Source organism: Sinohyriopsis cumingii, chromosome 19 (genome assembly GCF_028554795.1).
Source record: "Sinohyriopsis cumingii isolate HCF-2022 chromosome 19, ASM2855479v2, whole genome shotgun sequence".
NCBI lineage: Eukaryota > Metazoa > Mollusca > Bivalvia > Unionida > Unionidae > Sinohyriopsis > Sinohyriopsis cumingii.
This window is the reverse complement of record NC_142979.1, coordinates 58,420,904-58,688,451: the sequence shown is the minus strand read 5'-3', so window position 1 is coordinate 58,688,451 and position 267,548 is coordinate 58,420,904. Positions and strand designations below refer to the sequence as shown.

Genomic DNA, 267,548 nt, shown 5'->3' with positions numbered 1-267,548 from the left:
ATAGAGTTGGCAACAACAGCATCTGAAAGTGCAATAAATGAATTACAAAAAGTATAAAAAGCAAAAATTTGTTAGCTCATGAAAATATAAAAAGTAAAAAACAGTTATCAGCTTATTTTTTGTACAATTTACCTCCAGAAAGTAAGGTTAAGCTGTACACTCTTTAAGCCAAAGTATAGCATAAATCGTGCAAGAAAAAAAGGGAACTAAAAGTTTTTTTAATGATACCCAAAACATACAGGGTCATTTTAAATAGCTGGGTTAACCAGTGAAGAAAACATGGGAAATTCTTTTCTTTAAACATTAAGGCATATGCAAAATGCGAAAATGTAGAGTGCAACCAGAATGTTACTTTGTGACTATGATATATTTTAATTCTGTTTACATGCCACCGGAACAGTTGCCATGAAATTTGTTACATATATTCATCACAGTGTCTAGTTGGTCGAAAATGTAAATTGTGCCCTTCACACATCCAGAATGACTGCTAAAATCTTGTCATCACTGCTAATTCTGAACAGATCGTCAGATCCACATTAGGGTTGTGACTAAAAAGCTTATGGTGTGTCATTGGTCCTACGTGAAATTGATTTCAATCTGACCACAAAAATGGTTATCATGGTGGCCCTTTTGAAAATCTTGTAATTTTTACTTCTAAGTGGATTAATTTCCGAGATCTTCTTGCAACAAAATTAAAATTATACATATCTGACATCCAGTACAGTAGACTTTATGTGGCCATTTTGAAACTCGTATTACCATCCCTTCTCTGAAACATATAGTCATATTGACATGCTATTTAAACTGATAGCTTTTAATATTTAATGAAAGTGTTCTTTAGACCTTCAACATGGCCACCACTACTCCAGAATGGATGGTCATATTGATGAGGTTTTGATTAAAGACTTCTTAAGATATAGGGTTGGTCAAAAATGAAAAGATGACTAGACCTCCAATGTGACCAGCATGATGGCCATCTTACAATTTTTTAAAATCACTATTATTCTTGAAGCAGTGGTGATATTAACATGGTGTTTTCACTCAAAGACTTCTCACTTCTATCAAACCAGATGATAGTGGCCACCCATGGGAAAAGGCAAAACTGGCCTTTGTACACAAATCTGACTTCTATGCACAAGGTCACCTTCCAAAATTGGTTTTTGAGCTAATGCCGTGCAGTGTAACCCCCCACTGTAGCATGGCGGTTTGGGTCCATAAAATCTGATCGTGCTATGTACCGGACCATGTTGTAATCAGCCAAGTCAGTTAGCTGAAGAAAACGATGCATGCATTAAAAAAAATGGTGGGGTAAAGGGTTATAAAAGTGGGCACAAAAATACATACTTAATTGGAACCGTTACAATCTTAAATCAATGCATATTAAATGAGAAATATATGTGTAGTGAAAACAGAGAGATTGCTTATATATTTCACTTATTTAGAGAGTCACATATTGGTATATATATATATATATATATATATATATATATATATATATATATATATATATATATAGTGTGTTTGTGACCCCGTTATAACACGCTCCGTTTTAACGCGAATTCGGATATAACACGGTCACGGTGTGCCTCACGAAATTTTATATACATTTATTTTTCTCCAAAAAGACGTAAAAAGTTTATTATCGTTTTGGGGAAGAGATCGCGCATGAATAATACAAGACGATCGTGGAAGGGGCTCCTGAAATTTTATATGTATTTTTCTCGTACACGAAAAAAAATTTTTTTTCTTAAAAGTGTAAAATGTTTATTCTAGGATCGCATAGGGCTTCGCCAAGGTCGCAAACTGCGATTTTATTTTCCTTATTGGCGGCAAAATATACCATCTTGCGATTTTTTTTTTTTTTTTTGTATTGGCGACATTGTAGGCTGTTTTAAACTTGTATATACAACCATTGGTTTAGAGTGGAGAAATTCACATGCCCAATAAAAGGAAGCCGCAAACCTGAGATAAAATGCACTGATATTTATCTATTGTTACATAAACATTTTCTTTGTCAGTACTAACAAACCATCTTAACAGCGCATTGCTATATGATAATCCAGGGGCCCCGAGTGGCCGAGTGGTCTAAAGCGCTATCCGTTATGGATCACTGCCCTCTCACCTCTGTCTGCGTGGGTTCGAGTCTTGGATTCGGCCAGTGTTGGTATGTGAGAAAGCTTGCCAGTAGCTTCTTGTGGATCAGTGATTCATACCGGGGTTTTCCCGGGTTCTTCCTCCACCATTAATACTGGTCGCCATGTATAGCCTATCATGTGCTGAAAAGTGGCGTTAACACCCACAACAACAACAACATCATATTCCGCTTTTGTTGACATCGAGCATGAGTACTGTATGTTGTGAAATATCTACTTTTTTGTTGTTGTTGTTGACATTTCTGGTAGCGGAGATCAACCGGACGAGGCATTATCTCGTAATCTATCTTTCGTCAGATTTTCGGCTGCTCGCTAGTAATTAACATATTTACAACAAATTGGCATTTGTGTGTGGATGGTATGTAAAATTCTTCTTTCCACTCAGAATTAAATCCTTCAGAACTCGGGGATCCAAGTGGCCGAATGGTCTAAAGCGTTCTCCGTTACGGATCACTGTCATCTCACATTTGTCTGCGTGGGTTCGAGTCTCGGATTCGGCCAATGTGGGTACGTGAGAAAGCTTGCCAGTAGCTTCTCGTGGGTCGGTGGTTCTTTCCGGGGTTTTCCCGGGTTCTTCCTCCATTATTAATACTGGCCGTCATGTATAGCCTATCGTGTGCTGAAAATTGGCGTTAAACCCTACAACAAATCCTTCAGAACACCCACATATTCTGTACTAATCCTTGTCATCAGACCAGAACACCTGCGTCTCTATCGTTCGTTGACCCTTTGTTAAATTGTTGAGTGGAAGACACCATCACTCCGCAACCACAAATGTCAAGAAAAAAATAATTTTTAAAAAAATCTTACTTGTTGGTTTATTCAATAGACAGGGAGGATCTGTAACCTACTGTTATGAAAATGTACTAAGCAAATGGAAAATAAATCAGTCTCAATCATGCAATACAATTATTTGATGTTGCCGCCACAAAAAGAAACGGGCATTTGTTTGGTTCTTTAAAGCTGGCCTTTAGCGGCACATTTCATCAAGGAAAGCCGACTTCAATAAAAACAAAGAACTTTTATTAAAAAAGTCAGTACCAATATATATTATAATAATAATAATATAATATAGCAATAATAGAGTATCAACATGTACTCGCAAACCAATTTGGTTACATGTAGTGAATCTATAATCTATGTAATTCCATAAAAAAAAATATGCACATAGATTTTAAATACTCAATAAATTTGTCACAGATCATTATGTGTATGAAGTCAATGAAAAAGAAAGCAAAATGATATTTTTTTAAAAAGACAAAGCACATTTACGGTTCGAACACTACTAATGTCAATAAATTGTATAAATTTTATACTGCCATAATTTTCTCATCTCTAAATTGGAAGACATTATTGTTTGTTGAGAAACTTATAGATTTTCAGCTGCTTTCTATTACAGTCACGTTTGCTGTCCTTGGATGGACAGCTCATTAACACCTAAATATCTAGCAAATTGTGATTTAACACTGGACCTACTCCTTCCGTGGCTTCAAGCTTTTCTTTATTGATAAAAGTTTTATGATTCTGTGTAATGGTATCCATTGTTAATACCCTCTAATTAACACTTTTACACCTATCGTTTGGACGACTACTCCAAGAACAGTCGTCATTCAACAAATGAGTCATTTTTATAGGGAATGGATGACATTATTCACTGGTCAGGTGATTATGTCTAAGAACACCGCCAAGCCATGTGTACGTGTTGATGGCTTTCGTTTCTTTTTTTTTTATAATTCATTGCCTCATAATTTTAACAAGTGTTAGCTGTTTGATTGACTTTGATGATTAGCAGTGTACTTACACTTATTGATTTATAAATTCAATTGAGAATCTTTTATCAATCTCTGCATCGTTTTTTGCTTGGTCATGTATTCATTTTTAAAAACAATAAACTAAAGCCAGAGTTCTCAAAAGCCCTGGCCATTTGGTTCAGATACTCGTATTTACGATAATATTTATTTTGGCACAAAACTTGAAATAATGGGTGAAATTGTAAAATTTCAGGAGTCATGCCACGATGGTGTTATATTCAGATTCATACGCGATCTTGATAGGCAGACACATCACAATCATGTTATGTCCAAGTTTATGTTAAAACAGAGCATGCCATAGCTAGCGGGGTCACGATGTATTATTATTATTGTTATTATTATTATTATTATTTGTTGTTGTTGTTATATTTTATCAGGATTGATTTATGTGCTCTGTTGAACAAAATCATAAAATACACACACATTGTTCTCTCCCAAATTTATAATTATCATTGACACATAACAAAACACTAATTTCACTTCTGTTCAGCAGCTGACATATAACTGTAAAGCACAGGGTTGACTCTGGTTGGCCAGCTTGTATAAGTTAGGCTTGGAAACTACTGTTCACGCTTCAAAAACAATGTCTGTTTTACGAAAGGATTTCTTCACCAGCTTTTATGTGAAGATTTGTTTCGTAAACTCTGAGTCAATCTGTTTCTCAAAACCTGAGAGAGAGAGAAGAAAGGAAATTCAATCCTCTTGAAAGAGGTGTCTCATGTTGATGTTGTAAATACAGCTACATGTTTGGGGCATGCGAGAGTACTCGGGATCGAGCTGCAAAGACAAAAGCCACTTGGGTTTTCTGGCTAGCAAAACTTTATTGAAATACTCAACATATAAACTTACATTTCAATATCTAACTACAACAAGCTCAATTTGCGGATATAAGAAATACATATAAAACTACGATATTCTTTCACTTACCAACATCATACTTTTATAATAACTGCCGTTTAGAATGTAACACAGATAATTAAATATCGAATAATTTCACGATAGTAAAAGAATCTAAAATTCAATATTTCAGACTAATACCGTAATTGAAATATATTTTACTGAATTTATTCTAAAAAGTCAACATATCAAACTCTATTATTTAAAGAGTATTTTATTTCTAAATTAACTATTACTGAGTATGAAATTGGTAGCGAACGTTGCTTTTACTATAATCAATAATATAATTATAAGTAAATACAAGTTCTTAAAACAAATTAACTTTCTAATACATTTTGTTAAACAATAGCAAAGAAATATTAAAATAATCTAATGTTTAAACATACTGATGTTAGGTTAACATCTTAACGCTAAACATTCTTATAACACTAAAAAGTCTTATACTATGAAAAGTTGTACATAGATCATAATCTTACCTGTAAAGACAAAAGTCTGTTTGAGCTTCTGGCCAGCAAAACTGGTGTCAGCCCGTGGCTGGGGCTTTATATACCAGTTTCTTAAGACAAAGCCAAATATGGGTACGAGTCTTAGTTCTTTTGCGTTGGCCAGAATCTCAAAACGAGGCTTCGTAGTCTCTACAGATTATCGTCTGGGTCTATGTACATTATTACGTATTTACTTCTGCAAGATCAGCGCATTTGCTCTCTAGAAAAATCTATGGAATCTGTCTAGTTCATCTATTTACGTAACCTAATGAATGTACTTTTTTTCTGAGTCTGAGATACAAGCAATGTGTGTATAAGACGGTTCGTACTTGATCATAATAGCGTAATCATTGTTGAATAGTAGCATATAATTGTAACAACGAATAAATGGATTCAATCTCAATACATTTTAATAGAAATTTACTTTCAATATAATTTATCAACTTACGTTTAATACAATTTAGAGAAAATTTCAATCTTATTACTTGTACTAAAAAATTCTGTCCTAATATCTGTGTTAGCCATTGACTCAACTCACTGAGATCAAAAGACAGTCTGTTTATGTGAGCGGTCAGTGATAAATAGGGATCAAAAGAAACAATATATGTATGGCCTATGAACTGAAACATCAATTGCATTTACATGTTTTAAATCCTGAATGATCCCCTGACCATGATGAAAAGGAATGTCACTCATATCCTTTCTTAAAGATGAGTTTTCTTTGCATTAGAGGTAGCTATAATAAACAGGCAGATCAATGAAGATAACAAACTATACCTGTCAAGCTGTCACAAAAAGCATCTTCAATTTATGATAGAACTACTTTTTCCACCATCCAGCAAACAAGTTACTTCAACCCTCTACCCTACTGATAAAAACTGACTTGCTTTTCAATTTGACATAGTGACACTTTTGAGTTGCATTGACAATGTGACTAGAGTATGGTGAGTACAAGTAAGATAAAAAATGTTTTCACAGAGATTAAAATGGTTGTTGATGTAGGGTTTAACGCCATTTTTCAGCACAAGATAGGCTATACATGGCGGCCAGTATAACTGGTGGAGGAAGAACCCTGGAAAACCCAGGGAAGAACCACCGACCCACGAGAAGCTACTGGCAGGCTTTCCCACGTACCCACGCTAGCCGAGCCTTGGACTCGAACCCATGCAGACAGAGGTGAGATGGCAGTGATCCGGAACGGTGAGCGCTTTAGACCACTCGGCCACTCGGGGCCCCGATTAAAATGGTATTCCTTTATATAAACAATGTCTTCTTCGTGAAGCAAAAGTTCAGCTTGGATTGACTGAATGGTCAATGTAGATATGCTCCACTGACTGCTTAATGCAGGTAGAAATCACTGTTAGGAAATGTCTGGCTGCTAACCACAGAAAGCAGATGACTGTTGCATATATGACATTAAAATGTGTGGTAGTGGTGAATGTTAGAATGGACATTGTGACCAGGTGACTGCTAAATAAAGGCGACTGATGGGTGAAATTTTATAGGATATATAGTTGGTCCGAAATGAAAATAACGTAAATGTGATATCCATAAATTTCAAATTCTTGCAATAGCTGCTTCATGTGAACAGATGGCATTACTGATATTTATTATAATAAAAAAAAACACTTCTTTATTGCAAGGACTGCTCCAGTGGTCTAAGTGGTTAGAGCATATGCCTTAAAGGCTTGAAGTCACAGGTTTGATCCCCTGCCAAGTCATACCAAAGACTTATAAAAATGATTTTGCAGCTGCCTTGCTTGGCGATCAGCCTTAAAAAGTTAGTGTTAGGAATGGTTGGCTTGGAGTCAGGATAATGTACTGGGTGGGACATGATGCTAGATGTCTGTGGCATGATGCTCCAGCGCTAGACATCACTATAAACTGATACACTGCAGACGTTGTAGCGATATGGCTGGAAATTTTTAACAGCTACATTAAAAATTCCAAATCACACACACACACACACACACACTGTTTATTTGCATATGGATATTTATATACTAAAAGGCTCCAAATCCAACATCCAAAATGGCTATCGTGATGGCCATGCACAAAATCTTTTTATGACTATTTCTTCTGAATTAATGGTTTAACTAAAACACTAGCTATATGCAGCTGGTTCTAAATAAAATGATGATTGTCCATCCTCAAGGCATGACTCCAGTGTTCATTTTGAAAATTTTGTTATCTCTATTCCTCTTAGATGAATGCTGGCATTAACATGGGGTTTAAAGTAAGACGCTTCTTGCAATATTTAATTGGTTTGGAGTGAATACCAATAGTTGCATTACAATAAACAACTTAAAGTCCAATAATGAATTTAAAGTGAAAAGACTTGACCTTTAGCTTTTACTCTACTGGCCTGTTAGCATAATAACATACAAGACTGGTCATTTATTTTTCGAGGTGGGGAGAAGGAGGGTGATCTGGGAATTTCTTTCAAGCTGGAATATTTTTCTCTTTTACCTCACGATAATTTCTTTCTTTCAATTTTATATTTTTGACATTATAGGATTTTTTGGTTATGTTGGTACAAAATAGGTACCGGTAAGTCAGAGAAGAAGAAGAATGTTTTTCATGCTATTTGAGAGTCAGAAATTTGTTTTAAAAGATCCAAAGCCCCTCCCTTGCAATTAAATGGTTAGTCCCTAAATATGTATAGAGGGATCTTTTATCAATCCCGGTTTGTGGATATACCTGACGAATCCTTTGAATGACGGCACATAAATAACTTTATTATTTATCCAAAAAGTATTAACATTTAACCTAACATATGTGTATGTTTTGACATTGTCCAAGAAAAGTTCATTGATCTTCTATCCTTTATATGAGGTACAGGGTGAAGAATCAGGCAAAGAATTTTGTAGTGCATATTCAGGTATCTTGTGAACATTCACACATTTAAAAAATTTGTCCAAATTTGGTCGGTTGGAACTTCTGAAGATTATCATAGATTGTTTAATAATAATAATAATAATAATGAGGACCTTGTATAGCGCCTAATCTTTAGAAGCTCTAAGCGCTTTACAACATTAAACAACACCTATAAGATAAAAAACATATAATAATATTATTACAAAAACAAACACCATGAAATTAGAAAAACATTAAAAAATAAAAAACATGCTGAGAAAATTTCAGGTAGGAAACATTATTAGGTCTTTAAGTTTGTTCTTGCAGTCGAAATAAGTGAGTTTTGAGAGCCCTCTTGAATGTGATCACTGTGTCTTTGTGTCTAAGTTCAGTGGGCAATTCACTCCACGTTGCTGGGCCCTGGTTTGCAAAAGAACGCTGTCCATATGACTTTGTTTTCATAGTGGGAATAATGAGTATACGATTGTCAGAAGAGGAGCGTAAGTATCTTGCTGGTGTGTACACATGGGTGAGGGCGGATAGGTATGTTGGACTAGAGTCGGACAGTGAAACGTAGCACAGAGAACAAATTTTGTGTTTGATTCTGGATCGAATGGATAGCCAGTGTAGGGTACACAGCAGCGGGGAGATGTGCTCTGATCGTGGTACTCTAAGTATGATCCGAGCATCTGTGTTTTTAACTTTTTGAAGTTTTTGGAGTAGATATTGAGATGAACCAGACAGAATTGAGTTACAATAGTCCAGTCTTGAAAGTGCTAATGAACACACAAGTGTTTTAGTGGCATCAACTGAAAGATATTTGCGAACTGAGCTGATGCATCTCAGCTCAAGATATGCAGCCTTGCATATGTTCATGACATGTTGGTGCAATGTGAGAGTACTGTCCAGAGTAACACCTAGGTTTCGTACTGATAGTGTGACTTTAATGTTGGCGTTGCTGATATTTATTGTTTGAGGTAAAGGATGTGAATGAGAAAGTCTTTTTGTTGTGATCAGAATGGCCTCAGTTTTATCATCATTCATCTGCAGCTTGTTACATGTCATCCATGATTTCACATCAGAAATGCACCTGTCTACACCTTGGATGGTAGTATCAACTTCAGTTGGGTGGCTAGATTTGTATATTTGGGTGTCATCAGCGTACAATTGGTGAGACACTGGATGATGATCTATGGCACTTGAGAGCGACTGAGTGTACAGACCCCTGTGGAACACCACAACATAGATCAACTGGGCTGAAGTGTATTCCATTTGCAGATACAATTTGTGTCCTGTTAACCAAGTAGGACTTGAACCACAGTAAGGCTGTGTCATGAATGCCAAATACATGCTGGAGACGGTGAAGCAATATATCATGGTCTATTGTGTCAAATGCTGCAGACAAATCAAGGAGGGTGAGGACTGTAATCTTTCCGCTATCCAACGTAGAGAGAATGTCATTAATTACTTTTAGAAGAGTAGTTTCAATACTGTGGCAAGGGCGATATGCAGATTGTACATTGCTAAAACGACTGTTTGAATTTAGATGAGATACAAGCTGGGATAGAACAACCTTTCTAAGATCTTTTATATGAATGGAAGATTAGAAACTGGGCAGTAGTTCTTGAAATCGTTATGGTCTAGTGTTGGTTTCTTCAGCAGAGGCTTTACAATGGCAGTTTTGGAAAATGATGAGAATTCCCCGGATGAGAGAGAGGTATTAATAACATCAGTTAGTGAAGGCAATACTGGATCTAAGCACTCAAGCAGCAGTGATGTTGGAATTGGATCAAGTTCACATGACTTTGGTGCACTCTTCATCACAATTGTACGTACGAAATCCATAGAGACAGGTTCAAATGCTGCGAATGGTTGCTGCTCAAATTCTGTATCCCAACTGTATGGTGACGACGAGTCAATTGAAATTGTGGTGTCAAGCTTATCTCTAATGGTTTGTACTTTGTCATGGAAGAAATTTGCAAACCGGAAGGTCGACTGGAGAGAAGGTAGTTGGAAGTGGTGTTGATTTGTTCCTTGACATTAGCTTGTTAGTAATCTCGAAGAGCTCTTTGCAGCTGGAACTTTCCATGATCTTATTAGTGTAGTGGGCTGATTTCGTTGCATGGACTATATTTGTGACATTCTTCTTAGCGACTTCATTGATTTGCTTATGAATAGTGAGTCTGGTGGAAAGCCAGAGCCTCTCAGCTTTACGGCGGTCTCTTTTAGCAGTGCGAAGCTGTTCCCTAACACTGCTATACCATGGAGAACACTTTTGAATTGATACTCTGCACTTGGTAGCTGGGCATGTTTGTCAAGTAATGAACGCAGAGTTATCGAGTTGTTCTGCGGTAGGAGGTAAGCAAGTTGTTAGGTTAGCTTGGATGTCGTGCATTAGTTTGGTTCTATTTATTATACGGAGGTTTCTCTTAGTAGCAAATAAAGGTGAAGGGTTAGGGACTGATACGTCAAGATGGCATATAATGCAGAGGTGATCTGATGCAAGGTCATGGGACACCAGGGAGGACCGTAGAATGTTATCATCAGGTCTATGAAGAATCCAGTCTAAAATGTGACCGTGTTTATGGGTGGGTTGATGAACTGACTGTTTGAGGTTGAAAACATTAATGGAATCTATGAGTTTTGATGTATTTGAGTTTCCGGGACAGTCAGAGTGAAAGGTGAAATCTCCAAGAATAATCAGGTTGCCACCTATCGAATTTCCATAGTCCAGGAGATTCGGAAACTGCTCCAAAAAGAGAGAATCAGCCAACTTGTTTTTTTTTTTTTTCTACTAGGAGGAGGGCGGTATAGGCAGAAAAAATGGACTGACCTTTGCTCCAGCGTGAGTGTGGTCTGCATTTAAAAGCAAAAAGAAACATTCAAAATGGACATATCACGGATGTCTCTCTATCTAATAATCTTTATGTGTCTTCATTATAATCTATTTCATTGGTTGGATGACATCACAAATTCTATCTACTGGTATATATCAACATGTATCACCCATCTCTCTGCCTTCATCATAAAGTATCTCTGTAGAGTATGTCATTAGAATACTGGCTTTTTAGGCATCATTTAGTTTATCTCCATACTTCATTATTTCACTTAATGTTACAACTCTATGGTCATAAACTAAGTAACAGACAGAAGCTAAACGAACAAGTTTTTATCAAAGTTATATGTTTGGGCAGCCGTCACCACCCAAATTACATTGTTTAAATGATATAGCATGCAATCAAATGTTTTAACCCAGAAAATGAAATGATATATCAAGATTCCAAATGGTGTGGTCTCATATGAAATGATTTAAAGATGGGCTCTGCTTCTGCCACAATGTGACCAGTATGTTTTGAAGCAATTGGAATCGCCTATAACCAGAATGAGTAAGTACCCGTCTCTTCCCCTGGCACACTCCGTGCAACTCAAAGAGAATTACAACCTTACCAAGACCTTCCTGGGTGCCTTGAAGTATGATGAGTACTGCTGGGAGGTCATCGGAGACTTCAAAATGGTGGCATCCCGGGTGGGTCTCCAAGGCAGTTTTACCAAGTCTCCCTGCTATCTTTGCCTTTGGGTCAGCAGGAACACCAAGACGCACTACCACAGGCGGGACTGGCCACAGCGGACCGGGTTCTCTGTGGGGAGGAACAACGTCAAGTGGGAGCCACTGGTGGATCCCCGGAAGGTGCTGATGCCACCACTGTGCATCAAATAGGGCCTTATGAAACAATTTGTCAGAGCTCTAGATAAGGAGTCGGCAGCCTTCATGTACCTTCAAGACTTCTTCCCTAAGCTGTCTGAGGCAAAGGTCAAATCCGGTGACTCCGTCGGACCACAGATAAAGAAGCTCCTGGAGTGCATTGAATTCACCAAGAAGCTCACTAGCAAAGAAAAAGTGTCTCAGAACAGCTTTGTCGCAGTGGTTTGGGGCTTCCATGGCAATCACAAAGCCGAAAAATAGGTGGAACTGGTTGAGACTCTGGTGAAGAACTATGGCTCAATGGGCTGCAGGATGTTTCTCCAAGTCCATATCCTAGATAAATTCAAGGAGAACATGGGAGCATACTTGGAGGAGCAAGGCGAGCGCTTCCACCAGGATATACTATACTTTGAACGCCGCTACCAAGGATAATATAATGAGGACATGATGGTAGACCACATTTGGGGGCTGATTCGTGAAAGTGATTTACAGTATAATCGTAAATCTCGAAATCTACTCACTTCTAAACCTTTTGTCATTTTTTTACTACTTTAGTATAAATACATGTTAATTTTTATTCGTATGTTGTTTTTATCTGACTTTATGTGAACGAAAAGACACGAATTCGCCTATTTTCTCATTTGAAATAGGTATATTTCAAACAATCACTGTCATGGTCACAAAAGCAAAATTTGTGGGGAATAATAGTCATTTTCTATACATTTCTGGCACAAGCAATTACGAAATAACACTTACTACACAGGAACGAAAAGTGTGTTACATAGTGAAATCATCTTATATCTCCAAGAGAATATATATATATATATATATATATATATATATATATATATATATATATATATATATATAAATATAAACAGTAATATGTCGCTGCAAACTGGGATTCGATGGCGAAAAAAAATTGTTACAGATAAAACTTCGGCGAATAATGCGTATGTGCATACCGCCAGTAATTTATGTTAAAAAATTGTCCAGAAACAACTTGTTAGTTTCATGTATATGCTACGTAAGGTCATCAAACATGGTTGTTACTATTGAATAAATAAGATCGAGATTTTAATATCCTTAATCGATATATCTAGGTTTGTTGAAGCCTTGGAAGCGTGCGCAGTACAAAGCGGAGAAATGTTAAAAGATGGACGCACATTCATTAATGTGGATCAAGTCACTTTATGCTTATTGGAAAATATTGTTCTTGTTCATATCTTATGAAAGGAAACGTCATGGCTGTCAAAGCGTCGTCTGCAAATATCTCAGCTGAATGTTGTAAATACGTCTCTAGATTATAAGTTTTGGGCGTGTCGACACTATACATCATGGATAACAGCCGCCCCACCCCACCCGTGTATGCTTGGATTTAAGTTAGATGATTCGCTGTTTGACTTTACATTGTAGTGCTGTTCTCAGTCAGACCGTTTGCTTTCCACACATTTCGTTTAATACCACGTCGTTTGGTATCAGAATGCATCATTCCATTCTGTTCTTCAGACCATTTCATTCAATACCAAATCATTTGTAATCTAAATCATTTAATTTGTTGGGTTAAAATATTTCATTTTAGCCAGCATCATTTTATTTAATACCCCGTCATTTGGAAACAGACTTCATTATTCACGTTTGTTCTTTAAATCATTTTATTTAATACTACGTCATTTAAAATCTAAATTCATCGTTTCGTTTATTGGGTTAAATCATTTGATTTCATGCAAAGTAAATCCAAAAAATAACACTTCATTCGGAATCAGACTTCATCATTCCGTTGTTTGTTTGGTTTTTTTTTTTTTAAATTATTTCATTTAATACCACATCATTTTGGATCTGAATTAATCATTTCATTTAGTGGGCTAAATCTATGGGCAGCCGTCGCCGCCAAAATTACATTAATTAAATGATCTAGTATGAAATCAAATGATTTAACCTAGCAAATGAAATGATCAATCCAGATTCCAAATGATGTGTTGTCACATGAAATGATTTAACGAACAAAACCGAATGATGCATTTACATTTCAAATGACGTGGTATTAAATGAAATGATGTAGAGTGAAATGAAATTATTTAACCCATCAAACGGAATGATGAATTCAGATTCCAAATGATGTTGTGTGATATGAAATGATGCAGCATGAAATGAAATGATTGAACCCCCCCCCCCAAAAAAAATAATGAATTCAGATTTCAAATGATATGGCGTTAAATGAAATGATCTGGCATTAAATAAAATGATTTAAAGAACAAAACTAAATGATGATATATGCTTCCAAATGATGTGCTATTAAATAAAATGATGTAGTCTAAAATGAAATGATTTAACTCAACAAATGAAATCATGAATTTTAATTCCAAATGATCTGGTATTAAATAAAATGATTTAAAGAACAAAACGGATTGATGAAATCTGCTTCCAAATGACATATTATTAAATGAAATTACGTAGTATGAAATGAAATGATTTAACTCAACAAATGAAATGATGAATTCAGATTCCAATTGATGTGGTATTAAATTAAATGATTTAAAGAACAAAACGTATTGATGAAATCTGCTTCCAAATGACGTAATATTAAATGAAATTATGTAGTCTAGAATTAAATGATTTAACCCAAAAAATGAAATGATGTATTCAGATTCCAAATGATCTGGCATTAGTTGAAATGGTCTGAAGAACAGAATGGAATGATCAGCTCATATTCCAAATGATGTGGTATTAAATGAAATGTATGGAATGTAAACGGTCTGATCAAAGTGTAAATCAGCTAGCGTAAATCCAAACAAACACAGCGGGGCGCTGTTAGGCAGACTTACAATCGACGGGCGTATTTACAGAATTCGGCTGAGATTTTTGCAGACGACATTTAACAGCTAAGGTTAGTGTTTCTTCTCATTTGATATAAACAAGAACAATGTTTTCCAATCAGGATAAAGTGACTATCCACATTAATGAATGTCTGTGTATTTTATTTTAAAATCTGCCTTATACTGCACGAATTTTCAATGCTTTATCTCAGCTAGATCTATCAGCTAAGGAGATTAAATCTTCATCGTATTTGATCAATAGTAATTACCAGGTTTAATGACTTAACGTAGCATACGCACTAAACCAACAATTTGTTGTCCGCAACTTTTTGTATGTCTTATGTTACCGGCCATACGTACATAGACATTATACTTCCAAGTTCTGTATGTAAGAAATCTTCTTTTTCCTCCATTTAATCTAGTTTGCATTAACATATTACTGTTGTGTTTTTTTTTTCCTTTTAGTTTTCCTTTTATTAGAAATCATGATTCGCGACTCTTAGTGCATTTGAAACACCACTCTCCTTTCCAAATGTATTGAAAATGGGGGAGGGGGGCTTAGTCATACATTTTGAAAGACTAATACGTGAACAATAAACAGTTGCCTTCTTGGAGTGTTTATGGCGAAGAAGAAGCACAGATCATGCTTGAATAAACCCGAAATTTAGCTAATGATGTATGAAAATAACAACGAAAGGCGATGGATTCTATCAAATTTTTAAAAATAACATAAAACAGCATCACCGATTTGTAAGTGATACCCTAGGGTAATACATCAACGTTAATAAATCGTCATATGTGTGTTCTAGTATAGATAAAAACTTTCGTTGCTTTCTCCCCGAAAAGGGATTGAAATTTTCCATCAGGCGGACGTGATGGAAAAAATGTTTGTTAAAGTGGATATTGTCATCAGCCTGTCGTCATGTCCATATTGAGATCGTCTAGGGGAACAGATGTCATTTTTGTTTATTTATTGTCATTAGTTCTCAAATGGACGGTTGCAGAATTCTTTCATTAAATCTCATTGGCATGCCACTTCTGAGTGGCTTGTTCACTGTAGAGTCCTGCTTCCGTTTTACTATTATGTCACAAATTGTTTTATTTCTTTATTTCTATATTTTACCATTTTTTTTTTCTATTGTATTACAGTTGCAAGACTCTCACTTTCGGGGAGTCCTGCTCCTGATTTTCCATTTTTCAAATATTTTGTTCGGTATGTAGTTATATATGAGCCAAAGTGACCACGATGACATTGTTATTAATTACATCAACTCATGTGGGTTCTATTTAGATAGCAAGCTTCGGTTGCTTTTGCCCTGGGATGGGATTGAAATTTTTCCGTCACGCGGACGTGATGGAAAATATGCATATCAAAAGAGACTCTGATGTAATTTTACTAGGCACCTAAGATGGCTTTTCGGAGACAATATGATTTTTTGGTTTGTTTCTTTGTAGGCATGATAAGGAAAAAAATTTGGCTAAGTTTCATTAGCTCTTGTTTTGCCCTGTGTTTAATAATTATTTTGTATTTTTTTTGCTCTATTTCCTGGTCATTTACTGCTAATTCTCCCCTGTGGTATTTACTATGAATCACTCGTATGTGTCCTTATGTTAGTTCCTTCTGTGTTAACCGTTTCTCATTACGTTGCAGGTTTATGTGGGCACGCTTTTCGGTCTTGTTTGGTAATTTAATCACCGCCTACCGTCTTCTGTCATCAGCTGGCGGGATTTCGGTCCAGTTTCTCCCGCACTTTGTTTTAGAGGAACGGTAAATCTCTCTGTCCGAAATTAATTTCTAATAGTCTGGTTTAACGAGTCTATTTCGGCTACATTTGTTTCAAATGCCGAAGTCGGGTCTTTGTCTGTTGGTTGGGGGTGGGGGTGCGAGGTATGTCGGTGTCATTATAGCAAGCTCATTATAAGTGGCTTTTCCGGAGGTTAGTTTCTCAAAGTTAGTTTGTTTTTCTGATGGAGTTTTTGCTAGCCGCTTATAGGCTTTCCAGAGTATATAATTCAGTAATCCAAAGCTGTTATCTTCTATTTTATATAGCATTATAAATGAAGTCTATCACTTCTCTGTACAAAAGTTTGTCTGTTATTTTATGGGTATAAGGAAGATTTTTTGGGCTCAAAATTGCCCAATTTGCTTATACTTTTAGTTTTTATATTTGTCTTTGTTTATTTAAGGATCTGTAGTATAAAATTATGTTTTTTGCTATGTGGTCCCTTGCGCATGGGACAAGGAAGGATGTTTGAGATAAGGTGTCTCTTGTGGGCATTTTCACCTGTCCACCCTACATCATGTAGATATTGGTAAATGTTCGTTTGTTTGCTTATCTCTTTTATTTTTTTCCAATGATTTTCATACTATGTTCAAGTCAATCTCTAAATTTAGTGTTTCCACCTTGTTTGGCTTTACTTTTGTATTGTGTTTTATCATATTTTCCAATTCATTCTTATTAAACATGGTCCAATATTCTTTGCTTGTTTTGTAATTTTGCATTGTTTGTGTTATTCTTTACGCTATTTTGGGGTGCACTTGCAATTTTGTCATGCTATTATTCCTATAAATTTCAGGCTTACTGGATAGAAGAAAGCCAAACCAGTAAAGGTTATGCCCTGCCAGTGATATTCTGGATTTTCCTGACATTTATTCAATCTGGAAGTATAATTTACTACATATTTAACTCAAGTCCATGAGATTGAGTCCTTCTTTTTTCCTATCTTTTTATAATGTGTATTTTGGTAATTTTGGATCCCATTCCGTATAAATTTTATTATTAACGATTCAAATGTATTTAGATATATAAATTCAAAGTCCGATACGTCAAATTCGTACCAAATCGAGTTGTATAAATACAATTTCGCAATTTGTATTTTTCCAAATAAATTTATTTGCCTATAATTCCATATTATAACATGTTTCTCTAATTTTTTCCTAATTTGTAGAAAATTTAGCATTTTACTGACTTTCTCTAGATTTATTCCTAGTCCTTTAACTTGATTTCTTATGAGTTCTGTAGGGAGCGCTTAATAATTCTCCTTTCATTTGCCTATAAGTAGTATTTCGCTTTTAATTCGGTTTATCTTTGAACCCGAGGCTAATCCAAAAAGGTTGTACTGCTGCATTAAATACTTATACCATTGCTTTGAAGTTATAAAGTTGGAGCAATCGTCCTCATGTTGGAAGGTTTTACACTCCTCCCTCATGTTAGTTACTCTTACTCCTCGGATTCTTTTATGATTTTGGATTGCATTATGAAGTGCCTCTATCCCTATTTCGTACATTCACATAGATAGTGGAAAACCCCTGTCTTACAGAACCGTTTACTGAGAACGGATTGGTTTTTGCACCATTGGTCTGTACCAATGATCTTATATTCTTATAAAGTGTTTTGATCCAGTTTTGGAATACATTTCCAAATCCAAATTTATGCCATATCTGCAAAATATAACTCATTTCTACCCTATCAAACACCTCCTCCTGATCAATGATGATTAAAGCGCCATCAATATTAGATGTTTCCATATAATTTGGTATTGTCTTTATTGAAAGTATATTATTCTGTATATTTCTGCCTTCTTCACCATACGTTTGGTTTGGAACTTTTATGTACCCTTATTATTGGTTTAACTCTATTTGCTAAATATTTACTGAGTATTTTGCAATCAATATTAAGTAACGAGACTGGTCTCCAATATTTTAGGTCTGAAGTCTAGCCTTTGTTTGTGAAGATGAGTGTAATAACTCCTGTTTTCATACTTTCTATCATTACTTGATTTTTTTTAATAAATGATATTGTTGAGAATTTTCGTTATTGGAATTAAACATCTTTTGAACTTTTGATAAAACTCGGGCGTTATCCAATCTAACCCCGGACCTTTATTCCTAGTTAATTGGTAAATCGCTTTATCTATTTCTAATTCTGTTATGCTTCTTCTTCTTCTTCTTCTTCTAATAATAATAATAATAATAATGTTATTATTATTATTATTATTATTATTAGTCGTGGTAGCTCCTAACTTTACTATATGTATTTTGCTGTACTATATGTACACATTATTTTGCTCTACTGTATGTACATCTTATTGTGCTGTACTATATGTACAACTTGTTGTGCTGTACTATATGTACATCTTGTTGTGCTGTACTCTATGTACACCTTATTGTGCTGTACTATATGTACACCTTGTTGTACTGTACTATATGTACATCTTGTTGTGCTGTACTATATATACACCTTATTGTGCTGTACTGTGTGTACACCTTATTGTGCTGTACTGTATGTACAACTTATTGTGCTGTACTGTATGTACACCTTATTGTGCTGTACTATATGTACACCTTATTGTGCTGTACTGTATCTACACCTTATTGTGCATTACTGTATGTACACGTTATTGTGCTGTACTATATCTACACCTTATTGTGCTGTATTGTATCTACACCTTATTGTGCTGTACTGTGTGTACACCTTATTGTGCTGTACTGTGTGTACACCTTATTGTGCTGTACTGTATCTACACCTTATTGTGCAGTATTGTGTGTACACCTTATTGTGCTGTACTATATCTACACCTTATTGTGCTGTACTGTATGTACACCTCATTGTGCTGTACTATATCTACACCTTATTGTGCTGCACTGTATCTACACCTTATTGTGCTGTACTGTATGTACACCTTATTGTGCTGTACTATATCTACACCTTATTGTGCTGCACTGTATCTACACCTTATTGTGCTGTACTGTATATACACCTTATTGTGCTGTACTATATCTACACCTTATTGTGCTGCACTGTATCTACACCTTATTGTGCTGTACTATATCTACACCTTATTGTGCTGCACTGTATCTACACCTTATTGTGCTGTACTGTATGTACACCTTATTGTGCTGTACTATATCTACACCTTATTGTGCTGCACTGTATCTACACCTTATTGTGCTGTACTGTATATACACCTTATTGTGCTGCACTGTATCTACACCTTATTGTGCTGTACTATATCTACACCTTATTGTGCTGCACTATATCTACACCTTATTGTGCTGTACTATATCTACACCTAATTGTGCTGCACTGTATCTACACCTCATTGTGCTGTACTATATCTACACCTTATTGTGCTGCACTGTATCTACACCTTATTGTGCTGTACTGTATGTACACCTTATTGTGCTGTACTATATCTACACCTTATTGTGCTGTATTGTATCTACACCTTATTGTGCTGTACTGTGTGTACACCTTATTGTGCTGTACTGTGTGTACACCTTATTGTGCTGTGCTGTATCTACACCTTATTGTGCAGTACTGTGTGTACACCTTATTGTGCTGTACTATATCTACACCTTATTGTGCTGTACTGTATGTACACCTCATTGTGCTGTACTATATCTACACCTTATTGTGCTGCACTGTATCTACACCTTATTGTGCTGTACTGTATGTACACCTTATTGTGCTGTACTATATCTACACCTTATTGTGCTGCACTGTATCTGCACCTTATTGTGCTGTACTGTATATACACCTTATTGTGCTGTACTATATCTACACCTTATTGTGCTGCACTGTATCTACACCTTATTGTGCTGTACTATATCTACACTTTATTGTGCTGCACTGTATCTACACCTTATTGTGCTGTACTGTATATACACCTTATTGTGCTGCACTGTATCTACACCTTATTGTGCTGCACTGTATCTACACCTCATTGTGCTGTACTATATCTACACCTTATTGTGCTGCACTGTATCTACACCTTATTGTGCTGTACTGTATGTACACCTTATTGTGCTGTACTATATCTACACCTTATAGTGCTGCATTGTATCTACACCTTAATGTGCTGTACTGTATATACACCTTATTGTGCTGCACTGTATCTACACCTCATTGTGCTGTACTATATCTACACCTTATTGTGCTGCACTGTATCTACACCTTATTGTGCTGTACTGTATATACACCTTATTGTGCTGTAACGTATCTACACCTTATTGTGCTGTACTGTATCTACACCTTATTGTGCTGTACTGTGTGTACACCTTATTGTGCTGTACTATATCTACACCTTATTGTGCTGCACTGTATCTACACCTTATTGTGCTGTACTGTATATACACCTTATTGTGCTGCACTGTATCTACACCTTATTGTGCTGTACTATATCTACACCTTATTGTGCTGTACTGTGTCTACACCTTATTGTGCATTACTGTATGTACACCTCATTGTGCTGTACTATATCTACACCTTATTGTGCTGCACTGTATCTACACCTTATTGTGCTGTACTATATCTACACCTTATTGTGCTGCACTGTATCTACATCTTATTGTGCTGTACTGTATATACACCTTATTGTGCTGTACTATATCTACACCTTATTGTGCTGCACTGTATCTACACCTCATTGTGCTGTACTATATCTACACCTTATTGTGCTGCACTGTATCTACACCTTATTGTGCTGTACTGTATGTACACCTTATTGTGCTGTACTATATCTACACCTTATTGTGCTGCACTGTATCTACACCTTATTGTGCTGTACTGTATATACACCTTATTGTGCTGCACTGTATCTACACCTTATTGTGCTGTACTATATCTACACCTTATTGTGCTGCACTGTATCTACACCTTATTGTGCTGTACTGTATCTACACCTTATTGTGCTGTAACGTATCTACACCTTATTGTGCTGTACTGTATCTACACCTTATTGTGCTGTACTGTGTGTACACCTTATTGTGCTGTACTATATCTACACCTTATTGTGCTGCACTGTATCTACACCTTATTGTGCTGTACTGTATATACACCTTATTGTGCTGTAACGTATCTACACCTTATTGTGCTGTACTGTATCTACACCTTATTGTGCTGCACTGTATCTACATCTTATTGTGCTGTACTGTATATACACCTTATTGTGCTGTACTATATCTACACCTTATTGTGCTGCACTGTATCTACACCTCATTGTGCTGTACTATATCTACACCTTATTGTGCTGCACTGTATCTACACCTTATTGTGCTGTACTGTATGTACACCTTATTGTGCTGTACTATATCTACACCTTATTGTGCTGCACTGTATCTACACCTTATTGTGCTGTACTGTATATACACCTTATTGTGCTGCACTGTATCTACACCTTATTGTGCTGTACTATATCTACACCTTATTGTGCTGCACTGTATCTACACCTTATTGTGCTGTACTGTATCTACACCTTATTGTGCTGTAACGTATCTACACCTTATTGTGCTGTACTGTATCTACACCTTATTGTGCTGTACTGTGTGTACACCTTATTGTGCTGTACTATATGTACACCTTATTGTGCTGCACTGTATCTACACCTTATTGTGCTGTACTGTATATACACCTTATTGTGCTGTAACGTATCTACACCTTATTGTGCTGTACTGTATCTACACCTTATTGTGCTGTACTGTGTGGACACCTTATTGTGCTGTACTGTGTGTACACCTTATTGTGCTGTACTGTATATACACCTTATTGTGCTGTACTATATGTACACCTTATTGTGCTGCACCATATATAGGAATACTAATCATATTCGAGTTTGTATTAACATACTTACGAAAGCAAAACATATTTAATTTTACTTTGAATAGTCCAGCAGGTAAGTGTGGACATCTGCGCTTCGCAAGCACAAAATGTTATTTGAAATTTTTACTGAAACTTCATCTGATGTTGTGAGTGAGGGCAACGTTCCCTCTGAGATAATGCTGTTTGGGTAGATTAAGTGTGTTGAGGCAATTTGGATAGTAATTCTTTTCCAGTTTTAGCTTTGTACTATATTATGTTTCTTTCTTCTTTTTTCTAGCTGGTCAAATTGAGAGTGTAAGGTAAATTGTGATAGTAGTTCCTTTCCAAGTCATAGCTAGGTGGTTTTTGATGGCTGTTGGATTGCTGTTAATTACTTGGGGGGAGGGGGACGAGACAGATGCCCACCCCACCCCCCGTTCCAAAAAACTGAAAAGGTATTTTATGTTTTTGTGTTTCCCCCTCAGATATGTAGTATGTTTTATTTTAAAATAGAATTTTATATAAAAAATTTAGTCTTAGAATTTTTGATGGGGTATTTATGTTTCCTTAATGTTATCTAAATGGTTGTTCGTCCAAGCCTGGGGTTTTTTCACCTTGTTCGAAGTTCCATTTTTTGTGACCTTTGCTCGAGGTCGCCTAGGTCTCGGTATAAGTTATATGTAATGATGCTGTATTGTGTGTATGCTATTTTATTTTATATATATGTTTGAGACCGCAATTTTAGATTCAGTGTTATTTTTCCCAGTTATATTTCTTTTCTACTAATTTGGCTTTAGGACCCGGTGTATTCTATTATGTTATATTCGATTAAATAGTTTTGTGTGTAGTTTACTAAAAGGGGCTTTTTTACACAGTGGACATGTTTGCGATACTCTGACCATGTCGCGTCTCACTGCTACCTCTCCTATCAACCATGCATTGTGCATGCATTTGAAGCAGAGGCTTTGTATTTTTAGGGAGCATAATTTGGTCCAGTGCCCCCATACTCTTTTCCAGTTAATCTCTATGTTCTCCTGTTCTACTTTACTTTTAGTTTTTCTTTTGTTATTTCCTCTCAAATGTATCTATATGTTAGTTTTCCTCCTGGTCCCATAAACTTTTTATATCCCTATATTTGGTTAGTATTTCTTTGATATGTCTAAATTGTATTGGTATTTCTAGTTTTTTTTACAAGTTTATTATTTTTATAAATGTCCCCCCTGTTTCTCATTGTGAACCCAAACCAGTAGACGTATATTCCCTCCCATGGTGATGTTGGTATTGCTTTAATCTTTTTAAATATATTTATAATATTTGCAGTCTTTATCCAAATGGGGTTGGAGAGTGCTAGTTCCCCCTCTCTTGTGCTCTTTAGAAAGTTTCCCTCTTGACGTAGTGGGTCTTAAAATCCCATATGTAATTAATAATCTCCTTATCTAGTTTTTCTAAATTTGTATTTTCTATGTCAATAGACTTGGTAATAAAATTTATATTCGCGTACATGTACGTTTTGGCCACTTGGGCCCGTTCCATTAGACATAATGGCGTAAGTGCCCATGTGTTCACATTCGTTTCTAATTTCTGTTTCATATTTTTATAGTTTTCTTGTTCTTCTCTTATCCCAAAATAAATGCCCAATGCATTCACTCTTTCTTTAATTAGGCGTGGTGGTAATCCTGAGTGATTTCCTCTCTAGCTCCCTATTTTCAGTATTAACAGTCTTTTCATGATTTATTTATGACCCAGAGGCCTTACCAAATTGTTATAATTCCTTCTATAGGTGTTTAAAGGAATTTTGTCTATAATAAAGTTCGTACAATCGTCTGCATGCTGTAGCATTTTTATTTCGTATTTTACATTTGGAACTGTAATACCTTCAATCTTCCTATTAAGTCTTATTCTTATACTTAGAATTTCAATTGCTGTTACCTATAATAGCATAGATAGCATTCCACATAGGCTGGAGTTATGTTTTCAGCAATCTCGTGATCTAAAAGTGATATTTTGAAAATAACATACGAAAGTGATTAAATATGTTGAATTGGAAATAACACCGTAATATTTAGCATTTCTCACAATTATTCACTCGTTGGTCCAGGAAAAACGCTTTATCCACATGTAATAGCTTCACTACTTGCGATGAATGTGTGATTTTATAGCTATTGAAACATTTATCACTTCCAGTTCATTGCCTCTTCAAATCAACACAATTCCATTGCCTGAAATGACAAATGAACGCAATCGACTCTAAAGAAAGTTTTGCCATTCTTGATAATGGGGTACTTTTGAATTCCATTTCACTATGATGATATGTTACCACAAAAATGTATTCTGGCTCAACATGATTGGTGTCGATAGTAAACTTTATCATGGAAGAATTGAGAAAGTGTAAAGAGCGCATGTCAAATAGGATGGAAGCAGAGAACATTATAAGGACTCAGGTACGTGGAATTGAGATTTTAAAGGAGGACTCCCTGAAGGATGTATCAGTGCCTGTCGAAGTGATTGAGCTACTTGGACAAGCTCGTTGTATCCTTGACAAAACCGATATCAATTCTATGCCAGTCAGCGAAAACCACCGGTACAGGGCCTCGCAAGTCTATACTGAGAATAGGGGCAGACCTCTTTATGACATAAAAAAGGAACAACTACAATTTTTCATCGGTAATTTCTTAACTCAAGTGACACACTAACATGCTGTATATTATATTTACATGTTCCATTGTTATCCCCTAACACACAAGCAGTGTTTACTGCTTCCAACTTCTTTATTTTTCTGATGTTCATGCACAATATTTGATAATGCTTCCGTATGCAAGCAAATCATAGAGGTGTCATTTTTAAGCGTTGATAGTTTTCAATATTGTAAGACATGACATTCTTTCTTGAGTATCATTATCTGTCCGTCTGGCTAAATGATTTCGTTATCCTGAATATTATAAGGTATCGGGATTTAAGCTGTTTATGCAAACAACACTTAGGAAATGATAAATGGTAAACATCAGTTAGGTAATGCCACTGAGTATATTATTCGCACACCAACCCGTTTGTTTGTACCCCGTTACAAATTTTACAATAAAAACGTATCAAGGACATAAAGATGCACGAAATTAAGTAATTTCATTCACTGATTTATAATTTCTAACTTACAGTTGATAATAGTTCCCTAACACTGCGGACCTATTGGCATTTCAAATCAAACGGACGCTCTCGATCTAAACAAGTGACAGATTGCTCACTGACCTTTTCTGGTTTATAGAACAGTCCATTTCATTAAAAATGTCTATGTTTAATATTTCGTGACCAAACTGAGCAAATGAAAAGGACAACTCTTGTATACACATGCTAGAGACATGTAACACCAAAAATTTCCGGAATTAATGAAATTATCAAAGACGGTGAACTACATTACCCCTGTTGCTTAAAAACATAGACTTGCCTATGCAAATATGGCGACTATGTTACTTACAAAACTCCCGTTTGATTCGAAACGCCAACAAAATGACAGTGCATGGCACTCTTTGGTGACAATCAGGTTAGAAATTATGAATTAAATGACTAAGTTTTGCGATTTTGTTTATATCCTTGATGCATTTTCGTTTTAACATCGGTGTGTGTATGTGTGTGTGTATGTGTGTGTTGGCAGGTTTGCAAATAAATGGAAGCATGTACGAATATTTTAGTCCTTAAAGAACCATGTATTGAAATTTAATATATAGTACTGTCAGACTTCACATGCTATTCTACAATCGATACTTTTACCACCGTACATTATAAGAGAAATTGTGTTTTATTTGGTTTGTTTGCATGATTCTTTATTCCACATGATATATATATATATATATAGTCATGTAGTGCATTTTTTCATAATAATTGAATTATTTCATAACGCAAAACTTTCCTCAAGTAGAAAGTATAAAAAGATAGGATATTATTAGAAACATATATCCTATGCGTCTCAAAATAACCATTGCTTTTATTTTCGTTTTAATTAAATAACATTTTTATTACCAAATGCTGTAAAACATTATTTTTTTTAAAAAAAAATCTGTCTGACAGTTTATATTCATATGGTGTTTGCATCACTTTATAAAACGTCACACGTGATTGGCCAATCTCAGCGTGCTTTGAGCTCATGTCTTTTTATTGACGTCATCTGTTTTCATGCATCAGAATTACACGCGCTGTTTGAACATTATTATTTTCTTTTCCTGTTTGAAACTTCATTAGTTGGGTATTTGGAATAGAAGTTAAGTGGCTAAGACTTCATCGTGTAAGAATAACTATACTATATACCTTATGATGTTTGCACACGTTTGCCCAAGAACTGAGATGATTTTGAACCATCGTGATCGCGCTTCGGCTCAAAACGTCTTCCTGGTGCAAAATTTGTATTATCATACACATATAATTAAAATGTGTCTATAGTGACTATTAATGATTTTTATACGCTGAAATTTTGTGTTTTAGACATTACTAGCCGATCTATATTCTCTCTATTACATCCACATAACATAAACCTTTATATGGAAAATCTTTCTCGTGCTTTGGAAAATTATTTGTAATCACGTCTGTATTAATTTTTCTCCAGAAAATTAGTTTACATCAGGAGATATGGCAAGTTTGCTTGGGGTAAGCAGAAGAACTGTAGAGCGGAGACTAGCAAACTTCCGCTTGACTCATGGGATACGATTCAGTGATATAAGTGACAATGAGCTCATATCGATGGTGCATTCAATAATCAACAACTTTCCTCGTTCAGGTAAGAGTTCTTTTTCTTCAACTAAATGACTTCTTTGTGTACAGTAAAATAGTTGTTATTTATGTTCATTGATGTGTATATTGTTATATCAGTTTTGAAATTTTAATTGGGGATGGGGATTTGCTTTTCCGCAACTGTTTTTAAAGATCAATTAACGACTCTAACTTTGTAGTGACTCCTGGTCATTTTTCCATACAGCGACTTTGCCCAACGTAGCCCAAGCGCCGACTAAAAGATATTTCGGCATGAGGCTCAAACTGTAGATAATAACTGACGTGTGTTAAAAACTCTCATTTTTATTTGCAACAAGAATGGTATTTAAACAGATGAAAACATGATCAGTGCTTTCATAAACTGTGCCGATATCGTTAAACTGCCGGTGATTGTCATAGACTAACAAGTGCAGTTCGATTTGCATGTAAAACGAAATCTTTGTGGGAAAGCTTAAAGGCATTTGAAAGGATTGGTCCGAAGTTAATCAGATTCAACAAACAAGCGATCTTGCATACATTTATCCTATCAAATTTCAAATTCAGTCCAGTGGCCTGCTACTTCTGCAGCGACCTGAACACTACTAAGCTTGAAAAATACAACAACAAAAGCGTGCTTATAGGTGTGAGTATGATTATTTACACAAGCATTTATCATTAACTCTTAAGGCAGAACTGACAACCCTGAAAGTGTGCAACTTAGGTCATGAATTTAGAGACTTTCAAATTCTGAATAAGTGTGCGCTTCCCAATGTTTGGATAATTTTATATGTTATAAGAATATAATAAATATTTGCTTATAAATACAATTTTAGATAGTGAATTATGTTAATTGCCCCAACAATGAAAACTCCATTGTATGGCAAACAAATAGCTTATGTATGCAACTGTCATTTTGTGGAATGAGCTACCGAATCACCCAAGAGACCAATCACATTTTAATTCATTTAGATCCTTAATTTTATCCTGGAATGGTACAGACTGTAAATGTTATATCTGCAAATAAATAAATAATGTTTTTTATGAATTCAATGCTTGTAGTCATGTTTTAAATACTTGTTTCTTTAGGTTTAAAGACAATCGAATGCCATCTCATTTCACAAGGTATCCATGTACAAAGAGAGAGAATAAGGAGAGCAGTTAGAACTGTAGATCCGGTTGGACAACAATTGAGGCAGCGAAGGGTTTTTTCAGTTCCGTCCACTCTTGCCCTGTGGCATATGGATGGCAATCACAAACTGATACGGTAGTGTTCTACTCAGTTATATTACATGTGCTAACAATAAAGTTGTGTGTAATCTCTAATTCTCAGTACCCAAAGTTTTGTTAATTTAATTTCCTAGGCTCCGAAATCCTAAAATTAAAAGACACATAATTTTACTCCAAATTTTCTATATCTTAGCATCTCCAAGATAAAACCTTTCAATTCTGAACACATTTTATTGGAAGGAAAAAAGTTACAGCATAAAAAATTAAATCAGTTCTCTTAAATAGTTCGGACGTATAACATGAAAATTCGGCAAAGACATCATAACATCAGATCCATCAATGGCAGTTAGTTACTTGTTAATGCAAGTATTATTAACGATATTCATTCAGTACATGTTAATCTTGGACGTTAATGATGATTAGAAAAGGGTAAATTTGGTGCTTATTTTCCCGACTTTTACAAGTCTATCATGTTGGAAATGACATATAGTAGTGGGTCAAGTTGATGAAATGCAGTTGGTAAACTTATCAATAATTGGCAATTAAAATAAAATTAATTGTACTGAGGTTAGCAGAACATAATAATTGTTTAATGCTCTGGTAAGCTTGAATATTTTTGTCGAAGTAAAAAGTAGCCATCGCAGACAAATGCGAAGGTAGGGGGCTAAATTTATAAACTCTATTCTTCAACCTATTACAACTTACTATCATGAAATTTGTCATAATCCACTCTGGTTGATGTAAAGAGGTTAAATGACATGAATGTTTATGACTAACTATTTATTAGGATTTTGACATTTTGTTTTGGACATTAAAACGTTTAGTAGCATCGAGTTAGGGGAGTATTTCCATCTCATATGCAATGTTGAACACATAATACCGGGTACATCTATCGGAACACCCAAAGGACTCCCTTGTCCTTCAAATGTGCACATGAAAACACAAAACAGTGACACGACTATATAGTTCAAGATTCTAACAAGCTTAATCAGATATTTAGGATCTGAACATGTTTGTGAGATAAATATTAATAATCTTGGAACAGAAACAGCTTCAAACATTGGTACAGTTGAAACTCGCGGTTTTCTTACAGCTATTATTCCAAGAGATGCTAAATATTACTCCATTTGTGTAAACAAAGCAGAGGCCGAAAAACATTTTGCCTGCATTGGTTATAAATATAAAGACAAGAGAGAAATATTATTTCATAGTTTTGAGGAAACTGGGTTTGATATTCATATGGACATCAATAAGTTATTTGGTCATTTAGTATTCATGTTTAATTAAGATATGACACCGATAACTATGAATCTTACAAATATCTGAGAAATACAATGTTTAATAAGAATGAATCAAGAATGTGTTGACATTCAATTGCTTAGCAAACTTTATATGAACACTTGGAGATTTTCTTCAGTTATAATGCATTTCTTAGCTACTTTCAAATATCTTAATAACGGGAGTTTACATTTAACACTTATGTATGTGGAGTGTAAGGTATGATGGACGACATTCGAGAGTGAGAGATCAAGCAATGTGTCAGTGATCTACTTTATATTAGATAATAATACGCGCGGTGTTATCATTGTTATATCCATCTCTTGCAGGAAAGCAATACATTTTCTTGTCTCATATAACGTGGAAAGCGATATACATATATTCTGCAGATGGCGTTTTGTAATACACGGATGAATGGATGGTTTCACAAGACTTATTGTCTACCTAGCTTGCAACTGTGATAATAGAGCTTCAACAGTTTTAAACCATTTCACTGAAGCCGTTTCCAAATGGGGCCTTCCTTCCCGAGTGAGAGGGGACATGGGTGTGGAAAACCGTGAAGTTGCTCAGTACATGCTCTCACACCCTCGTCGGGGCCTTAATAGGGGAAGTTTTCTAACTGGAAAAGTGTCCATAATTCGAGGATAGAGAGGCTATGGCGTGATGTGTATAATGCTGTGCTTTCTTTATTTTATGAGCTTTTCGTATCATTGGAAGTCAAAGGCTTTTTTTATCCAGATTCGGAGAAACATGTCTTCTGCTTGCATTATGTGTACAGAAATGTGATAAACGACAGACTATTCCAGTTTATGAATTCATGGAACAATCATAAATTGAGAACTGAGAACAACAAGACTACCTGCCAGCTATTTATACTTGGACTGCAGGGTATATTTAACGAATACTTCGAAGAATTAGATCAGGTGAGAAGCTTGTCTCGTTTTAAGCAATGTGGCCTATTGGTAAAGAAAGAAACCAGAAAGACTGAAGAGATTTGAAACTGAGCACTATCCAATCTGCACGTTCCTTAAAATACCTACCATTATTTTATCAATGTCTGTGTGTGTGTGTGTGTGCTTCTAATTAGCAGTGTATGTGATTACCAAAGTCATAACAAATGACTATAACTTCACAGTGTGCTACTTCGTTAAGTGGAAAGTACCTGTATTTTCGAAATATATTCTATCAAGCTCATAAAACATATCAAATTTACAATCAGCGAAACATTACAATAACAATATAAAGCAAAATTCCCTGCATGTTAATATAAATAGCATTTAAAGGACATCTGATTGTAACATTTCTGTTTTATATAACTTAACAGACAGTATTCGACATAAGTTTTAGAATTTCAGAAAACTGTTTGTCCAATATCGAGGAACAATTTCTTTTAGCACGAAAAACTTTCATGAGTTTACCATGCAGAGACCAAATTACAAATTTGTTTATTGCCGGTTCTGCAAGACAGTATATGCTATTCTCTTAGCCTAACATTTGTTGGTGATATTTGGAAGTTAGAACTGAGCCACCGTAGCTCATTCTCTTAAACGGATTCATTTCTTAAGACCCAAACTTAATTGTGTCTTTGAATCATTTTTTTTAACTATAAAAAATGAATGAATACATTGCAGACAAAATTATTATTAGTATTATTTTCTTCATTTAGGACGCTCTACCAGAGTATGGAATGGATCCAGATGCACCGTTACCTGAGCCAAGTGATGAAGACAATATCGACGTGCCATCAATATAGCTACTTAATGAAGAACAGTTGCATTCTTTCAATGCCAAAATGAGTGGAATTCACGTAGCTGACCTTTCTGACATTGAACCATATTTGCATGCTTTAGATTCTGTTGATGAGGTTTTGGAAGTTTGAAGTCGATAATTCATGTACTCTACTACATTTCCGTTGATTATAAGGGGCGATTTTACTTTCTGCAATTGCTCAAAGCAGTATCTTGTTATCAGTGACAACTTTCTTTCATTCCTCCATTTGTAATTAAATTCATCTTAACTCCCTATTTGTAAGATTACAAATGTATTAATAACATAATCTTTGTTCCTTATTAAATAGACTGTGATCCAATACAGCTCTATGTTTAAAATAATAAATGAATAACTTGCGCAAGACTTCGTCAACTGAAATCTGAGTATCAAATCTACTCCTAATAGGTATGGCCGACTGTACTAAAATCTAATTAATAGTGTTGATAGTTTTTGTATTATAAAAATCCAATAAGCGGTAATAGAACATGCGTTTGATTGAATTCAACTGAAATCTCCGCAGAGTACGCATCTTACCTGTATTTATTCGTATTTATACAAATTCTGTCAGTATTATCAAGCATTTTTCTGTGTAATTCAGGGATAGCACTTTCCGTTCTGTTTGGTGTATATTTGTAATCCTCCATGATTGATTATATGTACCCTGATATTTGTCTAAGTTAATTTCAATCAATGAAAATGTCACTTACGCCGAGTGGAGACAGTACTTAAAAAAAATAGATACAAATTAAATAATTTATTTATCAACTGAAAGTTGTGTTCTGGTTCTATCTTTTAGTTTCTTTTAAGTGTAATCATCATAAATGCGATGTGTCCTCTTGTAACTAAACGTAAAATGCGTCAATCTTTCTTAACAGCTATGTCCGCGCGCGTTTCTCTGAGAACCTAATTAAGTGCCGACCGTGTTTTGATAACTGACTTGTGGAAGTATTTGTTGTATTGTTGCACTGAACGAAAAGCTTGACTCCTTTGTATTATCACGTTAATTATGTCTTTTGAATCAAATAAAGCAGGTGGAATAAAAGAAAAGTTAAAAGGCACAAAAATCTTATAAACTTAAAATCTAGAGATCCCGGTCGTATGTCGTGTGAACTCGCTTCATTTGAATAATCGAACATTGTTATAAATGGTATCGTGTACTCTTTCATAACTGTTATCAAAGATAGCAATGCAGCCAAGCGAAATGAATACTTCGCAAAATAAAGAGCTTGTTTTCACAGATACGGACCATTGTGGGCAAGCGAGTTTCAGAGAATTTTTGAACTGGCACTTAGAGATATCCTCAAGGATGATAAGAAGTTTCATTAATACTTCCAATGAAATCACGACATCAATATTGTACTAACTGAACAATACAAAAAATGAGTTTCGACATAGAAGATCGTTTCATGAAATAAATGTCGCGTTTTTTGTTTTTGTTTTTTAAAAAAGGATTCTTGTTTGGGGGTATATCAACATTTAGTTTTGTTCCCTGCTCTGTGGACTCCCGATTTGGCAGGATACTATTAAACACCACTATGGGAATTAGACTCATCAATAAAATAAAAAACATTGACGTGTTACACAGATTTTTCGCGCACATGTGATGGTTGTTGAAACCAGTTGGAACGATCTTTTACGACTTCATTAGAAAAAGCAATTTATTAAAAATTGTTATCGACGTGATTGTAAAATGAGGATTCAGTCAGTAAACAGCCCAATTCCCTAACGCCTCCTCCTCCCTCGGTTTTCTCGATGTCAAAGCGAATTTTCAATTTTTGGAGGTACCTCGGTAACTCGCGCCCTCGCTTATAATGCGGTCTATGCTTGTGGACACTGTGTGTACGAGTTATCGAGGGAGAGGTATATATATATATATATATATATATATATATATATATATATATATATATATTGCTATGCCCGTCTCACATTAAATAATACCTATATTGGTACGTATATATTGTTTTTTCCTTTTTGGTGCATTACTTAAGATTGCAATGAAGGTACCTTAATATGTGTTGACTCATTTCAAAAACAATATTAATAAAGAACCTGTTTACAAGTTTGGGGTAATTTCACATTTGATGATTAGGCCTGATGAGTTCTGTCGCAGTGAGAGGTATCGTGAAACATGTGAAATGGGAGGTGTTGATAGATAGATCTATATCGAATAGGAAATTAATGCAACGTAGAGCCTTAAAGTGTATACAAGGTATATGAGTTGAACAATGAATTCATTCCGATTTTTCTATGTTCTTATTTAATGTTATTCTGCAGATATATTTAATGTTTTGTTTAGATATAATTTGAGAGTTGGATTACTCATCAAAATTACAAAGAGCTCATTGACTTTTCAATAAAATATTATTCTGTGATTATTGTTATTATTGTGAATTCATTCAAAAGAGTTCTAGACAATGCCATTGTTATACATTAATAATGTTAGTACATCAGCACATTCAGGATATGGAATTCATATGAAACACCCTATTCTTTTGGACTTCAAATATAATGCTTAGTATTTGTAACGTTTCCCTCTTAGTAAGAGGGGTGGTTAATTGGATTTGGCTGGAGTTATCTAGAGGATGACCTCCCTCGATATTATAACCAGGCGGGAGTGAAAGAAGAATATAATTTTAACAGAGAACTGAGCGAGAATACCTGGAAGAAATAAAACAATACGAGCCCCCTTTGACAAGAAAATAACACATTTAATTAGAACAAATTAATAACGCCAATTCCAATTCAAGTTAGAGTATATCAATATAATTCAACAGGCGCGTCCAATTTGTATTTATTTCATCATCATAATAAAAGGTGAAAAGAGCGCAATGTCCACGACTGATTTGCATCATCACCTTCCTATCTTGACCGTATATCCACGTCTCCTAGTTCATCCTCGCTAATCTGTGTGCTTTGGCCATTCATGGACTTACTGGTCCTTTTATTCTGACTTCGTCATTCATTTTCTCAGACTTCTGTCTTCAGACTGTCCAGTCTCTATCCCATAAAGATAATCCTTAAAGGACAAAATTACCCCTAAATTTCTGTATACCCCACTCTCTAGACGTACATAAAATTCCCTCACGTTACTCAGAGCATGTTGGCTATCCACACACTGTGTAAATTTAGTATGGTTGGACAGTGACCTTGCTTCCAGTGGCAGGTCTTAAATTACCACGCGAGCGTCTATTGAATATTGCCGTATTCTTTTACATATGCAACTACATGTTCGATTGATATTGCATGAAATTCACAAATTGTAACTCGCAGCAATCCTTAACCTACAAGATTATTCAAACATTACAAAATCAGATATAATTAGGTAAGTATTGTCCTAACAAAGGAAGTTATTGCAAATAATCCTTTGAAATTCTACATATATGAACATTTGGATCGTATGCAATCAATTCTACCAATGAACTAATAACTGTAAAATTGAAAGGTAAATTGCATAACAATTTTAGCATAAACACTTTACATGAAAATGAGTAGAAATTAAATCGCATAACATCTCTAGCATCAACACTTTCCATGAAATTGAATAACATAAATTGCACAAAAACTCTAGCATCAACACATTTCCATAAAATTGAATAAACGATACATATATGGAAACCTAATCATAGAAAACACATTTGTATAAAACAAGCAATCAAATAATATAATATTACGTGAAATTAAACTTGCTTACCTTGTTGATGTTCTCTTTCAGAACATACGCTTCCGAGCATTAAAACCTGTCTTTCTTTTACAAGACGGTCTCCTGGTCCTTTTCTTGTTTAACAAGGAGAGCAATATTGTCTTTAGGCCTCCTCCGAAGTATAGACTCCTCTTTCAGGAAATTTCAGACTTATGAATTTTGACTAAGGTCGTCACTTTAAAGTCTGATTGCTTCTAAAGTGTACGCCTTAATTTATTCTGCCTAATCATAGGCAGCGGTCCCTAATTTTTCCCAAAGAAATAGTTCCTTTCATCAGGTTTAGACAGGTCGGAATCTGTGAACGACGGTGCGTAACTATTTCCCTTTGAAAATGATAAGTGGACATAGGTTCCTACCAAGCGGTTAGGGTTGGTAGCTCAAATGTTTACTTTGTAAGGGCCGTGTTAAGATAGCCAGGTGAATTTCACTTAGTTGGAATGCTGCCCCTTTGAAGTTTACACGGACATGGGCGGAGATGAACGAAGAAAGGTCGAAGTGATCCCTCATAAACACTTTTCTGGCTTAAACGCGATAAAATGTTAATGACCAACACATTCAACTTTAAAGTTCACTGCAATTCAAACTTCGACACTTCACAGTGTTATTTTCCATTTAATTCATAATACTATAAATTCCTCTTAAAGTTTCATTTCATAACTTATAGAACTAAATTATTTGTAAATTGTACAAAACTTGACGGTGTTGCTACATTAAGCTCATTACTTTCAGACCACAGAATCGTAACAATGTTTTATTTTGAAATTTTACAATAGTCTTATATGTATCTCATTTCCGCTGTTTACACTTTCTTGAGACGGTACCTTATCGAAACCTGCTTTGGACGGCATTCAGTATGTATAATTGTGTAAACATTGGTCAAAACAAAATTCTACGAAATACTATTGATAAATATATGTAAGTAACGAAATATCTGTTATATTTCTTTAATAACATTAATAAATTTGATTTGACATGATGTTCTTATTTCTTAGTCAGCCAAATTTTAGATTTTCATATTTTCATTTGCCAGGATTTCATATAAGTAGGCAATACATAGTATTCGATTGTACCATGATAATCAGTGGCGTAACTACCTTAGTAGCAGGTACAGCCGTGCTGTGGGGCCCGGAAGTGTTTTGGGTACGGCCCAACCAGAAAAAAAATCATTTAAAGTGACAGTAAGGGGGGAGGGGGGATGGCGGTGCAAAAAGTTGTATGTGTGGTCCGTGGTGAGATAGCTACGCCACTGATGATAATGTAACAATATTATTCATTTACCAAATAATATTGATAAGAAAATCTTATTTCTAGGTGTGCATGAAATTGTGATGCATTGTGAAAGTCTTATTTTATGAAGTTTGTGCTATCCTAATGAATTAAAATCATTATCGCTTTATATAGATGACATTGATAATATGCAAATAATAGACTAAACTGCACACATCCACATACACACACACCACAAATATATATATATATATATATATATATATATATATATATATATATATATATATATATATATATATATATATATATATATATATATATATATATTGGCTAACGCCCAGTGATATATTATCAAGTCATAGTTATCATCTCTGTGAAGTTTATGATAAAACAAATATTCAATGCTAGTAAAATCAAACAAATAAATTGCTTTTTTTCCATTCCCTATCTCCAAGCAGATTTTGACTAAGGTGAAAAATGTTAGATTACATTTTTCCGAAGTATTCGTTCAGAAATGCATAGTCAAAATAGGAAAATAATGCGGCATCATCTGGTAAATGTCCCAAAGGTAAATAAAGGGCATTTATGCAAGTAGAACTTCTAGGAAGCACACTTCCATCATCAAAAAATTCAATCTTTAGTATCCTAAAACTGGTATCTCTGCAGATGCCGTCACAAACTGTAATATTTTCTCCAGTGTAACTTTGGCTTTCTCCGTTCCTCTTCTACCACCTATAAAAAGCAATAGAATTATTTATATATATATATATATATATATATATATATATATATATATATATATATATATATATATATATATATATATATATATATATATATATTTATTCAAATATATGATCTTAAACCAAGTGACAGAAAAACGCCAAAACCAGCAAGTTTTGTAAACAACTAATTTACTTCCCTAGAATACGAAATGAAAATTTAAAAAAGAAAACTTGCAGTATAGTGAAATGGATGCCAAATAGTCATAAATGTTTTATCACAAGGCCAAAGATGTAGACTAATCGGAGTGAATTCCAGTTTTGAATGTGCTGATGTACCAATAGCCGCTCGCTGATACTGAATGCCGTTCACAGTGCGGTGAATACAAAAATAAGGGATGGTGGTTGCGTGCTGAAGAGTGATTCTTCTAGCATTCTGTTCAGGAGTAGGTTTCATACAATAAACATAACAGCAAGTTTGTTATTTAATAAAATTAAAATGTTGTTTTCATGTGTTAATGCCGAATATATTTCATGTGAAACAAAAAGCAATATATTTTATATTTGAACATGTGAAGCTCGCTGAAATGGAAATGTCACGTTTTTTTATACTACACAATGAGATATAACCGGTATTAACATAGAAAAGGATATATATATATATATATATATATATATATATATATATATATATATATATATATATATATATATATATATATATATATATATATATATATACATATATCTGTGTTTGTGTGTGTGTTTATCGTTTATGTCGGATGCGGGAGGTCGTGGGTTCGATCCCCGGCCGAGTCATACCAAAGGCTTACAAAAACGGTACTAACACCTTCCTCGCTTGGCGCTCAGCATTAAGAGGTTAGTGTTAGGACTGGTCGGCCCGGTGTCAGGATAATGTGACTGGGTGGGACATCATACTACATGTCTGCGGCATGATGCCCCAGTGCTAGACATCACTATAAACTGCCACACTGCAGACATCGTAGCGATATGACTGAAAAATTGTTAAAGCTACGTTAAAAATCCAAATCACATCACATCACATCGTTTATGCAAACCTAGCTAGCTGCCACAAAGAAGGACTGAACATATTGTTTTACAATAAGTCGTAGAAATGTGAATGTAAAAGAAGAAAATGTCCACCTCTCTTTAGAGGCTATATAAACCTTTCGCATCGAACGTCTCTCAAAATGTGTATATATTGGAGTCCTAGTAATCATGCTAATCTAACACAACATAGGTACAACGGACTGAACACAGATACAATTTAGATAGTATGGAGTAATTCAGGAGTAAACATGTAATATCATTATATTAATAATAATCTTTTAAGAAACTAGTTCAATTATAACCATGGCACAAACGAAAAACATTTACCACATATTTCATTTTGATAAATGTATATCTATAATCTATGAAATCAGAACTACCTCTTTCTTGTTATCTTTACAGATGTTATATATTTACCTGAAACTTCTTTAAGGTATGCTATGAATTTTTTATATGTACCATCCTCCTTCAATCTTCTGTAAGATCCGATATCTGAGAAACTGGTTTTAGGACATGGATGAATTTTCTCTGTGTCAGAGTTGACCTTGCAGAAGGCCTGAAGAGATATTTAATACACGGCTTTCGGCGCATTAACTGAAAAGTAACATTTCAATACATTAAAAAGTTGTAACTGACCCAAACCGTTTCATTGGCAAGGTTACAATAACAAAATGGACTTTGTACCATAACTTCTATTTGCACATAAGACTTTAATATCAGTTTGATTCTTATCTAGTTATGAGCATCTTCAGTTTACTTCTCAAGAATTGGAAAATATGATGGGTACTAAATTTAGAAAGCTTGATGAGATTAGCTGATATTCACATAATCTAATACATGATCAACTTATGCTTTTAAAATAACCTTAGCAATGTTTACAATCCTTGTTTAATAAACAAGCTATATTGTATATTGTGGTCCCAAAATCACTGCCAAGATTTTTAGTGTATATTAATAACAGGTTGCAAGAGATTTATAGGTCCGGGTTACAGCTGCAGGTTTGGGAAAGTTTAGATACTCATTTGTGTTTACATCAACAAAACCAAGCCGATTTAAGCCATCTCTAAATTGTGCCTGGACTGGTGTTAAGTTTTGGGACAGGAGCGTTTCCAATTCTTCTTCTGTTAGGAAACATGGTTGAGGCCCGTTCTGCATCAATGACAAACCTAAAAATATTGTTAACAAGAATAGAATGGGTACTTTAGAAAGTACCAAATATGACGCGCGTGTGATATTAAATGAAAGATATATTTAAAACAAATGAATCATTTTTCTGTTTCACGCTTATTAACTCCAAAAACGAGGCAAAGCCTGTTAAGCAAGAAATGTGGGTCATCGCAATCACATCTTACTAGGTGCTGAAATACGCGTGACACATGAGTGCACGCCAAAATAGCAATGTATTGACCATGCCTGCAACAATGTCGTGCAAACTGAAACTGAGGTATAGGACTTAAAGAATGTCAGAAATATTTTTGCTAAAACAGTTAGGATCGCTTTTTATGTCAAGAGAGAGAGAGAGAGAGAGAGAGAGAGTATACTTTCGTTCAATAACAGAATGAAAGACCTATACCATTAATTTACGCGACAAACGATTTGCTTTATCGATTGCTTACCAAATTGAAGACCAAAGCTATTTACCACAAAAATTAACATGAAAGCATATTGTGCTCTGCCTAATTTTCACATCGCAAATATGTTGTCCATTGATAGCCGAATTATGACCAGCATAGTAAAAATTAAATCTACAGCAAGTAACGAAAATATAACACTTACCACAAACTAGTCCTGCACCAAAATAGTATTTCCTTTCAAGTCCACCGGAGTCATTTTTCAGTGTGTATGCACCCTCCTCAGTCATTTCAAAAAGTCTACATTCTTCTTTTATTATCTCCTGCATCATATGAGTGAGGAACTCCTTCCTTGGTCCCCCTTGGTCGGAAGCCTCTTCTCCATAAAATGTCACCTCAAGGGGTACCAGAAGGTTGGGCGCTTCCAGGATCTCCTCCATTCCTGTTACAAACATATTCATCCGCGACACATAGATGGATTGGGTTTCACCCTCCAGCGGTTCTGTTAATGATGTTTGGTCTAATTGTCTTCCAGTCATTACAGGTTTTTGAAAATAGCGCAAGACAGCTACTGGGTCATGAATGTCCTTGCTGTGGCAACAAAAAGGAGGATGTCAAGGTACTTAAATTACTGAATTCAGGTGGAATTTTGTAAACTAAGAAGGCGTCAATATATACTGAAACAAGAGAAAAGAAAAGCAACGGAGTCTAAGAATCTTAAAATTTGTCAGTTGTATCTAACTTTCCTAATTCAAAGGGCAAACACTCATTCATGTGCATGTGGCAGTGAGAAATAAAGATATCCACTGTAAACATGTAATTGAAGCCAAGCTATATACATGAATTAATATATTTTACTTGGATAACAAAGCAGAAGATATCCAATAAGATTAACTAGTTAATAGATATATTAGCAATCGGTGCTTATCGGCGTGCGTGTGTTTGTGTTAAACCAGTCTTTAATATTAAGAAAATAGTTACCTTTTTGCAGATGGAAACATAAACAGGTCACTTGTCACAAAAATACATAGACCAGCATGTAAAATGAACTAATTAGAGTTAGCTGCATCTTATTATGCGTTATTATGACTCATCTAGACAAAAGAATTTCCACTATCTCATATAAAGTAGTGTATCGCTGAAAAGGCACAGATTGGCCTCAAGAAGGAAATTTTGTTTTTCATATACTTTGATCAAAGACTATTGATCGATTTTTTTTCTAAGCATGAATGCATACAGCAACCATACAACATGGCATCTCATAATTGGATCTTTCTGAAAAATATTTTTTAAAACATCTTACACTTCTTCCAAAATCACAGCCATGTTGTCAACTAAACAAGAAGACCTGTAATCGGTTACATCATTATGAGGTTCAGTGTTTCTTGATCCAGCACCATGCTCTTCACTGGTACGTTGTACTATTGCTACTATACCAGCATGCTCGCTGGTCCCTGAGTTGGGAAACATGGCCACGACATTATCCTGTTGTCTGATAGTTGGAACTGTGGGTACATTACTGTACATTGCACCAGTGTTGAGAGGTGGGTCTACAGTACTGGTGTTGTTGTGTGTTGTTACAACACTAGGCTGCTCACTAACGTTAGCTGGATCATCGCTGAAAACACATAAATATATTTACAACATTTGACAAATCAGATGCTTATAGATCGATTCAGATTTATGTCGTCCTGTAAGTTTCATAACAAGCATATGCATTCTACAAGACATACATTTTAGATAAGAACTGTACTGTAATAGTTGAAATATATGTAGGACACAACTGGAATGACTATAAAGTGGCATATTTATTAATCAAGGATGATTAAATTCCATCATCAGACTCTGTAACATGCAAGAGGATTGACAATGAAGCAAAACATCGCGTAAAAATCCACCAATAGGACATTTAGTTAGTTTACATGGGTAGACCAGTGGACTGAGTAAAGGGGACAATGTATAACGCATGATCAATCTGCACTGGAGCCTCGCTTTCTTTTTCACTAAAGTGATGCTCTATTGTGATGTTTAGTGGATTCCATACATTTATATGCAGTCTACTTCCAGTAAATCACATATCAAGTTTGCAGGAACTGTACGAATGTAAATCATGTATCAGTTGTACATGCAACTATACCATATTCTACACAAATATGAATCATTTATCAAATGTACAGGGAGTTAGTTACACACTCTACACAAATATGAATCATTTAAGGCAAATAATCAAGTATTGAAGGATGGACAGAAGACCGTCACACAAATTGTCTAGTCCTGAGTCAAGTAGATCTAAAACCTAGGTTCAAAAACATACAACTTACTTGAACATTTCAATGCAATCTGCATCTTCTCCTGATTTCTGAAAATCATAAAAAATATGTGGGTACGTTTTTAGCAATAACACTCTCAATCCCCAACATTATGTAAATACTCTGCACACATGATACCATCGCATAAATTTAGTGATCTAAACAACAGGCACTTTCTAACCAAACGAAATGCATACCTTTTGATTCTGTCTAGGTATCAGTAAAGTTTGTAAAAAAAAATACTCTCAGCAGAAAAGCAAAGCAAAACTTTATTTACACAGCACTTCATCTTCGCTAGCCAAGCTTCCGATATGAAAATCCTACCTACACCTTGGCGGATCGAACATATATACTGGCGCTTTGTCCTAGCGACAGCCAATGGATTTCCTGAACTGCCTTCCATCGTACATAATGCCAAGTAACCAACAGCGTGGTGCATTCTACATTGGCCGAAAATAATGGAGGCAATTGACCTAAAAGGACACTTTGGATGTTTAACCTCGAAAGTATGACTATGTACCAGAGAGAAGCAATTACAGGTGTATTTGAGAGAAAGGAAATTGTGCAAACACGGACTGGGACTAGAAAATTGCTTACTTATCAGTCCATTCTAGGTGTGTGCTCCCCTTGTCCCAATCATGTAGGAACAGTGTTCACATTTGAACAACTTAATTTGATTGGATGCGGTGGCTTTCCGTTGCATCCAGTGAAATTCATAGACATGAAACACAGAAATATCTGCCCGATACGCTGAGGCGGTGATAGGTTATCATATCGGAACCTTGCCATGCGAAGATGACAGCCCTTAGAAATTGCACTTTTGTCTAATATACATGAATTGTATATAAACGGAGGTAACATACTGTTGGATTAATGTTAAAGCTTTAACATGAGCAAAATACCTGACATAATTAATTGATAGTCAGAGTACCTTACCTGACAAGTTTGCATGTGTTCTCTCGTTATAGGTACCATGCTTGAACAAGACAAACACATATGCGACCTGTACCGAACTCCCTAATGTCTTCTGCACTGCATCTTCCGTGACTTACTGTGGTTAAAACTTTTTTGGAGTTGCTTTTAAGCGTTAACAGCTCAAAACCACCACTGATCTAAAACCGGAAAAGAGCTGGAAAACAGATAATAAATATTACATTTTTTATTTTCGAGTACGGATAACAGTTTTATATCAATGTTCACTTTTAAACTGAATTTTAAGACAATTATGTAACGTGTTTGTTTGGCGTTAGTATTCCAGGAATAAAGATATGGTTAAATTTATTTAGAAGGTTGGTTCAAGCTGGAAATGTTGAATGGATGATGTTGAGTACTGAGAGGAATCGTCATCGAGTCTTATATTTCATTAATTTCTTAAATATCATTCAATTATTTTTACTCAGATAATATTGTTTTGTGAACGTATCTAAAATTTGGTTTATACTTTTACTTGATTTTGACAAGTAAACCGTAGGACATAGCTTGTTCAACCAAATCTTACTTGCCCGCATCAACGTTAAGAAAATCACCTGGTCTTACAAGTACAGTATTAAAACTAATCGCAAAAAGGGATACAGTTAAGACTATGAATAAAATAGACAATATCTGCTGAATCTGTACATTTCAAATTTTACATAGTGTTTCTGAACTTTTATTTTGTGGAATATTCTAATTAAAAATGCAATAGGAGCTTAACGCATAATTTATGGACCAACAAATATTAGCTTCCACCACTAGTCCCACTCACACATAAGCTTGATGGTTTAGCAATAAGTACTTAATTGTTTGATTTACCAAGAAACAATATTCTAAGTAAACATTAGAGAAAAACATTTCCAGCCGGAATATTCTTTTCATGTTGAGGCTTGGAACAACTTGAAGATGGGACTTTGTACATGTTCGCATTGTTGAGAGGAAGTTAAGTTCTATGACTCAACAAATCTGTATATTGTGAAACAGAAATGCACACAGAGATACAATTTGAAAGAGACATTTGCATCAAGAAAAACAGTAGATATAACTCACATCAACAAGCGATGGTGTATCTTCTCTATTATGACTTCAACTGTAACTAGATGAGCAATCTAGAGGCGGAGACCGAGTTGCACAGTGCCTACCTGCTGTTGCTTTTTTTTTACAGTTCATTCTCTATAGATTTAGAACGTAACATACAAGCATTTATTCGCATGCACTTCACTCGTTTCCTTCATTCCAAAAATTTGCCGATCACCTTTCATTACTTTTTCTAAAACATAATTACCTTAGTATGGCCTGTCTCACTTGGTCATGCAAAGCATCAGCAGGAATAATAACTTTCTTTTCCCCAAGGCCATTTTTACGTAGGATTCTCCTTTCTTCCAGAGATGGAATAGTAGTAGAAGTATTGGAACTAAGACAAACAAAAGATCGAGTCATAGTGCAACCTAAAATAGAAATATGTATCACTGCATTTTACTTGTTTTGGTGACTAGAATCAGGACATAAAAATGAGCAATATTTCCTAAAACTTTATATAAGTTTATGTTGCATGAGTGAAGCAGCTAGGTATGTGTTTGTGAGACATGGATGCCCACACGTTTCCTGTTGAACAAAAATTCAAGTAAGAAATAAATATGCATGTATTTATAAATCATACTTAGGTTTCATATTCTCTGTTGCAACTGTGTGTGAAAAAATGTGATAAATTCCATTTTGTAAATTTTAAATGTAGGCATTTCATCAAAATCGAACAATGTAAATTTGTGAATCGTCAAACACACTAAGGAAAAGACATAGCAGAACAAAAACAACAACAACATAAGAGGGGAGAAACAAACACATATTAACATTTGTGCATCGTAAGACATACACACATCACGCAGACAGTCAATACAATAGTTGGGGTACTTATTTTATATTCAAAATAATACTAGTACAGAATATTTAAAAAGAAACAAACACTGCCTTGTTCTAGTGGTTAACTTGAATGTTGAAGTGATGTGGTGCTGGTTTCACATCAAGACAATAAAGGCTATATATTGACTATATATATGGGATAACCTATTTGTGAGAGAGCATTTGTGTGTCTGTGTGTACACGTTCAATCTGATGCATTGTAAGAAATGTATTTTTCCATTCATAAGTGTTGTCTTGGGTGCTTAATATGGCAAAAAACAAAACAAAACAGAAATAAAACAACTATATAAAATAGTGATATATAGTGATAATGAAGGGTACCTTTTCTTCTCCCATCAATCCTGACCAAATTGTTATCAGTCCTACCAGTTCTTGACCTATATGGATTTAATCTCTGTGCAAAACAAAAAGAACATGCGACAAGTCTAAATGTAGAGAAAAAAAGATGATGTGGGTTCTTCTCATATAACAAAAGATGATGCCTAGGTCATTATATTTTGGGGGAAATCAATAACATTTCATGATGATATTCGTTTACTCTTCTATTGAAAGAAGACCTATTTGATACACTAGGCTTCTATGAATGTTATAGGGCTTATGTGTATGGAAACACACTTTATGAATCATAACGTTTAATTAAAATTTAGCGGATATTATATTTTTACACATTAGCTATAGGACATTAGCAAGTTACGGAAAGGCAAAACTATAAATTAGTCGGTGTCAATAGTTTCATTGTTTTTCGCATAGCATTTAATTCAGTTTAGTGGCTGTTGAATCCACTAAACTTAATTAAATTGCTTAAATGGGACAGTTGCATAAAATTAAGTTAAAATTCAATTTTAAAATCTTCGTGGCATCAACAACTCAGGATGACAGACAGAAAGACGAAACACCGTGATGACAATTATGTAGCTCATGGAATTAAACAGTACAAAAAGGAGACGTTTGTTGAAATTATATACCATTGTTCTACTAAACAAGCGTCTGTGTTCCTCCGATACTGATGATGATGATGTCTGACTCGCAGATGAACCAGTTGCAGAGGATGTAAGCGATGATGAGGTTGAGGAAATCTGGTTCGCGACCCTCCTCAAGATAGATATGGCATCATCAAGGTTTGTACTCATGTCTGAATTAAGAACAAAATTGGTAATAGTTATGGAACGCCATAAACAGTACTTGCGTGCAAGCTGCTCGTATGAATCGTTTTCTGTTCTGTAATTTCAATGAATTGGTTGTCACAATGAGGAATACGTGTGTGTGTGTGTGTGTGTGTGTGTGTGTATGCATGTGTGTATGAATGTATGTATGTTTAAATTTGCATTGTTTGCTTGCTAGTTTTGTTGTAAAATTTTTATTTCACTTTATACTATTGTCATGTAATATTGTATGTTGGACTTAACCCTGTAAAAATTCAAGTTCATTTTATATTCGACTTTAATTACTGATTTTATTTTAAAGACTGTGAACAAGTAATATATGGCTAAAATATTCTCTTTGTGTATGGGGTTGATATTAAAATCACTATCAATAGAAGTAGACATGTTTATTTGGGTCTGGGTCTAGTTTATTGGAAATTCCCCATAAATTGCCAGGTTTTCCTGTTGTTTGCTACATTTTGTATTATAATTTTAGAAATAGTTATACATAATTACAACTAAGATTTTATTTTGTAAACATTAGAAACCTTCTGTAAGGGTTTGTATGACAAAAAGCTAATTGTGACCGGAGGTCAAGTAGTGGACTATATAATATTGTCACTGGAAAAATTATTCATTTGTGATTTAAAATCTTAGCAGAATTATTCTGTATTATTGTTGTGACCAGTAGTTCATATGAACTGGAATTTTAGTTATTCCAATTATTTCTTCCCTGGAAATACAAACGTGCTCTGATAACATTCTTGGAAATAGAGACTTGGATTTATAGTGAAATACAAAAAAAGGATATAATCTCGGATTGTATTATTGTAATCCAACGAAAGACTTGACAAAACAACACTTTACATGCCATCGCAGGCTCATCAACCCTTTCAGCGTTGGATTTAATTTGGATTTCCACTAAAGTTTATTCATACCTCTTATCATCGGAACTTTTGTCTGCAATTCCATGATTATTTTGGGATTTAATTCGCAATACCATAATTTCTTTCCCTTTATTTTCACTTTGTAATCAAGGGAAATAAAATCTATTACATATTTAAAACGACAGAGTCGTAATAATGAATGTATGTATGTATGTATGTATGTATGTATGTATGTATGTATGTATGTATGTGTGTGTGTGTGTGTGTGTGTGTGTGTGTGTGTGCGCGCGCGCGCGCGTGCGTGCGAGCGTGCGTGCGTATATGTGTGTGTGTCTGTGTGTGTGTGTGTGTAGCGTCATGTCTATCAACTCGGATAGTAAATACGTAGAATAGTGTAGAAAAAGTGTCAAAAACGGAGTGCTCATGGCTAGAAACGTGAGGTCTTGGAAGTGGGGAATCTGTAGGTAACTGAGTTACTGTAGTGAACAAAATGGCATCGACTGTATGTGTGTGTGTGTGTGTGTGTCTGTGTGTGTGTGTGTGTGTGTGTGTGTCTGTGTGTGTGTGTGTGTGTGTGTAGCGTCGTGTCTATCAAATCGGATAGTAAATACGTAGAGTAGTGTAGAAAAAGTGTCAAAAACGAAGTACTCATGGCTAGAAACGTGAGGTCTTGGAAGTGGGGAATCTGTAGGTAACTCTGAGTTACTGTAGTGAACAAAATGGCATCGACTTTTCGACGATTGAGGAGACCAGTATATAAATGCTTTACATTATGAATAAAGCTCCTGAAGACAGTTACACAAAGGTACATATGAACTATCTTGTGTAAATGCTGTCTAACCCTAAGGCATAATGTAATGATGCGGACAAGTTGTAGCGTTGTCTGATACAATGCACAGAGTAAAGGCATCGGCGACTTTTGATTTGTTTTACTAAGATTCTTCCTATAAAACATGTTAGTCGGGTCTTGATGCTGAAATTATGCATAATTAGACGTGGACACGAAGGATTTAAACTTTATAAGAAAGATTGTTGGTCAACTGCATACAGTAAATCGCATACATAAGAAAGTCGGGAATATTATCCTTCAGTTAGTAATGAAAGTTTAATTCCTAGCCCTGTTAATTATATTTTTCTTATTTATTAAATTATGGCAAATTGTTCCTTGTAAACAAGTTGGTATTGAAAGAAATCAACACACTCTACATGTATGTATGTATGTATGTATGTATGTATGTATGTACAACACATATACAAATAATGACAAGAATGCTGAATAAAGACAGATGATCCTTACAAAACTAGTTTGACTTTATCGTGCAACATCATTACTTAATGGATACTGCCCTGCTGAATTACTACTGATCGGAAGAAAATTACTTTTTTTGGGGGGGGGGGGCGGGGGGGGGCACCAGACAGATGCCCCCCCCCCACTTAACCAAAGAGGAAATTGTTTATGTGTTTGTGTTTCCCCCCATAGATGTGTTGTATCTGTTATTGTTTTTGAAGGAATTTAAACTTTAAAGTCAAAGTTTGAATTTAGAAATTTTGATCAGGGTATTTCTAAAATGGCCCTAGTGTATCTATAAGGTTGTACGTCCGAATAAGGTTTCTGTCCCCTTTTCCGGATTTCCTCCCTTAGTTCTTTTTAAGTGACATTTGCTACAGATCCCCTATGTCCCATGAGTGCTATATGTTGGTGCTATTTGTTTTGTTTGTTATATTTGTTTACGTGTTGGGACTTAGCTCTAAATCAACTTTATAACCCAGTTGTTCTATTTCTCCCTTGATGGGATTTTTGTTTTGTTTTTGAATTTTGTCGAGAATGCGGTGTGTTACTCTATAAGTTTAAAACCTTAGTGGTTTGGGTGTGTGTTATATATACCGCTCTCGTATGTCAGAGATAAGTAACTGTGCTCGAGATCGGGTCCATACTTTATTTATTTGGTGTATTTCTCTCATCTCGAGCAGGTTATCTTGTATACATTTATTAGCCAAAATTTCCGAGACATTTTTGATGAAAGTGTGGAAGGAAGCAAAGCAAGGTAGAAGAATAGCAAGTATTTAAAATTAGCATAGGAATTTTTTTTTATTATTTTTTTATAGAAAGGAAAGAGTGTTCTGGCAGGAGAGCGTCCATTAGTCTTTCCCAATTTTTATTATTTGTCCACATGATCTCATTGTGTCCACTATGTAATCCGTCACTGTATATAAAGTCTTTTTGTCAAAATTCCCGTCCAAGTATAGCAGATTTTGTGTCTTATATGTAGTTGTCTTTCTAATCTCGTCGATTACTTTTTGTCTTTTAGTTTGTCTTTGTTCACACTGTAGTATTGTATGTGTCTTACTGTAGTTATATTTTTTACACAGTGGGCATCGAGGCGATACTCTGGTCATACGCCTGTATTTTTAAAGATCCTAACTTAATCCAATTCCCCCATGCTAGTTTCCAATTTACGTATCTATTTTCCAACTCTACTTGGCTCATTACTTTTTCTGTTGCATTTTCCCTAATCCACCCGTATGTTTTTTCCTTTCATGTCTCTATATTTAATTAAAACTTCCCAAATTTCTCTCAATTTTCGCGGTGTTTCTAAAAGTCTACTTAATTTATTATTTGTATATATATCCTTTCTGTGTCTCATGAGCAAGCCAAACCAACATATGTATATGGCTTCCCATGCCATATCGGGAACTGCTTTTAAAATTTTAAATCTATTTATAAAATTACTGGCTACTTTGCCACCGGCACCAGAAAACTTGCACCAGAAAATGGCAAGATTTAAAGAAATTGAAGAAATCGGAAAACTAAAGACATTTAATGCTCATGTCTGCCACAGTATCAGAGCTTGTCCGAGTGATTTTTTAAAAACCCTGATACTTGACTCTTGATGAAAGCAAATCAGCATCTATCAAGCAAACTTGATATTTCACACGTTTGGGAAGACTGTGAAACCCACATGAGAGACAGAACCAGGTCAAGTTTCATTTTAAATGTTAACATACGCAGAATTTGAGATGTAGCGTTAGCCTAATTCTAATTAGCTTTAAATATCACTCAACAGTTCTTGACAAAGAAATTAATCAGACATTCTACACTGGACTAGAACTGATTTACATCAACAGCTGGTTGATGTTATGCCCTCACAGGGTTTAAGATCAATGAGAAAAATAGTTTGAGAGCAATCGTGTTTCCGCAGCTTTTTACTGGTGTCTTGTAATTAATAAATAATTAGTATGCGTTTAATACAATTACGCCATATAGATTAAACTTATTAGTTTATATTATCATAAGGAAGCAAATATCCAGTAATGCACTGTTATCCTTTTCACCATCCAGGTAAGTATGCAGAATAAAAGCCGTCTTTTGCCAACTGAGTCTAGTTCACCCTTCATTGATAAATGGTGCTCACCTGGAATATTCTGTTTCATGTATAACTTCGAACTAGTAATTGATAGCAGCCTATAACAAATCATAATTCCCCACCACATACTTTACCTCTTTCACACTGTACCTTACCTTCCCAGTTAATAATCGCCCTCATATTCTATATCCCATGGTTCATTCAATGATTCTACATTGCATTTATCTGGTAAATCACTAGACTCCATTAAAAATAAACTTCAAATCGACCTCAACAATATATCAGTTTGGTGTCATCAAAATAAAATGCATATTAACATCTCTAAAACGAAATGTATGACAATTGGAAAAAGGCAGCGTCTATCTACTAACATGGATTTACTTCTAACTCAAAATGGCTTAGACGTATCTATTGTCAAAAATCAGAAACTTCTTCGTATCTACATTGATCAACACCTCAGCTGGAATGCGCATATCGATCACCTATGTGCAATGGTAGTCAAAAGAAGAACTGTTAAAACTGCTTTCGAAATTTCTAGCTCCACAATCACTTGAAATTTATTTTTCGAGTTATATACTACCACTGATAGATTACGGCTGTACCATATGGAGAAACACATCAAATTATAATCTGTCCAGAATTGATAGACTCCAGAAAAGGGCAACCCAAATAATACTGAAACTTTCTGTTATGACTCCCTCAAATGTTTTGTTTTCACGTATGAAATGGATACCTATACAAAAACGTATTCTTTATTTTAAAGGAATCATGACATACAAGTCTTTCAACGGTCTTTCTCCAGATGATGTCTCTAACATAATTGAACTAAGATCATCGAATACTGAGCGTAATCTCCGATCGACGACTAACAACGATCTCCAGATTCCTCGGTCGAAAACCAAGATTACAAAAGCTCATTTTTGTATCAGCACCTACTGTATGGAATTCCTTATCAATGAGGATATGTAATTCAACTTCCCTTGCTTCTTTTAAAATATCATTAACGAAATTTTTTCTAGACCAGCTCGAATGACATACTAAAAGCTCTGAATAGAAAACTTTATAATCATATCCATGATTGATATACCCAGATCTTATTCGATATATATATATATATATATATATATATATATATATATATATATATATATATATATATATATATATATATATATATATATATATATATATATATATATATAAAGTAAGACTTATGCTGAAATGTATGTACCTGTGTATTGTGTGTATTGAATATTGTTCATAGTTGTATGTTTCCCAGTAACTATTTTTATACAATTCCATTTCGGGCTTAGAAAGAAGAAAGTTATAATTTGGCATAGAGCGTAGTATCGATAGACCAGAAACTATATTGACATTATATGTCCTTTAACTGAACATATTGTTTATATAGTTTGGCGTCGAATCATTAGGAACTAAGTCTTTATACTGTGAACAAATTTCTTTTAGAAAAATTACCACGTATGATTTTGTCACTCATATGTATACGTAATATTAATTTCATGTCATACGCTATCATTATTCTCATCTCGTTCTAAGCCATACTTGCTGTACAACATATTGATTGGAATGCATCTATCGCTCTCCTTTTCATAATATATTTTCTCAGTGCGCGCCTGCGCATGTGATACTGCTGACATATATACATATTTTATTGAACAAAATCTAAGAGAAAAGTTATAGACCGCTACTGGAGTTATTCTTCAATAACAAAACATTACAATCACCATCACTATTTAGCACCACTTAGACCAATAACTGGTGGCGCCTCCAGTCATGTCAGAAAAATGCGGAGAAGTGCTTGTAGGTGTGTACAGTACCACAATAAAACAATATAAAGAGAATAAATTAAAGACACCAGCAGCACAAATATCATATTCAATAATAATAATAATAATAATAAGAAGAAGAAGAAGAAGAAGAAGAAAAATTTACTTGACATAATAAATCTGTTGATGGTGCACGAAGTTAGATTTTCTTAAACTTTACGGTTTCGCTTGTTTCTGTTACTTAGTTTAACACCATAAAGTTGTAACACTTCATGCAGACCCAAACTTAAAGTATCAAGAGATGCTAATTTTTTATACACATTCCATGTTGATTTCTTTGATATATTTGGAGATGTAAACAGTTTGTCTTTCTAAGGGCTTATCACATACCACTTTACAAATATGGAAGTCCTTGTAGTGTTGAAACATATATCGAAAGAAAGACAGCAATGGAATCAATTTATTTTCTTCTTTCTGAATTATCCCAGGATCATGTCTCTATGATTCTTGTAAAATATTTTCTGTTTTCACAATTTTTTAGGGAACCTTACAAAACCATATATTACCATGAAGGTTCCATCTTCGTTTTTATAAAAACAAATGTAGACGCACCAGAAATAATGTGCAGATGGAAACTGGAATGGAATTATGAAACTACCTGACATTAATAATTAATTCAAACTAGATATTCTTATAAAATACAAAGTTATTATTTTGATACTAGGTTTTATATATATTGGAATATAAAAGACTAAAACTTGGGCTTATGAAAATAGATGAAATGTGGACAGAAATAGAAGCTACAAAAGAATAACTATTTAATTATGCAAATTGATAAAACTTGTTGCACGAATGTTGCATGCACAAGGTTCGTGTAAATTTTAATCATAAACATTTATAAACTTCCATGTTAATATCTTTTCAAAACCTTTATTTTAATTTAATTTTTATTATTATTTTAAATTATTTATTTTGATTTAATATTTTAATATTTTAATAGCCATAGTTTCTTCAGTGTTACTTCAAATATGCATATAGCCATATATTATTACCGTTTACTGGTAGTACATTTAAAATATAGCCAAAAACAATGTCATGCCTAAAGTACATCCTCCTTTATAGTGACCAGTATATCAGAAATAAAGCAACATATACACCGAGTTTCTTGATATGTGGAAGCCTGTAAAACTGACAGGATTATACAATTTTGGAGAGAACGCTGTTATTGGTTGATCTTAAAATTAGTCAGTTCTGAAAAGTTATAAGCTACCATGACAATAAATAAATAAATAAATAAATAAATAAATAAATCTACTTATTCTTCTTCCTATTATTATTATTATTATAAGAAGAAGAAGAAGAAGAACAACAACAACAACAAGAAGAAAAGCAAGAACAAGAAAAAAACGAATTATCTAAACTGATATAATGGTATGGTGATGACAACAATGATGATAATGCTGCTAATGGTAACGATGATGAGCTGGAGGTTGCTTATTTTTTGCTTCAACATTATTTTAACCCGATTGTATATATCATTTTTAACCTGTTTGTATATATTTGTGATCATCTAAAAAAATGTTCTGCTAAAACACTTTTGGGAACCGATGAAAACTGGACTTAAATATTTGATGAAGAGGTACAGTGCTTTTGTGGAATTGGTTTTTATATTTGTGTGTCTGTGACGCAATTACACAAACGTGTCAATTTTTTTCTCTCACTTCCACAGATTATCATTTCATCAGCTGAGGGTGATTTACCCTAGCTACCTTATGTTTCATCGTCTCGGAATACACAACGATGTTATTTTATAATGTCCTACTTTAATTCTAAGTTTTAATCTCTTCTGACTAAAATGGACTATTTTAGTAATAAACTAATATCACTCATTCGTTTTATCTGATATTAAGTGGCATAACAAGGAGATCAAACCTGGGGTGGGGTGGGGGTGGGGGTGGGCTCAACTGAACTATAGGGCTTGACTTATATTTGGAAGCATACGTTGATTTTAGGTCTAATATGATGTCAGGATAAGGAAGTAGATAATATAAACATGCATGCAATAGTGTTGTAAAGGAGGGTTTGGGGTACGGACGGAGTGTTTGCTCCGTACGCTAGTGGCATTGGGGCACCAAAACCATGGATGGGTGCCAGAGGTGTTGTGGCGCCAAAAAACCCTTGGGCTATCATCGTCGTCCCGACGCCATTTACCTTTAGGACGCCAATGCTTGCATGCAAAGTTAGAATGTATTTATGCTTTAAAACAAACATTGCTCTTGTGGCAGTGACAATTTGTTACTTTTGACATGACATATAATTATTATTATTATTATTAATTTTGATATTTTGTTCTTGTTGGCACTGCCAATGACATCAAAGTAGAAAAGTGATAAAATATGCCTCGCTTCTGTAAAACAAGATGTCGAGAGTTCGAAACTCGCTGTGGCATCCCAATTTTTTTTGCAAATACCTTTTTTAGCATTTCTCTCAAATTCGCTTATCCCAATTTTACTTTTTCAAATTTTTTATCTTGAAAATGAATGGCTTTTTTATATTGATACCCACATTTATCTTTCTATGTGTCAGGCTGCCAAACAAGAGGTCGCAATTTTTTAAACACCTTTTTGTATTTTTTAATTCAATTTTTTTAAAATTTGCTTATCCCATTATTTTTGTTTTTTTGTTTACTTTTTTGAGATTTTTTTAAATGTTGAAACAGGCAATTGAGCTAAGTACAAATACATACCAAATAGACACTACTTAAATCGATGGATATCAGGTAAAATCTAGCATTGGTCCAGCAGTCAGCAGAAAACAGAAAGTACAAGCTTCGACCGTTCTATTGGAGAGAGAGAGAGAGAGAGAGAGAGAGAACGTCTTTACCCTAATGGCTACGTGGTATCACTTACAAATCGCTGATGCTGTTTTTTTATTTTTAAATTCTGATAGAATCCATGGCCTTTCCTTGTTATTTTCATACATCATTTGCTAAATTGTGGGCTTATTCAAACATAATCTATGCTTCTTCTTCGCCATAAAACACTCCAAAGGAGGTAACTGTTTTTTGTTCACGTATTATTCTTTCATAATATATGACTAAGTTCCCCCCCTCCAATTTTCAATACGTTTGGAAAGGAGAGTGGCGTGTTTGAAGTACACTAAGAGTCGTTAATAAGGATTCTAAGAAAAATGATATTCGATATCAAAGAGGAAATATAAAAGAAGAAGAAAAAGCACTAATACGTCGCTGCAAACTGGATTCAATAGCGGAAAAAGAATTGATAACATATCGACCTTTGACGAATAATGCGTATGCACGTAGGGCCGGTAATGTAAAATATACCAAAATTGACGGGAAACATATTTTTGGCTTAGTGTGTAAGGTCATTAAACATGGTAATTAATAATGATCAAATAAAATCAAGATATAATCTCTTTAGTTGATAGATCTCGCTTTGTTGAAGCCTAAGAAATTCGCGCAGTACAGGGCAGAACTTGAAAAAAAAATAACCGCACATTCATTAATGTGGATAAAATCACTTTATGCTGATTGGAAAACACTGTTCTTGTATATAAAATACGAAAAGAAACATTTACCTTTGCTTTGCTGTCCAACTGTCGACTGCAAAAATCTCAGCCGAATGCTGTAAATTCGCCCGTCGATTATGTTTCGGCGTGCTGACATCATACGTTATAGATAACAGCGCCCCCCTGTGTTTGTTTGGATTTACGCTAGCTGATTTACACTTTGATCAGACCGTTTACATTCCATACATTTCATTTAATACCACATCATTTGGAATACAAGCTGATCATTCCATTCTGTTCTTCAGACCATTTCAACTAATGCCAGATCATTTGGAATCTGAATACAGCATTTCATTTTTTGGGTTAAATCATTTAATTCTAGACTACATAATTTCATTTAATACTACGTCATTTGGAAGCAGATTTCATCAATCCGTTTTGTTCTTTAAATCATTTAATTTAATACCACATCATTTGGAATCTGAATTCATCATTTCATTTGTTGAGTTAAATCATTTCATTTCATACTACGTAATTTCATTTAATAATATGTCATTTGGAAGCAGATTTCATCAATCCGTTTTGTTCTTTAAATCATTTTATTTAATACCAGATCATTTGGAATTAAAATTCATGATTTCATTTGTTGAGTTAAATCATTTCATTTTAGACTACATCATTTTATTCAATAGCACGTCATTTGGAAGCATATATCATCATTCCGTTTTGTTCTTTAAATCATTTTATTTAATACCAGATCATTTCATTTAACGCCACATCATTTGAAATCTGAATTCATTATTTCATTTTTGGGGTTCAATCATTTCATTTCATGCTACATCATTTCATATCACACAACATCATTTGGAATCTGAATTCTTCATTCCGTTTGGTGGGTTAAATCATTTCATTTCACTCTACATCATTTCGTTTAATACCACGTCATTTGAAATCTAAATGCATCATTCGGTTTTGTTCGTTAAATCATTTCATGTGACAACACATTATTTGGAATCTGGATTGATCATTTCATTTGCTAGGTTAAATCATTTGATTTCATACTAGATCATTTGATTAATGTAATTTTGGCGGCGACGGCTGCCCATTTAATTTCATCCAACACAAATTCATTTAATAGCACGTAAATTGGAATCAGAATTCATCATTCGTTTTGTTCCTTAAATAGTCTGATTTCATACTATGTTATTTCATTTAATACCACGTCATTTGAAAAATTAATTATTCCGTTATATTCTTTAAATCATTTCATGTGAGACGACACCATTTGGAATCTTGATTTATCATTTAATTTGCTTGGTTAAATCATTGGATTTCATACTACATCATTTGATTAATGTAATTTTGGCTGTGACGTCTGCCCATATATATATATATATATATATATATATATATATATATATATATATATATATATATATATATATATATATATATGTGTGTGTGTGTGTGTGTGTGTGTGTGTGTGTGTGTGTGTGTTTGTGTGAGGGGAACTTATAGTATTATGTAGTGAACCTAAAATACTCCCGAAAATATCCTTTTAAAGTCCCAAAAGAATGAAAAGCTTTATAAATTCAGGAACTGGAAAATGTACTGGTACGCCAAGAATCATGACATTGTCAAAATGGTGTTGTCCAGAACTCCTTTGAATAAAAGTTCCAAAATAACAAATGTAGTACAATGAGCACATTCTATTTCCACATAACAGTCCAAACAAATGTTTTTCCTCTCAAATAATATCTAAGTTCAAAATAAAACCTGTCGACAGGAACACAAGAAGTACGAATAGCTCCAAAATAGGATTGAAAATCCGATTGCTCAGTTTTCTCTTGATATACACCTTCATTGTGTATATTATGACTAAATGTCACAGCATACCCCATGTGACAGATCTTACTACTCAATATAATATTTCAAAATACCTATTCTTGTGACCTAACTCATCCAATAAGGATTAACTTAATTCTTCCAAGAAGCAATCTCACTGATCTGTCCAAAATAAAAAGGCCAAATCTTGTAAACATATTTACTAATAGTTGTATTATTACCGTAGTAACTATCAACACATACATAAGCACATATTTATATATCCTATGCAAATGTATGTTCTTTAATATCTTCAAATAGACGCTATGCATGTACAAAATCAAGTTATAGATAACCACTACAATTTACAGACAGAAATAAAAAGTAAAAATATGAGACAAAATCATGTACCACGAGTTAAAAAATGATAGAAATACATTTATTGCACCTGTATGTCTTGTTCCAAGTTGACAATATTTCAAAGATCAACGAAAGCAGTAACCAGGAGCAGCCACCATATTTGTCAGTCAGTAAAGGTGATTAGTATTATCTCATCGAGAGAAACCATCAGTGCAACTGGGTGGGTAACTGAGTCAGAGGTCCCCCCCCCATATATATATATATATATATATATATATATATATATATATATATATATATCCGTCACGGATCACTGCCATCTAACCTCTGTCTGCGTGGGTTCGAGTCTCGGGCTCGGCAAATGTGGATATGTGAGAAAGCTTGCCGGTAGCTTCTCGTGGGTCGGTGGTTCTTTCTGGGGTTTTCCCGGTTCTTCCTCCACCATTAATACTGGCCACCATGTATAGCCTATCTTGTGCTGAAAAATGGCGTTAAACCCTATAACAACAACAACATACCCTGAACTTTGTTATCACTATGTATAGCATTGAATAAAATTTCTTGAGTACATGTATATGGTTGGTCATGTGCAGCACCAATATTTATTTTTCATTGTTATCGTTTTGGTGTATGTTATTTATTGTGAAAATGCAATGAATTAATATGATATATAGGCCTATCATTTAATTTTAATTTGGTTAGAGCACACAAATTTGACCATTCTCCAAGAAAGTATCTTTGTTTTAGTACAAACTTGCTATCCACTAAAATACCTCTATTTTTTTGTTATACAAAGAGACTGTGAACCATGCTGTTTTTGAGCGCTTGAAAATATAAGGATAACCAGTGAGAAGTTCCAGTTAATGTTTTGATAACCAGACCATTTGGCGGTCAATTTGAAAACAGGTTTGAATAACATAGATTTATTGCAATTGTTGTTCTATTTGCCATGTACCTAGATAAACTACGCTATCCTTTTGTTAGATCTTACAACAAAGTCTTTGATAAAATGTTTCCAGATAGATTATTTTGCCGTTGATAAGAAATGTTTACGTTTTCATAATTGATTGCGAGGTGTGTGAGCTGCTGAAACTTGAAAGTCGGTTGTAACGCTCAGTAGTGCAGTGTAACCTACTAGATAATGCCCACTGAAGGTTGAGAATGAAGTTTTATAAGAAATAAAATAAATAATAAGTCGGCAATTATACAGTTTAGCGTCCACCTAGCTGGGATTTTAAAAGAAAACGAGCGGAACTACCATAGACCCTAGGTAGTCGTACAATGTAATAACGTTACGCCAGATTTGTTATTTTTATTTGGGAGGGGGGCAAAACAAATATATAGAGCGATGCATCTTACACTATAGGACTAAGAACCTAGTAAAATTACAATAGACTTCACACTCCAGACATTCAATATTTATTTTTATATTTTTATTTTGGTTTTTCAGGTGGGGTGGGTATGGTATGTTGATATACACGTGTGGCACGCTATGCCATATACATATTAACCCTTTATTTTAGGGATTTCACCTCAGTATTCTTTTCTGTTTGGTTTTTCAGTAAAAAGAAGGGAAGAAAAAAACCCAGAGACAAAATCCCAAATGGGATCAACCCATGTCCTACGTGTAAGACCTCGACGCTGTTACTTTTGTTTTGAGCGTCAGGGTCTTACTGTCTAACTAACAGTGCTGTGTAGCATGTTTTGATGTTGACTAACATAATGAAAGTCAGATTTTGAGGAATATCTCAACTGCCAACTAAAGTAACAATGCTTTTGTACAAAGTAAAGTTAGTTAGACTTTACTTACTCTGATGTCTTTTCTCTAATAAATTAAATTTTCACAAAAGAAGTGGACCTGTTTTCAAGTTTTGTTGGCCTACATTTCATTTTGCTGGAAAGTGATGAAAGCCAGGAATGCCGGAATCTGGTTAAGTTGAAATATTATTCTTTAATGAAACGAATAATAATATATTATGCCTATTGGAACTATAAGCAATGTTTTGGTTCATTCAAGAAACATATCCCCCACATGAACCTACCTCAACTACCATCACATTTCAACAAATTTAAATGTATGTCAACAGAAAATGAAAATGAGTCCATTTTCTAGTTTGAGATTTTGATTAAACCAGGATAAAAACAGCACAGTAAGTATATTAAATACATATCAGTTTGTGAAAGAGTGTTGATATGGGCTGCCAGGTGTGTGAGACATTCCTGAAACTTCGACTACTCGCTCCGATATCAGCTCGTTCCGATGTCAGCTGACATCGGAACACGCTATACAAGCCTGCCATTTGGGTAGTAAGACATAGCACTAAAACAAAATTAACATGTGTTATGTCTTACATTGTAGGACTAGGATCAACTCCAAAGACAAATTTTTCTGTCATGAACAGTAGAGGCCAGATTAGTCCTACAGTATAAGAACATCAATCCAAATGTGTGTGTGTGTGTGTGGTGATAATGATTGATCCCTCATTATACAATCAGTTTGATGTCTTTCATTGTAGAACTACTAAGTGACAAATCTTTCATGTTATGTTTATAATGTTTTAAGCGTAAGGTATCGTCAGTACCAAAAATTACAATCCTGGGCTTGAAGATTAGGATCCAGTGTTTTGACACCAATTGAATGAGGGATCACACTCAAAATATGCAGATGTAAAGATCGTCCTCATCTTGATGGCATGTTTTTAACATGAAATAATATCCAATAATTGGCAGTACTGCAGTACTCATCAAACTACAGTGTACCTAGGTGTTCTAATTGAAACTTTGAGTGTCCGTTTCAGATTTTAGGTCACTAAGACCAAATAACATTGTCAGACACTGAGAGCAGTGATCATATATGACAGAAAGTGAAGGTTTAGTTAAGGCAAATGAAGCATAATTATAGAACATATGGTTATTTCTAATAATATGACCATATCTGTCTAGCAGAAATGCCAACAGTCATCATCTGCTTCAGTCATGGGCCAGCCAATGAAATTCACAATTTGCAGTTCCTAACCCATCTTTCTACATATTACCTGCCCTCAAATTCACTGATGAAGGGTCTTGCCTTCATTTTCTTCTGATAATTTGTATTATATATGTTTATGGTAGTTCAACTGAAAATAATATTTCTGCTTAAAAATTTGATGAATATGTTTCATTGTCTACATTGTTCCAGATTGTTAACGTTAGCTAAGTTGATTGCATGTGTTTTGTATTTTACTGGTAAATTATAGGCTGTGGGCCAGACTAGACACATGTGAAGATGACACTGTGCATATAAATTAGCAATCTTGCCATCTCACTGTGAATTTAATTGCAGTTGTGCTAAATGTTTTTAATTGTGGAAAATACTCGAAATTAAAAAGTGACTATTGCTTTTAAATACCACATTATGGTCCTAAAAGTTGGCAGAAAGTGTTAAATAGACAATTTTCACATTCCAGTTCTTAATTTCAGTTGCAAATGGCAACCATTTTACTTGCAGTTTTGGTTGCTATTAGATAAATATAGACTAAAATAACTGCTCAGTTTATTCATAATGAAGACAGTAAAGCATGTGCTTATGTTTTTTTTTTGTTCTTTATTTTACTAATTACTGTATTGTTACTGCATGTTATATTTATATAAAAAAATCTGGGTAATATTTTCATGTCCTCAATAACATGAACCTACTTAGTTGCTCTTTTTTTGTAGGTAAAGATAGCAGAATGTCCTCTTCAGATGAAGAGGAGTCTCTGTCTGAGAGACTAGCAAGGCTTGATATTCTTTTAAAGAAGCGTCTGGAAAACCAGGGTGCATCAGATGAGGAGGATGAATTTACTGCCAATACTGATACTCTTATTGATTCATTCATTGTACTGTATGATGAATGCTGCCATGAAAATTTGAGACGCAAGAAGACTGTCTCAGACTTCATGAAAAAACGTGAGTGTTACTAGTGAGGAGCATCTATTTTGAAAGTAATTTATTTCTTGATTTTATTCATTGCTGATCCCATTTGTTACTAAATTCTTGAAAGAAACAATTGGAAGTTACAATTTGTAACATTTGTTTTTGACTGGTCTTGTTCAAGCTGGTTTGACACATTAACTTTGGAAATGTCAGCATTTGTGCATATGCATGCTTAAGATACTTTTGTGGAGATCTGCAACTCCAGAAATCATGAGACATTAAGTTCTGCAGAATCATTGTTTTTTGTAATTACCTGGAAATCATTCATGTTGATAGCTGTAAATAACTGTCAATATAAGGTTAAGCATGTTTGCAAACATTTAACTTGTAACAAAATTGCAATTTTGATAATCAGTGAATAATTATTTTATGAATAGTTTGAAGACAAATAATTTACAAAGAGAAATATTTTACTTTCCATCAATTGCTACCAATAAAAGTTTGTGAACATAAAATGATTTTTAGATTTGTAAGGTGATACATCTTCCCATTGTGAAAATATCAACCCCATTCAAAATTATAAAGTCATCATTTTTGCATTTTAATAATTGATTCCTACAGAGCTCAATCAGACCTTTTCAGAACAGTTTTAATTTTTGAAATATGTTGATTAGTTCAGAAGTTATGACTATTTGAATCTTGACAAAAATTGTCTTTTCAGTGAATTTTTGCCTTATTTAAATGCATGTTTAATTCATTTAAGTCGTGGACCCAACACGTTTAATAAAATAAGTATTTCCATCATAATTTTTGATCTAAAAAAAGATATCTCCATGAATCTTAGCAGTCTTATAGCATTTTTCCTGTAGAATTCAAATACCTACAGTAAATTAAACTATGTCCAGTAGATTTCAGTGTAGGAAAGAAAATAAGGGGTTAAAATCTTTATTTTTCTTCTACCAGACAATTCAGATACTGTACAACATATTTCTTAATAAGTCATTTAATTCAGAAGAAAACAGTTCATACAATTTTCTGTGCCCACTGACATCCAGAATTTAGACAGTATGGATGCATTCCAGTCACTATGACAAATTCAGGCTTAACTTCCTGAACATCATCTCTGCTGGACCATATAAAAATTCCTGCTTTCCTACATGGTGCCATGAATTTAACTATCAAATGATTATTATTGTCACTTTTAATTTCATGAACACATCCAGGGTACCAAGCACATGGTATGCTCTGACAGCATAATAATCATTTTCCTTAAGCTGGTCCAGAACACACAACTGTTGACATATTGTATTGAGTTCTTCTATTTCACTTTCACATTAGTGTCATTTGGATTTTGTTTTCTTTGGTGGCAGTTCACTCATTTAGTTCAATATTTCATTGCACACACATTTTTGGTGTTCTTTATGTTTACGGTGCAAGTCTTTTCAAACACAGCATGCAGTTGTCCACATAGTTTTCTGTTTCATTTTCAGTTTGTATGCCAACATTTTTAGAGCTGTAGGTAATACATGGCAACTGAACTTCATTGCTTTGACACATTGTGTCTGACTCTTTCTCACTGCAGCATTTGTTTTCTGCCACATGAGTTTTTTTATTGGCACCATTGTCTTGAATTCCTTCCCTAGAAGTTCATTAATGTTTTTTTTACACCTGGCACTTTTGTTTTTACTCACAAGTTTTTTCTTCTGATCAAGTACACTATTAATTCTGTCGGAAAGAGTAGATTGGTTAATTGACTGACACACATCATTAAGTAATGTTAGGATGTTGCAAAATTCTGCAGATGTTTGATTATTTTTCCTATAATATTTGAAAATTTCAATCACAATTCCATTTGACAGTTTGTCTGTTTTTTTAAAAATGATTTGAAAGATATTGAATCAAAACTTATTCCTGCTTTTTGGCAGTAAGGAGCAGGAAAATCCATACTCATATTTCTACACTGAAAATGAACAAAATGAACCAAAAAAAGTCTTTTTGGTACAGTTAAAAAATATGTTTCATCATCTAAAATTGCAGAACAGTACTTTATCATGGTACGAAAAGTCGATTTGTACCACCAATCTTTTCGACTTACGTAAATTTCATTTACAGAGATTTCTTTTTATTATTAAAATGTTTAAACATCATTTGTATTTTGTAATGGTATATTGAAAATTGAAATATAACGTTCATATATTGAAATAAAATAGCGAGACTTTAGGGACTATTTTCTCATTACAGGGTCATCATATACAAATTTTTACAAAACCATCGGAAACCTCATTCATTCTCCATTCAATTGATGAACACCTCATTAATGTTCTAGTGACCCGCATTTGTAAAACAAACACTGGTGTCAGTGTGTGCACACAGAAAATCGCAATTAACTGAGAGCTGTCGATTTTGATAACTGATTGATAATTACATGACCATATGGTTATACAATAAAACGTACATATTAATGAAATTTATATGCTTTTGTAGATAATCTAAAACCCCTTTAAATGAAGTTTATTTCATGAAAATATTATCAGTACTGATTTTAATACAAATTTAGCGCATTCAGTATAAGAAAAAATGATCTGGGGTTGCTAATGCAAAGTATAGTCAGAGAAAAGAATGTAACAGCAATGTTTGCTCAACATAGATCAATGGAAAAAAGTTTTGGAATGGTATTATATGTTCAGTTGTATTACAGATGAGGAAACAATTAAACGAATTCACCAATTGCGATTGAAGGCATCAGATTTTGAGGTCAAAGATGTCATTGGAAGAGGACATTTTGGAGAAGTTCAAGTTGTACGAGATAAAGCTACAGAGACTGTTTTTGCCCTGAAAGTTTTGCGCAAAAGTGAAACTCTAGCACAACATGAGGTAGGTATAAATCATACATTGTAAACATGCATAATGTTTATTTTATCTCCTGTGATGGGAGTGAAGTGCATTTACTGGTTTCATCAGAGTGCCTGTACGGATGCTGCATTTATTATAAATGCAGAAATGTTTATGCTGTTCATGGTACAATCTTATTTGTTAGCTGACTTCTCTATCTGGTGTGGATTCTTTGAAATTTCTCTGGCCCTGGAGTCAGGTTAAGTGTAAAATTTACATAAAATGCTCTTATTTCTTTTGATTACACTTTTCATTTTCATTTTGTTACAGTTCTTAAATTAATTATAGATATATAATGCATGCATCATCAATGGTGATAGGATGCAAAGGGGTCAGTAGGGTAAATGAAAGGAAATCACAAAGACATGTCATCATATGTGATAAATCTTTGACAGTACTTACACATCTGTATTCATTCCAGAAATAGAATAAGTGGGGCCCACTTGCCCTTACCAGTTAAATAAAAATGTTGTCATTTATGGCAAGAAAAAAATCCAGGTTGCAGATGTTCTTACCTTTTTCTTGCATAGTTCTCCACAGGACAGTTATTTTTATGTGCAAGGAATTTTTGTCTTCTTTTTTTCCTTGGGTTTTTGTGATGCACCTGTTGGTGCCACAGACAAACATTTTGGCACCAAAGATGTAAAAAAAAAGTGTCATTGGAGCAAGTGGAAAAAATGAATTCTGTGCATGAAATATATTTTTATCCAATCACTGACCCCTAGGAACCAAGGATTGGTGTCAGTAGGTACAAAAAAGGTGTAACTAAATCATGTTGTTATGCACTTTTGAGATCATTGTAACTGTAAACACTTTCAGCACATCCAGGACTGTCATTTGCATATAGGACCCGACAGTATCCACAGACTGCGTCCTGTGACAATGAATGCATAATAACTATCCCTGGGTTCTTAATTTTCTGAATCGGATCCTTGTGGATATATGTTGATGTCAGCTGCTTGCAGTAAATGGCATTTGAGTTCTCATTTACAGGAGTCGGAGTTTCTGCTTTCACATAATTGCAAAGTCTATTCATTATTTAAATATGTTGCTAATTGATGTTGGTGTGTTTATTTTACAAAACGACTTTGGAGTTCGAAAAGTATGATTACAAGCTGCTCAGTGGTCAGGGCAGGCCAGGACATTCATTTATACTACTCAGGATATACTTTTGTGCCACTCATGCTGCTCAGTGAGAAAACATGCCATTCCTATTCAGTACTGCCTTTTATGTTGCAAAAGCAGAAAAACCGTTTTCATACTTTGAACTTTTCTGTACTTTGCAGAAACAAATGGAATAAATTTAGTTGAAAATTATATCAATTCCCATGGATGCACAACTTCACTGCATTTATTACAGACTTCTTTCTGGAACCAATCATGCATGAAATCAAAATTGCAAATTTCATCAGCATTTTGAGTGATGGATCAACAGACTGCCATTTTGGAACAAGAAATCATATATGTACATTATCTGTCACCATCTGAGAAAATATTCTGTACAAGATTAGGTGGGATTGAGCCTCTTACTTCTGGAAATGCTGATGGACTGTTTGCTAGAATTAATAAAAATTTCTTTTCGAAAGTTGACATCGAGTTTGAAAATCTAAAGCCTAACAATGAAACAAACCATCTATAATATATGCCGATTTTAATGGTGCCTAAGCAGCAGAGGGGGCGAATCCGACATTTTGTCCAATCGTCATTTTGCTTAATTATTACTTTCTGCACTCAACGATCTAGTGTCGTCAGCGCCTGGTAAAAAAAAAACGACGTCGGTCCATCCTACACGATGGTGACGTCATTTGGTTTAATTAACACCTTCTGCGCGCCGATCCCCAGCGTCGTCAGCGTCCGGTAAGCACATCGACGACCGCGTCGATGTCATCGCCCCCCTCTGCTGCTAAGAAGTTATTTACAATGAAAATTATTTACAACTAACCGAATATCTGGTCAAGTCCGATACGATATCGTGTGCGAGGATCATGTAAATTTATCGTTACGAATCCATGTGGGGTCGACTGAGCATGACTAAAAAAGTTTCGAAAAACATTAAAGTCCATGTCACCGCCGCACCATGTCTGCCAAATATTTCGTAGCGTGTGTGTATCAACGCCGTTGAACACAGCAAGAATATTACAGTTGTCTCTAATTACTTTTGGAATCTGAGTGTATCGTTGAGTGACATATATCACGTCAGTGTTTTTATGCCTGCCTCTGGAAAATATCCTAGCTGGGTTTTTTTGATTATCTAACATAACATCATCGTACACGACTAGATTGTTAACGTCGCCATCAATATCATCAATACCCGGTGCATCATTGATATCCGTAATAAACTCAATAACATTTTTTTTAGCGATCGCTGATGCATTCTCGTTGAAATCTTTCAACACCTCGTAGCATCGTTGATCATCCACGCTAGGAGCAACCAAATACAACTTATCCCACTTCATCCATCTCATTATTAAATTGAGTAACAATTGCGTCTTGCCGGATCCAGATGGTCCGATGATAATCATCCGGATCGAGTTTGGTAACGCTGCAACATGCTTAACTGGTTCTCTTGTTTTAGTCGCCGAAAAATCAATTATATTCATATCTCTATACATAAATTATGGATCTATATTGTGTGAAGTGTAGAGTACGTACTGGCACAAATGATATGACAACCGCTACAACAAGAAATAACAGATCGGCGCTTACTGGCAAGTGTGTACAATGCGGTACAAAGAAATTTAGATTTATTTCTATTAGACCCGGAGATGTTTTAAAAAAAAGCGAGGAGGTGACATCGCAGCCAAATTGGCAAAACTCCCCGGAACACCGTGGGCAAAGTATCCAGGAGAAAAACACCTCCCAGGATATAACTACTGTGGCCCCGGAACACGATTAGATATTAGACTCGATGATCAAAATCAGCCCAAACCCGGTGAGTATCCAATAAACGCTATCGATAAGGCGTGTCATGCTCATGATGTTGCTTACAAAAGTAGCGATCTGCAACAGCGTCATATCGCGGATGTAAAATTAATTCACGCATTAAATGCTATTCCTGATAAATCCGTCAAAGAAAAATTGGCCTCATGGTTGGTAAAATCGGCTATGAAAGGTAAATTAATGATGGGCGCTGGTAATTAATAACAACATGAAATCCATCTATTATTCTCCGAGAGGATACTGGAAGGGGAAGGCCGCAATTGGTAAGCTTGCAAGCGCTGCAAAGGTAACAAAGGCCACTGCGGCTAATTGGTTATCCAAACAGGCTATATGGCAAATCTATCTACCACCGCCTAAACAAATCAACTTCTCGCGCTTTGATGTCAGCGTACCTAATGAAGTTCATCAGGCTGATATACTATTTTTGCCGCATGACAACGGTTACAAATACGCGCTAACCGTAGTTGATGTTGCGAGTCGATACAAACAAGCGGAGCCGTTAAAAACAAAGTCGGCAACTGAAGTAGCCGCTGCGTTTGAAAGAATTTATCGAAGAGGCCCTCTGCGCTGGCCAAATCTATTACAAGTTGATCCCGGTAGTGAATTTCGCGGCGCTGTTTTATCAACGCTGAAACATCATAGCGTCGCGATACGACGAGGTCATACTGCGCTACATCGTGATCAGGCAATTGTTGAACGATTCAATCGGACTCTCGCTGAACGGTTATTTGGATATCAATACGCGAAGGAATTCATCCAAGAAAAACGATCTCGTGAATGGGTTAAAAGGTTGCCAGGTGTAATTGCAGCGTTAAATAACGAGATTACCCGAGCAATCAACATGAAGCCCAGCGACGCGATTAAATACGAGTATATACCCGGAAGATCAAAAATAGATAGCGTTTCCAAGCCGATTCTCGGCGATGTCACTGTCAGATATCTGTATGAACCAGGAGAGCTTGAAGGCGGTAAAAAAAGAGCTACTGATCCTATTTGGAGTGTTACCACACATAACATATCAACGATAACACGATCAACTGGTAGACCACCGATCTATAGACTGGATTCAACTGCTCCTCAGCGCGGATTTACACGCGAGCAACTACAAGTGATACCTAACGATACTCAATTGCCCCCACGTGGTCTTAACTAGCGCCGTTGCGTCTATTGCACTCAAGACAGGTCAACCTCACATTGTTTTTGACATGACCGAGACTGTTATCGATCCTGTCCACGGTAAATTGGCGAGTGTCTTTATCCGAATAACGCCAACTCATTATACAATTGCAACTCGCGCAGTGATTATTCTGTTGTTGTCGTAGCGAGATTATTAATTCGGCATCAATATCAAAACGCCGCTGTTTTTTTTTATCCTGTTGGCGGTAACCCGAGAGTTTTCTATCAATGACGCTTGCATCGATGGTGACTTTGTCGCCGGCTTCGTCGGTGGCTTCGTCAATAACAATTCTTCGAAGCTGATTTATCCTTCGTACTCTGGACACTGCAAGATAGACTAGATTCGACCATTCGATGCGATTATCAACTATCCAAACAATTGTGTCCGTGATGGTTAGTCCCTGCGAGGAATGTATTGTTGTTGCGTATCCTAGCGTCCACGGGGATTTATCAGCACGTAGCGCGTCCTCGACGACGCTGATATCAACGAGCACAATATCATTCAGCACGAGAATTTGTTTTTTTGTCCCCGACGCTGTCGGGGCTGGAATTTCAACTTCAATGTTCTGCCGCCGTGTGTCCGCGGGTCTATAACATAACGGCACTGGACGCGTTGGAAACTTTTCCTTATGCAACGTAAACAACTTCCGCTGAAGTGTGTCTCTGACTATCTTTCTACTCGCTACAATCAAATCGTTTGGTCTCCATGTTTCCCAGAATTCATTCAACGGCGTTTCCGGAATCACCTCGCGGATTATTTCACACTGAACTCTATCCGGCTGTAATCTGATTAGTTTTTTAACCTCGCGCAGTTGTTCATCAAGTGCTCGGTAATCAGTATCGGTTTCTTCATAATAGTCTACGAACCCGCTCAACCACTCATGTGGACCCTCGCCGACAAATGGTGGTGGTTGGCCATGGTCGCCACACATGATCACCGCTGTATTCGCGCGCAGCAGCCACTCAAGAAACATTTGTAAAGTATCTAACGAAACAGTACATATTTCGTCCCAGATGATAACCTCAGGAATAAATTTTTCGCCCATTCGATCAGGAGTCCACTCACCGCCGCTGTATCGAAAAAAGCTGTGATAAGTAACGGCGTCAACATTTCGTTGTTTTATCTCTCGCGCTAGTCTATGGGTTGGTGTAAGCACGATTATACTTGCCCGCGTTCGAAATAATTCAATTGCCCGAGTCGTCTTTCCTGACCCGCCACAGCCGCTTAAATAAACCGTCTTGTGTCTACAAATTGGATCAGAACACGATGGTGCATTAGACCATTCTGACAATTTATCACCGCGTAAGTAGTTGTTCTCAACGGTGACATCTGCTGACGGGGAATAATCGCGTCGTATTTCATTTTTAATTCTCCATGTACCCCAACTCTCGTCCGGACTAGTAAACTCGGCTACGTTTTCCTTATACGCTACGTCAACATAAAACGAATCAACGGCTACTCTAACCGCGGTATCGGGGAATCTATTTATCATCGAGAATAAATTGATAGCGGCATAACCCAGCATAGACGCCCTCAAATGTGGATACGCCGGGCTGTCTCCGTCGCTGTAGGTAACAACTGTACCCAACCTTGTTCCATTGGACAAGAAAGCTGTTTTGCAGTTCACGTATCTATTTTTTGCCACTGCGTCCTTGATTACGAAATCATATTCTGCGTCATCTATAATCAGCCGTGAGCAATATCGTTTGTAGTCGTGGTTTTTTCCACCTTGTGTAAACTTACCAATTATTCTTCTACCGAGATCTTTTGCCTCTCTGTTTCGTTGGTTAAATATCCTCCTGGACCATTCGATGATATATTCCTCGTCGGCATCAATGTTTTTTCTGGACTCGTCAATTATGCTATCTAGACGCTCCGGTTCTGGTAACCAGACTTCAGTCTGCGCCCGGTATGATATAATCGCGTCACTGACAATCAACGAAACTAGCATGCTACAATCAATCATATACCGTAGCAGCGCTATTGGAAACCACTTCTTTTCAGCCATGTGTCTACCGATCCAAATATAGCAACAGCGATGAAGTCCTGCCGCGAACTCAAATGATACTATGCGAGCGAATCCGGTTAAATCAAAATCAGGCAGTGGTCCATTAATAGCAACACGAGTCATTTCATGTCTGGGGTGTCCAAATCGTTTAAAGTACTCAGCGGCGGATCCATACCCGAGAAAACTCGCTGGATAACAGGCAACCATATCAACCGAAATCATAGCGTCGCGGTTGTATTCAGTGTTCCATAGTCCACCGTGATAGTATTCCAAACAACTGGATTGTACATCCGGTAGAAATTCCTTGCGCGTTGGTCTCCACGCATTTTTCCTTGCTGCAACATGAGCTACAACCGATGGAATCGTAAAACAATTTGTTAGCAGTTGTTCATCATGCTCTTCAAATTCCATGGCGGTTTTTTTCATCCTGTTGTGAAATGCTTCAGTGCGATATAATTCGCCGTTTGGTCTTACAAACTGATCAAAGGTATCCATGTCGTTTTCAGCGCTGCGAAGTAACCACACTGATACAGGGTCATTTTTACACAAGCAAGCAATAGCATCAAATAGTTTCCTCTCCGCGAGAAAACCGTCCTCTCCTAAAAATTCCCCCGGGATATACTTTACTGTTCTATCCCGTGGAAATATTGTGATCGCGGGCGTCCATGCGTGTTCGTTATGATCAATAATTTTGATTGGGGCCCCATTTGATTTGTACTTTGATTCGTATAATACTTCACCGGTTATCGTTGTAACGGTTATTGGAAATCTCAACGACGTTTCTAATCTCGCTATGTCGCTGATGGTCGCTCCACGCTCTTTTACGGTTAGTTCCCACTGGTTGATTTTGCTACGTCGTAAATCAGTCAATTTGTTTCCTCGACATGCATTTGTAAAATGTTCTATTATTCGTTCTGCTACACAATTTATCCCCGTTGACTGTTTCATCGGTTTCAGTTTTCCGATATCAGGTTTCTTATTTAACGGGTATATTCCATAAACAACTGATGTTTCAGGATACGCTCGTTCATAGTATGGTCTGTCAATTCCGGTTAACAACCCCGGCTTGGAGTCGCGGCTGACAATGACTGTTTTCTTGTCGCTGAGAACTGGTTCAAATTTATCACGTATGATCCAATCGCCTGATTTCACCCGGACAATGAATTTTACTCTGAAGAAATATCTTTTACCGTCAAGTTGTGATATTATCGTTGCTGCGCGGTTGTCGTTCATGGTAGCATCAACAACGCCATCAATTCGAAATGTTGACCAACTATGAGATGCACCAGCACGTTTGAATTCATTGATACAATCGCGTATTTTATTTAACAGGGTTCTATCGTTTATTAACGCTTTTGGTGTGTCCTTGAGGACTCTATCGAGATTGAACTTAATATTTTTCCGGGGCTTAATTGCTGCTAATCTCTCGAACTCATCCATATAATTAAAACAAGTATTTAAATGAAAGAATATAGTATAATGAATCACTGCAAATGGTTGATGATTGGGTCGACAACCCCGTGCAATAAATCATGTAGAGGTGAATTCTGCGGATATCATTTACAAAGCGTTCGTAATGGTTCTCTTGGCCCCCTACCGTGCTTGGTTTGCCACGTCGGTGTAAGAGGAAAATCCCAGTTGTGTATTAATTGTGGCGGAAAGCGATACAGGGAACTAAAACGCTATTATGACAAACGAATTAAAAACGCCGTCATTGACCCCACCGCTGACTCCGTCATCAAAACCCCCCAAGACTACGTTGAAAGATTCATAATTAAACCAAATAATAAATTAGACAAGTAGTATTATTATACAAATGGACCAAGAATTTCAGCCGCACCCCCTGCTCGTCAATTATGAGGCATCTCGCGACGGTATTGTTAGAAACCGCAGACTGAAGAAGCCGGTTGGATGGAAAAACAATCACGGGTATTTAATGTTTACTGCTGGAGGGAAAAAATATCTCTGTCACAGAATCATCTATGAATGTTTCCACGGATTGATCAAAGATAGTCTCGTTATTGATCACATTGATTCTAATTATCAAAATAACAGACTGTGTAATCTGCAAGCCATCTCTCAGAGTGAAAATAGTAAAAAAGGCCAAACTGGTAAATACTCAAAGAAAGCAAAACCCGTAAAGTCATTTGATACAACAACTTACGAGGAAAAAATATTTCACTCCATGAATGAGGCAGGAAAATATTTTGACATTTGTATCGCCTCAATACAATTTGTTGCAGAACGAATATATCAAACAGCGATCTCAAAAAAGACGGGTCATAGAATTCGATTTTCATATATAACATCAAAGGGAGATAACTCGTTTTGTGATAGCGTCGCATGACAAGAGTTATGTCCCTTGAAGTCCAATTAATGTTGCGATTAATTAATCATTTTACGATGAAAACTAATGAAATACACGCTATTATCTAACAGCTGTATTCTTTTTTTTAATGTTTTATTCAAATATTTGGTTTCATTTAAATGCCGTGAAACACCATTAATAAGTATTTAAGGGTTTAACGATTCAAGGGAATTCAAATTAACACACACCTTGTGACTGACGCCGCTGTATTAGTCACTTTATATACAAGATGACTCGTTATAAGCCTGGGGCTTTCGAAAGCCAATTCAACTAATCAAAACTAACCCACGCTCTTGACCCGGGCGTGTGGTTGTCTTTTGTTCACAATCATGCAACCAGGTTAATTTAATTGGGTTGCTTTTGATTGGTTGAATTGGCCGTAGAGTTCCGCCCCGCCGTTTTATGTTTGTGCTGTCTTGTGCCGTCCCATCATCCATCAATCATTTCATCCTTAATTAAGTACATGTAGTGATGTCCCCCAAGCATATCTTCTGGGCGGTCTACGATGACGTTTGTCACCCTAGGCCTCCCTCCCGGAGATGTATGCTTTGGGGTTCCAAGATGTGAATGTCCTTAATTAAGTATATGTATATGCCTGTAATCTGCCACAACACTCGAGTGGAGATTTACGGCATTGTACTGTCCATGTATGCCTGTAATCTGCCACAACACTCGAGTGGAGATTTACGGCATTGTACTGTCCATACAAAAAACGGGGTCAAAAATGACCCCCAATAATTTTATTAAATTTTAACTTAAATTTTATTAAAATTTTTGATATTAGAAATAAGATGTTTTATAAGAATAATGAATATCGAAGACATCAATAATATATTAACTGAGATTTCAAAATTAAAAAATCAAGGAATTGAATTATCTGATGGTCTCGACAGTGAAAAAATATTATCCGATTATGAGATTATTAACGAACAGTCGAAACGGGGGCGTTTTACCCTGGCCCGCGAGTACTTTTTTATAAAACGATTACAACATACGATTAATGAGAACCTGTACCACAATGACGCAAATGCATTCATTGGACTATTCACTGCCGTTGAAATAATACGAAAAAAACTCGGACGTGTTTATGAACGACGCCGGGAGATTTCTAGTAAGATCAAAAACATTAGAAGGATTATAGACGAAAACTCCGTGGAGCCCCCGATGGTACACTCGGCGGAAAATTAGAAAATTGCGGATCAATTTACAATAATGGTAGGTGAATCACTTACTACTCGGCTAGCCAGAGAGCGGCTAGCAGCGCTTAAAAAGTTTATACCGTTACGAGACGGTGAGAGAGAAACTTCAAACGCGACAACAAATGCAAACCGATTTTACTGTTGGAAGCGAACAACTCTTTGCCCCGGTAACTAAAGCGACTAAGGATGTTACAGCGGCAACTGTACCCGTTCTTGGTGCGCTTGAAAAGATAGCGGCAGAGACAAAACAAACAAAAAGGTCTTTAGAAACACTCCCTGCAAAAATAGCGGCTGCTACAACACGGAGGCCACCACCACTCGCTATAACCGAACCACAAGAACCTTATGTTACAATGGCCGACGAGGAAGAATTAGGTGCTACTGCGAAAGAACCAGAAGAAGAAATACCCGAAGAAACACCCGAAGAAACATCGAAAGAAAAAAAGAAAGAGGGAAATATACCCCGTAATGTTCTTAAAAAGTCCGCAATAGATCAAATTAGAGACATCGACGACGATGAAGAATTAGTTAATTTTGTTGCTACAACATCAACTAAGAGCATTCGAGATGAGTATATCAATGAAGGTTACAAGAAAAAAATAACCTCGACGGAGAACTGGGCAAGAATAGTGTATTTAGCGAGTAAACATAGAGAAGCATTACCACATCGTGGTGATCCCGATTACGATAAATTCCTCGAGAAAGTTAAGAGTAGAACACCAAAAAAAGGAAAAGGATACCCTGTTGGTAAAGAATCCTACGGCGTTACCTGCCCTAATAGTGTTCTCAGTGATATATCACGGCTGGAAGTACTAATTGGAGGAAAACGAGCCGGAAATAACTCTACGGAAATAATCAATGAGGCCGCTGATATTTGCAAGCGGTTATTTGCAGGCGGTATTATGGACATTAATGTATATCGAACGCTCATAGACGAACTCGTGGATGATTAATTGGAAAACTGGTGTTTTTAATAAGGATGATCATACACTACAACCATGATAAACCAGTACTCGTCTACGTGGTAAACTCGCGATTGCCTGTTTACCGCGCGTACTATGGAGATGGTCTCGGTAGCACCATTGCGGAGTTATTTACAAGAATGGCTCCAAAAGTAGCGCCGTTAGCCAAACAATTAGGAATGAAGACTATTGATGTTATTCGTGATAAGGGTATTAGTGCCATTGGAGATGTTGCCGGAAGGGCGTTTTCAGCCGCGCGGGACAAACTAATGTCATTGGTGAAATTCAGGAGAAAAAAACAGAAACCACCGGTAATGCCATCAACGACAGTGATGCCTGCAAATGTCAGTAAAGTAATAAATAACGCCGTGGAAGAAAAATTAGAGTCGTTGGCGACGACTTCGCCATCCGCCGATGCGGCAACCAACGCGCTCATGAACGCGATAGCGGGGAGTGGTTTAAATTCAAAGAATTTACGACGAAAAAATCGCAATTGAAAACATCAACATGATAAATAATAGAATGTTTGCGCGTACCGCTGACCCCGCGTTTGATATGGACGCCCCAGTACGCAGGGATGATTCTGTCCGTGATTATCAATATTATTCTTATTATGCAGCGCAACCTGACCTACGATCGCGAATTGAACTTCAAGTCCAAGATACCAGTAAATATTTTTTGCCGTGTGAAGCGTTTATCGAAATCGAGGGAGAACTCGTGACAAATGCCGCCGATAATGCACCATACGCAGATGACCATCGTGTTCGAGTTGGCTTCGTCAACAACGGTATCATGGCGTTATTTGAGAGCGCCAGATATCTTATTGACGGGCGAGAAATTGAATCAATAGAACGCGAGGTTGATGTTGCAACGACGATAATTGGGTTGGCGAGATACTCGGATGATTATACAAGATCGGCGGGCCCATCTATAATGTTCGCAAAGGACTCCACCGATAACGCTGATCATATTCAGTACATTAACGTGCTGGTGGAAAGAGATACTTCAGTTCCTAATCAAGCTGAAGCAGCCAACCCAGACCGCAGAACAAGACCGGGTGCTGAGTTCAATATCATAAAAAGTACTAACGATAATTTTAATCTAGGGTTTGCAACACGAATAGGAATGTTGCAAGGACCACGCCGAAAGTTTTCATGCGCGATTCCACTCCATCACATATTTGGATTCTGCAGAAATGTTAGAAAAGTTGTCTATGGGGCTAAGCATACAATCGCGCTGACGCGAAGGGGCGATGATAACAATGCAATATGGCATGCTGCTGGCGTCGCTGCCGGTAAAGTCATTTTAACTAAAATGGCATTGTGGATGCCGGTGCTGACTCCATCAGTTACCACGGAAGCACGATTGTTAGCATTTATGGAACAGGGAGGGAAATCGTTGTTGAGTTGGCTAGCGGTAACAACTGATGCTAAAGAGGATAACGTCGCCGATACGTTTACATGGCACCTAGCATCAAAACAGGGTGTTTCAGCCCCGCGTCATATATTCATAGCGCTACAGAATAGGGAACGATTGGGTAATCAAGAACGCAGCCATATGATATTTGATCGATTAGGAGTCATGGAGGTTTCGCTGAGAATAAACGGACAACAGGAACCATCCGAGGATATACAGCTTAATTACGGTGACAACCATGTCGCACGTGTGTATCATCGATTGCTGTCATATATGGGTCGTGATCAAAACGTCGACACTGGTTTGCAAATATCACAACTTGATTTTAAAAACCTGTATCCGATTTATTACTTTTCGTTGGAACATCTTGATTTAACGAGACAATCCGTCGTTGATATACACTTCCGAGCTCGTATAGCCCCAGCTGGTGTTAATTACAGAGCGGTCGCTGTCATTCTCAGCGATAAATCAATGCTGCTAGAAGGTGTTGGTGGACGAATGAGAATCGTTGATGCGCCAGTGGAAAACATGTAATTGAAAGCACAAAACGCGTTTACAATAAAATGTCGTATAGTGTCGTCAATGTAGAGTTGACTGATGGTCAAGTCAAGAAATTACGATCAAAGTCGGCTAAACAATGCGGGATCACAATAACGCTGAAGCCGTCACAGATGGCGGGTGGTAATCATAAGATATCGTTGACGGCGCGTCAAATAAAACATTTCAATGATGCGATGAAGAATAAAAAGGGTGTTCAAATAGATTTTTCAGCCGCAGCAATTAAAAACATGGAAAAGACCGGTGGGATATTTCCGCTGTTAGCTGCGATTCCGGCATTGATTGCCGCGGCCGCACCAGCAGTGGCTAAGGCGGCGGCGTTAGGAGCCGTTGGTACCGCGGCGGGGATGGCATTGAAGAAGGCAACCGGGAAAGGCTACAAAAAAAAACGACCCGTGGCCGGAAAGGGTCTAAGACTACCGGGAACCCCGTATTCATGGTACTCGGGAAAGGGTCTAAGACTACCGGGAACCGTTTATTAACTCCAATGTCTAATTTTGATTTAATAGACGCCGCAAACGCGTTAGCGATAAAAAACTTCAGAGGTGTTTTTATGAGGGATCAATTACCGACAAAACCAAGGAATATTGAAACCGGTATAATTAACCTCGATGGGTCCTCCGGAGCGGGAACTCATTGGGTTGCATACGCGATTGATCCGCGTGCGATCGTCTATTTTGATTCATACGGGTTAGCTCCGCCGAAAGAGTTTATGCGGTATATCCGGGCGTGTTCAGCCCGGGCGTGTTCAGCCCGGGTTTTTTATTCCACGCTGCCAACACAGCAATTGAGTGACCCGCCGATATGTGGCCGTGAGGTATTGAACGTACTCGCGGCGATTTCATCATCGCGAAAACCACCTCATATGGTTGTAAACGAATATACTAGTGGGGTCGTAGAGGCCCGGCGGGTTAATTAGAAACGCTGGTTTTTTTTACAATAACGATGATTGATATCTGGGGACGACCGGTTTCGGCGCTGAAAAAGCCCACGGAAACGCCCGCCACCGATGACATAAAAAAACTAATTGAGGATGAAATCGCTGATACGTTGAACTTAACCAGTGTTGACCCAGATGAAATAGTTGTATTTCAAGACCGCCAGGGTAAATTGAAATCCAGTAATGTGTCGCTGAATGACGTTTTAATACGACAGCGTGATGCCGCCGAGGGCACTATCGCGTTGTATACCGGCGACGGACGACTCAAACCGGGTGAATCCATCTTGACAATAAATGGAAAAATAAGTACACTTGGCGACAATTATATAACCATGTCAAATTCGTTAAAGGGTTTACGTGGTGAATTTAACTTTCATGGAGAACAGTTCAGGTCGATGATAACGCACGTCAGCGAAATGCGAGACATTGTCAATAGTTTTTTTCGGGGACCCCCGACGGCAGACGAACCAAATCTTGTAATAATAAAAAATGCTATTTCGGATCTTATGGAGATGTCGGCCAATTTACCCCCGTTGCGAAAAAATGTTAACAGGATCGATGACAACTTTGATAAATTCTTTGGTAAAAAAAATACCAAGCCGGATGAGATTACAATAACTATAAATGATATCACTGCGTATGGACAGGAAATAAAAACAATCAAAACTGATGTTGCAACAAACAAAAGGAGTGTAGACGCGCATGAACGGGAAATAGAAATAATCGGCGCTAATGTTGCAACGATCATAAATAATGTAGACTCGCATGGACGGAAAATAGAAACAATCAAAACTGATGTTACAACGATCATAAATAATATGGACGCGCATACACAGGAAATAGGAACAATCAAAACTGATATTGAAGCGAACAAAAAGGGTGTGGACGCGCATACACAGGAAATAGGAACAATCAAAACTGATGTCGAAGCGAACAAAAAAAAATGTAGACGCGTATTGGCGGGGAATAGGATTAATCAAAACTGATGTTGCAGCGAACAAAAAAGGTATAGACGTGCATACATATGAAATAGGAACAATCAAACTTGATGTTGCAGCAAACAAAAAAAGTATGACCGAGAATACACGGGAAATAGAAACAATCAAAACTAATGTTGCAGCGAACAAGAATAATATAGACGCGCATTGGCAGGAAGTAGGAATAATCAGAACTGATGTTGAAGCGATTAAAGACGGGCTACCGAGAGTAGCAGAGCAATTTGAAAAAATAAAAATCCCTCATGAGAACATCATCAACACAGTATACACAATTCGGCATGGATCATTCGATTGGACTCCTACACAGAATACAGTAAATATCACCGCAACTGTTAAGGGCATTTATCGATTGACACTGATTTCAATGATGCAGTTTAATATATTATCGTCGAGTTCATCCGGGTTTAACAATACAATATCAACAATTATAGACAAGAACGCAACTGAAAAGTTTACAATTTATGCCGTTGATAGAAATCTAGCCGGGGCAAACATTACATGGTATGTGGAATTTGTAGCGAATCTAAGTAATTAAAAACACTAGTTCTTTTAAAATAAAAATGACCACCAAGGAAATTGAATCAGAGGTATCACCGACGTCACATCAATATCGATTCGATACCGCAAAAGAATTCTCCGCGAACTTGAAAACGCTTTCCGAACAATACCGTGCAAAAATAAAAAAATACCGCCGAAAAATAACCGCCATCGACGCGGTCGTGTACTCGGTGTCGGGTATAGTGGCCGGTACCGGTGTTATTTTATCCACGGTGACCACGATAGCCCCGATCGCTGTTCCAATCGCTGTCTCCGCGATGACAACAGTTGCTGGAGTCGCCAACGCAATCACTAGGAAGATATCATCGTGTTTTCAGAAAAAACTCAACGAGTATACAGTAAAACATCAAATAGTATCCGACGCGTACTCGAAATTATCCGGGTTGATCTCGTTGTCAATTGATAATTTGTTCGTATCCGATGTTGAATTCTCCACGATGGTCCAGTTGTATAGCTCCGCGATGTCAAAAATCGAGGATTTTCAACTGGAAGCCGGAACCACCTGGTTGTTGAAATTAGACACTAAAGACAACAAATAATAATAATGTCGCTGAACCCCGAAGGGTTTCAATTACTTCAGCGGATCGCGGAGAACACCACTCCGGTACAAACAAATATGATATCAATAACGTCAACGAAACCCGAATTCAGTGTGAACTTCCCGTCGCCGGTTCCAGTGAAGGAAATAGCGCTGGCAAAATTGCGAGTATATCACAGTTGGCCTAATATTCGAGCGGACGCATTTAACGGACAACAACCTAATAACTCGCTGGTTTTTGCACGGAAAAATAAACCCGATGGGACCCCAGACTGGGAGGAGGTTACAATACCAACTGGGTCATACCAAATAGAGCAAATCAATAAAGAATTTCAACGCAGAATAAAATCGATCACAGGAAAGGAATCAAAAATCGCTATTACGGTTCATGAACCGACGTTATCATCGACGATTGAAATAAGCACACCGGGGTATATGGTTGATATTTATAACAGTTCAATAAGAACCATACTAGGATGGCCTAAGAATCCACCCGCGGATTTGCACACAAATGTGCAATCGTATCATGAGATTAATCCCAGTTATCTGAATGATTTGTCTATTATAAGGAACACGTTATTACCCAGCGAGTTTATATTTCAAGACAGGAATACCATGCAATGGTTTTTTCCGTATAAGAAAACTCCTGAATTGTCAGCCAAGGTCACAGTTCGTTTAGATGATATCACTGGTGCGTTTGCCGAGATTAATCGTAATTACCAATCACAACTAGAACAGCTACGGAAAACAAAAGCACGAAAACACGTTGAGGTGTTAAATCAACTTATATCAGACATGGAATATATTAATGAGCGAATCGTTAAGACAATATCCGATAGCAGCGATGATAATAAACAAAAATTCCTAACCGGGTATAATATCACAGAAGCCGATTTACCCGATTTCAAGTTTCCAGGATACAACGCGCCAGAACTAAGAAAGTCTCTTAATGATTTTCTCAGTCCATCAACTTATATCCTCAGACACGATAACGGGGATGATGGTATGCATATTGCTCCATACAACGTAAATATCGCATCGGTGATAGCAATCAATCTAGTGTGTGATGTTATCGAAGGGAGTTACCAGGTAGATACCAATCAATCAAATCAAGCTCAACAGGGATATATCCTTTATTCATTTTCACCAACAGCCCCTCCGGGATTTTTAATCGTTGAGAATCCGATTAATCCGGTCTATATGCGATGCCATGATCGGTTTTTAACGAGAATTAATTTTAAACTCACCGATCAGTCAAATAACCTAATTGATCTACAGGAGGAGGAGTTAGTGATCACTCTGTTTGTAAGATCATTGTAAATAACTTCTTAGCAGCAGAGGGGGGCGATGACATCGACGTGGTCGTCGATGTGCTTACCGGACGCTGACGACGCTGGGGATCGGCGCGCAGAAGGTGTTAATTAAACCAAATGACGTCACCATCGTGTAGGATGGACCGACGTCGTTTTTTTTTTACCAGGCGCTGACGACACTAGATCGTTGAGTGCAGAAAGTAATAATTAAGCAAAATGACGATTGGACAAAATGTCGGATTCGCCCCCTCTGCTGCTGCCTAAGTCAATCAAGGAAACAAGTCTGGTGTTACGATCAAGATAAGATCTATTATACTTGCAGAAGGATTGCATTGTATTGCTCATAACCTTGAACTAGTTATTTTTAATGCAAATAAATTAGTGTCATAATGAGTAACTTTTGAAGATGCAATAAAAGGTTATTTGGCTTTTAAAATTTCATTCCAAAGAAGAGGAAAGAGCTGACTGAAATTGTGCATGTACTCATGTACTCTAGCGATAACTTACACACCTTAATTAATCAAGTATGATGGTTGTCTAGCAAGGGATATGCACTGAAAGCTGTTGAAGAAAAATCTACAAGCTGTTAATCTTCAGCATAACTTTATGACAGGGAATAGAGCAGATGGTGCTAATTATACAAGAGATTACCATAAAATTCTGACTTCAGTCAAGTTTCTTTCATGGCTGTATTAGACGATATGCTAATAGTGGCAAAGCTATCAACACAATTTCATTTGGAGGATCTGCTTGTTACTGAGTTGCCAGAACAGACTGAAGTTTGTGTTGTTTGAATGTCAGCATTGAAAACCCAGCCAGGTAAATACATGAAATTATTCCATGAGTACTATGACCCTGCAAGCAAGAAATTCAATGATATGAGTATCACTGGTCCAACACCTGAAGTGGATTTTAGGGACTGTTTCCTGATGAGTGACAATTCCATCAAGTAAATCCAGGAGAGTTTCATCAATCTCAGCATATCCCCTATGAAAGTGCTCAAATTTTCAATTTCTAATAATGGCCATTTGACATGGAGGAGTTTCAGTTATGTGAATCAGGAGCTGAAATCCATATACAGGTTATGTCTGATACTGCATGTAAGACCGTTGAGAGTTGGTCAACTCCTGGCAGTGTACACTGTTCTCCTTAAAGGAGACATGTTTAGGGAGTCTGCTGTAGCAAAATGGCAAGCATATTTGTTCATCATTTCACCCCCTACCAATGCATAAGGGAGGGGATTTTCAACTGCTAACTGTATTTAAATCAGCCTGAAAACAAGTTTGCGACAAACAGTTTCTATAACCAACCGCTTATGCAATGGACCAAGGCTCAATGAGATCACTGCTAAGAATAGATTGGTAGATTCTGAATGAACAGACTTTGAGATTAATGGTCTGTAAATGTTATGTGAGGCTGGTTTCAAGAAAATACTGATGTTTCCTCACTGAATTCTTTAATTTTGATCATAATATATTTGTAATAAAAGATAAATAATTTATGTTAAGTCTATTTGCTACCCATTTAAAGAATTATCTTATTTTTTCGTGTATCACTTAACTTAGTGGTTCACATAACAGTCATGTAACATCCTTACAGACATTTATGCAAACATAATGATCAACTATAAACAACCTCTGATCAGTTACATGATGGTTTTTGACAACAGAATAGTAAGTGTGCCATGTGCAAACTGAATGTTATGTGCAACTGTTTGGGTTTTTGGAAAAAATGGGACCCAAAATTTTACTCACATAATGGTGAAGGTGGTTGGACACAGATGGTTTGTCTATAAATTCATAAATTTGTCTAATATTGACTATATAAAAGTATTTAATTTTTCTTGATTCAAATACAATATAGAATGACTCCACAATGCACATTTTACTCTTTAATATATTGAAGACAGGGCAAGTCACTGAAAATCACATAACTGGTTAGATAGACACATCACATGCAATGGTGGGGTGATAAAAAAAACTACATTTTTTAACATTAATTTTCCCACCAGCAAGAGAATTTTTGTTGTTTATAACTCAGAATACACAGGTTTTGTACGAAATATCCATAGTTTTATGTACTTGCAGTGATAGAAAGAAAGCTATTTAAATTTCTTTTGTATATGAGTAATGTCTCATTTTGATTTGCCTGAAATTTAATGTTTTCAGAAATGACATTTCAAGAAGCACAAGCATGTGGCAGTACACACAGTCATATATTCATAAACTGACATCTGAAAACAACCGACAGAGCTCTAGATGATGAGCTTATTTATCTATTTTATGCACATTGACAAAACTAGTGGGAAGAATGATAAATCGGTTATCTCAATACAATAGAAAGCTGGTGGGTCAGTTATGAAGTCTATAAACTTACAGATGGTATCAGAATTAACACTTTTTTGTCTTTGTGTTGTTCGCCTAAACTCCTAAATTTAATGATTTGTATCACAATATACTCCTGTTCTAAGATGTTGAAAATCAAGACATATTTTATTAAAGCTTATATGTGACATAATTTGAACTTTTGCTTCATTGTTTGTGTCGGTATCCAACAGACAGCTTTAAATTTAGGTAGTCCTTAGTCCATCATGTTCTTCCTGTGGTTTGTTGGACTATATAAAATAAAACCGTAAAATGAAAAGTTGCAAGATCAATGTGGAAAATTCTCAAAGTCGTTTGAAATGGAAAATGACCCCATCATAGGTAAGTTTCTTTAGTTTCTTTCAATGTAGATTGAAACTTGTATGTAAAGGCCATATCATAATTGTCCTGTATAAGGCCTGTACTCTCAGTGTTCTTTAATGTGCATACAGTTATGACTGAGTGTTGTGTTCAGTTTAAAAAAGTAGATGTTTGGGGAATGATGGGAGTCCTTCAGAAAAATTTGACTACACTATTACATTCAGTAAAAGAATGAAAATCAAGCACTGAAGAGGTCCAAATCCACTTACAGAGCACATTAAAAATGCGTGCTAGAAAATTTGATAAATAATTTTATTAAAAAAATGCTAAGTGAGCTTATAATATAAAGAGAATTGGTGGAAAATGGTCATCGTTAACCAAGTAGTGAACTGTCAAAAGAAGTAAGGCTTCACAAATCCCAGCATATTTGGATAGCTCTTATGAAACTATATTTTGGGGAAAGTTCTGAATGTTCCATGTATGTTTGAAATGATGGTGCTTCATAACTGTGAGTACTCTGAGTCCAGTGGATCCATATAATCAAATGAATACTGAATTTGTATTGCTCTTTAATCCATTTGAAGTTTTCTTGATGGCATGATTAACATCAGGGTGATATCTGAAGCTTTTTTTCCTATGCTTTGCAATGTTTGTAAAATACCCCACCTTATGTCATATGAACAAATTTTATGTGCTTGCACTTAAACTTGCAAATGAGCTTGTACAAAAACTTTAACCACAGTCCTTCTAGAACGTAAATTTAACTATTAAATTCTTTGTCCAATTGCAGATATCATTTTTTGAGGAGGAACGTGACATCATGGCTAAGGCGACAAGTCCGTGGATCACCAAGCTCCACTTTGCTTTTCAAGATAAGGATAATCTTTACCTGGTGATGGAGTTCCATGCTGGGGGAGACCTATTATCTCTACTCTCCAGGTGATAAACCGCTCTCAGTATCTGTATGTTATATTGTTTATATGTCCCACTATGAAAGTGTCTCTCAGTGTTATTCATGTGCATTCACCTGGTTAAGTTTATGTTTAGGTCATTTTTGTTGCTGTCTTGGGTCATACATTTTCTATAAACAAATGCATGCTTATGGATGATTGCTAGTGAAATGTTTCAGGATTTAACTTTTTACAAATTAATATTTTTACTTAGTTAAGGGTACAGGCCAGATCATAGACTCATAGGGGTCCCAAATTATGTCAGGACAGGCCTGAATGGCATTTTGTAAAATCAACAGTTTACACCTGAGGGTTATTTTACTTATACCACATAGATTATATGCAAGTCTGATTGGATTAGGAGATATTGCTTGCTGAGTAATGAAACTGAAAAACTACTACCCTGATGGAAATATCTGAGTAAGAATTTGGCAGCAGACTGATAGGCATGTACAACTCCACACTTATGTTAGCCAGCATAATATGATTTCCAAATAAATATGGCAATTAGTTGGCATAATATCATTTTCACATAAATATGGCAATTGTGGTAACTACTTAGTACACTGAAGAGGAAGAAAGAAACATAACAAAAGATGTATTCCCCTCATATTGCCTGCAATTGTTTTATATTATTTATGTGATCAAAGGCAGTATGTGATTGTTACATCTGATACATCATTTTAAAAAAAGACTACTGTTAATTTGATGTCTTTTAGTAATATGGGTGACTGATTTTATACGTCATCATTCATTTGTGTCAAAAAAAGTTTGTTATTGTTGTTGTTGGCATTAATTTTCCTCTCTTGCTGGCAAGCAATTTACCAATCTGTTTGCTAATATAGCACGCATGCATATGTTGACACACATAATGAGGGAGTTTACTCTTTAAGAGACTTTTATCACAAATTTGCAGCAAAAAATCCCTAAAGGTGGGCTTACTGGAATGGTATCAAACATGCTTCATGAAAACTGCAGGTCATGTGAAAATGGCTCTGGGTAAAATTTTATGATATCTACATTTAAGCTGTAATGTCTTTTGACCGAATTGAGATCATGACATTTTCAGATTCTGCACAACTAACAACACAGAATGAAAAAGCTACTAAAGGGTTAACGCAGTCTTTGAAGGTCTTTGACAGTTTGGGAAAAATGAGGTAGCATTTTCAAGGCCTTGAAAGTTTGGGAAAATCGAGCAGATTACCCTGAGGTTTTTAAAAGTCTTTCAAAATTGAAATAAACCCATACATTTTAATTTCTTTCCATAATCACAAATAAAATTGTCCAAGGTTGTTAGATTCAGATGTCGAGTTTTCCTGGTTTCTTTCTTTTGATGACCCATTCAGTTTCATTTCATTGTTAAACAATATTGTAATATTTTGCAATCTGTCTTGGAAATCCGTTTGTGGTCTTTGAAAGTATATAGCAGGGTGCACAAGGTCATTAGGGGTCATTGATAGTCATTGAGAAATGAACGCCTCATGTCAAGGCCTTGAAAATCCTTGTTTTATCACCTAGGTCAGGGTGGTCCAATATCTTCAACACCGAGGACCACATGGACTAAAAATGTAAAGTTTGTGGGCCTTACACACGCACGCACACACATGCACGCACGCACACACACACACACACACACACACACACACACACACACACATAATAGTACTTATACTATTATTATAGAACTAACTTTTTGTATGAGTTCAGGCCACAAAATATGATTCATGGGCCTGTAGTTGGACCACCCTGAACTAGGTCATTGAGTCCTTGAATTTGAGAGATTTTATGTAAAATCAAAACATGTTTTAAAATTTTACTTTTGAGTCATTTATGTAATGTTGTGTGAGGATTGGAAGTAGTTTGACTTTTCTGTCATCTGATAGCCATTTTGCCATTATCATATTCTACAGAAAGTAATCAGACATTTTGCAGAGTATCTCTTTTACATGTCATCAATGCATGTACACTTAGTCACAAAACTGGAGAGCTATTAAAGCTTGAACAAGTTAATAAATACAAGCAATAATAAAACTGAATGGTGCTTAATGCAAGAATGAATCAATAATAAAATTTTCTTTAACATTCTGGTCTAAACTTGTTATGTAATGGATCCAAAAATATATGTATTCTGTGTATGTTCATGTCTTTATTAAATTGCACATAGAATTCATCTTTGCTTGCATAAATGTGGATGATGTGTAGAATCAATATTAAAAGTTAAGAACACACATAACTTAAAATATGATCAATGAATTTGTCAGGAAAGAGTACAAACAGAAACAATTTGAATTATAAAACACATGGAAAATATTAAACCATTCAGGTGTGTTACCTAGTGTATATAGCATTTTGTTGTATTCCAGAAGACACTAAATCTATGAAATATATATTTTACAAATGTTGTTTTTTCCTTATAGCTAACATAAGGTCATTTCAAGATAATCTTATAATATCAAAACCCACATTTGTCTGTGTGTCACACTTAACAAACAAGAGCTTATGAGTTTGAAACTCGCAGTGGCATCCCCCAATGTTTTTTTATACTTTTTTGTTTTTTTAGGTTCACACTTTCTTTTAAACTTGCTCCTTCCAATTATTAAAATTTGTTATTTTTAAACTTTTTCATTTGTTCAGTTATGTTTAAACTTTCTTTTATGATTCCCATCCTGGGACAGTTAATTAAGCTATATACACATCCACATTTGTCTTGGGTTTGTCATGGCTGCCAAATGAAATTGCGCATTGGAAACTCGCAGCAGCATCCCAATTTTTTAAAACTTTTGTTGTATTTTATCTTCATACTTTCTTTGAAACTTGCAATTGACCTATCTTATATATAAACACCCAACAGTGTTCTTGTTTTCCGGCTGCCAAATGAGAGGTCTTCTGCCTCATATGTACACACTGCCAGTCAGTATGTCTGCACAGTATGGCACATGACTGGTATCTATACTCTTGAGACTCATAGATCATATGCAGAGTTTGATGGGAAAATGGTGAGTGATTCAAATGATGCTTAACAACACCTTAGTAACACTCAAAAGTATAATGGTGGGCAGATTGTGATTCACACTTATTCAAGTAATTTGTCAGTGGAATTATTCTGGTGACTTGCTGTGAAGATATTAAATCTGTATCTCAGAAAATTAACATGCTATGCTAAATAGTGTACGAGGACTTAAAACAGGCCAAAACAATGACCAAAAAGACCACTTTAGACCATCATTGACAATGGTTGAGAAGCTCATACAAAGTAAGTGCCAATCACAACCTCCCAAAATTACATTAATCATTTAAAGTCACATAACATGATATTACAAGACTTGTACAGTTATTTATTGTGCCTAGTGACCCTGCAAGTCCTATATATCTTCATGTATGTATTGAAATGTATCCCACATTGTTGACCATTAATATAGACATATGAAACATTAAAAGTCAGTATTTAATGCTGAGACTTGTGAGAATTATTTTGACATGAGCAACCCACTATTTATATTTTATAACACCAGAATTTATGACATGCTTCACAGCATTTTTCTGCCAAGCAGGTATAGTTCATTAGCAACAATCATTTTAATGAGCATCATCCCAAAATGCCTGGAATATGCACATTGATTGATAGTTGGCTGCAAGACAGAGACATTGTTAAGTACCTGAAGAAAAATGCAACCTCAAAACACATAATGTTTTGCATAATGTTCAAGAAACATTGACATTGCAGGAATGGGCATTGCTGCCCTAAGGGGCCACATCAGAAAAGTCAGTTTCAACTTTGTCATCGGGTTCTACAAATTTGATGACTGGCAATGATGGTGCGGATTCAGTGGCAGATTTCATGTAAAGTAATTTGTTGAAATATTATTGGATGTCACTAGCCTATTTCCTGGCAGCAGACAGACTGGCAGATGAAGCAAATGAGAAAAGGACAATAAAACTAATATCTTAGTCCAAGACTCAGAGGAAAATGGGAATAAAAAGAGTAGCATGTGAATGCACTATTTTTTCAATTGGATGAGAAAGTACAGTAGCTAAAGAGTAGCTTTCAGAATTTAGGTCCATTTTACAGTGGCTTTTATGTCATTTGCCTTTAATATTTATTTTATTTATTATTTCATTGATGTTTTCGTTTCCTGTATTTAAGTTAGTAACTGGAAGTAGTAAATATAATACAGAGAGTAGTCCTTGCAAACTGATGATAGTATTAAGTTTTATGTGCCCTTCTTGGTCATGTATCTGGTCATATGAATTTACAACAGAAAGCTTTTGTTAATGATCCATTGCAGGTCATAAATTACTATAAATTTTCCAAGGCTTTGGACAGCTTTCATTCACACAGTATTTTTTCTAACATGACTGTTATTGTGATCATTGAAATTCTGTATAAACATTTCTTTTTTTGTTTATTATTTAATAAGTGACAAAAGTCACAATCACATCGATAATGCAATGATCATATGTTTTTTCTTTTACAAAAACAATGAGCCATTAAAGATTGGGGCCCGAGTGGTCTAAGGTGCTTGCCTTTTCCATTCAGCATTGTCCTCTGTCCTTGTGTTTGAATCTTTGGCATGGCCAATGTGATTATGTGAGAAAGCTTGCCATGGGTCAGTCAGAGGTCTCAGAAACACTTAATGACATGTATTTGGATGCAGATTTTTTTATCTGGGGCACAGAAAGTCACTTCCTCATTACTCCTCCATGTTCATTCTTTTTTTCAAATGCTACATAAACATTTACATTCCAATACATGTATTATGCACATGGCTTTATCTAACTGTGCTAAACTTAATACTGTATTCAGATCAGCCCGAGAGCACTTGGAATTTTTCCAGTATCTCGAATTAACACGAGAGCTATGTACATGATGGTTTACTGGAATTGATTTATAATGATGGCTCACATAAATTGGACACACGTAGATGTTGAACAATGGTTATAGTTAGAAATAATGATCTGCAATGGTTATGATAAAGAATTAAATTGTATTGATTAAAATTCTCAAGGATTATTTATGCCATCTGTTGATGTCATGTTTATTAATTATGCATTGTGTTTGTTTCTGAATGTAGCTGAATAAGTAGTGCATATGACCTTGAAATCAAGACATGTCATGACTTAGATAAGATGCCATTTGAAAATTTGGATAAGTAATTTGGTGGTTAATGACAGATTGATGAAGATTTTAATGAGATTTAGAACTGTGCTAAAGTTGCTAGAACTGATAGTTTTAATGGGACAATAGCCAAGAGTAAGAAAGTGTATGATGCCTGGCTTGGTGTTTGGAATTAGACCTTTCCTTGGATGACAAAATGATTGAAAAAACGAACTATTTTAATGTGAAAAGAATGTGGAAACTTAAACTCAATGGCAACCACTGGTTCTTCCAATCTGCAAAGTTCCACATTTTCTAGGCATAATACATCTAGAGACCAACTACTTATTTTTGAGGCTCATCATTCAAAACAATGCAAAGCAACTATTCAACATGTGAGTAATCTTTCTATTTTTCTAGCATTTCTTACTACTACAAGCACTACTACTGCTGTTGTGTATGGGGTATGTGTGTGCATTTGGTTTTTATCTGCATCCTTTTTGGGTGAGTGCACTCCGACTTTAGCAGGATCTATGTAATAATTCCTTGAACTTTAATAATCAAGTTATTCATTAATTCCCTTATTGATGCACTCATTTTATTCTATGATTTACAGTTAAAATAAGACAATTTAATCTTTTTGCAAAATTAATATGCTATGTAAATAAAGTGATATGATTCTTTGTCACAGAATTAACATTTTTAATAACATGATCATGTTGTAATGTACATACTAAAAAAAGATTTAATATTTCTTCCAGTAAACTAATTTTATTCAATTTTTTTATAAAATTTAATAGATCTGTTATTTATTAATGAAAATTACTGGAAAAATACATTTTACCAAAATTACCACTTTTACTGACATTATCTTGTAAAGTACAACTAATAATAGATTTATTTAACATGATACAAATTGTAATATACATATTTTAACATTTATGAATTGAGCTTGTTGAAGATCAAAAGCAACGGGAGTTAGAGGGTGATTGTGACATAAATAAAGAGGGATTACATATGAAAGAGGGTCAGCCAGTACAACAAAATGATTGCTCTTCAAATCAAGAACAGGTTTTCAATACCATGTAAAGATGGATGTGCTGGAGGCCATAAACTTTAAAAGAAGCACTAGGCATCAACATGACTAATTCTGAAATTTTTGGATTTATAATTAATGAAAGTACAGCTGTGACTGTCCACAAAACGGTGAATGTGCATGTTACAACTCTATTAGTGAAATGTATTTCAGACTTTGCAGTCCTAGCTGTAATTGTGTTGGTGTCAACAGTGACAACTGTGACATGTGAGAGAGGCTACAGTGTGCAGAACAAAATCAAGATGAAGTTACAAAATAAAACATGAGACCTTAACTCACTGGATAGTTCTGACCTGTCAATTAAACTGGGCAGATCGACCAATCAAAAATAAGCATCAAACTCACTGCGTAGTTACACGCTGCTACCTACCAATTTTCTCACAAACATAGGACCACACTTGATTACTTCTTATTTGTCTGAACAATGTTTCACCATTGTGCTTAGGGCATATGTGATGCTGATTGTCATTATTAACAGATTCAAGATTATTTATTTTTTTAAATTCACGAATGAAACACCACATGGAAAAATGTCTGTGTTGTAAATGAGACATTTCTTTTGATGATATTTCATATATAAATGCACAAACTGTTTTTAAATAATATTATTTGTTGTGTTTGTGTAAATGTTGAACACAATGTCTAATTGTATACTTATGTTCGAATTGTGTATCATATAGGAGTCATAATATTACATGCAATAAAGACAATACGTGTATATGTCTTGTTCATTTTTGTCTTTATTACATTGGTTGTCATTTTTAAAATTAGATTGGAAATATTTTAATCCAGCATCATGCTTAATTAGTGCTAATTTTGTTAATTTTTTTCAAAATTTAGTATTTTAATTTACTTGTAACTGGAGTCAAGTTTACAAAACACCACCCTATACATTAAATTCTAGAATGGATATAATCCTATTCAATTTCAAATCTATTTTGAATACAATTTTTATTATGGAAGTTTTATTTTAAAAAAACCCAAACTATTTTAACTTAATGAAGAGGTTAAACTTATAAAATATTTATTTTGTCTTTATTAGGCTTGAGACTCTACAAGCTATGTCCTGGCATTCATTTAAATTTATGTCATGATAACTTCAGATTTAAATTGATCACTTACAAATTACTGATTTTATAAGACCTGCAAAATGTTAGGACATCAGTGAAGTAAGATAAAACGAGTCACATTAATTTTATAAGATCTGCAGAATGTTAGGACATCAGTGAAGTAAGATAAAATGAGTTATATTAGTTAGCAAACAAAGGTAAAAGCAGGTGCAAAGATATCCCTTGTGAACATGCCTATAGTGGCTTATTTTGATGTGCCATTATTGCTTCACTTATTTTTAAGAGATTATGATAAATGATCATTTTACTTGGATCTGATATCTTTTAAATTTTCTGGTTTATCGATGATACCCTTATGAAATGTTTTATCTGACCAACTGAGGGAACATGTTAATGTGTGTAAAGAATGTAAACATTCAATTCAATCACTCAGGCACATTTGTATAAATTGTTTACTTATTTATTGCAACTTTAGTATTTGTTTTCCGAAATAATGAAATTATTAATTGTATATAAAAAGTACTTGTTTTATTCATATATAAGTTATTCATATACAATAAAAAATCTTATGGGTGCAAATGGACAAAAAAAGCCATATTTTAAAACTTGTTGTTGTTGTAGGGTTTAATACCATTTTTCAGCACACGATAGGCTATACATGGCAGCCAGTATTAATGGTGGAGGAAGAACCCGGGGAAAACCCCAGAAAGAACCACCGACCCACGAGAAGCTACTGGCAAGATTTCTCACATACCCACATTGGCTGAATCCGAGACTCGAACCCACGCAGATAGAGGTGAGATGGCAGTGATCTGTAACGGAAAGTGCTTTAGACCACTCAGCCACTTAGACAAAACTTGTAAAAATGAATGAAACCACACTAGAAAATCTGATTATTAATAAGTATGCATAACTTTGCAAGAACAGAAAGATTTTGTTATTTTGTCCTATTCTAGCAAAATGTCTTGAGGTTTGTCAGGATGTTAGTTCTTCCTCATAGACTGCCAGGAACATGAAGTAACTTTGACCTGCTTTTCACTATCAAAAATGCTAATTTCATCAATATATCATTTTGTATAGTAATTCAAGCTTTTTAATGCACGATTTAAAAGAATCTTGCAGCCATGTTAAAATGTTTCAGAAATATTGTCAAAATATCATCCAATGAATCCATTTTTGTGATAACTTGTGAGCCTAGCAACAGTAACTAAGTAGGCAGAGCTTATATTTCAAAATCAGAACTATCCATTTATGCAAGTGAAAGAAGAGGGACCCAGTGTGGTGTAATATGACCCAAAACCAAGTGTCAGATAATTTTGCAAAATGAGAAAGCGATGAAGTGAACTACATTGTAGTTATAATCAATAACATGATATTCTTACATGATATCAATTTGAATACATAAATATTTTAAAAATTACCAATGATTACAAATAAATAAAACTGACACGGTTTTGTGTCTCTTTATTCCTGGCATTATAATGGACATTTAGCCACTTCAATTATACCCAACATGCTTGTGGAAGGGGACTGCACCCTTTTCTGATGAGACTCATATTTTCCAAAATAGGAGTCCTGGACTCCTTGATTTAAATTCTAGTGAGACCTCTGGTCAGTGAATCTTCCACATACTTGCCGCCATCTGTAGCCTATCATGTGTTGAAAAATTACAACCTATGAAACCACAACCTAAAGATACGAGTAGTACAATAATACTATATTAACAGCAGGAGGTGTATTGTGTTGACAAGCTCCATCAAATTTTATGGTGCTAAATGTGCACATGTGTATGATGTGATGTTTTTACATTTGTGATGTGTTAAAGTCATTGAGATGTAAGTGGGTAAAAACTCGACACTATTGGATGTAAGTGGTTAAAAACTCCATACTAATGGTTGTAGACACTATGGGATGTAGGTGGGTAAAAACTCCACACTAATGGTTGTAGACACTATGGGATGTAGGTGGGTAAAAACTCCACACTAATGGTTGTAGACACTATGGGATGTAGGTGGGTAAAAATGCCACACTAATGGTTGTAGAAACTATGGGATGTAGGTGGGTAAAAACTACACACTAATGGTTGTAGACACTATGGGATGTAGGTGGGTAAAAATGCCACACTAATGGTTGTAGACACTATGGGATGTAGGTGGGTAAAAACTCCACACTAATGGTTGTAGACACTATGGGATGTAGGTGGGTAAAAACTCCACACTAATGGTTGTAGACACTATGGGATGTAGGTGGGTAAAAATGCCACACTAATGGTTGTAGACATTATGGGATGTAGGTGGGTAAAAACTCCACACTAATGGTTGTAGACACTATGGGATGTAGGTGGGTAAAAACTCCACACTAATGGTTGTAGACACTATGGGATATAGGTGGGTAAAAACTCCACACTAATGGTTGTAGACACTATGGGATGTAGGTGGGCAAAAACTGCACATTAATGGTTTTAAATGGTTTTAAACACTATTGGATGTAAGTTGGTGAAAAATATACATTAATGGTTTAAGACACTATGGGATGTAAGTGGTTAAAAACTCCACACTAATGGTTTTAGACACTAGCAATATCAACATTACAGCAGTATTCACTAGGAATAACCTTTTACATTCAATTTAAAATAATGTGTAAGCAACTGTATACTTAGCCTGAGGAGGAAAAATATTCCCATAAAAAGTGTTGGATATTGAAATTGAATTGGGGTCACTCCAACGCATGCACAAACCAGGACCAAAAATTGAAAGCCTATACTGTAGAGCATAATTCCAATCACTGGAACATTCTGCCCCTTATTCTTTAGGATATTTATGTTGCTCTTCTTTTGGCTTACAGACATGATGACAGTTTGGAGGAGGACATGGCTCGATTTTACCTAGGGGAGATGACTCTTGGTATAAATTCTCTGCACCTTATGGGATATGTACATAGGTGAGTATTTCTTTTTTGTATATGTTGTTTTCTGGTGTGAGTAAAGTAATCACATAACTGTATATAATTGACCAATTGGCCACAATGAAAGTATTGGTTTGCTAATTCAAAATGTTTTCTTGTCATTGTCATTGTTTTCTTTTCAATGTTGTCATCATCAGTTGTTCCCAACATTTTTTGCATTACTTTTTTATTAACCATGCATTTTTTATTTAGGAGATAAACTAAGGAAAAACAATTATTATTTGTTGTAAACCTTATTTTTAAATTGTAAGTGTCTCTAATTCTTTCAGGGACATCAAACCAGAGAATATTTTACTCGATTACCAAGGGCATATCAAGTTAGCGGACTTTGGGTCTGCTGCAAAACTGTCATCAGATCATTTGGTAAGTATGAATAATTAGTTTAGTGGTGTGTAGTACACATCCATCTGTAAGCATCATAGACCCAGATCTACCACTGCATGATGTGTCGCTAGATCAGATCTAAAATGTTACATATGGGCATGCATTATAGAGGAGCAAATGCTAATTATGTCTGCATCAACATTAGACTTTTTGTCCTTAATTGATTCAGTAATTTAATGAATGAATGAATAAATAAATGATTTTTTAAAATATATATTCCAAATAAAGTTTTAATAAGCTTCGATTTTGTGTTGGACAATAGAGAAGTCTAATTGTGACTTGTCATATATATGTTTGTGTATACAATATACAATATGCACCCAAATGCATCCAAATGCAAAAGTCATTTTGCCAGATCTGTTGTTGCATAGTGCAGTTGCAGAACTGTCATTGCATAGTGCAGTATGTTCTGTACACCCAAATACAAACATAATTGTCTCAGATCTGTCATTACATGGTGCAATGGCAGATCTCAGTCTCTTCTGTTTGTTCTTTGAAAGATTTTAAGCGAAACGCATTGGCTGCTTAGATCTGCTTGGACATTAATGACAGTCATTGTGTGAAATTGCTGTTAGTCTGGTACCAACCAATTTCATGGCAGACTGGAGTGAAAAGTGAGTAGCTAGTTTGCCTTGCTAATTGGATATTTTTGCATGTAGAGTATATTTATTCTACAAATTTTATCTTTTTATGATACTAAAAGAAAGATTTAAAACTAAGTGAAGAATAAATAACATGAAATTGCTGATGACTACTCAGATTTGGGTGATATGAGTAAATAAATATCTTTTGTTTAATCTGCATTCACTAGATGCTTGTAACTCCAAATAAAGATTCTTCTGCATCTATGTGATGTCAGATGACAAATGCTACTTCCAGTTCTGAGCATAAAAATGTTGAAGTATTTGGTGCCTAATGCCACCAATGGCTAGAAAACCAAACACAGGAAAGGAATTATTCAAAATGGAAAATGATACTACCATAAAGAAATAATAGTTTGGTCTCAGAATTCAAATGAATATTAGAACAGGATGCAAGTGAAAAACCACAATAATGATGTTATTGTTCATCATTCATCTCAGTATTTAAAATGAAGTCCATTGCTGTAACTTAGTGAAGTTTCACATGAGCCTGTCATAATGTAGCTAAAGTTACCAAATTAATTTCATTCATGAATGATTTCAACACTATTTTTATCAAGAAAAAGAGCAGCACCACTAATTTGATGTATCATAAAAAAACAGTGGTATTTGTACATGCATATTTAGCTGTGTGTAACACACCCATTTTTCTCATTTTCAATCATGATTGCAACTTTTATACAAGAAATAAAAGAAAAGTTTTTACCAGATCAGTCTGATGGAAGGAAGAAGGCACTATGGTTGCCTACATGTGTCACATTCACTCCTTGTGAAATTTTAAATCCATTGCACATTGATTTGTAACTAAATAGTTTACTGGTACTAGCTTTATTAAAGAAATAAATAATGCTTACAAACCTTGAAAGTCTTGTTCTTTGAATGCTTATATTAGCAAACTCATTTCATTTCACATCATTGTGTAGCATATTGTTCTGTGCTGTGACAGGAAATACATATACATAATGACTGGTAACTTGTTGTTCTAAAGATGTTCAAAATACCTCATTTCAGTGGAATATGATGATTACCATACCTGTACTGCAAATGTTGAGTATTGTGGATCAGATAGTTTTCTTCATTTGTCCTTGGCTGAATTGAAATATATTTTAAATTCAAGCAGTGTTAATAATCTCATTAGAGGCAAAGTTAGGGGACATAGTCAGCAAGTATATATAATAGTTGTACTGCACTGCATAATTAATACTAATGTGGTAAAAATGATGAATCCATGTTGTTTCCTTAGGAATTAAGTTGTTAAGGAAAGTCACTTCATCTTTTCTTGACATTAATCAGACTTCTTCATAAATCATATTAAAAAGGCTGTAAGTGTGTGAATTTTATGATTACAAAATGAATTGAGTCCTTGAAAGTGCATGATAATTAACATGGTAACTAAAAGTGCTTCAAAGTCCTTGAATTTTTAGAGAAAGGTCAAATGTCAGCATCACCAGATTAAGGTCCTTGTAGGCCTAAGGCAGTTCTGTAATAAACAATTGACACTGACATGTCTCTTCCTGTTTGTGATTACACTTTTCAGCAGCATGGTTTCATAGGCCCTAGGCACAGTGCCTGGTACCGTGCCTGTTGGATAATAAGGCCCTGAATGTCACATCCATAATATTCTGATACAGTTGCAGGCAGGCTGATTTTCTGCATTGAGCGAAACAGAAAACTAATGTTTTACTTTCATTATAAGCAAGGAAACAGGTACATAATTGATATGTAATTTGTTCGTTTAAAAGTAAATGAGGAAAAAAACATTTTACCATCTCCTGTTCTATACTAAGTTAGTCCTGTTAAATAATTACATGCACCCTGAAAAGTCATTTAGCGTTACAGAACTTTCTACTTCCAAACCTGTATGAACCCCACTTGTTAATAATTTTTCTTTGGTATTTCACTACTTTATGTTACATACTTTTTATTTTGAAATCTGTTGACACACGTAGCAGTGACTTGATAAATTCGTAATTAATATAGCTGTAAGAAAAGTTATACAAAGACATATTCAGGAGAGGCATAGAATATTAATAATGTGTGGGAGGGGGAAATCCTATCCAAGGGTCATAATTTATGGGTGGGTGTGAAGCTTTACTAATTTACATGATTATTTTTCTAATTAGAAAATAAATAATGTCCAAAAGATGGCAGATATGAAAGAAGCTGTAATGAGACCAAATATATTCCAAAATTTATCTATAGTAAACAATTTTTTAAAAATTGTTTTGATAGAACATTACAAGTTTTATTTACAACATACTAATTGATGTATTAAAAAAACAGAACATAAAAAGAAGAACTAATATAAATAATTTTGGTTGACACTATACTAAATAGGAACTAATGTAACTAATTATGGTGTACACTATAAAGAATACCTAGAAATATGAATTTTTACATGCTATAAAGGGACATGTAAAAATAAATTGCTAGAAATATTTTAATTGATGAGGTATAAGATACGGGTTATGAATTATAAGAAGATTGAAACCATACAGATTTTTTTTACAAATTTTTTTATGAAAATACTTGCTTTTCTATTTAAATTTTTTTCAAAATTCTAAGGATGGGGAACCCAAAATATTGTTAGAATTATCTCACATCATCATCTAAAGTGTCACTTAGTGCAATTGTGTGGGATATATCATCCTGTAATACTCTCACATATTTGCAATCTGTATGTGCACATAAAGGACTGATATTTTATTAAATTCATGATCTTCACAGGTATCATCACGAATGCCAGTTGGAACTCCAGATTATGTGTCCCCTGAGCTACTGACATCCATGAATAACCACCAAATAAAGGCAAACTATGGTGTGGAGGTGGATTGGTGGTCGCTAGGGATCTGTATGTATGAGATGCTATATGGAAAACTGCCCTTCACAGATGAGGGAGGCTCCATGGTCAGCACATATGCCAACATCATGAATTATAAGGTGAGTGGTCAGCATAGATGCCAGCATCATGAATTATAAGGTGAGTGGTCAGCATATATGCCAGCATCATGAATTATGAAGTGAGATTTCATCTGCAACTTAAGCCACCATTTATGCCAGGTCCTGTATTTAGCAGTTTTCCATATTGGGAGGGTGGGTTGGGAATATTCATTTTATGCTGTAGTCCAAGGACCCCATATTAAGTTGTGGGATCCCTGTAGTAGTCATCTTTTTTGTCTCCATGTGTCTTTCCCTTCATACTTCTTTTTACCATCATATCTTTGCAACCCTTGCTCATAATTGGCTGCAATTTATTATTTGAATTGCTTATTACATGTTGATATGCCACTTAAGCGGTTTCATCTTTTTAGGCTAAATTTTGACAGTTATGTGACTAAATATTGTGAAATTATTGAAGTCAAGTTGAACATTTTTGGTAAGTTTATTAGTTTTTAAGATGATTATTTTGGTTTATTTTATGATCATAAGTTGCACCAGGAGCAGTTTTTTAGGAGTGTAAAATGCGTTTTTTTACCCTGGATCAGGGGTGCTGCCCCACAAGACCCCGTTGGAGGAGGACCCCTAAACCCCCTTTAAAATATTTTCAGCTTTTTTTTGTGGAATACCAAAATCATGTCTGAATCCCAAATGTCCAGGTCTATATTCACTATAATTCCAAAATAAAGTTATATTCCAAGAATATTATTGAGCATTTTGTAATTCCAGTGAATAATAATTTAAATAAGTAAATAAATCCAACCAAATTAAAAACTGAATGCCAAATTTAAAACTAAACACAACATTAAAACTGATTTTGCTTCAGATATTAAATCAAGAATGATTAATCCAACTGTGAACAAGGTGATATACCCCTCAACTTGACTTGGGTTGCAATTACCATTTTCTAAATTTACTGTCAACTTAATAGGAAATTTCCATCCTGGAGGTTTCTACAGTCAGAATCAGGACTGTATCTTTAACTCAAATTGAAGTAAACATGTTTACTATCAATAATGATCTGAATATTTAATCCACAATGATAGAGAAATATTAGCTATGTATTATGTTGTTTACAAAATAAATGTCTCTGGTCGATTACATTTAAAAGAGTTATTTTCCAATGATTGCTCATCCACCTATCTTTGGTTTCTGCTAGATGACTTCGCCAACATTTGCTGAATTTAAACTGATTTTTCATGTGGCTTCAGATTAATAAAACCTTGAATGAATTTGATTTCATACGTTCCAGAATATTTTGTAAAGAAGTTTATGTCCCTGATTCTGTTATCCTGGTTTTGGTTTCTGCTGCATAATTTTACTATGCTTTGTTGAACTTTGACCCGATTTGGCATGCAGTTTTATACTAATAAGGCCTTACATGAATTTAATTTCAGGTATTCTACACTATCAAAAGAGTTATGGCCTCTGATTGCCCATCATTATAACTTTACATCCACTACTTAACTTTACTAAGGAATATTTGATTTGAGACAATGTCATTAGGTATCTTCTTGTTGATGAAACGTTGAATTTCAGCCTGAGTTTACAGGCACCTTTTTCTTGATGCAGCCTTAATTAGCTTAATTACCAGCACTTTTGTATCATTTAAAAGAGTCAAGGTCTTTGAATGCCCATTATTTCCAAAATATGGTTTAACTATGGAATTCTTAATTGCCACTTGATTACAGAAATAAAAGCATAATTGAACTGTGAATTAAATTTATTAAATTTTGTATAGTCAGTCTAAGTTTTCAGGTGAGTCAAATTGTCAAGTAGACTGGTTAACCCTTATTATGCTTCATATTAGTATCTATTATTATGTGGAAAATAAGAACACCATTCTAGAATCATAATGTACTAACATGTTTAAAATGTTAGTAAATGTTACAAATATATTTTAAAGAAAGCTTATATTCCCCAGTTCTTGTTTTTGTATGTATATTTAATGAAAATGTATCGTGATAAATCTTTTCTTAAATTTTGGTTATTCACACTGGGAAAATGGTGTTAAGCATTATCATCAATAGTAACCTTCAACAGCCCCTATGCTCCTTTGCAGCGATTTTTGTTTCTATTAGAGCTTGTTAAATATTATGAACTCTACCAACTGTTGGGGTAATTTTCTATGCAGAACTCCATGTTCTGCATATTCTTAAGGATGACTGCATTCAATATATAGATTACTGTCGGATTACAGTGAAAGTAGATGTCAGGGCACCAACCAGGCATAAGCAGAGTTGAGGAAAACCACTCATCCGTTTGGCATGATCACTTAAAAAGTTGTTTGTGCTAAGGAAGACTTACTTATCATTAGGCTGAGTCAGTACAGATTCACACATGCGTATATTTTATACCCTTACACACCCTGAAGATCAACAGTGTGCATCAATTATTGATTACTTTTGTCTATTTTGTCTAATTGTCAGTCCAAAACTTACCAAAAGGATGTCAACTTCCACAAGCACTCGGCAAACATTTGATAATAAAATGTGTTCAGAACATGAAAATATTATGTTTCGTAGAACAGACAGCAGGTTCAAAACCCATCTAGTATCATGCTTGCATTGGGTGCAAATAGTGTTGTGATATGTCTGCCTTGTTGACTAAAGTATTAACATGGATGAGTATGTCTCACAACTCACTTGTTGCATTGAAAAATATTTTGCCTGAAACCTGTATAGGTGAGTTTTAGATGAAAATTCAGTTGTTATTTTTGCATAAAGGTTTTTTTGTCAATATTTAACATTACCCCTTCATTAAAATAACTTTCTCATTATGAACATATGCAGTTAGGCAGAGTAAAGTTAACATTTTTTTTCTCTAAATTAAAATGAGATAGATAAATATTTTTGAATTTCAATAGTTCCACATGTTTCTGGTAATACAACCTCTATTTTATTGCATGATCATATGCCTAGTTTAAATGTTATGGGAATGATTCAAAACAGAAACAGCTTTTGGTTTTAAAAATGCATATTTTCTTGGCCAAATTGGTTTTTATTTTTAAAATTCCTTTCAGAAATGGGTATTAGTAAACCTTGAAAAATTTATTTTATCTTGGAAATGACCTGGAATTTTTTGTTCAAAAAGTGTGTACCCTGTTTATTTGAGGTGCTGGCTTGTAAATGGTAGAGATTGAAGCCTTTTGTGATGTGTGTACCCTGTTTATTTGAGGTGCTGGCTTGTAAATGGTAGAGATTGAAGCCTTTTGTGATGCACTTTCAGCTAGTAGTTTCTATCTAAATATCCAAGACAGTCTAATTCATCTTAATACATATTTTTCAACCACTTTGGAAAATACACACATTTGGATGGGAAAAGATCCTACCATGCTTCCTTGAGTTTCAAAATACAGCAAATGGGACACCATAAGAGGGCAAATTTCATTAAATTTTGTTTTGTTCATTGTAATTCTCTATAATTCTTCATGAAATGGGATCCATTTTTAAATGACCAATGCCAGAATATTGAATTTCTTCTTTTATTGATTGCTAACTTTTTTTTAACTAACTCCAGTTGTTTGCTCCTCCTAATTTGACTTACCTGCTATGATTCAAAGTTTGGTATAATTGCAGTTTTATATACTAATTTGTGTGTTAGTCTCACTTGTGTAGTTATGTAAGTATGTTGATCAAAATCAAATTAGATAAAGCAATAAAATACAGTGCCTTATTTTTTAAAGCCATACTATCCCCAAGAATTTTTAGACACCTGCCATGTGGCAGGGCATATTATGTTGTTGAAATGTCAGTTAGCTTGTCTGCAGCCAATTTTGTTTTCACACAATAACTCGTCCACCATCTACAGTTACCAAACTTGTGAATGACTTGCTAACTGGGTAAGGATCAACCCCATTAATTTTGAGATAAAAGGTTTAAAGGACACAGTCACTGTGATTGAAAGAAAAGTGGTTTTTACACAATAGCTTGAGTTCTCCACCATATCTAGTTACTTTGTGGATGTCCTGCACTTGGGGTAAGGAAGAATCCTGTGGGTGAAAAGGTCAAAGTCACTGTGACTGAAAGAAGAAAAGTGGTTTCCACACAATGACTTTGGTTCAGATACTGGACCAAACTTTGGATGTCTTATTCTTGGGATAGAGAAGCAGTTGCCTATTGGAACTCCCACTTTAATTCTGACACTATGACCTATTCAACCTCAGTATAGTCCTGTCTGGTGTTGAAAATGTTACACTTGAACACCCACCCTAACAGTATGACCAATTCAACCTCAGTATAGTCCTATCTGGTGTTGAAAATGGTAGACTTGAATGCCACCTCAGTATAGTCCTATCGGATGTTGAAAATGTTAGACTTGAACGCCCACTCTGATACTACTTTTACACCTGCATTAAAGTTCAAAGACAAAGTAGGTGTCGTTTAACTTGTTGAGTAAAGTTTTGCTGAGAAACAGTGCCAGAAATATAAACAGCTGAAAAAAAAGTCACATATATGCTTGCTCAAACTTTTATTTAGAATTTAAATAGAAAACCTGGACCTGTAAATAATTCAAACCTTGTTATTTGCACAGAATTGCCTTAAGTTTCCAACCGATGTTACTGCCAGTCCTGAAGCTGTTGACTTGATAAAGAAGTTACTCACAGATAAAGAAGACCGTTTGGACTACAGTGGGATCAAGAAACATCCATTCTTCAAATCATTCAAATGGGACAGCATACAGAATGGTATAATATTGCTATTTGTGTTACCATAGTTCAAAATGTACATACATAACTACGCATGTGCATGCATGCATGCACGTGCACACATACACCCAATGTTACAAGTCTATGCTCTTAAAATAAGTAACAAAAAGTGAAAGACAACAAGGTTTGTAAAATTTAACAAATAATTTATTTTCCTAGAATACAAAGTGGAAATGAGAAATAAGAACTTACGGTATTGTGAATTAAATCCCAAAATAATCCAAGAATTATAGACACAAGTCCATGTAATTTAAAGTCCTGAATAAAACTCAGTACAAGTCCTGAAGAAATCCAAAAACTGAAGTTGGTGATGTGTCTGTTATAGCTTATAGAGTGTTGATGTGTCAGCAGTCTTGTTGAATCACAGTAATATAATTCCAGGTTTGAATTCAGTATAAATTCCAGTGAATGTCTTTGTCCAAGAATTTTGTTACAACACTTTTGTATTTCCAGAGAAAATAATCACTTGAATTCAATTATTTGAAGAAAAGAAAATTCAGCTCAAACTGGTCACAACATAATACAGCTTGAAAAAAGTGCTAGATGTTAAAGCACGAATGACCATGTCCTCACAATTACAAGATTCTCTACTTGACCTCGGGTCAAAATTACCTAATGGAAAATAACCTTCCTCAATGATTCCGATGCTTACAAAATCAAAATCTTAACCTGTAAAATTCACCTAGGAAAGTCCAAACATAGACCCAAATAAACATATATACTTCTTCTATTCAAAAAGATCCTGTTATTAAGCCCATACAAATAGAGAATAATTTAGCTATGTATTAGTTGTTTACATAAAATGACATAAAAAAGTCAGTCATGTCAAGCAGAGATGAGCTCAGTTTTGGACAAGGTCATGTCCAGCATACAATGTTACATTACAATGAAATAAAACAAATTTAAAAAAACCTGACAAACAATTAAATTAAATATACATAACAGTGTTCCATCTAGGATTTGAAATGACAGGGGTGCTGACCAGGGTACATTTAGCGCAGTTGGACAAATTTTCAAGATCAGGGCACTTCATTGTAAATGGATGTCGTATAGTAAACAATAAATAAAAGAAAATAATAAGTGACTTCGACTCAGCTTAATTTATTTCTCAAACTAATCACTATTTCAACCAATATATAACTAAAAGCTGGGATTCTTCATCATTATAGGTTATAGGTTTTTGGGTCTGTTGCCATCTCATCTGTTCTAGTTTCCTCATTAGGTTCAGGGGCCCTGAGTGGGTGCTTACCACTAAGGATCACTGCCATCTCACCTCTGTCTGCATGGGTTTGAGTCTCGGGCATGGCCAGTATGGGTATGTGAGAAAGGTTGCTGCTGGCTTCTTGTGGGTCGGTTGTTCTTTCTGGGTTTTTACCGGGTTCTTCCTCCACCAGTTATACTGGCCGCCATGTATAGCCTATCTTGTGCTGAAAAATGGTGTTAAACCCTATAACAACAACAAAATCAGTAGGTTCATTTTGAGAGAAATACTAATGGTCATTTTACTCTTCATGTTCCACCGACATTTATTTAATTGGAAGTTTCAAATTTGCGATGAAAATAATAATTGTTGTTGTTGTAATAATAGTAATAATAAATGTCCTTATGGTGCACACAATATATGATAACTGGAAAATTAATATCATAAAAATTAAAACCGTAAATTTATGTATAATGTAAATAATATAATATTTCTTTTAAAAAGAATAGCTACAATTTTGTTAAAACATCCTTCTCGTAATTGTCAGATATGTTAATTTGATTTTAAAGGCAAATCAATGTTCATATACCATTTCATCAATGTACTGATGTTAAGAAAGAAATGTATCCATCTACATATCTTGCTTTCTGAACAAGAGTCGTTGTTGTTGTTGTTGTTGGGTTTAACGCCATATTTCAGCACACGATAGGCTATGCATGGCGGCCAGTATTAATGGTGGAGGAAGAACCCGGGAAAACCCCAGGAAGAACCACCGACCCACGAGAAGCTACTGGCAAGCTTTCTCACATGCCCACATTGGCTGAATCCTAGACTCGAACCCACGCAGACAGAGGTGAGATGGCAGTGATCCGTAACGGAGAGCGCTTTAGACCACTCGGCCACTCGGGGCCCCCTGAACAAGAGTCAGTTGCACAGTGAGTTGATGATGAATATAAAATGAAATAAGAGTAAATTAAATTAAATTGAGGGCTACTACTCATCAATAATTATGTCTTTATATACATGCAAGTGTATATGGGTGAAAATGGCTGCGGTTCTCTTTTCCTATTAAAGCAACACATACCCAACAGAAACGGTTTTAGTTTGCCAAGACAATGGCTCTTGATGGCGACGCAAGGATAGGGGTATCAAACAGGAATAAAATAAACATTCATGAATAAATTGAAGAAAAAAAAGCATTTCCACAAATATTGTCAACTTCCTCTTTTGCTTGGATCCCGTCCTTGAGAGTGAATTACGAACTCTCACTGTGGTGGGCATTTTCTAATACAGCACTACACAACACAATGATGAAATAATTATGCGTGATTGTGCAACAACAATGAGCCTTAACTATATAAATTTTGATAGGGGTGCTAAAAACAGTTGGCCAGGGTATAGTGCCTCTCTGTTTATGCTTATCTGGAACACTGCATAACAACACACACACACACACACACACACACACACATTACATCTGGCAATCACACTTTGGTTAAGTTTTTCATTTAGGTCATCTGTGTTCCATGAAAATATTTGAAGTTTTATCTAAGAAGAATGTATGCAGAATGTAAGGGCAAGCATTCTTAGTGGATTTACATGAGTGGTAATCTCATGCTAAATTTATTAAATGAGAGAAGTAACATTTCTGAGCTTTAGTTTCCAAAAGATTGAAATTATTCTACTAATTATATAAATGTTTTTTTAATTGAGCACAAATATAGTATTCCGTTTTTCATGTGAATATCACTAATTTTATCAAGGAAGTCTTCAGAGGTGTCAACAACCATACACGAGTTTGTGGAATTATTGTGAATTTTATTGAAATTTCCTCATTTAAGTTATAATTGGTGATATTCCAGAAAATCAGAGCTTGTCTGGATACAGTTTTGAGCAGGAGTGTTCTATGTTGATTCAGCATCAGTGTGATTGACAGGTGCATAAAATATAGCCTTATCAATGTGAAAAAATAATATAGATAATAAGAAACTAGTTGACTAAAGTGTAAATAGCTGATAAATGGCAGCAGAGGTAAAGAGAAAAATAGTATGCAGATCATTGGGGTCAAAAATATTTAAGAAATTCAAGGTCCTGGAATTGGAGGAGTGCATGCACTCATTCTAATAAGACCTTGTTACTGACTTTGTACAAGTATGTATAGGCATGCACTCATTCTAATGAGACCTTGTTACTGACTTTGTACAAGTATGTATAGGCATGCACTCATTCTAATGAGACCTTGTTACTGACTTTGTACAAGTATGTATCAGATGATGCATTAGTATTGTGTAGAAGTTTGTTATCTTTAATAACTGTTATCCATTCACTAGGATCCCTGATAAACATAGTTATGGGTTGACATCTCTGAATCTCAAATCAATGTAGTGACATAACTTTGGAGTACATGCAGACATCATGGACTTATCATCAAAAGAAAATGTTGCAAAGATTGAGCTTATTGAGGAACTAAAGTTGCTTTCTACTTATTTATTTAGAATGAGAATCTTTCCACAGATTTGTTCTGTACTGTTTTTAACTGTTCAGTACTATATAGTTATGTTGAAGGTTCAGAAATCTCAGTAAAACAGGAGTGATTGATGTGAAACCTTTGTAGGTTTGATGCAGAATGAATGTACTAGAGAATACATGTTTACTATTCAAAATTTCACACATGTATCAACTTATCTAAAAATATTTTTAAACAATTTATACTGTTCAAGTCAGTTCCTAATTTATTACATAACATGGCTGATGAAGGACCAAATGAGCGACACTTCAGATTTAGATGCCAAAGTTTTTCTGTCTCTTAGGGAAACTACATTACTTAAGTCCTGTTAGACTAATATTTTAGCATAAGGTGCATGTAAATAATGGGGTTGGGGGCAGTTGAGGTAAAAGCAGGTAAAATCTAAGTGAAATAATTCTAAATCATCTACTAGTATACAGAGATGCCACAAATCATGCAAATTATGTACAAATTCACACACTTGGAGAGCAGTGATGTGCGAGAACTTTCACAAATCAAAGTTGTGCTCAAAGCAGTATATTTTATTTGACCTTTCACCCTTCAACTGCTTTTCAGGTTGGCAATTGTTTACACTGCCAGGTTCCTCAGCTTGACATTAATGATTATTAAAACAGTGTATCCCCCAGGCATGTAAAATTGGGTGTAGAAAAAGAACCTTGGTGTCAGAACTGGGGGTAAAATAAAAAATGGGGGGGATCAAAAATGTACTGACAAATTTTCATCTAACCTGCACTTTTTTTAAGCTTGAAATAGGATATTGCAACATGTACAATATACTCTCTCTCTCTCCTCTCTCTCTCTCAACATGCACAATTAACAAACAAATGCATAGTCCATTCAAAGAATATTGAACATTTTTATTAGTTCATTTTTCTTTTAGTTTAAATTTGTACTTTTAGCTGTCTCCTTATCATCTTTTTGAAGCAATATTATAGACCAACACATTACTTATAAGTCAATACAAAAAGCCAAATAAATCTTTTTAACCAAAAGGCAGTTAATTTACAGCCAGTCATAAAATATGTACTGTCTTCAGTTTCATTGTACTTTGTCTTAGAACACATTTATCCAAAAATCAAGGAGGCTAATGATTCATCTTCTTTCTAATAAGTTACATTCAAACTTTAAGATCTTTCTTTTATTGCAGCAAAGTTAAAAACTAGCAAATCTGCAGTGACCCCCTGACTTTGTAATCCAAATAACGCATTTGTCTTGGCAAGTTTGCTGATTTCTTTGTTGTGAAAGAATTTCTTGGGTTATAAAGTGTTCTATAGATATCTTGTGGCGAACGAGGGAAGATTTTGAAAAATTCTTAAACCCTGTCACGAAAGGATTATTCACTTTTGCAGTCTTCGCAATCATGCGATCAAAAGTCACAATAGTAATTCTAATGGATGTGCCGTATTCCAGTCAAGGGAATTATTTCCTCCATTTTTCATTAAAGTTAGATCTACGGTTACTCTTTTGTGTTCTGCTTCTTTCACTTTCTTTGCTAATGATTCTTAGTGTATGCCGTTTTAATCTGGAGATCACTTTCTTGCACAACAAGCATTGAGGTTAAACATCTAGACGACATCTTGATGAGCTCGATTAAAATCACGTGAGAGCTCGCGAGATATGGGAAGCTACTCCGGCATACCATTGCTTATGCTAGTCTGGTTCCCTGTTTCATATGCTCCCTGCGTTACACTCCGCTATGTGAATAGAGGTGTGCAACCCAGGGAGCAAGCAAAACGGAACCAGTCTATGCCTATGCTCGAAGTATACACAATGCCATCCCTCATTCAAAGCATTGGATATTAAATAAATCCTGATCGCATTATGTGAATCCTTTGCATAAAATAACCCCACTCAGCAACAAAATGTGTACGTCAATTTTCTCCAGCGTGAGTTGCTGAATGCACAAATGTGCGTAAAGGGAAACATTGTAGAATAAATTTGATTGGCACAGTTGGCTGTATAACACTCATTAAATCAAAGATTAAGTCTTATATCAGCAAGTTTTAGAAAACTCCAAATGGGTGTTTACCAGCATTGTTCATCTTCTTCTGATGATTTTGTTTGGCAAATACTGGCCAGTGACAGCGATGATGACAATTATTTCTAAAGTTATGATGGCTATCTGATTATTGGAGCTGTAAAAGTGTTAATGGAGATACCTGTGAGTGATTTTAAGCCCAAATGTAGTGTTAAATATGAGTCTGATGTGCATACTCTATGGACAAAAATAGATGGCATGGCAGTCATTCCCCCTTTCAGTGGTATTTCGAAATTAAATGTAGATCTGGTAGAATACTAAGCCTAATTAAAGTACAGAAAATTTAAGAATTTAAATTTAAAAGAAGAGTGTAATTTTCAGTACTTTTATCAAAGCATTTTAGTTCTGTTTGATCATGGTCTTCAAAACTAGAGAGTCTATATGGTTAATTGAATAAATAAAAATACAAAGTGAAATTTAGAAGTATAAATATTTATTTTATCAAATTACCTCTTTCTGAACAAGCAGACTATGGCATTGATGGACCTAAACTCATCATACAGCATTATGGAATAGATCACAAATCTGACATTGTATGCATTATAGCATTTATTCAAGAAAGTTAAACTTTGGTAGAGATTATGTCAGTGAAAAATCTTATATTTGGAGCAGCAGTATCCAAAAGAAGTTACTTGTGAGCTCTGGAAAGTCGTTATAACAACAATTTCCCAAATTATTCAAGCTGGTTAAGCTAGCTGTTTTGAGAGATAAATCAGTAGGTATATGAACAAAAGCTTTTCCTGTTGAGTCAAATTACTAAGTACTGAAGCCAGTGTATATTTTCATCGCATATTTTTTTGCAATTAAGATTTAGTTAACTTTTCTCTTGTATACAAAATGTATAATTTTGTTAGCACACATGCACTCAGAAGAGGTTATGCTATACTCCCAGCCACCTGTATTTGTGTTGGTGTTTGCAAATATACAGCTGTGATGCTCAAATCAATCTATATACACAGGCAAACTTTGATTTTTTATGATAGTTCCATGTCTTGTCTCTATTACTGTATGCTTTAATTCAATGCAACTGACACATCCACACATATTATAACATGGACCATAAATGACTGAAAACAAAGAAAGTGTTAGCTTTACAGACATGAAAGAAATGTTTCTTGAATAATCTGTGTAGTACAGGTATGAACACCTTCATCAACAATGTTTCTGCTGAGAAGTTACTAAGAAGCTGAAACAAGGTATGTTCATATGATATAACATGCCTGCAGTTATTTACAAAATAACTGCAACATAGGAAGCTATACACCAAGGTGGTTGGTGGGGTGGTGGTGGAAAATGTAAAAATTATGATCGCTAAATATACAACCTGTATCTCCAAGAATTCTTTTGCAAGTGATGCTAAGAATGCTTACCCATATATTTGTACACCTTAAAAATATATTCCATTGCCTAAATGAGTCATGTGACTCCATTCCTGGGTTTGGTTGGCCCCAAAGGGTCTATATTGCTTAGTTTACAGTGCCCAACAAGACCCATTCACCCCTCATCACAAATATCCTTGCGATAGCGCAAATAGTTTTTTGAAATTACACCTGGTATTTGAAGGATCAAAAAATAAATTCTTGAACACGACCCTTCACATGACAGAATTTGGGTTAACGTTTATACATAGCTGGTGTAATAAAAGTATATACTGGGCAAAAGCATTTGATACTTTTATGCCAATAAACTGATTGTAAAATGTAAGCTTTAAAAGACATCAGGTGCAAAATTTAGCTCTTTTCCATAGGAAATTCCTTTGATGTCACCCCATCATTTTGAAATCAGAAGTCAAAGTTCAAACTAGTAACAATGCAGATACTGTTACTATGAATTCTAATTTTTCTTGCTTTTGTACTTTCAAAAGAATCCCATTTTCATTTAAATTAGTCAACTAGTCCTGTTTATTGCAAAAACATTTTATGTCAGGTATTTGAATACATGGTTTGTAGCAACTATGAAATTTATGAAAATTGGTTGCACACAAATAAATAAAAATTTACCATCTGTAAACTCCATTATTAAAAAGTACTCTGTTCTATTTTTTATGCTGTTTGATTTTTTTCAGAGACTGCTCCATTTGTCCCTAACCTTAGCAGTATGGATGACACTTCTAACTTTGATGAGTTTGAGAAAGTAAAGCACGCTCCAAATTTAGATGACTTCCAAACATCTCGTGACTTTTCAGGAAGGGATCTACCTTTTATAGGGTTTACCTACTCCAAACGGAATCCAAGGTATAGCAGATTAATAGTATGCTATTTTGTGTTGATGTAGAATTTTCAAATTGCAAAGCAGTGACTGCTCTTGTGGCCTAGTGGTTAGAGTGTCCGCTTTGGATGCAGTAGGCTGGAATTACTTTTTCTTACATGTTTCCTGGCACGAACTGAACAAGCATAAACAAATATGCCCTTGTGTCACTTGACATGCAAAAGGAAATGAGTAACATTCTCTGTTCCAACAACTTGTCCAGTTCCATTATAAATGTCAAATAATGCTGTCATTCCCATGCTGAGCCTCTCTTACACCATTTTCAGCCTAGCCTCAGAGTGAAAGTTTCAGAGTCATTCAGCTGTGAAATCTTGTGATGCAAAAGAACTGCACAATTGCTGAAAATCACGTATATTGGTCTGCTGCCCCCATGCATCTAAGAATTTGTGTTACTAACAGTAATCATAGTGAAAATGAGTGACTTGCTCATGGATTATTTCATTCATTTAAGTTTTGCATTGTGCTAGTGAGTATTCCATTTTATTTTTCTTGGATTTTATCCTATTTGACATTCTTGGACTGAGCTTTTTGTGTGCCTGTGTGGATCTGATATTTAAAGAATGCGTGGACAATTCATTTATAACCCTCTGTGGGAAGAAACTGATTACTTTAAGGCCTGGATATGGCCTTCCAAACTTAAGACAAAAGCATAATGTTGGCTATGTAGGAATGAATTTAACATTTCCAACAATGGGATTTCAGCTATTAAAAGCCATATGAAAAAATCAATACACGCTACAGTTACATCAAAATCAGGTTCCATTATTTAAATGTTTTCGATGAAAGCCTCTTCCTCCATGGCTGTCTCAACTAATAACATTTGCTTTTCCCATGAAGTGTCTTTCACACCTGACAGCGTCTCCATCCAGTTTTAACACCTGCCCATCTACAAATAGCCCAATAAAATTTTGTTCACCATAGATGATGTTAAGAAAACAGAAATAATATGGTCCCTAAAGTGTGTGACATTACATTTGGTTAGGTCTGGAAAATGTTATTTTTTGGTCTGAAAACGGTCTGGAAAAGTTCTGAAATCTTTTTCTAATTTTGTGGCAGGAACCTTGCAGTGGTTGCCATTGAGCTTAATTTTCCACCTTCTTTGCACCACTGACACAGCTTATTTTTTCTGTCATAGTGAGACTAAGTTCCACATTTCAAGGAAAGGTTTTATTCCAAACACCAAGCCAGGCATCACACTTTCTTACACTTGGCTACTGTCCCATCCAAACTATCAGTTCTAGCAACTTTAGCGCTGTTCTAAATCTCATTACAACCTTTGTCATTTTTTTTCATTTAACCACAAAAAAATAATTATCAAAGTTTGCAAACAGCATTTTGTATCAGTCTCTCCGTGTCTTGATTTCAAGGTTATATACACTGCTTTTTCGGCTACACTTGGAAATGAACAGAACAATGAAAGCTAAAGTTGTTCATTTGATGTACTCTTATAATCACCACATGTACATCACTGGTTGTTTATGCCTCTGAATTCAGTCATTGTAAATATCAGCACATTTTCCCCGTTCAGCATCTAGTCAAAGTCTTTGAACTCGCTGCCCAGCTATTGCATCAAGTTCTTTTGATGTACTATTTTATTGACAACATGCACAGCTGGGGGTCTTTGAGCCACTCAGTTCTGTCTTGAAATAAAAGTATCATCACAGCTAAAATGATCACTTGATCAGCACATTTTCCCACTCAGCAGTTGGTTGAAGCATGACTGACAAGTCTGAATTTTTTGCCCAGTAATTGTGTGCATACTGAGGACTCTTGTAAAAGTGATTTTCTGCATCCAAATATGCATGATTAAGCATTTCCACGACCTCTGTATCAACAAGATAGGTTGTAATGTTTCTTCCTTTTTGATATATTATTTTGAACATTTTTTGTTGATATAAGATATTCATTTGCTTGACAATCAGCACTATCTTTTTTTCTTGACGATGAAACAGAGTACATAACATTATTCCTGATGACATGTATAATTTACATTCTTGTTTGAAATGACTCGTTTATAAGCATTTAATAATTTCTTGATATTAAATATTTATGAATTAAAAATTGTAATGATTTACAAACATTGATGATCCTCAATGCATTGGCAAATATACTAGTCTTGACTTAGCAGTAATACATTATGGTACATTGTAGTGCTATAGTATTGAATGTTTCACCTTTACCTTGTGTCTTTCCATGCTATTTTGTATCATGTATTGCAAACATGATCACAACATCATGCCATTTACTGTATGTAACTAACTTTCTTCTCAGACAATAGTAAATGAAATAAAATTTAATTTTCTCCTTTTTATTCAAGGTCGAAACCATCATTATGTGAGGAGCATGAAACATCAGAAGATGGATACTCCACTTGTTCATCAAATATCAGCCCTAAAAAGCCTTCTGAAACTCGCCAGTCTGCCAGTGTGGAGGTTACTCTAACTGTACAGATTGCAGAACTCCAGAGGATGCGGGAAAAATGTAAAAAACTTGAAAGAACTGAGTGCGACCAGAAATCATTAATAGAGGGTCTTCAGCACCAGCTTCTTGAACGAGATGAAGAAATGGAGAAAATGAGGATTGAGACTGGAGCTCTACAGAAAGACCTGGACAATTACATAGCTAAAACCAATGTAATTTGATCAGTGCATGTTTTACAATTATTCTCAAGTTTTTGTAAATAAGCATTGCTGCTGTCATTTTTGTTTTTATTAGCATATATGGATTGTTATATAAGTTTTATCCTCCAGTTAGTATTGGATTGCCAGAATTAAAACAAACATGATTCCAGTCTGATTCTTCTGTCATGGCCAGATATGTAAGGGCTTTCTCTTTTTTATTTTGGACTTGTGCAGAGTACTCAGGTTCTATATTGCTCATCAAGATTCACCATTGTTTTCATCTTTGTATGTTTTTTTAGGCCCAGCACTCACTTTTTATGACATCTTGATGGGATCAATGATCCCATTCACCTATGAGGACAGGTAGTAGAGTTAGTACTATAATCTCCCATGATCATTTTCATGATGGCAACATGATTTCTACATCTCTTTGGAGAGATGTTGGGAAGGATAGTTCTGTCTCACCCCTGGAATAAGCTCAGGATGACGATCTGCTTTTCATCATAGTGGACTCGAATAAATTATCAGGGGAACTGTTGGTGATAGTTCCTCCCCCACATTTGGGGTACCCTAATCCTTCCCACCTGTCAGGTCAGGTTAATAAAAGAGGACGAAGTTTAGACATCCCATAATGCGGTAAACAGAATTTATTTCCTTCTTCCCCCAGACTTGTGTCCTAAGTCTTCTGGTGCTGGGGACAACAGATTCTCTTCAGTCCAGAGAGGCTTTCAGGGGCCTCCTCTCATTCATATCTTTTGATGATCTTGTACAGGAGTTCATCTGGCAGCAGAAGGGGATGGTCTGTTACCCACATAACTGGGGTTCATCACAAGTGGGGATAATGGCTTAGACTTGAGCTCACCTTCCAGAAGAATCCTTGGAACTGTAGGCCCACACTGTAGTGATAGCCACCATGCTTGCAGGTCTTTTTTTCAGCAATCTTCTTCTGCCTCTAGATGTAGGAGTCATTGTCTCCATCAACACTGTAGTGCTTGCTGGAGGCCAAAGTGAAGAAGTTGTATTGTCCTGTCTGTCAGAACTTCTTCATTTTTGCATGGATGCTGTCTTGTAGACAGGAAAGGCCTTGCTAGTCCACAGCAAGAACCTTTGAAGGTCTACATGTTTAGAGGTGAAGAGGTGTTTTGGAGGCCCTCATCCCCTCCATAGCACCACAAAACTTGAGGAACCAGCAAGACAGGTCCTTGGGTGGAGGCTCCACCAACCATGACTGCCTGACGGACCTTCTTCCAAGCTCTGCAGCCACGCTCTCACAACCAGCCTTGGCTCAAAGCTCCCTCTGCTAGTTGTGCTAGGTGAAGCAGTCAGAGAGACAAAGGAAAAAAGTTTCCTCCCTGTTCTCCAGTGAGGGGGTAGTTGACCCTTAGGAGTTGAACCCACTTTTGCAGCATCTTCAACTTCTAAGTGTCCCAGTAGGTGCTGTCTAGGCCTTTTTTAGGGGATTAGTCAGACAACACAATGTGTGGGTTCATTCCACTTCAAAGGACATAGGTCAGCTTTGCTTCTGGGTAAATCTTCCCCTGTTATGAACCCCCATATTCTTTCTCCAGTCCACCCTGTGGAAGGGTGCAACTGAGGGGGTGCGAAATGATCTCATGCTGAGTTACTATTTCCAGATCTTTCTGGTCATGAAGAAAGTTTAATCCCATTGATCTTTCCACCTTCAGCAGATTTCTTTCGGAAGAACACATCAGGATGGAGGCAACCACCTAAGTTAGGAATGCCATAAGACTGTAAAACCTGGCAGTCTCCATCAGTCTTCAGCATGAATACCTTCACATTCCCATCTTCCCACTACAAACAGAAAACACCTTTGCTTTTGTCTTGAGCAGAAGGAATTAAATATTGAAGCCTTCCATTTTGCCTTACCTGTGCCCCCAGAGCCTTTTCCAGGGTGGAGGGAGTAGTAGAAGCCCACTTTAGGTATTTTGATGATTAGTTGATGCACAGTGTCCACAGAAACTTTCTTAGTAATTGCAGTGAGTAATTTAAATTAATAATTCCTCTTGAATTATATCTGAACCCATCTGCATACTTTGATTATGGATTCCCACAGACTGATATAAAGCAAGAATGAATTATTTATTTACCTAGTCCCTATATATATACACATTTTCATTCGACCTATAATGTAATAGAATGTGAAGACTTACCAATGGAAAAACCTAGTCTAACTGTAGACAAGACTGACCTTGAACTCTTGCTATGTAAACATGTTTATAACTTACAATCATTGACAAAAGTTAGCTATCTAAATATTTTGTTTGCAAATGACCATTATCAACACTCGTGAAGAAATGTTAAAAAATATATATATATATATATATATATATATATATATATATATATATATATATATATATATATATATATATATATATATATATATATATATATATATATATAGTAATGCCCACTGTGTGAGAATCTTCTCCACAGTGCGTAAGAACAGAACAGAGGTCATCAATGATAGACGACACTCTAGAAGCATTGTTGCTTATTAAATCAAAACCTGGTCATCCATTTGAATCCCACTGCCAGCACTCATTTGAACAACTACAGAAGTTGAAAAGTGTCTACTATGAAATGAATAAGAAAAGTCAATGATCCTCATTCCAGCATACATGTAGCACTGAACTTGACACTGTTTTGCTATAACCTTCAGCATCTAAGCTCAATGATGATCATTAATAAATTATTTTTAACTGTTATATGTTTCAAATATTGTAAATATGAAATATTTTGCATCATTTTTGCAGTATGGATCATTGTTTGTATTGTCAGTTTGGTTACAAGATGTAATAAAGATGTGTTGGTAATGTTGTGCATTACTGTTGGTGTGCACTTGTGAAGAATACTGAAAGGTGACATGAAATACTGACAATATCCCAGGGGGTGCACAGCTCTGCAAATAGTGCTGTTCAGACATCCAATAAATTTACAACAGTCTCAATCTTGAAAATCTTGTTGCTGTTTCTCTGGAATGGATGATTATATCAACATAGTGGTTTCATTACAAGACTATGATGTCTTGTTGTATCTTAATTAAAATAGTTCTGACCCCATGTCTAGTAGAGTCACCATTGTAGTCATCTTTAAAAAAAATTAGGGCTTTTTCTCTTGAACAGAAAGTCATATTGACATGGGCTTTTCACCAAAAAACTTCTTATAGTGTCAAGTTGTCTTAAATGAAAATGAAGCTAATCTGATATCCAAAATGGCCATAACAGCAGTCATCTTTAAAATCTTTTTATTGCTAATCCTCCTGAATGGAAAGTCATATAAGAACTGTTTTCATGAGAAGACTTCTAGTTGGTCTTAAATAAAACATTTGTTGATCTGTCATCCAATATGTCCATCTTTCCATTTTTATCAAACTCCTCCTAAATGGAAAGTAATATCAATATTGTATTTTCACATGTCTAGTAGGTATTGAATGAAAATGTTGTTGATCTGACAATCTCATAACTTGCTTAGTTTGGACATGTAAAAGTCAGTGTTGGGCAAGTGAAATCCCAAATTTTATAAGAAGGAAAAAAGGAATGGAAACAAAAGCATTGCAAGACCATTTTCCCACAATATCCCTACTTGATTCACTGGTAAAAATTGAATTGTTGCCCCTCTACTGACTTGTCCTTTAAATTTATTCTCTTTAGCGACTCAGCCAGCAGCTGGAGAAAGTGTACGAGGAGCAGCAGCAACGAGACTGGAAAGCAGAGAAGATGATTAATGACATTAATGAGATGACACATGAAGCAAAGCAGATTGAGGAAGATATTCTCAAACTGCAGGTCGAAGAGTTGCAGGAAGTAATTTCTCAGTTGGAGGAAGAGAAAGGAAATCTCCTGCGGAAAGTCACACAGAGAGAGCGACAAGTTGACTCTTATCGGGAACAGCTTGCAGCTGCCAAGAAAAATGCCTCAGAGCTACAAATCAAGCTGGACAAGGTAGTATTTACGATAAAGAGGATTTTATATTCAGGATTTTGTGTATTGAAATTGCAAAGACCATGTGTTAGGTTATATCACAGTCATGTCAAGCTCGCCTTGGTATTAGCTTGATATAGTGACCATTTTGGCATCAGTGTAAATGTTTATCTGTACATTGGTCAATGCCCTTTGATTAACCTTAGTGTTAAGTTTTTTCTAAGTCTTTTTTAGCTAAATGTGTGTCCTGATTACCAAATCTTGGAGATTCTGGGGCTTAATCCCATAAGGAGCGGTGCTTGCACATCACCTCTTAGAAGGGGTATTCTGATTCTTTCTGACAATTCTGCTGTCATTAGTTATTCTGAAGCCAATAACCAAACCCCTGGATCTGTGCCTTCTAGTTTGAGATTTTCATAAGTAGTGTCTGTTGACAAATCAACATTCAAAAATGCCACATCCCTGAGAAGCTCAATGTCACTGCGGACTTTATGTCCAGATGAAATCAGGAAATTGATGCAAAATGTTCTATTGACAAATTGGTCTTTAGATAAATCTGTGCCAACTGGGTTCAGCCCCTAGAAGACCAGTTTGTGACAAGGTGGAATGGTCTTATTGAGTATGTCTTTTCTCCCATCCTTGCTGATTCTCAGGGCCCTTCAGAAGGCATGGGAATTTAATTTGAGAGCAGTCCTGATTGTTCCTGTGAATGGGAGAAATCTTGGTATAATGGTCTTCTGAATCTAGCAGTGGAGAGTCCAACACGAATTCGGATATAACACGGTCATGGCATGGCTCCCAAAATTTTATTTAATATGTATTTTTCTTGTACACGAAAAAAATTCCTTTCTTAATTGTATGAAAAAACATATCATTTTGGGGAAGAGATCGTGTATGAATAATCCAAAATGATCATGGTATGGCTCCTGAAATTTTATATGTATTTTTCTCGTACACGAAAAAGTTGTTTTTCCTTCTTAAAAGTACAAAAAATAATGTGTAAAAAGTTTATTATGGGATTGCATAGGGCTTAGCCAATGTCGCAAACTGAGATTTTATTTCCCTTATTGATGGCAAAATATACTATCTGGCAATTTTTTTGTGTTGTTATATCATAATCCGTTTATCTTGATACCTAGCATGAATACTATATGTTGTGAGATATCCACTTTTTTGTTGTTGACATTTCTTGTAATGGAGATCAACCTGACGAGACATTATCTCATAATCTATCTTTCATCGGATTTTCAACCGCTTGTTAGTAATTAATATATTTACAAAGACTGACATTTGTATGTGGATGGTAAGTAAAATTCCTCTTCTTTTCAATCAGAATTAAATCCTTCAGAACACCCCTTTGTTAAATTTCTGATGCATGCTACCAATGTAAAAAAAACAACACATCTTACTTATTGGTTTCTTCAGTAGGCAGGTAGAACAGTAACTAGAATAGACCAAACTACGGCCAATCCAGATCAAATAGTTTGCAGAAATTTCAAAGGAAACAGATTACCTTTGAAGCATCAATTGTTATGAAAACATATTCGGCAAATGGAAAAAAAATCAGTCGCATTCATGCAGTACAATTATTTGATGTTGCCGCCACAATGTGAAATGGGCATTTGTTTGGTTCTCCAAAGCTGTCCTTTAGCGGTGACTTCAATAATGCATGCACCCTTCATCAAAGAAAGTCAACTACAATCTTCAATAAAAACAAAGAATTTTTCAAAGGAGGTCAGTACCAAACTTTAATAAAAGTATTGGAATCTGATGGATTTTTGCATTTTCCAACGTGACTGGAACATGTTAACTGTGCTGTGAAAGTTTCCTTTTTGCAGGGAAAAAGTTTATTCTTACGAACACTACCAAAGGCAGCTTAAAACGCTAATTTATGCTGACTTTGGACATACTGATTGTGCTGGTTTTCCACTGAACAGAACAATATGACCTGTGATAAAAATTATTGAATATTTTAAATCTGTGTGTGTGCAAATTTTCGATGGAATCACTTGTATTGTGGATTCAGTGTACATGATGAGATTCGCAGGTGAGTACATGGTGCTGATGCTCTATTCATGCTGTACATTAGACGTATACATAAACAGTATTTACGTATATATATACCAATTTGTGGTTCTTTAATTAAAGTAAAATATTATATATGCCTTCTTTGTTTTCATTAAAGGTGTATTTCCCATTTAATATGCATCAATTTAAGAAGGGAACTGTGCCAATGAAGCACATATTTTACTGCCCACATTTATTAACCCCCCTGCCCCATGCAAATTTTTTGGAGTACATGCATCATTTTCTTCAGCTAATTGACCTAAGTGTTCTGAAGGATTTAATTCTGAGTGAAAAGACGAGGAATTTTACTTACCATCCACATAAAAATGTCAGTTTATGCAAATATATTAATTACTAATGAGTGGTCAAAAAATCGATGATTATGAGATAATGCCTTGTCCGGTTGATCTCTGCTACCAGAAATATCAACAACAAAAAAAGTGGATATCTCACAGCATACACTACTTGTGCTCGATGTCAGCATAAGTGGATTATGATATAACAAAGCACTGTTAAGATGGTTTGTCAATATGGACAAAGAAATTGTTGATGTAACATTAGATAAATTTCAGTGCATTTTGTATCAAGCTTGTGGCTTCCTTTCATGGGGCCTCTGAATTTCTCCACTCCAAACCAATGGTTGTATATGCAAGTTTAAAACAGCCAAGAACATCACCAATAAAAAAAATTGCCACCAATAAGGAATAAAATTGCAAACTGCAATCCCTGAATAAACTTTTTACACGTTATTTTTCATACTTTTAAAAGGAAAAAACTATTTTTTCGTGTAAGAGAAAAATACATATAAAATTTTAGGAGTCATGCCATGATCATTATTCATAAGCAATCTCTTTCCCAAAATGATAATAAACTTTTTACATTTTGTCTTATTTTTATAAAAGAATTTTGTCTTGTATGAGAAAAATATATGTATATGAAATTTCGGGAGCCACACCACAACTGTTATATCCGAATTTGTGTTATAACATGGTGTGCTATATCAGTGTTACACTGTATTAGTACTAGTAATATATAGACTGTGATTCTTTGCCACTTTCTCAATAAAAGTTAAGCCTCTCTCAGGGTTGGCATGTATGCACTATTTCTGCTGAGGCTCTTTTATTCTGAATTTATTGTAGTTAAAGAAAATAATTAACCCATGACAATATGAATTTCTTGTGCTTATTGACTCATGAGGTCAGGGCAGTTCCATTACAGCTAGTGTTCAAACAAAATGGCTCTGGTTGACAGTGTTTAAGTTGTGGGATGTAGGTTAAATACAGTATTCACTGGGTTTCTATCTAAGAGACATTTCTTTACAACCTTATAGAATCTATATCAGAAGCATGAACAGACTGACTTTGCAGGCCTCTCAGCAACTTTGCAGCAAAATATATCACTCTGTTAGATTTGCATGAACAAATATTTTTCCTTTAAGACCTACTCTGCTAATTGTAGCATGTTATTATCAGCCATTGTATTTGTAGAAGAAATAGAATTTGTTACTGAAAATATATCTCTTCAGTAATACTTATCCATTCATAATACAGATATTCCCTCCCATGTTGACCGCTCTGGTGGCCTGGTGGTTAGAGCATCTGCCTCGGATGCGGGAGGTCATGGTTTTGAACCCTGACCAAGTAATACCAAAGACTTACAAAATGGTACTAACAGCTGCCTTGCTAGGCGCTCAGCATTAAGAGGTTAGTGTTGGGGCTGGTTGGCCTGGTGTCAGGATAATGTGACTGGGTGGGACATCATGCTACATGTCTGCAGCATGATGCCCCAGTGCTAGACATAATTATAAACTGCCACACTGCAGACATTGTAGCAATATGACTGAAAAATTGTTAAAGCTACATTAAAAATCCAAAACACATGCACACACACTCCCTTCCTTGTCCTCCTTGCAGTCACATCTCTGGAACAGCATACATTTCTGTAGAAACTGATTAATGGAGGGATTTTGTAGCAATCCCTCTATTCAACACTTCAGTCTCACTAAGCAGATGACAATTTAATTCTTTAAGTGCTAAAACAAAGCAAGAGATATTATTAACATCATTATTTAGCTTGATAGGGCTGAATTGCATGGTAGTGGAAGGACTTCTAATGCATTATTGGGTTCTTATTACTGAAATTTTTTTCTTATTTGCCAATATCCCTAAAGCTAATTTCTCATATATTGAATACTTTTTACAAACCATCAAGAAAGGCTATATTTTGATTGGTACCAGTTTTTAAGAAGGGATATTTTGGTTGGAACTGAGATTTGTAGATAGGGAAAATAGTCCTTTTTTCTTTACAGATGGGTAATTGTGGGTCAAGTCTTAAAACTTTTTTATTTCTTCTACAATGATATCCATTCAACCCCCACCCCGGTTAATGAATTCCCAGTATTTACCATAATATATCATTACCTGATGAATGATGTCTTCATTGAAGTTAAACCACTGTAACATTTTCAGGAGAGACGTAAATCCCGTGATGATCAAAAGAGAGAGCTGGTTCTTTTGGAAACTAGGGAGGATCTTTACAACTATCAACTGGAGGACAAGAATCAGGAAGTCAAGGAATTAACCAAAAGAATTCAGGTAGTAGATCTTAGAAGTCTTTAATCATTTTTAAATAGTCTTGCTGTTATAATGATTTGTAAGTGCAATCTCAGTAAAGAGTGAATAAATAATTAGTTATCTATATTTCATCTCTAATTATAATCCTGGAACTATGATGGCTATTAGTTCTTGCCATGAAAAAAATCCAGAAATTATCTTCCCAAATTTATCAGTTTTGTTTGTTTGACATAATTATAACTGAGTTGAGAATTTCAATATGAGATTGTGGGAGAGGTCTTAGTACATCAAGTATTTTCACCCTATGAAAACAGCTTATGGACACTGTTTGCTTATGATTTTTTTTGTATTTTTGTTGATCCTTGATGGCATGAATTTCATCTCAGCACAATTTAGTTTGAAGTAATTCATGGATTCATACAAAATTTGGTATACAGTACACAATTTAGTTTCAAGTATTTCATGGATTCATACAAAATGTGGTATACAGTACACAATTTAGTTTGAAGTAATTCATGGATTCATACAAAATTTGGTATGCAGTACACAATTTAGTTTGAAGTAATTCATGGATTCATACAAAATGTGGTATACAGTACACAATTTAGTCTGAAGTAATTCATGGATTCATACAAAATTTGGTATACAGTACACAATTTAGTTTGAAGTAATTCATGGATTCATACGAAATGTGGTATACAGTACACAGTGAGCTTAAGAATGTCTAAGTATAGATCAGTTTTTACCTTATTCTGTTGATTTATATAATTTGGTTTTTATTAAAAAGTTGTCATTGCATTGAACCAGTATTTGCTGAGGCATATATTATTTTTAGGTACAATTCAAAACAATATATGTGAATGCATTTGGGCCCGTCTGTATTATTATTTTTTTTAGCTCGGAGAGTTATTGTTCTAATGCCTGTATCAGCATTAGCAAGTATTAAATCATATACATATATATACTCTTTCTGAACTATTCTTTCTTCCTATACTCAAGGCATCAGTTTGGAATAGCGTTCTGTGTGCCTTGCCCATAGTGATGGGGTAAGGGGAATGTTTGTGTACATGTATATTATTTGTACTTTTCTTGATTGTGTTTTATTGTAACTGAGGTTTTCCATATCCAGTATACATAGTTATCCCAAGAATCATGAAAATTGGTGATGAGTACTACATCTTCAGCTCAGATTTATGTCACTGTAATCCATATTCCACACTATAGGCTCAGTCTGAATAAAATCAGATTTACACTGTCCTAAGTGAAGATCTAACAGAGACCACTGAGGGGTCATATTCTGGTGACCTTTAAATTAGCTAATGGAAATGCAGCTTTCAGAAATTTTAAAGTGAATCAGATTGTTCGGCACAAATTGATACTCTTCAGTCATACTATCCAAAAGAGAAGATATAAAACTTCTTCTGATTGGCTGGTAAATTAAGTGGTTATGGTAATAACATGGGTCACCAGAATATGACTCTTAAGTGCTTGCTGTCATATTTTCACGTAAAACAGTGGAGATCTGATTTTAATCAGATTGTTTACTGACTTGGATTAAATTTTTGTGTTTATAGTTTAATTTTCAATTTATGTACATGTAAGAACCATCCATCTAGATGGTTGTATGCATCCTTATTTGTTTCATACCCTTATGGGGAAAAAAAGGACACTAGCTTAAGTTGTTTTTTGCGTTTGGCTCATGACCAAATAGGGTTTAATATACTGCATACATTCCTAAATTTTGTATGGGGATGCACCCATATCACAAGTATGTTACAGTGACTAATATTTAATGCTTCACTGACTTGTTTTCAATTTTGTGACTGAAATGTTCATGCTTGAATCATTAAATAATATGATTGTATACATTTAATTGTACCACACCTGTACAAGAAAATTTGACTAACCTGTGTTTGACATTTTACTGTCCTAGGTTAAGTTTTTGCATTTAGCTGATGGTGACATAGGCTTTTGGCATGCTATGTGCATATTATCCTATCATGAAATTCATTGATGGGATGCATCTTGATGAACACTACTCCCTCTTTATGGTCATGATGGTCCACATTGATGGGATGCATCTTGATGGACACTACTCCATCTTGATGGTCTTTATGGTCCACATTAATGGGATGCATCTTGATGGACACTACTCCCTCTTTATGGTCATGATGGTCAACATTGATGGGATGCATCTTGATGAAAACTACTCCCTCTTTATGGTCATTATGGTCCACATTGATGTGATGCATCTTGATGGACACTACTCCCTCTTTATGGTCATGATGGTCCACATTGATGGGATGCATCTTGATGAACACTACTCCCACTTTGTGGTCTTTATGGTCCACATTAAAGGGAAGCATCTTGATGGACACTACTCTCTCTCTTTATGGCCATTATGGTCCACATTGATGGGATGCATCTTGATGGACACTACTCTCTTTATGGTCTTTATGGTCCACATTAATGGGATGCATCTTGATGGACACTACTCTCTCTTTATGGTCATTATGGTCCACATTAATGGGATGCATCTTGATGAAAACTACTCTCTCTTTATGGTCATGATGGTCCACATTGATGGGATGCATCTTGATGGACACTACTCCCTCTTGATGGTCTTTATGGTCCACATTAATGGGATGCATCTTGATGGACACTACTCTCTCTTTATGGTCATTATGGTCCACATTGATGGGATGCATCTTGATGAACACTACTCTTGATGGTCTTTATGGTCCACATTAATGGGATGCATCTTGATGGACACTACTCCCTCTTTATGGTCATGATGGTCCACATTGATGGGATGTATCTTGATGAAAACTACTCTCTCTTTATGGTCATTATGGTCCACATTGATGGGATGCATCTTGATGAAAACTACTCCCTCTTTATGGTCATGATGGTCCACATTGATGGGATGCATCTTGATGAAAACTACTCTCTCTTTATGGTCATGATGGTCCACATTAATGGGATGCATCTTGATGAACACTACTCTTGATGGTCTTTATGGTCCACATTAATGGGATGCATCTTGATGGACACTACTCCCTCTTTATGGTCATGATGGTCCACATTGATGGGATGCATCTTGATGAAAACTACTCCCTCTTTATGGTCCACGTTAATCTGATGCATCTTGATGAAAACTACTCTCTCTTTATGGTCATTATGGTCCACATTGATAGGATGCATCTTGATGAAAACTACTCCCTCTTTATGGTCCACGTTAATCTGATGCATCTTGATGAAAACTACTCTCTCTTTATGGTCATTATGGTCCACATTGATGGGATGCATCTTGATGAAAACTACTCTCTCTTTATGGTCATTATGGTCCACATTGATGGGATGCATCTTGATGAAAACTACTCCCTCTTTATGGTCTTTATGGTCCACATTAATGGGATGCATCTTGATGAAAACTACTCTCTCTTTATGGTCATTATGGTCCACATTGATGGGATGCATCTTGATGAAAACTACTCCCTCTTTATGGTCCACGTTAATCTGATGCATCTTGATGAAAACTACTCTCTCTTTATGGTCATTATGGTCCACATTGATGGGATGCATCTTGATGAAAACTACTCCCTCTTTATGGTCCACGTTAATCTGATGCATCTTGATGAAAACTACTCTCTCTTTATGGTCATTATGGTCCACATTGATGGGATGCATCTTGATGAAAACTACTCTCTCTTTATGGTCATGATGGTCCACATTGATGGGATGCATCTTGATGAAAACTACTCTCTCTTTATGGTCATGATGGTCCACATTGATAGGATGCATCTTGATGAAAACTACTCCCTCTTTATGGTCTTTATGGTCCACATTAATGGGATGCATCTTGATGGACACTACTCCCTCTTTATGGTCATGATGGTCCACATTGATGGGATGTATCTTGATGAAAACTACTCTCTCTTTATGGTCATTATGGTCCACATTGATGGGATGCATCTTGATGAAAACTACTCCCTCTTTATGGTCATGATGGTCCACATTAATGGGATGCATCTTGATGGACACTACTACCTCTTTATGTTCATCATGGTCCACATTGATGGGATGCATCTTGATGGACACTACTCCCTCTTTATGGTCTTTATGGTCCACATTGATGGGATGCATCTTGATGGACACTACTCCCTCTTTATGGTCATTATGGTCCACATTGATGGGATGCATCTTGATGAACACTACTCCCTCTTTATGGTCATTATGGTCCACATTGATGGGATGCATCTTGATGGACACTACTACCTCTTTATGGTCATTATGGTCCACATTGATGGGATGCATCTTGATGAACACTACTCTTGATGGTCTTTATGGTCCACATTAATGGGATGTATCTTGATGAACACTACTCCCTCTTTATGGTCATTATGGTCCACATTGATGGGATGCATCTTGATGAAAACTACTCTCTCTTTATGGTCATGATGGTCCACATTGATGGGATGTATCTTGATGAAAACTACTCTCTCTTTATGGTCATTATGGTCCACATTGATGGGATGCATCTTGATGAAAACTACTCCCTCTTTATGGTCATTATGGTCCACATAGATGGGATGCATCTTGATGGACACTACTCCCTCTTTATGGTCCTTATGGTCCACATTAATGGGATGCATCTTGATGGACACTACTCCCTCTTTATGGTCATTATGGTCCACATTGATGGGATGCATCTTGATGAAAACTACTCCCTCTTTATGGTCATGATGGTCCACATTGATGGGATGCATCTTGATGGACACTACTCCCTCTTTATGGTCTTTATGGTCCACATTGATGGGATGCATCTTGACGAACACTACTCCCTCTTTATGGTCATTATGGTCCACATTAATGGGATGCATCTTGATGGACACTACTCTCTCTTTATGGTCATTATGGTCCACATTGATAGGATGCATCTTGATGAAAACTACTCCCTCTTTATGGTCATTATGGTCCACATTGATAGGATGCATCTTGATGAAAACTACTCTCCCTTTATGGTCATTATGTTCCACATTTTGTGCTTCACTGACTTAAGTTAAAAAAAATTGTTTGCTCATATCACAGGCACTGTTTATACTACTGTCACAAAATTAACGATAGGCATCTCTGTTAGTACCACACCATTCTCACCCACCCCTCATGACCTATATTTCATCTATTACTGGATTTGTTTAAGTTTTTGTGTTTATTTCATGACCACATGAGGTTTTGGTATGCTATATGTGTAATATCCTTTCCAAATTAATGAAACTGGTGAATAGATGCATATTCACGAGTACTACTTCAAAAGTAGTCTCAGAATAATATTTAATGCTTCAGTGATGTTGAAATTTTTGTTATTTAATGGAACATTTATTGGATGTTTATGTTAAAATCATTAAACTTCATAACTGATGCATCACTATTAGTATTACACCCATACAGCTAAAGAAGATTATAGTGACCTACACTTTCCGCTTTGTTAACATGGTTAAGCCCAAGATCACATAGATTTTTCATATCATCTAAATACTAGCCTACACCGAAGGCCTTTGCTGACTAATGCAATTGAAAGTAGCAATATTTATTCTGTAATAAACTTTGAATATTAATGACTGCAGGATGTATATTGGGATAGGCTACCATAAACAGGTTCAATACACTTTGTACATGTGAATGAATACAATAATTAGATAAGTAGACTGCATCTATTTCATGTGAGACCTTGGCTTTAGTGGCTAGTCAAGGTAATTACTGATGCATGAACTCTGCTTCTAATTGTGCCATGCAGGCCTGTAACTTGTACCCAGTGACATATAGTTTCTATGGATGGACACAAATAATAGTTTCAAAGCAGATTTTAAGGAGAATTGTTTTAATTAAATAAAATAAATGAATCTCTACTTTTTATTAGCTAATTACAGGCTCAACTCTTGAGCCTAAATTTAGGTGGAAAATTCCCCCTTTCGTTTAAAAAGGGAGAACTTTATGAATATAAGAGGAAATTGATTTTAGAAATGAAGGCACACTTAAAAAATATGATGTGGAATTTTCATACATTTTGATCAGAAGCATGATTTTTTTTGGGTGTCTGATAGGGATCAAATGTTCATAAAAATTAATTTAGTCTGAATTTGTTTTTGAATAATAATAATAAATGTTTTTCATTGCTGCTGGGGCCACTAAAAGCTTAGGAGATTACTTAGTATTATTACTTAGTATTTTCTGACTATATAGGACCTGGAAGATCTGGTAGATGGGTATGAGTCACAAGAGAAGGATTATATGGAGAGAGAACAGAGACTGAGGGAGAAACTAGCTGAAAAAGAGAACAGCCAAGAAAAAGATAATAAAGTAGTAAGTTTAGAACAATGCACAGTGAAATATGTAAAATCTGGATACAATGGAAGATATGATCTTCATTCAGATTTTCCACTGAAACCAATACACCACTCCCTCAATAACTCGTGCCCTGATAACTTGCAAACCCGCTTATAACATGAGATCAGTTGTGGATCCTATTTTTTAAAAACTTGAAAATGTCACCCAAATTTTTTTATCCCTTTTTCCTTGAACTTGAAAAAAAATCGCGATCAAATTGATAACTGAAACGGTGATATATCACTCGTTTTACTGTCAAAAATGGTAGAAATGACCTGGAAACATTAATTAATATTTTGAAATTATCAAATTTTAATAAGAAGTAATATAATTGGTTACCAATTTCTTTCCAAATGACATTTTGAGTACCCCATAATTAGAGATATTCAAGAAAATTGCGATCAATGAAAATGTCACTTATGCCTAGTTTAGGCAGTACATTAATATTTAAATGCCAATTAAATAATTTTTATTAAGTGAAATTTGTGTTTTAGTTCTATCTTTTAGTTTCACTTAAGCATAATCATCGCAAATGCAATGTGTATTTAAACTTAAAATGTGCCAATCTAACAGCTGGCCTCCTTTGTATTAGGCTTTATCACATTAATTATGTCTTTTGAATCAAATAAAGTAGGTGGAATGTAGAAAAAGTTAAAAGGCATGCAAATCCTACATACTTAAAATCTAGCATCCCCGGTCTTATGTCGGGTGAACTCACTTCAGTTGATCAATCGAACACTGTTATAAATTTTATTATGTAACTTAAACTACCTTAAATTAACTGATTCTTTCATAACTGTGATCAAAGATAGCAAGGCAACCAAGTGAAACGAATACTTCGTAAAATAAAGAGCTTGGTTTCACAGATACGGACTATTGGGGGCAAGCAATTTTCTGCGATTTTTTAACTGGCACTTAGAAATATCCTCAAGGGTGATAAGAAGTTTCACTATTACTTTCATTGAAATCATGACATCATTACTGTACTAATTGAACAATACAACATTTGAGTTTCGATGTAGGCGATTGTCTCACAGAATAAATGTTGGTAGTTTTATAAAAAAAATGGAATCATGTTTGGTGGTACATCAACAGATAGTCTAGTTTCTGGCTACTTTGACTCCCAACTTGCTAGTATACTATTTAAAACCACTCCGAGAACCAGTCTAATCAACAAAACAAAAAGCAGTGACGTAATACACGTTTTCGTGTACATGTGATGCTTGTTGAAACCAGTTGGAACGATCTTTTACATGTTGGAAATTTTTATAATAATTCTTATTTATACAGAATAACAAACAACTTCATTAGAAAAAGTGCGTTATAACAATTATAATCGACATGATTGTAAAAGGAGGATTCAGTCATTAAACAGCCCAGTTCTCTACACACACACACCCCCGCCCGGTGTTCTCGATGTTTGGAGGTCACTCGATAACTCGCGCCCTTGCTTATAGTGTGGCCTGTGTTTGTGGACCCTATTGTGCATGAGTTGTCAAGTGAGAGGTGTATTGATAATATTAGGTCTAAAGCTAATTTCTCTAAATTCAGATGATGACAAAATCTATACAATGTCCCTGTAAAGGTCTCTATGCAGTTACAGGAGTATGTGTAAAGAGCATGGAAGTGTGTTTTAAAAAAAATAAAGCTGCTACTGGAGACAAAATATTTAACTTTACATTATCACACATGATTGATTTATGTGTACAATATTTTTTGCATGTAATATTTCAGGAACTGGAGACAAAATATTTAACTTTACATTATCACACATGATTGATTTATGTGTACAATATTTTTTGCATGTAATATTTCAGGAACTTCATGTTTTGGTACAAACTTCATCCCCATCACCAAAGAAGGACAGGAAGACAACAGAAAAATTTAAGGTCAGTAGTGTTATGACTCTATGGTCATGAACTAAGGAATAGAAAGAAACAAAACCAACAAGTTTTGTAAAACAGTAAATAATTTATTTCTCTAAGTTATAAATGAAAATATAAGAGGAACTTAAATTATTATGAATTGAATTCAAAATAATCCTACAAAATTTCAAAAAGTCCAAAAGAATCAAATGATCTGAATGAATTTCAGATCCTTGAATGCACTGGTCTGATAGCAGTCTTGTTGCATTAAAGTGGCATTGTCCAGAAATCCTGTAAATATTTCACTTTACCAGAATAATATCTTAGTCCATTGAGAACTTTGTAATTCCAATGAATAATCCAAAGAAATGTTTTCTCTCAGATAATATCTAAACACAACATTAAATACATGTAAAGACTGATATTACAATAAGAACTTAAGAAATAAGACTGATCAAATTGTCCAGCTCCACATATATTCAAGCATATGGAGTAAAAATGCATTTTGCTACTACTTGTTATGTGACATTTTGCAAATATCCCACATTGTAAAAGAACCCACCTGATCCCACCACTGTCCAGGCAATGAGAAATTACCCCAAAGTTGTCAACAGGTTTTATTATTAATATTTTTATTAATGATAATAAATACCTATGTCACAACTATTTATAGATCCTATTCCTAATATCTTCAAATAGGATCATATACCCATGAACAAAAGTCAATTATCTAATTTGATTATAGATGATTATTACAATAAGGTCTTGAACAAAAATTACACCTATTACAGATAGTTTTGTACCAAGAGTTACAAAATATAGATATACATAACAGTAGTCATCTATTTAATTGCTTATGGTCAGTCATTCACAGAAGAATGTCAAACCATATATTGACTGTATATGCAAGCAAGTCTTAAAATATTACACCATCATAGACATTGTTCAGTATTATGCAAGCTGCAAAGAAATGAATTGAGTAGCTAGGTCATTATTATCATTTGAATCCTTGGACCATACCTAAGTTAAAATATGCCTAAAAGGGTATACCTGTAGATCAGAGACCAGTCTCTATTTGCGTTTGAATGACAAGTGTATGTATGTTTTCTAGGTTTTAGATTTGAGCCATACAGATATATGATGTGAAAAATGCATATATTTAACCTTACCCATTAATTCTTGATACAACAAATGGTGCTGTTTTGCAGGAATTAGAAGAACTGTTGGAGGATTATAAAAAAAAAGAACAGACATGGCAACAAAAGGAGGAAGAATTAAAAGATTCAGTTGAGGTTCGTTGAAAATATTAAATTCAGAAAAAAAGAAAAGAAAATGAATTTGTTAGTTAATAAAGTGTTCATTTCTAATTGCATTTTGCAGTGAAAAGTATTGATATCAATGGGTGCATGGAAACCTTAAGATCTACTTTAGCGAAATCCTCTCCATTAAGAGTGGTTGCAATAATCTGGAAGCATGTAAACACAGTTAAAACCAAATAATTTTTGACAAACTACATGGATGTTAGACAAATTGGTACACTGAAAATGGGGTAATTTTCTGTTCCAGATTTTTACTGATTGAGAGGTTATTGAATAAGCTACATGGAGGGTGGGGTGGGGTGGAATTGGCAGCTGTGAAGCATAACATAAATTTCTGTGATCAAAATTTCACTGAGGTTCATTGAAGATTCATTTTTTGTGCCAGAAAGATACAATAGAGTTTAAGCTTCTGATTTTATTCCAAACATATTTCCAAGATAATTGGGCATACAGTTTGGCAAATATTCTACTGAATCTGCCGAGGGAAATTAAGTGTATTGTGTATATACATATGTTGGAGTCTAGTTCACACATACACTTTCCAAGCTCTCCTTGAGTTTCAGGTATTCAAATGCTAGTTAAAGGAATACCTGTATTCTAGCTTTGCATTTTCTTTTTCTTTGGATTTTTGTGTGTGTGTATATTTCCAAGGTATTTTTCACAAGAGAAATAAAGTTAGTAAGTCAGGTATATTCTTCAAGGAGGCATTCAGGTAGTAGGAGTGGATTTTAGGAAGGTGATACTGCCATACAAGTTGTAGGAGTGGATTTAAGAGGGTGATAGTGCCATACAGGTTATCAGGGGATTTCTTTTTAAGAAGGTGACAGTGCCATCCAGATAGCAGTGCTGGATTTTAGGAATGTGATATTGCCATACAGATAGCAGTACTGGATTTTAGGAATGTGTTATTGCCATACAGGTTAATAGGAGTGGATTTTAGGAAGGTGATAGTGCCATAAAGGTTATTAGGAGTGGATTTTAGGATGATAATAGTGTCATGTGAGCTATGACAATGGATAGTTCTTATTGTATATAAACTAGTGTTGAAAAGACATGTTTTTTTAATGATATAAATTTCAATTTCTAGTTTACAAGAACAAATTCTTTAACTTTTTCTGTATATTGCAATGAAGTAAAAAAAAAAATCATAGTATTTTGTATGGCTACACCCTGTGACTTTTTTCAAACTACAACTTTCACTTAGGAATGAAAGAAATAATGAAGATGTAGATGTGGAATAGGAAAATAACTTGAAATCATAATCTCTCGTAAATGTATGTCAACTGTTTGACCAAACCTGGCACACCATATACCAAACTCAGCGTTTCAAACACTAAATATGTAGTTTTAATAGATCTGATCAACACAACAACTTAAAAGACAAATGTCTGTACTTTTCATTTGGCAATTGTTATCACCAGCCTTTGGACTTATAAACATAGATTAACCCCCTTGATATTATTTATGAATGTTATTAAATATTGTCTCAAATTTTAATTTACTGCTCAATTTTCAGGTGCAAGAATGCTTGCAGTTGAAACAATGAATAGTAACACTAATTTACATTCTCAGATTTGCCTGAATTATGTTTTACTTTGGAGTTATTCAATGCAAGCTGAATTCTAATGTACAGTTGTGGACAATTTACCACCAAATTATCCTAGGTAGGTAAAACATAGGGATATATGTTTTTCATGGTCTTTAATTTCTTGAAGAATTTTAGGGATATGACAACATTTATTTAGATTAAGCTGCTATACAAAGTGTTTAAAGTTTTGACATGTTTGCAAATTCCCTTTTTTTTGATGAGAAAACTGGTGTTCTCCAAATCCTGGACATTTGATTACATGCTAATTTTGGATTTCAGTTTTAATGAGCTCCTGGCATAATATTTTAGGGTTTATGAGTGGAAAAAATGTAATAATGAATGCCCAGTAAATCCCCAAAAATTCACAGTTCTCCTTAAAAATGCATATTTCAAAATACCTTGAGCATATAAGGGTTCAGATAAATTTAATAAATTAAAAAAAAAATGAAATTACAAAACAAAGGTATTTATTGGATCAAAATGCCTCTGAACAAGCAGACTATGGCATTGATGGACTTGAAATCCTAATACAGCATTATGGAACAGACAGGAAATCTGGCATAGTAGTCAGTAAAACACTGATCAAGAAAGTAAAACTTTAACAAAGCTTATGTTAGTGAAAAATCTTATCTTGGAGCAGAAGTGGACAGCTGTGGAAAATTGTACATAACAACCATAAAGAACAGTTTCCAAATTTGTTCCAGCTGGCTAAGCTAGATATGTATATGCCCCTTCAGCACATAACAATATTAATACTGAGATAAGGAACAGATTAAGCTCAGAAAAAATTGACAGATTAATACTTATAAAGTAAGAGGCAACATCTTTTAAGATTTTGATTTCAGTAGGACTCTAACAGAGTTTAGCAAGACGAAAGATAAGTGGATATTGAAGTATTAGGTAAATATTGCAGACCTGCCAACTCTTACAATTTTGCCATAAGTCTTAGAAAAATTACCCTTCAAATACAGACTTATGGCATGCAAGCAAAATCTACAGAAAAATTATTGTTGCTGAAAAATCCTAGATAATTGGTTCATCCGTGTTTTATTTGGATCCGGCCTTCATCTTAGAATTAGTGACATTAGTCAGGGAACCAGACTAACTTTACAGCAGCACCCCAGACACTTTAAACTGCACCTATTTGTTCATGCAAAGTGTCTGCATGATCAAACTGTTGATTATAGAATTTTTGAAAGTTGTCTCCAGAATGCGATATATTTTTAAGACAAAAAGGAAAATAAGTTTATGGAAAAGTGTTAATAATCAACACAGAAGAATAAAAAGGAGTATTCAGATTCTTGTGAATAAAAGCTGGAAAGGAAACAATTACATTTATTGGACATCACCTGCTAATTTGAGTATGTCTCGTGGTGGGAGATATGATTGATGTTGTCATGTGAAATGGAATTTTTTTCCCAAGAATTATGTCAAGTTGAGATATTTCAGCAAGCCATTACGTTGCATAGGGTTTGGAACTAAAGTTTGTGCAACTGTTCTAGTGGTAAATAAAGTCTATGCATACTTAACAAACTTTTCGTTTGAACATAATGTTTATCGCCGATGCGTCAAACTTTTAATTACGTTTTCCAGCTTTACAGTTGCAGTTATTGATATTTGTTACACCTTACTGAAAACTGGTCTATCTTATGGAAAAAAATCAACTGTCTTACTGAGATGGACTTGTCAGGGTTGGCAGGTATGATATTGAAGTATGGTGCCCCCTTTTTGTTTTAACCCTCCCCTTAAATGAGAGCCACCCGACCCCCACTTCCATTAGGTAAAATTCTGGCTGCATCTCTGAAATGAAAGCACTGGAGTTGCAGCTGGAGGAGAAAGTATAGAAGCTAATGAGCTAAATGACTATTTTATAAATATCATTTCCATTTCATCTTTCATTACATTTATTTATTTCTGTATTGTTTTTGTATTTGTTTCTTATAACTGAAGCAGAAAAGTTGATACCATGAATAATCATTGAAAACTGGTCATTGAAAAGGCATTGAATTTCAGTTCTGATCTTTATGTACTGTGAATGTTTACAATTACAAAATTTTTATATGGTTTCAATGAATGCTGGCTTCAATAGGCAATGCGTTCTTAATTTACACCTCAATATAAATGCCCAAATATCGAAAATTATTCATATTTGACAGTGTTTTAACTGTTCAATCACATACACAGACGGTATAGAGAAAGTTAACCTGATGCTTTCGTCCTTGCACTAAGGACTTCATCAGCAGACTGATTTAATCTCTACAGACTGTTAACATCACTTGATGGAATGGTGAGCGATGTTAACAGATTGTCCCAGATGTTGTTGAGTGTGCGGTTAAATAATGGATCATGATTGTGTGCACAAAATAATGCTGAATGGGGATGGGGGCCATTACAACTTGCTGCACATCTGGGACAATCTGTGAATAAAGCCCCAGACTGGTCATATGTAAGCAGCACTATCCCATCAGAACTTTAATATTTCTTATTCTTGAAGAAAATGTGTATTTTTTTCCTTAAGACGTCTGAAAAAGTCATAAAAGTTCAACAATTGTTTAAAATGAAATTCTGCAAATTTGGCTGATAGGAGTCTAATCTTCATCTACATCAATTGAATGTCTCTTTTCAACCAATATTAAAACTAAGTATCAATATGTTCTACAAATTCGTTTAAGTATGGATTTACAGGCACAGGGCGGGAATCAACCACATGGAATTTGCTACAAGGTTTGTTGCACTGAAGGGCCTCAAATGTCCTAGGTCCATAAAAAATAGAAACGATAAAAGTAAATATCTTCAGATTTTCCATAATCAATGAGAAAAGACTTGGACATGGGTTGAGAATAATGAAAAGTGGTCATTAATGTTTTATTAAGCATCGACAGCATACCCAGAGTCAGCCAGTTCTTAAAGTGCTTATTGAAAAGCACATCCAATTTCATAACTGACCCACTGATTGCAAAGTGATGAAACAAGTGTTCAGCGTATTACTTGCACCAGACAAATTAAACATACCCATCTCAATCATCGAGACTCTGATTTACAAAACTGTGTGCACAGCCAGCTATTCACAATGTCAGAGGGGCCAGAACTAGTCAGTTTCTATCTGGTTAAGATCATTGCATACTGACTGCTTTTGTTTGAGAAAACATGGCACTTGACATACACTTCGAGGGCTAAGGCATAGTTCATTGTAGATTGAGCAATCTGCTAGGTACTCTTGCTCTGATCTTTCCCATCCAATTTTAGATATTTTGACAACAAAAATGTCAAAGAGGATCCACTAATAAATGACATGATTTCATGGGCCCCAAGTGGCCGAGTGGTCTAAAGCGTTCTCCGTTACGGATCACTGCAGTCTCACCTGTCTGCATGGGTTCGATTCTTGGATTCGGCCAATGTGGGTATGTGAGAAAGCTTGCCAGTAGCTTCTCGAAGGTCGGGGTGGTTCTTTCCTGGGTTTTCCCGGGTTCTTCCACCACCATTAATACTGGCCGCCATGTATAGCCTATCGTGTGCTGAAAAATGGCGTTAAACCCTACAACAACAACAATAACAGCAACATGATTTCAGACCTAGTAAACTATTTATATAATTGAATAATCAATACAGTAGTTGTCTGAATTTTCTGTCTTTTGTTTATGTTAATGCTCTGGTGTAAGTATTTGCATGTTAGACTTAGTTGTTGGACCAGTCATTGTGCAGACCTGGGCAATAAGGGGTCCTACTGGTCCTGAATCGGTCAGTCAAAAAATGAAATTTTCAGGCCCTGATATAAAGTTTATAAACTGATGGGTGTAGAGTTTGTGAAAGTCCACATAACTGGTACAGCACATAAAAGTGAACTGAAAGAACTTTTGTATCATCTTGGTTAGCACCTTTGTATCCTCTTTGCGAACACCTTTTGTATCCTCTTGGTTAACACTTTCGCATACCATTAATTGTATTTTCTGCTTTAGAAACTTAAGTTTGATGTGATGTGTCAACGGCAACAGCAGCAGCTGAGTGTTCAGTCAAAAGAACACTTGATGGAACAGGTTCAGTTGTACCAGCAGGAGATCCGTGAGCATCGGGGTCGCATTCAGGTACACACTTCCATAGATGCGGTATATCTATTTATACATTCATGCATATGAATGCATGCAGGTCTTTCATTAATTTTCAAAAGTTGGACATCAATCCAATTAATTTGAATCTGCAAGTCCACTTCAGTAGATTGATAAAAATTGAGATATTTACAATACTTCTGTAATCTTCTGTTAGGTGTTCAGCCTTATGGTCATGGTCCTGCATCTGCTGTCCTAAACTTCTCAAAAACCACAGGAACAATTTTGGCAAGTGTGTCCTGGCATGAAAGGCTGCACTTTTACAATGATGCCAGTTTGCCTTAAAAGTTCACAGCTTTTTCTAAAAATAGGGAGAGGAACGTAGAAAGTTTTCTCTAAACATCCACTCAGAAATATCAAATGTGATCAAATTTGACAAAAAACATGTTTTGAAGGTCTTTTTAAAAATATTTAAGTGATTCTAATCCAAATAAAGTATGGCCACAAGTACTAATAATATAAATATCTTTGAATGACTTCTCAAAAGTTGCTAACCATGTGTAATTTGACAGAAAGCATTATGGTTTGAAAGATTAAAATTTGTACCAATGATGCCAATCCAATATTTAATATGCCTACCATTACTAAAAACAGAACAACTTCCCAAAATTAGCTCTGCAGAATTTGACCCACTTTGACAGAAAGCATTCTGATACAAATGATTTTGATACACTATCAGATATGGCTGCCAGTACTTAAAGATAGAAAAACCTTCAGACAACTTCTTAAAAATCTGCTCAACAGAATTGGACCAAATCTAAGGAAAGCATCTTGGCAAAAAGTGCTTTCAGATTTGTAAGCATTCTACCAATACATAATCCGATATGCATGGGTGAAGGTTCTCCATCATATGTTGGAAATTACATTTCAGAATATTCCCACAAGTCAGTCTTCCAAATCATGCAAATCTGTAGTGTTTTTGGTGGGGGAGCAGAGTAAGAATTTAAAGTGGTTGGCATTTATTAATAAAGAATCAATCCTTGGGGGTACTAAATTTTAAACTTATGATTTACAGTTGAGAGAGCAAACAGAAGTTTTTGTGTAGTATTTATGGAACTAAATGTTTTATTTAATTATTGTCATGCTTGTGTGTTTGTTTACTATTTTCAATTTTGGTTCGTGTGTGTGGGTATATATATATAATCCATTTGAATTTTTTATGTTCATTTCACATTTAAAGAATAATAATGGAAACCTTGTGTTGAGATGTTTGTGTGATTTGGAAATTTAGCGTAGTTTTAACAATTTTTCAGTCATATCACTATAATGTCTGCAGTGTGGCAGTTTATAGTGATGTCTAGCACTGAGGCATCATGCTGTAGACATGTAGCATGATGTCCCACTCCCTATCCACTTGGCCACCGGTGTTGTGTTGAGATAAAGGAACCACCTTTTTTTCAAAATTTACAATTAGGAATTTATGTATTAATGATTCAATAAATGTATGCATCATATTAAAGAACCAAAATTTTGGATTGTTCATTTATAATTTTTGATGGAAATATATAATGTCAAAATTACACCCTTTTTAGCTTCCATTAGACTTTGCCCCCCTACCCCAGACCCCCCCCCCACCTGGGCTTTGCCCCAGACCCAGAAGGGGGCCTAGGTGGCCTCCTTGACACCCAGCATACTTTTCAGCGTTGTGGTTTTTCCAAACTTATACCCATGGATATGTTCATAGTTACTAAAAAATAGCAAAACCCTAAATCTTCTAAAACATCACTCCTGAGAATGTGGCAAAATTTTCAGGTTTGTACAAATGATGCAAAACTATGTTCAGCTATAGTTGACATTAATGAAAAACTGTTCATCATAATTTGACCGATTTGACAGACATGAAGAGCTTTCAGCTTTTACAAAAATTGCTTCTCCTGAATACAGGGTTCGTAGGGGACATTGAAAACCTTGAAAATTAATTTTGTCCCTTGAGGCCTTGAAAACACCTGAAAAATCAAAATATTGTCTGGGTACTTTGAAAAGCCTTGATTGTCTTGAAATCAAAAGGAATTAATAAATATTTTTCATTTTACATATTTAAATAAAAAAGAAAAGAAAAATGATCTCTCACTAAGTTTGTGCCTGCAGGGAAATTTGCAGAACTGGTCACTGCGCAGTTGTACATTTTGGACTTCCAATTATATGAAGCCCAGATGCGGCCGTAGTTTAAATTTGAGTCATTTGTATGCTTCGAAATGGCTAGTTGCCGATTCTAGCCTCAGTGGCTAGATGAAGAAAAATATAAAGCTTGGATTATGAGATCTTTGTGAGAGAACTTTCCAAAATGACAATTATACCAGAAGGAAATTGATTTGCATGCAATGGGAGAGAGTGCTCTAAAGTCACATGCAGCTGGGGAAAATAAAACACCAAACTCTCATAATGGTGGTTAGTATGGCAAAACAAGAAGCCATCAACATGAAATTATTTTTGATGAAAGAAGTATGTGCACACAGAGATTCAGGTTTTAAAATGGTAACTGTATATAGTCTTAATTATGAAATTAGTTCGATCCGGTTCTATATTTCGATTGAGTTGAAATAGGACAGACAATAAGTGCAATAAAAACAATGAATCTAAAAATATACACCACAGCTAAGCTGAGAGAAATATTAATATATCTAATATGAGATAGTTCAAAATATCCATACACTGTTTTTAAATAAGTGATAATACAAAAAAACAACTTGGTTACTTTGTTTTGTTTTGTGGGGGTGGGTGAAGAAGAAAGGCAGGTACTGAAAAGGACATTGAGACAATGGCAGCTGCTGCTGCGGACTATGCATTGAAAGCAGAGACCCATAGGAAAATTTTCTTTATCACAACATCAAATAGTTTGAAGAAAAGTGTTACGGACAAAATCACTGAATTTGGAGCTCTTGTAAAACAGCGTGATGATGAGCTACAAGATCTGAAAAATTCACTCTAACATATTTTGGACTTTGTAAATAGTTTAGTGTAGACAGAGTAAAGTGAACATAGTTCAGCGACTGTACATTAATCTAATGCCCAGATGTAAGATGTTTAGTATTAATGGGAATGATATCAGAGATCATAATCTTGACTTCATGTTTTTTTTAAAGAAATAAATTTGCAAGAAATGTTCTTCGCATGAAATAATAGTAAGTATTAACTCGTATTTACATACAGTTTCATTTATGTACCCTTTAAAATTAATGTAAGAATGCACCTTGAAAAACATGATTTTGAACCTTGAAAACCCTTGAAAAAACCTTGAAAATTTTGAAAGAAGTTTGCTACTAACCCTGTGAACCTATGTTATATCAGGATGGTTTTATTTGTTTCACAATATCTTTACATATTTACATTTTATATTTTATCTTCTTATACTATATGTTCACATTTGATTGGAAGGCTTTTTGTGCAATCTATTCTTTCAATCTTTATCTTCAATTGAAACTTTATAGCCACTATCATACTGAGGTGCCATAAAATACATACATGCATGCATGCCAAACAGATGTCTGCATGGGTTCGAGTCTCGGATTCAGTCAATGTGGGTATGTGAGACAGCTTGCCAGTAGCTTCTCGTGGGTCGGTGGTTCTTTACTGATTTTTTCTGGGTTCTTCCTCCAACATTAATACTGGCCGCCATATAGGTGGCGCTCTACAGTTTCTCCTTCAAATACGTTCCCCGATCACATTAACGTTAGGAATATAAGCCTGCTACCTCTCGAATCCATCCCTACTAAAAGACGAAAATTCGTCTTTTCGGTCTATCTTATATAGACCAAAGGGCAATAACTCTTGCCCCTTATCTCCCCTTGCCACCGCCAGGTGTCGCTAGTTTTTAAGCTTCGCTTGTACGGATAACACGTACATTACACCTCCAAACAATCCAAGCCATCTTAGTGTTAAATTGGACCATCTGAAGTTAAATTTGGATTTTATTGTGTTGGACAATCATTCTTCGACAGGTTGTATACATTATTTTAACAATTTTTTCAAAATTGAGTGACTTTGTCACCCTTACGGATTTCGTTTACTGAAGACCATGTTTCACACGCTATTGCGGAACTCGTGTTGTCAATTAAGAGTTAACGCGACAGTGACTAATTTCGCTTACTCCGTTAGTAACGGTTGTGGTATTAGCGAATTAATAACATGCTGAATTACTAATTTGCGCTTTGTTTTCTTTTCTTGTGTCGTTTCAGTAGAAATGTCAACCAAATGCATGAAATGCATAAAGTTCAAAGCAAAAGAAGACAACCATGACTCTTGTATTGTATGTACCAAGTGTACATCATCTATACCATGCAGCGTGTGTAATACTTGGACAGAGCAAACGTGGGCGGATGTGGTCCAGAAGGCAGCAAAAGGGAGGGATAGACGGAATAAGTCGAAGAAGGATAGCATTGATGTCCTCAGTATACATCCGAAGACAGCCTCCATTGCGAGCCTCGTGGGGGACGTTGGGGTCCCCCCCCTCCACCTAAAGTTCATCATTTGCAACCGTCAGCCACAGTAACATCAGCGGCAATGGAGGAAAGTAATGTTGACAGGGTACAACAGTCCAACTTCGAACAGATGCGTCGTTTGGTCCAGGAAACGACGACGCAGCTATTGACATCAGGCCAGATATTACCCTTATTTCCCTCGCTCGCTTCCACAGCTTTTTCTGACTCTTTGGGGGAATGTTCCCCCAATTTTAGGCTGCCCAGTGGGCGTAAGTCTCCCCGCATGTCCGAGCATGGCCTTTGGGCCTGTAAGTCAGGATGCATGGGGTTTTTACCGGATCCATCGGATCCATATCTTTATACAACCTCTACGTCACCAGCCGTCCAACTGTCCCAGCATGGGGACCCTATTGCTAAAACGGTCTGACCAACATGACTTACGGGGATTTTAGTGATAAACCTGTCCGTCAAGCTGTACCGCCGGCAACATATAATTACTATGGCGGAGATTTTAGTGAGAAATCTGTCCGTCCAGCCAGACCATTGGAGCAGCCGGTACCGGTGATAGCAGGACCGTCGCCAACAAGCCAGACAAACCAGCCGGCAGAGCCAACCATCCATATGTTCACGGCTTATCCACAAGGGAGAGTTAGTGACAGTGTTAAGGATGACGGAATCACGTCATCTATGCCGCCTGGTATGCTCTATCCAGAAATGCAAGCTATTACAGAACACGACTCGGCACATAGTGAGGGTGACGAAACTCCTGCAAAACAGCCGTACACAGATCCAACCATGGAATGGACTGAGTTTGGCTTCAAGGCGGCAGTGGAAGAAATTTATAGGGTGTTGGCAACTTCAGAATGCCCTCCACCTCCTACCGCCACTCAAGACTACTAAGTTAAGGCGTCTGTAGATCTTGACGGGGAGGAAGAGACACTGTCCTTCCGGCTCCTTCCCCAGTCGGCAAAAATTAAGGAGATCAATGATCGTCTATCAGGACGAATAGGTGATCCGGGGAATGCTAAGGCATTCTTTTCAGAAAACCAAGTACCAGCGACGTTCTCATGTCGCTGTTACAAAACTCATTCAGACTCCTTCAGTACGGCAGTTCACATGTCCGCTCCACTGTTGTACAAAGTAGACAAAAATGTGTTCCATGCCACGTCAAAGCTAGTCCGGAACGTAGTCGCTACGTCTTCAATGTTAGACTTGGCTTCATTAGCCATTTTCCGACTCGCAGAAAAATCCGACAATGACCACGCTTGGGAAGCGACGGCCTGGATTGCTAGAGTTATTAACAGGGCAGCTCACCATTCCATGGCTAATGCGTTGACTGCTTCTGCCGACTTAGATCTGATACGATGGGACGCTTGTCTACGGTCCATGTTGCTCAAGCCCCGTCATACTCTGGCTTTACGGACGACTCCGTTTGGGTCGCCTTTACTCTTTGGAGGAAAAATTGAAGAAGTGCAGAAGCAGGCAGCTCAGGAACTGCCCCTCCAACTCGCTGTCCAACCCTCGCATTCGTTTAGGAAAAATCAGCCCCTGCCACAGCGGAGGGATGATTGGCGGACCAGGGACAAGGGATCCTTACAATCAAATGTGCAGTATAGATCCCAACCCAATGCCAGGAGACAACAGTCTAATCAAACTAGGAGGCAACCATACAGAGACGGTAAGAAACAAAGTTTCTCAGTCTTCAAGCCTCCTAACTCTAAAAATTGACATACACTTTCCACCACCCGCGAACAGCCTACCTGTGGGCGGCCACCTCTTGCAATTTCAGGACCACTGGACCACCTTTTTTCCTCAGAACAATTGGGTGATCCAGGTCATTTCTGAGGGACTTCGGATTTCATTTATCCAACCCCCTCCCCTGTCCTCCTTTCCCCTCTTCACGGACGTACCGTCCGATCGGGAGAAGGATACCTTTCTACAGCAGGAGATACGGTCGCTCATAGAAAAACGGGCAGTGGAGATTGTGAAAAACCCACAGTTGCCGGGGTTTTATTCCAGGCTGTTTCTTATCCAGAAGGCAAACGGCAAGTTGAGGCCAATTATCGACCTGAGTCGCCTCAACCAATACATTTTACCGCCGAAATTCAAGATGGAAACGGCGAGATCAATCTGTCTTTCCATCCGGCGGGACGAGTATGCCGTCAGTCTAGATATGACCGACGCATATTTTCACGTTCCTATCCACCCTGCGTCACGGAAATTTGTCCGATTCGCTTACCGCGACGCGGTTTATCAGTTCTGGGTCCTACCCTTTGGCCTCAACATCAGCCCTTGGGCTTTTACCAAGGTTATGGAATGCATCGTCACCCTGTTCCGCTCAACTTCATCTACCGGGATGGAAGTGTACTTGGACGACATCCTCCAGAAACATATGGTAAGTTCTGTTCTGCTCAAAGGCAGAAACGATCTTTTAGCTCTTTTAGATCATCTAGGCTTTCTGGTGAACTGGAAAAAGTCCGATCTCCGTCCATCTCAGTGTTTTGTCCATCTGGGTATGGAGTTTCTCACCGATCGGAATCTGGTATGGCTTCCTCGCGCTCACGTAATACGCATCGTCGAACTCGTCGAGTCCGTTTCCAACAGGACGTGGATTTCAGCGAGAGAATTCTTGCAACTCCTCGGATTATTCAATGCGGCGGCGGACTTGATCCCGCTTGGCCGTCTTTATATGCGTCCCTTACAAATGACGTTACTGGCACAATGGCGCCCCTTTTCAAGTCCCCTCAATCAAACAATAATGATCACGCCCGAGATACGATCGTTCCTGCGTCAGTGGCACAACCCCGGTTGGCTGTCCACGGGGATTCCTCTGGAGATGCCCCAAGCGGAGATAACGGTATCTACCGATGCCAATACCTACGGTTGGGGTGCCCTCCTGTTGCCGGACTTCACTACAGTCAGCGGCACGTGGGAGTCAGGGGAGAGGCCTCTCCACATCAACCTTTTAGAAATGAAGGCTGTCATCAATGCCTTTCATTTCTGGAAAGATCAACTCTCAGGAAAAACTGTCCTCATTATGTCAGACAACTCTGTGGTGGTGACTTACCTCCTCAAACAAGGGGGCACCAAATCACCAGACCTGTGCTTTCTGATCTGGCAGTTTCTACGTTGGTGCGACAACCTCCACATCAACGTACAAATCAGACACATTCCCGGCAGACTCAATGTCTTGGCCGACACTCTATCAAGGAAAGGTCAAGTCATTCATACGGAATGGTCTCTCCATCAATCGGTCTTTCTTCGGATTTGCACACTTTGGGGGCATCCGATGATCGATCTTTTTGCGACAAGGTGGAATCGCAAGTTGCCCACCTTCATCTCTCCGGTTCCGGACCCAGAGGCTTGGGCCGTGGACGCTCTGTCACTCAGCTGGGAGGGGTTGTGGGCATTCGCCTACCCTCCCACGGTTTTGGTACCGAAAATAATCCAGAGGTTAAGGGGTCAGAACTGTCGGATGATTCTGATTGCCCCTCTCAGATGGAACAAGTCCTGGGTCACCGATCTACTCGATCTAGCAATAGATCTACCCAGGAAGATTCCAACCAGCCCACATCTTCTCAAACAACCGCGGTCACAGGTGTTCCATCCCTGCCCAGACCGTCTTCTTCTTCACGCTTGGCTCTTGTCCGGGCAGCCTTGCGAGACAAACAATTTAAACCTTCGATTGTGGAGAGAATCTCAAGAGCAAGAAGGCCCTCCACTCTGAAGGCTTACGAGGGAAAGTGGCATGTTTTCAGGGACTGGTGCCATATCAATAACATCGTCCCTTTGAGTGTCTCAATCCCTCAACTGGCCGACTTTTTTCTCTGGCTTTTCGAGGAGAAACAGTTGGCCCCAATTACTATCAAAGGCTACCGCTCCATGATATCAGACACATTCCGCCATCATGGTAGAGGTGATATTGGGCATAACAAAGATCTATCAGATCTTTTAGCCAATTTTGATTTCAATCGACCAAAATCCCTCTCCCTGTTTCCAAAATGGAATCTGTCCTGGGTTTTAACATGGCTCAATTCAGACAAATTTGAACCTTTAGCCCACACTTCATTAAAGCTACTCTCATACAAAACATGTTTCTTGATAGCCTTAGCTTCAGCATGCAGGGTGAGTGAGTTACATGCCCTTTTCAGTGACCCAAACTTTCTTCAGTTCAGATCAGATGGTTCAGTGGTCCTTCTGACGCAACCAGGCTTTGTAGCCAAAAATAGGTTACCATCCATTGGCAATCAAAGAATCGTCATTCGCTCACTCTCTTCCATAGATAAGTCAAGCGCAGCAATCATGCAAGATCCTGTTTGTGTACTCAAGCATTATTTAAAACGCACAGAGGCATGTCGGGACACACGTAAGCGCCTCTTTCTTCCGGTCAAAGCTGGTAAACAGGAGATCACCCCTCAAGCCCTTGCTTCATGGCTGAAGTGGGTTATACGCTCAGCGTACTCTGAGGTCTCACAAGATCAGAGTTGCCTCATGAAGATTACGGCTCATGAGATTAGAGCAATCTCGGCAAGCCTGGCATTCGAACGCAATGTTTCGATCCGAGATATAATAGAAGCTGTTGGCTGGCACGCAGAGTCAACCTTCTCCAGTTTTTATCTCAGAGATCTGGCTTCGCAGAGGCAAACCATGAATCTGGTAGGTCCGGTGTCGGCAGCCCAGATGACCACCAGACCCATTTTAAACAATCAGCACAGCCTATCAGCTTCGCTGGATTCGCCAGTGACATTTTGTAGGTAAGAAGATTTCAATAACCATCTTCTTAACCGTATATAGGGGTCACATATCACGTGACCCTAGGCTGTGTTGCTGATGAAATTAGGAGAACGGGTTATCGTTCAAATGGGGAATCCAGCCATCATTCCCTAGAAGGTACCCGGGGTGGAGGTAGGATGCTCAGCATTCCCTCCTTCTATTACTTATTCTCCTAACGTTAATGTGATCGGGGAACATATTTGAAGGAGAAAGCAAATTTTTAGTAAATTATGTTTCTCCGAGAATACTTACCCGATCACATTACTTAAAAACCCTCCCAACCACCCCGCTATGCGAGCATCCTCATATAATATATATCGCTCAGCTTAAAAACTAGCTACACCTGGCGGTGGCAAGGGGAGATAAGGGGCAAGAGTTATTGCCCTTTGGTCTATATAAGATAGACCGAAAAGACGAATTTTCGTCTTTTAGTAGGGCTGGATTCGAGAGGTAGCAGGCTTATATTCCTAACGTTAATGTGATCGGGTGAGTATTCTCGGAGAAACATAATTTACAAAAAATTTGCTTTCATATTTTGCATAGGGTTAGGATTTTAAAGAAAAAGAATTTCCCCGGCTTTCCTCACTGGTCATACTAGCTATTTAAAAAGGACCTTGTATATCTTAGGTATAATTCAAAGAACCTTTAATTCCCTTTATTTTGGTATATGATTGATGGGTGTAATATGGATTATAGAGTATACAACTTGGCCTTACTCCAGATGTGCACCTTTCAAAAATTTCTAGCTGCACTTGGTTATTTTCACTTCCTGAACTTCAGAGGTAAATTGTATAAAAAAGAGCTGATAAGTTTTTTGTACATTTTTTATATTTGGTAATTCATTCATTGCACTTTCAGAAGCTGGTATTGTCCAGCCTGGCAAAATTCATTTTCCCTATTTTAATACCTGCTATGGATAGTGTACTTTAGACTAATTCAGGCTGATTTTTCAGCACAAGGGAGCATTTATTCTAGTTAGCAGTGTGTTTAAATCATGTACAATTTCCAAAAGTACAATATCCAAAGAAATATCCACATTACATTAATGTAGCATAGAGGTATGCCACCATTCTCTCCATTGTGCATATTTTAAATGCAAACAACTTCACCTTACGTACGTCACTCTCTCAAAAGTACATAATAACTGGTGAGAGTCCCCATATAGCCTATCATGCGCTGCGAAATGGCATTAAACCCTACAACAACAACAACATGCCAAACAGTATAATAGCAGTATGTTGTTATTTCTGAATGAAAATGATGTTAATCTGACCTCCAGTTTGGCACCATAGTGGCCATCTTAAAAATCTTGTCATCACCACTTTAGCATGAAGTATGGCATTGTCATTGGATTTTCACTTCTTGCAATATTTAATTAGTTCTGAATGAAAATAGTATATATCTGACATCAATAGAATTATGGCTTTTGATAACTAGACCTAATGGATCTTTGGGGCAAGTCAATGTTCATTACTTGCATTTATGTAAACCTGGCAATTATATTATGATATTGTCCCATTCATTTGTCTGATAGCTAGAGATCACTATTTAGTTACCTACAGTTAGAGTTCTTCAGTATTTACATCAACAAACTTGGTGAATGGCTTGCACTTTGGGTAAAGAGGAACAATGTCAAGTCAAAAATATCAAAGGTCATTGTCTCTGGTTGCAAAAGAATAGTTTCCTTCATTAGCATTATTCCTACATCACATTCCTAGACCAAGCTCTGGATGGCTTGAACTTGGGGCATTGAAGAACTCTGTTGGTTTTAAGTGTCAAAGGTCAAGGTCACTATGACTGGTCGAAGGAAAAATGTTTTCTACATAGTACGGTTCATTCTGCATTACTTTTTTAAACATTGTTAATTTTTTTGTTGAAAGATCAACGGTCAAGGTCTTTGAATGACAGAAAGGTTTTTGCACAAGAATTTCAGTTCTGGATCATGTACCTTCACTATGGGTCATAACTTTAATTCTAGACCACAAACCTTGACGAAAGTTTGTTAAGGACTTGCACTTAAGGCATGGAGGTGGGATGTTGATTTTGGTATGAAAATGTGAAAGGTCATGGTCATTATGTTTCAATCAGAATGGGTTTTACAGGATAACTTTTGGTTTCAAGGCAAGTTCTTTGATCAAACTTTGTGGATGACTTAGGCTAGTAAAGAAACCTATAGATTCTGGAGTCAAAGGTGAGAGGTCACTGTGATGGTAAGTCTAATAAGAAAATGGTGGTTTCTGCACAATAAGTTTAGGACTGCATGCTTTCACTTATAGTCCAGATCATTGAGAACCATTGGTTAATGATCTCTAGAGTCAAGCATGCTTTATTAGTGCCTACACAGTGTTCATTTTTAAACACAGGGTGGGCATCAATGTCACATTCACTCTTTTTGTACTTGACTGATTATGAAATTGCAAAAGAAAAACATGCTGATAATCATTAAGGAAGTAAACATTATTATATTTTTAAGTCTGCTCTTCATGTTGAAATAGTGAGTTTTAAAAACACTCTTGAATGAGGTCATAGTGTGCTTGTTTATAAGATCATGTGCAGTTTGTTCCAATTAGCTGGATCCTGGTTTAAAAAAATTCCATTTAATTAGTTCCATTAAGTGTCTCTTGTAAGCCATATTTTCAAAATATTTAATAAAATTTTTGTAAATTTGCTGACTACTGTGTGCTGCTTTCTGCCTTGCACAGGAACTACAAGAGAGTATCAAGCAATGCCTGTCAAATGAGGACAAGGCCAAGAAAAAGAAGGCAGCTGAAAAGAGATTAAAGGTCAGTGTTTATGGTAATAATGAGAGACGTATTTGCTTGGTGGTACCATATTGTATCTAGTGTTGTGTACTTCCATCTGCAAAAAGTAAGAGTCTGCCATCACATAATGCAGATCAGCCATTTGTCTACCAATTTGTTGGTGTTGATCCTGTTTGACTGGCAGACTATGTGAGGGCATATATATATACTGGTCAGTGTTCTTCGTGGTTGGACTTAGAATCAGATGGTCATGGGCATTGAATTCTATCCAGACCATTGTCCCTAAGTATTACCCATGAGCATAGTACTGACCATAGTGGACTTAGGATCAGAGAGTTATGGGCATGGAGTCCAACCCAAGCCATTGTTGTGTGCCCCTGAGTATTATACATGAGTGTAGTGGGCTTCGGATCAGAAAGTTATGGGCATGGAGTCCAACCCAAGTCATTGTTTTGTGCCTCTCAAATTCGTGTAGCTTATTGTTCTGATTTACAAGAGAAAGTTAGAATCTTTAAATGAATATTGACTGATACATTTTATGCCTCAAAGAAAAAAATGTTCTATTGAAATTCGCAATGGGATATGAAAGGTATCGATGCTGGACAAATACCAAGCTTTTGCAGTCTTCTTTAAGTGGAATTCTTTATGACACAATTCAAGGAAAAGGTTGTAGGAAGCACTTTTAAACCCAGAAAAAACTTTGAATTGGCATATTTAATGCTTTCAATAAATTGTTGGAAGCAGTTGAAAATAATATCATTCCAATTTCACATAGCAGGGGTTGGCTTCTCAGGAGGGAACTAGCTACAAGTGATCAATGAAAGAACATGATTCTAGCTGAAATGTATTCAAAACATGCATGTATATCCCCAGATATTTTCAAAACCGCCCATAGGTGAATCTGAACATAATGATCACTTTAGTATGTCCATCCATATTTAAGTTTTCTGTAACAAAGATTTCACTTATCTAAAAAAAAAAACCAAAACAGGATCAACAAAAAGGGGGTCCCATGTTTCATAGATTAATAAAAATAATAATAACAATATCAGTACTTTTGTATGATAAGAAAGTTCACATTGGTCATTGTTAGTGTTGACTTCTTAATTTAGTGCAGAATCATTTGAACAAACTTGCTTTAGTCAGATTTTACTTCTAATGTATCTATATACAAAGTATATTGTGTGTGTGTGTGTATATATATATATATATATATATATATATAAGTATGTAGTATATCTATATCTAATGTATCTATATACACTACATGAAATTCAGATTTTCAAAACAAAATATTGTTCACTTACAATATATGTGGAAAGAGGCTATCACAAAAGCTTTTCAGAAAGTATTTTGTTCACATTAATGTTGAAAAAAATTACTTTGACTTAATAGGATTATTTTATACACAAAAAAACACAGATCCAGTTGTTATTTATAATTATACTGTTTGCCAAGGAGGACTATCTGCTGCTACTTATGAAATTGTTTTGTTCATTCTGTTACTGAGTGATTCAGCGGCTACTGAATGTCACGTGATTGTACAGAGGTCACAGCTGGTCTGTGAAACTCCCTGACAGAATGTTATGGATAACCCTTGAGTAAAGTTACTTCATTGGAAACTGAAGGAAAGGAGCCCAGCAAAGACTGAGCTGTCCAACGAAGGTTGGGATGACATTGGCAGCTGCGTGGACTTCACTCAGTGGTTTAGTTTGAATACACCATATAGTGCTGACATTAGATTCTTGGTTGAATAAACAGAATGGAATGAAGTGAATGCCCTAAGAAAACAGATGTGCAGCAGATGTTGTCCCCAAGAATGTAATAGTGGGGAAGCCTTCAGTGTTCAATGAAGAAAAAAAATATGTTTATACAACATAATGAAAACAAAAGTGGAGGAACTTTATACCAATTTCAGTGATGACATGAAGTAAAATTCATAATTTTTACTCAGTTACAAACAATTTCTTGGCTTTCATGCTAGCAGAGTTACTTTGGAGTTACAGGATTTTCAAATTGCCATGCATTCTGATTTTTATCTAAATATTTGTATAGCTTACATAATACTTAATTTGTGATTGTTATTAAGTCAGGGCTGTTCCATTTAAACATACATGGTACCCAGGGAAGGCAGTTAAAAAAAAAATACGCCAGGGCACTTTGATTTCATAGAGTTCGTATTAAAATGAGGAGAAAATTATAAACTGCATCTATGGGTGAGTAGCCCACTTTAAAAGTGCCTTCCCTGGGTCCCATGTGTGTTTTAATGGAATAGCCATCAGAATACCTTGAATACTACAAATGATTTTAGTTTCATTAAATTGTGAAAATTCTGTTAATTTAGCACATTCATAATATCAGTATCAGTTGTCTGTTTGTAGGCAATATGCTTATTTTATAAATATAATGATATAACAAGAATAAAATTGCATAGTTTATAAATATGATATAAAAGTGAAATTGCTCATAAGAATTGTCTCCCTTGCATTATTCATACACTAGGATCTAGAAGACCAAGTGGAGGGATTTAGGGAAGACAAGCAAAAACTGTTGAGTGAAAACAGCAAACTTCAGAACGAACTTAGTGAGAAACAATTCAAAATCTCAGAACAGGAGAGAGTAAGTATAACATAGGACTTTTGCCTTATTTTTTTACGCAATTTATTTCAATTACATGATGGCTATAGTAGGATCAACAAGCAGCACAACAATTATAATAGCTATTAGCCCTGCATCAGATCTTGGTTCAGTCTATATGCAGATTAGATGTGAAGTGAGTGACCTCAGTGCTGTCGAAACACAACGTGAGCCATAACTGTATATTCAGACAAATATCAATAGGTGTTAACATGATTTCATACTAAAAATGCATGTAATGTTGATCTGTTTCAACTGTATATTCAGGCAAATATCAATAGTACACATGATTTCATACTAAAAATGCATGTAATGTTGACCTGTTTCAACTGTATATTCAGACAAATATCAATAGGAGTACACATGATTTCATACTAACTGTATGTAATGTTGATCTGTTTCAACTGAAACAATTTCACACTGGTATTTTATAGCAATGTAATGTGGTAAGTTTGGTTTTTTATTGAAATTATAACCATAGGTAAATGGGTATAGCTATGTCATATAGATGGGTATGTATTTAACAATGAAATGAATATACCTAACATTAATGAGCATTATCACTGAAAACAAAATGGTACAGTAAAAAAACTGTATTACTTAGAACATGGACATTTACTTTAGTGAGCACAAAGCAGAGGGAAAGCTCTTGGAATCCAATTAACTGTAATATGATGTTAGGTAACAAATGACAACAGTTTGTCATTTAAATCTCTCTCTTTCTCTCTTGAAATGCATCAGTTCTTGGTCAAATCTACTGCCATAACTTTTCACAAGTGTAAGCATACAACAGAAGGTCTGTGCTGCTGTTATGCACAAAATTTAATCATCGGGGATTGGTTTCGCTTCACATATAATCCTTTGGTTGATTTGCTGGTGTTTCCATACTTGATATTTTAAAGTGCCTGCATGGTGAAGGAAGAAATTACAATAGACTCTTGACTTAGTATGAGATAGAGAAACAGTTTGTCATGACTGGTAAATCTCAGTACTTTTTTCTTTTTTCTTCTGTTTTTTGGTTTTTAGAAAAATATGAATTTACTGTTTCCACCATCAACTGTTATATCATCCTTCTGTGTTTTATTCCTCGATTGTGTACAGCAGTGATTAGGATAGGCATTTTTTATAAAAAAATTAAAAGAATTATGTGTAATATACACACACTTTTTTCTACATGTAAATTTCTTATCATAATAACTTGTGTAGAAGGGCAAGACAAGTTTTATAATTTCTGGTCAATTTATATTCTTTGTTACTTTTGATTTTGTGTAATGTAACAAAAAACATAAACCAGCATAGGTGGAGCAATTTCACATTGTTCTAAAATGCCACAATTACATATGTGATGGCAATATGATTAAAGACTGGTATATGTGTATATGTGTTCATCAGGTCTTCCATATTGTTCTGCAGACTTTGTCACGGCTGACATCTAAATTGGAACGAGTTGAACGACAGTTATCAGAGTCACGAGACAGAGAAATTGGCCTCCGACTGAAACGAAGTGAAACTTCTGACTTAAGGTATGTAAAGTCTGGTTTAGTACATAGAGAATCTCAAGAATTATTGCAAGGTATGTAAAATATGTTCTCGTGCTGGGAATTCTCAAGGATAATTGCAAGGTATGTAAAATATGTTCTCCTACTGGGAAATCTCAAGGAAGATTGCAAGGTATTTAAAATATGTTCTTATACTGGGAATTCTCAAGGATGATTGCTAGGTATGTAAAATATGTTTTTGTACTGGGAATTCTCAAGGATGATCGCAAGGTATGTAAAATATGTTTTTGTACTGGGAATTCTCAAGGATGATCGCAAGGTATGTAAATTATGTTCTGGTACTGGGATTCTCAGGGATGATCGCAAGGTATGTAAAATATGTTCTCGTACTGGGAATTCTCAAGGATGATTGCAAGTGATGTAAACACTGGTTTAATATGCTAAGAATCTCATGGATGATTGCAAGTGAAGTATCTTTTAAAAATTTAGATTTTAACATATAGATTAATTCCAGTCAATCTAAAAACATTATAATGTTATGTTGTTTGCAATTTGTTGTACTGTAGATAGTTCAGACTATATCATATTATACTTCACAAAGAAAAGCATAGAAAACACTTCCTTGTCTACAAATGTCTACAGAAATAGCATCCTGATCTCCAAATGTCCATAGAAAATAGTACCCTGTCCACAGAAAATAACACACTGTCTCCATATGTCATCAGAAAATAGCACCCTGTCTCTGTATGTCCATTGAAAACAGCATCCTGTTCCTAAATGTCCATTGAAAACAGAACCCTGTCTCCATATGTCCATAGAAAACAATTCTCTGTCTCCATATATCCATAGAAAACAGTACCCTGTCTCTCCAGAGGTCTACAGGAAACGGCACCCTGTCTCCAAATGTGCATAAAATAATAGCTGAAAAAGTATTTTAACACTTGTCAATTTTTACTGGTTAAAGACCATAGACTCCTTAAATAAAATACATTTAGAAAAGCGTATGAAATTGAGTAAATTTTTGTCCATGACACAATTTATTATAATCACATTTTATTTCTAAAACAGTGATGATGGGGATTCTACTTGCAGAAGGTTGTAAATTGCTAATCATTCCCCAGGACATTGTATAATTTTCATTGACTTTATAATATTTGTTCCCTGTGGTGTGATTGCAGCAATTAAAGTTGTACAAAGTTTTATTTTTCTTTGTTCAAGATATCGCATGCTTTCAGTTTATGTTGTTCAAAGTTCTATTTTTTGCAGAAGTTTCAGTAACGTTAACTTACATTTAGTCTTGCTATGAGTTCATTAATTTAACTTAACTCTTGTCTTGAATTCAATGTCATACATTCTTTCTTGCCTTGATTTCATTATCTTACATTCAATCTTGCCATAAGTTCATATCACTGTGATATGCTTAGGTAGCAAATGAAGATGTAACAGTGATATAATAATGTGTCGATCATAACATTACAGCTGGCAAACTAAATGTTGATTTGGGGATAGTTAAAAACATTGCATAGTAATTCCTACTCAGATATTTCTAGTGTTTATCTAGGATACACCATTGTTGAAGGGGTCCAAAATGTTTAACTTGGATGTACCATTATATGAGGGGACTAAGCTTTAATTTTTGATATACCGTTGTACAGATCTGCCAGCCCTCAAGATTTTGGGTGAATTTCATAACTTAGTTTTGATTCACTGATTCAGTGCACATGCAAAAAAATCACGAATTCTCAGATTCTCAATTGTCTTAAATCAGGAATAAAATAACTTTTATCCCGTTAACTGCTAGTAATGATATCGGCAAAGGTCAATGATGCCAATAATGATCCTGTACTGCTAGTCACAATGTTAGTAGAACTATACCCATTTGGTACAGTGTGCCTGTAGAATGCATTTTAAAGCATTTAATCTATATTTAGATCAGAAGTTTTACAAATACTTGTGAAGAAATCTGGGGCCCAACTGGAATTTTTTTAAACACTCAGTGAAGACATCCTTTTTGAGTGTAGGTATGTTTGAGATACTGGAAGATCAGTATATGTCATTTGCTTGAGTTCATATTTTTCTGCGTATGTGCCACCACCACTAATTTGAATAACAGTTAACCATTGGACATTGCAGTTTCTGGATTAATACCATTTTGTAAATAAGCTACACTACAGTTAAAATGTTTATACTGCCAAGGAAAAAGAAATCTATTCCACAAAACATGAAGTATAGATTGGAATACTCCAAAAATTGGCCTTGCATTCAACCATCAGACATCGATGTACATCATGCATTTTGCACACAGTGTGCCACTATTTTAGCATGGACTTGGTGGCAGAGTTGATATGAAAAAGCACACTGCAAGCGAAAGCACATAAATATTCAGAAAATTAAGGGCACCCAGCCAATTTCAGCTCTGGAATACTTTAAGCCATCGACTGAAGACCTGGAAGCTATCAGTACTGAGGCATAGTTTGTGAGTTTCCTTGTCAAACATAATCTGCCTTTCTGTGTTGGAGATCAGAGACAGTGAAAACATATTTTCTCTTCTGAGGAAAATTAAGACAGACTTTATTGTCTACTTAGGTGCTGATAATTTGTCAGCAATTTTAGTTACCAAGATCAACCAACATGCAAGAAGTCTGAACGGTTTTGAAAACAAATTTACCATAGCCCATTGAGGAAGTTAAATTCTGCCACAGCATCATATAATGACAGATAGTATGACCCTTGTGTATATTGGTAAAATTCCAAGCAAATAAATTTATACATGTATATAGTGTAAATGTGTTTTGTTTTATTTTGGGACTTTCATATCATGCAGTACTGGCCATCAAAATGGATGGTTTGTGTTGTGGTATACATTTTCACTAAGTTTGTTCAAAATTCACTAATTTCTATCCATTTTTTCACTAATTGTGAGACAGGAGGGTTGGCATCTCTGCATTATATAAGGGGTTCAGAGTGTTTAACTTGGATATACCATTGTATGAGGGGTCCAGAGTTTTTAACTTGGATATACCATTATATAAGGGGTATAAAGTCTTACACTTGGATATACCACTGTATAAGGGGTCAAAGTTTTAAACTTAGATATACCACTGTATAAAGGGTCCAAAGTGTTTAACTTGAATATACCATAATTTGATTATATGAGGGGTCCAAAGACTTCAGCTTTGATATACTGTACCATTGTATTAGGATTCAGAGTTTTTAACTTGGATAGACCATTGTATGAAAGGGTCAAAGTTTTCAACTTTGATATACCATTGTATGACGGGTCCAAAGTCTTAAACTGGGATATACCATGGTATAAGGGGTCCAAAGTGTTTAACTTGGATATACCACTGTATAAGGGGATCAAAGTGTTTACCGTATTTACAGCATATATTGGGATATGATCAAATAATTATTTTTTTTCTATCCCAGAACTTATGGTGAAACTTTTCACCTATTTCATATGTCCCAAGACTTAAGAAACTAAATAAATTTGTATTGAATTTGTGACACCCCCCCACGGCACGTTGCAATAAAATAGATAAACAAAACGCTCATTGGATAATAAAAAGAAAGAACTAACCTTGTATTAAAATTTATTCCTTTTTTTCATCATGAGCATTAAAGAATAAAATATATACACAAACTCCATATATGTAGCGTAGGCTTCCATACTGTAGCATGTATCACTTATGTCCGATAACAAAAGAACATTGAGAAAAAAAATTGTATTTGGTTGTGCTCAGAGTTTGAATATGTTATCTGACTGAAAACTGGGTCCAACAAAACCGCAAACGAGAAGGAAATAATCAACTATTATCTTGAAGACAACTGTCATTCTCGTATGACACGGTGTTAGGTGCAAAATAGCCAAGATTGAATTATATCCAGGTCAACTATATCCACCATTAATACTGGCCGCCATGTATAGCCTATCGTGTGCTGAAAAATGGCGTTAAACCCCACAACAACAACAACAACAACAACCAGGTCAACTATATGACATTATCTTGCAAATAAAAATCATTATTTGAAAATACATTCACTTGAGTGCAAGTGACATGGGTTACAAAAGTATCATTAAAGCAAGTTATTGCTGTGTATATTATTTACCCACAGAAATCAATGCCTGTTTGTATTAATTATAAATATAGATGCCAAGCACGTAGAAGCCCATATGGTGAATAAACAAAACTGGCAGCAGGCAGTGAATTCATTCTTTGACCTTACCAGCATGACATGAAAGACAAAGGTTATTTTTATTACAAATCAAGCTGATCTCAAAAGCCGACTCTGGAATTATTTAAGTGTGCTGATATTTGTATAAAAAAAATATACATAGACAGCCGAGATATGGTAGCTAATTTTTCACCAGTATTCACGGGGGATTTTGAAAATAAATTGAAACCATGGAACAATTTCTAAAGTGACACAATACAGTGCTTTGTGCACGGACATTGATGACCCGGTGTTGCCCAGAAGATTTGGAGAAAATAAAATCATATGATGAATTTGTGAAGGCCAGAAGAGAAGCAGATGGTTTTGCCTGCAATATGATCATTAACATGGATGAAATTCCAGTGTAGGTTGATCTCATTCCTCGATGGATTGATGATAAGATGGGGTTCAAAGGCATGAGAATTAGCATGACTGGTGCAGATTTGGAAAAATATTTGAATATTTGACTTTAGTCCTTGCAGTTTCTGCTTCAGGTGATGTGTTGCCTCTAAAGATAACTTTTCATGGTGTGAGAAAGCTAAAATAAATATTCATACACCAAAAGAATGGATCGTTCATGTGCAAGAGAAGGGTTGTGTTCATGAGATAATGCTGCAGTGGATTAAAGAGTTTTATCTCACTTGTTTTATATTTTTTTAAATAAAATTTCAGCTGGAGTGCATTTTCCAACATGTAATTTTCAAATGGTTTAGAAGGTGTTCCACAACTTACAACTCGAGAAAACGATGTGTTGCAGAACATACAGTGCACATAAAAATTACTTTTAAACTTAAATTATGGTATCCCAACATATATAGTAAATATGGTAACTTGGATATATCATTGCATAAGGGGGTTGAAAGTTTTTAACTTGGATATACCATTGTATAAGGGTTCAAAGTATTTAACTTGGATATATCAATGCCTAAGGTGACCAAAGATAGTACATGTACAATAATTTACATGAAAAATATATGTTCCATATGAACTGATAATTTATGATTTGATAGGCAGAGGTAATGTCTTCATATTTCTGACTTGAGTATTAACATGCCATAAATATAAAGGTTTTGAGACAGCTTTACTCCAAGAGAAAAAAATTATGGTGATATCTAAAACTGAATGTGAACTTTCTTTTTATGTTAATTAGATTAAAATTGGCAGAAGGAAGAACCAAAGACTTAATGGAAGAAAAGATTTCTTTGGAGGTCAAACTAGCTACTGTTGAGAGAGATCTCAAACAGAAAATCAAAAAGCTAGAAGAAGAAAGAGATTCTTTGGAACACACTCAGCAGTTGCTTGAGAGACAGGTTAAGCATCTGGGATGCAGTGATTCTAAAGAAGAAGATTTGGTTCTTTGGAAGTCCGAGAAAAGAGAATTAAATGAAAAAATTAAAATTTTACAAAAGGAAAATGAGGATTTAAAGACGGCTGAGAAAGATAAAAAGTCACTCATGGAACAGTTGGAAAACTTGAAGGAGGAGGTAAACAGGAAAAGAAGACTTAGTGGTGTGGATAAACAGAAGGATGAATTACAAAGAAAGATGGATGACCAGGAAACAAAATACAAAGAAATGGTGAGTGAGCTTCAAGAAAGTGTTGGGAAAGTAGAGGATAGGTTGAAAAGTGCAGAGAATGAAAAGAAGGAACTCCAGATTCATATCAAAGAGTTGGAAAAAAAATTAAATAGTTCAGAGGATGACAAGAAGGAACTTAAAAAACTTCAAAATAAGATTGCAGATTTAGAGATACAGGTGAAAAACTCTGAAGACAGAAAAGAAGAAATTCAAAGACTGAATATTAAAATTGAAGAATTAGAGCAACAATTAAAAAATTCAGAAAAAGATGACTTTTCAAAGAAGCCTGGTCAAACTTTGTTGCGGCGACCATCACGATTCGAAGACCTGGAGGACCTAAAACAAGAGAAGCGCTATTTAGAGACAAAAATAACCAGTTTACAGAAACAGGTAGAATGTGCCCAGAGCCGAGCAAAATCCATTGAGGATCAAGCTGAGGAGAAAGTGGAGGGGATACAGAAGGAGCTTAATAAGGCAAAGATAGAGGTGGAGAAATTAAAAGGTTTAGCTCAAGAAAATGAGCGACTTAAAGAAGATAAGGCAAAACTTGAGAAACAACTTGACTCAAGGACAGATGAAATGATAAAAGAAGCAAAGGCTGTCACTGAGAAGGAAAAAGCAGCCACATTTGCAGAGGAAAGTTTGCAGAAGGTAAGCAAAGAATGTAGTATCAATGATGATGATTGTGATAGCAACAAAACACCACCATAACCAGAATAATAACAAAAAGAACAAAAAGGCAACAACACATTAATAATAAGCAGAAAAATAAGAGCAATATAAATGACTGTAGACTTTAAAGTAGCTACAGAAGCAATTAGTTTTTCATTAATAAAATGAATGTATAGTGAAAGAATAGCTACCATCCAAGGATATTCTTGCTTATACCACTGGCCTTGTAATATGTGTGTAGGTTAACAAATATATCTGTGTCAATGATCCATTTACTAATGGTGATCATTTGCCTATGTTGACATAATTACCTTGGTGACCTCTACCACCACCCAGTAGGTCAAGGCTAGAGAAATCAATACTTAAGTAAATGCTACCTTACCAGACCTGCCAACTCTGGAAAAATCTGGATAATTGACTCATTTGTGTTTTATTTGGATCCAGGTTTCATATTAGAATTAGTGAAATTAGTTAGGGAACCAGACTAACTTTACAGCAGCACCCCAGACACTTTAAACTGCACCTATTTGTTCATGCGAAGCATCTGCATGATCAAACTGTTGATTATAGAAATTTTTTTTTAATGACATCCTGAAAGTGATGAATGATTAAGACAAAATGGAAAATAAGCAGCTAGAAAGTGTTAATAATCAACACAGAATATTCAGATTCTTGTGAATAAAAGATGGAAAAGACACAATTATGTTTATTGGACATCACTTGCCAGTTTGAATATGTCTCGTGGTGGGAGATATGATTGCCGTTGTCATATGAAATGGAAAAAAGAATTTCCAAGAATTATGTCAAGTTGAGAGATAGCAACAAGCCATTGAGTTACATAGGGTTTGGAACTAAAGTTTTTGTAACTGTATTAGTGGTAAATAAGGTCTATGTGTACTTTACAAACTTTTCAGTTGAACATAATGTTATTGTCGCTGCGTCGAACTTTTAATTACATTTTCCAGCTTTAAAATAGCAGTTATTGATATTTTTTTTACACCTTACTGAAAACTGGTAAATCTTACGGCAGAAAATCAGCTGCCTTACTGAGACGGACTCGTTGGGGTTGGCAGGTCTGCCTTACTGTCAAATTTTAATTTGATTATTTTTTTATACCCTGTAAAAAAATATGAAAAGGGCATAAAGTGTTCTCCCTGTCCATTTGTCTCAGACTTTGATACAGTTTTTTGTTTAGGTCTGGAAATTCATAGATCAAAAAAAAGAGGGTGTGATAGTACATTAGTGTTCTGTGAACACTTTTCTATTTATGTTTCTACTGCATGTGTTTGTAGGAGAAGGAAAAAAGTGGTAGTGTCCTATCCAAACTCCATGAGGAACTGCAGGAGTCAAATCTTGCACTTAGTGAAGCTCGGTCACTTCTTTCTGCAACCCAGCGCCAGGAAAAGAGCACCCGGGAAAAACTGGAGACAGAGATCCGAGAACTGAAACTTCGAATCTTCAGGCTGGAGGTATGTATAGTGTACATGGACAGATTAATTCAGTGGACAGGTTGGGGTGTTTTTGAATTTGTAAATATCATGTACATAGTTCATTTTTGTTGGTTATGTTCACAAAGTCAGATCTTTTCATCATTTAGTAAAATGTCCACTATGTTGCTACCTCTTCATCATCATTGTTTATCTTCAGAAGGGTACTGATTAATTTGCAAATTCAGTTTTCCCCATTTTTTGCTCATGCAATGAAAATTATTTTTATCAATGACTACCTGAATTTTAAGGTCATGATGTTAAGAGACAGACATGAATACAGTTATATTCTCATCATATAGTAGTCTAGAGAACTTGATATCCATACCACGACTTTGGCATTTGGTAAGTGTTCATTACTTAAATGTACAGTAAGACTTTGGCATTTGATAAGCATTCACTACTACAGTGTACAATAAGACTGACATTTGATAAGCATTCACATCTACAGTGTACATAAAACTGCCATTTGGTAAGCATTCACTACTACATTGTACATCAAACTGCCATTTGGTAAGCATTCACTACTACAGTGTACAGTAAAACTTTGACATGTGCTAAGCATTCACTACTACAGTGCACAGTAAAACTTTGACATTTGCTAAGCATTCACTACTATAGTGTTGAGTAAAACTGGCATTTGGTAAGTATTCACTGCTACAGTGTACAATAAGACTGTTGGTAAGCATTCACTACGACAGTGCAGTAAATTTGAGATCATTATTATTATCCTGTTGGTATGAAACATCACTGTAAGACATGTCTACAATAAATTTATGTGACTGAAATACTTCATAGATATATATATATATATATATATATATATATATATATATATATATATATATACACATACATACATACATACATTTGTTTACAGGGAGCCAAGGGTTCTCTTGAAGATGAGGAAAGTAAAAGGCAGCAGGTACATATAACTTTAATTCGTCTTTTATGGCTTTCTATTTACCCAAACTTTCTTCTTTCACTTGCAGTAAGGCATATATAAAATGTTAAAGTGTTCACTGCTCTCTATCTCTCAGAAAATCTCATCAGACTTTCATCTGATGACTGAATTAGTTATTTTATAGTAAGTATATTTGACTGAGGTTCAGTGGCAACAAGGTCAGAATTAAATGCTGTAAAAAATAAACATATTTTTGTACATGTATGTAAAGTAACCTGAAGAAGTTATATTTTAATGTCAGTTTGAGAAAACTGCCCAAATTTGGCATTTTGCATATAATTTTATATTAATTCATCTTACAGATTTCAGGAAAAAATACTCACAAAGTGTCGCTGATATTTTTTTAGATAGCAAAAAAGAAGACTTTATTTACCTCAGGTCACAACTGACATATAAGGTTCACCAAAACAAACTTGTACAAATTTAAATGTTGTACAGTTTGGAATAAATAGTTCTACAATTAATATTAGATTTCAACAATGATCTGTACATGACCATATGTGAGAGTCACTACTAATCGGTAAAAGTACATCTGAAAATTATTTTAGTTGATGATTTTGCTTTCAAAAATTGATCAGATTATGAGCAATTTCTTATACCAGTCCAAGTCAGTAACACAGTATATGTCTATTTATGTCTACAAACTATGAAAGAAACATGATGTCAAATTTCCTTTGTAGGAAAGTAATGAAAAGGACTATGAATTCAGTCTTTTCAAATCCCAGAATGAAACAATGGCCAGAAAAGTAAAGGTAAATATGGTGCCATAATACATTTTTCTCATGAAATTGCATCATGTAAGTCATAATTATTAGTTTCAATAATTTAATACATTTTTTTATGAACCCACCTTGGCAGATATTAAAGATATTGATCACTTTGGTGTCTGTGTCTTGCCACACCCAATATTAAGTTCAGTGTTTTTAATTTTCCGGCTAAATTAAACTATGGGCTCAGCAAAATAGATCTCTTTTGTTAATATCTTATTCTCCACATATTTTGAAGAAATTGAAATGTAATATAAATCTGATAAGGATACTGGAGTGATGTGTGACATCAGACTTGAGTAAGAAACACAAGTGTTATTGGAATTAACTTGACTTCATGTAGCATTAATAATATTTAAACATTTTCTTTTATTGATTTCAAAATTTTGCCTACAGTATGTACTTGGTGTTCAGTATGGGAAATCTAAGTAAATATGGTTGCTTTAAAGAGGAAAATAAATTTATAGCAAATTCAAATATAATTTATGTAAATTCTGATTTTGAATGCTTGCCAATTCAGGCAATGCAAGATTAGTAAATTCTGTTTATTATCCCCCTGGTATGTAGCTTGTGGGGTATAACTATTGCTATGTCTTTTTTCCTGTTCATTTTCAATTCCAAATCGTAATACTTAAACTGATCAAGGTATTTCAAGCTAGCTTAGTGTATATGTCAAGCATGATGTCTCGAGGTCTTTTTATATTTTTAATTTTTGATATTCAGTATTTTTATGTTACCATGGAAACAAAAGTATCATGCTTAGACTGTGAAAGCAATAAGAATGACTGTAGGTATAATGACTCAGGGATCAAACTGGTAAAACCCACTAAAGCTGAGATGAAAGACAAAGTATTCAACTCTAATAATGGCAGAACCAAAGAAGAAAGCCTTTCTCATGTTATCAAGAAATTGCTTGAAAGTGATTTTGCAAAGGCTGATGACTAAAATATTGGAGGGCTAAACATTGTAGACTTCGATTTCTCCTGAACTGTTAAGAGTAATGGCATAAATGAGGAGAATCTTAAACCAAGGAAGATGTTTTATTTGGTTTTTTGTACAAATTACATATAGCATAAACAATCTCAATGATATTTTTTTATGGGTTTTAGATTATAATCACACTATTTGCTCACCTTTAAAGGGTACAGATTGGCCCTTTGTCTTTAATAATGGTTGAAACACTGGGTATGTTATCTCTACATACCATATGTTCTGTGATATAATGGCTGTTTTATGATGTTATTCATATATGTTAGGAGCTTGAGGAACATATTTCAACCCTTCAAAGAGAAAAAGGTGCTGCCCTGATGGAAAAACAGTTGTTAAAGAACAGTCAGAGCCAGTGGGAACAAAATTACCAACTAGAAGTTAAGGTCAGTGCCATTAATGGTATTTCAGTCAAAATATAAATTACTATTATTGTATTTGAAAAATGAAGCTCGAAATAAATATCCTTGTTTTTTTTAAAAATGTAATGAGGATTTAATATCAATAATACATTCTCTGCTATTATTATGTTGCTATTTCCAGTTAGTAATTTGAAGTCTAGAACAAAAACAACACAGCCCCAGTCCAATGCCATACCCAATTTCATTTATTTAAACTATCATCCTTCTTTTCCTTGGACTCAATGTAATAAAATACGTCTTTGGATGCTAAAGATTTTCACTAATCTACATGTCTTTTGCCATTGTTATGATCAGTAATTGTTGTGCTTCTCCAACCAGGACTATGGAGCAACCTGCCTCCTACAGAAAGGATGAGGTTGATTACGATTTCTCTATGATTCCCTTCATCCTTTATGGGGCTTGTGGACTCACACAACCACCACAACTGCTTCATCTTCCTTATCAAAGAAATGGGATGGTGGCTGCCATTCATCTTCTGCTTCATGAATGGATTACTAATCCACCTCTTCAAGGATGGAAAAGGGAACAGATAGGCTTGTCTTCCCCAGCCAAAGGAGACAGAATAATAACTTAAAGCTATAGTGAACCCTAATGAGTTCTAGGAGACTCCAACCAGGTTGGTGCCATCTCCTAGTGTCCCCATCTCCATGCCAGGCAGGTGTTGGACTGTGGACATTTGACAAGACTCCAACCAGGTTGGTGCCATCTCCTAGTGTCCCCATCTCCATGCCAGGCAGGTGTTGGACTGTGGACATTTGACAAGACTCCAACCAGGTTGGTGCCATCTCCTAGTGTCCCCATCTCCATCCCAACACTTGCCAGGCAGGTGTTGGACTGTGGACATTTGACAAGGCAGTAAATGAAGTTTACAGCCATTTGTCTCTGGATCTGTGTCCTAAGCATGAGAATTCTCCCTTGTTTAAAGACTTAAAGAGTGCAGCTTTCTTAGAGCCATACATTTCTGTTATGGTCAGATCAAAAGTGGGAAAGGAAGGTTGGAAATGTTTCTTTCTACCTCTCAAAAGTGCCTCTGATATTTTGACTGCCACCATTTTTAGGTGGATTGGGTCAGCTTTTGAGAGAGTTAGTAATCATTTATGAAAAAGAGGATCAAACTGTTGCTGCATCTTCTGAGATGCTGACAGGTGTGCAATCGCATGAATTGCACACAGTTTTTATGAATATGCACACTTGGAAACCAGTGATGTGCAAGAACTTCTGCAGATTAGTTGAAAGTCATGCATACAAAAATTTACTTCGTACACTATACAAAATTTATTCAGCCATTTACCCTTAAAGTGCTTGTAATGACTTAAGTCATATAAAGCTATATTTCTAGTCATGACATATCTTTTTTCATAATGTTTTACACATTTGGGTCCTTCAGCTTGACATCAGTGGTTGTAGCTAAATTTGATTGGCACATTGTACCCTGGAAAAAGCATTCAATTTTATTGCTTGAATGTTACGTCCAGCAAGTTTTTCAAATGTGTGTTTATAATATGGACTGCCTAGAAAACCCAAAATGGCTGATTCCTATTGTGGTTAGAGACTGCTCCAGTGGCCTAGTGGTTAGAGCATCCGCCTCTTAAGCGGGAGGTCATGGGATCGAACCCAAGCCGAGTCATACCAAAGACCTACAAAAATGGTACTAACAGCTGCCTTGCTATGTGCTCGGCATTAAGAGTTAGTGTTAGGACTGGTCGGCCTCGTGTCAGGATAATGTGACTGAGTGGGACATCATGCTACATGTCTGCGGCATGATGCCCCAGTGCTAGACATCACTATAAACTGCTACACTGCAGACATCATAGTGGTACGACTGAAATTTTTTTAAAGCTATGGATGTCTTATTGAAAGTCACTTTCTGGCCATCTCATTCTACTTTTTCCTCATTCTACTGTTGTTTGATGGTGTACTAGAACAAGGACATTTCTTTGTTATGCCCAATTATGTCAGCCCAGCAAGTCATCTTCCAGTCTTCATCTAGAAATGTTATATCTGTCAGCAGTTATGGGTGCTATCACACTGCTATTAAAATGGAGTTTGGGGGAGGGACAAATTTAATAACATATTACCAGCTGTTATTACTGGATTTCCTCTTCACTCTAATATTCTTTAGTCTTGGTCCTGTTCATGATATCCCAAATGGATGTGAGTGACTAGGACATCTGACTGGTACTTTAGTCTTGGTCCTGGTCATGATATCCCAAGTGGATGTGAGTGACTAGGACATCTGACTGGTACTTTAGTCTTGGTCCTGGTCATGATATCCCAAGTGGATGTGAGTGACTAAAACATCTGACTGGTACTTTAGTCTTGGTCCTGGTCATGATATCCCAAATGGATGTGAGTGACTAGGACATCTGACTGGTACTTTAGTCTTGGTCCTGGTCATGATATCCCAAGTGGATGTGAGTGACTAGGACATCTGACTGGTACTTTAGTCTTGGTCCTGGTCATGATATCCCAAATGGATGTGAGTGACTAGGACATCTAACTGGTACTTTAGTCTTGGTCCTGGTCATGATATCCCAAATGGATGTGAGTGACTAGGACATCTGACTGGTACTTCAGTCTTGGTCCTGTTCATGATATCCCAAATGGATGTGAGTGACTAGGACATCTGACTGGTACTTTAGTCTTGGTCCTGGTCATGATATCCCAAGTGGATGTGAGTGACTAGGACATTTGACTGGTACTTTAGTCTTGGTCCTGGTCATGATATCCCAAGTGGATGTGAGTGACTAGGACATCTGACTGGTACTTTAGTCTTGGTCCTGGTCATGATATCCCAAGTGGATGTGAGTGACTAGGACATTTGACTGGTACTTTAGTCTTGGTCCTGTTCATGATATCCCAAGTGGATGTGAGTGACTAGGACATCTGACTGGAACTTTAGTCTTGGTCCTGGTCATGATATCCCAAGTGGATGTGAGTGACTAGGACATCTGACTGGTACTTTAGTCTTGGTCCTGGTCATGATATCCCAAGTGGATGTGAGTGACTAGGACATCTAACTGGTACTTTAGTCTTGGTCCTGGTCATGATATCCCAAGTGGATGTGAGTGACTAGGACATCTGACTCGTACTTTAGTCTTGGTCCTGGTCATGATATCCCAAATGGATGTGAGTGACTAGGACATCTGACTGGTACTTTAGTCTTGGTCCTGGTCATGATATCCCAAGTGGATGTGAGTGACTAAAACATCTGACTGGTACTTTAGTCTTGGTCCTGTTCATGATATCCCAAGTGGATGTGAGTGACTAGGACATCTGACTGGTACTTTAGTCTTGGTCCTGTTCATGATATCCCAAATGCATGTGAGTGACTAAAACATCTGACTGGTACTTTAGTCTTGGTCCTGTTCATGATATCCCAAATGGATGTGAGTAACTAGGACATCTGACTGGTACTTTAGTCTTGGTCCTGTTCATGATATCCCAAATGGATGTGAGTGACTAGGACATCTGACTGGTACTTTAGTCTTGGTCCTGGTCATGCTATCCCAAGTGGATGTAAGTGACTAAGACATCTGACTGGTACTTTAGTCTTGGTCCTGGTCATGATATCCCAAATGCATGTGAGTGACTAAAACATCTGACTGGTACTTTAGTCTTGGTCCTGTTCATGATATCCCAAATGGATGTGAGTGACTAGGGCATCTGACTGGGACTGTAGATTTTGTTCTAGACCACCAATTACTAATTGGAGGATGGAATTTTTCCCTTGGATCAGGGACTGTTGCACTGATTTATCAGGTAGCTATTTTGGATTTTGACCTTTGCATGACCTTTCCTATGATCGAGTCAGATAGTTACATAAATGCCAAACTGCAGTGGATACATATTTTCATTGTCTGGAAATTTTGTTTTTATCATTACTCAAAATAGGCCACTGATTCATTTTGTCATAGGCTGACAAGAATGACCTGTCAATTCCTAGGAATAAAAGCCAGTAATTAATCTGTATCCTTGGCAAGACAGCTTGACTAGAAGAGTTAGTCTTAACTGCATTCTAAATATAGAAGTGTCACAACAGACCCTAATTGTTGACACAGGTTGCCTTGAATGAAGCTCAAATATGGACATTGGAGAGTATCAGTTGAACAGCAATAAAAAAAATAGTTACATTAGTATTAATAACTTTGATACCTGTCACCATAATGATTACGTGATAACCAGGTTGAGGTGGCTGTGTTTTGAATGATACAGGTAATTTTAGGACTAAAATGAAATCAAAATGAAAATAATCTCATGGGTTATTAGTAAGAAGGTATTGTTCTTCATTTTAGGTCATTGTCAGAAACGTCAGAAACGTAAAGTGATATTATTATAGCTTCCAATTCAGAGTTACTGTGCGCTTTGTCAACCAATTTCTAATGCATCATTTTCATCAGATCACGGTTTGCTCCAGGTGAGATTCAAATGTGGTTCCATAATAGATGAAAGTTCATTTAAAAATAAATATGTATAGTAAAATAGTGTTTCTTGTACCATACAATAGTATCTGCATGAGGACTATTATATATCACACTTGTTCAGTCACCATCTGTACACTTATAATTTACATCCTGTCTTCTGCAGGTCTGAGATCCAAGGGTTGTTATCATCTTCTTAATTGTTAAATGATGCCTAGGAAACAAACACATTTGTCATGTAGACCAACCAAGACTCCTGTCTTTAAGCTTCTCTGTCTCATAAATGCATTTAATCCTACTGATGACAGTGGTTACACCTAAAAGGGCAAAATGTATGTTTTATTTACATAGGCACAAATACAGCATAGAGTGTGAATTGTATATTGGCTACATGCTGAGATCTACATGAAAATGTTATAATAGGTCTTAAATAACTATTTTTGTTCTTTGGACAGAAAGTGGAAAAATTGCGTATAATCTGTGCAGAGTTAGAGAGTCAGATCAAAGACCTTGAGGCCTTGTCAGTAGAGCATGAAAAAAAAGAAGAGGAATGGAACAAACTCAGGTAATACTCAACATGGCAAACTTTAATATCCATTGTGTAATATCTGCTTTCTTAATTCCTCAAGGTAAGTTCTTTAATAAGTAGTCATCCAGTTATTAGTTTACATTATATTATAGGAACACTGATACCACACAAGTGCCAATTTTGCCATAGACTAACAAAATTAATTAAAAAAAACAATTCGTTCATCAGTTATATTTTAAGAAGCATCTCTAACTTTGGTGCACAAAATTTTAGATGTAATCTTTGCCCTGTAACAAGGACTTTTATCATTTATAAGTCAAGTCCAGCATGAAACAACATAGACCCTGTTCTGCCATCACATAAATTCAACAAAGTTTTAATGTTAAAAGTAGTTTGAAATCAATGCTTCAGTGACTACTTGTAGAGAATTCTCCTACTGACTAATATGGATATAAATAGAAGAAGTATATGACATTATAAATGTAAATTTTCAATAATTCCACCAAATATTATTCCATTTTAGTATGATGTTATAGGTACCTTGTAGAAATGCATTGCACAAAAATAATTTTTTGAGCAAATGTTTTTTTAATACCTTGACCCAAGAACTGAGACAATATTCCTGGACTAATCTGCATTTTAAGTATAGAGCCATACAAGTTTAAGCTCTAGCTTGGCCTTAAGTAGAAGAACTGATCAGAATATTAGGTCACTGCAGCAATGTTTAATTTTATTTTAAATATTTATACTTAAAAAAAATCTTCAACTTTAGCTTTTGACAAAAACATTGTGACCACTCCATTTGCTTCAGTGGTACATTTCAATATTAGGACTTCAAAAAATTTATTTGTGGATTATTCTTGGATTATTTTTCGATTTGATTCTGGAAATCCTAAGATCATATATTTTCATTTTTACAGAATTTTTCCAGGGAAATAAATTATTTGTTCTTTTTTTCAAAGCTTGTTGTTGTCACTCATTCTTGTGTTACTGCTTATTCGAGCCTAAACACGTAACATAAGACTGATTATTAATTGGCATATTTGTATTTATATGTAGGTGACATGATAAGATTTTCAGACTGTTGCGATAATTTGAGCAGTATGCAAATTACTTCTTAATTGTTCACTTTTAATGATGATAAAAATGACCTAACTTCTAGAGAACAACCACAAATGCACCTTCAAACTTTTCATCTTGTTTGATTAAAATTTTTGGTTTGAGCCTCTTTAATTAAAACATACTCCACAGCAAACAACTTCTGTATGTCATGTCATTTTTAAATTGATTCACTTCCTTATACCTTTTCTATGCAAATGACTGCTTTCTGTCACATGACATTTTTCGAATTGATCCACTTCCATGTACCTTTTTTATGCCAGGCTTACCTATGAAAGAGCAGTAGATGAACAAGAAGAAGAGCTTGAAGGAAAATGTCAGCGTCTACAGGCCTTACAACAAGCCAGGTAAGTAATTTTCTTTATCAATTGGTAGGATTGTTGAGTCACCTATTTTTTTATTTTTTACTTGATTCCATGTCATATTGACTTCATTTGCAATTCAAAGCTTCTTAACATGTTCCCTCTCTTCCTTTCACCCAGTGGATTGTAGTTGAAATCTTTTTTAATACACTGGGTTTTTCATTCCTCTGTGACTCACCTATCCATGTTCATTTTCTTCTCTTTTGATCTTTATCAATTCTTTCCTGACCACCTTTCCAAAGATCTTTATTTGTTGTCTAGTTCAATAACCATCAGATGATGTTCTACAGTCATCAGTTGATGAAGGATTATAGTTTCATTCCAAGGTTCTTTATGTTTCTTCCATGTCTATTGATGAAGGAATAATTGCAGTTGCATTAGTTGGTAACTGTAGCGAAGATTTCTGTTGGTCAGAAAATAACCATGTGATCAGGCCAAGCTGTGTTTATTTCTATATAAACTGTACAGAGAACTACTTTATGCCAACTTCTATAAATATTTATGTGCAAAAAAACTAATGTCAACACTGAAACGGAAGGCTAAAACGTTGCATGCCTTTAAAATGAAATAAATATGTTGGTGGGTTTATATTTTATCCTGAATATTGAAAAAATTGATTTGAAAGGATCAAATAACATGTATTTTTCTGAAAAAGAATCCTTCTCTCTTTGACTATTTGATCTAAGTCCAGAGAAAATAATGCTACATATACGCAAGATCTTGGTTTTTCACTGTGGTTGGTTACAAATGAAATTAAAACTATAGATAAATGGATATAGGGTTTGGGAGGAGAATGATTAAAAGACTAATATTATATGAATTGGATCCATTGTTCTACAGTGTACAACACAAACCCTGATAGTTACAATGTGGGGGTAGGTTTACGTCCCTATCATAACTGTCAATGTTGATGTTTTACTTTGGTTGATTCTTGAACCTCAATTACTAGAATCATTTACTGCTAGTCTTAATTTCATTTGTAAAAAACCCTTGAATGTAGCCTAACCTATTAATGAACACTAAATGGGTTTAAAGAAACAAAAATTGGTTACTCATGAGTCTTGACAATAATGAATAGACCAAGTCACATTGAACTTGTTTATGAAAGCACAAGAACCAAGAGTCATTTGTTTGTCCAACAAAACAACACATCCTTTTTTAAAAATATTGAGCTGGTACTCAGAACATGTACCGATTTAGATAAAATATTAAGATCTGCTGTGGAATGTTCAAAACTTTGTATTGTCTACCATTGGGGGAATTGCTTGTTTGATCTTGACGTAGCTATTACGTTAATTATAGAGAATCCCCTGTCCTATGAAAGCTATTTAGAAGAAGCCCTCAACAAGAATTCATACACCTAAATAAGGCTCTAAAACTGATAAATAAATAAAAATCAACAAAATTTTAAAGAATTGCAATTAAAAGAGTTATTTGTTGTGTGAGTCAGCAACTGATAGTTTATACCATCATAAACTCCAAACAAACAACAGTAAGCTCTTAATCGTAGTTACATTACAAGGTTCTGTATGTTTCTTAATTGTAGTTACATTACAAGGTTCTGTATGTTTCTTCCATGTCTTTGCATTGATATGTAAAACTTTCTAATTTTGAATCAACCTTGAGCTGTTTTGGTGTCTAGATGGTTTATAGGGACACAAAAGATTTTGTGCCCACAAAACAAAAACAAATCAGTTTCTGCATCTACTGTGAAAATGACATGAGATACAAAATGATAGAGTACATCTGTATTCCATATCACACACCCAGATTGGAACTATTCAGGTGTTTTCCCTTGTTGATATTTTTAGATGCTGAACTTTTAAAAATCCCAATTCAGTTTGAATTTCATTAACACTGTAACATAAATATATTTAGAAGACTAAAAGAAGTGGTATGTAATAAATAAAAAACTATTCATGCCTTGTTCCTTGTGGAGGGAAAGAACCCACATGATATGGCTTATGAACACATCTTGGCCAGAAAGCCTTAACATATATCCCTATGCTATGTCAAAGTCATTCTTTCCACCAACTCAGAGCAAAACATAGATATAGTTTAGAGTATGTTGCAGATTTATATTTAACACATTTTTGGTGCATTCCTTCACAATTTGTTTTGTTATAACATTGACTTATCTCTTCTTTTTTTCCCTTTCTGCATACTATGTCTACTGGAGATAAAAAGTACTAGATGTTGATAAAATCAATAAAACAGGCTGTAACTTAACTAAAATAGTGGCTTTTTGACATATGTCAAATAGGCTGTAACTAAAATAAAGTACTGGCTGTTTGATAGTCTGTCAAATAGGCTGTAACTGATATAAAATACTGGCTGTTTAATACAGTTTGTCAAATAGTCTGTATTAAAATAAAGTACTGGCTGTTTGATAGTCTGTCAAATAGGCTGTAACTGATATAAAATTCTGGCTGTTTAATACAGTTTGTCAAATAGTCTGTAACTAAAATAAAGTACTGGCTGTTTGATACATTCTGTCAAATAGACCATAGCTAAAATAAAGTACTGGCTGCTTGATAGTTTGTCAAATAGGACTGTAGCTAAAATAAAGTACTGGCTGTTTGATACAGTTTGTCAGATAGGCTGTAGCTATAATAAAGTAATGTATATTTGATAAAATCTATAACAATAGGCTGTAACTAAATTAAAGTGCTTGCTTTTTTATACAGTTTGTCGAATAGGCTGTAGCTAAAATAAAGTACTGGCTGCTTCATAAAATCTATAACAATAGGCTGTAGCTCAACTACAGCACCCGCTGTTTGACACGTTGTCAAATAGGTTGTAGCTAAAATAAAGTGTTGGGTGTCTGACAGTCTGTCCTATAAGCTGTAGCTCAGCTAAAAAATGTTAGCTGTTTGATGTAGTCTGTCAAATAGGCTGTACTGGCTGTTTGACAAGTCTATCAAATATGTTGTACAGCTAAAGTACTGGCTGTTTGACTTGTCATTAGAATAGTCATTAGATATAACCTGTTTGAAAATTATGTAAAAAATGTGTCTTCTTGACTTTGCATGGAAAATTATCTTATGTACAACAACTTTGTATGATACATGAACACCACTGTTGAGTGACCTGTTTCCTACAGGTAGTTTGGTTAGGCTACAGACAATAATTTATGATATTCTGAAGTAATGGTTTTGTATGATTTTTAAACATTTCTCTGGAATCTGTAGAGAGAACACCAGTGAGAAGTTTCAGGCAGTCAGGCAACAACTGCAGAATGCCACCACACAGCATAAAGCTGATCTGGAGAAGGCAAACAAACAGATATGGGAGGCAAAGAAAGAAGCGCAAAAAGCCAATTCACAGGTAATAAACCTGTTTTGATGCTATTCATAAAGTTAAAATTTGGTTGTGCTTTGAAAGCACAATTCATACTGGGAACTTATTAGTCTTGATTTTACAAACCATTTAAGGCAGAAATACTATTGGGAACATAGATGCTGGCAGGCAATGGATTGCATTTTTTTCACAAAAATGATCGCTAGTCATGTAACATCTTAAAACTGGGGGTGGGAGTCATCAGAAATTTGTTTTATTGTACCCCATGCACGCCTTTTAATATTTTAAACACAAAAATTCAAAATAAAAGTTTGTCAAATTAAGTCTTGATCATTCATTTTGCTGGTGATCTCAAATAAGACAAAATATTTAGTGTTTGAATTCAAGCATCTGAAGGATTGAGATCTGTCGTTTTTGCAGCAACTGTCCATGGGTTCCAATTAAATTCAACCATTGAGTGGTATAACAAACTGATCCATTGATGAGCGATAACAGAAATAGTTTGTGAGTTTATGAAATCAATGTTGAAACAGAAGATGACCAATTTCTGTATGATAAGATTATCTGTTATGATACTATAGAGCAAGTGGAAAACTTTCATGTTCTGATGCGAACTGATGATATCCCACAAACCAATGACACAGAAGTAGCTGGCACCTCATCCACAGGGCACATGAAAAAGAGGAAAAAAATGAACCAAAATTTCCAGATAGCTGGTCAAGGAAAGACCAAAAGGAAGAATGTTATGTTTTGTGTCAAGAATATAAAATAATAATCTATTTACTAACAAATATTGTTGCACAAATTTTCAAACATCAATTTTGACATAGCTTATGAAATCAGCAGATTATGTCCAAGTATTCAGGAAAGGTGTACTGCAGGCAGAATTATTGTCAGCCGTGTTAAATACAGTTTAAAAATGGCAGAAAAAATTGATGCTATCGTATATGAAATTACATTGCTTATGAAAGCCTGTATGTTGGCAGAGGATTTAGTTAACAAAACAGAATTCACACTGCTGAGGAATAGGTTGATGTCGAAAACAGTGAATAAACTAATTACTATTAAGACACTAGTGGTCATGTAGACCATTTCCCATTTTCAGAGGCTTTGAAGAAATCGAGTGATAAGAAGCAGAGAGGAATATTTACCAGTTCAGCAAACTAAATTAGGTATACAGATACCTTGTATATTTCTTGTCAAAAAAGTTATATAAAGTAATTAATTGCTTGTATTAAATTAGGTATGCATAGACCTTAGAATGATGTTCTCACCCATCAGCTACCATTCAGCATTGTTCCCCTGATTCCCATGCTCTCCCCCCATCAGAGTTAGCTGTGGAGAACTTCCACCTCAAAAGAAAATTCCTGGCAGCATCTCTGCTTATTAGTCTCTTTCTTATACAAACCATTTAAGGCATAATTACTATTGGGAACTTATTGTCTCCTTCTTTCACAAGCCATTTAAGATCCATGTCAGTGGTAATAATTTATTGTGTATTAATATTAGAGCTTTGTATAATCAGAGAGCTACACTACAGAATGTTGTGATGAGCTTGACCTATTCGTCACAAATTATATTTCAGTGTGACTTCTAGGATGCAGGGTTGTGATATTTCCATACTTTTTCATAATCTTGGCACAAATTAAACCACTTGTCCAAAAAAAATTAACTTAGTTAAAGTTTGGTGCATTGTACTTGATGCAATGTGTATGTTTAGAGTTTTTGCTGCCACTGAAAAAGTGGACCTATAAATGGCAGTTCCTATCAAGAAAAGATAAAGGAAGACTAATGCATTCCTGATAATATATTTTAAGAAAGCAAGTTAAATATATATATATATATATATTTCACAAGGATAGGAATTGATAAATTTAATTAGACATTTTATAACTATATGGCCCACTTATTTGGAGGATTGGCCCTCTTTTAAATTTGTATTGTGTGAGCTGGTCCCCTTTTGAAAAATCCTAGATGCAGCACTCTATTAAAACTAGCTCTCCAACTGTTGTGATCAGATTATTGTAATGATTGGAATTTATAACAGTAGTTTTCACTATTGGGATTTGTAACAGTATTTTTCGGTATATTGGAATTTGTAACAGTAGTTTTCACTATTGGAATTTATAACAGTAGTTTTCACTATTGGGATTTATAACAGTAGTTTTCACTATTGGGATTTGTAACAGTATTTTTTGGTATATTAGAATTTGTAACAGTAGTTTTCAGTTTATTGGAATTTATAACAGTAGTTTTCAGTATTGGGATTTGTAACAGTAGTTTTCAATATATTGGAAATTGTAACAGTATTTTTCAGTATTGGTAATTGTAACAGTAGTTTTAACTATTGGGATTTATAACAGTAGTTTTCACTATTGGGATTTGTAACAGTATTTTTCGGTATATTAGAATTTGTAACAGTAGTTTTCAGTTTATTGGAATTTGTAACAGTAGTTTTCAGTATTGGGATTTGTAACAGTAGTTTTCAATATATTGGAAATTGTAACAGTATTTTTCAGTATTGGTAATTGTAACAGTAGTTTTAACTATTGGGATTTATAACAGTAGTTTTCAATATTGGGATTTGTAACAGTAGTTTTCAGTTTATTGGAATTTGTAACAGTAGTTTTCAGTATTGGGATTTGTAACAGTAGTTTTCAATATATTGGAAATTGTAACAGTAGTTTTCAATATATTGGAAATTGTAACAGTAGTTTTCAGCATTGGGATTTGTAACAGTAGTTTTCAATATATTGGAAATTGTAACAGTAGTTTTCAGTATTGGGATTTGTAACAGTAGTTTTCAATATATTGGAAATTGTAACAGTAGTTTTCAGTATTGGGATTTGTAACAGTAGTTTTCAATATATTGGAAATTGTAACAGTAGTTTTCATTATTGGGATTTGTAACAGTAGTTTTCAGTATTTGAAATTTTTAACAGCAGTTTTCAACATATTGGAATTTTAACAGTAGTTTTCAATATATTGGAATTTATAGCTAGTTTTCAGTATTGGGACTGGGAACAGTAGTTTTCAATATATTAGAATTTGTAACAGTAGTTTTCAGTATATTGGAATTTGTAACTAGGTTTCAGTATTGGGTTTTGTAACAGTAGTTTGCAGTATTGGGTTTTGTAACAGTAGTTTTCAGTATTGGAATTTGTAACAGTAGATTTCAGTATTGCATAGGAGCATTGAGAGTATGTAACCATAGGCAACAGATGCATAATGAATAAAAATGTACATTCAAGTTTTGAAAGCAAGAAAATTGTGCACATTATGTAGATTTGTGTGTTATCTCACAGCAACTTTGGGGGTTATATCATGCTAAGGCAAGTATAACTAAGTGCCTTAACCAATGAGAGACCATGCTAGCCAATCTGGGTATGTCTGATGGTGGGAATCAAACCTGTACCTATCTGGTCACAAATCCAGTGCCTTGAACACTGAGCCACTGTGGCTTATAAGGAGATACAAGTCTTCACTGTTTACAGTTGGGTCCATGTTTTACAAGGGTAAATGCTATACTACCAAAATGTATTTGCTTACAAAATGAGTACAGCTGCAAAGTACATAGACCCTGATCTGCAATGCCATAATGTTCTTTATTCCATTGATTACTCCTAACAAACTGCATAGATCTAGACACTGCACATATATATGGTGGTAAGTTTATAAGAAACTTTGTGAAGAAAAAGTTTATTATTGTTTTGCAAAATGATGCCTGATCTTGTTTATACTTGTTGCTAAATTTCAGCTATCAGAACTAGAGAATCACAACAGTAAGCTACAGATGATTGTGGAAACCCAGAAGAAAACTTTAGATATGGAAAATGAAGAAAACAGACGACTCAAGGAGGAGGTATGATGTTGAGCCCTATATCTTGAAAGTCAGGCTCAAGTTTAGATTCCAAAATTTCTGATTCTCTGTAACTTTAATGAGAGTAAAGGTAAAATCAACTTGCAGAACTTTTGTTCCATCTTCTAAATTTCCTTATTTAAATGATATACGCCACATATCATGTTTGGCCCATTATTTCTCTAACAGCACAAGGGATAGAAAAACAGAATGACTTTGTTCTAAGGTTAAGTGCTATGCAGTTGTAATTAATATACCAGTTTAGGATCATTTCTATCAATAAGACTGTTTAGTAGGGGTGAAATGATTCATCGACATTTTGATGCATCAATACTTTTGCTGAAACTATACACATATTGATACAAGAGACAGAATCAATACAAAACGATACTTTTAGTCTTCAGTGGTCATGAATAATTATTGTTAGTTGCCTTGTTATTCTGTAAAATTATAATCCATCTGAAACAGCATTTGCAGTCACAGGCACTCATGTTTATTAGTAAAAACAAAAAAGATTATTTGAGAATACCCACTCACCATCTACAAGGTAACACAAAATGACAGGGTTTGTAATCTGTCCCCCATCTTCATGCTAATTATCCTAACCCAGAAGTATGTTCAGCATACATTCAAAATGTGTTCCACATGTATAATGAAGTACTTTACTCATCATTTAATAACTACTTTCATCCAAAGTTTGTACTTTGAATTGTATTTTGACTCATTTGGTCAATTTGAAAGCTATGCTACTGGTTTGGTGCAATGTTAGGCTGAGTTCTCACTTGTGGTTATTGCTTGTTCCGGTTCAGGTTAAACAATAACTACCAATCAGAAATCAATGTAGCTTATTCTCTGCATGACAAACAAGAAGTATTGGCAGAGCAACAGTCTTCACTGGAAAGTCATTAGATATGTCAAGTACTTATGCGGGGATGCTTTTCAGGGTGTGCCATTGCAGGAATCATGTAAAATTTGCATGAATTGAAATGGTATTAAATATGAGTCAGTTGTACATGCTGGATAGACAAAAAATAGACGGCATGACCCTTTCAGTGGTATTTTGAAATTAAATATACAAAGGGCAGAATACTGAGCCTAATTAAAATACAGACTATTTAAAAGTATAAGGCTATTTTCATTTTTTTTAATTAATCAATTTTGCCATGCAGATCATATGCTTCAGAACCTTATACATTTATCCATATTAGGGTTAAGATAAATAAAATGAGAAGAAATTTAAATTAAGAAGTAAATCTATTTATTTTAATACCTCTGTCTGCACAAGCATTGATGAAGCATTATCCAGCATTATGGAACAGATAAGAAATTTGGCATAGTAGTCAGTAAATTACTGATTTAACAAAGGAAGTTTATGTTAGTGCGAAATCCTATTTTGGAGCAGATGTATCCAAAAGATAATATCTGTGATCTCTGGAAAATTGTGCATAACAGTCACAAAGATTAGTTTCCCAACATATTCAAGCTGACAAAGCTAGCTATGTATATGACTCTTCAGAAAGAAGTACAGAACATTATTGATACAAAGAAAAGGAGCAGAGTATTCTCAGAAATAATTACAGATTAATGCTTATACAACTAGAGGTGACATCTGCCAAAGATGTTCATTTCAGTAGAAGTCTAAGAAAATGGAGCACGAAGGAAGAGAGACATACTGAAGATAAATATTGACCTATGACCGATCCTCCCACTCCACTCCTTTTTCCTTTGATAGAGAGGGAGGTCTCCCTTAAGATAAAATCCTGTCATCATCTCTCCTAAATTGTACATGGGGAATAACTATAGAATTTCTCTTTTTTTTATGCAGAGATATTTATCCATTGAATGAAGGTGCTGATGGAATAAATGAAATCAGCAGAGAATGAGCTGTAGGGCAGATATCAAACTGCTCAAGTTTATCAGCTTATGTAAGTTTTTAAAAAATTGTAGAATAGGACTGGGTGTAGTCAGTAGTTTTTCTTCACTAACCAATACAAGTACCTGTGGCTGTAGCAGTCTTTTGCATCGGCAGGAAAAAGAAAGTGATAGATTTTGTTGGTTTAACTTTATTCCCATGCCCAAATTTGTTCTAGTTGAGATTTTCTTTGCACGAGGAAATTGCATTATTTCCTCTGTTTTGAAGATAATATCGTAATGTCTTCCAAGTGTAACTGAGACACAAAATTTGAATAAGATGTTTACAAATCATTCATTTTGTACAAAACAAAGGGATTTAACTGGAGCCACCATTAAATGGCCTAAAATGTTGGATAAAACTCGCGGCAACCACCAGGTTGTCTGTTTGAAAGCATTGCTGTTATCTTCTCATGAATGAGAATTGCATATAAGTATACGATAACTATATGTCTATCTGTAGTCTGCATACTGGAAATAGGAATAGAATGTCAACATGCATGTAAGGGCACCACCTACCTTCCAAAGATGGAATGACCATCAGGTTCATATGCATATCGATATGTATTGTATTGCAGGCTGCGTATCATGAATCATATTGATATGCGGCACAGGTGTATCATTTCACCCCTACTGTTTAGCATGTTTGTTTCCTATCTTATCTAAGTGAACATTTCAAGAAATATTATTTAATGTATATATTATAAACTCTCTGTATTCTGATACCATTTCAATCATTGCCCCCAAATATAGTTTTTCACAGTTGGCTAATTTAAGAAGGTTACAAATTTATTTTAAAAATATAAAATTGCATCTGTAGCAAAATAATCTGATAGGTCACATTCATACTGTATGCATAAAAACATGCCTACAAAATGTTATGATCCACTTTGAGTGGTTTGTGTGGAGTTTTGCTAACAGTCTTCTTGGGACTGATGGACAGGAACACACTGAGTGGTTTTTGTGGAGTTGTGCTAACAGTCTTGTGTCTGATGGACAGGACCACATTTAATGGATTTTGTGGAATTGTGCTAACAGTCTTCTTGGGACAGATGGACAGGACTGTATTAATTAGCCTCTGCCATTGAGAGCATAACAATTCAATAATAGGATTTATTTTATGCTAAGCAGTGAATTACTTGATTTTCTAACTAAAATAATATTGATATTTCACTGCAGTGAAAAAATAACAATATTTTGTCACTACAGGAACTACTTTTTTGGGTCAGAACATACCTTCCTTTGATTTTTTGTCAGTGAACTACTTTTATCTTATGTACATGTCATTGTCATCATTAATAATCCCTGTCTGTTATCCTTGAAACTTGCAGTTTGTTATTCTGGAAATATCAGTTAATTTTTATCACTCTGATGTGGAACTAATTTTGTGCGCAGGTACACATAGCACAGCAGAACTTGTACGGTAAACAGCTGACATTACTGTAAGAAATCTGCTAATTTGCTGTGTCACAAACTTTAGGTAGACAACTTATGTGAGCATAAAATAAAAAGAATATTTGCTTGAAACAAGTGAATAACGGATACATTTCTTCTCGTGGGTGAAAAACTCTTGTATTTGCACTCGTGGCTTTGCCACTCGTGAAAATACTGAGTTTTTCATCCACTCGATGAAATATATCTTTTATTTGCTCATTTCAAGCAAATATCCTCTATGTAATTAGATACACATGCTTTATATGACTGATGTTTCAACAATATTATCAGAAGATGGAATAAATAATTATATTCTTTTTGTGTTTCTTTTGTATTACATACCATATATATTCTCTTGTATATTGGGTCCAACTGCAAACAACATAGACCTTGATCTACCATCATGTAATGGGTCTATATTTGTTCTATCAAAAAGCAAGTAGATATGGTACCTTCTGACCCAAAGTATCAGCATCCCACCATTACATTTTATTGGTAGATGCCTGTATCCTGTTTTGTCTTAAATAATATGAACCAGTTTCTTGTCTTAAATCAAATTATAATAATTACTGCATGCTAAATATACTCATTGGTTAAAAACATACAAGGAAACCTGTTTATAACATACCTCATGTAAACAGAAAATAGTCATGTTGAAAAGGAACTGATGCAGTAAACAGAAATTTGAATTTTACTTAGTATTTTTTTATATGTGTACATTAATTAAAACAACTGATATACTGTTTGTGACTGTTATGGAATAAAAAAGGTAAGGTAACAAAATAACAGCTTAATATGTAGTACATAACTGGCTGGTTCACTTACTCAGATCATAATGTATTTGGATAATTTAATTTGATCCTTTTAATCAGTTAATTAACAGCACAAAATGATATGATTTGCCATATCAAATGTACCTGAACTCAGTTTACAGTGTGTGTGTGTGTGTCTGTGTGTGTGTTTGGAAGATATATAATGACATAATTTAATGATTAGCTACCTGATGGGGGTGTGCAGGTTGACACAATCTAGGGAAAGCAGAACATTTCTGATTAAATAAATGCCCCTGGCCTCAGTCTGGGCTAATACAATTTGTTATAATTGTTGTGTGTGCTTGAACTTGAAAGCAAGATGAACTGAAAGATGAAAGAGGTATTATATAGTTTTATATTAAAATGCATTTTTATTTTTCTCTGCAGATATCCAACATCTTGACAGAGAATCAAGACTTACGGTCAAAGAATTTGAAACTTAAACAGAATCTGGAGGAAGCTATGGACAAGTTTGAGTTGATTTTTGGTGAAAAAGTGAATCTGGAGAATTTTGCTGAAGCATTGCAAGTGAGTTTGAAACTCAGTTCTTTCAGATACAAAACAAGGTCCTAGTGAATTGCAATTTGAATGATTAACAAGGGCAGTATTCTTGTTGTGAATAGCCGTTTGAATGATTCAACAAATGCAGTGTTCTCCTAGTGAAATGCAATTTGAATGATTAACAAGGGCAGTATTCTTGTTGTGAATAGCCGTTTGAATGATTCAACAAATGCAGTGTTCTCCTAGTGAAATGCAATTTGAATGATTAACAAGGGCAGTATTCTTCTTGTGAATAGCCGTTTGAATGATTCAACAAATGCAGTGTTCTCCTAGTGAAATGCAATTTGAATGATTAACAAGGCAGTGTTCTCCTAGTGAATAGCTGTTTGAATGATTAATGAGGGCACTGTTCTAGTGAATAGCTATTTGAATGATTAACAAGGGCACTGTTCTAGTGAATTGCTGTTTGAATAATTAACAAGGGCATTGTTCTGCTAGTGAAATGCAATTGGAATGATTAACATGGGAAGTATTCATGTTGTAAATAGCCGTTTGAATGATAAACAAAAGCAGTGTTCTAGTGAATTGCTGTTTGAATGATTTAACAAGTGCAGTGTTCAAGTGAAATGCAATTCGAATGATTAACAAGGGCAGTGTTCTCCTAGTGAATAGCAATTTGAATGATTAAAAAGGTCAGTGTTTTCCTAGAGAATTGCTGTTTGAATGGTTAACAAAGACATTGTTCTCCTTATGGATAGCAGTTTGAATGATTAACAAGAGCAGCATTCTATTGAATTGCAGTTTGATTTATCAACAAATGCAGTGTTCTCCTAGTGAATTGCAATTTGACTGATTAACAGAGGCAGTGTTCTAGCAAATTGCAGTTTGAATGATTAACAAGGGCATTGTAATCCTAGTGAATAGCAGTTTGAATGATTAGCAAGTGCAGTATTCTATTGAATTGCAGTTAGATTTAACAAGTGTAATGCTCTCCTAGTGAATTGCAGTTTAAATGATTAAAAAGGGCAGTACTTTTCCTAGTGAATAGCAGTTTGAATGATTAACAGGGACAGTATTTTCCTAGTGAATAGCTGTTTGAATGATTGACAAGGGGAGTGTTCTAGTGAATAACAGTTTGAATGATTAACAAGGGCTGTGTTCTAGCAAATTTCAATTTGAATGATTAACAAGGGCAGTGTTCTAGTGAATAACAGTTTAAATGATTAACAAGGGCCGTGTTCTAGCAAATTTCAATTTGAATGATTAACAAGGGCAGTTTTAGTGAATAACAGTTTGAATAGTCAACAAGTGCAGTGTTCTCCTTGTTAATAGCATTTTGAATGATTAACAAGGGCAGTATTCTGGTCAATTGCAGTTTGATTTAACAAGTGCAGTTTTCTAGTGAATGCAGTTTGAATGATTAACAAGAGCATATTTCTCCTAGTGAATGGCAGTTTAAATGATTAACAAGGGCAGTATTCTTGTGAGTAGCAATTTGAATGATTAACAAGGGTAGTTTCTGGTGAATAAGCTTGAATGATTAAGACTTGCAGTGTTCTAGTGAATAGGTTTGAATGATTAACAAGGGGAGTGTCTAGTGAATAAGTTTAAATGATTAACAAGGGCAGTTCTAGTGAATAACAGTTTGGTTGATTAACAAGGGCAGTGTTCTAGTGAATAAGTTTGAATGATTAACAAGGGCAGTTCTAGTGAAAAAGTTTGAATGATTAACAAAGGCAGTTCTAGTGAATACGTTTGAATGAATAACAAGGGCAGTGTTCTAGTGAATAAGTTTGAATGAATAACAAGGGCAGTGTTCTAGTGAATAAGTTTGAATGAATAACAAGGGCAGTGTTCTAGTGAATAAGTTTGAATGATTAACAAGGGCAGTGTTCTAGTGAATAACAGTCTAAATGATTAACAAGGGCAGTGTTCTAGTGAATTGTGTGTATCCCTACAGCTTCACCCTTAGGCAGTACATTATTTGTAAATTATATTTTTCTTTTAACAAATTATTGCTTTATATTCTGAGGGTCAGACATTTTGGTATCATAATCACTCATCACAAAATAAATGTATCACATTTTAATTCAAGGTATCTGTATCTTGTATACAGTATATTTACACAAAAATGTCAGAATTTAACTTTAAGTTGAAATTCTGTTTCATTCCCAGTAGACAAGGGGAGTGGCCTTCACTCATCTTGTCAGAATGTTTTTTGGGCATCATTGAAGTGCCCGCTTTGTTTGCTGAACAAAACAAAAAAGGATTTTATGTGTATATATTTCCCTCTAAGGTCTGTGGTGTTGTATTTCAGTAAAAAATCAAAGAGAATTGTTTTTGAAATTGAGTTTGTTTTCCCTACTGGTGTTTGTTGAGGTACCTGGGCTGGTTCATCTAGATTAGTGCGGGTCATACTCCCAGCCAGAGACCTCTGTCTAGGGCTGGTTTCCTTACTCCTGTTTTTTATTGTGATCTTTGGCAGAGATCTCCTATGGTCCTGTGTTTGCTAAGTTTATCCTGCTATAATGTGTTTGTTTTCTTGTAAGGATAGATTGTATACCAAATCTTTCCCAAAGTTGTCTATATGGTGAAAAAATTATCTTGTTTTCCTTTTCTTTTCCTTTTTTCCTCAATTTTTCCTTTTGTTTTCTTTTTTCTATATGAGAGATGCTTGTAGACTATCAAAAAGTAAAAAAAATTAATATAAAAAACCTAACTTGTGTTTTTGTATATTTGCATGTCATCGGTGTTTTTTTCTCTCATATCACTATACGGATTTAGAAGAGGGCACTCTGGCATAGCCTCTTATAAGGAGCCATACTTTATTTTCCTGTTATTCTGCTGCTCTTTATTTGTGGGCACAGCCTTGTGTGCCACCTTGGGCAATATTTAGAGTCTTCAACATTATCCGGGCCTCATAAAGTCTGATGTCATAGTATATTTTATTGTGCTTATATGGATATTTAAACTTCTTCACTGCATGTACTTACATCCATTAGGGAGTAAAAAATATTTAAACTGCATACATATATTGTATGGATATTGTCTGCATATAGGTATCTCACACAGATTCTGTGTGAAGATGTACATCTCACACAGATTCTGTGTGAAGATGTACATCTCACACAGATATTGTCTGCATAAATGTATCTCACACATATCTTATCTGCATGCATATATCTCACTAAGATAGTATGTGTAGATATGTATCTCAAAAAGATATTGTCTGCAGATATGTATTGCTAGACAGAAAGTACAGTAGCATTTGTATAGCAAGAAATTAATAAAGGTAGGCAAATCTTAAAATGTTTGATGCAAATTTTGAACTTTCAGTGATATCTTAAGTATACCCAGAAACTTGAAATACTGCAGACATGGCTGATTTCTTTGCAGATGCATGTGATTTTTGGCCTATTCATCTGGGAAATGAGAGAGAGAGAGAGCAAATATACCAACCTCATCTTCCTGCATACATGTATGAATTGTTGAAACATTATATGGTCGTTATGTTGACCTTTTTTCTTTATTTTGTGTGTTACTTTTATCTGTCATTTTATGTACATTTTACAGGATCATAACATGTTTGCATTTTATATCTTGTACTTAATGTTAACATTTATTTAGAAGGGTTTATCTTCCTCTTTTTTATTCATTTCTTTTTGACATTTTTCAAACCTCACCTTTAGTTGGTGCCATATAGACTGTTTTGTGCTGAGGTGCCATAAAACACTATGACCTTCATATATACACACATTTAGTGCCATGTACAGCAAAGATGTCTTTACAATTGCAGGGCCTTCATTTCCTGGAGAAGTACAAGTTTGAAAGTACAATTGGTCAGCAGATGAAGTTGATAGACTATTTACAGGCACTGTGGGCAGAAAGCATGGCCAAGAAGAAAAAGGTCCTATATCACAAATTGTTTTAAAAACTGATTATGAATGTTACATATGAATAATTATTCTCCTCATTCAGTAAGTTTTATTCCTGATGAGATAGTTCCACCATTCCATATTGTTGGTAAGGTTGCATGCAAACTCATGTCAATTACAAATTCTAGAGATATTCCTTTGCAGAAAAAAACCTCACTTGCAAACTGATGTCATTGTAGCAATGCATATAAAAGATGCTTATTTCACTTCACTTTTAAGTCAGTTGAATATCCTACAGATTTTCTGCTTGGTTCTTTATCATGGACCACTGAATATTGAAATATTCAGTTTTTAATGGTGAAAACTAAATCATCCTATTGCTTGTGTATAGGATTGGGAACTCCATACCTTGGGGACCAAGATTTGTGCCATGTGAAAGGTTTGTTATAAAAATTATTGTTCTGATAAAATATAAGGCATTGAAGATACACATTTAATAGTAAGAACTTTCAGAGAAAATGAAACTGGTTAGAATAACATAGAGTTGATTTGTCCAAAGTTTAAATTGTGCTTATGATGCATAGATAGCTATACAGCATCTGGCCAAATGTCAGTGTTAAATGGTCTTCGTAGTGGTAAAAAAAATTCAGAGAAACCAAAGGAAACTGCCAGCTTTGTTTGGATGACGAAACATATGGTGGAACTAGAAATCAAATCCAGAATTGCAGCAGTTTGAAATGGTAATCTTCATGTTCCATTATTCTAATTGGCTTTGAGTGGGTATTGAGTGTTGTTTTTGTTCTAGTTTAATTTCTGTCATTTGATTCTTACAGTCTGGTAAGCTGTTTGGCAGCAGCAAGAATAAGGACAACACTAGTCCTGTGTTGGCCATGCAGTGGGCAGACCTACAGGCTGCACTAGAACTGGAAAAGAAGCGGAACACCAAACTACAGGAGCAACTAGAACGAATCCGAGAGGAAAACTATCAGCAAGCCAATGAGTGTAGGTTTCTTTTATACCTTTTTAGTCAGCTTATGTTATTGCTTTTGTACACGTTGTATGTCCATCTATCAACACTTCCTTTTGAACAATTTGGAGGCTTCATTTCTAACCTGATTTGATATGTAAGCCTATATCATCAAAACCTCTGATGAGTCCAGTTATGAGCATGAAGCATAGATATTAATTAGTTGATCTTGCTTCTGATTGGTTAGGTTTATTAATGAGGTGATCTGGCATCTGATCGGTTAGGTTTATTAATGAGGTTATCTGGCATCTGATCGGTTAGGTTTATTAATGAGGTGATCTGGCATCTGATTGGTTAGGTTTATTATTGAGGTTATCTGGCATCTGATTGGTTAGGTTTATTAATGAGGTGATCTGGCATCTGATTATCTCTGCTTGTGAGCACTCTTGAGGAATGTAATTCTGATCCCATACCTGTCAGCTCTCATGCCTGGAGAAAAAACCTCCCATTATAAAATCTGGTATTCTGTAGGAACTGAATCCAGAAAAATCATTTTCACTTCCAGACAAATCACTGTAATCAACAGACGAGGATGAAATAACCATGATGAAATCAGGGAATTCCCTTCGTAAATACAAAATTTCATTTCTGCTATCATATGTGATACAATTTGATTGAAATTTTTCATATTAAAATGAATGGAAGAAATTGACAACACGTATTCTGTATTGTGTATTTTTATTTTATATGCCCCACAATTACGGCCAATTTCATGTTTTAAACACCTTAAAGCTTCATTATACATAACAATGTATGGAAGAAGACTTGACATTTGCCATGCATTCTAAAAATGTGATTTTTAACATAAAGAACATAATGGCATTATGAATTGATATTATTAATGTAAACTTAAGCATCATATTTGGAAACATTACACTTCTAAGTAAGTTACGTATGTGAAAAGGCCAACATAGTTCCACTGAGTTGAGGTATTACCATCAGCTACCATTGCCATTTTGGATGTGGCCTTGGAAACCCCTCTACGTATAATTTGTTGATTAAATTTAGATTCATATGGTCTAATATTAGGAAAGCTTAGAAATGCGATGATGGGGTGTGTGTGTAAAAGCATAGTTATGCATAGATGGGGGTAAAGGTGTAGAAAAGTGTACCTGGGGAGTAAAGGGTTAAAACTGCAGTGTAAAACCTCCTGATTTTAGGTCTCTATTTTTTAAATCTCCCTACTTGGCTTCTGAAAAGTTAACAGATATGTGGTCAGATTTGGCATGTTAGCTTTTGTGATCAAACTTTCAGATGTGTTTGATTATGTGTGAGATCCACACTATTTAAAGAGCATCCATCTTGATCAGATGGTGGGAATTGAGCCTGCAACATTCTCTTAATGTGTCCTGTACCGTATATGTATAGTAATGTGTCTGATGCTTTGGCCACTGAACCACAGCAGCTTCCATGGGTAGTGATCTCAAAATATCATTTTTTGCAACATTATGGAAGCACAAACTGCTCACCTTCTCTCTCTGGTTGCTGACCCAGAAGTCTTAGCTGTGGACATACTATCAGTGAGTGAGGCAGAGTTATGGGCTTCTGGCTTGCCCACCCCTCCCATCCTAGTACTGCAAAACGATAATGAAATTGAGGGGTCTTAACTGCAGACTGGTTCTGATAGCCACTTTGAGGTGGAACAAGTCCTGTGTCAATGATCTGCTGGACTGGTTCTTCCCTCATGCCTGGCTCTTGCCAAGAGAGCTCATGAAGTAAGGAATTTCAGACTTCGATTGTGAAAAGAATTTTGTGCATTAGAAGGCCATCCACTTTGAAGGGATATGAGTGAAAGTGACATATATTCAGGGACTGGTACAAAATCGGTGACATTGTCACTTTGAGTGCCTCAATCCTACAGCTGGTTGATTTTTTTTGCTGGCATGCCAAGGAACTTTTCTCAAGTTTTATCTCGTGGATTTAGCCTCCGAGAGACAATATTTGAATCTGGTGGTTCAAGAGACTGCTGATCAGATGACCACCAGATCCAGTTGATGTCAGCTCAGCCTCCTCATGAAAAACAGTTTTGTACTTTCGCTAGACATTTTAATTTATTATTAAGAAGAGTTCTGTAATTTTCTTCTTAACTGGGTATAGTTGTCACATGACCATTGTGCTGCTGTCAAAGTTAGCAGAGTAGGCTATCCTTCATATAGGGAATCCAATCATTCTTCCATCAAAGAGTGCCATGGTAGCTGTAGGATACTTATCATCCCCTCCTCCTGTTACCCATTCTTCTATTGTTAATGTGATGAGGAATGTGTTGACAGAAAAAAAAAAATTATTTTTCTTTGAGAATACTTGCCCTGTTCAAATTATGACAAACTCTACCAGCTTTCCCCAAAATACAATGATCATATTAAATGTATTGCTCAGCTAAAAACTGGTGTCATCCAGCTGTGGTCAAGGAGAGGCAATGGGCAAGAGTTTCTTCACTTTGATACAGACACAAAAGAGGAATAGACTTTCTAAAAAGTATGGATTCAGGAGGTAGCAAGCTTGTTTAATGTGAGTGAGTAAGTTTTCTCGAAGAAACATAATTTGCTAAACAAATTTGCTTCTCGTGTTAATTGTTATTGTAATGATGAGACAGTCTTTTATCCTTGATAAAGATTTATTCATGATTGGTGACCTTGCATCAGCAGAGATCACTACTATGGAAAGGGCATGGTTACTAAATTGTTAGAGAATCAGCTACAATAGCAGTAGTCAAAGGAATAATTTAGTGAGTATAAAACAGTTATTAGTATTGTGATGACAGACCCTGTGTAGATGGCAAAAATTGCTGCCAGACCATTGGCAAACTACTAGCAGATGATTGGTCTGAGCAAAATGTGGTCTGATGCAGCATGCTTCTTTCAGCAAATCATAAGCCTGGTGCAGGTGACCTATCACAATACACATTGTCTCTGTTCTTTAAGATGAATTTTATTGTGGAAAAGAGATATTTGTTTGGGTCCTTTAACTGTACTGGTCAGAGATGGACTTAAGTTTTCAGATTCATTACTGGTAGATTGTTGAAAGTTTTTCATGTTGTTTACCATGCTATTCCTGGTGACTGCTTCCATAAATAAACCTAGTGATCACAAGCTCATCATATTAATTACTGAGGTATCTATGTGTCTTTACATCTGTCCATCATCATGTCAATCACTTTGGCATCAATATGTGTGTCATTGCATCTGTCTGTCCATTCACACAATAGATGAAGGTCAATGTTAAAGGTTTTTTTCTCCATCTAACCATGTTGGCAGGTGATTTAGGAATGGGTTCTCTGTTTCTGTCAGTTCATCCATCCATCTCATTTTTGTTTCTAGAGCAGAATTCCAAAACCAAGATATCTGAATGGAAATTTGGTACACATGTTAGTAGTTACACATGTTAGTGGTTCAGATTTTAGTGGTTACACATGTTAGTGGTTCAGATTTTAGTGGTTACACATGTTAGTGGTTACACATATTAGTGGTTACACATGTTAGTGGTTACACATGTTAGTGGTTCAGATGTGTTTTTTTCTATTCATGATTCTTCATTTTCAAGATCCTTGTATGCTTTTGTCCATTTTATCTTTCCATTCATTCATCCATTATACACATCTTTGTTTTGGGGATAAAACTCAAACTGTGTAAGATATCTCTTTGAAATTTGGTACATTTATTAGACTAATGGCCTATATGTGCTTTTTGCTACTTACAGTTCATCCATTTCAATAAGTTTGCCTTTTTATCCCTTTGTATCTTCATCCATCCATCCTTCATTGACAATGTTGTTTTGGGAACATAACTTCAAAACCACACAAGAGCTCTTATCATTAAATTGATGGTCCATATAGATGGTATATAGATATTGTTTTACATATTCTTAATTCTTTAATTTTAGCTTTGTAGCTTTCTTGGTACAGCCTTGGACTCATCCAGGGGTATGATACCCACCTAATGTATATTAAATTGACTGCCTCAGGGTGTCTTTTGGAAAGGCACAAGGGTCACATGTCCTTAGCAGGATGTAGCCAATCATGTATTAAAAGTGCCATTAAAACCAACCATCCAATACCATTTCAATCATTATCCAAATTTTCTTTTCTGGTGCAGAATTTCAAAGATTTTCAAATGTTTTTTTATATCTTCTTCCGATTTATTCACACCATCATTTCACAAGTAGAATTCCAGAATCATTCAAAAAATCCAAATGAAACCATGGGTCATGCTTGCAATCAGAACCAGAACTGACATTATTTTGAAAGCTTGAAAATTGGTTACACCAAATGTATGTCAACTTTTTGACCTGTGATCGCCACACCATATAACATATTCATAACTTTTCAAACACTAGATATGTAATTTTAATATGTCTGGTCACCAGTGTAAGAGGTGTAAACTTTTGGACTATTAATTTGGTGATTGTTAGCTCCAATCTATGGACCTATAAACACATTAATTCCTCCTTATTCTTGAGGAGTGTTTTAAACTATTGTCTCAATATTTTAATTACTACTCAGTTTACAGGTACAAGAATGAGTGCAATTGAAACAATGAATGGTAACATAGATTTATATTCTCTGATTCACCTGGATTGTTTTCTTTTTGGAGTAAATGAATGGAAGGTGAATTGTAATGTACAATCAGGGACAATTTACTGCCCAATTATCCTAGATAGGAAAAACATGTGGATATATATGTTTGCATTGTCTTTGTAATTCACTTGAAGAAAAGTAGGGATATCACACATTTATTTAATTTAGGGTACTATAAAAGTGTTTATATTTTTGACATGTTTGGAATTTCCCAATGTCTGGAAAATTGTGACTACATGCTATTTTTAGATTTCAATTTTTTTAATCAGATTTTGGCATAATATCTTAAGGTTTAGGAGTGGGGAAAAAAAAGAAGCAACCCTTAAATATGTAGTAAAGAGGGTAAATCCAAAAAAGTTAACAGTTCTCCTTCAAACTGCATAATTCAAAATACCTTGAGCAGGGATCATGCTGGACTTCACCAATATCGCAAAATTGCGATTTTTTAAAAATTGGTGACAACATTTTTTGCAGTTAAAATTGTATATACACTCTTGGGTTTAGAGTGGGGAAATCCAAAGGCACCTTGACAGGAAGCCACAAACTTGGATATAAAATGTACTGGAATCTATTGTTGCATGAACAAATCTTTTGTTTATATTGACAAGCCACCTTTACAGTGCATTGCTATATCATAATCTGCTTATGCTGATGTCTGGCCTTAGTAATGTGTGCTGTAATATAACCCAGATAGTCATCCTACCTGGCTAACTACCATCGACCACCTCTGAAGGCGGTAATGGAAACAACTACAATCAACCAGATGACAGCAATATTTTATGTTGAAAAATGTACCAGAAAGAATAGTTTTGCTGAAACTTCAAAGAAAACTGATTATCTTTGATGCTCCTGTTGTTCTGTATATATACTAAGCAAATGATAAAAATTCTGTCTCAATGAATGTTCTACAATTATTTGATGTTGCTGCAACAATAAGAAACAGAACTTTGTTCCTACAAAGAGGGCCTTTTGCAGCACCTTCAATAACACATGCACCTACATCAAAGCAAGCCAAAGATGTTTGATCAAAGGAAGTCAGCAACAAATTTTTAAAAAAGCATTGTTTCATTTTTCATAACGATTGGAAATTTTTATTATGCCATGAAAGTTTCTGATTTGCAAAAAAATGTTCATACTTATGATCGCTACCAATGACGACATAAAACCCAAATTAAAATTGCAATATTTGAAAACAATAGATATCTGACTGTCAAGATGAATGAAGATAGAATATCTCACAAGAATGTTTGCTAAACGTTTTAATTTGTTCACCTGTTTTCATTTTCCTAAGAATAGCCTCATTCTCTCGGTTGCCTCCACAGGATGGTAGTTATTTCTGGCTGACCAAAGTCTAGGCCAGTTTATTAAGTACAAGTACATGTAGCATATCAACAACTATTCAGCCATGTGCTGTTTGGCTAATGAATATCAGAGTGAATTGTTTCATGAAATGTGTTTGACAATGGGATATAGATCAAATTAGGATTATCATTATATATATATATATATATATATATATATATATATATATATAGGTAGGTGTTGTGTTTTCAAATGGGATATGACTGATACATACATTTTCTAACATATGATCTAATACTCAGATTCATGGATTTTTTCATACACATGTACATTAATCAACACATTGTGGAGTGTACTACACAAATGTAAGTTGCCAATATACAAGTGAATTTCAGACTAGTTGTCTTCATTTAATTAAAACATCCATTTTTTTCTCTGTGTAAATTCTAGTCACTGATGATGTGTCACCCCTTAAAAATTTCACTTGTATGTGAAATTTCAATTTTTAGCCGCCCCCCCTTCTCTAAACATTCGTTTATGTTGACATTATTACCTTAGTCCCGAGGATGTCGACATAAATGGATAGTACTGTATTATGAAAATGGCAACAATTTGTACAGTTGGTGACAAAATATTGAGGTTGGTGATATTTTTGCCAACAACTTTTTTAAAGCCAGCGCCAACCCTGCTTGAGCACAGCTACATATAGCCTTATAAGGGTACAGATAAATTTAATAAATAATCAAAAAATAGAATTAAGAAGTGAAATATATATTTTTGATCAAAATACCACTGTCTGATCAAGCAGACTATGGCATTGATGGACTTAAAATCCTAATACAGCATTATGGAATGGATAGGCAATCTGGCAAAGTAGTCACTAAAACACTACTTCAAAAAAGTGCAACTTATGTTTTTGTTAGTGAAAACTCTTATTTTGGAGCTAAAGTTTCCAAAAGATATTACCAATGAGCAGTGAAAAAAATTTACATAATAAACTTGAGGAACAGTTTCCAAACTTGTTCCAGCTGGCTCTGTTTATGTCCCTATCATCAGGGTTGTCTCAGCACAGAACAATATTCATACACTGGTGAGGAACAAATTAAGATCAGAAAAATCAACAGATTAATGTGTATATAACTAGAGGCAACATCTTTTGTAGATTTCAGTAGGATTCTAACAGAATGTAGCTGGAAGATAGATGGATATTGAAGTGTTATATTGTGAACTATGGCCGTTTCCCCCTTCCTCCTTTTTGTTCTACTTCCCCTTAGTTTCATAACATGTGGGCCCCACCCCCCACCCCCATTAGATAAAATCCTGGCAGCATCTCTGAAGTGAAAGCACTGGAGTTGCAGCTGGAGAAGAAAGTATAGAAGCTAGAGGGCAATACATCTGGTTTACAATGTTCTTTTTAAATATCATTTCCCTTTCATATTACATTTATTTATTCCTGTATTTTTTATTTGCTTCTTGTATTTAAATTAGTAACTGATGCAGAACACGAGATACTGTGAGTAGTCACTGAAAATTGGAAATAGGTCATTGAAAAGCCTTTGAATTTCAGCTCTCCTGATTTGTATGAACCCTGAATTAATATATACAATGTAACAGTTTGATCAACATTTTGTTATAACCAGAGATCTAAAGAGGACGAGTATTGAAAAGAACAGGTCTTACACTGCATCTTTTACATTTTCTGTTCTTACAAAGGGGGAGGAGGCATTAATTTTGGTGCATGTGTGTATCTATCTATCTATCTATCTATCTATCTATCTATCGTACGTACGTATATAAGTAGATCACAACATTTTTTACTATTCAGATGGATTCAATATATAAAAGCAAATTGGCTAATCTGAATTACCCTGCTAGCATGTATACCATGGCTTAATCCTTCTCTCCGTTTGTGTGAAGTTTTTATATCCATTGTAAGTATTTTGGACCAAAAGAGAATGTTTGGATGGAATCGTCACTTCCAAATTAAAGCACATTACAATGAGGTCTTCAGGGTCAAAGGTCATTTTTATTGAACATAATGGCTACTTTATTACTTTGACAACTTGGAAATATTTTTGGATTTTTTAAAACTCATTTAACTTCTTATCTCTAACTAAAATGACCTACACAACAAGCAGGTTGGCTTCTTTGAGTTTTGATGATTACTTAGTGAAAAGTGTCACAGTTACTGAGGAAAAGTTTCATGAGAATGGAACCTTTTTAATACAGAATAATCCTGATTTGAAGTATAATCATGTAATATATGTTGGTGTTTTTTTTACTTTGGCATTTGTACAAAATTTTCTGACCAAATTTGCATAGGAAAAAAAAAATCATATATTTCTATACTTAGTAGAACTGTAGTGTATGTTATAAATGTCTTACTTTTTTATCTGCAGTGTTGAAGCTGAAGGGTCAAGTAAAGGAGAAACTAGCTTTGGAGGGAACCATGACCCCAAAAATAAAGGCAGCTGTGCATGTCTTGGTACAGTCACCTTGTGGACAGGTCAGCACAGAAACTCTTCTTACACCCAGCACACGAAGGTCAACCAAAGTGCTGGCTGTCCCTTTGCCACAGTCACAGAGGATGCATCACCGGATACCACACAGATTTGTGACTGGGCTCAACACAAGAGCCACCAAGTGTGCTGTGTGTCTTGGAAGTGTTCCCTTTGTAAAGCAAGCTGCCAAATGCCAAGGTAGGAATTGTCTGTTGTTTTCTTTTTTCTCTTTTTTTATATCTTGCCTGTAAAGCAAAGATTGTGTGTGTGTGTGTGTGTGTGTGTGTACACTAACTCACACAAAATATGTATCACATTCTGGCTGTAGTAACATCAACAGTGTTCAGGCTGCATTAGACCTGCAATGTAAGACACCTCCCCTGATATTTGTGTTTTTTAGGTTGTCATCTTACAGCCTAAATAATGGCATTCTTTAATATGTTCTGAGGTTGACTAACATCGGAACAAGAAGTCAAATTTTCAGGAATATCTCATGCACTTGGTAGCCCATATTGACGCTTTTCTACAAACTAAACCTTCAATTCAGTTGGCTGGAATGTGATGAAAACCAGGAATGCCTAAATTGGTTAAAAGGATGATAAGTATCTTGAACAAAACAAGTAAAATAAACACTTTATTTAATATTATTATATGCTCATTTTTTTCCCCGTTAACTTTACATTGTCAGAATCGTTCAATATTCCCCAATACTGAACGCGCGCAACAATACACATATAGCATTCACGTGAATAAAGGAACTACTTTCTATTGTAAACAAACAATGATGCAGACACCAGCACTTTTGATTTGTAAACAAATCATATACACTCGCGTAAGAGGCTCTTTACATTGTGGTTATTTAAATTTGTTTCTGAATGAACTAAAACATGTTTCATGGACTGCAAAAAAAAACCCAGCTGTTTTGGCACATTCCGCGTTGATACAATGTTACGGATTTAGGCTAGCTACATTATATAAAAGACGGACGATTATGTCCTTACAAATAACATACAAGTGACAAGGCATATACTGTCTTCTTTATCTGGCGATAAGAATGGCAAAATAAAATATATTTACAGTTTTACATCCTGAATTTCCTCAAAATGTTTTTTCTTAATTTTGCAAATCCGAATTACATGAGCCATGTCATAGGTTTTCAATCTGGATTACACATTTCGAAAGTGTGCTGTAATTTCGATGATAAGTACAATTGCATCCTCCTTACTGCACTCAGAATGAAATACACATTAAATTCCATAGCATCTTTTTGAAAATTGCAATTGAAAGAATTCATATTTTTCCCACGTTATGATTTCAAACAGTCAATGACAGAAACAGAAACACATTTGCAGACGTAAACACGCTTCTCCCGCACGACTTCAATCCGATGTATTTCATGTATAATTTGCACAGATGAATCCAGTCCAAAATATCAAACTTTCGTCGAATCGAAACAAAATACCAAAATATATTCACTCCAGATCAAATGGAAAAGTCATTGCAATGCGCATTCATTCACAATATGACTGCAAATTTCAATTTTGACTAGACATGCCATTTTCTTTCGAAAGTTATGTCGACCATGCGACTAAGTTCAAATTTATCTGGGCGGAGTTGTGTACATTAATAATGATGTCATTTTGTAATGTCAAATCTGCGCTTGTGTATTTAGTTTGGAATATGGCATTCATTTATTTACGTTGTTTCTTGTAGTGTATTTTATTTATATAATTAAACCTTAGGTAGAATAAAAAAATGAGCATATAATAAAAAGGTTACTGCATTTGTATGGGAAAATATGAACTCGTTTTGTCAGAAGGATATACTGCACTCACAAGTTCGTGGAGTATTCCATCCGAAAACTCGTTCATATTTTCCCATACAAATGCAGTAACCTATAATTATTATATTTTTATTCATTTTGATAAAGAAACATCTTAATCCAGTAGGGATATAGAGTTCTAAAATATGATTGGTTCATTCATATTCAAGACTACCATGCCAGTCTTTAACCACCTTTTTGAATTTCGCAGAGCATTTGCCGCTACCACTATCTCATTTTCATAATGTTCAACTTTAGTCATGTTGAAAAGCTAAGCAGAAGATTCATAATTTTCTCCAGCAAAAGGAAAGAAAACAGAACTGGAAGGACAATTATGCTGTCATGTTTTAATTTGTGAAACCATCTAGTAAAGGAGAAAACTTTGCATTTTGCGTGTTGTAATTTCACTATGGGCACTTTAAGAAAAGATGTCGTGACATCATTGCATTTCATCTGGGTATCCACAGAGGTACAAGTCAACAATCAATATAGCAGAGAGTAAACATGACTACATTTTTGCAAAAGTATTGAAGAATGAGTCGAGAAAGTAATCAGCACAACATAATTAGAATTTGATATTGCTACCATCATTATTATCATTGTCATAACCATCATCATTATAATGATGTTGCTGAAGCAAAATATCAGTAATTTCAGAGACCGACATTTTTATTTTTTTGAGGGCTTTCTGTTTTTGGGGAAATGTGAGCCTCAAATAGCTTGAGAAAAAGTACTGTTGCTCTGTTTTATGAAAAAGTGAAATCTGTCATAATATGCTGGAATTTTTTTAATCTCAAGATAAAAGAAAAACACAATATCATCGTCTGATCATTACTTAGTCAGTCCCTATCTCTTTGTAGTTAGTCAAACTTGAGTGTACAACATATTCCTTTATGGAGGTTAATAATATATGTTGTTGTTGTTGTTGTTGTGGGGTTTAACGCCATTTTTCAGCACGATAGGCTATACATGGCGGCCAGTATTAATGGTGGAGGAAGAACCCGGAAAACCCCGGAAAGAACCACCGACCCACGAGAAGCTACTGGCAAGCTTTCTCACATGCCCACATTGGCTGAATCTTAGACTCGAACCGCCGCAGACAGAGGTGAGATGGCAGTGATCCGTAATGAAGAGCGCTTTAGACCACTCGGCCACTCGGGGCCCCCGGTTAATAATATATGGAAATTAAATAGAAACAATATAAATATAATGTCATTCTTTTCAACTGACCAGTGTAGCTTGTGATTTAGAAAGGGTTGCATTACATTACAATTTGTCAGCTTTGTTTGTAACATGTCTGGTGATTTGAAATCTGGTTTCTGGCTTCATGGGTTAAAGGTTGAGGCAGGAGTTCAAGGAGATTGATATTCATTTCTAAAATAAAGCAGATATCAGACAATTAGTCTCCAAGTTGAACTGGTATATGACCACAATTTCACTGCCAATTTCCGAATAATTCTTGGCAAATTTATTTAATCCACATTTTCATAATATCTGCTGCAAAAGACAATATCATGCACATTGTCCAATGACATGATGTTTGTAGATAAGATTTTCCTTTTCCACGCATATTTGTACTCAGAGATATAATTAATATTAAAAAGTGAACACCCTCCGATCATCTGTATTTTTATTATGGACATGCTCCTATGGCACAGGGATGATGCACCATTGTATATATTGTAATGGATAAGTGCATCTTCTCTAGTGAGTCTGACTAGATTGTACCTTTGGCAGAGACCTGCATGTAAACTTTGTGACATGATAGCCATCTTTTCCTTAAGCACCCATGATATCAAACAGTATGAAAAAACTAATAAACATCAGATTGCTGCTCATCATCAACAGTGATGCCTAAACTTAAATTATTAATAAATACCAGAAAAAACCTTGATATGATTCAACTTAAAGTTTGTTTTACTAAATTTGTTTAGAAAGGAGCCTTCCTCTTTCACTTGCTAGTGATGCTGGCAATCTATTTTGCACACTTTTTCAGACAGTTAATCTCATTGGATTAATTGTGTTCTAGAACAAAAACATTTCAGTCAAGAAAATTGCACAGAATTCAGATCATCAATAAAAGATGATACATTGGAATCAGTAATGACTGAAAAAAAAAAGATTGAAAAAGGTGTGTGAAAAATTCTGCTATAAACAGACTGCGTCTGATGACTTGCTCAGAAGGTGCAAGAGTGCCCTAATTTACTGGTGGTTGTAGATGTTGTAAATAGTTACAAATGCAAAAGTTTTTGTATTTGTTCCTGAAAATATGTATTTTTGTCATAAGCAGTCAGTATTTTTGTACTCTGGTGTTGGCAGCTAAGATCACATCATGTTTTCATTTTGCATTTAGGTCCGTTTTCAAGAAATTCTGGTGTTGCATCCATGTTCCTGGACATTATGTCAAGTTTTATTTGCAGCCATCAGAGAGGTTAATGACCATAATTTTGGGTTTCTTTGGGTTTTGTTTTTGGTTTTTGGGGTTTTTTGTTTTTGTTGTTGTCCCCATAATAGGTTGACCATTGGGTCAAGGAACCATCTGAAGGTCACATCACAATCTGATGTAATGTAGGGACAGTAAATGTAGCGTAAGATATAAAAACACATATACATGCAAGCATACATGCACACATCCATATAGTACACAATCTCTTTTTTATGCACAATTTAGATAGATAAATATAAATATACAGCATCTAGGTGACATAGATGTTTTTGATATTATAGTGGTTTTTTTCTTGTTTACTATGAAACAGACTCAGTTAAATATTTTTTTGGTGGGTAAGCTTTTATTACACACAGTTTATGCACAATAACACAATGCCGTTAAATATGCATTTGAATTTTAACACATTCTTAGTTACAGGCGGAATAATGGTTCCCACTGTTCCCAAGTCAACATAAATGTCTCTTTCTTTTCAGATTTGACTGCAGTATATTTTTCCAAATTATAGTAGTCTTTTTAAAAAAAACTTTAAAACCATCTATTCTGGGCATATCCCCTTTCTTTTACATATATAGATGTAGTGTTTGACTAGACTAAAAATAAATAAAAAGGTTGTCAGTATATTCCATCTCTACTTGTATCTCCAAATAGTACAATATTTGCACTTGGCACAATATATATGTTCACTTTATTCTGAATCCAGTGGGGCATATTATTGCACAGCCTGATTATCACATTACTTTGTGTTTCTAATATGAAAATTAGGTTTAAATGTACAATACATTAATAAAATCAACTTAAAATCATCAGACTCAATAATTACATCCTTTAAGGACACACGGTACTAATTATACGGAAGAACTGTGAACCAGTCTAGAAATGGGTGAAGAAATGATAGAGTATTTACAGGTTTGGTGGTCCATAATTGGTTAATAATGAAAATTAAAATTTTAGGAAAAATATCTTTTGAGAGCTTGTCCTATATGTAATGTAAAAAAAATATTGACAAATTTCTACTGATGCAATTTTAGCATTTTTACAGGCTTGACTCAGGAGTACTCAATACTGAAAGTAGCACCTGATTCATTTGGTGCAGAATCAATAACACGTGTTTCATGCACATGTATGTAAACAAATTGCCGCGGGTCATATGGTGTTCTCCACACATAAGCTTGCACCAAGGTTAGATGTGCACGAAAAATTATAGGTGTCATTATCAGCACCCATAAATTTTAAGTTATTGAATTTTGAATATGACAGTGTTTCCATATGTTTACCATTGGAGTGGAATTAGTACCGTGAGTCCTATATGCGACCTATACCATAATAGGAGTTTGTTGTTTCCATGGTTACCACGTGCATCCAGGGTATCAATTTAGTGGTTTTTACATATGACAGTGATAATGGAGTCTTTTTATCATGGTTTGCATGTGATTTTGGAGAAAAATTCTATACAAAAGACAGATGGGGATGGTTTTATACACTGGAGAGTGGAAGTATATAGCTCAGGCCATAGGGAAAAGAGCACAGTATGGCCTGATGGCAGAATTTCATATGATGGTACCCATAGATTGGCCTGTATGGTTAAATACCATTTAACACATGCAATAATTCCCCAAAATGGGGTGGGGTGGGGTGGGGTAGATTTTATATGTAAGCCACTTATGTCACAATCACTTATGTATCAGTACTGATCATTTAACTTTAGAGACACACTCAGCAGATCAAAGCAGAGAACATTGTAAAAATAAGGACTGTGCACAAAACTGCACATGCTGCATTGCCTCAACCTGTAAATTGAATTATTATATGTCGAGTCACATTGAATATCAATTATACCGGTCTTATTTCTTATCCTAGAATTAAACTCCTTGACACCTATTCTATGTTCAGCATGTTTCTCATATTGGTACATTACATTTTTGGGCAAACAGTATTGGAACTTTTCTGCATTCCTTTTGTTGAGGGAGCAGGGAGGGACATTTTCACTTAAAATAATAGTTTTCAACCCTTCATTCCCAATATAAGTCTGCAAAAGTCCTATCTGTATTGCATTCTTTACACAGGCAGTTTTTCTTCCCCAACCTCCCTTCATACAGTTGAAACATTCTTGATGTATAACTGCATGGTGAACATACTGCTCTCTCCCACCAAACCAGATCTCTTTTTTCTTCATGTACCAAGTCCCATGATAGAAAACCTTTATACGCAACTTGTGGTCTCAGAACACATTATTCCAAATCTCAGCATTTGATTACTGCGTGCACTAAGTGATATGGGTTTTCTTCACCATATATGTTGTTGTGAATAAATGAAAACAAGCTTCATGTCAGAAATATGGTTTCATATTTGAAACAAAAGCTATTTATTAAACCTACATTGCTCTGTTCTTACCATCAAGTAATAGTAAGGAATCATTTAGCTGTAAATTAGAGCTTGCTATTTGGTTTGCCAATTCAAGGTGTATTACCTCCCCTTTGACTGTAATTGAGTGATTGCAATGTTTGCTTTGTTTCTCTTTTGTTCAATAATGTATGCATTTTTTCAGCTTTATATTAAAAAGTAAGTAATTTAACACTGCTTATAGTGGAAAGTAGCCACAGTAATGATTTTGAGACTTTTTCTTAACTTTTTATGAGCTTTGGGTAAATGTAGGTATATGTTTATGTATTAGACAACTTCAATATGCAATTCAATTCTATTACTTAAATTTAACAAGTAGTGTATTCAGTGACAATTTTTATCAGTGTCTGCATATTGCATAGAGACATGAACTTGTCTTGGCATAGCAAAGTTTTTCACACATTTCTCCACCTCCAGCATACTTAATAGCTTGAGTCATAACAGTTTGTGCATACACTTTCTGTCTCCAACATCAATGTCAGCATTATAGGAACTTTGGATAGCTTTTTCAAATTTGTCTCTTGCTGTCCTTATGTAACATACCTCATGCTGATGTGTTATTTGGGTTGATACACATTCCCCCCACCCCCGTTGTGGGGAACATTACCAGGCTTGAAGAAATTACTCTGTCTATTCTTTGCTTATTCACCCTTCCCCATAGTTTTATACTAAAAAGTAGCACTATGTTATTTAATTATTCAGTATAATAAAGCTTATGGAACTCTTCCTTGGCTTTTATACCTTTTTATTAACATTTGGGGGTCATGAATCACATGTGATGATAGTTTAAATAAGTTTGGAATGTCAGCATCTCTTGATGCTTCATGGGTGTGTGTATATGTTTTAGTCACAAAAGGGCAATGGCCTCTTATCATTTTGACCTGTCATGTGGCACACTTATTTGTTTTGTTTGATTGATGTGAATAGGGATGCACTGTATCTTATTTCTGTGAGAGTCAGCAAGAAAAGAAATGCAATTTTGAAATTTAAAACATTTAAAACTTGTCTTATAGCCAGTGAGAGATGAAAATACAATGCGTCATGTAATTTGATACCCTGTGATGTCATACTTGCTGATGTCAGCATGCTTGTGTTTCTTTTGTGTAGCATGCATGCCATAGAAAGATAACATGAAGATACAAAGGCAGAAAACAATTATTTTAATAACAAGAATAAGCCATTAATAAGTACAATACAACACAGCAACATGTGATGCGGATGCAATTTAACTATAGATATTGGTATCACATAAAATGCTATTGCACTATTATCCATGCACAAGCATGGCCAATTCTTTCTTACAATTATGCTCTAATATCAAGGAGTAAAATACAACTTTTTCAAAAAAAATTAAATCTGGTTATAGGACACACGGTACTAATTATACGGAAGAACTGTGAACCAGTCTAGAAATGGGTGAAGAAATGATAGAGTATTTACAGGTTTGGTGGTCCATAATTGGTTAATAATGAAAATTAAAATTTTAGGAAAAATATCTTTTGAGAGCTTGTCCTATATGTAATGTAAAAAAAATATTGACAAATTTCTACTGATGCAATTTTAGCATTTTTACAGGCTTGACTCAGGAGTACTCAATACTGAAAGTAGCACCTGATTCATTTGGTGCAGAATCAATAACACGTGTTTCATGCACATGTATGTAAACAAATTGCCGCGGGTCATATGGTGTTCTCCACACATAAGCTTGCACCAAGGTTAGATGTGCACGAAAAATTATAGGTGTCATTATCAGCACCCATAAATTTTAAGTTATTGAATTTTGAATATGACAGTGTTTCCATATGTTTACCATTGGAGTGGAATTAGTACCGTGAGTCCTTAATTGATCACAGAGAGTGGCTTATGATTTTTTAGCAAATACAAATAGGTGTATTATGATCCATAAGAGGACCAGATAACAGTGCTTGTTATGAATATGTGGTTTTTATATAGGGTCAGTATTGGAATATAAAATTGACCTTTATGTACATATGGTTTCAGTATAGACTGATAGAAGTAGAAAATGGTAAACATACTCTGAATAAAATCAATATGGCAAACATATAACTTTCATTGCCACTTGTTTTATATTGATATATTTTTTATTTCAGTTTCTAAGGCCAATGTTTTATACATCTGTTTGTTAGAGCTTAAAATGTCACCAAAATAGTATCAAACATTTTTTTAACATGAACAGAGTGTGCCATGGTTTGTCATCCCAAGTGTGTTGCCTCAGTACCAGCTACATGTGGTTTGCCAACAGAATACGTCCAACACTTTGCTACCATAATGGGCCAACAGGCACAGACAAAGCAATACTCCCCTCTGGCCAAAGATACTGTCATTCATATGCAAGGATGGCTGAAAATTCCTAAGTAAGATATTAAAATTGCAATTTATTTTGTTCTTCAGCATTAAAGTCAAACAGATGTACATTATTCAAACTTTAATTGATCCAGTCAGCTATAGTTCTGTTTATTTTAACATAGCAGTATAAAGCCACAGAAATACTCTAAACAAGAAGTCTCCTCGGTTCACCGAAAAAGCTTGTTATCTTCCAGTTAGTCTTGATTGTTTCCTCAATTGCATAAAATGGGTGTGGGCATTTTCATATGTTGGTATTTTTTTGATAATTCATTCTCTATTTTATAACTAATTTTATTTATTTTAATAAGAATATTGGTCACACTTTTGGATCTGTCATAGAAATTGATAGTACATGTTTTGCCCACTGAGCACAACAGCTAATATTTAATGGGTCACAGCAAATAAATTTTTTATGTGCACAAAGTTGGAAAACAAATTTATTCTACTTTGAACCACTCCAGTGACCAAGTTGTTCAGCTTTGGATGTGGGAAGCCTTTAGCTGCCTTAGCATAGAATGGGGAGTAGATAAATGGAATCAGAGTAAAACAACAAGATAAAAACTTGTTTTTGTATCATGAAATAATTGTGTAGGTTTTATAATAAACACATCATTAGTAGTGTACTTTGTATCACATCTCATGCAGAAGGATGTTGAATCACACTCAGCTTTTCAGGTCTTGTGAAATCAGATGATTATTCTCTATCAGACTCAATGCGATACAAGTGCCCAGATCTTCTGATAACCTGTATTTATTGCTGAAAACAGTAAAATAGTTATCGCCTAAATTTTGTGAATTTGTAAAGATTCTCAAAAGCCTATAACTGACCCCGTTGCTCAGTGTAAATAGGCTCTGATCCCTGAATAAATTGTTTCCAAATCACATTCAGATTCCCACTTATAGCTATTTACTCCAGATAATATTTTTCCCCCCAAATTGATGACCAGATTCCCATTTACACCCAGAATTTTATTTTATTACAAATAAAGCATATTTTTTTTATTTTTTCCAACATAGAACAGGAAAACAAAGCTGGGAGAGGAGATGGGTGGTACTGGAGAACAATATCTTAATGCTTTTCCTGGAAGAAACAGATGCAAACCCAGTTGACACCTTTGACCTGAATCCACCTGAGATGGATGTAACCGTCCATAGTGCAGTCAGTGTTGCAGAATTACCTAATACAGCTACCACTGACCTGCTATACATCCTACGGCTGGAACATGAACCACTGACCACCTGCTGGCCTGGAAGGTAGCAAAACAACAACGCTCAGCTTGGATAGTGCTATAATGTTTATCATATATGTATTTTTAAAGCTGTGACATGTTTTAATATTTGTTCCCCCACTGACATTGTTAGCAGAAAAGTTGATACCTACATCTCCTCAAGTTTTTTTGTAGACCTAAAATTGTGGTGGTAAGGGGATTCCCCATTCATTTGAAGAAAAGGGGAAAGATTTTCCAAATATATGGGAGGGATTTAGTGAAGAAATGAATAATGGATGGGCTTGAAGAAGAAGAAAAAAGCACAATTTTCACATATTTGATTATTATTATTTTTTGCCTTTTTTTATTTTATTGAGTATGAATCCTACAATCAAGCATCCAAAAACTGATCCTGCATCCCTAACTACTGATGTATAAATACATCAAGATGAAGTTAACATTGGTCAGACTTGGGACATACATGCCAATCACATACATACCATTATATAAATTAAACTTTTTGTGCTCAGGTTATGCTTTTTTGTTCCTTATATTAGCAAATATTATGCTTATACCTACTTGGGGTTGGCATTTATGTTAGCTTCATAAACTTCAGGCAAAGGATTGTAATTGATCTTTTGGTTGTAGTGTTCTATGCTTGTTTTATATAGAAAAATAAATCAAAGTTGTAAGACATATGCGATATCATTCATTATCTCAGAAGAGAGAGTGGAGGGAATTGAACCTGCCCTATGTGAAGTAGATCAGAATGACATAGTTTCATGCCTGAATGAAAGCAAGATACTATCCTCTATTCCCAGTTTTTGTTATACACAGGATGCTGTATTTAATGGCTGGAGACTTCCCAGACAAACAAAAGTGGGTAGCCAGTTTGGAGGCAGCCATTAAAAATCTACAACAAAAGCAAGATAGGATCACAAGAAGTGTAAGTACATTCACACTGAGTAAATCAACTTGATTTAAGTTGAATCTTACGTGAACGAAACTCAATACAAATCATCTCATAAATAATCTTATCAACAGTTTGGTTTCTTTAATTGTAACTTTAAAGGAATGATAGCAATCACAACACTAACTTCCATGTCTCTTTTCATTCAAGATAATATCGAAGTGCACTAGGCAATTACTGAAGGAACACATAACACTTTTTTTGTTTCCTTTTACTAAATTGATGTCAATCAAAAATATGAGATACCTCTTCAGACAGCATAATTCCTACTTTGTTGTTGGATGATGTGTTGTTTGATTGATTAAATCATAACAAACTGCATTGACCCAGATCTGCCAGTGCATTATGGGATGGAAGATTCATCTGTATGCATTTTGCAGTTGGATCCAACATATATGCAATTATATAAGGTAATTATACTCTCCCAACTTGTGTATTAATCCAATTATGAAGAAATCTTTTTAGGTCATAACCAACTAGTGTACAAATGCATCAAATTTCAAATCTTTTGACGATAGGATGTATACAAAATAGGTTTAAGTTTATGAAGAATAATTCTTAGTCTTTGCATATATAGAGCAAAAGATAAATACAAATAATTTGAGCTCTTTTGAAAGTTGTTGTTGTTGTAGGGTTTAATGCCATTTTTCCACACAAGATAGGCTATACATGGCAGCCAGTATAAATGGTAGAGGAAGAACCCGGGAAAACCTTGGAAAGAACCGCCTACCCACGAGAAGCTACTGGCAAGCTTTCTCACAACCCACATTGGCCAAAGCCAAGATTCAAACCCACACAGAGAGAGGTTCTTTTGAAAGATGAGAATTGTTACCACCTTGCGATTGGACAAATTTAATACATTTTTTTTCTCTATTACTCTTCAGAAGATGCAGGTAACCAGTGTTCTAGAGCTATCTGGAGAAAAGAGGCAGGAGCTCAACTGCTCTCTTATCTTAGGTCAACAGGTAATATCTTTGTAATAACTCTTAATGACATCTGTTCTTAACGAGTGTTGAACTGTTAATGATCTGTTCTTAGTATATGTTGGACTGTTAATAATCTGTTCTTAACAACTGTTGGACTGTTAATGATCTCTTCTTAGCAACTGTTGGACTGTTAATGATCTGTTCTTAGCAACTGTCAGACTGTTAATGATCTGTTCTTAGCAACTGTTGGACTGTTAATGATCTGTTCTTAGCAACTGTCGGACTGTTAATGATCTGTTCTTAGCAACTGTCGGACTGTTAATGATCTGTTCTTAGTGAGTTTTGGATTGTTCAAGAAATGTAGCATTAACATAATACCTAAAACTGTTCAATTCTTAGAATTCTTCATTTAAAATTTAAGATTTTACAAGTCTGATATAGTAGTTTGGTTGAGGGTATACATACACACTGACATGCCTGGTTCAGAAGAACACTTTTTTGCTTTAATCATTTTTCATTTTTGTGTAATTACACTTGACTTAAACACCATTATCAGATAATTTATTTTAGTTTCAGTGTGATAGCATTAGACAACCATCAAATTCTGAAGTCATCCTGGTGCAAATTGTTGCGACTTGAAAAATGTATTGACCAAAGATATGTCATAATTCAATAAATAATTGCTGAGTTATCATTAACTGTGTCAATAAATTAAAATTTGTGATGCATAAATTATTACAAATATATCATCATTTTCTGCTCCAAATAAGAACAAAAGTATGCATAGTATAGTGTTTATGTCATTTTAACTTAATATGTCACAATTCATATTGTCATATAAATTGGAAATTAAGCAAGAGGTTACTTATTTTCATGACTTTCAGAAGTCAGTAACATAACCCTGAAAGTATGCTTAACACTTTCATTCATAACCAATTTAAAATCAGTAGTGTTATTTATAATGACGCTTGCTACTGTATTCAATTATGTTTTTAATTCTTTTACATCTACAGCTGATTTTGCTAGGAGCAGAGGAAGGTCTGTATGCTACAAACAGTGGAAAGAAGCCTCTTGTCACCAAGCTGCAGGGCTTTGAGAGTGTGCATCAGATGAAATTTATTGAGTCACTTGGTCTTGTGGTGATGATATGTGGTAAAGTTTAAATTAGTCTTTCATACAGTCTTGCCAGATCCACTAATACTTGTGGTTTAAATATCATATCCATGTTACATGTTTGGGGGGTATATTTTTCATGTGTTTTAAGGTTTGCATTAGTTGGTCTTGTGGTGATATGTGGTAAAGTTTAAATTAATCTTTCATACAGTCTTGCCAGATCAACTAATACTTGTGGTTTAAATACCATATCCATGTTACATGCTTGGGGGTATATTTTCCATGTGGTTTAAATACCATATCCATGTTACATGTTTGGGGGGTATATTTTCCATTTGGTTTAAATACCATATCCATGTTACATGTTTGGAGGTATATTTTCCATGTGGTTTAAATACCATATCCATGTTACATGTTTGGGGGTATATTTTCCATGTGGTTTAAATACCATATCCATGTTACATGTTTGGGGGGTATATTTTCCATTTGGTTTAAATACCATATCCATGTTACATGTTTGGAGGTATATTTTCCATGTGGTTTAAATACCATATCCATGTTACATGTTTGGGGGTATATTTTCCATGTGGTTTAAATACCATATCCATGTTACATGTTTGGGGGTATATTTTCCATGTGGTTTAAATAACCATATCCATGTTACATGTTTGGGGGGTATATTTTCCATTTGGTTTAAATACCATATCCATGTTATATGTTTGGGGGTATATTTTCCATGTGGTTTAAACACCATATCCATGTTACATGTTTGGGGGGTATATTTTCCATGTTGTTTAAGGTTTGCATTAGTTGCAGCCTAGATGCAAACTGAAAATTTTACTTTGTGAATATGGAATACAATAATTGGAAAGAAGCAATTGCAGAAGGAAACATGACATTTTAAATAAGTAGAAATTTCTAAACCTTGTATTATCTTTTGATACAAAAATGCCCACATAAATGGTATGTTCTAAATGCTTTTAATGACCACTAACATACAATTCCATAAGTCCTATTATCCAGTTATGACATGTCATTAAACTACACATTTTGCAATTGAAACCTTGGAAGTGCAGCACTAACAGGCTTGCTTTGCACCTCTGCAATCCTAGGTTCAATAACCAGTTCTGTTATATGCAAGGTTGGTGGTTTCCCAATTGGTTCTTTAGTTTCTTTCACTGCAGAGTCCACTGCATTTCTCTAACTCATTGATTGAGAGTAGTTTATCATATAAATTTCTTTTAACTTGCGCACAATGGAAAGGTAGTAATATCTGAATTTTTAAATAGTTTGAATACATGTGTTGGCATTGCCAGAAATTTAAATTCCTCCTCATACTCATCCAAGATTTGTGGATAAATTATAATTCACTAATGATTCATGCTATTTAAGTATTTACATTATGAGATGCTTTAGATGCATACAATTTAAACACTGCTTTGCCAGGCCAAGCAAATCTTTACCCCACAGTTGGTATTGGTATGTACAAATTAATATTTGATTGGCTTGTTTTGCAAATGTTATTTGTCAGAATTTACATGTAATGTGTACTTTTTTATTTGTATATTCTGTCATGTGTACATATTTCAGTTTATTGATGAATACTTTATAACTTACTCTACTCTTCAAATGAGCTATAACTCGAAGACATTACCAATGATTTTAACATTTGCAAAGTAACTTCCACTACTTTCCAAATTCAGCCCTTCTGGAAAAAGGGGTCATCCCTATCTCTCTCTCTCTCTTTCTCTCTCTCTCTCTCTCTCTATCTATATATATATATATATATATATATATATATATATATATATATATATATATATATTGTAATAACTTGCATTTAGGGAGTGAGGTATGCATGCATATATACGGTAAACACTATTCATACAAGCCGTCCAATTCGGTATAGATTTTTTTTTTTTAAATTATAAATCTGTGCATTAGCAGTGAATTGCTCAAATGAGTTGACATTACTATTTTCTAGGATCCTGTGTTTTGTTTACTTGTCGATTAATAGTTAGCTGGTATAGTCTACGTGTTTTTGTGATAGCGAAAATAGGGAGTATCATGCCGGCGGCTGGCATCCTTGATAATTCGATTAATGGCTATTTCTAGTTAACAGCTTAAGACTGTACACTACATACTCAATGTGTTTATAGTCCCTGGGGTTTCATTTGTATACGTCATTGCATTTAAGTTTGTTTTTCCTCTTCTTTGTTTCTTTGGTACATATAACTGTTGACTACCCTTTCATGCGGTCTACCTCGGTAATATTGTAAGAGTGCATAACACGGTTTCCGAACCATTGCTATAGCGACAGACTAACACGGTATGTGCCGCGAAATGCAAAACTGAAATTTTTTTCTTTTTCTATTTTTTTACTTCTGGCAATTCATTCGCAATGTAGCAATGTGTAAAATATCCTGCTGGTAATTTCCATAAATAATCACTGTGAAAATTTACTAAATATACACATTCAATACTAGCGCATGATGGTTTGAACATTCCAACAAGGATTGTGGGCTTTGTGGGTATTGTGGGTTTTGTGGGTTTTGTGGGTATTGTGGGTTTTGTGGGCGTTGTGGGTATTGTGGGTTTTCTCAGGAGTATATAAGACTTTGTGGGCTGCTTGAGGGGGTTCAGTCAGCTAGCAGCCATCAAACTAGGTACATCACAGCTATTGTGAGTTTTATTTTTTTTTTTTTTTTTTTTTTTTTATTTTGTTTTGTTTAGTTTATTAGAGAATTATGTAACTTTAGGCAATATTTTGGACAGTAAATATTTTTTTTATAAAGCTTATTTAAGTGCAAATCAATTTTTATTTAAGTTTTTTGTTATAATTTTTAATTCCTTTCTCTCTTCCAACTTGTACACATTCTAGTCATTTCTAATTTATTTTACAAGCAACATAGATATTGTTTTATCATTTGTTATTTGAAATTCAGTTATATGGTCAAGTGAGTGTTGTCCTCACAGACCAATACTTTTATTCATTTCTTTATTTATTTTCTTTATTTAATTAATTTTATGAAGCTAAATACATACAGAAAAGTTTTGCTACACTACAAATATATAATTCCTTTTTCTTAAATTATAGGTCCAACAAAGTTCTTAGGGAAATAAAATGTCTAAGTCAGTGTGAGTGTTTTCCTCACCAACTTGACATTTTAAATTCAATTCAACAATACTTGATTATTCTAGCAATCTATAAAACATAAGTTATTTGTCTATTTTATAATTTACTAGTTGTCTAAGTCACTGTGAGTGTTTTCCTCACTGACTTGACATTCTAAATTCAATTCAACAATACCTGATTATGCTAGCAATCTAAATAATGTAAGTTATGTTTCTATTTTATAATTTATTAGTTGTCTAAGTCACTGTGAGTGTTTTCCTCACCCACTTGACAGCCAATTTACTTCCATTTATACCAATACACTTCAAATAAGTATTACGCGAAGGTTGAAGTGTAAAGTCAAGCAAGTGTTTTCCTTGCAGATTTTTACATTTCACAATTACAATCAAGTCATAGTTTCTCTGCTGTAGTAACCTTTAATGCAACTAAATTCACATATGGTAACTCTAATATAATCTTTACTCATCAGAAGAAATAATATAATGAACTAATAGCATAGTGCTAATGTGTATCCTGACCTTACATGAAATTATCATATACCATACAGTACCTTCAAACAATGATAATATTTTGGCTTAGGACAAAAACAAGACTGTCATGGTCATGAACTGGCTTTATTCGCTGTTTCTTAATAAATGAATCATCTTGTGTTATGGTTGAAAAGAAATCAAGAGTTCGAGTTTACTCCATTCTCCCCCTCCTTAGTCAGCTGATAAGAAGCATACTCATCCCTGGTGCGATACCCCAAGATAGTATTATCAGGACCTAGCTTGGCTGTTACAATATATATATATATATATATATATATATATATATATATATAAATAAACCAGACAGATGATAGAAACAGTATATATGGGGAAAAAAACTCGAAGATTTAATTCTCTACCTTTGTCACAGCTAGGTGTCTATCAATTTATTGGATGCTCCATAGTTTAAGGTTTCTCTTGTGTCAGGTAACATCATGTCAATATACCTCCTGAAAATCAATTCGATTTCAGTATAATTCTCAGCCATCTTTCTGCAATGTCTGTATTGTTTTATTGATTTTATTTTTAAGCATTCATAACTTAAAATTGTTTTTACTCAGTAATCTTCAGTATTCTTTTTCACTCCTGTCAACTTAGTTGCTGACTATATGTATATTTTTGCATCACTTTCCATAATTACAAAGATAGCAGATACTGTTGTTAATTTTCATTTTGATGCTTCTTTATGCATAAAGTTGGCACATTTTGCCCATTTCAATACTTTTTATTATAGGAAAAAGCCGTAATGTAGTAATAGTAGAGAAGAAGTTGATCAAGATCAAATTGGGACAGTCTGATGGGGAGGAGACAGCTCATGTCCACCACACTGTGCTCGATAACATCAGCTGCTGTACCATCTTGGATGTTGGGGAGTGGCAGAACAGTGTGTATCTCTGTATTGGGATGACTGACAGAGTGATAATCATGAAATATAACCCAGAACTACGACTCTTCTGTGTTAGAAAGGTAATGCTGTTGTAAATTCACTGTGAGATTAGGAAGTCCTGGCAGGAATCGTATAAAATGTTTCAAACACAAGACTGTGACCATAACTAGTAATTATTTTTAGAAATCATATTTCTGCTCATTCCAGATATCCTTGGCAATTAATGAAAATACTCTGATCATGGTAGCCGGCTGAAAATTTCATTTTCTTGGACTAGCTCTTGATATATTTGAGTGTAAAATTTAGAATGAATTCTTTGTCACAGACACATGGTAAAATAAAAATATTCCTTTCCTGTTTTATAAAGGAAATTTTTTGCTAGAAAGTTTTGAAGAAATTTATTTGGTTCATAATTATATATCCAGAATTGCAGCTGGGATGCACAGTTCCTGCTGAATGTGAAAAATATACTGTAAAATTTTTGTTTTCTTGCACTTGAAATAGCACCCCAAAAAAAGCTTTGTTCACATACATACATACATACATACATACATGTGTCTTTCATGTCATACACAGAAATCTGTGCTGGCGTCAAAAGAACAAAAAATGTACTCGTCAGTAATGTAATTCAGATGCTTAAGTTTTGATTGGTTGTCTTATCTATGCATGCTTTGTGAATGGTTGTCTTACCTATGCATACCTTGTGCTCCAGACCTGCCATGTGGCAAAATATAGAAACAGCCCAGATATCATACATAGACACTGATTTTTTAAAGAGAGATAATTCCTAAGAAAGGACTGAAATTGGTGAGGATGAACAACAGGAAAGTCTGGAAAGTAAGATATTTTCAGTGTTTGTTTACCAGTCCATATCAAGTTCATTTGGTCCATTTTCTGAAAGTTGATGGGCTAAATTGATTTCCTTTTTTATGGGTATGTTATAAGATAATATATTTCATTCTTATGAGCTGTAAATACCCAGAAGCCCATGTTTTGAAATCAAATGACTCTGACTGGTTGAGTCACATGCCCTGTTAAACTCTAAGTGCTTCTTTGCCCAGAACGACATTTATGATGACTGACAACAATGCAAAAGGTGCGGTTGATGTTTTCCAACCAGTTTTTTTGTTGAAGTTTTTAAAAAATATATTTCAATATATTGGGATAGAGGACAAATGTATGCAATTTAATTGATATTATGAGTGTGCTGAAAATTGATATTGTGAGTATGGTGATGCTTTTTATTGTAAGTATGTTAATACAGTCAAACCCACTTATCTCAACCTTGGTTATGTCGAGAACCTGTGTATGTCAAGCATTTTGGTACGGTCCTGAAAAATTCTTCTTTGTTATCCTACTTTTCCTCGCTTATTTCGACCCTTGTTAAGTCAATAACCTCGTTATGTAAGGCATAAGTTTCAGTCTGAAATAACAGGTGGACCCACTTCAACGAAGTGCAACTTTTAATATCTGTCTTGGAGAACGTTTACAAGAAATGATTCAGTGTTTCCATTTGGCAATGATGGAAAAAGGTACAAGATGAAATTTTACCAGTACAAATGCTAATTGAAGTAATCTCCTCAACGCATGGTTTATCACTTGCACAGAATCTAAACAATTATGATGTAAACAATACTTTAGAGTACAAAAATGAACTTAATGCATTTCTGACCTCTACAGGAGCTGCATTCATAAATGATAGCATCACAGGTCAACAGCATGACAATATATTATATACTTGCACACAGCGTCACAAATTTTTTCTTATCTGTCATTCAGTAAATTATCAGGTCAACATTCGTTAAATGTAGCTAAAAATAACTATTTTGTTTCATATCTTATATTTAATATGAATTAGATACTTTTGGCTACATTTAATGGCGATGACATAAAAATGTATAGAGTTACAGATAGGTTGAAATTCATGATGCTGTATGGAACAAACTAGTGTAATCCCATTCCAGTATCATCACTGTCATTTACCAACTTAATCCACACCCAATTTAATGACTTTTTAAAAAAAATAAACATAAGTGTTTTCATGCTTGTTGTGAGTGAATGCCTTCAATTTGAACATGGCTAGATCACATGACTTATAGCCATCTATAAATAGAAACTGGCAAAATTACAAACCAAAACGGTCCTCCAGAAACAAATAGGTGGTTATTAATTTCTTTTTGGAGAAGAGTAAATAAAAGCAACAATAGTACTTTTTTAAAATCCATAGCACCCATTATTTTTTTAAAAATGAACTTGTCGATCGCTGTGCATTATTTTAGATTCATCAACTCGAACAGAATGAAGTAGAAAGTGACTGCTAGGATTTATGTCTATAAAACAGAAAGAGGAGTGCTTTCATTTGTATTATTTTATCTTGAATATCAAAGCCTTGCAATCCATCAAAGTGATACGCTGACTATCTGGTGCTGTGTTGTTGCCAACAATCACCGATAAGTCAGGAATGATATGGGACAACAACTGCATGAATAGAACAAGCTGGCTTCTAACGGATTTTGCATATGCCAGTGTAACAGAACCTCTGATGATGAGCAAAAGCAATCGATTTTCATGCACAATTTTGGTCACTTATGTTTTGCTAGTAGCCACAAGTCAAAACTACAAAATAAAAATACTTTTAAAAAAGTACAGTTCTACATGTACTTATACTTAAATTAGTCTAGATTTTGGTCAGCATGTCAAAAATATTGTCTTGCTGAGGCTACCAGTGGGAAGAGGCTCTTAATAAGGAAATAAAAACAACTTTAAACTACTGACACTGTTACAGTAACAGTTGTATAAATTTGTGACTTGCTACTTAATCTCTTTTAAAAGGCATCCAATCTTCTTTTTTGCTGGAACCTGACATGACTGAATTGTTATGTTTTTGTGCATTTTAAAAAAAACAAAATTAATTTGTTGAACTTCAGATGCATAATCATAGTTATGCAGTAGATTTGTCAACTAAACCTGATATCTTTGGACCCAGTTATGCCAATGATTTTTTGACACCCTAGATGTAATCGAGATAACTAGGTTTTACTGTAATGGGTGTTGTGAGTTCGGTGAAAAGAAGGTCACATTAAGACTGCTAGTTGCTGTTCTTTAACAGAGCTTAAAAATAGTTATGATGCTAAACATAGATTATGCTTGCAGAGGTACATATTTGTGACTGTCTGAAATTTATTTTTCTTAATACAATGTTCATTTTCAATAAATTTTTCATAATAAACAGAGCCCCCCACCCCCACCCCCTGAAACCTACCTACCCACTTGGCTGGTCCCCTATTTTCTATAGTAAAAGTCATTCAGGTCATGTATGCTAATTTACTCATCTTAAATTAAATGTAAATTGTTGTTTCAAAATTCAATACTAATTTAGTTTATTAGTCAAAGTCTATTCAATCCTAACTGCGCTGCACCTTAACTGTAACCAAGAAACTTCTAGAAAAAAATTATTAATTGCTGTGGACCAGGTACTAGACTGGGTCCTAGAAAAGAGCGTGTTGAGTCTAATCATTACAATATAAGGTAGTATGAATTTGTTTATCAACATGCATAGCTTTCATTGTGACATTACATTGTGTGGCATTCATTCTAGATTGTACTGGATCACATCTATAAGTTGTTCTGGTCCAAAAATGTCCACATATTTCAACATTGATTTTGCTATATGTATTTCTTGAGGCATGTAAATAATGACCTTCCAAAAGATTATGGATGTATGAGGATTCAAATAAAGGGAATAATTGCACATTAAAGTTATGTGGGATCGAATTGTAAAAAATTACACCCACGATAGTGAAATAGTCTATTTGATCATGTTCATGACCTGTATGACTCTAACAGTAGAGGGATGGGGCAGTGCAGTGTAAATTTTTAATAACATAAATGCAGCCTTGCATATTAATTAAATTAGTGTTCAGTTCTATATAGAGTAGTACAATTATCATTACTACAGCATGTCTGATAACTTTCGTGCTTAGTTTCTTGCATAATAAATCAGCTTTAGCTGGGCTTGCTGTCAGTGTCAGATTTGTTCAACATTTACCGGTATTTGATATGGCTATATCTCAGGAATGACATCATGATGGAATGTCATCTGTCTTTGCTAATACCTTATTCAAGAAGATAGACTAAATGAGGTAATTACACGTTTATATTCTCGCTTATGTGAAATCTTTGGGAGCATGATGAGTAAATGTTTAGTTGTCTTTGGGGGATGACCAGTAAATGCATAAAGTTTAATCAGGGTCTGTTTTTAAAAAAAATAATTCTAAACCAGTTTCTGAATACTGATATCTTCATTTTTAACTGAATTGAGCATTTCTCTGTATATTGACAGGAACTGTCTACAAGTGAGCCCTGCAGCTGTATCTGTACCGCTGAAAACTTTGCCCTTGTGGGAACGGACAAGTTCTACCAGATCAACCTAGAGCATCCAGCCCTTATAGGTAGATGTAATGCAGATATTCATGAATACCATGAGTAACAATCAGGGCAATTAGATATGAATGTAAAAATTGAAACTTATGTCTGATGTGGTCTGAATAGACCAATTTACAGTTCCACTGAATAGACCAAGTTATAGTTCCACTGAATAGACCAATTTACAGTTCCACTGAATAGACCAATTTACAGTTCCACTGAATAAACCAATTTACAGTTCCACTGAATAGACAGAGTTATAGTTCCACTGAATAGACCAATTTACAGTTCCACTGAATAGACCAATTTACAGTTCCACTGAATAGACCAATTGACAGTTCCACACTACACATACTCAGAATTGATTAAGATCATGAGGCAGTACTAACTTGTGAGTAAATCAACATAGCTGCCAAGTGTCCTGTTTTTTTTGGCGTATTTATCCCATACTTTTTAACCAAATACAACTGCATGTTTTAATTGTTAAAATCCATTTTTATTTACAAAATTATTAAAAAAATATCCTTGTAATTTTTTGTTTATTACAGGTATCCCGTTCCATTCTGAGAGTAAATTTATCTCATGGAGATAGGATATCAGATTCTAAAATATGATTGGTTCATTTGAAATCAAGGCTACTATGCTAGTCTTTAACGACCATATTGGATTGCATAAACAGTTGCCACTATTGCTGACTCTCATCTTCATAGTATTCAACTTCGTATCGAAAAGGAAAACAGAACAATCATAATTTTCTCCAGCAAAGAAAAGAAAACAACAAAGGACAACTGTGATGTCCTGTTTAGATTTGTGGAACTATCTAAAAAATGAGAAAACCTTGCATTTTGCAAACTGTTTAATTGTGATTTTGTTATTGGGCAAGGATGCACCAGCAGCATAAAACAGCATGAACAAGCTAATAAACATCAGCTTGCTGCTTTATCATAAACAATTCAGCCTGAACTTACCATGTTTATAAATACCAGAGAGAACCTTGATGTAATTTGATCAAAGTTCAATTTACTTAATTTCTTTTAGAATGAACCTACTTGAGTTAGTAGTATTGCTGGTGATTTGTTTTGCACTTTTTCAACATAGTAAAATAAATTATTACTCGAGTGCTTGAAAGAAAAAAGTTCAGTAAAAAAATCGCACAGAATTTAGATCATCAATGAAAGATGGTACATTGGAATTGATAATGATTGAAAAAAACAAGGCGTGGATAAAGCTCCTATAAACAGCTTATGTCTGCATGTGTGTTCATTCTTGCACCTTCAGAATGGGCACCCAAATGGAACAGATGCAAGAGTGCACACATGCATCTTTGACATTAAATAATTAGGTTACTTTGCTGATGGTTGTATATATTGTAAATAGTTACTTATGCATTAAAGTTTTATAAATCAGTATTTGTTCCAGAAAATAAGTATTTTTGTCATCAGCAGTCATTATTTTTGTACTTTGGGGTTGGCAGCCATGAATAAAATATGATAGGGTTTGTTTACATGTAACTGATCAAGACATTAGGCACAGGCATTGCAGAAAGGTAATATGATGTATTAACAAGTTTTCCACCCATCTTGGTTAACTTAAACATGATGCATCCTGTTTGGTAAGTGAATCCAAATTTCAGCTGAGTTTTGATCGAAAAGATAAAGATTTTTTGCTGATCCATATGCTTAATACTCCATGTACTTTTGGAGTAGATTTTTTTAAAATTTGGTCTGCAAAACAAAGATGAGACCAAGGAACTATTTCACCAACAATTTGTCAGCATCACTGTTGTAAACATTGTTTTTGCTTTTAGAACCACTTCTTAGACCTTTTATTATAAATTTAATCCTCGAACTATGATCAGGTAGATGTACATGTATCTTGTGGATTAGAATATTTGTTTCATATCTTTTAGTATTTATCAATATAGAGTCATCACTTTTTGGGCTAAATAAGAGGCAGACTTGACAATCAGTGGCTATAAAACTGATCATTCACCTGACCTTGTAATTCATTGGATAAAACAATGACCATACACCTGACCTATTATTTCATTGGATATATTGTTTTAAGTTTAATGCCATTCCTTAGCACAAGATATGCTATACATGGTGGCCAGTATAATTGATGGAAGAATTCATGAATACCATGGTAAGAACCACTGACCCACAAAAAGCTACTGCCAGCTTTCTCACATACCCACATCGGCCAAGCCCAAGACTTGAACACGAATGGACAAAATTGAAATGGCATTGAATGGTAAAGGTGAGTGCTTCAGACCACTCAGCCACCTAGGGCCCCCATTGGACATAAAATTGACCATGCACCTAACCTCTTATTTCAGGGGATATAAAACTGATCTTATACCTGACATATTATTTCAGTTAGACATACTGCTGACTATGTACCTGATGTCTTATTTCAGTGGACCTACACCTAATCTGTTAGGATATGTCCCATGCCTTGTTACAAGTTTTGCTAGGAGAGATGCTAATGATATTAAATTTTGCAGAAATGTTATGAATTTTTTTGGCACAAATTTTATTCCGAATTATGTAGACAAAATTGTGAAAATCTCAATTTTGTTGGATAAAATTGGAACAGGAGTTTTCAGTATGGAGAAAGGGGCTACATCTGTTCATTACCATTATGATAGACTGGTGCATATAATATCTCATTGTAAAAAAATAAAGAATGTAGTTAAAATGAAACTTGTCCATTAGAATGTAAATAAGTGAAAAATGTGACAGAAATAAAAGAAAGATGCAAATTTCTGGAATTGGAGGAATTTTTATACTTTTTATTCTCAGTGGACCTTAATTATTACTGAGACTGTATACAGGTATGTATTTTTTCACAGGAAGATGCATTGAATATAACTAAATAGAAGTGGTATACTTTTAATAAATGTCTTATTCTTCATGGAGCAATTACCTATAATCTGAAAAATTTATGTTCTGTTGGCTAATAAGCATGCTGTTTGGTTGGAATCTGAGCTAAGAATATATGACACATTTTTTCATTCACTCATGGGTTGGTATCTCAGAGCTAAGAATATGACATTTTCCCATTCACTCATATGTTGGTAACTAAGAGCTAAGAATATGACATTTTTCCATTCACTAATTGTTTAGTATCTCTGAGCTAAGAATATGTGACATATTTTCCATTCACTTATGAATTGGCTTATCTTAGCTAAGAATATTTGACATTTTCCATTCATTCATGGGTTGGTATCTCAGAGCTAAAAATATGACATTTTTCCCTTCACTCATGGGTTGGTATTTCTGAGCTAAGAATATGACATTTTTCCAGTCATTCATTGGTTGGTATCTCTGAGCTAAGAATATATTACACATTTTCCATTCACTCATGTGTTGGCTTCTATGTGCTAAGAATATGACATTTTTCCGTTCACTCATTGGTTTCTTTCTCAAAGCTAAGACTATATGATACATTTTCCATTCAATCATGGGTTGGCTTCTATGTGCTAAGAATATATGACATTTTTCCATTCACTCATGGTTGGCTTCTCTGAGCTAAGAATGTAGGACATTTATCCATTCACTCATGGGTTGGTATCTCAGAGCTAAGAATATGACATTTTTCCAGTCACTCATTGGTTGGTATCTCTGAGCTAAGACTATAAAACACATTTTCCATTCACTCATGAGTTGGCTTCTCAGAGCTGAGAATATATGACATTTTTTCATTCAGTCATGGTTTGGTATCTCAGAATATGAGCTAAGAATGTGACTCACTTTCCATTCACTCATGAGTTGGCTTCTCTGAGCTAAGAATATGACATTTTTCCAGTCACTCATGGGTTGGTATCTCTAATTAAGAATATATTACACATTTTCCATTCACTCACAAGTTGGCTTCTCTGAGATAAGAAAATATATTTTTCCATTTGCTCATGGGATGGTATCTCTGAGCTAAGAATATATGACACATTTTCCATTCATTCATGAGTTAGCTTCTCTGGTCTCAGAATGACATTTTTCCATTCATTCAGGGGTTGGTATCTCTCAGCCAAGAATGTGAAACAGTTTTCATTTACTCAAGAGCTGGCTTCTCTGAGCTAAGAATATATGACATTTTTCCAGTCATTCATGGGTTGGTATCTTTCAGCTAAGAATATATGACATATTTTCCATTCACTGTGTGAACTGAATGATGGTAAGATTTGTTTTATTGACCGACTATTTATACAGTTGTAAGATGTACAAGTATCACATTATATTGCTTGAGATGTCACTAATGTGAAAGAATTAATTTTTATACACAAGTTTCTTCTTTGATTGGGAACAGACATCAGGAAAGATTCAATACCTAAAAATATTGAGTAATTATTGTTGCATCGAAGACATCAAATTTTACAAGAGGCAACACAATTTCATATCAATCACAGCCGCACTCATCTTTCAAAATATCACCATCCTATTCTTGTTTTTATTGTCAGAATTCGTAGACAAGAGGGACAACTCTCTAGCATTTGCTGCTTTTGGTGCAGCTGTCCACAATAGTTTTCCACTTGCTGTAGTCAAGGTATCACCAGAAGGCCTGCCTCTGGAGTTTCTGCTATGTTTCCATGGTAAGAAACCACGCATATAAACTCATTAGGTGTACTATTATCTTTATTGTTCTGAATTTTCCATATGACATTTCATGGTCTAAATACAGTCAAACCTGTCTAAGCATAAACAACACACAATGGACTGCATAAATTTGACCCATGTCTCATTAATGCCAAAGAGGTTGAATATATATATATATATATATATATATATATATATATATATATATATATATATATATATATATATATATATATATATATATATAAAAATAAACAAAGGTAAGTAACCCCTACAGATTACTTCTCCTTACCTTCTTTGTGGCACTCCATTGTGAGGAGTTTCTGGCTTGAAAAGGGCTGATAGATTTGGGGTGCTCTCATTCCTGCACTTTGAAAGGGAAATGGTATTAGATTTCTTTTGTTTGTGTTAGAGGAAATTTTTAGAATTGGATAAAGTTTAAAAGCAATTATAAAATGTTTTCCTCTTGTAAACGATGTACATATACAACACTTGCCATTTATATTTTGTATGGTGCGTATAAAAATGCTAACATATCTAAATTTCAGAGTTTGGTGTGTTTGTTGACAGCAAAGGGCGCAGGAGTCGGCCAGCTGACATGAAATGGAGTTGTCTGCCCCTTTGTTTTGGTAAGAGGAAAAGCTTCATTTCAACTGATTTTATAAGATTGATTCAAGATTTGTTCTTTGTTGATCGCATATATTCAATACAGTTCTCAACAATAAAAAGAATTTATCCACACAAGGTAAAAAATTTTAGAATATAATTTTTCAAGCACTGAAGATGAGACGGGTATATTATTGCGCTGATGCAGTACTCGTACTTGTCCTATTGTCGATGCATATTTGTCTTTATTTGTTATTGAAGTAGATGTAAATACTTACCTAACATCCTTATTCCAAAAGACAGTAGAACCTTTCTTTACCATGACTTGGCTAGACACACAAACACATACACACACATTCAGGCAAATGAGGGTTGGGTTTGGGTGAATAGGCTCAGTTTACAAAGTGTGCTGAAATGCTGCAAACCTGATGGTTCAAGGTCAGTTGTTTTCACATATCAACAGAAAAGTCAAGTTACTAGTCCGTCTGTCAAGTTCAAGTTTTTTTTGGCTGCATAAAGTGTTTAATCAGTTGCTACTGCTCTCAAATTTTTGTATGCTTTGAATTCCAAAAATTATTTCCTTGCATACTGTCAATTCATTTCTTTTTGTAGGTATCGATTTTTGTGATTTTATGAAAAATTAGATTTTTGATAGAACTTAAATCATGGATTGGATAAGACGTACTATTTCCACAAGTGGAGTGTTTGTTTTGGGAGGGGGTAGTCTTTGAATTTGTAGCTTGTAAAAACCATGAAATGCACACAATTTTCTTTAAAATTCAACTAAATATCATATCAAATTTTGGCTTTAATTTTGTATCATTTGATAAGACGTCAGAAAAGCAATGAAACTATCAGAAAGGTTTTCCATGTCATGTTTGAAATAGCGATAAAGCAAGTAATTTTTGAACTGGCGCAATTGTAAAACCATGGCAGTTAATGTTTATGTTCAGAAAATTTAACGTTTTTGACATGGTGAGAAATTTTCACCTTTATAACCCCATAAATGATGTTATGACAATTTGTTAAATAGTGGTATATATCTGTGTTACTGGAGAAACTGCAGAAGTGCCTTTTGTGGATTTTATACTGGTGACCCAGGGACTATATATATATATATATAGTCCATTACAAATATGGTAAACAATCTAAGTTAAACATGTACAAGACCAATAGCTTTTTAAATTTACTCGACCTTCTGACCAGAAGGAGGGATTTTTGTCAGTTTTGTACTTTGGCCATACCAAGCTGTGCATTTGAGGGCATACCTGTGGTTCAGATAAACTGATAGTCTAAATGAACAATGCTAGATAGTTTCATCTATTCTTTGCTTAATACTGTGATTTTTTGGGGGGTGGGGGGAGTGGCAATTTATTTCTTGTTCTAATGCCGCCACCCCCACCCCCACCCCCGTTTCTTTTTAACTCCCGCTTTAAAAAATACCAATGCACATAATGGTATATCATTGCCTATTTTGTATTTCTGAGAATATTTGTGGAGTTCTGTATTTCTCATTTCATTTTTTACATATTTTCCAATAAACTAACATTATTTTATGATCTTCCTTTTATTATGTTGCATATTTTATGATCTGCAGCATACCAGGAGCCATTCTTGTATGTGACCTACTTCAACAGCATTCAAGCTATCACTGTTCCTGCCAGCAAGGATGAAACCAGGTATATAAATTTAAACTAACTAGCATTAAGAAGCCAAATTTTGTAGTTAGGTAATACTGGTGTTTTTGCTCTGATAAATAAATGGTGACTTTGAATTCCATGACACCAAGTGTATACTATCATATTTGTCAAGAAAATCTTGTGTGAAAAACAAATGTTATCATTTAAGCATTCATTGCTGTTGTACCCCTAGAAAACACTTTGGACTATTTAAAAAATTGATGGAGGGGCAGGATTGTACTTTAAATTTTATGAATGAGGTTTTTGTCAGTAATTATAAGCTTCATTCATAAAACTTTCAAAATTCACCTTAGTGCTTCATATTTTTGGGTTCAGTAACTTCAGATGAAAGTCAAAATGTCTTTTACTCACAAAATGACCTAATCCATTGGTCAGAATTTAAGGCAATTGTCATCAGGATTTATGCAGTTATATTCATCTACATGCATTCTAATTGTGCAAATGAAGTATAATCTATTCCTAGTTGCCAACTATTCAGAATTTCTCAGTATTATTATGATTTGTTAGTGGAAATTCAGCATTCCTGAAATTTAAATTTTTTTGTGATATAAGCTTTGATCTAAAGTGGATGCAGGTCAAATGAAAAGAACTTCAGCATCAGGACAATAGACAAAATCTAATTTCTCAATGTAAAGACAATGCATATCACAAGAAACCAGTCATTTAGATAATGAATAGGTAAGTAATGGCAGCAGGGATGAAGAGAAAAATAAAATGCAGATAATTTGTGAGGAAAGGGATATTTGTGGTTATTATTTTGGCCAAAACTGTTGAAGGAATTCAAGATTCTGCAATTGGAGGAATGGATACTCCATTTTATTTTAACTGGATCTTCCTGCTAATAGTGCCTATTTTTATATAGGTGCTTGTAGGTTTGTTTTGGTTTTGGGGTTTAATGCCATTTCTCAGAAAATGATAGACTATACATGGCCGCCAGTATATTTGGTGGAGCAAGAACCTCGGAAAACCCCCAAAAGAACCACCAACCCATGAGAAGGTTCTGGCACATACCCACATTGGCCAAGCCAAGACTCTAACCCACATGGACAGAGGTGAGATGTTGGTGGGTGATCTATAAAGGCAAACGCCTTAGACCACCCTGTCACCCAGTGCCCTGGCTGTCTTATATAGATAGATCCATCTGTCACCCAGTGCCCTGGCTGTCTTATATACATAGACCACTCTGTCACCCAGTGCCCTGGCTGCCTTATATAGATATATCCATCTGTCACCCAGTGCCCTGGCTGTCTTATATAGATAGACCACTCTGTCACCCAGTGCCCTGGCTGTCTTATATAGACAGATCCATCTATCACCCAGTACCCTGGCTGTCTTATATAGATAGACCACTCTGTCACCCAGTGCCCTGGCTGTCTTATATAGATAGACCACTCTGTCACCCAGTGCCCTGGCTGTCTTATATAGACAGATCCATCTATCACCCAGTACCCTGGCTGTCTTATATAGATAGACCACTCTGTCACCCAGTGCCCTGGCTGTCTTATATAGATAGATCCATCTGTCACCCAGTGCCCTGGTATAGATAGACCACTCTGTCACCCAGTGCCCTGGCTGTCTTATATAGATAGATCCATCTGTCACCCAGTGCCCTGACTGTCTTGTATAGATAGATCCATCTGTCACCCAGTGCCCTGGCTGTCTTATATAGATAGATCCATCTGTCACCCAGTGCCCTGGTATAGATAGACCACTCTGTCACCCAGTGCCCTGTCTGTCTTATATAGATAGACCACTCTGTCACCCAGTGCCCTGACTGTCTTGTATAGATAGATCCATCTGATTTGTTTGCTTCAAATGTCTTGATGCTAGGATTCTTGATAAGACTGTTTTCTGTTGGGTAATGCACCAGCAAATCAGTGTCTGTTCTGTTTTTTGTATGACATGGTTTTGTTTGAAATGTGCAGACCTAGATGCACTGACAGGTTTGAGTCTATGCTGTTTGCATCTGGGTTCATTGTATGCACAGTTAAATCAAGTATATTGCTGCAAAGGATAGAGAAAATTCCATGCCATCAGTGATTCAAAAGAACTATAATCACGGTTGAAATCACGTATGTCAAGTCTTAATAGTAAATTTTAAATGTATACAATAATATCTTTATTTAACAGTAATTGATTTTCATAATGTTTTCTGCAGAGGTAAGCAAACCTCGGTCGATCTTCATAGTCCAAGGTTTCTGGGCATTGCACCAGTACCAGGGGCAGTATTTGTGTCATCCAGTAGCGGCACTCTCACAGAAATGCTCCGACTGTGTGGAAATGATGGTACAACTATAGAATACCAACCTCCAAAGGACGGCAAGGAAAATAGGTCTTCCAGGTCAGTATACTTTACAGTTACGTGTAGATATTAATTTAAAATGACCAATACATCATCTCTTGGCAGAAGACCAAGTAACAGATTAAAATCAATTACATATTACTAGGCATGACAAGGCATTCTACTATCCCATTTTTAACATGAAGGGATGGGTTTATCATCAATCACGAACTTGTCAAGAATGGTCTTATTATCTGGCATTGTCTTTTCATCTGGCATGGTCTTATCATCAAGCATGATCTTATCCTCTAGCATGAACTTATCATGCATAATGTTATCATTAAGTTATCAAGCAGTCTCTTATTGTGTAGGAATTACAATATTGACAATCATAAGACGACAAAAAGGTTTAAAGCCAGAAAATATTTGTTGGATTTGGAATAAAGTCTGCTGATGTCAGTATTAAAGTTTGTTGATATGATACTGATTGGAAATAAATTTTCTCTTTTTTTCATAAGTAAATTATTTTACACTGTCTTTAAATTAATGGATTGTTGTTAATTTGGCAAACATTTTAACATTGCAACTCATGTATGATCCTCTTGTTTTTAGAACAGTAGTTTAAATTAGCTGGGAATTCGCAACATGTTTTCTTGCTTCTTTCAGTCACAAATATGATACTGAAACGTTCAGGAGTCCCAAAAAGTCAGGAACACCTCACAACCGACGCAGGCTTTCACTTACATCTCTAGACAGCAATGTCAGCAGTGGATCCTCAACAGATTTGTAACCATCAGCAAAGTATGATTCATTGATGGGGGGGGGGAGGCTGCAGATGATAAAACAATGGACATTAAGGAATTCTTTCTTCTATAACAGCAAAAATTGTTGCACTGGGACTTTATTTTAAAAACAATTATTAAACAATTCATATGTTCTGAATGTGCATCTATCATGCAATATTATCTTTATGTTCATCAAAATTTAATTTATATATATTTTCTTGACATAAATGACCTGGTGGTTAAAGGAGATGTGGAATTATGTAAAATACCTTCCAAGAGAAGGCACTGACTTACATAAATTGACAGTTCATGACAAAATGTACAATATCATTAGCCAATTTCACTGAAATTTACCACTTTGCACCTATCACATTAGTCTGTTTTGATTTTATTTTGATACAATGTGACATGTCTCACAATAGGACAGAAAAAGCACAACCACTATGTCATTAATTTGACCTTTACATTCCAAACAAGTCTCTGTCTAGATGAAGTCTTTAAGTTAAATGGGGTGAGAAACTGGTCTGAACTTGCATTTCCTTTCTGGTTCAAGAGCACATGCAAATGTATGTATATAGACTGTTTATGAAAATATCTGTACAAACTTGAATATTGAAATGATCTCATAATTAATTTCAAATTATTTGCTTCCCTGACATAAGACTTAAATCACTGGAAATCAGTGTGTTAGACTGGTATCTGTTTTTTTGTCTATGACATTTCCAGTATTATCAAGCATGATAATTATTGTCATATTATGCTTATTTCATTCTTCAGCCATATTGCTTCTTTCACGTTGTATGTGTAATACTTTTCTATTGCAGTTGTATATATTTTAATATATTTTTGTACATTCATTCACATAATTAAAACATGGGGAAGCAGATTATTATGAGAGTATGTCTTTGTAGCATGTACATATTTTAAATTGGCAACTTTTTGTTGTCATTTATTTAGCAAAAATGTAACGTTCATAATTGCATCATTAATTTTTCACTTTATTTTTCTTTTCTTTTTGAGTGGTCAAAATTTTAAATAAAATATTCCTAAATGTATGGACTAAATTCTCTTTACATGACATTAATCACTCACTGAGGGGTGCCAAACTTATTTTTAATAGTGGGCCAGATTTGAGCTAAATGTACTTCACTTGGGCCATACATATCATGAACTATTATAAGCATACAAATTTGACACTAACAAGAGACCTGGTCTGCGGGCCAGACTTAGGAGTCTGGTGGGCCATATGTATGACAACCCTGAAGTGAATTATAATTTTTCAAAATTCTTTAGCTATAGAAAATTTGTAACACCTTGTTCATTGCACAGTAAAATTGAAAGAAGTTTGTCACATGTGCCATGCGATGTATCATGTTTATTGTTTTTCTAAAAAAAATTGCATGAGAATTGTAAATGCTTTTTTCTTTGTTGATCAAAAACATCAACAATTGTTAAGGATTGTTCCATTTAAACATACAAGGTAATGAGGGAGATGACATTTTTTGATAAAATATAGATGCCAGTGTACTTTGATTACTCAAAGGGTAAATATCAAAGTCATACAAAACTCTAAATTGCATCTGTAGGTGACTACTAAAAGTGCATTCAGTTAGTCCTAAGTATGTTTTACTGGAACAGTCCTTTGTCATTTCAGGCATTCTTTAAAAATGTCATTTTTCATATCACATATTAAAATATTTGGGTCTTTTATGAATTTATTGTGTATTCTTTGACCATTTCCAAGTACATCTGTTCTTAAGAAATGTAATATAACTTATAAAAAAGTAGGTCAGTATGAACAATATTCATGCATGTATAAAATTTCAACTGCCAATATTAGAATGTCAACTGCCACATACATTACAATACACATTTTATGCATGTATGGAAGCAGATGAATAAGCAAACAATCCGATAAACCAGCTATCTGAGAATCTAGGAATCATATAAGCCATGATAGGCATAAAACTTCAACAGAATTTATTTTGAAAATTTATTTGATTTTCTCATTAATGGTCTCTTTGTTTAACATTTTGCTTGGCAGGTGTGTAATTTTTGGGATCTGCCTCTGGCATTAAGAGCATTTATTAGAAACAAAACTTTTATGTTGGATATTTAAATTTGTGACTTGTATCAATCAGAGAATGCACATAAATTGTACCCTATAAATGTTAGTGACTTTGCACATTTTAAAAAAATGATATTAATGTTGTAGCCACAGATTTTAAACTTTTTCTTTTTCAAAAATTAGAATTGTATAAAACTAAGAGCAGGATATGACATGATAGCAATATTATACATATCACTCAATTACATTCAATCATTGTATGTGCAACACAGTCACTGATATTATGATATACATTGTTTCTGCCATTGAATGTGTTTTTTGACAAGAAATAAAGACATAATCTCAGATATGATTTGTATTCTACTTATTTTTAGGGGAGCAGTTGATGTCTGTGATATCTGCCTAACATTCTACCTAAAAATAGTCCAGTAGCCTATCTTTGAATCTATTTGTATCTTTACATCTAATCATGTGATATGATCTACAAATTCATACATACATGAGGTTTCATTAATTTTCCTTCTGGATGTCCTGAATTTCTGTGCTTGGAAATTTGGAAGTACCATACCTCAGGCTGGGATCTTAATCGTAACAGAACACAACTAAACAATTAATTGTGTATCGTTACAAATTACACCCTTTCCCAGTGATGTTGTTGTAGGACTTAACGCCATTTTTCAGCACAAGATAGGCTATACATGGCGGCCAGTATAAATGGTGGAGGAAGAACCTGGGAAAACCCCGGAAAGAACCACCAATCCATGAGAAGCTACTGGCAAGCTTTCTCATATACCTTCCTAATGATGAATCTGTACTTTATAATAGTTCTTAATTGAGAAACATTAAATTTAAATAGTATTAATGTACTTTATAGAGACTTAAAAATAGTTCTGCAATTGATAAAGCTTCTAAGTCAAGATCATAAACAAGATACCTAATAAAATTCCGTATTAATCTTGCCTTTAATAATGTTGTCACATACATAATTAACTAAGAATATTAACGATTGTTTCAGTACAAATTTCCCTAATTTATTTATACATCACAAGTCTCTACATTTGTAAGTTTCCCCATCAAATACATGTGATCACATTAGCTTTAGGAATGACTTTTTAATGCCTCCATAATCCAGTCCTCCTATAGATATAAAAATGCCTTTATGTCTTTCTCATGCAGATAAAAGGAAACAACTCTTATTAGCTATTGACATTATTGTATTATGCATGACATACCCCTCATGACCGCTCTGGTGGCCTAGTGGTTAGAGCATCTGCCTCTGATGTGGGAGGTTGTGAGTCTGATCCCTGGCCGAGTCATACCAAAGACTTACAAAAATGGTACTAACAGCTGCCTCATTATTTGTTCAGCATTAAGAGGTTAGTGTTAGGACTGGTCAGCCTGGTGTCAGGATAATGTGACTGGGTGGGGCATCATGCTATATGTCTGCGGCATGATGCCCCAGTGCTAGACATCACTATAAACTGTCACACTGCAGACATTGTAGTGATATGACTGAAATTTTTTTAAAGCTACATTAAGAATCCAAATCACACACACACACCTACCCCTCATAGCAGTGACTGTTATTATTGTATTATGCATGACCTACCCCTCATAGTAGTGATTGTCATTATTGTATTATGCATGACCTACCTCTAGACTTGCAGATAGGAGAGGAGGATAATAATATTATTAAAGGAAAGTTTTGACTCCGAGTTTCTGGAAAATTTTGAAACAACAATGGAATGGACAAATTTGAGTTCGAAGTCGCTATTGAGGAGATTTAGAGAATCTTCCCTCCAGCAGAATGCCCTGAACCTCCAGGCTTCTATAATTGAGGAAAACAATCAAGGGCATCTGTGCTTAAGATAAGATCTATGACCATAGTAATGGGCATTCTTTACTGCCATTCAACTTTCTGACACCTTCTCATACTAATGATTACCATGCTGAAATGCCTAGCCTTGACAAAACTTAAGTCATGTACATGTCTGTCCCACTATTATAAAGTGGATGGACAAGTGTTCAGTGCCATGTGAAAGTTTGTAAGGAACATGGTTTCCACTTCCTTCTTCCTCAGTTTGACTTTCCTAGCTATGTACAGTTTAGCAGTGAAGGTCAAAAATGATGATTCTTTGGATGATGTTAGCCACATTGCCAAAGTCAACAACAGGCCAGTTCATTACACAATGGCAAACACCCTAATGAGTTCCTGAAAATTTAACCTGAGAAGGGACACTCTTTTAGAGACCAAACGAGCAATAGGCAGTAATACCCACTTATCCAAGGCAGGCTGGGATGGGGGAGAAAAAACGATCATCTTCCCCTGCCAACAGGCATTGACCTGCCTCTCATACCAGTCTGTGCCAACCCTCTGGTGAGTGCCAGACTTCTGTTTTGCAATGCTTGATCCAAGAGGTTTGGAATGGCTTAAAATCTTGTTCATCCAACCCTTCATGATGAAAATTCCAAGCAACCCCATTTTAGGCAGATACTTTACAGAAGCAAAGAAAATTTACTGGCAAAACAAGCAGTAGCAATATTTTGAAAACTGGACTCTATTACAAACTGTTCCTTGTTACAAAATCTGACCAGGCATAGATCTGAGCAAACTCTACTATTTCATAAGGGCCCCAAAATACAAGATGGAAATGGCAAGGACTGTCTATTTGTCCAACTGATGTGACAAATACCCAATAATTCTCAACCAATACCATGTGTATTTCCATGTCCTTCATAACATTTTGTTTTTTTCAATATGGAGTTTTTAACACATCTGGTTTGTCTTTCTCCCAAACGCATATGCAGCGTCATTCAAACATAGGAAAAGACATCTTCCAAAATGTTTAATACAGTGATGGAATTTCTTGCCTTTTCATTGCAGTAACATACCTTGCCAGACTTTGCCTTTTCATTGCAGTGACAGACCTTGCCAGTCTTTAGACGCACTCTCTGCATATGGCTCTTGTCAGTCCTTGCATTTACAACCTGATTTGTCACACTGGCCTGGGGGTAATCCTTACTACAGTTAGCAGCAAGTGGACATAACGAAAAAGGCTCCTCATAGAGCCTTTTAGAAATAAAGGTTTTTCTCAGTGCTTTGCACACCTGGTGGGATCACATTAAAAAACAAAGATGATTTTGATATGCCAGACAACTCAGTCATAGTGATTTAACTCCTGAAACAATGGGGAACAAAGTCACCAGACCAATATGACATGGAAATGTGATCGTTATTATTCCCAATATAAGATAAATGTCCAAGTCCGACACATCCCTGGCAGCTCAATCTCCTTGCCAATCTAATTATCAAGGAGAGGCCAACTGCTACATATGGATTGGCCTCTCCATCCATCTTCCACTGAGTCTGCAACCTATAGGGTCAACCGATGGTGGAACAACAAACTCTTGTCTCCCTGTTTCTGTACCTGAATGATCTAAATCTGTCAGTAGACATGACAATCATAGTGTCTCTGAGGGTGCTCAAACAATATTTCATGTATGTCAAGAGAAACTCTTCTGTCACACGACTCTTATCTGGAATGGAAAGAGTAATGCATAAATTGTAGAGAGGATCTCGACAACCAGAGGACCATCCACTCTGAAAACATCAGAGGAACTGGATGGTTTTCAATGACTGGACACCAGTGTCAGCTTTGATTCCCCAATAGCTAACTTCTTTCTCTTTCTCTTTGAAGAAAAGAAGCTAGTACCTATAACAATGAAGGGATACTATTCCATAGTTTCCAATACCTTCAAACATCATAAAAGAGATATCAGTCGCAATAAGTACCTTTTAAACTCAACCTATTTTGAAATATCCAAAACACACACACACTTACCTTGTTTCCAAACTGGAACCTCTCCTTGAAGTGACTCTTTTTAGTTTGAGCTCTGTCTACCACACCGCTGAAGAGACCCATTTCCTGATAGCTTTAGCTTCTGCCTCCAGTGTAAGTAAGCTGCATTCCCTGTCTATAGATTCTAACTGCATAGTTTCATTTTGATGATTCAGTTGTACTAATAATGCACCCATGTTTTGTTGCAAAGTACAGGTGAGCAGTAACCCAAAAATAACACTACAACCCCTCTTCTTAAGAGACAGCTACAGGACTAGGTTTGTATTCTACCTGAAATGCATGGAGAACACTTGGGCCAGATGGCAGAGGATTTTTTTATCACTCAGGACAGCAAGATTTAACCCCACAAGTGCTGGCTGCTTGATTCAAGGGATTTATTAAGTCTGGGTACTCTCACAGGAGCAGGTACAACTTATGCAGATTTCAGCTCATGAAATAGGAGTGATTTCCATGGGCCTGGCTTTTGGACACAATGTCTCAATTACAGAGTGGAGTCAGCTGACTGGCATGCCTACTGAACTTTCTCTAGTTTCTACTTGTATAATATGACCTCACAAAGAACAGCTTTTTTTTCGGGTCTCTGGTTTCTGCCCAGACAGTCACTATGCCTCAGCATAACAACACAACCACATTTTCATATATGATAAGTTAGCTTTCACTGGATTTGCCAGAGAAAGATTTGAATTGTTAAACAATTTTCATTTGTGGAAACCCACAGGGTCTTTCCTTGCACATGCAAAATCACGTTAATTTCAGTTGTACTAACTAGATTTGGGAGAAATTCATCCTTCTAGTAGAGCATTCATTATGCTCCTAACAGGCGATCCAGGTAGATGTAAGATTTTCAGCATTTCCTCTTCTTACCTATTCTGCCTGTGTCAATATAATCAGGTAATGGATTTGACAGAGAAAGGAGATTTTCAAGTAAATTATGTTTCACCTGATCACATTACTATTAAACCCTCTCACCTTTCTCTGCAATATGAGCATCCCGCCTCAGCAATTTTTCAAGCTTATGCTGGTTACATCCTGTTTACGAGTCGTCACCTAGCAAACCAGGTGAACTACTCTTATCCATCCTCGAATATTTCTTGTACAACACTGTGATATGTAAGTGTTATGCTTGTCAACCAGAATTATAATGCTCTGGTGCATCCACCTTGGATGCAGGAGGTTGCTGGTTTGAACCCCAGCTAAGTCATATCAAAGACTTATATAAATGTTACTAACAGTTGCCTCGTTAGGCTCTCAGCATTAAGAGGTCAGTGTTAGGACTGGTTGGCCAGGTGTCGGGATAATGTGACTGGGTTGGACATGATGCTACATATCTGCAGCATGATGGCCTGTTGTTAGTGCACAGGTCAAAAGCGTGCAGTGAAATATGCCCACCAAATACACGCCATCGAAGCAAGCAGCATAAACTATAAGCCTGTAATCTTATTATAACTTTGATAAATGTCTCATATCGAATGAAATAAAATAATAGATTGAATCACTGTTTCCAGTGAGCAGACATCAAAGTGTGTACACTCTTAATATTGAGTAGAAATAAAGTGATAGTTTGAATCACTTTCCAGTAAGCAGTCATCGTTGCAATTTGAAAAATTAATTTTCATAATTGTTTTGCCTTGTTTGTTTGTCTTGATTATGCACATAACATTGCATTTTGAATAGTAATAGAAATAATACACTGAACTCATATTAATAATATTAAACATTAAATAGCGAATATTTGCTTATTTATTTGACATATTAACTTTTATAATTTATGCCATGCGCACTTTTGTCTTGCATGCTTCTGTTGGTGTGAGCTTTTGTTGGCCCGCTTTTGACTTGCACACTAATGACAGGATACCAGACATCACTATAAAGTGCCTCACTGCAGACATCATAGAAATATAACTAAAAAATTGTTAAAGCTACATTAAAAATCCAAATCACACACACACACACACACAGAGTCAACCGGAATTAAGCAAATATATTAGGAAAAAAAGATGTTTATGACTGATTGCTTTTAAAAGTTTGAAGTGTTTAACTTTTGTATAAAATTTATATTTTTACATAGCTATAGTCCCAAATGATCCAAAATAATTTAAAAATGACTCGCTGACATGTATTCCCCCCCACTTACTTGAATATCTACCCTCAAGGGTCAGCACATAAAAATGTATGTGAAAAAATACCATCACTAGTTGCCCATAAAATAATTTGTGAGAGAAGTGTTTAAAAGTTGATCAGAATTTACAAAAGATGTATATAACACCATTACTGAGATCAGAACACTCAGCCTGTGTGGCCGAGTTATGGCTGATTTGTAAATTCCAAAAGATTTCCAAAGCCTGTGGCTAACTTAAGCAGAGTAGCAAACAGAAAGATATTGTGGCTGATTTATGGCAGAATTGTAAACAAAATCCCATGTGGCTGATTTATAGCAGAGTTGTAAATTCCAAAAGATATCTAAAGGTCTCATATACTTTTTGTTGACTATTGTTTTCTTTCACATGACTGTCAGTGTAATTGATAAAATTGTATATAATTTTTTTCTATTTAATTATTTAATAAGATACATAAGCTGCAAACACACAATTTTATGCCCAGTCTCTCCCAAAGTTCATAGCACTGCATTAGACATTGGTAAAAAATGGAAATTTGATGACATTATAATCTAACAAACATATCTGTTTGACCTATACTGTAAGTGTTGATTTCATAAAAACAGTTCACCTTAAAATACATGAAGACGGCAGAATGAAAACAGGCAGATTAATAAACATGTGTTCGGTACCTGGCAGGAACAATGAAATCATTAGAATTGTTATTGTTCTTCTACCCACTTATGCATTGATGAGTATGGTCCGGAATCATTTTATATAAATTCTCAGGAGCATGTTGCATATTTTTTTATAAACATGGTTGAATTTATTCTCTTTTTCTTACCTACAACAAAATAAAGAAGTTGCATGTTTAGAATATGCTGGATCTGGCATTGCTGTATCTTAAGCATTATGATCCCTATTGCATATTTTCCAGAACAGTTGTGCCATCTCATTTAAATTAATGATTGGCTAAAACAAACAAATCCAGCGAATTTTGCAATGTTATAGTCTCCCCTTAACCATGGATACCATTGCATGTATTTTGAAAGAAATAATGTGTGACCAATTTTCCACATTTATTGAATTTAAACAAGTTTAATGGTTCCAAATATTAAGTTTTAAAATATATTAAGAATTTGTCATGGTATAAATTTATATTATAGCAAGATTGATGAACAATATTTTAATATGACACACACATTGTAAACTTTATTAACCACTTGTTGTCAGATGTCTCAAAAAGATCCAATGCAGATGCAAATTCAATATGATACAATATTGTTTTATTTGAGTTTTATTTGGATGAACAAAGTTGATCAGCATAAGGCTTTTTTATTTCTATTTTTAATTTTTAAATTTTAACATATGAAGGTATGTGATACATGTGTGTTGTACATAAATATTGGTACAATATTTCAGCCCCATGACAAAAATGAATACATAGCCAGACAATTCTTTTTGTCACATTAAGATGAAAGAAAAGCAGTAGTTATGAAAAGAGGGAGAAGATGGAGAACAGTATAAGAAATATTGTTGAAAGAATTTAATTTCTACAAAACAAATATGATAGTATATAAATACTGGCATACTCATTAAAAAAACAGACACGAGCATACATCCATGTAAATTTGCATATGCATATCACCATTACACACACACATCCATCCATACATACATACTACATGCATACACACACACACACACATGCATGCATTCATATATGCATGCACATATTTCCAATAACATAGTTTAATGCTCTACTGTTTGTGCAGTAGCCATCTAAAGGGTTAGACTGAAACTAAGTTCTTTGGTCTGTCTAGTGTCCTACTGGTGGCATGTTGGTATGCCCACACATTGCATGTAATTTATCTGTTCTTTCTTCAGTCAGCACCTACCTTTGTTACCTAATACATGTGTTTTGTCTACAAGTTTTAAACTTAAAACCAATGGCTACTTTATTATATGCTGGGCTGTTTTTCATTATAATACAATGTGTTTAGATATGTAAATATAGTAAAATTTGACATTATGATTGACAAAAAATTGATTTCTGAGATGATATTTGTTGTTGTTGTTGTTGTAGGGTTTAACGCCATTTTTCAGCACATGATAGGCTATACACGGCTACCAGTAATAATGGTGAAGGAAGAACCCTGGAAAACCCCCGAAAAGAACCACCAACCCACGAGAAGCTACTGGCAAGCTTTCTCACATACCCATATTGGCTTAAGCCGAGACTCGAACCCACACAGACAGAGGTGAGATGGCAATGATCCGTAACGGAGAGCACTTTAGACCACTCGGCCACTCGGGACCCCAAATGATATTTGTGTTGAATGAATTTGAGTTGAATAGCATAAATATGATACCTATATTACATACCATACGTACATAGTTGTAAGTCAAGCACAACTGCAAACAGCAAAGACCCTGAACTGCCATTGCATAATATACTAGTAGATCAGGGTCTATGTTGTTTGTTCTACTGATCATTTCTAAAATTCTGCATAAACTCTGATCTGCCAGTGCATTCTAAAATGGCAAATCTGAGTCTGTGCAGTTTGCTGTTGGACTTGATTTCTAAGTGAATATATATGGTACCCATGATTTATTGAAGTAATAAGAATTAAATGAAAAATCACTTACAATTTATTGGAGATGATGTAAGCTGTAATGAGTAATGACTTACACTGAATTGGAGATGATGTAAGTTGTAATGAGTAATGACTTACACTGAATTGGAGATGATGTAAGTTGTAATGAGTAATTACTTACACTGAATTGGAGATGATGGAAGTTGTAATGAGTAATGACTTACATTGAATTGGAGATGATGTAGGTTGTAATGAGTAATGGCTTACATTGAATTGGAGATGATGTAAGTTGTAATGAGTAATGAGTAATGACTTACACTGAATTGGAGATGATGTAAGTTGTGATGAGTAATGACTTACACTGAATTGGAGATGATGCAAGTTGTAATGATTAATGACTTACATTGAATTGGAGATGATGTAAGTTGTAATGAGTAATTACTTACACTGAATTGGAGATGATGCAAGTTGTAATGAGTAATGACTTACATTGAATTGGAGATGATGTAGGTTGTAATGAGTAATGACTTACATTGAATTGGAGATGATGTAAGTTGTAATGAGTAATGAGTAATGACTTACACTGAATTGGAGATGATGTAAGTTGTGATGAGTAATGACTTACACTGAATTGGAGATGATGCAAGTTGTAATGATTAACGACTTACATTGAATTGGAGATGATGTAAGTTGTAATGAGTAATTACTTACATTGAATTGGAGATGATGTAAGTTGTAATGAGTAATGACTTACACTGAATTGGAGATGATGTAAGTTGTAATGAGTAATGACTTACATTGAATTGGAGATGATGTTAAGTTGTGATGAGTAATGACTTATACTGAATTGGAGATGATGTAAGTTGTAATGATTAATGACTTACATTGAATTGGAGATGATGTATGTTGTGATGAGTAATGACTTACACTGAATTGGATATGATGTAAGCTGTAATGAGTAATGACTGAATTGAAGATAATGTAAGTTGTAATGAGTAATGATTTACTCTGAACTGGAGATGATGTAAGTTGTAATGAGTAATGTCTTACACTAAATTGGAGATGATGTAGGTTGTGATGAGTAATGACTTGCATTGAACTGGAGATGACATAAGTTGTGATGAGTAATGACTTACACCGAACTGGGGTTGATATAAGCTGTGAAGAGTAATGACTTACACTGAATTGGGGTTGATGTAAGTTGTGAAGAGTAATGACATGTACTGAATTGGAGATGGTGTAATTTGTGATGAGTAATGACTTACACTGAATTGATGATGATTTAATTTGTGATGAGTAATGATTTACAATGAATTGGAGATAATGTAAGCTGTGATTAAATGAGCAAACAGCAATAGTAAACATTCATGAAGTAGCTTATCTGTTTGTTAAATGAATGTACTATATGAATAAATATGTAGGCTTTTGAACTGTTTCCTCTACTATGCCTTTCTCTTATTCTCCTGTGTTTAAAACCAAATGATATTGGTAAGAGAATCACAAAGAGAGAAGTGTACTAGTTTTGTGATTTATTGGGAGAGGTGTTGATTTCAATTGTACATATAACCAATTTGAATCATCTAATTAGAATGCAGCATGGACTAAGTAAATAAGCCCTAATGACAGTTCATAGTGAAATAATATAAATTGGAACGACTGTTTTAAAAGAAGATAATGTGTTTTATATACAGATAATCTGAAGTGAAACAGTTAAAGTCAAACAACTCCATTTTGAAAATGATGCAAAAGATGATAGGAAGTAAATGTTGAAAAGAAATTGTTTTGTACATGTGTATTTCTGTATTTAAAAATAACTGTTCATCTTTTATCTGGATCTTCACGAATGAATGACAAATCTGAACTAAGTCTCTGGTCCATGGTAAAGAGATGGAAATCTGGGAACGAAAGTAATGACATTACAGTTAAAGATGTCTTCAATGATGACCGTTTCGCCAACAAAAATGATAATCTGTGAGGAGTTTCTCAACAGAGGACAACACAGGAAATTATAACAGTGATTCATGAATTCACAATTTGGATATAATGATTTTTATTCTCTCCAAAAACGTTTTGTTTCAAGTAAGGTTTCATTGCAATAATATTAATAATAAATTAATAAAAATAATAATAGTAATAATAATAATAACACGTGTTATCAAAACAGATACATAACAACAGGTATATCGATCGATAACAAACGTACTTCTTTCGAGTGATTCCAAAATTCCGGATGACATTTCGTTGTCCTTCACACCGTGATCTTATTGTTCACGCCACATAGGCTACTCTCCTTTCTTTCGGTTACGTTTAAACTTTGGACGGAAGTAATATACACGATTTAGTGCTACTGGAAATCAAAGTTGTCATCTAATACGTGTAAGTATTGCCTGCTAGCTCCTTCTGGCTGTCAGACACTTATATCTTTATTTGATGCTTATGCCGTCATTAGTCCTACCTGTAAGACCCGACGCTGATATTTATGTTGTGTGTGTCAGGCACCTCAACAAAATCAAAATGTGCTATGTCTTACATGTAGGACTAGTGCCGTCATGTGACCAAGGTTCGTGGTGTCTCTCTTTCGTGTATTTTGTATATCAACTAAACCCTTCTTTCCAACCGAATCAACACAAACATTACTGTAGTCCTACAAAGTAAGACGGCTCCAAAACAAAAACATGTGCTATGTCTTTCATTGTAGGACTACACAAACATGTGAGTGCATCTATTTTTACAGAAGGAGGGGTTTCGTAATGTTACCACCCACTTTATAGCTTCATTTCAACAGTCCATTGATAAGATTGCAAATTGTGGTATATTTATTTGTCTTCGTACTTATAGGGTAATCTGGTCATATTCCGACCAATGAGGTCGTTGACGTGAGATAGACAAATTCGTTATAGATGCCGACTACTGTGTGCCTAACTACGATACAGGAAGGAGTCAGTCGGACTTACTTGCAACAAGTTTCATTATTCAGAAAGCATAATAATTTGAGATCTTCTTACTGAAAAGGGGCCCCGAGTGGCCGAGTGGTCTAAAGCGCTCTCCGTTATGGATCACTGCCATCTCACCTCTGTCTGCGTGGGTTCGAGTCTCGGATTCAGCCAATGTGGGTATGTGAGAAAGCTTGCCAGTAGCTTCTCGTGGGTCGGTGGTTCTTTCTGGGGTTTTCCCGGGTTCTTCCTCCACCATTAATACTGGCCGCCATGTATAGCCTATCGTGTGCTGAAAAATGGCGTTAAACCCTACAACAACAACAACAACTTACTGAAAAAATGATTTTATTATGACTATATATGCAGAGGTAAATCCGACCGTGTTGTGGCTTATTCCGACCTATGATAATGTGTAATTGAGACCACCCTATATGGACCGTATATACACAAGTTTCATCTGTAAAATACAAAAGAATTTGTTTATCTTGACAGATTTAAAAGCTTTTGATTGTTTTTACTTTTTTTCAGATAGAAAAATAGCAGGTAGAAAGTGTAGACCAGCAAGTTGTTCTCCACCTTTTTTTCTTGTTTGACTGGCGGCCAGTCAAACAAGAAAAAATGGTGGAGAACAACTTGCTGGTCTAGTAGAAAGTGATATATATATATATATATATATATATATATATATATATATATATATATATATATAATTGTGGATGTTGTTATAGAGATAACTGGAGAGAATTAAGATTTTATTTTTATTTAGATTTATACCTTTAATTTTGTATTTATTTTTGTTTTTAATTACATATTTTTTCCCCATTTTTTCTTCTTCAAAGTTTAGTACAAACTAATCATAATTCTACATTTTGTTTAATCTAGTGTTCTTGGTCAAAATTGCTATATCGTGAAAAATAACCTGAGGTAAATTCGACCACTAAACAGAGCATTGCATACTATTGTAATTGGTCATAAAACAGGTGCATTTTTTTTTTTAGTGAGACAAAGCATTATTTTAAAGCTATGATAACATAATTATTACATCATTGAAAGCTATACAAATCTTGGATGATTGATGCCTGACTAGGGTACTGTATAATTTTTTTTTATAAATGCCTCTTCTGAACTCTCTTGGAAGAGAGAATACTGAGGCGATTACGTCATTTTGCCAAGCTGTGCTTTCGTTGCCTGGAAACATCTTTACTAATTATCATACACATGTGCACAAATAAGAACAAGAACACAGCAAGTACTTTGCACAACTATGTTGTAAACAGCAGGTCAGAAGTATCCACTGGTCAAAATATGACCATGTTACCCTAGCAATTTTAGGCACTGGTTAAATAGCATCTGCTTCACTGCTTTGTCCCATATTTTCACAAATACTAGTAAAGTCAGAAAACAACTTTGACATTACTGCCCTTCACGCAAATTCCACAACATATCATTTTCACATAAGTTTCTGACCATAAATCTTTGACAACGTAATACAATGTACCTAGGCTTTGCTTTCTATGAAGTGTATATTTTCCTGAATATATTTGCACGATGATTTACGAATTCAGACTGTTTAATAAACTAGTATTTTCCACACAGCTATGCATTTTCCCTGTTACTGGTTCACTTATGGTTTCAAATTAATTTTATGACAAAATAGTGTACAAGAGGCAATTAAATATCTAGATCACCGATTATGTTTTTAAAACACAAATTGCTATATACATACTATTGTTAAAGTTTCAAAACACAAGTTTGTATTTTTTTATCATTAAAGAATAACATATGGAAATCGGGTAGTGATAGTTGCTAACCTACTCTTGAAGGGGTTAATGGTCAATCAGCTATCAGAATACATGCCTGTGAATGTGGAAGAGTTTGTCAGCATAATTGATATCAAAACTAGGCCTAGCTAATGCTGTCTTGATGAATACATTTTGCTACAACACAACACTAGAACTAACCTGGCTAAGGCGAGGGAGCATCTAAAAAATTATGGCCAGCCAATGTACCACTAACAAAAATCACAAAGGGCGTAATTGTTTTCACTTTCCTAACAGAAGTTGAAATTTCCATTTTTTAGGCGCCTGGTAGCATGACCCCTGGATATGACTGGAAAATTGTTAAAGCTGCATTAAAAATCCAAATCACCCACACCATCAAATATAGCAAGTGCAGTGTTCGATTCATGCTCTTATTGAGAGATGGAGAAACCTTAAAATATACTTGTTTCCTACAATATTGCTGATTCTTTATAGTCCTACAGTGTAAGACATTGGCCAGGATATTTATGTTTTTTGGTGACATTTTCTTTAGTTTTGTACATTGCACCACATATTGTGTACTTGTACATACTACATGACCATAATTTACTAGTTTTGCATCACTAGTTATTTTGGAAAAATGTTGGGATTGCTGGTGAGTATGCTATTTTAAAACTATACCCATGAATATCTCTGTTTCCAAACATAGCTGTACCACATAATCTCAGATAGACTCTATATCCCCTTAAAATTGATATCACTGTAGCAAATCAGTTAACCAGTTTGACATCTGATAATGTCCAATGATGTTATGCAAGAGTCAGATCACATGACTGCCATTTTTTCAACTAAGCAATAGATCAAATCTATGGTAGCAGGTAAGAATCACAAAGTGAAGTATGTTAATGTTGTTTTCTGGTTACTTTCAAAATTGTCAGGTGTTGACTTTAAAACTTTGTTATTCATGATTTATTACATTTTGTTGGAACATGTGGATTTGTTTAAACAGTATGTGGTTGACATTTACATTCATGTTCATGTTAGTGGGTGCATTCTCGTAGACAATTCCAGTGCCACAGGTGGTTACAGATTTATTGCTTCAGTTCTCTCAGATAAATTTTTGTTGTTGGGGGGCATAGAAGGCAGAATGAGGGCCATGGAAGTAGCATCCACTTTTTAAGTTGATTGACACTTTGAGCAACATATACTGATACATCAGGTTCCCAAGATAAGGACAAGTATATGCCATGATGAAAATACAAATGTTTTTTTTTGTATTACCTAAATATCAGTAACTCCTCTTGCATCGCCAGGAATCTACAAGGCATCTGTTTATTGATGTTGCCAACAACTGTCTCCTTGAAACTTTTTTAGTAGCACATAAGATGTCAGCAATTTGATTAACAAGTAAAAATAATTATTCTTGACATTATTATTATTATTATTATTATTATAGAAGACTGAAATAACTATTAATGTACATATACACGTGGAATCAGTAAACAGTACATTCAGAAAATGTTAATAAAGTCATTGAAAACTACAAGTAATAACAAATAATATTATTTTAAAATAATGGCTAATATATATTCATGATAATTTTAAAATTTTCACATTTACTACTAATAATAGTGTCTTCCTTGTTTTACTTATCTTTATAAAAAGTTTGGTCCAGTTATAGGTGTATTGAATATTATCCAGATAAAACATATCAGACAGTGTTACTGTGGACTGTTTGTCATAAAATTATAGAAATTAAGACTATCAGCAGGACATTTATATAATTATGGTCTTAGGTGACTGCACTCCATTTGATTTTAATTATGTTGAATACAATGTTCTTGTACTCAAGTATCTTTTTTCTGTGTGGGGTCTTAAATTTGGCCCTGCTCTAAAAAAAAATTTATGTTTTTTTATCTCTGTCAAATAGGCAATAAAAATAGCATATGGGAAGAGACTCTTCCAAAATAATATTACAGTTACCTCCCTTGTCACTAGTAGGTGGCTACCTGTACATCAGATGTTCTTCAGTTTAAGCTTTGGCTGTGATATCAGCATCATATTACCTCTCGTATATCCATTAGATTTCACTATTATTTTCTTCTATCCATCTATACAGTTGGTATTGTACTGAAATGTTGATTTTCATTAAAGCGTTGGTACCGTTAACTTTATTTTTATTTTTCACTGGCAAGTTTGTGTATTTTATGCTTTTGGTAGATTTTGTCTTTGAGCATTTAATTGCGCGTGATATTGTTGATACTTGGCATTTATACATTTTTTAAAGAGACAATGCATTTTGTTATGCATATAGTTAATTTTGTGCTTTTCTGACATAATCTACACCTTTTCATGTCATTATTCTTGTTAAATATTAGTTTTTCATTGTCACTTCAGGTACACAGTAATGACTGAATGTACAAAATGCATAATGTTCAAGATTGTGGAGGGCGTACACTGTCGTATGCAAGATTTTTAAGAGAAGAGAAAGACATGCAAAGACTTAATCAGCTTGGGCTAAAATGGTCAGTAACTCCTTATTTGGGTCTCTGTAATACATGACCTAAACTTCTACCAATCAATCACAATCAGAAATATGCCATATATAAAGTGTGAACTTGCAAGAATTATAGAAAATTTTGCAGGTTCAAAAACCTAGTGAAAAACTTACCCAGGTTATTACTACTGCTTTAAAATGGACAGTTATGTCCTGAGTTATACTGCATCATGAGCCAACTTAGTAGGGATGCCCCTGTGAAGATTCATCAGATTTTATATCAGTGACCATAACTTTATGTCAGTTTAAGGTAGAAGAAATGACTGCTGTGGATGTGCCTGTGTTACAGCCACCCTCCCCCCTTCCCACCCACCCCACCACCAGTTATTATTTGGGTTGCAGATGAGATGCCTGCTTCATAAAATGACACAAAAGCTTCTGTGGACTTTATCTCCCAAGTTTCTTCTTGTCATTCTATTACCTCCACATGCCCACATGCCCGAGCAGGGCCAGAGTGCCCATAGGTCTGGGTGCATGGAGTTTTGTGCTGACCTCAGTGCCTTCCTTCACTCATTCTCACACAAGCCATACCATTTATTACCATTTGGCTCTCCCTTGCTGCTTGGCAGTTTCATTGAGGATGTTCACATTTTCTTCTTCTTCTCTGTTTTTCACATATTGGTCTCATCCTCTGTGGAGAAACAATTATAGGCAGAAGAAGAGACTAAACATCTACAGTCATTTTGACCTTAGTCAGACTTTAGAATCAACAGGCCTCTCAGTTTTGCAAACAACATAATACAGTGGAGAGGAAGTTTCTCCTCCCTCAAGCCTCCTAATCATCTCTCTGCCTTTGCCACCTACCAGCAGTGTGCCAGGTGCCTTATCTGATTTTGATAAGCTTTTTTCCAGAAAATGAACAGATATTGATTTTGTCAACCTTGACCCCTTCTGTTTTGTGCTGCTATTCCATGATGAAAGCTTGACTAATCCTGAGAAGGCAGAGATTTGACTGATGAAGATTTGCTTTTAATTTGCCAAGCAACTGGTAGAGATATTTAGCAGGACAAACTCTCCAGGTTTCTACTGGGTTTTTCCAATAGCCTCAAAACAGTGGAATGCTCTAACTGGTTATAGACCTACTGTAGCTGTAATAAGGTTCAGACTGAAGGTTTTCCATGTAGAGAGATGAGATTTCAATCAGTCTTGATTTGACCAATGTCTGCTTTCATGTCCATCATAATAAGCTTCACACAAGTTCCTTCGTTTATCACATCTGCAGAAATCATGTACCAGTTTTGTATAGTCCAATTTTGGACACAATCTCTGTCCCTGTACCTTAATGTAGACCCCTGACTGTGTAATCATCTTGTTCAGGTTGATCTCTTCAACAGCAGCTGCAATGTTTGTTGACAACATCTATCAAAAACATGGTAAGCTAAATGTCCTGTACAGAACCTTTTGTCTCAGTAGAGCTTTCTTATGGACATGGAGAAGTCAAACCTCATGCTACAACAGCTTTTTTTCCATCTTCATCTGGAAGTAGATGTCACTCCATCACAGCTTTTCATCCATCTACATATGGAAGTTTTTACTTGTCCCAACATTGTTCGCCTCCCTCAAAAGTGCACTGCATAAATTGTCTTGCTTGCTAGGTCAGTTTCCAACTGGAAAACTTCTCTGCTTTCTCAATGCAGCTGTTCCACCTTTGCCACTTCTTCATGTGTCCACTGCAGATGACCCTTCTGGGTCAGAGCCACCCCTGATCTGATTGCTTAGATTGTTCAAGATAAAACAGCTCTTTCTTTAGTAGCAGAACTGAGAATGGCCAAGGACAGGCATACCACTAGAATACACCAACTGGAGATTGGTCTGTATGGAAGCCAAGTTATATGGTGGTGGTGGGTAAAAACCTGTTGCCCCATTTCACAACAGTCAGTGGCATTTGGAGACCAGAGGAGAGTGCTTCTCTCATCAGCCTTCCAGAAATGAAAGCCATAATCATTATCTCCTTGCATAGAAAACTCATCTTTTGTCCAGATACGATACAGTCATGTCTCACAAAGCAGTGATGGTGACCTACTCCTAAAATGAGAGTGGTGTAGGCCTTTAGGGTTACAGGTCACCAGAGCTTTGCATTTCATTTTGGGACCTTATGGACTGGTATTTCAGGTCCAAATTCATTGTCAAGGAGAGACCATATACTTCATACCAAGTGGTCCCTACACTCACCAATATCTCAGACTTGCACATACTCAGGTGGTCTGATAATGGCAAGGTGGCAACCACAAGCTGTCTTTGTTTATCCAGTCCCAGGTGGGCACTGTCAGTCAGCAGGATCAGCTTGGAGGTATGCCTTCCCTGCAACTGTTTGGTTCCAAAGAATGATTATGAAGATAAATGTTGAGACCTGCAAGGTGGTTTTAATCATCCCTCTAAGATGGGGCAAATCATGGGTCAGCAATTTACTGGACCTTGTAGCAGACATTCTGGAAAATCCTGGTTATTGTCACCTCATTTTGTTATCCAATCAAATCACTTTCCAAATTTTAGGAAAGCTTCAATCAGGAATTGCAAGTAAAAATCCTTTTCTTATATCAGACCATCATTTGACAGAGATCTCACAGAACTACATGAAAGTTCTGGTTCATAGGTAGAGTTCAGTTGAACAAGGCTCATCTTTGCCCTACATTGCAGACCCAAGTAATATAAAAATGTGTATTAGCATTGAGGTGTACCCTTGCAAAAACAAAGCAGATGAAAGATCTTATTGAATGAGGTTCATCATTGCCCTGCATTACAGGACCCCAATAATATAAAAATGTGTATTAGCACTGAGGTGTACCCTTGCAAAAACAAACCAGGCGAAAGATCTTGTTGAATGAGGTTCATCTTTGCCCTATATTACAGGACCCCAATAATATAAAAATGTGTATTAGCATTGAGGTGTACCCTTGCAAAAACAAGCCAGGCGAAAGATCTTGTTGAATCAGGTTCATCTTTGCCCTATATTACAGGACCCCAATAATATAAAAATGTGTATTAGCATTGAGGTGTACCCTTGCAAAAACAAACCAGGCGAAAGATCTTGTTGAATGAGGTTCATCTTTGCCCTATGTTACAGGACCCCAATAATATAAAAATGTGTATTAGCAATGAGGTGTACCCTTGCAAAAACAAAGCAGACGAAAGATCTTATTGAATGAGGTTCATCTTTGCCCTATATTACAGGACTACAATAATATAAAAATGCATATTAGCATTGAGGTGTACCCTTGCAAAAACAAAGCAGACGAAAGATCTTATTGAATGAGGTTCATCTTTGCCCTATGTTACAGGACCCCAATAATATAAAAATGTGTATTAGCAATGAGGTGTACCCTTGCAAAAACAAAGCAGACGAAAGATCTTATTGAATGAGGTTCATCTTTGCCCTATATTACAGGACTACAATAATATAAAAATGTGTATTAGCATTGAGGTGTACCCTTGCAAAAACAAAGCAGACGAAAGATTGTGTTGAATGAGGTTCATCTTTGCCCTATGTTACAGGACTACAATAATATAAAAATGTGTATTAGCATTGAGGTGTACCCTTGCAAAAACAAAGCAGACGAAAGATTGTGTTGAATGAGGTTCATCTTTGCCCTATATTACGGGACTGCAAGAATATAAAACGTGCATCATCTAAGGATTTTACCCTTACAAAAACAAACTACTCATGAGAGTTCTGGTTGAACAAGCTTCTTCTTTATCCTACACTACTGGGCCCTTGTGATTGTAAAAAGGTGTCATTAGCCAAGGGGTTTACCATCACAAATACATGCCTAGTATTATGTTATTTTTGGTTTAGCTGTACTGTTTTGGGATAAAATTGAAATTGTTACTAAAGAAATTGACATTTGTCAAACATATTTAAAATTGTGAATTAACACTGGCAATGATAATGACAAAATTATGCAAAAAGTATTTCAGATTTAAATATAAAGGTACAATCCTGCTAGTGGCAGATGATAAAGACATGATATTGTTTCATATTAAAGTATGACATCGTATTTCAGCTTGTTACATGGATAAGGAAGTGGGTCGGTATCTTATAATAAATGCTGATGATTTTGGCTACAGCAAGGAACGAGATGAGGGAATTTTAGACTGTTTCATGAGAGGAGCAATAAGTTCATCAACAGTTCTAATCAACGCTGTAAATGCTAAGGATGGAATAAATAAAGCCCAGCAAGCTGGGTTGCCTATAGGTAAGAGAAATGAAGTCAACTCTTGTTATAATAACCAGCTTGATTTGTGTTCCCTACCAGATGAAGTTTTGGGGTAGTATATAAATGGGTTCTATAAATCCATATTTCACACTCTCATTCCCACCTCAGATAGAAAATAGTCAAGATATGCCTTTTGCTATTTGTTGTTCTTAGTTTTAGTATAGTTTCTTTTCCATCCAGCTACCCACTTCTGGGTCAAAACTCCAAAACCATCAATGCTGATTGCATTATGTACTGAACTATAGCATAGCATGAAACATCAAAACCCAATGTGTAAAAAATTTTGTGAAAGAGGGAGGTGGCATGGATAGAGAATAAATTATTGTTATAATAAGTATATTTAAGATGAAAGGGCCAAAATTGTCAGCTTTGATAGACTACTAGGTTATTTTAAGACCTGCTTAGCCTTTACACAAGTACTAATAGCCACATAAGGAACTAACTACTGTATGCTAGAAATACTAATTTTAATCAGCATGGTATAGATTCATAGCTCAGTAATCAGACCAGGCACATGTATGTGCTCAGTATGGTATGGATACATGTGATCAGCCTATAATGGATGCATGTGATTAGCATGATATGGATGCATGTGATTAGCATGTAATGGATGCATGTGATTAGCATGATATGGATGCATGTGATTAGCATGTAATGGATGCATGTGATTAACATGTAATGGATGCATGTGATTAGCATGATATGGATGCATGTGATTAGCATGTAATGGATGCATGTGATTAACATGTAATGGATGCATGTGATTAGCATGGTATGGATGCATGTGATTAATATGGATGCAGGTGATTAGCATGATATGGATGCATGTGATTAGCATGGTATGGATGCATGTGATTAGCATGATATGGATGCATGTGATTAGCATGTAATGGATGCATGTGATTAACATGTAATGGATGCATGTGATTAGCATGGTATGGATGCATGTGATTAATATGCATGCAGGTGATTAGCATGATATGGATGCATGTGATTAGCATGGTATGGATGCATGTGAATAGCATGTAATGGATGCATGTGAGTAGCATGTAATAGTTGCATGTGATTAGCATGTGATCAGCATGGTATGGATGCATGTGATTAGCATGATATGGATGCATGCGATAAGCATGTAATAGATGCATGTGATTAGCATGTAATGGATGCATGTAATTAGCATGTAATGGATGCATGTGATTAGCATGTAATGGATGCATGTGATTAGCATGTAATGGATGCATGTGATTAACGTGCATTTGATTAGCATGTAATGGATGCATGTAATTAGCATGTAATGGATGCATGTGATTAGCATGATATGGATGCATGTGATTAGCATGTAATGGATGCATGTGGTTAGTATGTAATGGATGCATGTGATTAGCATGTCATGGATGCATGTGATTAGTATGTCATGGATGCATGTGATTAGCATGGTATGGATGCATGTGATTAGCATGATATGGATGCATGTGATTAGCATGTAATAGATGCATGTGGTTAGTATGTAATGGATGCATTTGATTAGCATGATATGGATGCATTTGATTAACATGTAATGGATGCATGTGATTAGCATGATATGGATGCATGTGATTAGCATGTTACGGCTGTATGTGGTTAGCATGTAATGGATGCATGTGATTAGCATGTAATGGATGCATGTGATTAGCATGTCATGGATGCATGTGATTAGTATGTCATGGATGCATGTGATTAGCATGTAATGGATGCATGTGACTAGCATGTAATGGATGCATGTGATTAGCATGTAATGGGTGCATTTGATTAGCATGTAATGGATGCATATGATTAGCATGTAATGGATGCATGTGATTAGCATGATATGGATGCATGTGATTAGCATGTAATGGATGCATGTGGTTAGCATGTAATGGACGCATTTGATTAACATGTAATGGATGCATGTGATTAGCATGATATGGATGCATGTGATTAGCATGTTATGGCTGTATGTGGTTAGCATGTAATGGATGCATTTGATTAGCATGTAATGGATGCATGTGATTAGCATGTCATGGATGCATGTGATTAGTATGTCATGGATGCATGTGATTAGCATGTAATGAATGCATGTGATTAGCATGTAATGGATGCATTTGATTAGCATGATATGGATGCATGTGATTAACATGTAATGGATGCATGTGATTAGCATGTAATGGATGCATGTGATTAGCATGATATGGATGCATGTGATTAGCATGTAATGGATGCATTTGATTAGCATGATATGGATGGATGTGATTAACATGTAATGGATGCATGTGATTAACATGTAATAAATGCATGTGATCAGCATGTAATGGATGCATGTGATTAGCATGATATGGATGCATGTGATTAGCATGTTATCGATGTATTTGATTAGCATGATGTTGGATGCATGTGATTAGCATGTAATGATGCATGTGGTCAACATGTAATGGATGCATGTGATCAGCATGTAATGGATGCATGTGATCAGCATGTAATGGATGCATGTGATCAGCATGTAATGGATGCATGTGATTATCATGATATGGATGCATGTGATTAGCATGATATGGATGCATGTGATTAACATGTAATGGATGCATTTGATTAACATGTAATGGATGCATGTGGTTAGCATGATATGGATACATGTGGTCAACTTGTAATGGATGCATGTGATCAGCATGATATGGATCACGCGTAATGGCTGATTAGCATGGCATGGATGCGTAACTCAATAATTTGACCAGGAATATTTGTTTAGCACAGACTGGTTTTGGTTTTCCTGTAGCTTGTTACTGATTACATTAGCTTATATTGGCTGTATACCATAATGACTAATTAGTTTAGTGGCTGTATATGATAATGGTTAATTAGAGTAGTGGCTGTTTATGATAATGGCTAATTAGAGTAGTAGCTGTATACGATAATGGCTAATTGGAGTAGTGGCTGTATATGATAATGGTTAATTAGAGTAGTGGCTGTATATGATAATGGCTAATTAGAGTAGTGGCTGTATATGATAATGGTTAATTAGAGTAGTGGCTGTATATGATAATGACTAATCAGAGTAGTGGCTGTATATGATAATGGCTAATTAGAGTAGTGGCTGTATATGATAATGGCTAATTAGAGTAGTAGCTGTATATGATAATGGTTAATTAGAGTAGTGGCTGTATATGATAATGACTAATCAGAGTAGTGGCTGTATATGATAATGGTTAATTAGAGTAGTGGCTGTATATGATAATAACTAATCAGAGTAGTGGCTGTATATGATAATGGCTAATTAGAGTAGTGGCTGTATATGATAATGGCTGGCTGATTAGAGTAGTGGCTGCATATGATAATGGTTAACTGGATTAGTGGCTGTATAAGATAATGGCTAATTGGAGTAGTGGCTGTATAATATAATGACTAATTGGAGTAGTGGATGTATATGATAATGGCTAATGAGAGTAGTGGCTGTATATGATAATGGCTGATGAGAGTAGTGGCTGTATATGATAATGGCTGGCTGATTAGAGTAGTGGCTGTATGTGATAATGGCTAATTGGAGTAGTGGCTGTATATGATAATGGCTAATTAGAGTAGTGGCTGTATATGATAATGGCTAATTAGAGTAGTGGCTGTATATGATAATGGCTAATTGGAGTAGTAGCTGTATAAGATAATGGATAATCGGAGTAATGGCTGTATAAGTTAATGGCTAATTGGAGTAGTGGCTGTATATGATAATGGCTAATTAGGGCAGTGGCTGTATATGATAATGTCTAGCTAATTAGAGCAGTGGCTGTATAAGATAATGTCTAATCGGAATAGTGGCTGTATATGATACTGGCTAAATAGAGTAGTGGCTGTATATGATAATGGTTAATTGGAGTAGTGGCTGTATGTGATAATGGCTAATTAGATTAGTGGCTGTATATGATAATGGTTAATTGGAGTAGTGGCTGTATATGATAATGGCTAAATAGAGTAGTGTCTGTATATGATAATGGCTAAATAGAGTAGTGGCTATATATGATAATGGTTAATTGGACTAGTGGCTGTATATGATAATGGCAAAATAGAGTAGTGGCTGTATATGATAATGGCTGGCTGATTAGAGTGGTGACTGTATATGATAATAGCTGGCTGATTAGAGTGGTGACTGTATATGATAATGGCTAATTAGAGTAGTGGTTGTATATGATAATGGTTAATTGGAGTAGTGGCTGTATATGATAATGGCTGGTTAGAGTAGTGGCTATATATGATAATGGCTGGCTGATTAGAGTGGTGACTGTATATGATAATAGCTGGCTGATTAGAGTGGTGGCTGTATATGATAATGGCTAAATAGAGTAGTGGCTGTATAAGATAATGGCTAATTGGAGTAGTGGCTGTGTATGATAATGGCTGGCTGATTAGAGTGGTGACTGTATATGATAATAGCTGGCTGATTAGAGTGGTGGCTGTATATGATAATGGCTAAATAGAGTAGTGGCTGTATAAGATAATGGCTGAATAGAGTAGTGGCTGTATATGATAATGGCTGGTTAGAGTAGTGGCTGTATATGATAATGGCTGGCTGATTAGAGTGGTGACTGTATATGATAATGGCTAATTAGAGTAGTGGCTGTATACGATAATGGATAAATAGAGACAAATGCATATTCTAGGAACCAGTTTTGGAAATACTCATCTTGAAAAGGAATTCCTAAACATTTCATTTAGGTATGAATATTTGAAAATTTATTTATTTTTAAAAGTCTGGTGTCCATGAATTTCTCGTATACTTTGTAAATACCAACTTCATATGAAATCTTTGATAAATCCTGTCTTCTAACAGGTACTTTGGCATGTAGTTTGGGTGGTCATTATTACCAGCCTGTCATCATAAAGATCACAAAGTTTTTCTAATAAGCTTCCTATTCATTTAAAATTGTTGTAGTTAAAATGTCCTTTTTTATTTATCTTGGGCCACAGACATGGCTACTGATGTGACTTTACATAGAAATACCCCACCACTACTTTTGGTTTCTTATGTGTCAAATTTAATCAGATTAAACTGGCATATGATGACATATATTTGAAATAATAAAGAGAATGTACAGAGTAGACCCTGATCTGATGGCACATTAAGCAACTGTAGATATGGCTCTACACTATTTACAGTTGAGTGTGACCACTTGATATCGAGTTCCATGACAAAACTGTGTTATGTCAGAGAGAGTGTTATGCTAAAGCACCATATAATGAGGGATCACTCTGTATTGGGATCCCTGATGAGACCATGCTATTTCATAGTGTTATAATGAGGCATCATATAGTGAGGGACCACTGTATAATATCCATATATTGAGGAACCACTTATAATGAGTTCCATGACAAAACTGTTATGTCAGGGACAGTGTCATACTAAGGCACCGTATAGTGAGGGACCACTGTATAATGGCATCATGACAAGACCATGTTATGGCAGGGATTTTGTCATACTAAGGCACCATATAGTGAAGGACCATTGTATAATGAGATCCATGACAAGACTATGTCAGAGAGTGTGTTATACTGATGTACCATATAATGAGGGACCACTGTACAATACATGTGAAGCCACTTACTCACCAAAAAAGCTAGCATGTATCTTTAAGTCTGTTGGTATGTATGCCACATTTAAGTTCAAATGGTTATGCAGATTTAAGTGTTAGTGGTTCAGGGTTCAGTCCTAGGTGACAGCTATACTTTCATGTCATAATTCTTGAGTTTGCCTCTACATTACAGGGTTACATCTCAATCTAACAGAAGGAAAACCTATTGGGTCAGGGACCTATAAGACATTGATTGGTGCAGATGGAAGTTTTCTGGGAAAGTTGGGCTTTCGTGAGCTGGTGAAAGCTGGGAAAATTGGCTTTAATGAGGTATGTATTACTCCAAAGCTACAAAAGATGAGACAGTACATACAAGCGATTAAGCTAGCTAGACAAAGGAATTACTAACAAAGAACGCAGGACTTTAGAGGAATTACTAACAAGGAACACAGGAATTTAAAGGAATTACCAGTAAGGAAAGGAGGACTTTAGAGGAATTACTAACAAGGAACAAAGAACTATAGAGGCATTACTAACTAGGAACACATGACTTTAGAGGAATTACTAACAAGGAACACATGACTTTAAAGGAATTACTAACATGGAACACATGACTTTAAGGGAATTACTAACATGGAACACATGACTTTAAAGGAATTACTAACATGGAACACATGACTTTAGAGGAATTACTAACAAGGAACACATGACTTTAAAGGAATTACTAACATGGAACACATGACTTTAAAGGAATTACTAACATGGAACACATGACTTTAAGGGAATTACTAACATGGAACACATGACTTTAGAGGAATTACTAACAAGGAACACATGACTTTAAAGGAATTACTAACATGGAACACATGACTTTAAAGGAATTACTAACATGGAACACATGACTTTAAAGGAATTACTAACATGGAACACATGACTTTAGAGGAATTACTAACATGGAACACATGACTTTAAAGGAATTACTAACATGGAACACATGACTTTAGAGGAATTACTAACAAGGAACACATGACTTTAAAGGAATTACTAACATGGAACACATGACTTTAGAGGAATTACTAACAAGGAACACATGACTTTAAGGGAATTACTAACATGGAACACATGACTTTAAAGGAATTACTAACATGGAACACATGACTTTAGAGGAATTACTAACAAGGAACACATGACTTTAGAGGAATTACTAACATGGAACACATGACTTTAAGGGAATTACTAACATGGAACACATGACTTTAGAGGAATTACTAACAAGAAACACAGGGCTTTAGGAGAATTACTAACAAGGAATGCAGAAATTTAAAGGGATTACTAATAAAGAACACATGACTTTAGTTGATTTAATACCATTTATGGAAAATGTTTTGCATTGTCAAAATTCTTGTAAATTTCCATTTCTTAATACAAGTTTATGTGCTTCAGTTTTGCAGTTTTACAATTATTCATAATTTCTGTGCGGTTAAATTTTAAGGATTTGTAAACAGATCAGATACATTGCAAAAATTATAACAGCATTTTAAAGCTGTAACTGTAAGCTGTTTATATTTATGCATTACTCTTGGTGAATTTAATTACAATTCCAGCATAGTCTCTTCTGTGGCAGTGAAAATGAACTTTTTTCAATTTTGTGTAAATCGGAGCTTCCCAACATAGATCACATCACCGCTGCAATATTTTATGAGATTTTGTGTTGAAGAGATTTTCTGACTTTGTTATTGCCAAGTAAATATAAAACAATTACAGCAAATTCCAGTGTTCAATACTTTGAATAAACCTTACTGACATTCTTCAGCCATAGTAATCAATTGGATTACAATGTGTAGGTCAACAGTACATCACAGTAATATGGTCACAATGTGTAGGTCTACAGTACATCACAGTAATATGGTCACAATGTGTAGGTCTACAGTACATCACAATAATATGGTCACAATGTGTAGGTCTACAGTACATCACAGTAATATGGTTACAATGTGTAGGTCTACAGTACATCACAGTAATATGGTCACAATGTGTAGGTCTACATTACATCACAGTAATATGATTGCAATGTGTAGGTCTACAGTACATCACGGTAATATGGTCACAATGTGTAGGTCTACAGTACATCACAGTAATATGGTCACAATGTGTAGGTCTACAGTACATCACAGTAATATGGTCACAATGTGTAGGTCTACAGTACATCACAGTAATATGGTCACAATGTGTAGGTCTACAGTACATCACAGTAATATGGTCACAAACCTTTTTGTGCTTTTAGTTACTGCTGACACATGATGTATTTTTAAACTTAATTGTAAAGACTACTGCTCAATTAAATTCACATAGTGCCCTTGTAATATGTAAATGTTCTGTTAAAATTAATAGAATACGTTACCACTCAGAATCAATTAAGAAATACAGAAAAATCAATAACTAATCTTTATAAAAAATACATGCAAAACTCAATATGATATTAGTTTAAAGTTTGCTTAATTCTAATTTTTACTGACAAGTTGTCCCTGAATTTTATATTTTAAGGTCAGAACAGAGATACAATGTCAAATAGACTGGTTTTGGAAATATGCCAACACTTCACCAACCCATGTTGATGGACACCAACATGTACATGTCATACCAGGTAAGACCAGAAGGATGGGCACCAATGTATACTTGTCATAATGGTAAGATCAGGAGGATTGTAAGTTTCAGATTATCTCCTTTGTACAAGAGATTTCCATAAACATTTACTGAAACTGTCACCCATATTTAAATATATAATCTGATTGAAATCAGGATAATTATACACTGTAACATACTTCCTATAAACCAAGAAACATTTATGTGTTATTATATAAGCTTGAAACCTTTTGTGACTAATTACCAGTCTATTTCAGAATGAGGCTTGCATGTTTGTTTTTTCTCTAACAATTTACAATTGTTCTTCAAGTTTGTCTTCAGTTTCCAAATGCAGGGAAATTGCATGTGAAGTCAAACGGCTTTATAGTTTTGCATGAAGTGTAGTCCCGGTGGAATGTAAATGATAGGATTTGGATCAGACTTGAAGTATGCAGAATTTTCATCAAAACTTGTGAAAACAAAAAGTTATTTTTTTAATTAAAAACTTAAAAACTACTTTTAATGCATTGTTTATGAATTATTAACTATTCATAACTTTATTAAGTCAGGAATGCCTTCCTCCTGCAAACAGTAGCAGAGAGTTACCTCCTGTGTCCATCTGGTAAATACATAATGTAAATCTAATTTCCTTGTATTCGAAGACTTGAAATGGCTTTAATATCTAATAACTAAGCTGTTTCTTTAATAAATTTATTAATTCAATGTTTGTAATGTTTCAATCCTTGCAGCATTTAAATTTTATGTCCATTTTCTGACATGATGAACATTTTTTTTACTTGTAACATTTTTTTTGCCTTTAATTAAATAGTTGTCTGAGAATGATAAAGTTTGAAATAATGACAGCTTACAATAAAGAGGTCAGTTGAAGTTCTAGTTGCCTTGTACTTCCATTATTGTGTTCTTACATTTTAGTAGCAGCATTGTAATTCCTGCCTTCCTGGCATCACAAAAACATGACCTTAATGGTTAGGCCTTAACTGCAACATATCATTTCTAATTAGCTCCTGATAAATTATATTTCAAACTAGAGTCTTTGTAAAACATATATCCCTGCACTTCCATGCTTGCTCCCACCACCCCCAAAAATAAGTGCCCCAAAGATTAAGTCGGACTTTGTCCTTTCATGCTAGATATGTGTATATAGGTGAAGATCTCAATAGTTTCTTATTTATGAGCCATGGGCTGTATGTCCTCAGCATGACCCAGGGGTTTTATCCAAACCCCAGTCTGGCATGTGTTGACACTTGAGTCAGTGATCACACACATACACACACCAATTATCTAACAGATTGGCAGAGTTAATTTATGCAAAAGCACCACTCCCCTTAACCTACTTTCAGGGGAAGCATTGAAATTTGAAAACCATTTTGCAAATCTACGGACTACACCAGTCATATGCCAAGGTTTGAAGTCTCTGTATCAAATTTTGTAGGAGGGGTTACATGATGTCACAATGGATAGCAATCACACACACACACACACTGATGTCACAATGTATAACACACACACACACTGATGTCACAGTGTATAACAATCACACACACACACTTAGGACAACAGTATCATTCTTATCATTGAAAGTGAGGGGTTGGGGGTTAGTAACACAGCAGTTTTTTTGGTACCATGATCATTGGATCACTTTCCTCTACTTGCATCATTATAGGCAGAAATGATAGCTAGTTTTCAGCATTGACTTAAATGGTTACCAGTGTTGAAATCTCTATTAAACTAGGTTGGATCTTGAACTACAGGTTACTGAGTCACTGGTGTCATGTTTTCTTTCTGGTAGAGAAAATTACAGTTATCTACATTGCTGTTAGCATTGGTACAAATGTTCTATTCATTGTAAAATTAAGATCTGTACTTATTACAATTAATTCATCTTGACCAACACTATTAGATAATACCTATTTCTTTTGCAGGAGTGGCAGATGTTTTTGCATCTGTTTTAGCAGAGAATCATATAAACATGACACGTCTTCCCCTGGAAGTGGACATTCCAGTCCACAAATGGGGAAGTCCAGAGCAAGCCAGGTTTATGATGGAGGTGGTTGAAAATGCCAAACAAGCATCGCATGTGTTTCATTCACATGGAATATGGTGAGTGGAGATTTAACTGGATAAGGAAGTATTTTTGTTGGAATATGTCCATGTATTCTCACTTACAAGTACAACTGCTTAGACCCACATGTGCAGTTTGTAATCAGTAGAACATGCAACAGTGATGTTGATCAGGATGTATGTTATACAGTAGGCAAAATTTAGATGCATTTAAACCATGTCACTATGTGTGTTATACAATAGGCCAGATTTAGATGCATTTAAACCATGTCACTATGTGTAAAAATGAGTGTCAGCCAAAATTTTCAATGAACTTACATGGGGGTAAGGAATATAGGGACCTATTCTGTCCTGAGAGTTGCAGTGTACCAGTTACTAGTAATACTTTTGATATGAAATGTTGATATTTTACAATTTATACCAGGAAAGAAATGAACAATTTACATGAGTTAAATAAGGTGAAAAATGATATAACATTGAATGAAAAAAATTAAAAAAGCTTTTTTATTCAAATTTTTAACATTTTTTTATGGCAATAGTTGACCCTGCACTAGTGAAGCAAATTTATAACAATTATTGCACTTCCTCAGAATATAAAATATCGGTATATATAAAGTTGTGAGAATAAGGAGATCATTTCAAATAAAATTCAACGCATTTATTATTTTGAGTTAATATATTTTCATGCAGTTTTAAACCAGTATTGTTTTCCACCATGTAGACAATATCTAAAACTCATTTTTCTTGCAGTACAAAGTTTTCTTTTACAGTGTTTAATCAGTGGCAACCATACTAGAAATAGGTTTAGTCTGCTAGAAAAAATAATCTGCCTTGCAGCTCTTCATTGATCACCCAAAGAATCTGTGTGCTGATTTTTGGAGGGAAGGATCATTGTGATGAATTGCACACTGTTAAATTTACATCCCCTTCAGATTATGTGGATCTTGTGTTTTTACTTCATTTAACTGTGACCACAGAATTATGGATCATTTTGTACATGGCATTAAACAAGTGTTTGGCTGAAATAATTTATTTGGCATTTTTGTTGTCCATGAGAGTACAAACAATCTTTTTATACTTTTTCTTTGTAGAGATTAGTTATATCAGATTCTACCAGTCTTAAAAATATCTTCATTTTGTGATATTTTGTTTCTTGTAAGAAAAAAAGAAAACCAATTTATCAATTGTGATTTAAGTTTGATTCATTTTACAGTTGTATTTAATATAGGATTAAATGATTTTGGTTGATTATTTATCAAAGTGTAAATTGTACTTAAATACTCTCAAAGTTAACATAATGTCCAAGGTGTAAATTTTACATAGTCACTTACAGAGTTAACTTTGTGAGTGATAGATACAATTTGCACTGCAATAAATACCTAATCATGATTATTTAATCCCTCAGATTGTAATTTTCTTCCTTTCTATCATCAAATCAGCATATTCTATAACAAAATAATTTGATTACCTCACCACTACAAAGTAGAGGTTAGTTATTATACTTCCCCCAGCATCAGCATTGACATGTGCACAGATAAAAGCATATACCTATATGCACTCAAATTCTTTTTATCCTAGGTCCTAGGCAAAAGTTTGTATTAATACTACACCTTACCACAAAAGAATGTCACGGTGAACTTGCATTTCATATTTTATTATTACTGCTCCTATGGCCAAGTGGTTAGAGTGTTCACCTCGGATGTGGGAGATGATGGGTTCGAACACTGACCAAGTCATACCAAAGACTTATTTAAAAATGGTACTGAGAGCTGCCTTGCTAGGTTCTCAGCATTAAGAGGTTAGTGTTAGGACTGGTCAGCCTTGTGTCAGGATAATGTGCCTGGGTGGGACACTATGCTACATTTCTGCGGCATGATGCCCCGGTGCTAGACATCACTATAAACTGTCACACTGCAGACTTCGTAGCAGTATGACTAAAATTTTTGTAAAGCTGTTAAAAATCCAACTCACACACACACATATTTAACTTGCTTTGGTTAAATATTTATATTTAGCTCATAACCAAATTGGTGTTTAGCACTGTGTATACTGTTATATTATACCAAGATTTATGAAATTTAGCATGGAAATGTTATCTTGATGAGTACTACACCAATTTCACAAAAGTAGATCTATGTTACCCACATCTAAAGCCACTGACTTGGGTTCATTCTCATGATCTGTTTGTGTCAAAGTTTTACTGTTTATTGAACTAAAGTGTATACATCTTTTATTAGGTTAGTTTCTGCATTTACCTCATGACTCTAAAGTATTTTGGCATGTAATGCACATACTATCCAATCTAGACTCATGAAACTTTGTGATGCATCTTGATGAACACTACTTCTTCATTTCATTAATGGGTCATTATGGCCCTTACGTTACATTTCACAGATGGGGGTTAAATTTGTGTTTGATGCTCATTTCTTATGAACTGTTCATGCTAGACTCATGAAATTCAAGATGATATAAATCACTGTTGCTACCACCATGACCTGTATTTAATCTTTTACATTGTTTGAAATGGCTACAGGAAACTAGTAAAAGTATGACAATGTTTGTAGTGGCTACTGGAACTAGTAAAATTATGACAATCTTTGCAATGGCTACTGGAACTAGTAAAAATATGACACTCTTCACAATGGCTACTGGAACTAGTAAAAGTAGATATGTGCTAAGTAATTGTTGATTACACTGGTATTAGGTAGGATCTGTTTTTTTCATGACATATAGGCTTTACATGGTACAAGAATATCTAGCCAAAATATGAAACCCAAAGTAGTCCTATTTTCCACATAATTATGTCATCATTTACAGCCAGTTACATGACAGAAAATGCAACCCAGTCATAAAACTTGAAATTACTTCATCCTGATATAGTTGGATGGACCTTGCTCATATAAAAATAAGAAATCAAACATGTGACTGCAGAGGTGCAAATTAAGTCAATAACAGTATTTAGCAATGTTTAATGCTTACTAAATTGAGAACAGAGTACACTTAAACTTCCTGACAAGGAATGTGCCAGTTGATGAGTATATGCACAGTTCATTCTGCTAATGATATCAAACATTTTAGACCTTGCTTAGCCAGCACATTTTGTGTCACGGCCATTGAGAGGCCATTATACACAAGTACAAGTAATTATCTGTCTGGATTATGGAGGACCATAATTGATATTCTTAACATATCAAACAGAAATTAAGGGTTCAAAATTAGTTCCATTATGACCTTGATGCTGTATTTTAATTACATGTTTTATTCGGATTGTTATGCAAAGATACCTTCAGCATGAATAGTTTATGATGATGTTGTTGTTGTTGTTTTAGGGTTTAAAGCCATTTTTCAGCACATGATAGGCTATAGATGGCGGCCAGTATTAATAGTGGAGGAAAAACCCCGGAAAGAACCACCGACCCTCGAGAAACTACTGGCAAGCTTTCTCACATACCCACATTAGCCGAATCCGAGACTTGAACCCACGCAGACAGAGGTGAGATGGCAGTGATCCGTAACGGAGAGTGCTTTAGACCACTCTGCCACTCGGGGCCCCAGTTTATGATGTAGATTTACCTCCATAGTTTTATGATACACTTAAGAATACATTCTCTTAATTGTTCCAGGACACCATCATTTCTGGGACTTAAAACAATGGGTCATGATATGTCAGTTGAATTTCTACAAAAACTATTCAAAGACTCATATCCTGAGCAAATAAAGGACAAAAGTGACCAAGTAATGTCATGTAAAATGTCTCCGTTATCCGATGAAACAGATATCATTGTATGCACAAGTGATGAAACAACCAGAAGTCCAACATTCTGTGAATCGGTTGCTGGTAATTTATCAAAAACAGGGATTCAGGTTTGTGAGTTAATGGTTCACCCTGGCTACAGAACAAGACAAACAGGAGGGTGTGGGGAAGGACCTGATTCCTTCTCCCAGTCAGCTGATCGAGAACATGAAATGGCTGTCCTGTGTGACCCAAGAATGACAGAGTTCTATACAGACCTTGGGATAAAGCTTATTTCCTTCTGTGATGCAGCAAAATTAATATCCCATGTCACATTGCGTTAAATGTTTATTCTTTAAAAAATTCGTATAATAATATCCATATTAAATAAACAAACACAATATATATTCTTTCTTTTTCCTTTTACTTACATGCCAACCCCACAAGAGGTATTGGCGATATTATTATTATAAGTGGTAAAAAAAAGTATAATTTGGCATTAAAAAGTGTAAGCTATAAATTGCATGCCAGAAATACAGCACATATGAAAAAAGATACATTTTTCTTACTAACCTGGTTCTGAGCAGCTAAAAATTCTTATCACAAAGGACAAAATCCAAATGGATTAAAACCAGAATACAAACACAAAATATACTCAAAAATTATTTATATTCAGCACTTCAACTTTGTGTACATGTATAACTTTTGCTGAATGATCGTGAACTGGAATACCTATCAACCCTTTGTTCCTATAAATACAATTCACCCTATAAATAGTTTTGACCCTGTAAACCCCATGACGTCACCCACGTTCAATTCCCACTGACCTTTAGGTGACATTCCCATGTTAAATTCACATTGTCCTCAAAGTGCAAACCACTTCTTTTATCACAGAAGTCTACATGAGGTTATAAATCTTGAGGCTGTAGTGCAAACAACCAAATTAAACACAGAAGTTTACTTGAGGCTATATCATCCCCATTTACTACTAACACCCACCACCCCATGACTTTGTCCTTGCATCACACACACACATGCATGCAAACCCACATGTGAACCCCCACAAATGTTTCCATGAGGCTTATATTCCAGAGGAAAGTTACGTTGGGTAGAAGACTTCAACCTAGATCAGTAACCAAACCAAGTCGCTATCATTATGGTTCATGTAACATAAACTCCGTCGACATAATAAATAGGCTTACAGGCTCAAGTATGACGCAAATACTAAACAAAACCTACACAAGTGTATGTCGCACGTCTATGTACTCGTACATGATCATGATTTGCATCAGTGACTGCTGGTTAACAAACCGAACCGTATCAGACACATACACACACAGAGTGTAGCCGCTGTTAGGCACTGTCAGCAGTCCTTTGTATAAAGAATTACATTTTTAAAGAAATGAGTTAACAGTTCTACGGCATGCATACCCAACCAAACTATTTCAAATTGCCTCCATTCAACAGCCTGAGATACACATATGTATCTACTGAATCTGATTGTCTGGGTTTTCACCCATAGCAATTTATATATTTTACTAGACCAAATAAATTATGCTAAAAACCCTTTAAATAGATGCTATTTAAGTTTACTTGAGTCTTCGCTTGTTAACAGATCATTTCTGCAGAGGCTTTCTTTCATTGCAGAGGGCTAAAATTAAAAGTTTAAATAGTAGAAAAATTATTTATTTTCACGGTATGCAAATGATATGTTTTTGTCATTAAATAAATCGCTGTGATGACGGTGATGCAGGCTTTATCACTTGATAAAAAGGTGTCCTTGTGAGATCTTACCTTTAGACACTGAGAAAAAGAGCTGAGAAAGATGTTACACTGGGATAAATAAGCTGCACCGATTTAAATCTTGACATTAACTGTATTACTAGTCTTGCACAACCAGTACAAAACTTTGATTAAGCCCATGAAAATTCAGTATAAAAACAAGTTGTAACTCAAACAGGCAGGCGTGAATATGATAACTTGAAAAATATTAAAAGCCTGGACAGCAAATATATACTGTAAAGTGACTGCTACTGAACATAGTGATAATGCGAGT

The 267,548-nt window shown here is 35.2% G+C and overlaps 3 protein-coding genes and 3 long non-coding RNA genes across 10 annotated transcripts; 3 read left to right on the top strand and 3 right to left on the bottom strand.

Moving 5' to 3' along the window:
- The first annotated feature begins 28,256 nt into the window (after positions 1-28,256).
- On the top strand, positions 28,257-32,071 carry LOC149775775 (uncharacterized). Of its 2 annotated transcripts, XR_016416497.1 has the most exons (3): positions 28,257-28,299; positions 29,870-30,463; positions 31,207-32,071. It is a non-coding gene; the product is annotated as an uncharacterized LOC149775775 (long non-coding RNA). The 2 variants fall into 2 exon arrangements; XR_016416496.1 differs by lacking the exon at positions 28,257-28,299 and having other exon boundaries at positions 29,668-30,463.
- Positions 32,072-35,943: 3,872 nt separating this feature from the next.
- LOC149775774 (uncharacterized) lies at positions 35,944-38,507 on the bottom strand. The gene is made up of 2 exons (XR_016416538.1): positions 38,454-38,507; positions 35,944-36,975 (listed from the first exon to the last, which is right to left on the bottom strand). It is a non-coding gene; the product is annotated as an uncharacterized LOC149775774 (long non-coding RNA).
- On the bottom strand, positions 38,505-40,146 carry LOC149775773 (uncharacterized). The gene is made up of 3 exons (XM_089943519.1): positions 39,813-40,146; positions 39,069-39,202; positions 38,505-38,630 (listed from the first exon to the last, which is right to left on the bottom strand). Exons 1-3 carry the CDS (start codon positions 40,144-40,146, stop codon positions 38,505-38,507), a joined length of 594 nt encoding a protein of 197 aa, XP_089799645.1.
- A 1,782-nt stretch (positions 40,147-41,928) lies between these two features.
- Positions 41,929-44,395, bottom strand: LOC149775772 (uncharacterized). The gene is made up of 3 exons (XR_016416498.1): positions 44,174-44,395; positions 42,853-43,045; positions 41,929-41,966 (listed from the first exon to the last, which is right to left on the bottom strand). It is a non-coding gene; the product is annotated as an uncharacterized LOC149775772 (long non-coding RNA).
- A 14,164-nt stretch (positions 44,396-58,559) lies between these two features.
- On the top strand, positions 58,560-231,812 carry LOC149775771 (citron Rho-interacting kinase-like). Its single transcript, XM_089944415.1, has 44 exons — positions 58,560-58,607; positions 61,398-61,628; positions 64,294-64,469; positions 84,937-85,085; positions 95,202-95,297; positions 95,591-95,684; positions 99,074-99,286; positions 103,817-103,970; positions 111,823-111,991; positions 114,343-114,658; positions 118,321-118,611; positions 123,126-123,251; positions 129,474-129,593; positions 131,435-131,506; positions 132,691-132,774; positions 138,346-138,471; positions 150,386-150,466; positions 152,948-153,064; positions 154,496-154,605; positions 159,947-161,024; positions 162,338-162,514; positions 163,413-163,457; positions 164,177-164,248; positions 165,520-165,636; positions 170,549-170,658; positions 172,005-172,088; positions 175,295-175,430; positions 179,161-179,265; positions 183,807-183,947; positions 187,717-187,827; positions 188,629-188,797; positions 197,097-197,396; positions 206,067-206,244; positions 207,254-207,490; positions 208,282-208,390; positions 209,299-209,379; positions 210,354-210,492; positions 214,853-215,085; positions 219,348-219,456; positions 223,890-224,021; positions 224,574-224,654; positions 226,229-226,310; positions 228,490-228,672; positions 229,279-231,812. The coding sequence occupies exons 2-44, from the start codon at positions 61,412-61,414 to the stop codon at positions 229,400-229,402; spliced, it is 7,044 nt and encodes a 2,347-aa protein (XP_089800541.1). The 5' UTR covers positions 58,560-58,607; positions 61,398-61,411; the 3' UTR covers positions 229,403-231,812.
- A 10,418-nt stretch (positions 231,813-242,230) lies between these two features.
- On the top strand, positions 242,231-265,897 carry LOC149775770 (carbohydrate deacetylase-like). 4 transcript variants are annotated; one of them, XM_089943422.1, is made up of 7 exons: positions 242,231-242,394; positions 247,112-247,239; positions 251,337-251,464; positions 257,249-257,385; positions 259,600-259,699; positions 261,621-261,798; positions 262,530-265,333. In XM_089943422.1, the coding sequence occupies exons 2-7, from the start codon at positions 247,130-247,132 to the stop codon at positions 262,534-262,536; spliced, it is 660 nt and encodes a 219-aa protein (XP_089799548.1). In that variant the 5' UTR covers positions 242,231-242,394; positions 247,112-247,129; the 3' UTR covers positions 262,537-265,333. The 4 variants fall into 4 exon arrangements, with proteins under 4 accessions (XP_089799548.1, XP_089799545.1, XP_089799547.1 ...); XM_089943419.1 differs by lacking the exon at positions 262,530-265,333 and adding an exon at positions 265,383-265,897 and having other exon boundaries at positions 242,237-242,394; XM_089943420.1 differs by lacking the exon at positions 262,530-265,333 and adding an exon at positions 265,383-265,897 and having other exon boundaries at positions 242,239-242,394; positions 251,273-251,464.
- Positions 265,898-267,548: the final 1,651 nt, after the last annotated feature.

What these genes read in the sequence shown, in the direction of transcription:
- LOC149775771 (XM_089944415.1), top strand. Translation starts at nt 61,412, where the DNA reads ATGTCCTCTTCAGATGAAGAGGAGTCTCTGTCTGAGAGACTAGCAAGG. An exon ending in CTATTATCTCTACTCTCCAG is followed by an intron (nt 85,086 to 95,201) that starts GTGATAAACCGC and finishes TTTGGCTTACAG; the next exon opens with ACATGATGACAGTTTGGAGG. An exon ending in GCATGGCCAAGAAGAAAAAG is followed by an intron (nt 187,828 to 188,628) that starts GTCCTATATCAC and finishes TGATTCTTACAG; the next exon opens with TCTGGTAAGCTGTTTGGCAG.
- LOC149775770 (XM_089943419.1), top strand. Translation starts at nt 247,130, where the DNA reads ATGTACAAAATGCATAATGTTCAAGATTGTGGAGGGCGTACACTGTCG. An exon ending in GGAAAATTGGCTTTAATGAG is followed by an intron (nt 257,386 to 259,599) that starts GTATGTATTACT and finishes TTATATTTTAAG; the next exon opens with GTCAGAACAGAGATACAATG. An exon ending in TTTCATTCACATGGAATATG is followed by an intron (nt 261,799 to 265,382) that starts GTGAGTGGAGAT and finishes TAATTGTTCCAG; the next exon opens with GACACCATCATTTCTGGGAC.
- LOC149775773 (XM_089943519.1), bottom strand. Translation starts at nt 40,146, where the DNA reads ATGACTGGAAGACAATTAGACCAAACATCATTAACAGAACCGCTGGAG. An exon ending in TGGTGCAGGACTAGTTTGTG is followed by an intron (nt 39,203 to 39,812) that starts GTAAGTGTTATA and finishes CAATATTTTTAG; the next exon opens with GTTTGTCATTGATGCAGAAC. An exon ending in ATCGGCTTGGTTTTGTTGAT is followed by an intron (nt 38,631 to 39,068) that starts GTAAACACAAAT and finishes GTTACTTTTCAG; the next exon opens with TTAATGCGCCGAAAGCCGTG.